The sequence below is a fragment of the Anolis sagrei genome, chromosome 2 (assembly GCF_037176765.1).
Source record: "Anolis sagrei isolate rAnoSag1 chromosome 2, rAnoSag1.mat, whole genome shotgun sequence".
NCBI classification, from domain to species: Eukaryota; Metazoa; Chordata; class Lepidosauria; order Squamata; family Dactyloidae; genus Anolis; species Anolis sagrei.
Window position 1 is genome coordinate 174432117 of NC_090022.1, and position 236939 is coordinate 174669055.

A 236939-nucleotide genomic window follows, 5' to 3' on the forward strand; every position below is an offset into this window, starting at 1 on the left:
AAGTCTCTCTCCAGCCATGGAGCCCAGTGGGTGACCTTGTCCTTTAGCCTCACTTCCTTGAAAGAACTGCTGGGAAAAGGAAAGGAAAAGAAGGTAAAGAGTGCATAGAGTTCCACCTTGTCTCCTGTGCTATGCTAATAATATAATATAATATAATATAATATAATATAATATAATATAATATAATTTATATACATATAATATTAATATTATAATGTAATGCAATATAATACTAATGATAATAATAATATGATACTAGGACGTTAAGATCGCCTGGGGAGGCCCTGCTCTCGGTCCCGTCTGCGTCACAAGTACATCTGGCGCTGGGATGAAAGACAGGGCCTTCTCAGTAGTGGCCCCTCAGCTGTGGAACGCCCATCATATTATTATTATGATTAGTATTATATTGCATTACATTATAATATTATTTGGTTAGACCACACCTGGAATATTGTGTCCAATTCTGGGCACCACAATTCAAGAGAGATATTGACAAGCTGGAATGTGTCCAGAGGAGGGTGACTAAAATGATCAAGGATCTGGAGAACAAGCCCTATGAGGAGCGGCTTAAGGAGCTGGGCATGTTTAACCTGAAGAAGAGAAGGCTGAGAGGGGATATGATAGCCATGTATAAATATGTGAGGAAGCCACGGGGAGGAGGGAGCAAGCTTGTTTTCTGCTTCCTTGGAGACTAGGGCAAGGAACAAAGGCTTCAAACTACAAGAGAAGAGATTCCATCTGAACATGAGGAAGAACTTCCTGACTGTGAGAGCCGTTCAGCAGTGGAACTCTCTGCCCCGAAGTGTGATGGAGGCTCCTTCTTTGGAAGCTTTTAAACAGAGGCTTGATGGCCATCTGTCAGGGGTGATTTGAATGCAATATTCCTGCTTCTTGGCAGGGGGTTGGCCCATGAGGTCTCTTCCAACTCTTTGATTCTATGATTCTATGATAATATTTTTTTTGTCGTGTCAAGACTTTCGGTATATATTTCAGATTTCAATATTAATGTCAAAAATACATAGTATGATTTTACATAGGATTTGTGCTACATTAGAACAGTCAAGACAAATATCACTTAAGTAAAATAACATTAAATATTAAATAACCAGAAAAATAAAATAAGGTGTAAACACTAAACTTCTGGTGTGAGAGAATTGGCATCTGCAAGGATGTTGCCTAGGGGACGCCCGGATGATCTGACGTTTTTATCATCCTTGTGGGAGGCTTCTCTCATGAACCCCCGCATGAGGAGCTGGAGCTGATAGAGGGAGCTCATCCACCTGGGAAAAATCTCCTGCTGAGAGGTGTTAAGCTGTGCCTGGTTGTTTCCTCTCTGCTTCATTAGCATTTGAAGGCCTGCCTGAGCCTGGGAAATCTCCTGTTGAGAGGTGTTAAGCTGTGCCTGGTTGTTTCCTCACTGCTGTTTTTGCTGTTGTAATTTTAGAGTTTTTTTTAGAGTTTTTTTTTACACCTCTCAGCAGGAGATTTTTCCCAGGCTCAGGCAGGCCTTCAAATGCTAATGAAGGTTGAAACATTCACACCTAGCTCTAGCAAGGAAGAGCTCTTTGCCCCACCCCAGCCATTCCACAGATATATAAACCCATTGTCCTATTTCCAGCAGACCTCACCTCTGAGGATGCTTGCCATAGATGCAGGCGAAACGTCAGGAGAAATGCCTCTAGAACATGGCCCTATAGCCCGAAAAAACCCACAAGAACCTAATGACGATAATGTAATGGAAAACGGACTATGGATAGCTTTCCGATTGTTGTGTTCACTGAATTCATTTTTAGACAAGGCTAGACAGCCAGTATTATTGGATTGTTTATCATTGTACTTTTTTATTTTAGACTAATTTTGTAATCAATTTACTGTGTTTTATATGTATTACAGTATGTATTATATAGATGTAATGGCATCGAATTGTGCCTGATGTAAGCTTCCCTGAGTCCCCCCTTCCCCTGGGGGTTGAGAAGGGTGGGTTACAAATGTTTGAAATAAATAAATAAATAAATAAATAAATCCATGATATTGTTACCTTACTTCAAGTCAACCCTCCTGGCAAGATTTATTCAGTGGAAATGTGGGCATTGCCTCCCCTCTAAGGCTGAGAGAGTGTGACTTGGCCAAGGTCATCCCATAAGTTTCCAAGGTCTCCCAGAGTCGTAGCCTAACACTCAACTCCTTCCATGTTGCCTTGACTAGGTTTTGTTTTTCTCTTGTGGTGTAATTTGAAAGTGGTGTTGCTTTAAGAAGATACTGCTGTTATGTGATTTCAGCTGCCACGAAATCGCAGGTTCGGAAGCCCACCGCGCCTCGCTACTCCAGAAGGCCAGATCAGGACATGGACAGGTTAGAAAGCAAAAGCGTAGGTTTTTATCCTTCCTGGCCAGAAAGGATGTCGGTGGAGAAAAGCACTCCAAAGTACTAACATAACACAATGGAAAATACAAAACATTTTTATTTACTGTGACAGTGATTCAGAAAACCCACGCCAGCTCCTGATTGGCTGAGAAACTGTCCAGCTAGGATCCGTGCGCTGAGTGGCTGAGAACTCCGTGGAGTGCCTTTGCCAATTGGTTCTTTGTATGGCAGGAAATTCGATAAACCATCACTGGGTTATTTTGAAGTGTCAGTCCTTTCAATGGTCCACCCCTGAGAGGAATGGTTTTTGAAAGGAATGCGGTGTGGCAATATACAAAAGAGTTTGTGATACCCATTAAGCAATTCCCAAACTCTTTTCTATATTGCCACACCGCATTCCTTATAATCGCCCTCCTCTCAGGTTCTGGTGGGTACAACAGGGTGAGTCCAGTATACACAATGGATACTTGAGTGTGATAACAATTTCAATAGGTAAAGCAGACTTGCGGCATGGGTGCCGGATCCCCCATCTCATCAATGGGACGTGAGAGATTAGTTGTGAGAGATTATAGAGATTGAGACAGGGATCCTGGGTGCAACTGGACAACATTCCAAAGGTGATTATGTAACAAAGGTTAAGGAAAAACAAAAGACGAAGGCATTTGAGTCTCGCAGAGCTGTGGTTATAATTTTTTATAATTTTGTATAATCCATATTGGTGTGTGTCTCATTTCTCCATAACACTGCCTTTCTGGCAAAGGTGTTCGATTTTGTAATGCTAAATTTTGTAATGTAGACTTTGTATGCCAAACATTTGTCTGCAGTGTTATAAGCATTGCAATTTTTATTACAATTTCTGAGAAATAAATGTCATTTGTAAAAGATATTTCTGCAAAATATAGCAGGGATTATTCCCCTAAAAGGTATTCCACAGACCAATGATGGGAAGCATCTAGCTTTCCGGACACTGTTGAATCGCAGTTCCCATTAGTCACAGATACTATAGCTTTTAATAGGGAATATTGGAATAGTAACTCCATAGCATTTGTAGGACAACATATTCCAAATTTTTAAAATCATGGATTGTTATCCACATTGTGGAGGGCTTACCATAATTAAAATATATATATCACACACACCCCCACCCCCAAATCACCAAAGGAAAACCTTTTATATAGGGAAAACCATTATACTTCGCCATTGTATAATTGGATGAATGCATTCAGAGTTTGATGTCCAAAGAATACCCTGGAACCAAATCTCAGCAGATACGATATGCTAATAGTAGTGTATCTCAAGAGCTGACTCCTATTATGAAGATAACATCCCAGCAAAATTTGACAGTTATGTGTCCTTTTCAAAGTGACAATCACCAGAGTTGAGTAATTCCATGTCTTAAATGAAAAGTGACAATTGTTGATGTCCAGGTGGTTTTGGTCAACAGCTCCCTTCAGTCCTTGGAAGCACAGCCAGTCATGAGGCTTATGGGAATTCCGGTTCAGTGCTACAGTGCTGACACACACAATTTTTTTAAAGGAATTATTGTTCTGGCAGATTTTGATTGGCATTAAATGCCTCTTACGCTGAAGCAGCGAATTCTTTACAGCTCTGTATTGTCGAAGGCTTTCATAGCCGGAATCACTGGTTTGTTGTAGGTTTTTTCGAGCTATATGGCCATGTTCTAGAGCAGTGGTTCTCAACCTGGGGTCCCCAGATGTTTTTGGCCATCAACTCCCAGAAATCCTAACAGCTAGTAAACTGGCTGGGATTTCTGGGAGTTTTAGGCCAAAAACATCTGGGGACCCCAGGTTGAGAACCACTGTTCTAGAGGCATTCTCTCCTGATGTTTCACCTGCATCTATGGCAAGCATCCTCAGAGATAGTGAGGTCTGTTGGAACTAGGAAAAGGGGTTTATATATCTGTGGAATGACCAGGGTCTTTACAGCTCTGTTGAACTGTGCATCAGTATGCATAGTGAAATCAGTTTCTTATACCATAATTTACAGCTATTTTAAAATGTGTAGTTGCATTTAGTTCTATGATACAAATTGTATTCCTCTCTAGCTATTGCTAGGCTGGCTTGTCTAGAGGTCTTGCCAACGTATGCAGTGAAGTGGAATGCGGGGGGTTGCAATCTAACAACATCTGGAAAGTCACACAATCCCTACACAGTGGATTTAGTTAGATTTAGGGCATGTTTTTCTATTAAGAATATTTGACATACTTGTATTTTAGGAGCCACGGTGGTGCAGTGGGATAAACCCTTGTGCCGACTAAACTGCTGCCCTGAAGGTCAGTGATTCGAATCCGTGAGATGGGGTGAGCTCCTGTCTGTCAGCTCCAGCTTCCCATGCGGGGACATGAGAGAGGCCTCTCACAGGATGGTAAAACATCCAAGTGTCTCCTGGGCAACATCCTTGCAGACAACCAATTATCTCACACCAGAAGTGACTTGCAGTTTCTCAAGTCACTTATTATTATTATTATTATTATTATTATTATTAACTGTATTTGTACCCCGCTAGCATCTCCCGAAGGACTCGATGTGGCTTACACAGGCCAAGGCCTCAATAAAACAACAGCATAACAAAAACACATAACTTAAAGCAAATCAAACAATAAAACAATAGCAGTAAACAATAAAAACAATACACCATAACATAATAAAACTAGGGCCGGGCCGAATGTAATGGGTACAGATTAAAAAGTGCTGGGTGTGACAGGTGGATGTAGGATTTTAGGGTAAGTGCAATGTGCAGATTATCTTAAAACTCTGATAAAGTGCTTCTGGGACATATTGCTGGAGTTCCTATTCTGGAAAGGCACATCGGAACAGCCAGGTCTTCAAACTCTTCCTAAAGACTGTCAACGTTGGGGCTTGTCTGATGTCTTTGGGGAGGGTGTTCCAAAGTTGGGGGGCTACCACAGAAAAGGCCCTGTCCCTCGTCCCCACCAAACATGCTTGCGATGCAGGTGGGATCGCGAGTAGGGCCTCTCCGGATTTTTTTTTTTGTCGTGTCAGGAGTGACTTGAGAAACTGCAAGTCGCTTCTGGTGTGAGAGAATTAGCTGTCTGCAAGGACGTTGCCCAGGGGATGCCCGGATGATTTGATGTTTTTATCCTTGTGGGAGGCTTCTCTTATGCCCCCGCATGAAGAGCTGGAGCTGATAGAGGGAGCTCATCTGCATCTCCCCGGATTCGAACCTGCGACCTGTTGGTCTTCAGTCCTGCTGGCACAGGGGTTTAACCCACTGCGCCACCGGGGTCTCCGCCTCTCCAGATGAGCGAAGAGAACGTGTGGGTTCATATACGGAGATGCGGTCACGCAGGTAGGCAGGTCCCAAACGGTTTAGGGCTTTGTAGGTGAGCACCTGCACCTTGAATTGGGCCCGGAAAATGAACGGCAGCCAATGGAGCTCCTTAAACAGGAGGGTTGACCTCTCTCTGTAGGGAGCACCAGTTAACATCCTGGCCGCCGCTCGTTGGACCAGCTGAAATTTCCGAGCTGTTTTCAAGGGCAGCCCCACGTAGAGCGCATTACAGTAATCCAATCTAGAGATGACCAAGGCATGGACCACCCCGGCCAGATCAGCCTTTGCAAGGTACGGTCGCAGTTAGCACACGAGTCTCAATTGTGCAAAATCCCTCCCGGACACCGCCAACGCCTGAGCCTCAAGCGTAAGCGATGAATCCAAGAGGACTCCCAAACTGCGGACCTGTGACTTCAGGGGAAGTGTAACCCCGTCCAGCACAGGTTGCCACCCTATACCCCGATCCGGTTTACGATCGACCAGGAGGACCACTTCTGACTTTCTTTTCAGCTGGTTGGCACAGGATGGACAGCTAGAAAAACAGAAGGCATCTATCGTTGCATATTCATCTTTCTGAAAAGGTAGTGCAAAAGCCATCTTGCACCTTGGCCCAAATCTCCTGCCCATCCCTCATCACCATAGAAATAAGCACAGACAAAGGCTAGGGATTGGACACGTTTATTGGAAAAGTCTGAAGTATAAAAGCCACCTACAGATCAATAGTTTATCTACAAAAAGAACTCTATCCCTCTTGCCCACAAGCAAGGGAGGCTGGTGCAAATAGGCAACATTGCTGGGAGAGGGCAGGGTCCGCCTTTAACCTCTCCCCCATCCCACAACTTCTCCCGCTTTTTGTACATACCTCATCAAGAGTCTCTACGTTTCAGAAATGCTACATTCTGGCAATAGAGAACTTCACTTACAACAACACTTCTGAGTCCTTCCCATCTCCATTGGGATACAGGCACAATCAAGAGGGCACCCAATGGAGTACAAGGCTCCACGTAATACGCAGGGAGCCTTCATCCGGTGCTCCTCATGCACTGCCAATACAGTTGTGGTATTGGGAAGCACGGGTGGCGAGTGGAAAAGTGGGAAGGTTTCACTCAAGAGCTAAGGTTAGAGGCTGTCCATGGAGGAACTTCATTCTCCATCATGCTCCAGGACTGCCCGTTCCGTGTTTCAGTAGGAAGGACTCCAAGGCCTATCGTCATCCCATTTCTAGTCTTGCAGCTTGAAGGTCTGATGTAGCCTCTCAGCCTGGTCCCTCAGCGTCTGGATCTCGTCCTGAATGAAATCCGTCAAGGCTTTGCGCATCTCCATCTGCAAGAAGAAGCAGCTATTACAAAACATTGTTGTTTTTTTTCGTGTCAGGAGCGACTTGAGAAACTTCTGGTGTGAGAGAATCGGCCATCTGCAAGGACATTGCCTAGGGGACGCCCAGGTGTTTTACCATTTTGTGGGAGGCTTCTCACATGGGAAGCTAGAGCTGACAGATGGGAGCTCACCCCCACATGGTACCCAGATTCAAACAGCCAACCTTTCGATCAGCAGTCCTACTGATACAATATAGTATGGACAGAGCTCTGCTTTCTACCTCCAATACACAAAAATATACCAATTAAGATATCAGCCATGTACACAAATGAACAGAACTAAGGCAGCTTATGAAAAAGTGGGGCGGCCCCGAATACACTTTTTGTATCCTGATTTATTGTTGAGTCACTAAACCAGATTGGTGAACAAAGAACACATGCCTCCAGATAATTTTGAGAGAAGCACCAGGAACAAAAGGCACAAACATAATAATAATAATAATAATAATAATAATAATAATAATAATAGTAATGTGGAGCCCCCGGTGGCACAGTGGGTTAAACCCCTGTGCTGGCAGGACTGAAGACTGACAAGTCGCAGGTTCAAATCCGGGGAGAGGCAGATGAGCTCCCTCTATCAACTCCAGCTTCTCATGCGGGGACATGAGAGAAGCCTCCCACAAGAATGACAAAACATCAAAATTATCTGGGCGTCCCCTGGGTAACGTCCTTGCAGACAGCCAATTCTCTCACACCAGAAGTAACTTGCAGTTTCTCAGATCGCTCCTGACACGAGAAATAATAATAATAATAATAATAATAATAATAAATTTTGTCGTGTCAGGAACATCCTGTTGTGAGAGAATTGGCCGTCTGCAAGGACGTTGCCCAGGGGACGCCCAGATGATTTTTGATGTTTTCATCATCCTTGTGGGAGGCTTCTCTCATGTCCCCGCATAAGAAGCTGGAGCTGATAGAGGGAGCTCATCCGCCTCTCCCCGGATTCGAACCTGCAACCTGTCGGTCTTCAGTCCTGCCGGCACAGGGGTTTAACCACTGCACCACCGGGGGCTCCCAATAATAATAATAACAATAATAATAATAATAACCTTGATTTATTCCCCGCCACCATCTCCCGATGGGGACTTGGAGCGGCTTACATGAGGCCAAGCCTGGACAACAATTTTCCCTTGACTCAGTGGGAAAGTTTAATAGTTATTCATCATGGAAAATGTCTTCTTTCGCTAGAGCTCCACCCAGGAGAAGATGAAAGCTTCAAATTAACCCAACTCAAATGGCCCTCCTTCACAGCAGAGTTCTTCAATCACCCCAGTGTCTCCCCAATGTACTCACCGCTGACTTGTTCTCTGCCCGGAGCCGCTCTAGCAAAGGCCGGCAACTGAATGGTTTCCCAATTAATACAGTGATTTTCTGTAACAAGAACTACTATTAGAAAAACCGGAGGACATTTCCTTATTTTCTATAGTTTCTCAGCTTTCTCCCAGGCTGGAATCTCTTGGCTATTTCCTCCTGCAGTGCCAGTCATGGCACATCCTACCCATTTAAAAATACTCACCTGTCCAAAACGGGGCACATAAGGGGGTTCATTGGGCAGTACGTCATTCATCCCTAGAGAAAAGGGAAAACCACATTAAATGATCAGTTGGCTTCATAACAATGATCACACGAGGAACTCAGAGCGTTTCCATGTTGGTAGATAGCACAGAAGTATCTCCAAGCTCTTCACTAATGTGCCTACACCTCAGTCAGAAAAGTGTCACTGGGGAGCATGTACATCAAAGGCCCCTGTATCCATGGAACCCATATCCACGGTTTCATTTACCTACATCCAGAGAAAGAACAGTCTCTCTAGGAATATGCTAGGTTCTCCAAGTGATTCCATGGTATATTTCTTCTTGGTAGTTACTATGGAGTTCTGTTGCAAATTCCTAGAATAAATACCTTCCTAGGTCTCTCTATGCCAGTGACTTCCAGCTGACTTACCTGACTTCCAGCTCCAGCATACTGTAGAGTTGTGTTGGAGAGCATAGAGCAGTGGTTCTCAACCTGGGGTCCCCAGATGTTTTTGGCCTACAACTCCCAGAAATCCCAGCCAGTTTACCAGCTGTTGGGATTTCTGGGAGTTGAAGGCTAAAAACATCTGGGGACCCTATAGGTTGAGATCCACTGCTCTATGCTCTCCAACACAACTCTACAGTATGCTGGAGCTGGAAGTTAGGTAATTTAATGCCATTTGTCCTATCTGTGTTTTCTGTGACCTAGGTAGGATCATATCTCCTGTGAATACGGATGATTCAATGTACAGCATCTAAGGGCAAACTCTCACACTTACGATGATAGCTCTACAAACATTATAGTATCATTATCACTGTCGTCATAATCCTGTACTCTGAGAATGAAGGCAAGAAGGTCTCATATTGGGAGGAAGGTGGAAAATAAGTCAAATAGATAAATAAAGTGAAGAACAGTATCAATAATAATAATCTATGTAAATAAAAATGTAATGTTCGTTTGTGCTATTCACAGAACTCAGAAACCACTGGGGCAATTGACACCAAATTTGGACACTATGTGCCTAACAACCCAATGTATGTTCTACACTAACAAAAACCAAAAGCAGAAAGGACTTCTAAACTGCATGTCCACAAAGGGGAAACTGCATGTCTACAGAGACCCATGGCCACGCCCTCTCCTCCTCCTTGCGGGGAAACAGCCGGCCGTTAAAGCCAGGCGCACGTGCACGGCCACACACACACAAGCGAGTGGAGTGGAGGAGGTGGAGGCAGTCTCCTCTTCCTCCTTTCCCTATTGGAAGAGGAAAGGGCGGATGAGTGCCAGCAGGAGCAACCGAGCAAGGAAGAAGGGGAGGGGGAGGGGGAGGAGGAAGAGGCGGCGAGGAAGGTCCATGGTGCTTGAATGAAGGACCTTCCTTCTCTCTCTCTCCCTTCCCTTCTTTCCTCCCTTCCCTTCCTTCTTTTCTTTCCTTTTCTTATTTCCTTCTCCTTCCTTTCCTTCTTTCCCTCCTTCCCTTCCTTCCTGTCCTTCCTTCTTCCTTTCCTTCTTTTCCTTCCTCCTTCCCTTTCCTTCTTCTTTCCCTTTCTTCATTTCCTTCCCCTTCATTTCCTTCCCTCTCTCCTTTCTTCATCCCCCTCTTTTCTTTCCCTCCTTCCTTTCTCCTTCCTTCCTTCTCCTCCCTCCCTCCCTGTCCCTCCTTTCTTTTCCTTCCTTCCTGTCCCTCCTTCCTTCCTTCTTCCTTTCCTTCTTTCTATGTAAGATATAAATACAATATTAAATGGAAGGGACAATCAAGAAGTAACGAGAGAAGGAGTGAAAGAGGGAAGGAAGAAAGGAGAGAAGGAGGGAGGGAAAGAAGGAAAGAAAGAAAGATAGAGAAGCAAGAAAAGAGAGAAGGAAATAAAAAAGTGAAAGGAAAAAGAGACGAAAGGAAGGAGAGAAGGAACGAAAGATAGGGAAGGAAGGAACCAAAGAGCAAATAAAGGGAGAAAAGAAACAGGTAGAGATGGAAGAAAGATGAGAGATAGGGAAAGAAAAAGAGGAAAGGAAGGAAAGAGGGAAGGGAGGAGAGAAAGTGGGAGGGAAGGTTGGCCACAGCAATGTGTGGTGGGTACAGCTAGTAATAATAATAATAATATAATAATAAACTTTATTTATACCCCGCCACCACATGGAACTTGGGGCAGCTAACATGAGGCCAAGCCCGAAAATACAATACAGCAAAATAAAGCACAAAAATGCAAACAACAAAAAACAAAAATTACATCACAATAAAATACATACAATAACAAAAGAGAGTAAACAGGAAAATAACATAATATAAAATCGAACACAATGGGCGGGCCACATGGACAAGGTAAAATGATAAAACCCTGGATGAGGTAGGAGTAGAAAAAGTGCATTTGAGAGGAGCCCAAAAGGATGAATGGTGGGGTTAGGCTTTCAATTTAGGATGGGAGAAAGTGCATCATAGGGGCAACACTGTAGGTAGGTGGACTGTAGGTGGACTGTGTCCTATCCCAAGTGAGAATAAGAAAGTCTCTCAGAACTCTTTCCCACTTCCTGCATTTCAATAATCTCATCAAACCACTTGAAAAACAAATGGTGATTTGACAAACACAATGAACAGCTTTACTTGTAGCAACTTCTGCCTGCCTTCCTTATACATCAGTGGTTCTCAACCTGTGGGTCACCAGATGTTTTGGCCTTCACCTCCCAGAAATCCTAACAGCTGGTAAACTGGCTGGGAGTTCTGGAAGTTGTAAGCCAAAAACATCTGGGGACCCGCAGGTTGAGAACCATTGTTATACATCTTTTTGGTAACTGTCTTTGCTTTCAGGCCTACATCAGTTCTGGCTCAGAGAAGAGGTCCCTGACAAAAGGAATGCTTCACATTGAATATGACAATTTGACCACCCAATCCCTCACAACTGACGTGTTGGCAGCCACAGCTCTGTTCAAGCCCATAACCCACAAGATGGCCATTCTCAGTGGTATTCTCAAAATAAAATCATTTGCAATTGTGACACAGAACTTCAGCTACTGATGTGGTATTCTTTACTCTTGCTTTTGGTTCATTTTTGTACTTCTACTTAGCCGATACTACTTGAAAAACAGATATATATCTTTGTTTATATTTTGTGATATTTTCAAAATGAATCTGATTTTAAAATATTGTAATCCACATCCACCACTTATGGCAATGGCTCATGTGCCTACTGTTGAATTTTGCTCCTCTCCTGTCCCCTCCCCTGATTCAAGTCTCACCTACATGCCAGAGTGGCACTATTATAGGATGGAGGCGGCACTCAGCTAGAAGGCGTCCAACGCCTGGAAGGAAAAAGAGGAAGTGGAATTAGAGAGGACAAGAATACCCCAGAAGATTCTCCCCTCCTCCTCCTTATCATCATCAAAGAGATACTCACCCCACTTAAAGCGCATGAACTCCTGAGTCATGTTCACTTTGCCTACAAAAAGATGTTGAGAGAAAAATTAGAGAACTGCAGGATGGCTTTGCCTGTGATATTTTACCAGACGCACATTTACAACTAGCTTTTTAAAAACCTTTGCATCTTTTCCCCAAAATTTTAGGACCTTTCCACACAGCCATTTATCCCAGAATATCAAGGCAGAAAATCCCACATTATCTGAGTGTGAATTCAGATAACACAGTTCAAAACAGATATTGTGGGATTTTCAGAAAATCCCACATTATCTGAGTGTGAATTCAGATAACACAGTTCAAAACAGATATTGTGGGATTTTCTACCTTGATATTCATAGAATCATAGAATCAAAGAGTTGGAAGAGACCTCATGGGCCATCCAGGCCATCCCCCTGCCAAGAAGCAGGAATATTGCATTCAAAGCACCCCTGACAGATGGCCATCCAGCCTCTGTTTAAAAGCTTCCAAAGGAGCCTCCACCACACTCCGGGGCAGAGAGTTCCACTGCTGAATGGCTCTCACAGTCAGGAAGGGATAAAGGGCTGTATGGAAGGGCCCTGATACTACTTTTAAAATTGTATCATTTTATCACAGCTATGAGCTGCCTAGAGCTCCACTTTGGAATAAAAGCGGCATAGATAGATAAATAAATAAAGCATGTCTACTTACCTTCTGGGAATACATGCACCCAATCCCCATTGTTGAGCTTTTCAAGTATGTAATCCATGCCTTTCTGGTAGACTCCATCTCCTGCAAAGAGAACAAATGAGAGCTGTTCAGCAGTGGAACTCTCTGCCCCAGAGTGTGGTGGAGGCTCCTTTGGAGACTTTTAAATAGAAGCTGGATGGCCATCTGCCAGGGGTGCTTTGAATGCAATATTCCTGCTTCTTGGCAGGGGGTTGGACTGGATGGCCCATGAGGTCTCTTCCGACTCTATGATTCTATGAAACTAGTTACTCACGAGAAGGCAAGTTCCTTTCTCCAATTATGTATTTCTGAGCCAGTGGCAAAGAACTGCCATAGTCCTTCATTACAGGTCATTTATTATTATTTATTTATTTAAAACAATTATATTCCTTGTATTGTCGAAGGCTTTCATGGCTGGAATCACTGAGTTTTTGTAGGTTTTGAAAAAAAGCCTATATTGAGGAATATTTATAAGAATCACATCACTGTGTTGCTATTATTATCATTTGACAGATGGCAGTTCAGAAGACACAGGAATGGAGAGGGAAATCCATGGTTTTGCAGTTCCAGGAAAGAAAAGAGCTTGACGTAGAAGAAAACTACCTCTTTAGGTCTGGATTGGGTCTAGGATCCTTGTCTGAACAGGTACCTGACTGTACTGCAAGCATCTATTAAGCCATCCATCCATCCATTCACCCACTTACCCCGGCAGACAGGAACACATCGCCCAAGGCTAAAGAAACGAGAATGCAGCTCCTTTGTGAAACAGATGTCTGCAGCTGTGGGGGTCCTGGAATAGGAAAAAGATCAATAATCTATGTTCACAACATGCTAGATTAAACCTTTCCTTTTATTTATTTTTTTGTCGTGTCAGGAGAAACTTGAGAAACCTTTCCTTAAAGTGGTGGTTTCCAACCTTTATTTGACCAGGGACCACTCTGACCAAGGACCACTCTTCAACATTAGTACCAAAAGTGTTACAAATCAGTTTTTGCTCAACTTTAGATTTGGTTTAGTTATTTGGGATGCTGATTTGGAAAATTGCATTGGATAGAACACATAAGCTCTAGTTTCTGATACAGAACATATGCCATCCAGTAATCGCCATCTGCTTGCCCACAGAAAATCATATTTAATAAGCCTCGGCACTATAAGAGGGTTTCACAAGACCAGTCATGGTGAGGCTGGTTACTCCATTTGGACCACTAGTGGTCCACAACCTTCAAGTTGGAAAACACTGCCTTAAAAAAATATAAAGAATTAGAAAGGAAATTTGTCTGGAAATGGTACAGGACACCAGCTCAATTAGCAAATATGGGAACAGAATTAAACCCAATGTGTTGGCACTGTATAGTAGAGAAAGGCTGGTATGCACATATGTGGTGGTACTGTTTAAATGCAAAAACTTTTTGGAATAAGATAATTAGAAAAATTGGGAAACTTTTCAAAATAACAATCCGGCCCAAGATACCTAACTGACCGCCTCTCGGCCTATGAGCCCACAAGGACTTTGAGATCTTCCGGGGAGGCCCTGCTCTCGATCCCGCCTGCGTCACAGGCACGGCTGGCGGGGACGAGAGATAGGGCCTTCTCGGTGGTGGCTCCTCGGCTGTGGAACACCCTTCCCGTGGACATCAGGCTAGCTCCCTCCCTGTTGATATTCCGCAGGAAGCTAAAGACCTGGCTGTTTAAGAAGGCATTTGAATAAGAAGTGCAAGGACTGGTAATTTGACCATAGGATTGGAACAACGGAAATGATATCGGAATGTGGGTTTGACAATGAGACGACTCGGAATTGGCTTTTGTAGTAATATTGATGTTTTGACGAGTTGTTTTTTGATAATGATGAATTGTGGATTTTTTACACTATGTCTTGTATTTTGCACCTGTTTTTCTATGTTGTACACCGCAATGAGTCGCCCTTGGGCTGAGAATTGTGGTATATAAGCGTAGTAAATAAATAAATAAATAAATCCAAGTCAATAGGGAATTTATGTTAATGGCAATTACAGGGAATAAAAACATTGCTGCGAAGAACCAAGACTTATTTAAAGCAATTATTTTAGCAGGAAAGGCAGTAATAGCCTGGGGGTGGAGAGATGAAAAAAATGGAATTTGGAAAATTGGAATTATTATTTATCTGAACAAGTCCAATCAGATATTATTGAATGTATACCCCAAGAAGATTCACAGGAGGACAAAACAGAAGAAATTAAATGGTCAACATATATGAAATGGGTAGAAGAAGGTGAAGCCAGCACAGATATTGTACAAAGATTTCAAAAGTTGTGTTCATGGTTAAAAATAAAGATATAGAGAGAAAAGTGGTGGGAGGGGTAGGGAAGGGTGATGGGAGGAGGTGGGAGAAAAAAAATACAAAAATGTAATATGAATGAATCTGTAAAGAATGAGAATCTATATAAATAAAAATGTAATGTTAGTTCGTGCTACCATCAGAACTCAAAAACCACTGGGGGAATTGACACCAAATTTGGACACAAGACACCTAACAGTCCAATTTATGTCCTCCACTCAAAAAAATTGATTTTGTCATTTGGGAATTGCTGTTGCTGGGATTTATAGTTTACCTACAATCAAAGAGCACTCTGAACTTCACCAATGATGGAATTGGGCCAAACTTAGCACACAGGGCTCCCATGACCAACAGAAAAAACTGGAAAGATTTGGTGGACATAGACCTTGAGTTGGGGAATTATAGAGCACTGTGCACTCAAACAATGATGGATCTGGACCAAACTTGGCACGAATATTCCATATGCCCAAATATGAGCACAGATGGAGTTTAAGGGAAATAGACCTTGACATTTGGGAGTTGTAGTTGCTGGGATTTATAGTTCACCTACAATCAAAGAGCATTCTGAACTCCACCAATGATGGAATTAACCAAGCATGGCATACAGGACTTCCATGACCAACAGAACACACTGGAAGGGTTTGGTGGGCATTGACCTTGAGTTTGGGAGTTGTAGTTCACCTACATCCAGAGAGCACTGTGGACTCAAACAATGATGGATCTGGACCAAACTTGACACAAATATTCCATATGCCCAAATATGAACACAGATGGAGTTTGGAGGAAATAGACCTTGACATTGGGATTTCTACTTACTGGGATATATAGTTCACCTACAATCATTATCTGTTCAAATATGCTATTCTTTTTTTTAATAAAAAATACTGGGGGAAAGAAAAGAAACCACTGCCTTAAAGTCTTAGAAAACCCCTGAAGTTCACAGTATATTAGACGGACATTCTTGGGGAAAACCACAAAAATGGAGTCGATTCCATTCTGTTGGACAATAATCAGTTCCTCATGCTTACCAGCGCATTTTCTGCAAGTTCCAGACATGCCTTAATTTCAGGATACCTTTGAGAGAAAATAACAATTTATATTAAGATTTGGGAGCAATCTGAACTAAATCAAGGCCAGTGCAGAAAAAGAAATAATGACAAAATGGTAGTGGGTAGAATGCTAGACTGTTCAAATTTCCACCTCGCCATGAAGCTCTGTGTGATCCCGAGTCAATCATTCACCTTCATTCTGACATATCCACAGAGATAAAAATGAGAATAGAGGTCCAGTATTTCACTTTGAGCTGCTTGGAGGAAAGGTATCTCTCGACCCAATGGGACTAGATTGGTGAGTACATGAGACCAAGTTTTCCTTGTCGCCAGATACCACTGTGTCATTCCCTCCCACAGAAAGTCAAGATGGCTCGGTCCCTCTTGATGTTCCAGCAGGTAGCCATTGGTCCTTAAAACCAAGGCAACCCATGTGAGTGCTTGAAAAAGTGCTTTTTAAAAGCTGGTTTTTACTTGTTTTATCTGTTTTGGACTATTGGCTCAAGAGCCCTGGCGGACTGAGAAACAATGAACAAATGCCTCACTACCTCTGTGGATGCTTGCCATAGATGCAGGCGAAACGTCAGGAGAAAATGCCTCTAGAACATGGCCATATAGCCCGAATGAACCTACAACAACCCAGTGATTCTGGCCATGAAAGCCTTCGACAATACAATGAACAAATATTCAATTTTTTAAAGAAGTAGACTGCTGCACACACTTAAGTTACACCTGAGACCGAGACTGTGGCACAACTGGCTGAGTGTAAGCGAATTAGGATCACTTCTGACCAAAAGGTCATGAGTTCGAAGCCAGCCCGGGTTGAAGTGAGCTTCCGACCAATTGTGTAGCTTGTTGTCGACCTTTGCAACCCGAAAGACAGTTGCAACTGTCAAGTAGGAAAATTAGGTACCACCTATGTGTGGGGAGGCTAATTTAATTTATTTAAGAGGCCAGACTCCAGCAAAGCATGCGGGGAATGCGGAAGTGCTTCCTCAGTGTCGCAGATGGACGATGAAAGCGACAGCTTCCCTGGCAGCCAGAAAAGTTAAATAGCCTCTGACTGTCTGTCTATATCTGTTCTGTGTCTTTGGCATTGAATGTTTGCCATATATGTGTACATTGTAATCCGCCCTGAGTCCCTTGCGGGATGAGAAGGGCGGAATATAAATACTGTAAACAAACAAACTTTCTAGCCCTTAATCAAGTTTTTGTGCAGAAAGACCTGAGGACACTTTGCTCACTAGATTTCACACCCCAGTAAGACCTTTGGCTTATTCTTTCCAAAGGAAGACCCTCACAAGATCAAGCTTTGCTATCCACCAGGTGGCAGCAGTTCCCTTCTGGTCCCATACCCCAGAGGTGTGGGTCGTCCATGCAAGACTGGTGGTTGCAGATGGTGAGGAGCGGGATGCCTGGCTCACGCTTCTCAATTAGGTTGTACAGGGTGTCTTCATTATGGACGTTCAGCTGGTTCATATATTCTAAAAGGAAGAGCGAGAGCAAAATTAAAGCTCTGGAAGTAGCAAAGTACAGGAAAGAAGCAGGAAGCTTTTGAAGTATCTAGGATCCAATTTAGAGGGGAGCAGGAGAACTAGAACCAGTTGTTCCAACATCTGTATGGTTCTACCTACTCAGTCATATTAATACTTAGCAGTCATATACAATAGGCCTTCCACTTTTGCAAGGGTTGGAGACACCCCCACTCAAATGTAAAAATAATATGATTTAAAAAAACACTTTTTTCCACATTGTGGAAAAATGTGGAACAAAAAACTAAATTACAAATATGCAACTGATGTAAAAGAAAATTGGCTAGAAATGTTTCACCGGTGGTATATTATACCGATAAATGTATAAAAACACATCCAAATATTTTTGGAAATGTAATTATCATCAAGGGGGCTTCTACCATTTTTGGTGGACTTGTAGGGAAGCCCAGAAATATTGGAGATGGGTTCATGAAGAATGCCAACAAATTTTTAAAAAGAAATTCCCCACAAAACCCGGAATATTACTTATTAGGAATTACTGATGGGGATATAAAACTGGACTTGAATGAAGATATTCTGTTCATGTATATGATGACTGCCGCTAGAATAAATTATGCAAAACTCTGGAAGCAGAAGGAAATACCGGAAAAGGACCAATGGATAAAAAAGATAAATGAAATTAAAGATATTGACATATTAACTTTTTTACTAAAGAGGAATACGGGAAATCCAGTTAAACAAACAAACTGGGTACAGGCGGAAGAATATATAGAAAAGAGAAGTAAAGAAATTTAACTGTGAATATTATATTAATATGGGTTACAAGAGTGGACAATCAAGAAAAAATCAGGAAGATCATATAGACAATAAAGTTAAACCCATGTAGGATTAGAAGGAAGTCACAAGACTTTTTTTTTTCATTTTTATTTTTACTTTTATCTTTAATACAATTATATATATGTGTATGTGTGTGTGTGTCCTTTTTTATAACAATGACAATATAATACAATCATACATTTTAATACCACCACCAAGAAGCAGATGGAAGTCAAATTATAAATAGAGACTCTTCAGTGTTGTTTTTTGTTGTTTTTTTATTTTTCATTTTTTTCATTTTTCATTTCCCCACCCCTTTCCTTTGTATTTTCTCTCTCTCCTGTTTTCTCTCATTTCCTACTTTTCTATCTTCTACGCAATAATCCCCCACTTTCCTTGTAATGATATATTCTTTCAATAAAAATTTAATTGAAAAAAACCCCAAAAAACCACTTAAAAAACGGATGAAACACCTCCACCAGAAACTGCCCATAGAGGCCCCATCTGCACAGCCATATAAAATACACATTATCTTAGAACTGGATCATATTAGTCTACACCGTCATATAATCCATTTCAAAGCAGATAATCTGGATTTTATACGGCAGTGTAGATGGGACCAGAGTTCTGCTGAAAAACCTAGAGATTCCTAGAGAGATGTTCACTCTAAGAATCTCCAGGTTTTCCCTAGCCTATTTTCTGCTGACCTGGGAACTAGGATGCAGAACAATGGCTTCAAACTACAGAAAAGGAGATTCCACCTGAATATTACGAAGAACTTCCTGAGAGCTGTTCAGCAGTGGAACTCTCTGCCCCAGAGTGTGGTGGAGGCGCCTTCTTTGGAGGCACCTACTTTGGAGGCTTTTAAACAGAGGCTGGATGGCCATTTGTCAGGGGTGCTTTGAATGTGACTTTTCTGCTTCTTGGCAGGGGGTTGGACTGGGTGGCACACAAGGTCTCTTCCAGTTCAATGATTCTATGATTCCAGTACAACTGCATGGTTAATTTCAGGCAGACCTTGACCATGGAGAACCTAGAGATGCCCCAAAAAACGATATTGATCAAATCCACAGAACTTTAACCTGCAAATGAGTGCTTGAAGCATTTCACATGTGTGGGTCTGTCTTGGAAGTTGCCTTATAGAATGAGCTGGGGAGCAGCCCATCTAGCTCAGCATTAACAACCTTGACTGGTAGCGGCTCTCCAGAATTTCAGGCACTGCCTCACTGCAAGCCCAGAATTAAACCAGTAATATTGGTTAATTCAGGAAAGATGTAGGTGGAGGAAAGCCGGGCACACTCAGTCAGTGCTGTGAGATGAATCAAATGGATGTTGAAGCACTTAAATAGACAGAAGGGCTTCATTTTTGCATGTCTTTCCTGCACAGAAAAGCTGGTTTTCGTAGGTAAATATGAAGTGACAAGTTACATTGCACATTTGAAGAGCTCATCTTATTGTGATCTCAGATTGCAAAGCGCGTCACATTATGTTCTTCACCCAATTGTATGCAAGAGAGTCTTTTTCGGAGCATGTAAAAGTCATTGAATGCAAAGTGCGGCCCATATTTTGCTTATATAATTGTGACTAGGTCCTGCTCACTTTGAGAAAGAGGTGAATAGATCATTCATACCTTCATGCTTCACAACCACCAAAGCATTTTAGACAGTATTTCTATTTAAGTTATAGTTATTCCATAGTAAAAGGTAAAGGTTTTCCCCTGACATTAAGTCCAGTCGTGACCGACTTTGGGGGGTGGTGCTCATCTCCATTTCTAAGCTGAAGAGCCAGCGTTGTCTGTAGACAACTCCAAGGTCATGTGGCCGGCATAACTGCATGGAACACCCTTACTTTCCCGCCGGAGCGGTACCTATTGATCTACTGACATTTGCATGTTTTCGAACTGCTAGGTTGGCAGAAGCTGGGGCTGACAGTGGAAACTCACGCCGCTCCCGGATTCGAACCTGCGACCTTTCGGTCAACAAGCTCAGCAGCTCAGCGCTTTAACCCACTGCGCCACCGGGGGCTCCTCCTATATTTTTTCAAAATTGGTGTCTATATCTGTGCATGAAAAGATACACACACTCTCAGAGGGGGCTCTCAAACTATTAGCTGAATGTGCTTCCTTCTCTATTCTCATCTCTCTTTGGAGTGAACAGACCTTCAGAGAATCTATGTGGGCTGGATTGGAGAGCCCAGTAAAGGGACTGTGAGAGCCGTTCAGCAGTGGAACTCTCTGCCCCGGAGTGTGGTGGAGGCTCCTTCTTTGGAAGCTTTTAAACAGAGGCTGGATGGCCATCTGTCAGGGTGCTTTGAATGCAACATTCCTGCTTCTTGGCAGGGGGTTGGACTGGATGGCCCATGAGGTCTCTTCCAACTCTTTGATTCTATGATTCTATGAGTCTGTGACTCGGGGCAACTTACATGGGGCCCAAGGCAGAATACAATTAAAAACAGAGCAATAACAATTAAGACAGCATAAAACAGCGTAAAACAACATAATAGCTAGCAACAACAATAACAGCAGACTAATTTTGGAGGGTGGGGAGGAGAAAAACCAGTACGTGAACTAGTTAAAGGATAAGATGGTTTAGCAAGGTGGATAATTTATATTTATTTACATTATTTCTATCCCGCCCGTATCAGCTCAAAGGCGACTCATGGCAGCATAGGATAACAATGTATAACGGCAAAGGAAATTTCATGGAAACAGAGCAAATTAACAGGATCTGTTAATATAATATAGGACATCAGATTGAATGATGCAGGTATGAATACTGGAATGCCATTATTAATCTATACCTGCACTGTAAGAGTTTAGAAAGATGAGCTTTTTCTCCCCCAATTTCTCTGTGCCAACATATAGAAGCATCAGGGGAAGGATCTTCTCACATGTGCAAAATGTAGTTTCTTCTTTCCAACCAGCCTCCAAAAGAGCCAAAATGCCCCCTGCCCAAGAAATCCCTTCTAGGGGGCTCTGGCTCCCATTGTAATGCACTGTAATGGGGTTTAGAGGTACTCACTGGTCCAGAAGCAGCTGTAGGTGCCCACCAGTCCCATGATCAGCCTGCTCGCCAAGGTCCAGGGCAGGTATGGGGCCTGGGGAAAGGGCCATTTCACCTCGAGGGGCATTTTCCCATTACAGGCGGTCCTCTCGGGGCTCGAGCACCAGCTGTTCCTGTCAAAGAAGACACAGCGCAGTGCTTTTCAACCTGCCACTTTGATGACGACTCATGGCTCAAGTCAGTTCTCTTGGGCCAAATACCTCCCACTGCTGAGAAATCTCTGTTCTGACTTGCAGGTGGCATCACACTCCCTCAGACTCACCTGTGCCTGAGGGCACGACAACATAAAGAAAGGGGAAGAAACACTGTCCTACATTTATTTTATGAACCTTCTCACACACCACATAGGGTCCGAACCAGAAGGCCAAAGACCCTGAGCTTTCTTTTTTATCCCCCAAACACCAATTTCCTTCTTTTGATTAATTCATTAGCAGCATGATGGAGAAATATACCATGATGGGAAAGAGAAGGTGGCTGAAAAATAATTGCATAAACATATAGATTGGCCAATGATATGACACACGCTATGTGGCATATAGAAACTGCAGATAATTCCACCCACAACACAAAAAGACCTATTACCAAAGCACATCAGTTGCATTGATCCACCCATGTTGCTAGAAAGAACACTGAATGAGTCAAAGGATGGCCAATACCATGGTTAGGCAACCAAGGATTGTGCTAATGGCATTAATGAAACATACAGTAAATGAACATTTGGGGTTGGTAAAATTTGGTGGACTCACTAAGCCAGTGTTTCTCAACCTGGGAATCGGGACCCCTGGAGGGGTCGCAAGGGGGTGTCAGAGGGGTCACCAAAGACCACCAGAAAACACAGTATTTTCTGTTGGTCATGGAGGTTCTGTGTGGGAAGTTTGGCCCAATTCAATCATTGGCAGGGTTCAGAATGCTCTTTGATTGTAGGTGAACTATAAATCCCAGCAACTACAACTCCCAAATGTCAAGGTTTATTTTCCCCAAACCCCACTAGTGTTTACATTTGGGTATATTGAGAATTTGTGCCAAGTTTGGTCCAGATTCATCATTATTTGAGTCCACAGTGCTCTCTGGATGTAGGTGAACTACAACTCCCAAAACTCAAGGTCAATGCACACCAAGCCCTTCCAGTATTTTCTCTTGGTCATGGGAGTTCTGTGTGCCAAGTATGATTCAATTCCATCGTTGATGGAGTTCAGAATGCTCTTTGATCGTAGATGAACTATAAATCCCAGCAACTACAGGACAAAATCAACTGACAAAATGACAGTTATGAAGTAGCAATGAAACTAATTTTATGGTTGGGGTCACCATAACATGAGGAAGCGTATTAAGGGGTCGTGGCACTAGGAAGTTTGAGAACCACTGCACTAAGCTATTCCCTTACCCTCAAAGTCATCACTGATATATTTGTTCTTCTTTAGATTCACTTTGTAACAGCATGAAGTAATTTTGGGCTTAGTCTCATGTTAGCTGCCCCGAGTCCCCTCTAATAAAGTTTATTATTATTATTATTATTATTATTATTATCATTATTATTATCAACCTGGCAAAATGGCACTACCTGAAAGAATCCCACACCTTGTGTGACTGTGGAGCAGAATAGACAACTCCACATCTGTATGCTTGTCCACTATGCCCTGCCTCATGTACAGAGGAAGAATTGGTGGAGGCTACAGACAGTGCTGTTGCTGTTGCCCGTTTTTGGTCAAAAGATATTTACCCACCTGCGCTCCTTCTGTTTTTATCAGTTTTATACTAATTTATGCAGTGCTTTTGATACAAAATAGTAATTATTATAAAAAATAATAATTAATTATATCATCAGTTGGAAGGCCTCCTGCCCCCTCCCCGGCACCAACTGCTGCTCTAACCAGAGTGAAGAGAAAGGTGGCTACAGTTGAAGACAGTTCCATCGTGTCTCCTGTGCTTTACTAATATTGTTGTTGTTCATTCGTTCAGTCGTCTCCGACTCTTCGCGACCTCATGGACCAGCCCACACCAGAGCTCCCTGTCGGCCGTCACCACCCCCAGCTCCTTCAATATACTAATATATTTACTAATTTACTAATATACGAGGAGTATTTTTAAAGTATGGTCCGTTTTGTTGTAGACACTAGTAGTTTGCGCACATACCGCAACAAGCGCATGCGTCGTGTACCAGCATGCCTCGGGAACAACTGTGCTCAGTTTCCGCTCTGTAGCTAACCTGTACGGTTCTGTTCTGTGCTTTAAAAATGTTTGAGACTATCAACTCACCCTCCGCATGTGAGGTTCGCTCAGTGATACGGTTTTTGTCAGCAAGGAACCTGCCTGCTGCAGAAATTCATCGACAGATTTGTGAAGTGTGCGGTGATACTGTTATGAGTGAAAGCAAAGTGCGTAAGTGGGTACGACAATTCAAAGATGGCCATGACAACGTCCATGATGAGGACCACTCTGGTCGCCCTTCTTTGATTACAGTGAACTCTTGGTTATCGGAGCAGGCGACAAGTTTTTATAAAGAGGGTATTTTAAAATTGGTTCAGAGGTATGATTAGTGTTTGAACAAACTTGGCAACTATGTCGAAAAATAGAGTGAAGTATGTACTTTCTGAAAATAAATTCACTTTTTTGAAATAAACTTTCGTTGTGTACTTATGTTCAAACGGACCTTACTTAAAAAATACCCCTCGTGTGTGTGTGTGTGTATAATATTATAATGTAATACAATATAATACTACAATATTAAAATTTTATATTTTATATTACATGTAATATTACTAATAATATTACAATATAATGGTGTAGTACAACATATTAATATATAATACTGATATTGTACTATGCTAATAATTTAAGATACTGTATGTATATATATCTTATAAGCTGCTCTGAGTCCCCTTCGGGGTGAGAAGGGCGGCACATAATTGTCGTAAATAAATAAATACTGGTTCTCAGGTATTTGGGGATGATACATGTGTATGTATGTGCATTAAATTCATCTTACAGCTACCCAATGAATATCCCAGGATTTTTAAAGACAGGGAACACTCAAAGATGATTTGCTATGACATTCCTTTGAAATATAGCCTTGTTAAAATAATTTCTGATTTATGGCAATCCAAAGATAAACATCACGGAATTTTCTTGGAAAGATTTGTTCACGGGGAGGTTATAATATAATTATTATATTATATTATATTATTATATTATTAATATTATTTGGTTATATAAATTTATCTCTCTCTGAGAATATGTCACTTTTCCAAGGTCACCTAGTGGATTTCCATGGCTGAACAGGGATTTGAATCACCATCTCCAGAGTCATAATCCAGCACTCAAACCACTACATCATGCTATCTTTCAAGTGAAATATAGATTGTTGTTGTTGTTCATTTGTTCAGTCGTCTCCGACTCTTCGTGACCTCATGGACCAGCCCACGCCAGAGCTCCCTGTCGGCCGTCACCACCCCCAACTCCTTCAAGGTCAGTCCAGTCACTTCAAGGATGCCGTCCATCCATCTTGCCCTTGGTCGGCCCCTCTTCCTTTTGCCTTCCACTTTCCCCAGCATAATTGTCTTCTCTAGGCTTTGCTGTCTTCCTCATGATGTGACCAAAGTACTTCAACTTTGTCTCTAGTATCCTTCCCTCCAGTGAGCAGTCGGGCTTTATTTCCTGGAGGATGGACTGGTTGGATCTTCTCGCAGTCCAAGGCACTCTCAGCACTTTCCTCCAGCACCACAGCTCAAAAGCATCGATCTTCCTTCGCTCAGCCTTCCCTAAGGTCCAGCTCTCACATCCGTAGGTGACTACAGGGAATACCATGGCTTTGACTAGGCGGATCTTTGTTGCCAGTCTGATGTCTCTACTCTTTACTATTTTATCGAGACTGGACATTGCTCTCCTCCCAAGAAGAAATATAGATTACAGCCCCAATATTCCTTGACAGTCCTTCATCCATGTACTAACCAAGTTGTTTCTGCTTCACTTACAAGACTGTATAGGATCTGGTGTCTTTAGGCCTTTTTATTTTATTTTTATTTATTTAGAAGTTTTATATACCGGTCTTCTCACCTCCGAGGAGGGACTCAGGCCGGTTCACAACATGTGTTCATATACAGTAATATACAAAACAGCACAATGCATCATCATTATACAGGGTTAGTCAAAATGCATAGGCCAATAAGCCATTCAATTGAATGGCTTATTGGCCTATGCATTTTGACTAACCCTGTACATTAAAATATAAGTACAACATAGTACAATAAAAACATCATCATCACATTTTGGGATGGAAACAGATCCTTGCGGTCTCTCCCTTCCTGCCCGATCCAACATCTCACCTGAACATCAATGGATCCCTAACCTTGTAGATAAAGACCAAGCAATAAATTGACAGCTGCCAAAATAATACTATGTTCTATGTTCCCTCTTCCACATCGAGCAAGTAGGCAAATCTTTAAAGGAGCAAAGGAAAAGCTAAGGAGCAGCTTGCTCAGAAAGGATTAATACAGGCCAAACGTAGTGGTATTGCCACCGTTTTTTTGCCTTGGTTCAGTGCTTACAGCTGACCACAGCATAGTACATTCAGTTCTAGGAGACGGTTGGAGGTAGTTGGAGGACAACAGAAATTCAGAATCAACTGCTTCTCTACACAAAAGATTTATCTGAGGATTGAAACTGGACGTTTTCCAACAGTGCCGTTTAAAGTGCTCATTCTCCATGCCAAGCCACCCTGGGAGTGAGGAGACAACAGGGACATGCTATGACCACAGGGTTTAGTACACTACCAACCCCAGGCCCATAGGTACCCGCAATACCCACCTGTCGTTCTGCTGCTTGTTACTTTGCTTGGTACTTTTAACAACCAACCAAGTCTGTATTTCTAGCTAATCCTGAAATGCCACCCCATTCTATATAAAGGTGTCCTTGTGTTCAGCAGGTCAATATTTCCACCCCCTTTGCAGACTCATGCAACATTCCCAGCATTCCTTCCCCAGATTCCCATTCTGCCCCGCCATACATGAGGAAGGAGGTTGAGCAAATAGGACTTGGATAAGAATCAGCTCCACCTTCCTCTCCGTAGTTACAGCAAGGTTAAAAAGAAACATAGAGGCTTAAAGCTGGCACCCAGCCCTACTGGCCTCCATGTACAGAGGGCCCTCTACATTTATGTTTTTGACTTTTGCATATTTGATAATTCACTCATTTGATTTTAATTTTTTTTATTTCTATCAATCTCTAAATCCTCCAGTGTGATTCTACGATCAACTTCCTCCAATCATGCCAGAGGACCTAGAGATTTCTAGAGAGCACTGCTTCGTAAACTGTGGATCCTGGCCCCAAACCTTGGCACAATGTTGGGGTGACGAAAAATTTAGCAACAGTAAAAGGTTTCTGAATGCTAACCATTTACATGAATCTGTTAGCAACAATGTACAGTATTTACAGTGGACTTTGCAAAAGATGCTAAAAAGGAAATCACCCTGTTTAGGAAGCCTTACAAATGCTGATTTGTTATCAGTTGTTAATAATAATAATAATAATAATAATAATAATTCACAAGTACTACCTGCCAGCAGTAAAGAATTGGTGGGATCATAAACCAGCAAAGGTCGTGGAAAATGAACATGCAAAAATACTGTGGGACTTCCGAATCCAGACTGACAAAGTTTTGGAACACCATACAACAGACATCACGATTGTGGAAAAGAAAAAAGTTTGGATTACTGATGTCGCCATACTGGGTGACAGTCGCATTGAGGAAAAACAACAGGAAAAACTCAGCCGCTATCAAGACCTCAAAATTGAACTGCAAAGGCTCTGGCATAAACCAGAACAGGTGGTCCCAGTGGTCATTGGTGCACTGGGTGCCGTGTCAAAAGATCTCAGCTGGCATTTGGAAACAATAAACATTGACAAAATCACGATCTGTCAACTGCAAAAGGTCACCTTACTTGGATTTGTGTGCATCATTAGAAAATACATCACAGTCCTAGATGCTTGGGAAGTGTTCAACTTATGATTTTGTGATACGAAATCCAGCATTTAGATCTCGTTTGCTGTGACATACTGTGCTTTTGTGTCAATAATAATAATAATAATAATTTTAACCCACCCTCTCTTCACTGAGGGACTCAGGGCGGTTTCCAAAGGCAAAATGACAAACATTCAATGTAGTCTACAATAATAAAATAGAAATAAAACAAAAACAAACAGTTAACAATGGTTAGAAATCCAATAAAATCACCTAGGCTAAGACATGTAGTCAATTGACCTCACAAATACAACAACAGGCTGATAAAATATATATAAACTATATAAATATACAAATATAAAAGCTTGCTTGGTTCTTATGCCTGTTTTATATAGCTACATACCTGGAGTTGCATACAATTCCTCAGGTGGAAAGGGGTCTTGAGTGGATAAAGTGTAAGAAGCCCTGATATAGAGAACACTTTGGGATCTCTAGGTCCTCCAATGTGATTTAATGATGAGCTTCCAGCAGAAGTTGCCACCGAGTTGTGCTGGAAGGCTTAGAAAACCCTAGACAAGTGTTTTCTTGGGTAAACGAAAGGGGGATTTTTTTATTTGCAGTGTTCCACTTTTACAGGGGACCTTAATTCCAACAAATGTGGAGGGTTGACTGTACCAATCTCTCTACCAGCAAGCTACTCCTCAAGCCATCTAGTCCTCTGATTCATAGAATCATAGAATAACAGAAGTGGAAGAGGTCACATGGGCCATCTAGTTCAACCCCCTGCCATGCAGGAAAAGCACAATCAAAGCACCTCTGATAGATGGCCATCTAGCTTCTGTTTAAAAACGTCCACCACACTCTGAGGCAGAGAGCCCTATGAGGAGCGGCTTAAGGAGCTGGGCATGTTTAGCCTGAAGAAGAGAAGACTGAGAGGAGACATGATAGCTGTGTATACATATGTGAGAGGAAGTCACAGGGAGGAGGGAGCAAGCTTGTTTTCTGCTTCCCTGGAGACTAGGACGCGGAACAATGGCTCCAAACTACAAGAAAGGAGATTCCACCTGAACATGAGGAAGAACTTCCTGACTGTGAGAGCCGTTCAGCAGTGGAACTCTCTGCCCCGGAGTGTGGTGGAGGCTCCTTCTTTGGAAGCTTTTAAACAGAGGCTGGTTGGCCGTCTGTCAGGGGTGATTTGAATGCAATATTCCTGCTTCTTGGCAGGGGGTTGGACTGAATGGCCCATGAGGTCTCTTCCAACTCTATGGTTCTATGAGAGTTTCATTGTTGAATAGCTCGTACAGTCAGGAAGTTCTTCCCAATGTTCAGGTGGAATCTCCTTTCCTGTAATTTGAATCCATTGCTCCCAGTCCTAGCTTCCAGGGCAGAAGAAAACAAACCTGGTCCCTCTTCCTTATGACATCCTTTCACATATCTATACATGGCTATAATGTCTCCTCTCAACCTTCTCTTCTGCAGGCTAAAGAGATCCAGGTCTTTAAGCTGCTCCTCATAGGGATTCATGGACTCCATACCTTTAATCAATTTAGTCACCCTCCTCTGGACAACTTCCAGCTTATCAATATCTCTTTTAAACTGTGGTGCCCAGAATTGGACACGGTATTCCAGGTGAGGTCTGGCCAAAGCAAAATACAAAGGCACCATGACTTCCCTCGATCTAGACCAAGGGTCCTCAAACTATGGCTCGGGGGCTGGATACGGCCCTCCAAGGTCATCTATGCGGCCCTCACTCAAGGTCAACCTAAGTCTGAAATTACTTGAAAGCAGACAGCAACAACAACAATTTCAAAACCAGGTCCACACTTCCCATTGAAATACTATTAAGTTTATATTTGTTTAAATTGTCCTTTATTTTAATTATTGCATTGTTTTCAAGTGTTTCTTGCACTACAAATAAGATATGTGCGGTGTGCATAGGAATTTATTCATTTTTTTCCCAAATTATAATCCGGCCCTCCAGCAGTTTGGGGGACTGTGACCTGGCCCTCTGTTTAAAAAGTTTGAGGACCTATTCTGTATCTTTGCATTCAATTTTTTCTACTTAAGTGGAATACCTTGCATTTCTCCTTGTTGAAATTCATTTTGTTAGTTTTGGCCCATCTTTCTAATCTGTTAAGGTCATTTTGAATTCTGATCCTGTCCTTCTCAACCTGTGGATCCCCAGGTGTTTTGATCTACAACTCCTGGAAACACCAGCCAGTTTACCAGCTGTTAGGATTTCTGGGAATTGAAGGCCAAATCATCTGGGGAACTACAGATTGAGAACCACTGCTCTAGAGTATTAGCTATCATTCTCCCAACATCTAGTCTCCTGGTGTCCTGCATTTCAAATCCAAGAAGCCTCACCTGTTGTGGCTAGAAAGGAATGATTCTGGGACATGAAGTCAAAACACCTGGAAGGCCAGAGTTTGGAAAATCCTGGTCTGTTCCAAATGTCACTCATTTCTTCCTGATTTGATCTTAAGTAAAAGTCTTAAGTCTTAAGTAAAGTCTTAAGTAAAAGATCTTAAGGAATGCATTATTCTGCTGGGCTGTGACTCCGGAGATTAGGGCCCTACCTACACTGACCTTTTAAATAAGTTTGAAACTAGCTAGTTTTAAACTGTGGTGGCCATAATGCCCTCCCCTAAACTGTTGGTGGGGGTTCTGTGTGGGAAGTTTGCCCCAATTCTGTCATTGGTGGGGTTCAGAATGCTTTTTGATTGTAGGTGAACTATAAATCCCAGTAACCAGAACTCCCAAATGTCAGGGTCTATTTTCCCCAAACTCCATCAGTGTTCATATTTGGGCATATGGAATATTTGTGCCAAGTTTGGTCCAGATGCATAATTGTTTGAGTCCACAATGCTCTCTAGATGTAGGTGAACTACAACTCCCAAACTCAAGGTCAATGCCCACCAAACCCTTCTAGTTTTTTCTGTTGTTTATGGGAGTCCTGTTTGCCACGTTTGGTTCAGTTCCATCATTGGTGGAGTTCAGAATGCTCTTTGATTGTAGGTGAACTGTAAATCCCAGCAATTACAACTCCCAAATGACAAAATCAAAATCCTTCCTTCTCTTTTTACTTCCATGCTTCCTTCTCCCTTTCCTTCTTTCTCCCCCCCCCCCCCAACTCTTTCTGTCTTTCTTTCTTTCTTCTCCCCTTCTCTCCCTGTTTCTTACTTTTTTCTGTATTGTCATTTAGCTCTTCGTCATTTAGCTTTTTGGGGCTTTTAAAGTCCCCCTTGCTGCGTTTTTCAGTGTTTTTATGAGTGAAGGACACACATTGGGTTGTTAGGTGTCTTGTGTCCAAATTTGGTGTCAATTCGTCCAGTGGTTTTTGAGTTCTGTTAATCCCACAAACGAACATTATATTTATATTTATATAAACTAGCCGTCCCCTGCCACGTGTTGCTGTGGTCCACATGGGGGTTCTGTGTGGGAGGTTTGGCCCAATTCTATCGTTGGTGGGGTTCAGAATGCTCTGTGATTGTAGGTGAACTATAAATCCCAGCAACTACCACTCCCAAATGTCAAGATTCTATTTTCCCCAAACTCCACCAGTGTTCACATTTGGGCATATTGAGTATTCGTGTTGAGTTTGGTCCAGATCCATCTTTGTTTTGAGTCCACAGTGCTCTCTGGATGTAGGTGAACTACAACTCCCAAAACAAAGGGCACTGCCCACCAAACCCAGTATTTTCTGTTCGTCATGGGAGAACTGTGTGCCAAGTTTGGTTCAATTCCATCATTGGTGGGGTTCAGAGTGCTCTTTGATTGTAGGTGAACTATAAATCCTAGTAACTACAACTCCCAGATGTTGAGGTCTATTTCCCCCAAACTCCATCTGTGTTCGTATTTGGGCATATGGAATATTTGTGCCAAGTTCGGTCCAGACCCATCATCGTTTGAGTCCACAATGCTCTCTGGATGTAGGTGAACTACAACTCCCAAACTCAAGGTCAATGCTCACCAAACCCTTCTTGTGCTTTCTGTTGGTCATGGGAGTCCTGTTATGCTACATTTGGTTCAATTCAATTGTTGGTGGGGATCAGATTGTAGGTGAACTATAAATCCCAAGAACTCCCAAATGACAAAATCAAAAAGATTTCAGTGAAGGACATACATTTGGTTGTTAGGTGCCTTGTGTCCAAATTTGGGGTCAATTCCCCCAGTGGTTTTTGAGTTCTGTTAATCCCACAAACGAACATTACATTTTTATTTATTTAGATGGATAGATATGTAGATATATCCCATGTTTCTTCTGCATAGGGATGGGAAATTTATTGCTTTCCAGATGTTACAAAACTGGAACTCCCAACACAGCAAGTGGCGAGGGATGATGGGAGCTGTAGGGTTAGGAAACCTAGAAGGCCAGCCATTCTTCCTTAAGCTGGTCTCCTCCTTGCCCTATTCTGAAATACAGCCTTGTTCTTGTGTGCATTCAAGCCCTATCTGCTGTATGGTGACCCTATGATGGGTTTTCCTTGGCCATGGCTTGGGCTTGTGCCCCCCACCCCGCTTCCCACAATGGTTCCTTCCCGCCCGGTTCCTCCCCCGCTCTTGGACTCCTCCATCCCTCCGCACTTACTGCGCTTCCTCCTCGCGGCCGCCAAGTGCGCCTCCTCGAGTTCCGCCTCCTTTTACAGCACTTGCTCTGTCTCCATAGATATACTAAAACTATAGAAGAGCGCGCGGGTTGGGCTACTGAGAGACTTTTCTCTGCTCTATCGGCTCGAAATATGAGGAAGGGTCCCTCTAAATGATGCAAAAGAGAGGCTCTAGTTTAGATCTAGGGAAGTAATGCTACCCCTCTATTCTGTTTTGGTTAGACCACATCTGGAATATTGTGTCCAATTCTGGGCACCACAATTCAAGAGAGATATTGACAAGCTGGAATGTGTCCAGAGGAGAACGACTAAAATGATGAAAGGTCTGGAGAACAAGCCCTATGAGGAGCGGCTTAAGGAGCTGGGCATGTTTAGCCTGAAGAAGAGAAGGCTGAGAGGGGATATGATAGCCATGTATAAATATGTGAGAGGAAGTCACAGGGAAGAGGGAGCAAGCTTGTTTTCTGCTTCCCTGGAGACTAAGATGTGGAACAATGGTTTCAAACTACAAGAAAGAAGATTCCATCTGAACATGAGGAAGAACTTCCTGACTGTGAGAGCCGTTCAGCAGTGGAACTCTCTGCCCCGGAGTGTGGTGGAGGCTCCTTCTTTGGAAGCTTTTAAACAGAGGCTGGATGGCCATCTGTCAGGGGTGCTTTGAATGCAATATTCCTGCTTCTTGGCAGGGGGTTGGACTGGATGGCCCATGAGGTCTCTTCCAACTCTATGATTCTATGAGAAACAGTACAGCCTGACTGCCTTATCACATTGGAGCTCAAAGAGTCTGATTCCCATCTGAAATGCTGTGGCAGCCGCCTCCCACAGAATTCTGAGGCTTGTAGTTTAGTAAGGCCCATTACCTCTCTGACTGAGTAGTTTAAAATCCCCTCCCCTAAACTACAAGCCCCACAATCCTGCGGGAAGGAGGCAGCCACAAGGTTTCAGATGGGATGCTTCCTCTTTGCCTACTTTGCAACTCAAGCAAAGACAGGAGCTGTCTTCATAGAGGTTGTTGTAGGTTTTTCCGGGCTTAATGGCCATGTTCTGGAGGCAATTTTTCTCCTGACGTTTCGCCTGCATCTATGGCTAGCATCCTCAGAGGTAGTGAGGTCTGTTGGAAGTAGGAAAAATGGGTTTATATATCTGTGGAATTACCAGGGTGAGACAAAGGACTTTTTTCTGCTGGGCCTAGGTGTGAATGTTTCAGCTGATCACTTTGATTAGCATTCAATGGCTTGGAAGTGCCTGGGGGGAATCTTTTGTTGAGAGTGTCTTCATAGACCTGTCAGCAGCTTATGATACTGTAAACCACCGCCTCCTCCTGAGAAAAATGTATAATATCACAAAGAACTACCACCTCACCCGCCTCATAGGAAACCTGCTACAAAACAGGACCTTCTTTGTTGAGTTCCAGGGCCAGAGAAGCAGATGGCGGAAACAGAAGAACAGCCTGCCTCAGGGGAGCGTGCTTGCTCCATCCATGTTCAACATCTACACAAATGACCAGCCACTGCCAGAAGGGACAAAGTTTTTCATCTATGCTGATGATCGTGCCATCACCGCTCAAGCAGGGAGCTTTGAGATGGTTGAACAAGCTCTCTGAAGCTCTAGGTGCTCTAACTGCCTATTACAGGGAAAACCAGATGATCCCCAACCCATCTAAAACACAAACATGTGCTTTTCACCTTAAGAACAGACAAGCATCCCGAGCTCTGAAGATCACCTGGGAAGGAATCCCACTGGAGCATTGCAGCGCACCCAAATACCTGGGAGTCACCCTGGACCGTGCTCTTACCTGCAAGAAGCACTGCCTGAATATCAAGCAAAAAGTGGGTGCTAGAAGCAATATCATACGAAAGCTGACTGGCACAACCTGGGGATCACAACCAGACACAGTGAAGACATCTGCCCTTGCGCTATGCTACTCTGCTGCTGAGTACGAATGCCCAGTGTCTTCAATGTCTTCCAAGTCACCCAGTCTTCTGTGTACTGAACACATCTCACCACGCTAAAACAGTGGATGTGGCTCTTAATGAAACAGTGGATGTGGCTCTTAATGATCTACAGAGACACTCGCTGGAACATCTCAGCAAGCGAGAGCCCAAAAGTGGCAGGCTCAAACCCAGAACCTTAACCAATGGCTGATACCAAATGAGAGCCTCCCCCCTGGGCAGACAGAAAACTGGGCGACTTGGAAGGCGCTGAACAGACTGCGGTCTGGCACCACAAGATGCAGAGCTAATCTACATGCACGATGGAGGACCTTCTTGCGGCAACACCAGAGGCACTCCAAGTAGCCAGATACTGGTCAAAGGACATTTAATCTACTACCAAGTTTGCAAACTTTGTGTGTTTTTTTTAACTTGTTTGTTTGTTTTGTTCTATTAGAAATGTAATACAATGGTCTGGTTGCCCCTGACATGATAAATAAATAAGAGAAGCAACTCCCCCCAAAAAAACAACCCTTTGTAAAACTACAACTCCCATGTTTTCATCGCATACAGCCATGTGAGTTCACGCATTGTCAATCTATATAAATAAAATTTTAATGTTCGTTTGTGGGATTAACATAACTCAAAAACTACTGGACAAATTGCCGCCAAATTTGGCCACAAGTCACCTACTAACCCAAGGAGTGACCATAACTCAAAAAAATTGATTTTGTCACTTGGGATTATAGTTGCTGGGATTAATAGTAAACCTACAACCAAACAGCATTCTGAACTCCACCAATGATGGAATTGAACCAAACTTGGCACACAGGACTCCCATGACCAACAGAAAATTCTGGACGAGTTTGGTGGGCATTGACCTTGAGTTTGGGAGTTGTAGTTCACCTACATCCAGAGAGCACTGTGGACTCAAACAGTGATGGATCTGGACCAAACTTGGCACGAAAATTCCATATGCCCAAATATGAACACAGAAGGAGTTTGGGGTTATACTGTTTTGTATCTGATATATCTAGAAAGGCACTTAAATAATATTCCAAGTATATTCCAGGCTTTTGGGCATGCTTCAATAGAAGGAATTAACTTGAAACCAGAAGCTATTTTGCTCCCAAGACACAGCACCATCCCATTCCATGTGTTTTCGTGGAAATTAATTCTCTAAGCTAAATGCCTAAATCGTTCTTTCCCTTGTGGGATGATTAATTTTCATGAACCCAGTGTAGTTATTCAAGTTTTTTTCATTTCAATTATGTAATATCAATAATATAATGGAGCAGTTGAAATTCATCATAGCTCAGCAAGAAAGAACTGTGGGGTCACCAACAGCCAGCTAATGTCAGGAAAATCTAAACAATAATAATATAATAATAGGATGTGTAAATTAGTCCTGCCATGGAATTTTGAAAAGAAGGCCCTATTCTATATTCTTACTAACTTTACTTTGAAGAAGGACAACTCCTTGTCCCTACTAAACTCCAATAATAGGGAGATACACATAGTACATGATGCTGCTTCAGTGCATATTTTCCATATATAAAAAGCCAGCCAGCTGTCAGTTTAATCACACAAACCATACAAAATATTCCATTCCACTCTTTTTAATATCTGGGGTGCTGTGGAAGTAATGCTGTTTCACACCACTTTAACTTGTTGTTTATTCATTCAGTCACTTCCGACTCTTCGTGACCTCATGGACCAGCCCACGCGAGAGCTCCCTGTTGGCTGTCACCACCCCCAGCTCCTTCAGAGTCAAGTCAGTCACTTCAAGGATCCCATCCATCCATTTTGCCCTTGGTCGGCCCCTCTTCCTTTTTCCTTCCCCAGCATCATTGCCTTCTCTAAGCTTTCCTTTCTTCTCATGATGTGGCCAAAATACTTCATCTTGGCCTCTTCTGTCCTTCCCTCCAATGAGCAGTCAGGCTTCATTTCCTGAAGTATGGAGTGGTTGGATCTTCTCACGGTTCAAGGCACTCCCAGAACTTTCCTCCAACACCACAGTTCAAAAGAATCTATCTTCCTTCGCTCAGCCTTCCCTAAGGTCCAGCTCTCACATCTGTAGGTGACTACGGGGAATACCATTGCTTTAACTACGCATATCTTCGTTTCCAGTGTGAGGTCTCTACTCTTCACTATTTTATCGAGATTGGCCATTGCTCTCCTCCCAAGAAGTAAACATCTGATGTGGCGGCAAAAAAAGACAATGGGATTTTGGCCTGCATCAATAGGAGCATAGTGTCTAGATCTAGGGAAGTCATGCTACCCCTCTATTCCGCTTTGGTTAGACCACACGTTGAATATTGTGTCCAATTCTGGGCACCACAATTCAAGAGAAACATTGACAAGCTGGAATGTGTCCAGAGGAGGGCGACTAAAATGATCAAGGGTCTGAAGAACAAGCCCTATGAGGAGTGGCTTAAGGAGTTGGGCATGTTTAGCCTGAAGAGGAGAAGGCTGAGAGGAGATATGATAGCCGTGTATAAATATGTGAGAGGAAGCCACAGGGAGGAGGGAGCAAGCTTGTTTTCTGCTTCCATGGAGATTAGGACAAGGAACAATGGCTTCAAACTACAAGAGAGGAGATTCAATCTGAACATGAGGAAGAACTTCCTGACTGTGAGAGCCGTTCAGCATTGGAACTCTCTGCCCCGGAGTGTGGTGGAGGCTCCTTCTTTGGAAGCTTTTAAACAGAGGCTGGATGGCCATCTGTTAGGGGTGCTTTGAATGCAATATTCCTGCTTCTTGGACAGGGGGTTGGACTGGATAGCCCATGAGGTCTCTTCCAACTCTTTGATTCTATGATTTTATGATCCTGGCTGCAGTCTGCGTGTGCAGTAATCTTTGCACCTAGTCTGTCACTGCCTCCACGTTTTCTCCCTCTATTTCCCAGTTATCAATCAGTCCATTGCCATAACTGCCATCACTCAATGCTATAAAATTCTAGCAGCTGTAGTTTTGTGCGACTACGCTTCTTAATGGAAGAGAAGGCTAGAGGCTTTGTAAAATTACAGTTCCCATTATTCTACAGCATTGAGTCACAGCACTTAAAGTGGTGTCAAGCATTCTACATTATAAGTGTATCCCAGAGCTGTTGTGTCTACAGCTATAGGTAGCACATACCAGAAAACACTTTTCCTTTGTTGGAAAATGACAGGGTTGATCTTTCAATGGTTTTTATTAATGTCCTTGCGCAAAGGAATATTGTCCCATTGTAAGCATTGCACAAGTTCACAGATTGTGATGACATTGGGTTTGAACATCCTGCATTCAAATCTTTGTTGGGTGTAATTACATGACTAATAATAATGACAGAACCAGACAGGCAGCATTGTGCGGAAATGGAAATTGTGCAAACTTTCAGATGTTGCTGAATTTTAGCAACCTTAAACCAATACAGTCAAAAGTGAGGAATACTAGGAGTTGCAATTCAGTCCCCATACATCGCATAGTGGTTGGAAAACTTGTATCTTTGGACTCCTTCTCCCACACCTGAGAAGGCTACGTCTCCCATGATTAGAATTGCTGACCGGAAGATTCTGAAGAGTTCTAGATCCTTGTCACACCAGACTATTATAGCAGTGATTTCATCATACGTTTCCCTCTACTTTATCACTCGGTGTTGTGGTTCTTGCAACACTGTTGTGCTGTACAGCCAATGTGACTGGAATTTTTTTTTCTAAGCTGAAAATAATCGATGATTTTTTCAATCACACACACACACAAACAACAAGATGAGGCAATCAGGGCAGTGATAACGGGATTAGTATACAGATGAAAAAACTGTAAAATCAATCCATTATAGCACAAATGTGTGCGTCAACAATTTATTTATTTATTTAAAACAAACATTTCTATTCCATCCTTCTCACCATTCAGAATACATCTGAGATGGTTTTCAAACATAATACTCTTATCATATTGGCATTTTGTGCTTAGGACTCTAATCTAGGAAAGTAGCACTTTTGCATTCTGCATTAGGCATAATCAAAAGTATTTGTAAGAGCTGAAAAGGGTGGGGGAAGTTAATTGGTAAAGTCGAGCACCCCCCCCCCCCCAAATAAGGGATAGTGACTTATAGTTCTGCAAAGGGCAAGGGCACCAGACTGCACAATAGGGGTTAAGTCTTGGTCACATTGCCAAGGCACTAACAACAACAAGGACCCCATGAGGCTTTTGGGAAACAGCTGGATCTTGGGACTTCTGCCCTTCATGAGAGTTGTAGTTTCCCAAGGTCCAGCTTCGATCCCAGCGTGGCTGAATTCCACCCAATGGCTCATTGGGAAATCAACAAACTTTCCCTTTGGGTTTTAAGAGCTCTGCCTAATGTTTTGGACTCACAAGGACATCTTTCCCGCTCATTAACTTCCCGCAAAATTAACTATGGACTCATGTTGTTGTTGTTCATTCGTTCAGTCGTCTCCGACTCTTCGTGACCTCATGGACCAGCCCACGCCAGAGCTCCCTGTCAGCCGTTACCACCCCCAGTTCCCTCAAGGTCAGTCCAGTCACTTCAAGGATGCCATCCATCCATCTTGCCCTTGGTCGGCCCCTCTTCCTTTTGCCTTCCACTTTCCCCAGCATAATTGTCTTCTCTAGGCTTTCCCGTCTCCTCATGATGTGGCCAAAGTACTTCAACTTTGTCTCTAGTATCTTTCCCTCCAGTGAGCAGTCGGGCTTTATTTCCTGGAGGATGGACTGGTTGGATCTTCTCGCGGTCCAAGGCACTCTCAGCACTTTCCTCCAGCACCACAGCTCAAAAGCATCGATCTTCCTTCGCTCAGCCTTCCCTAAGGTCCAGCTCTCACATCCGTAGGTTACTACAGGGAATACCATGGCTTTGACTAGGCGTATCTTTGTTGCCAGTCTGATGTCTCTACTCTTCACTATTTTATCGAGACTGGACATTGCTCTCCTCCCAAGAAGTAAGCGTCTTCTGATTTCCTGGCCACAGTCTGCGTCTGCAGTAATCTTTGCACCTAGAAATATAAAGTCTGTCACGGCCTCCACGGTTTCTCCCTCTATTTTCCAGTTGTCAATCATTCTTGTTGCCATAATCTTGGTTTTTTTGACGTTTAGCTGCAACCCGGCTTTTGCGCTTTCTTCTTTCATCTTGATTAGAAGGCTCCTCAGCTTCTCCTCGCTTTCGGCCATCAGAGTGGTGTCATCTGCATATCTGAGGTTGTTAATGTTTCTTCCAGCAATTTTCACCCCAGCTTTGCATTCATCCAGCCCCGCACATCGCATGATGTGTTCTGCATACAAGTTGAATAGGTTGGGGGAGTGTATGCAGCCTTGCCGGACGCCTTTCCCAATCTTGAACCAGTCTGTTGTTCCGTGGTCAGTCCTTACTGTTGCGACTTGGTCCTTGTACAGATTCCTCAGGAGAGAGACAAGGTGGCTTGGTATGCCCATCCCACTAAGAACTTGCCACAATTTATTATGATCCACACAGTCAAAGGCTTTAGAATAGTCAATGAAGCAGAAGTAGATGTTTTTCTGAAACTCCCTGCCTTTCTCCATTATCCAGCGGATATTGGCAATCTGGTCTCTCGTTCCTCTGCCTTTTCTAAACCCAGCTTGAACATCTGGCAACTCTCGCTCCATGTATTGCTGGAGTCTTCCTTGCAGAATCTTGAGCATTACCTTACTGGCATGAGAAATAAGGGCCACTGTACGGAAGTTTGAGCAGTCTTTCGCATTTCCCTTTTTTGGTATGGGGATATAAGTTGATTTTTTCCAGTCTGATGGCCATTCTTGTGTTTTCCATATTTGCTGGCAAATGGCATGCATCACCTTGACAGCATCATCTTTTAAGATTTTAAACAGTTCAGCTGGGATCCCGTCGTCTCCTGCTGCCTTGAAAATAATTTATTTATTAAATTTCTTTGCGGATGGGATGGGGAAGAAGATATTTGATATGAATTTCTGTGGATTTCTGTATTCCCCCATGTATTTTCCTTATTCTTGCCCTGACACCCAAACCTATCACTCCTTCCCCCTCCCTTTGGGTAAATCAATCCAGGAAGCGGCCAGCTGTTGAAAGGGCAATCAGAGGTTACTTTACTATATGTTGCATATCGATTTAAAAATGAAATCTATATGCAAGAGGGGGAATATGTAATAAGGAATTCAATGTGCAAATTTGATAAATGTGAATTTAAAATTATGTTTGGGAATGAATGGAGGTAATAATTTTGGAGATGCCAGTAAAATATTAAGACCTGTAATGACTAACTACCCGCTTGCTGCTTTGTGATTAAAACCTGCTGATGAGACCTGAAGAGTAAACTCTGATAAGAACTGGGACAGTGATTACAGAAATGTTTGCAACATTACTTATGTTAAGAAGGAAGTCAACACAAGCCTTGTGTTTGTCAACACCAATCAAGAAATTAACAACTGGCCAGGAAACTCGGATGGATCCAGGATGGAAGAAGTCTACCATTAATTTACAACTTTGGGACTACATCAACAGAATTTTCCTATAAAAATGCCTCTGATCTCTTTACTGGTATGCCTTGCATGTGAGCTATCACTGCATTGTATCCGATCCAGCTGAATCGCTCATTAAACCTCGATGCCTCTTCTTCACTTTGGCAAGAGTCTCATTTCAATTTTTAATATTAACTAGCTGTGCCCTGCCACGCGTTGCTGTGGCCTATAGTAAAACTTATCAAAGTTGAGGTAGATATCTGGACTATTATGAAAGAGAGGTACCTACCTATTCCTTCCCCCTTTTCCTCCCCCTTTCTCTCCTTTCTTCCTTCTCTACCTCTTTCTTTCTTTCCTTCTTTCACTACTTGGTTTCATCCTTCTCTCTTTCCTTCATTCCCTCCCCCTTTCTTCCTTTGCCTTTCTTCCCTCCCTGTTTGCTTCCTTCTTTCACTTTTTATTTCCTTTTATTTCACCACCATCATAACAATAACAATAATGCAATGCATTGCCTCCGGGACCTGACACCTCTCCCATTCCCCCTAAAAGGGTCTCATAGGAACAATAGCATAATAATAATAATAGAAATAACAACCTTTACCCGCCACGTGTTGCTGTGGCCAATCTTCCCTCTTTCTCTCCTTCTCTCCTTCTTTCCCTCCCTCCCTCCCTCCCTCCCTCCTTCCTTCCTTCCTTCCTTCCTTCCTTCCCATCTTTCCTTCTCCTCTTCTTTCTCTATCTCTTTCCTTCCTTCCCCCTTTTTCTTTCTCTTCTGCTGTCTCTCTTTTCTTTCCTTCCATCTTTCCTTTTCTTTCCTTTTCTTCTTCCTCTAACTTTCCTTCCTTCCCCCTTTTTCTTTACCTCCCTTTCTCTTTCTTCCTTCTTTCCTTCCTTCCTGTCTTTCCTAGATTTTGACAGGGCGGGAAGGGGCGGGGTGGGGTTTGGAGGTGGCGTGAAGTAAAAGAAGGTAAGATTGGGGCAGGGGAGTGATGGAACGTGGGGTTGCGTGTGTGTGTGTGCGGCAGCGGGGGGAGTGATGGAGCGTGGGGTTGCGTGTGTGTGTGCGGTGGCGGGGGGAGTGGGGTTGCATGTGTGTGTGCGGCGGCAGGGGGAGTGGGGTTGCGTGTGTGTGCGGCGGTGGGGGGAGTGATGGAGCGTGGGGTTGCGTGTGTGTGTGCGGCAGGGTGTGTGTGTGTGCGGGAAGCGGCGCGGCGGGGCTTGGAGTGGGCATGGTTTCTGCAGAGGGAACGTTGGCCAGAAGGCCATGTGCGCGCGCCAGGGAACTTGCGGCTGGGCGCCAATGCGCATGCTCAGTTGTTTTGCCGTTTTGTGAGTGTGTTGTTGTGTTGTTTTTCATTTTGAGTAGATATGTTTGTACCTTGTGGGTTGTGTTATGGGTATGGGAATTTTGGTTAAGTTTCGTTGGGTTTTTTTTGAGTTTTGTTCTTTTGCCGTTTTGTGAGTGTGTTGCTGTGTTGTTTTTCATTTTGAGTAGATATGTTTGTACCTTGTGGGTTGTGTTATGGGCACGGGGTTTTTAGATAAGTTTAGTTGGGGGATTTTTGAGTTTTGTTGTTTTGCCGTTTTGTGAGTGTGTTGTTGTGTTGTTTTTCATTTTGAGTAGATATGTTTGTACCTTGTGGGTTGTGTTATGGGCACGGGGATTTTGGTTAAGTTTCGTTGGGGTTTTTTTGAGTTTTGTTGTTTTGCCGTTTTGTGAGTGTGTTGTTGTGTTGTTTTTCATTTTGAGTAGATATGTTTGTACCTTGTGGGTTGTGTTATGGGCATGGGAATTTTGGTTAAGTTTCGTTGGGGGTTTTTTGAGTTTTGTTTCCTCGATGGATGCCCCTAACAAATTTATATATATAGATAAAATTGCTGGAATCAGGCTTTTCTGAAGGCTCGCCAAAGTAACGTTCCCTCTTTGGTGGGAACTAAGGGTCCTCTCCCCTTGGAGTCGACCCACCTAAAGTTCCTATCGACTTCATTGGCTGCTCTAGACTTGGAAGACATCCAGATCGCCTTAATTCTAACAACAACAACAAAAACCTACATACTTTGAGCTGAACGACACACATACTTCTCCCCTTTATTCTCAAAAGTTATTATCCAAATTGTCCAATTTATTCCATCAAAGACATGAAGGTGGAAGGCAAAGTCAAAGATCTCTTTATTGCTTTAGTTGGTCAAGGAAGGATGTCAGGGGAGATGGCCCCAATCTGGCATACCTCACGTTTACAGACATTGCATTTTATAGACATTTGGAAGTAATAGACATCACTCTAAATTGGTACAAATTACAATCTGAAGTATTATTGGTGTAAGGCAGGAAACTTAATAAAACCCAGTCGCACCTCAGGGTAAAATCACCTTGCTTAAGACACCAAAGAACACACTAGCAGTAGCCTTTATGGTTTATTAAAATAAAGGATAAAAAGTTCAAAAGGCAAAAGTATATTTCAAAAGATCAATCCAAGGTAACATAGGCAAACAAGATCCATGAGGACACAGGCTCATGACAACATGACAAAGTCCTGAAACATGAACATGAAAGCTGCAAGATAAATCCAAAGTCTCTTGAATGAAGCGGGAAGTTGCTCTGACACTGAGGCATGTTCAAACAGCCTATTTAATACTCTTTGGATGACATGAAGGCGTTTCTATGACCCCGAGCCTCCCTCTCTCGCCTGCTAGCGATCCTGACACTCCTTCGGACCCTAAATTCCAACCGATCAGCTCTTTCTAAGCCTCGAGCTCCATCAATGTCAATTTCCTTGTTAGTGCTTTTCCCCTCATTATCAAGCGGAGAACTATCTGGCTGAGAACCATCCTCCCTTCCTGAATCTACCTGGCTCTCAGTAATTTAACTTTCCCCAGAGTCATCCCTTGCTGTGGGAAACAACTGAACTTCTGCTCCTTGTTCCTGGTCTTCCTCGTCTAACACAGGGACCTCATAACTTTGCACCTGACTGTGCATCTGATACCCATCATCCCCATCAGAACCATTGACACTATCACTCTGAGATTCCAGCTGAGTCACAACAAACCCTTCATTGAAAGAATTATTGAGTCTGCCTTCTATATCCACACCATCCCTTTCCGCCAAGGGAACTCATACTTAGGAAGTGATTCAAGGGAAACAATGTTTGCTCATGATGATCAGGGCTGGGAAGGGAAAGACTCCTTGATTAAACAATGCATAGTAATTTATAGCAAGATAGATTTGGGATTTGTTTGGGGGAAATCCATTGTGTCCCTCTGAGATCGATAGGCTTTCTGAGTTAATTTGCATTCCAATCTCAGTTCTGAGCCCAGGGCGAAGCTGAACTGGGAATTCTGGCATATTGAACCCATTATGTGGAGGTTCGGAGAAAGAAGTTGGCAGAGCAGTGCTCACCCTTCCTGCTGCCAAAGCTGAGCAGGGTAACTGAGGTCATTCACCGGAACCTCCACTTTTCAGGGTCCCCATTTCAGATAACACATAAGAGTAATTTCACCCAGTGGCATCATTAGGAGAGTATGGGGCATGCAGACCAAACTAGGTGACACTGTCAGAAGCAGTGACACCAAAATGACTGTAGATTTTTTGGGTAGTGTTTAAGAAATATTCTTAGCACCAGGGCCAGCCAGACAAACATCCCTTCTTGTTCTTGTTTCATAGATTCCTTTTGGCTTGTTGTTATCAGGCTTGCTTTCAAAACAACTTGCACAATGTGTTGTTTCTGGAATGAACGCGTGATACGAGGAACATGCAAATGTAAACATATTTAAGCCATACATGTGATGTTGTAATGTAAAGGTATAATTTCAATTTTGCTGATTGTGTATATCACTACTATTGGCATTACATTCAGTGATATATGGGAACTGTGGTTTACGAGTAACGTTTGAACATTTTTTTTCTAAATATACTGTATAGTTTGCTATAGAAGGAGATCCATATGAGTGACACAATGAGTGACAACATTGGGTGACAGCAACCTTGTTTAAGATTTGAATCAGTCAAATCTAAAACGCACATGTGTAGCTTCCTCAAATGAAATCTGTGAGGAAGTTAGAAGATTATTTAAGGAACCATACAAATCAGACCAAGACCCATACAATTAAGTTCTTAGGGATAACACAAGCCTACAAATATTTTTAATTAGATATAATTTTAGATCATTCTTATTTTTATTTTTTTGGCACTGAATTCAGATCTATGTTTATTTTTTCTCTATCACGTGTAGTTTTTCCGATGATGCTAATCAGATAATGAATGCATTTACACACTGATATCAATAGAATCTAACTGATATCAGTGTGTAAACACATTAATTATTCAATTAGCCTCATCGCAAAAACTACATGTTATGGCGACCCAGGAATTTCATAGGCTCAGAAGTGAGAAATTAATAAAACTTCTAAGCACCGCAGTTCAAAAGAAATAGTGACAAGCTGGAAGGTGTCCAGAGGAGGGTGACCAAAAGGATCAAAGATCTGTTGACCATGAATCCCTACGAGGAGTGTCTTAAAGAACTGGGTCTGTTTAGCCTGCAGAAGAGAAGGTTGAGAGGAGACATGATAGCCATGTTTAAATATGTGAAATGTTGTCATAAGGAAGAGGGAGCAGGTTTGTTTTCTGCTGAAACTCGGTCTCAGTACAATAGGTCCAAATTACAGGAAAGGAAATTCCACCTGAACATTAGGAAGAACCTGCTGAGGTGTTCCTGCGAGTATCTCTGTAGATCTTAGGAAGCTGTTTCTATGACATAAAGCGTTGGCATGTTGCCTGATATTCGAACAGAGGATGGGCCGAAGATGTCAATGCCTTGGTCCTTTTATTATAGGCTGCTACTTCCTAGCGGATGTCAGGTGATGCAATATGGGCTAAACAGTATAATTTCTCCAGTGGTGTAGGGCGTAGACATCCCGTGATAATGGGGCATGTCTCATTAAGAGCCACATCCACTGTTTTAACGTGGTGTGTTCCACACTGAGCATGCGTATTCAGCAACAGAGTAGCAAAGTGTAAGAGCAGATGTCTTCACTGTATCTGGTTGTGATCCCCAGGTTTTGCCTGTCAGCTTTTGTATATTATTTCTAGCACCCACTTTTTGTTTGACATTCAAGTGGTGCCTCTTATTAAATCTGAGCATGTTCCAGAGGGACTCCCAGGTATTTGGGTGTGCTGCAATGCTCCAGTGGGATTCCTTCCCAGGTAATCCTCAGAGCTCGAGATGCTTGTCTGTTCTTAAGATGAAAAGCACATGTCTGTGTTTTAGATGGATTAGGGATCAGCTGCTTTTCCCTGTAATGGGCAGTAAGAGCACCTAAAGCTTCAAAGAGCTTCTGTTCAACCATCTCAAAGCTCCCTGCTTGAGCAGTGATGGCACAATCGTCAACATAGATGAAATTCTCTGTCCCTTCTGGCAGTGGCTGATCATTTGTGTAAATGTTAAACATTGATGAAGCAAGTACGCTTCCCCCAAGGTAGGCTGTTTTCTGTTTTCGCTGTCTGCTTCTCTGGCCCTGGAACTCAACACAAAAGTTCTGTTTTGTAGCAGATGTGAGAGGCCAAGGATGGCCATCTGTGGGGGATGCTTTGATTGTGCTTTCCCTGCATGGCAGAGGGTTAGACTAGATGGCCCACGTGGTCTCTTCCAACTCTATGATTCTATAATACTCTGATTCAGTGATTCCTAGCTTCCTCTTCAAATGATTTGTCGCTTGTAGCATTCCCTCAATGAGATTTGTTGTGTAACTCTCACTTCTCGCGAGAGTTCCCTCTCTGCCCCTTTAAGGAGGAACGCCTTTCTTTTTTCCTTCCCACTACGCAACCTACTGAGCATGCGCGCCCGCCTCCGGTCCAGTTCTCGCGAGAAGAGGCTGCTGCTCCAGAAAGCCCATCATGGCGGCGCTGGCTGGATCTCCCTCGGCCGCTCTCCCCTCCTTGGCGGCGGCGAACCCGAATCCCGCCCCGGCCTTGCCACCGGGCCCGCCGGGCTACCGGCCCTTCGAGCCCGAGGCGGTGGGGCTGAGCCCCGGATGGAGGCTCACCGGCTACGGGGAGCTGCGGGGCTGAGGCTGCAAAGTCCCCCAGGAGACGCTGCTCAGGCTCCTGGAGGGACTCAGCGGCCCTCGGCCCGGCTTGGCGGAGGCGGGGGAGCCGGTGGCGGCCACGGGAACGACTCCCACCCTCGGTGAGGCCTGGGGCAGGCGGGAGGGCGGGTCCCGAGGCGGAAAGAGTCTCTTGAGAAGCCTTCTGGTTGATGGGCCCTTGTTGTGAGGGAGGGCCTTCGAAGTCTGACTCTGAGAGCCAAACATTATTATTATTATTATTATTATTATTATTATTATTATTATTACTGCGCTTATATACCGCTATTTCTCAGCCTAAATCGGCGACTCAACGCGGTTTACAACACTACAAAAATCAACAATATTCAGTTTAAAAGCATAAAAAACACATATACAATACAAATTATTGGGCCACCAATAACAATCCAAATGCATCTCGTAACTAGAATCGCAATCCAAATTCATCGTCCATGATTACCAATCCTTTAATCATCAAAATTCATTGCACCGGGTTAACCGAATGCTTGTTCAAACATCCATGTCTTCAATCTTTTTCAAAACACCATCAGCGAGGGGGCTGATCTTACCTCTATGGGGAGGGTGTTCCAAAGCCGAGGGGCCACCACAGAAAAGGCCCTGTCTCTCTTCCCCGCCAGCCGCACCTGTGAGGCCGGCGGGATAGAGAGCAGGGCCTCCCCAGACGATCTTAGGGTCCTGGTGGGCTGATAGGCCGAGATACGTTCGGATAGATAAGTTGGGCCAGAACCGTTTAGGGCTTTAAAGGCCAACGCCAGCACTTTGAATTGAGCCCGGTAGCAGATCGGCAGCCAGTGGAGCTGGTGCAGCAGAGGAGTTGTATGCTCCCTGCGCTCCGCTCCTGTTAGTATCATGGCTGCCGCCCGTTGAACTAATTGGAGCTTCCGGGCTGTCTTCAAAGGCAACCCCATGTAGAGAGCGTTGCAGTAGTCAAGACGGGATGTAACCAGAGCGTGGACTACCGTGGCCAAGTCATTGGCAGGAAGACGCTTGAAAGAGAATCCCAGAGTTAGACAAAGGCCCCCATGACCCTCTTGCAAGCAAATTAGTCAAATATGGACTAGGCCAGTGTTTCTCCACCTTTCTAATGTTTCGACCCCTTAATATAGTTCCTTATGTTGTGGTGACTCCAACCATAACATTATTTTTGTTGTCATTTTGCTACTGTTATGAATTGTAAATATCTGATATGCAGAATGTATTTTAATTCACTGGACCAAATTTGCAACACAAATACCTGATATGCCCAAATTTGAATGCTGGTGGAATTGGGTGGGGGATTGATTTTGTCATTTGGGAGTTGTGGTTGCTGGGATTTATAGTTTACCTACATTCAAAGAGACTTCTGAATCCCATCAACAATAGAATTGGGTCAGACTTCGAACACAGAACACCCTGCCTTGAGGTCTTCCGCTTTCTCTGCCAAAGGGATTCCCAAGACCATTAGAAATGTGTGTTTTCTTATGGTCTTTGGTGACCCCTTGGAAACCGCTTCATGACTCCCCCAGGGGTCCTGACTCCCAGGTTGAGAAACACTGGACAAGCCAATTCTCCTATTAGGTGGATTTGTCATTGGTTAAGTGACCAAACCCAAAGGGTGCTCACCAATAGTTCCTCTTCACCCTGGAAAGAAGTGACTAGTGGAGTGCCACAGGGTTCGATCCTGGGCCCATTAATAATAATAATAATAGTAATAATAATCTTTATTTATACCCTGCCACCATCTCCCCGATGGGGACTCGGGGCAGCTTACATAAGGCCAAGCCCAAACAACAAATTACAGCAGATAAAAACGGAAACCGAAAACGCAGACAATAAACAACAACGTCATAATTACATAAAACATGTGAATGCATAGCAATATAAAATTACAGTAAACACAATCACAGTGACAATGGGAGGGCTACATGTAATGATTAAAAGAAAAAACTAATTAAAAACTTGAGTGAGATAAAGGAGAAGCAGGTTATTCGCGGAGGAGGGCTATTCAACATCTTTATAAATGACTTGGATGAAGGCTTAGAGGGCGTGCGTATCAAGTTTGCAGGGGACACCAAATTAGGAGGGATAGCTAATACCCCAGGATTAGAATTCAAAATGACATTAACAGATTGGATAGATGGGCCAAAACTAACATAATGGATTTCAACATGGGCAAATATAAGATATGATACTTAGGCAGAAAATATGAAATGCAAAGATACAGGATGGATGATGCCTGGCGCAACAACAGTCCATGTGAGAAAGATCTTGGATCCTTAGTGGACAATAAATTGAACATGATGCAGCAGCTAAAAAAGCCAATGGGATTTTGGGCTGCATCAAATGGAGTATAGTGTCTAGATCAAGGGAAGTCATGGTGTCCCTCTATTCTACTTTGGTTAGACCTCACCTGGAATAACACTGTGCCCTATTCTGTATACCACATTTCAAAAGAGATATTGACAAGCTGGAAGGTATTCAGAGGAGGGCGACTAAAATGATAAAAGGTCTGGAGACCATGAATCCTTATGAGGAGCATCTAAGAGCCGCCGCAAACTAGGCTCCTGCGGGAGCAAACCTTGCGAGCACGTCCTTGATGTCATGAGACTGCGCCTCTCTCTCCACCCCTTTCTCCGTGCTAGAGAAGAAAACCACTGGTTTTTCCTTTGCTAGGGCAGCATTGCCAGCGTTCTCTCTCAGTTGAATTCTGCCAACTGAGAGAGTACGCTGGCAATGCTGCCCTAGCAAAGGAAAAACTACGCTGGCACAGAGAAAGGGGCGGAGAAAGGGGCGGGATGAGAGGCGGAGTCTCATGACGTCAGGGACGTGCTGGCAAGGTTTGCTCCCGCAGGAGCCTAGTTTGCGACGGGTCTTAAAGACCTGAGTATGTTTAGCCTGCAGAAGAGAAAGTTGAGAGGAGACATGATTGCCATATGTAAATCTATGAAAGGGTGCCATAAGGAAGAGGGAGCAGGTTTGTTTTCTGCTGCCCTGGAAATGAGGACTTGGAACAATGGGTTCATATTACGGGAAAGGAGATGCTACCCAAACATAGGAAGTACTTCCTGACCACACTCCTGTCTTCCTCAGAGTGTGGTGGAAGGTTCTTCCTTGGAAACTTTTAAACAGAGGCTGGATGACCATCTGTCGGGTGCTTTGATTGCACGTTTCCTGCATGGCAGGGGGTGGGACTAGATGGCCCATGTGGTCTCTTCCAACTCTATGATTCTATGAGAGACACTCAAAGACCATCCAGGCCAACTCCCTGCCATGTAGGAACACACAATCAAAGTACTTTCATCAGATTGCCATCCAGCTCCTCTTTAAAATTCTTCAGAGCAGGAAACCACCACACTCTGGGGAGCATATTCTATTGTCAAACATTAGGAAGTTCTTCCTAATGTTTAGCTGGAATCTTTCCTGCAGTTTGAATCCATTGCTCCAGTGTGCCTTAGTCTCCAGAACAGCAGAGAACATGGCCGTCATGTCCCTTCTCAGCCTTCTCTTCTGTAGACCCAGCTCCCTCATCCACTCCCCTAAGGTCTTGACTTCTAAACCTTTGATGATCCATTTATTCACCCTTTTCTGTACATCTTGTCCAACCCCTGCCATGCAGGAAAAACACAATTGTACCCCTGACAGATGGCCATCTAACCTGTTTAAAAGCCTCTGGAGAAGGAACCTCCATTGCACTGTTCCACCGTTGAACAGCTCTTATGGTCAAGAAGTTCTTCCTAATGTTCAAATGGAATCTCCCTTCCTGTAATTTGAACCCATTTCTTCAATTCCTAGGGTGCTTCCAGACAGCACAAAAACATAGGTTTTAAAGGGAGGACAAAGAAACCCGGAACCTGAGTACTTGCTTACTTTGTTTTTATTTTCCTTGGAAGATTCCTGTGTGTGAGTTTTTTTATGTGTGGAGGTCAATGCACAACTGATCAATACACAGTCATCACAGACTGAGGTTCCACTGGTGGCATAGTTTAACAGGACGACCGTGGCTTCTCAATCTGTTGCAGCCTTCTTCCGCCTTCACAGCCATTGTAACATGTACCATGTTATCCTCTGCCTGCTCCACTGTTAGGTCTTTGGTCTGTGCTTGGTCTGGAACCTCCCCCGCGGCCACTTTTGGGAGTTCACGACTCCAGTTGTTGTGCCCGCAGGTTCATTGGAACATGCAAGCCCCCTCACCTCGACAAGGTGACAGTCCATCGAGGGGGACCTGAATACATATCTAGAGTACATATCCCTATACAGACCTATAGGTTCCAGGATTTCTTTCCATGCCATCCTCACAGACCTCTTCTGTACCCAAACAATCTGGAGGGTAAATGGGGGACATCCAGCAGATTAAAAAAAACTCCATTATGCACTGAACTGTATATGTGCACATGCGAATATCTTAATATAAATATTAGCAGATTTGCATGTGTGCATATGAGATTCAGCACATAATAGAGTGATTTAAAAAAACCTTCTGCTGGATTTCTCCCTTCCCCTAATTGTTTAGTCAAGCTCTGTTGAATATTATACAGTTAAAATAAAAGAGTTTCAGAGAGTTCTAATTGCTTTCCATTCTGCTTCCTTTAAATCAGCTGTGTGTCTGTTTGACAGCCTGATCATCTGTTTTGGGCTTTTTTAAAGCAGGCATCAGCTGGAGCAGTCTACACCAGAGGGAAGGAAATCATGTGTTTTTGGTGACTGCAGGGTTACACAGTGATACGAATATGCACATTTTTGGCCAGAATAGGGATAAAAGGTGAACTTTTTATCCTGTGTTTTTCGGCCGTTGCAGCAAAATCAGCATGCATTTAATGCTAACGTAATGTAACCACCCCCTTTCAAATATGGGAAATCCCCAGGTTTTAAGTACTGTTTAGATGATTTGCTTTTATTAATGTAAATACTTTTAAATGTTTTTATGATATTGTTGGCATTGAATTGTGGCCTTGTGAACCGCCTCGAGTTGTCTGCGGGCTGAGGGGGGTGGTACAAAAATGTAGCAAATAAATAAATAAATTGATGGGGCCCTAGTCTCCAGGGCAGCAGAAAACAAGCCTGCTTCCTCTTCCTTATGACATCCTTTCAAATATTTAAACGTATATTATTATGCCTCCTCCGCCTTCTCATCTGCAGGCTGAACAGACCAAGCTCTTTAAGCTGCTTCTCAAAGGTCATGGTCTCCAGACCTTTGATCATGTTAGTCACCCTCTTTTGGACACATTCCAGCTTGTCAATATCTCTCTTGAATTGTGGTGCCCCAAACCGAACACAGTTCTATTCCAAGTAGGATCTGACCAAAGCATAATAGAGGGGCATCATAGCTTCCTTTCATCTAGACCAGGCAGCCTCAGATGGTGGCCCTCCATCTGTTTTTAGGCTCCAACTCCCATAAATCCTATGATTGTTATGTTGTTTTATGTTGTTTTAATTGTTTTTGCTTTGTTTTTAATTATATTCCGCCTTGGCCTTGGGCCCCATGTAAGCTGCCCAAGTCCCTTCGGGAGATGGAGGCGGAGTAGAAAAATAAAGTTCTTCTAATTCCTGGCCATTGAACAAGCTGGTGAGGGCTTCTGGGAGTTGGAGACCCCAACAGCTGAAGGGCTGCCATTCGAGGGGGTGTGGCCTAGACACTGCTTCTTTTGATGTAGCCTAGAATCTCATTGGCATCCTAGTTACGATTGAAGCTCTTTAAATTTTCAGTTTTTTCTTAACGCTGAAATGCTTATTTACGAAGGTGGCCCCATTCTCAGTACATTCCATTGAGACATTGATTGCCTGTTCTACTCAAATTCATTAACATAGTCAGAAAAATCACACTGTTGGGGCTCGCTGCTATTCCCTCTTATTAGTTAGCACAAAATCTTTTTGATTTTTCCCCCTCAATCAAACGCGGAAGTCAAGATATAGATACAAGCTTAATTGATCAAGTCACCTTGCTGGGTGGAGAATGCCACACTTGAGTTGAAGTGCTGTTTAGTTTTATAGTCAGAACTTTGAGCATGTGCACATCAGGCTCTTTCTCCCCTCATTCCTATCTCTTGCTTTGATCCTTCCTTGGTATCAGTTCTTATCAGTATTCTTGTGCCTGCTTTCTCAGCAGCTTGCATTCCCCCTCCTGTCTCCCTTGTCTGAGCTCCCTGCTTTCAGTGGATTTCCACTTCAAGGCCTCCTCTCTTATCAGTGCTCTTTTAGCAGTTGTTTGTATTCTTACACCTGCTTGTTATTAGGTTGAACTTTTCCCTAGAATTCTCCCGTTTTGGTTCTCTCACTCCCTGCTGTTCCATCGGTGAGACTTTGAACTTAACATTGACTGGGTACAAGAAACAGGTCTTTAATTCTAACAGCTTGTTTAGTGGTTGAATCTCTGGCAGGTCACTCCAGAGTCTTGGGGGCGGCTGATAAAAACATCTTCTGGGTGACTGTTGCCAGTCTAGTCCTGGCTAGTTGGAGTAAATGTCCCCCAGAGGACCTGAATGTATGGGTGGATTATATGGGGAAACATGTAATAACTGGGGCCTCTTACAGGGAGCGGTCAACCCCCCGTTTAAGGAGCTCAATTGGCCTCCGTTTATCTTCCGGTCCCAATTCAAGGTACAGGTTCTTACCTATTAAGCCCTAAATGGCTTGGGACCCTCCTACCTTCGTGACCGTATATCTCGCCATAAAATTACCTTCAGAATATGTGTATAAGCTGTATGCATGTATACAATACAAAACTTTATTATGGTCACTGACCAGCACAGGTGCCCTGGGAAGGGAAACACAGCTCCCCTGTGAAGCAGTTATATGTATAAAAATCATCGTTAGATTTGGGTCTGATCTCCATGATACCTCATTATGTGTGTACATATATGCCAATAATGGATACTCCAAAATTCCAAATGTTTTTGATTCTGAGCATTTCGGATAAGGGATACTTATCCTGTGCCTGTAGAGGTTCTACAATGCATGTGATCCTTCCTCTCCACAGGCATTGGGATGGACTCCTGTGTGATCCCTTTGAGACATGGGGGCCTGTCCCTTATACAGACTACAGACTTCTTTTATCCACTGGTGGAGGATCCCTACATGATGGTGAGCACAGAGAATGGGAGCACAACAGTAGGAGGGGGAAAGGGTTGCTGAGAAGGGAGCTGTATCTGTTATACAGCACGATATATTTGTGTTTGAAACAATGGTCTTGTGTGTGATCTCCTTTATTCAATGCTTTGTATCTGATGTAGGGTCGAATTGCCTGCGCCAATGTTCTGAGTGACCTCTATGCAATGGGCATCACAGAGTGTGACAACATGCTTATGCTGCTGAGTGTGAGCCAGAAAATGAGTGAGGAGGTGAGAAGCAATATATCAAAATGAGAATTTTAAAAATGTTTTTATATGACATTCTGTATGACCACTGCCCATCTGTAAAAGGACATTACCTGTTTGGGTCACTTCTGCACCAGGCTTTTTGAACCTGGATGCTGCCAGGGCAATGGAGCTGGTTGTATTTCTGAAAAGTTAGAACACCGAATGTAGAAGTGGTCAGGTGCAATGTCTGGCCCCTTCAACTAAAAGGGTCAGGTAATATATGATATACAAAGATGGCTCTCTGAGTCATACCCGATGTCGGACTAATTTAACATATAGGCTGTCGTTGTGTAAAGTGACTTCTGTTTTTTTAAAAGTATACTTTGACTTGAATCAAATTGCTAGTCCCAAGTAATGGAAAAGAATGTAGTAAAGCAACATTTATGTACATTTCATTGGTGCAGTTATTGAGACTGTTGGGTCTAATAGCTGGGATTCATAATTTTACGGTTCATGTGCTTAAATACATGACTGCAAGTTTTCTTGTTCTTAAAATTTGAATGAATGATTACACTATGTAACACAATTTTTGTTCCTGAGTTATAAATGTCATTTCCTAATTGTTTCTATCATAAAAACATGGAAAAGGTATATTAAAACGCAAGAACTTTGTTTTGCATATAATTTTTCAGTGAACATCTCATAGTCTCAACAAATTCAACATGGTTTGTGGTAGCTACAAAAAATGAAGTTTCTTGAGTATAACAATTATTTTCAAAGTAAATACTGCACCATTAAACAGAAAATAACATTTTCAAACCAGGAACAGTTTTTTTTCCAAATTTTGTTACATAGTCTTATTTGCTAAGATGTCAAGGCAGTTTGAAGTGATTCAAATATCATGCTAAATCTTAATTTGCAGCAACATTGTTTTTTAGAATCAAGGGCTTGTTTGTGTAGCCGTATCATTAGTCAAATCATAATTTAGAATTGTGTATCTGCTTTTGTTTTCTGTAGAAGTCTCCTGTTTCTGTGATGAAACAGCTTCCTCTAATCCAGTGGTTGCCAATCTTTGGTCCTCCAGGTGTTTTGGACTTCAACTCCCAGGAATCCCAGCCAGCTGACTACGTGTGGGATTGTAGGAGCTGAAGTCCAAAACACTTGGAGGACCAAAGGTTGGCAACCATTGTGTAAAGGAATAACTACAACAATGACTTTCCAGTTCATATATCTACACCAAATAATTGATTTGATTTTTTTGATAAATCCTCATTTGTAAGCTCACGTATCTTACCAAGACATCTTTCGAATTGATATTTGAAGCAAACACATGTAACCAAACTGTGTTTTATGAGAACCACTATTATATCCTTTTTTTGAACTGCAGATAGGAAATCACAGAGTTCTAACTTTCCAAAGTAGTTCTGATGTTTGCAGGCAGTTTCCTGAATCTTTTGTTGTACTTTCACCCAGGAGCGAGATAAAATCATGCCACTGATAATCAAGGGCTTCAGGGATGCAGCAGAAGAAGGTGGCACTTCAGTAACTGGTGGGCAGACAGTCTTGAATCCTTGGATTATTGTTGGAGGGGTTGCAACAGTTGTTTGCCAGCCCAATGAATTCATCATGTGAGTATCGAGAGCGCATTGTGAGAGAATTTGAGGAAGCAGTCTATAGGGTTATTGATGTATTTTGCAGAAATATAATTGCATTCCAGTGTTAACTGGAAAGTGATGATTTTTGCAGGATTACAGAGCTGACTTATAAGGAAAGTGAAGAATAGTTTGTTTAACAGAATTAAAGATTGAATTTCCCTTGAATTGGGAGAAGGGTTTTTAACTTTCCAGCCAAATTTCTTCTCATATCCTTGAGTAAAGGATATGAGAAGAAATTTGGCTGGAAAGTGAAAAACCCTTCTCCCAGTTCAAGGGCAAATGTGGTATAGATGGCTATCAAATCATGTGCAAAGTGAAACAATTATAACACTCCAAATAGTTTCAAACCATTCTGCTTCTGAAAATCAGAACAGGCTTTGTAAACAATGTGGATAGAATATTTTTGGAATTATAAATAAACCCTCATCTTGGAGCTTAATGAGTGTAATAACAATAAGAGTTTTTCATTGATCTACTGGATCTGGCTATCCCATTTCTTCTGGAAGATGTTGGTCTGAACATGTCACATTTTGCCTCTGTTTTCTTGTCATATTCAGATTATTTGCTTTTAAGATTTAGTTTTATTGCAGTTTTGGATACTAGAGAAATATGAGAAATTTCTGAGGACCCTGAGATATTTTCTAACTGAAGATGTTGCTAAGTTTATTGTGTCAAATAGGGAGTATCTGTCCGGATCAAGAACAAGAACACAGTAAATAATTCTTTGACATAAGGCCATTTCAGGCATCTTGAACTTATGTTACTTCTGAAGAAATTTGTCTTGGAATCAAAAGGTATGGCAGCTAATATATTCTTGAGGACAGTGCTTGATTGAGTCGTTGTTGGCCAATTTCAAATGTTTTTGGATTAACTTGTATCTTTCAGCTGAGTTTTAAGCATGATTTTGCTGCAAGATACAGTGAAAATTTCTAGATACATAGGAAAAGATGCATAGGGAAAAAAATTCTAGCTGCCTAGGAAAACCACTGCACATTAACATAAACCCTTCTTTAGGGGAATTTGTGATTCAGAGTTCTCAATCTGATATAAAACCACTGCTGTAATAGGCAAAGACCTGCTTGTTTTTCCAAGCTTCTTAATGTGCTTTAGTTTTATATTGCTCCTTCTTTGGGCTTTTTTTCAAGCAGTGCTGAGGATATTCTTGTTCTTATTACTGAACTACAGTTCTTATTGTTAGCCATCCTGGATATATCAATATTGAAAGGCATATATAAACAAAGCACTCAAGTTCAAGCATTCAAGTTCTTTTTTTATTTTGATTCTAGGCCCGACAGTGCAGTTCCAGGAGATGTCCTCGTATTAACTAAACCATTAGGGACTCAAGTGGCTGTGAATGCTCATCAGTGGCTAGATAATGTAAGTGATAATGTAGTATCTTTGGGAAAATGTTGGGATTCCTTTGGTCTTCCTATGTGCTGCTGAGACCCAATGGAGGGGCAGGGGATTCCTCTTTACATGCACAAAAAGGGAGAGGTTGGAATGAAATAAATTGTCAAGGTAATAGGCATAGGATAATTGCAGGTCTTAGTCTGAAAACTATGATAGAAACTGTGTAGCTCTACTAATGTTGGACTGTCAACTCCCAGCATCCTTCGCTGTTGGCTGTGTTGACTACAGCTCGCGGGAGTTGCAGTCCAATAACGTTGGGAAGGGCATGGCTACTCACATGAATGAAGAGGTGCACTGAGACTACGGTGGCCTGGGTGCATATTTAAGTTCATCTCCAAAGATTACTGGGTGATCATGATCTCGTCACTTCCTAACTGTCTAGAATTATATTGCATTGCATTGGGTTTTTTTTAAGTGTGTATTTTGTGAGTACCACATCACAGTTTTATAAAGGATGCATAAAATATAATATGCATCAGGAAAAAGAGAGCTCTATCAGCAGTGTCTAGCCCTAGCTGAATATTCATAATGTAAGATTTAAAATGTATACAAGAATTGGGTTGCAGAGGGCCACATAGGTTCCCATCCCTTCTGGCAGGTGACTCTTGTCCCCATCCTCAAAACTTGTACCATATACTTTAAGTGATAGTAGTACATTGGTGGGCAAGACGGTTGATGCATCAGCAAACTATTGGCCTCCAAACAGTAAAAAAATCACTGAAATTTACTACAGTTTACTGCACAAACTTGAAGTTTGGAGGGAGAGGGGATATCAATTTATTTGCTAGTGAAAAAGAGCATCTGAATAATGTTTAAAATCCTTTATTTCTTTTCCAGCCAGAGCGATGGAATAAGATTAAGCTGGTGGTTTCCAGAGAAGATGTTGAACTGGCTTACCAAGAAGCCATGTTTAGTATGGCTATGCTGAACAGAACAGGTAGGGGACCTCGAGTGTGATCTTAGATCTGTTCTTAATTTCAGTTTAAAAGTAGTGAGTGGCGGCCACCTGTGCTACCCATATTTTTTTAACATGGAATATTTTATTTGGGAGCTATTTTGGGAAACGTTTAATCCACCTTAATTGCTTAATGAGGGCAGAAAGATGTAGGGTAGATTTTAAAAAGAAGGTTCTGTGTATTTTTCAAGATTATCAGAGCATTTGACTTTAAAATGTAGTTATAAAGAAAAAAACTACAATTAAATGAGCCTCCTGAATTCTAGCTTATCTGCCAGCATATTTTTATTTAAAGAAGGGAAAGTAAGTTTAAAATTATGGAACAAGAGCCTTGTTTTCACGGATATACTAGAGAACCTTCATTTTTACATACAGAATTCAACTCACCTCTCTTCCTCTCAAAAAGGATGAAAGGTATGAATTTCAGATGTTCAGAATTGACTAGATGGTCTGCATTGAACTATCAAATACACCTATGGCTAAACCAAACCAATTATGTCATATATTACTTTATAAAATCGCAGTGACAATTTCATGGCCAAAATCAACATTATCAGTTTTCCAGCATTTAGCAGCAACATAACAGTAAGAGATAATGCCTGGAATGATTGGATAGCAGGTAGATTAATGTACTTTCAAATTCAGGTTGCTGAGCTTGGCTTTCTTTGGTGCTTCCTGAATTGATGGGACATATATTTTCATCCCACATCTTGTAAGAATGGTCAAAAGTTGGACCCAGACTGCTAGCAGCCACCAGCCTCCAGAAACCACCTGATATAAGTAGAGAGAATAAGTGAATAGATCTTGTTTAGGCAGTAAGTAGCCAAGAACTGCTGGGTCCCAGTTGAAATGTAGTACCTCTATGTTTTGTTCTCTTTCTTCAGCTGCCAGTCTGATGCACACTTTCAATGCCCATGCTGCCACAGATATTACAGGATTTGGGATTCTGGGCCATGCACAAAACATGGCCAAACAGCAACGCAGTGAGGTGTCATTTGTCATCCATAATTTGCCTATCATTGCCAAGATGGCTGCCATCAGCAAAGCATGTGGCAACCGGTCTAAGCTCCTGCAAGGAACATCTCCGGAGACATCTGGTAAGCTAGATCAGAGCTTCTTAAACTTTTCTATTCATGACTCCTTTTGGCCCAAGACATGTTTATACAGTATAGGTATATTAAATATTATAACAAACCAGCCTTTGCAAGTCTTGCTAAACAGGCTGATTTTTCTTTTTATGAAGTACAGTTGAAGCATCGTCTGCAGAGCCCACTGTAAATACTGCACAACAGATTTGTGTAAATATCTAGAACTGCATTCAGAAAACGTTTACTGTTGCCAAATTTTTTGTGACCCCAATATTGAGCTAAGGGGATCCCATTTGGGGTCAGGATCCACAGTTTAAGAAGCAGTGAGACAGATAACTTAGGTCAAGAGTGAATGAAAAAAGATGAGGATCTACCAGTAAACGCCCTCCCTAAGGAACTAAAGATGGCCCCGTCTCCTCTCACCTTTAAGAAACAACTGAAACTTCTGCTCATTGGCCTACGAGGAGAAGGAATAGATAATGACATTGCTATTATATCTCTGAGTAGCATGTGCAATCCGTTCTTGAGTTTTCTGCCCCACTAGCTCAGTTGATATCCTAAGCAGTGATCAATTTATATGCCTCCAAGGAACTCTGTTGACTCTGGGAAATTGATGCTTCTGTTTTTATAATAGGTTTTAATTTTTTTATTCTAATTTGCTAAGTTATAATTCATTTTATGAGAGGTATTTTTTAAGTAAGGTCCGTTTTGTTGTAGACACTAGAAGTTCATGCGCATACCGCAACGAGCGCATGCGTCGTTTACCGGCATGCCTCGGGAACAAATGTGCTCAGTTTCCGCTCTGTTGCAAACCTGTACAGTTCTGTTCTGTGCTTTAAAAATGTTTAAGTCTATCAACTCACCCGCCGATGAATTTCTGCAGCAAGCAGATTCCTTGCTGACAAAAACCATATCACTGAGCGAACCTCACATGCGGCGGGTCAGTTGATAGTCTTAAACATTTTTAAAGCACAGAACAGAACTGTACAGGTTAGCTACAGAGCGGAAACTGAGCACAGTTGTTCCCTAGGCATTCTGGTTACATCCCATTTAGACTACTGCAACGCTCTCTATGTGGGGTTGCCTTTGAAGACAGCTCGGAAGCTCCAACTAGTCCAACGCTCGGCAGCCATGATTTTAACAGGAGCGGAGCGCAGGGAGCATACAACCCCAACTCCACTGGCTACCGATCTGCTACCGGGCTGAATTCAAAGTGCTGGCGTTGGCCTTTAAAGCCCTAAACGGTTCCGGCCCAGGCTACCTATCCGACCGCATCTCTGCCTATGAACCCACCAGGACTTTGAGATCTTCCAGGGAGACCCTGCTCTCGATCCCGCCTGCTTCTCAAGCTCGGCTGGCGGGGACGAGAGATAGGGCCTTCTCGGTGGTGGCTCCTCGGCTGTGGAACGCCCTTCCTACGGACATTAGACTAGCACCATCTCTAATGGTATTCCGCAAAAAGGCGAAGACCTGGCTGTTTGAGCAGGCGTTCGAATAATTAGTGCAATGATTGGTTAATGAACACTGGAATGGAACAATGGATGACGAATCTGGAACATGTTTTTGATGACGAGACGACAGTGAATGGGTATTGTAGTCACTGTTTATTAATTGTGTAATGTGTTAGGTTGTTAACTGTTTCTATACTGTAGCACTGAATTTTTGCTGTTTGTATTTGTTGTGAACCGCTGTGAGTCGCCTTCGGGCTGAGAACAGCGGTATATAAGTAAGGTAAATAAATAAATAAATGTTGGTACACGACACACGCGCTCGTTGTGGTATGCGCGCGAACTACTAGTGTCTACAACAAAACGGACCTTACTTAAAAAATACCCCTCGTATATAGTGTGGAGTTTAATTTTTGTGATTATGTGTCAGTTGTTTTGTTTTGGTATTGAATGTTTGCCTTTTTTGTGATTGGAATCCACCCTGAGTCCCTTCGGGGAGATAGGGAGGAATATAAATAAAGTTCTTGTGGGTTTTTTCGGGCTATATGGCCATGTTCTAGAGGCATTTCTCCTGACGTTTCGCCTGCATCTATGGCAAGCTTCCTCAGAGGGTGAGGACCTCACCCTCTGAGGAAGCTTGCCATAGATGCAGGCGAAACGTCAGGAGAAATGCCTCTAGAACATGGCCATATAGCCCGAAAAAACCCACAAGAACTGAGTGATTCTGGCCATGAAAGCCTTCGACAATACAATATAAATAAAGTTTTATTATTTTATTATTATTATAAATCTTAGTTTGATACACATTTATTAAAGATTTATAACAATAACAGCAGAAAATGCCTAAATTCAAATAAAATTAAGTCATAAGTGGGTGAGTTTTGGGGAAGAATGGAGTTCTTTCCAGTTCTTGTACTGCTGACAAATTCTTGGGCTTTAAGCCTAATTCAATATTATCTGCATGTCTGAAGCTTGCCCACTCTTAAGTAGAGTAGGGATGGATGGCGTCTAAATCTGCGTGTGGCCTTTAATGTACTCTTCTTACGTGACAGGGGGGCTGCTGATCTGTTTACCAAGGGAGCAGGCTGCCCGTTTCTGTGCTGAAATTAAGTCCCCCAAATATGGAGAAGGACATCAAGCCTGGATCATTGGCATTGTGGAAAAGGGCAACCAGACAGCGCGTATCATCGAGAAGCCTCGGATTATTGAAGTGACACCACGCGGAGCAAGTGTTTCCCCTCAAGACAACAATTCTAGTGCCAGCCCTGAAGCCGCTTCATGAAGTGGAAAAATGACTTTATTCTGTCCATTGTAGGTTCTGGTCTTCAAAAGGGGATCAACCAGAGATTCTGGATCTGGGTACTCCTGCCTTTTATAGCACAATGTCCTCCACAATGTGGTCTCTCTGTTGGTTGGTGACTGGTCCTTGTTTGTAATTTTGAAGATATTTTCTGCAAAATCGCTGGCAGTTTGATTTGAAGATGGTAACTTGAATTATTTATTGGAATAGTTCTGCCTGTTCTTAAGCTCACTCAGCTTTTGGTCAGACTGAGCAGCTGGTCCAAAAGGAGGGTGAGTGAGTTAAAAAGCCATTTGGTTGGGCCAGAGGTCTCTCCTCTTTTCATGAAGCGCCTCCCTTTAAAACCCACAGTTGTGGGTGTGGAGGAGCAGAGGAACCCTTAGAGGAGCAGTACCAAGCTCAGCTTCATGGGTTGTTCCTTGCATTGTAAATTATTTGTGATTGAGTTAATAAAAAAACCTGATTTCTACATCTAAGGAAGTGCTTTTATATTGTTTACTAGCTTGGGGACGTGGCGGTGCCCAGGTTATTTGAGAAGGCATTGTTTGTTTTGTGAAGTTTGGTAATGTGTAATGCTATTTATTAGGGGAAAAAACAATATTTTTGTTTTTTAATTAATGCTCCCATTAGAAAATGCATAATGATGTGGGTGAACTACAATTTCCAGAATCGTGGGTCGTTGTTGTTGTTGTTCATTCGTTCAGTCGTCTCCGACTCTTTGTGACCTCATGGACCAGCCCACGCCAGAGCTCCCTGTTTGCCGTCACCACCCCCAGCTCCTTCAGGGTCAGTCCAGTCACTTCAAGGATGCCATCCATCCAATCGTGGGTCAGTCATTCCCAAACCCTGCCATTACTTAAAGTTGGCCATGTTGGATCTGTGTGCCAAGTTTGGTCCAGATCCGACAGCTGCTGGGTTCAGTGATATCTAGGTAATTGTGAACCACAACTCCCAGATTCCCAGGGCAATCACCCCCAAGCTCAGCCAGTATGCACAATTGGCCATGTTGGTTCGGTGTGCCAAGTTTAGATCCATCGCTGGCTGAGTTCACTGTTCTCTGGATAAGGGTGAACTACAACTCTCAGGGTAATCACCCCCTAAACTCTGTGAGTATGGACAATTGCCCATGGTGGGTCTGTGTGCCAAGTGAGTTCCAGGTCCATCATTGGTGCAATTCAGAGTGCTCTTAGATTGCAGATGAACTATGCATCCCAGTCCCTACAACTCCTATAAATCATTGTGAATTCTCTCCAAACCTCTCCAGTATGTTCAGTTGCTGATCAGTTCCTCTGCTGTGGGCCATAGGAAAGGGTTGAAACAGATAAGAGAAGCAGCAGTGGGTGGGGTCATGCAAATGAAGAGAGAAAGGAACACTGGGATGTGCTTGCTATAACCTGCAATGTCCTTCGAGAGAGTGACTTGCTGTCTTCTCAGCACCGGAAACAATAGCCTATTTGTGGAGGCTGGAGGCTGTCTGTGTGAACAGACACCTGTGCCACATACAGATTTTCATTTTTATTATGTGTATAGATACATGGGAGGTTCCTGGCATAAGGAAAGTCGTTTCTGATCTTGAAGTTTCCTTTAATTCACTTCAGATAAAATAGACTCATACAGTGGCTCTTGATATCAAGGAAGGATTGATAACAACAAGCAGTTTCAACAGGAAACAGTTCTTTAAAAAGCTGAAGGAAAAAAAAACCCATGTCTTTCCCTCCCTCCCTCCTTTTTTCTATTTATTTGGTTTACCTTATCACAGCTTAGCTGAAGAAATGTTTAAGGCACTGTTAGGGCAGCCTGGGGTTTTCATCATGTGACTAGGAAGGCACATATGAGGAAAAAAAGGAACTAGTAGTCTTTATGTAGAAGATTCCTCTTGCTGCCATTACAAAGAGAGCTACTGGAAGATAAATATTCACCGTTTGTTATCCAAAAGGGGTGGCCCAATCCCACTTCTCCCTGACATACCACAGATCAGACACTTAAGATTGTTTCACATAAACCAATAATAGTGCAAATCCCCTTTTCCCATGGCTATGGTAGCCAGGCCCTGAAGAAGGACAGCAGCAGGCTCAACCATTCTCATAGGATGAAAAAATTAATAGCATACATGAGCAGGAGCAAACAGTCCAGGATCTTTCCTCGAATCAACTGTCAGTAGCTGAACCGCTGGTCCTGCTTAAGGCAATGCAGCAAAAGCACATCATAGACTGGGACTTGTCCTCCTTCATCACTGGATGCAGTCCATGACATGGATTTGTAGCGTGTCCATGTCTGGAGCTCTGTACTGGCATTTAGGACAACAGTAGTTAGGCTGCTCATCAGCAAAGCTTGGTCTTGGACCTGCCATCACCAGCCCTGGTCCGTTCCATCCCATCTGGTAATCTGGAATGACAAGGAGGGGAAGTTAAAAAGGATAGTTACTATAGAAGTGTACTCTGATTTAGTAGAAAGGAAGAACCCATGTAGGGTAATTTTCAAAAAAGGGAAAAGCATTCAAAAATGTAAAGCAGTAACAGCAGTTAGGCAGATCAGAAGCTTCTAGTGTTAACAGTAGAGCAAGTGAGCTTCCACAATACAAGCTTTCAAAAGGACCTAGCTAACTAACTCACAGCAGAGGTATTGTCATACTTACAGACGAAGAAAATGGAGGACTCAGCCTTGCCATGTGCTCAGATATTTGTATAGAAAAAGGCATGTCCTTAAGACAGTGTTTCTCAACCTGGGGGTCATGCGGAGGTGTCAGTGGGGTCGCCAGAGACCATCAGACAACACAGTACTTTCTGTTGGTCGTAGGGGTTCTGTGTGGGAGGTCTGGCCCAATTCTATCTTTGGTGGGGTTCAAAATGCTCTTTGATTGTAGGTGAACAATAAATCCCAGCAATTACAACTCCCAAATGTCAAGGTTTATTTTCCTCAAACTCCACCAATATTCACATTTTGGTATATTGAATATTTATGCCAAGTTTGGTCTGGTTGTAGGCGAACTACAAGTCTGGATGTAGGTGAACTACAACTCCAAAATTTAAGGTCACTACCCACCAAACCTTTCCAGTATTTTCTGTTGATCGTGGAAAGTTCTGTGTGTCAAGATTGGTTCAATTCCATCATTGGTGGAATTCAGAGTGCTCTTTAATTTTAGGGGAACTATAAATCCCACAACTACAATTCCCAAATGACAAAATTAACCCCCCCCCCCCCCAGTATTCAAATTTGGGCGTAACGGGTATTTGTGCCAAATTTGGTGCAATGAATGAAAATACATCCTGCATATTTATATTATCATAGAATCAAAGAGTTGGAAGAGATCTCATGGGCCATCCAGTCTAACCCCCTGCCAAGAAGCAGGAATATTGCATTCAAATCACCCCTGACAGATGGCCATCCAGTCTCTGTTTGAAAGCTTCCAAAGAAGGAGCCTCCACCACACTCTGGAGCAGAGAGTTCCACTGCTGAACGGCTCTCACAGTCAGGAAATTCTTCCTCATGTTCAGGTGGAATCTCTTTTCTTGTAGTTTTAAGCCATTGCTTCGCGTCCTAGTCTCCAAGGAAGCAGAAAACAAGCTTGCTCCCTCCTCCCTGTGACTTCCTCTCACATATTTATACATGGCTATCATATCTCCTCTCAGCCTTCTTTTCTTCAGGCTAAATATGCCCAGCTCCTTAAGCTGCTCCTCATAGGGCTTGTTCTCCAGACCCCTGATCATTTTAGTTGCCCTCCTCTGGACACATTCCGGCTTGTCAATATCTCTCTTGAATTGTGGTGCCCAGAATTGGGACACAATATTCCAGGCATTATGATTCATAACAGTAGCAAAACTACCGTTGTGAAGTAGCAACAAAAATAAGGTTATGGTTGGGGGAGTCACCACAACATGAGGAACTGTATTAAGGGGTCACGGTATTAGGAAGGTTGAAAAACACTGATCTAATTGTTTAGGATGATGAAAACAAAAGAAAACTGAAGAAGAATCTCTACATTTGAAGATGATGAAGTGACAATTGATGTTGTATGTAAGTAAAGTAAGATGGTAGGACATAAAATTCTAATGGCACAAACAAATGGACACTGAAGTAAAAGTGGCCAGGGATGAAACTACAAAGTGCCACAGATAATAAAGAATGACAAAAGGAACTGAAAATGAAAGTGCCAGTACCATAAGGCTTTTGTATAAATCTCTGATGCAGTTTTTATACAGTACTGGTTACTCTCACCTGATAAATAACCAAGAAAAACGATTAAGGAGTTGAAGGTTCACTGAGCAAGTGAACTTGCTTTTAAAATGTCTTTGGCTCAATTTATGTTATGTTATGAAATTTATCCTATATGTATTGGTTAATTTTAATGTTGATGTATAATATTTTAGATTTTAGATTGAATTTTTGCTGTAAGTCGGTCTGAGTCCCTCTACGGAGGTAGAGAAGATCGGGATATAAAAGTTTTAAATAATAAATAAATCTTATATAAATAAAAATGTAATGTTCGTTTGTGGGATTAACAGAACTCAAAAACCACTGGGCGAATTGACACCAAATTTGGACACAAGACACCTAATAACCCAATGTATGTCCTTCACCCCAAAAAATTGATTTTGTCATTTGGGAGTTGTAGTTGCTGGGATTTATAGTTCACCTACAATCAAAGAGCATTCTGAACTCCAACAATTATGGCATTGAACTAAACGTGGCATATAGGACTCCCATGACCAACAGAAAACACTGACCTTGAGTTGGGCACTGACCTTGAGTTTGGGAGTTGTAGTTCACCTACATCCAGAGAGCACTGTGGACTCAAACAATGGTGGACCAAACAATGGTGGACCAAACTTGGCACGAATATTCCATATGCCCAAATATGAACACAGATGGAGTTTGGGGAAAATAGACCTTGACATTTGGGAGTTGTAGTTACTGGGATTCACAGTTCACCTACAATCAAAGCCGAACAACAGAATTGGGGCAAACTTCCCACACAGAACCCCCATGATTAACAGAAAATACTTAAGGCCATCCGGTCCAACTCCCTTCACCAGGGCAAGAAAACGTAATCAAAGCCCTCCTGACAAAGAGCCATCCAGTCATAGATATAGATAGATAGATATGATTCTCACACACACAGAGATATTGTATCATAGATTTGAAAGGGACCCCTAAAGAAGGACAATTACATGTTGCATGTTCCAGGGTAGGCAAACCAGACAATCTCCACATCAACACTGACAAAGAAACAGCAAGAAATACTGTTTACCCACAAGCAGAAAGATATTACATATACTGTATTAGAAACCAACACTTTATCATTACTTTATTTTCCAGATCACCAGACTGGGCCACAGCAACGCATGGCAGGGGACGGCTAGTAAATAAATAAATAAAGCAGTTTTTTTGCTGAAGAGCAGCAAAATATCTTAAGGTTCATCTGGGGTATTATTACCAGTTAGGAGAAGAACTGCTTAAAAAAAAATCTACAGGAGATTTCTAATGCTACTTTAGCCAGGAACAAGAGAACATAGATCTGCTATCTATGTCCTGTTTTGACTCACTTGAGAAATTTTGGTGCCACAAAAACTTGCCACCAATTTTTGTTCAACCCAGAGATGGAAATTTTTACCTACAAGGAAGGGGTGAAGCTTTTGGAGCTTCTTTGGTGCAGAAAGGGAGTAAGCATAGTAAAGAAGTTTGAACATTGAATTATAACTCTGGAGACCAGGGTTCACGTTCTTGCTTGGAAATGAAACATCCACTGGATTCATTTCTGAACAGTTGAACATGTGAGGCTCATGCCTTGGGTGAGCCACACATTCTCAGCCTCAAGAGGAGCACCAAGACTAAAGAAAACCTTCCATAGAAAACCCTGTGATTGAGCTTCAGGGGCACTATAAACTTGAAGGCACACAACAACAGGTGGATGAAGGTTCAAAGATTCAACTACAGCAATTACCTGGCAATTGAGGAGGTGGACGCATGTCGGAATGGCGATTCCTCATCTCTTCCATAAGAGCCCTATTTGGTTAGGAAAGAAACGCAAATCAGTTCCAATACTAACCTCTTCTGTGATATGTGATAACCTTGTTGCTTTGGATTTCCACTTTGGCTCTTGTGCTAATGATTACATCTAAGGGCCAAATGATATTTTGCAAATAAAAATAAGAAAGCTGTAGATTCTATTGAAACCTTATCCAAAACCGAATGACAAAGCATCAATATTGCAATTGAGCTGGACAAATGGCTGGACCTTAAATTGTGTCCGTGTTCCTTTCGGTCTACTCACCGGCTGGCCCCCTCGGAGTCTGCTTTCAGTTTCTCATAATCTCTTTGCAATTGGGCAAGTTGCTCCACCAGGGCCTCTCGCTGCTCATGTAGCTTTTCACGAGCCTGACGCTCGGCCAGGAAATCTGTCTTATAAATATCGGCCTGAAGAGAGAAGATGAGATGGCAGTTCCATTTATTTTATTATTATTTTTCGTGTCATCAGCAACCATACCATAGTATTACATTTCTAACAGAACAAAACAAACAAACAGATACAAAAGCACAAATTTTGCAAACTTGGTAGTTGATTAAATGTCCTTTGACCAGTATCTGGCCACTTGGAGTGCCTCTGGTGTTGCCGCAAGAAGGTCCTCCATTGTTCATGTGGCAGGGCTCAAGTTGCATTGCAGCAGGTGGTCAGTGGTTTGCTCTTCTCCGCACTCGCATATCGTGGATTCAACTTTGTAGCCCCATTTCTTAATATTGGCTCTGCATCTCGTGGTGCCAGAGTGCAGTCTGTTCAGTGCCTTCCCAGTCGCCCAGTCTTCTGTGTGCCCAGGGGGGAGTCTCTCATTTGGTATCAGCCATTGATTGAGTTTCTGGGTTTGAGCCTGCCACTTTTGGACTCTTGCTTGCTGAGGTGTTCCAGTGAGTGTCTCTGTAGATCTAAGAAAACTATTTCTTGATTTAAGTCGTTGACGTGCTGGCTGATACCCAAACAAGGTATGAGCTGGAGATGTCGCTGCCTTGGTCCTTTCACTATTGGCTGCTACTTCCCGGCGGATGTCAGGTGGTGCAATACCGGCTAAGCAGTGTAATTTCTCCAGTGGTGTAGGGCGCAGACACCCCGTGATAATGCGGCATGTCTCATTAAGAGCCACATCCACTGTTTTAGTATGGTGAGATGTATTCCACACTGGGCATGCATACTCAGCAGCAGAGTAGCACAGCGCAAGGGCAGATGTCTTCACTGTGTCTGGTTGTGATCCCCAGGTTGTGCCAGTCAGCTTTTGTATGATATTGTTTCTAGCGCCCACTTTTTGCTTGATGTTCAGGTAGTGCTTCTTGTAGGTCAGAGCACGGTCCAGAGTGACTCCCAGGTATTTGGGTGCGCTGCAATGCTCCAGTGGGATTCCTTCCCAGGTAATCCTCAGAGTCGGGATGCTTGTCTGTCATTAAGGTGAAAAGCACATGTCTGTGTTTAGATGGATTAGGGATCAGTTGGTTTTCCCTGTAATAGGCAGTAAGAGCACCTAGAGCTTCGGAGAGCTTCTGTTCTACCATCTCAAAGCTCCCTGCTTGAGCAGTAATGGCACGATCATCAGTATAGATGAAACTCTCTGTCCCTTCTGGCAGTGGCTGGTCATTTGTGTAAATGTTGAACATTGATGGGGAGAGCACGCTCCCCTGAGGCAGGCCATTCTTCTGTTTCCGCCATCTGCTTCTCTGGCCCTGGAACTCAACAAAAAAGCTCCTGTTTTGTAGCAGTTTTCCTATGAGGCGGGTGAGGTGGTAATCCTTTGTGATATTATACATTTTTCTCAGGAGGAGGTGGTGGTTCACAGTATCATAAGCTGCTTACAGGTCTATGAAGACAGCTCCTGCAATCTGCTGCCTTTCAAAGCCATCTTCTATGTGCTGAGTCAGGTTCAGCACTTGCGATGTGCAGCTTTTGCCTTTCCTGAAGCCAGGCAGTTCCATTGACTCTTTTAAGTTCTATGGAGGCACCCTAAATCCTCTTCTACAATGGCTACTATGCTCAGGTACAAGCACTCCCTACTCACTTGTGCTTTGAGGACAGGCACCGTTTCCATGATGGCTTTGTGTTGTTCAGCCTCTTCTTTCAGCTTGTCAATCAGTTCCTGCTTGGCCACCAGTGCCTCTTCAGCCTCTTGAAGTTGCTGAGACAGTTCAGCGATCTGCAGATCCAATCCCTATGGAGGGGGACAAGGAGACAGTGGTCACAGAGAAGAGACGTGAGACACAATAGGCAAAAACACTCATCCCAAAGACAGACAGAAAAGGACATGGGTTCTCCCACCCTCCAAAAAGGTTTTACATTACTAGTTTCTCTCACCTTGCTCCGTTTCTCACTGTCCAGGCTGGTTTTGATATGAGCATCATATTCCCGGAAGAGCTCGTGATAGGCCACTTGCAGCTGGGCTAGTTTTCTCCTATACAGGGAGAGGGGAACCATTCAAGGGATGCATTTTTGTCTTGAGTTCAGCCCTTGCTCCACCCTTTACCAGACATACCCCCTTTTCCTGGGTTTGGCTTCTCCCAACCCTGAGACGCAGAGAACCACGAGATGCAGAGCCAATCTTACGAAATGGGGCCACAAAGTGGAATCCACGACATGCGAGTGTGGAGAAAAGCAAACCACAGACCACCTACTGCAATGCAACCTGAGCCCTGCCACATGCACAATGGAGGACCGTCTTGCAGCAACACCAGAGGCACTCAGAGTGGCCAGCTACTGCTCAAAGGACATTTAATCAACTACCAAGTCTGCAAACTTTGTGTTTTGTTTGTTTGTTTGAATGCAATACAACTGTTTTGGATCACTCCTGATACGATAAATAAATAAATAATCCAAATACATTTTGAATGCCCTGTCCTTCCTTATTATATACTTTTATAGTAATAATCTCTATTTACGTTCTCCTCTAAGTTGAGGTTGCCCTGATTTTTCCAAATTCTGTAACAAGGCTATTCAGAAATATTTAGAATGTAAGAGGAACCAAGCTGGCCTATATTGAAAGACAATCTCCTTGGTCTGAGAGGAGAAGCAAGATCCCCTCCCACATGCTTTTATTGTTTCATTATATACATTTATTAATTTTTGTTGTAATATAGATTTCAACTGTGAATTTTTAGTGCTATCTGTGTTTAATCCTGTTTTACTGTTTGTATATTTGTATATTTTAAATTAGACACTAAGGTTTTTGTGTCAAGCCGCTTTGAGTCCTCTTTGGGGAGATAAAGCGGGGTATTAATAATAATAATAATAATAATAATGTATTGTCGAAGGCTTTCATGGCCGGAATCACTGGGTTGTTGTAGGTTTTTTCAGGCTATATGGCCATGGTCTAGAGGCATTCTCTCCTGAAATTTCACCTGCATCTATGGCAAGCATCCTCAGAGATAGACGAAATGCAGACAAAACGTCAGGAGAGAATGCCTCTAGACCATGGCCATATAGCCCGAAAAATCCTACAACAACCCAATAATAATAATAATAATAATAATAATAATAATAATAAGTACGATACTCATCTGGATTTAGCAGAGAAGGCTCAAGACCTTGTAAGACTACAACTCTCAGGATCTCAAAACATTGAACCACAACATGCTTTAGCGGATAAGCAAAAAAAATTTGTAAAACTACAACTCCCATGATTGCATCGCATGCAGCCATGCGAGTTCACTTGGTGTCAATTTCTATTAATTCTACAGTGCAGAAGCACGCCCCAAGTTCAAATTCCCATGTTATTTGCTTCCAGCTGTGTGCAGTTTTTGTGTGTGTAGGTATGCCCTGAAGTCAAGATAAGGCATCCTCCTTAATCTATTTATCTGTTTATCTATCCATCCATCCATCTATCTCAGTGTTTCTCAACCTGGGGGTCAGGACCCCTGAGGGGGTCGTAAGGGGGTGCCAGAGGGGTCACAAAACACCATCGAAAACACAATATTTTCTGTTGGCCATGGGGGTTCTATGTGGGAAGTTTGGCCGAATTCTATCGTTGACGGGATTCAGAATGCTCTTTCATTGTAAGTGAACTATAAATCCCAGCAACTCCCTACTCCCAAATGTCAAGGTATATTTTCCCCAAACCTCACCAGTGTTCACATTTGGGCATATTGAGTATCCGTGCCAAGTTTGATCCAGACCAATCATTGTTTGAGTCCACACTGCTCTCTGAATGCAGATGAACTACAACTCCAAAACTCAAGGTCAATGCCAACCAAGCACTTCCAGTATTTTCTTTTGGTCATGGGAGTTCTGTGTGCCAAGTTCAATTCCATCATTGGTGGGGTTCAGAATGCTCTTTGATTGTAGGTGAACTATAAATCCCAGTAACTGCAACTCCCAAATGTCAAAATCAATTCTCCCTCCAACCCCACCAATTTTGAAATTTGGCATATTGGATAAAATAAGGTAAAAGGTTTCTCCTGACATTAAGTCCAGTCGTGTCTAAGTCTGGGGGTTGGTGCTCAATTTCTAGGCCGAAGAGCTGGTATTGTCCATAGACACCTCCAAGGCCGACATGACTGCTTGGAGCTCCGTTATTGGATATTTGTGCCAAATTTGATCCAGTGAATGAAAATACATCCTGCATTTCAGATATTTTCATTATGATTCATAACAGTAACACAATTACCATTAAGAGTAGCAACAATAATAATTTTATGGTTAAGGGTCACCACAACATGAGGTGCTGTATTAAGGGGTCGCAGCATTAGGAAGGTTGAAAAACACTGATCTATCTAAAGAAAGTGAATGTATGTATGTGGGTGGTAGAGACCACTGTGACCCCCACCAATGACAGTCTGGACCAAACTTGGGACACAGAACCCCCATGAGCTCCTGACATGATAAATAAATTTATTTATTTATTTATTTCTTGCATTTATTAACCGCTGCTCTCAGCCCGAGGGCGACTCGTGGCGGTGTACAATACAAAAAGACACTTTACAAAGCATTCAGGACAACAAACTAACATTACCAATACACAACATTTAAATTACACTAAAAATCCGCTGCGTCATATTATGGAATCATAATCAATCTCGTAGTCGTAATTCATTCCGGTTGTCGTTTCCAGTAACATAGCGCTCAGTTGAAAGCCTGCTCGAAGAGCCATGTCTTCAGGCCCTTACGAAAGGCCATAAGAGAGGGTGCCTGTCTGATGTCGGCAGGGAGGGAATTCCACAGCCGGGGGGCCACCACCGAGAAGGCCCTCTCTCTCGTTCCCGCCAGACGTGCCTGTGAGGCAGGCGGGATCGAGAGAAGGGCCTCCCCAGATGATCTCAAGGTCCTCGTGGGCTCGTAGGCCGAGATGCGGTCCTTAAGGTATTTTGGGCCGGAACCGTTTAGGGCTTTGTAGGATAATACCAGCACCTTAAATTGGGCCCGGTAGCAAATCGGCAGCCAGTGGAGCTGGGACAACAAGGGCGTTGTGTGCTCCCTGCGTCCTGCTCCTGTTAGCAACATGGCTGCCGCGCGCTGGACTAGTTGAAGCTTCCGGGCCGTCTTTAAGGGCAGCCCCACGTAGAGAGCGTTGCAGTAGTCAATAAACCCTGAACTCACTTTTCCTCTGATGCACTCTGCCGTTCCACTCGCAGGGCACTTTCTAGGTTTTGCACCTGCAGCCGCAACTGATCCACCTGCACACTGTGCTGTTTGGCGCGGGCATCGGCCTCTCTTTCGAACTGATGGAGTTGTTCAGCTGTTCCCCGGATCCTGTAACAACACGGCACAAATTACAAAGCTATCTTTTAAAGCTGTTAACCAAGATCCTAGAGCAGAGGGAGCTTTCACTTCAAAAATCATATCACTCTGACCAAAAGGTCATGGGTTCGAAGCCAGCCCAGGTTGGAGTGGGTTTCCAACCAATTGTGTAGCCTGTTGTCGACCTTTGCAACCCGAAAGACAGTTGCATTTGTCAAGTAGGAAAATTAGGTACCACCTTAAAGTGTGGGGAGGCTAAATTAACTAATTTATGAGGCCATAAAAAAAGACTCCAGCAAGGACTCCAGCAAAAAGCATGCGGGGAATGCAGAAGTACTTCATCAGTGTCTCAGATGGACGATGAAAGCGACAGCTCCCCTGGCGGCAAGAAAAAGTTAAATAGCCTCTGTCTATGTCTGTATATGTTGTATGTCAAAATTGGCATTGAATGTTTGCCATAGATGTTCAACATCTACACAAATGACCAGCCACTGCCAGAAAGGACAGAGAATTTCATCTATGCTGATGATCGTGCCATTACTGCTCAAGCAGGGAGCTTTGAGATGGTAGAACAGAAGCTCTCCAAAGCTCTCGGTGCTCTTACTGCCTATTACAGGGAAAACCAGCTGATCCCTAACCCATCTAAAACACAGACGTGCCTTTCACCTTAAGAACAGACAAGCATCCCGAGCTCTGAGGATTACCTGGGAAGGAATCCCACTGGAGCATTGCAGCGCACCCAAATACCTGGGAGTCACTCTGGACCATGCTCTTACCTACAAGAAGCACTGCCTGAACATCAAGCAAAAAGTGGGTGCTAGAAACAATATCATACGAAAGCTGACTGGCACAACCTGGGGATCACAACCAGTTACAGTGAAGACATCTGCCCTTGCGTTGTGCTACTCTGCTGCTGAGTATGCATGCCCAGTGTGGAACACATCTCACCACACTAAAACAGTGGATGTGGCTCTTAATGAGACATGCCGCATTATCACGGGGTGTCTGCGCCCTACACCACTGGAGAAATTACACTGCTTAGCCGGTATTGCACCACCTGACATCCGCCGGGAAGTAGCAGCCAATAGAAAGGACCAAGGCAGAGACATCTCCATCTCATCCCTTGTTTGGGTATCAGCCAGCACATCAATGACTTAAATCTAGAAATAGTTTTCTAAGATCTACAGAGACACTCGCTGGAACACCTCAGCAAGTGGGAGTCCAAAAGTGGCAGGCTCAAACCCAGAACCTCAACCAATGGCTGATACCAAATGAGAGACTCCCCTGGGCACACAGAAAACTGGGCGACTTGGAAGGCGCTGAACAGACTGCGCTCTGGCACCACAAGATGCAGAGCCAACCTTAAGAAATGGGGCTACAAAGTTGAATCCACGACATGCGAGTGCGGAGAGAAGCAAACCACTGACCACCTGCTGCAATGCAACCTGAGCCCTGCCACATGCACAATGGAGGACCTTCTTGCAGCAACACCAGAAGCACTCCAAGTGGCACTCGTCAAAAGACATTTAATCAACTACCAAACTCACAAATTTTGTATTTTGTCTGTTTGTTTGCTTTGTTCTGTTAGAAATGTAACATAATTGACTGGTTGCCCTGACATGAGAAATAAATATATGTGTAATCCGTCCTAAGTCCCCTGCGGGGTGAGAAGAGTAGAATATAAAAGCTGTGAATAAATAAATAAATAAAATACCATGACAGCATTAGCTCTAGCATTATTTGCTTCAATACTTTTTCGGAGCAGCTCCCTGAATCTTCCTCACTGGAACCCTCAGCGCCCTCCTCATCCTCTGCGACTTCACATGGAAAGTGGGCCATTCTTGTGGACGTTCGAGCAACGGGGAGGTGCTCCGAGCTTTCCGTCATGGATCCTTGCGCTCCTGAAGAAGCACCCTGCCTACCACTTCAGCAGCGCAAGTGGCTGGCGTGTAATCAGCGAGGGAATATCTCCAGCTCCTCAGCATTTTCGGTCATTTTTTCTGTGATCGCATGGGTTGCCTGAGAACTGGGAGGAATAGCTGTGCCTCCTCCACTGGTTTAGGGTTTGTCCAAGTTGCCACCTATCCCGAGACTGCGATAAGCCCTGTTTCTGACATTCCGAACAGCCACAGATGCGAAAGGGCTATTGTTCGAGCAATTTGTAATTCAGTTCCAGGGCACGTTTACTCCTGAGTTGTACATGGGATCTGAAGCCAGGGTGCCTGAAGAGCAAAGGCCAGGCATGCAGCCTCTCATCCCTACTCATTGTTCCATAATGTCTGCATCACTGCTGGCAAACAGGGCTTCCCTCCAACCACCTGCCCCAACACAACCAAGCCACACTTATGTTTGGTAGGCCACTCACCTCTCCTCTAGCTCTTTTTTTTCCTTCGTGGATGTTTCCAAGCGGGTTTGGCTTTCTAGCAGCTCCCCCAGCAGGGAGGTCACCTGAGCCTTGACTGAGGCCCTGTCCTCCCCAAATTGCTGTAATGGAAAAGGAAAGGAAAACTCGTGGTATACAAACAAGTAATAATAATCTATATAAATAAAAATGTAATGTTCGTTTGTGGTATTCACAGAACTCAAAACCCCCTGGATGAATTGGCACCAAATTTGGACAGCGTACACCTAATGACCCAATGTATGTCCTTCACTAAAAAAAAAAAATGATTTTGTCATTTGGGAGTTGTAGTTGCTGGGATTTATAGTTCACCTACAATCAAATAACATTCTGAACCCCACCAGTGATGGAACTGAAGCAAACTTGACACACAGTTCTCCCATGACTAACAGAAAATACTGGAAGGGTTTGGTGGCAAAAAAAGCCAATGGGATTTTGGCCTGCATCAATAGGAGCATAGTGTCTAGATCTAGGGAAGTAATGCTACCCCTCTATTCTGCTTTGGTTAGACCACACCTGGAATATTGTGTCCAATTCTGGGCACCACAATTCAAGAGAGATATTGACAAGCTGGAATGTGTCCAGAGGAGGGCGACTAAAATGATAAAAGGTCTGGAGAACAAGCCCTATGAGGAGCGGCTTAAGGAGCTGGGCATGTTTAGCCTGAAGAAAAGAGGCTGAGAGGGTATATAATAGCCATGTATAAATATGTGAGAGGAAGCCACAGGGAGGAGGGAGCAAGCTTGTTTTCTGCTTCCCTGGAGACTAGGACGCGGAACAATGGCTTCAAACTACAAGAGAAGAGATTCCATCTGAACATGAAGAAGAACTTCCTGACTGTGAGAGCCGTTCAGCAGTGGAACTCTCTGCCCCGGAGTGTGGTGGAGGCTCCTTCTTTGGAAGCTTTTAAACAGAGGCTGGATGGCCATCTGTCAGGGGTGATTTGAATGCAATATTCCTGCTTCTTGGCAGGGGGTTGGACTGGATGGCCCATGAGGTCTCTTCCAACTCTTTGATTCTATGATTCTATGATTCCATGATTCTATGACAGGGCATGTATCCAAGATTTATAATATTAATAAAATAATAATTTGAAACCCAACAAGATGAATCCACAGCAGTCATTCTGCTGACTGTTGTATTGGATCACACATTGGACACTTCCCAAGTGGCTATTTATTTTTATTTATTTATTTATAGCATTTTTACCCCACTCTTGACATTTGAGAGTTGTAGTTTCTGGGATTTATAGTTCACCTACAATCAAAGAGCATTCTGAACCCCACCAATGACAGAATTGGGGCAAATTTCCCACACAGAAGCCCCATGACCAACAGAAAATACTTCAGACCATCCAGTCTAACTCTCTTCACCAGGGCAAGAAAACGTAATCAAAGCCCTCCTGACAAAGAGCTATCCAGCCATAGATATAGATATGATTCACACACGTACAGATATAATATCATAGATTTGAAAGGGACTCCTAAAGAATGACAATTATATGTTGCATGTTCCAGAGTAGGCAGACCAGACACTATCTACATCAACACTGACAAACTTAATTTAATTAAGTTTAATTTAATTTGTTTAATTATTACATTTGGCAAGAAATGCTGTTTACCCACAAGCATAAAGAAAGAACATAGATTAGAAACCATTACTTTATTTTCCAGATCACCACACTGGGCCACAGCAATGCGTGGCAGGGGACAGCTAGTAATAATAATAAAACTTTATTTGTACCCCCTACCATCTCCCTAAGGGACTCGGTGCGGCTTACATGAGGCCGAGCCCACAATATAACAATAAAAACAATAGCAACAGTAATACAAAACAATAAATAAACTCATAAACAAAAAATAAGCAATAAACATTAACAATAACACGACGGTGTTTAAAAATCTATGGCCGGGCCAAACGTAATAATTAAAATTTAATTACTGGGCATGACCAGGTGACATATAACTAGGATAGAAATTTTGGAGAGGGATGAAATGTGCAGACAATCCTAGAACGCTAATAAAGTGCATTTAGGGACATATTGCTGGGAGTTTCCTTATTCTGGGAAGGCACACTGAAACAACCATGTTTTCAGGCTCCTCCTAAAGACTGCCAGAGTTGGGGCATGCCTAATGTCCTTGGGGAGTGAGTTCCAGAGTTGAGGGGCCACCACCGAGAAGGCCCTCTCCCTCGTCCCCACCAATCGCGCTTGCGATGGAGGTGGGAGCGCGAGCAGGGCCTCTCCAGATGATCGAAGAGATCGTGTGGGTTCGTATACAGAGATGCGGTCACGCAGGTAGGCGAGTCCCAAACCAATTAGGGCCTCCTTTACCCTTTTTCTCCCCAGTTTGTATCTCATATAGCAGTTTTTCTCATCCTTCCTAATGCCATGACCCCTTAATACAGTTCCTCATGTTGTGGTGACCCCCAACCATAAAATTATTTTTGTTGCTACTTCCTAACTGTAATTTTGCTACTCTTGCGAACTGTAATGTAAATATTTGATATGCAGGATGCTCTTTCATTCACTGGATCACATTTAGCACAAATACCCAATATGCCCAAATTTGAATACTGGTTGCGGGGGGGGGGGGGAGATTGATTTTGTCATTTGGGAGTTGTACTTGCTGGGGTTTATAGTTCACCTACAATCAAAGAGCATTCTGAACCCCACCAACGATGGTATTGAACTGATCTTGGCACACAGTACTCCCATGACCAACAGAAAATACTACAAGGGTGTGGTGGGCAATGATCTTGAATTTTGGAGTTGTAGTTCACTTACATCCAGAGAGCACTGTGGGCTCAAACAATGATGGATCTGGACCAAACTTGGCACGAATACTCAATATACCCAAATGTGAACCCTGGTGGAGTTTGGGGGAAATACACCTTGACATTATAGAGTTGTAGTTGCTGGGATTTATAGTTCACCTATAATCAAAGAGCATTCTGAACCCCACCAATGATAGAATTGGGCCAAGCTTCCCACAGAGAACCCAGGACCAACAGAAAATACTGCGTTTTCTGATGGCCTTTGGTGACCCCTCCAGGGGTCCCGACCCCCAGGTTGAGAAACGCTGTCATATAGGAATATGGGTGCTTACTCACCTCCAACTGTTTGTTTAATGTTTGCAGCTGCTGCTGGGTCTCTTGCTCTTGGGATGCCATACGGGCCAACTCCGCTTGGGCTAATTTCAACTGTTGATGAAGCGATACATTCCTGAAAAAGCGTGGGGGGGGGGGGGGGCGAGATTGGAATGATAAGTAGCAAACACATTCCTTCTGGCTTTCACAAACCAGCAGTTCTGTTCTAGATAGTGTGTTCAAAGTTGTCGTTTTATGAAAACATAGCCTGCTCTCTTTCAAAGGTTCTCGAGGCAGCTTCAAATAAAATCAATTTAGAATACATTATTTCAGAGAATAAAATATATCAAATCATTCATCAGTTAAAAATGAAACAAAACCAATGAAAACAATTTTAGAAGTGCCAACCATACCACATGTGCATCCTGGATAAAATCAATTATGCCCAAAGGCTTAAAACATCAAGTTCTGACTTGACACTGAAATGATATCAATGTTGGCACCAGTTATCTCCACTCTGAGGCCATATTCAAGGTGGAGTGCCAAGACAGGGCATGTATCCAAGATTTATAATAATAATAAAATAATAATCTGAAACACAACAAGATGCATCCACAGCAGTCACTCTGCTGGCTGTTGTATTGGATCACACATCGGACACTTCCCAAGTATCTATTTATTTTTATTTATTTATTTATTTATAGCATTTTTACCCCGCTCTTCCCAACCCCCGGGGGGGGGGGGGACAACTCAGAGTGGCTAACAAAAGGCAACAATTCGATGCCATGATCAATAACATGGTATAAAACCATAAATACATACAGAATTAAAACAATAGCAATTAATTAACCAAATTATCATAACAGTCATTAAAACAATACGCAGTCCACAAGCCCACTGATAGAACAATAAAACCGTATACGTATCGTCTTGCCACACACACACATAGTATTATAGATTTCAAAGGGACCCCTAAAGAAGGACAATTATGTGTTGCGTGTTCCAGAGTAGGCAAACTAGACAATCTCCACATCAACACTGACAAAGAAACAGCAAGAAATACTGTTCACCCACAAGCAGAAAGGAATTACATATATTAGAAATCAACACCTACTCATTATTTTCCAAATCACCAGACTGGGCCACAGCAACCCGTGGCATGGGATGGCTATATTGTCATAAACTTACTCATCTTCTGCTTCCTTCAACTTCTTGGACAGCTGCTCAGCTTGGTCCCCACCAGAACTCTTCCTGTGAAACAGGATGATGGTTACTTTACAAAACAAGCCACACTATCTCATTTGGAGCATCAGCTTTCAGAAATTTGTGAGCAGTTCTTACGACAATACTGATCAGACAAGGCTTAGCTTTGACACTTCCCAAGCGGAGTGCTTCAGGAGGTACATTAGAGTTTTGAGTAAAACAGAAGTTTGAAAATCTAGACTTGCATGGGGGGGAGGAGCTAACAGCTTCAGAAGTGACAAAAATGGTGGCTCAGGGATTGAAATGATCATAACAGAATGCTGATTCTGGATATATCTGCAGTGATAAGCAGAGTACCAGGGATTATAAATGCAAGTGAACAGATATGCATCTTAATAAATACAATTATTAATAAATACAATTATTAATAAATAAAGACAAGTTCCATCTTGTCTCCTGCATATGCCATCAGCTGGAGACCCCTCCCCCCAGCACCAATTGCCGCTCTGGGCCAGAGTGAAGGGGGGGGGGCAGGGGAATATATATACATTTAATATTTATATTATAATGTAATTCAATATACTACTACTACTACTAATAGTAATAATAAATTATTATTATTATTATTATTATTATTATATATTTATATTACATGTAATATAATTGGTATAGTACAATATAGCAATGTTTAATGCTGATATTGTACTATGCTAATAGTATAGTGTATTATATGTATATATACTTTGTAAGCCGCTCTTGAGTCCCCTTCGGGGTGAGAAGGGCAGCATATAAATGTCGCAAATAAATAAATAAATAATGCTGACTTTCTAGGTCTGAATAGATGATTGACATATTTTACCCTACTGGTGAGTTTAACACATCCATCACAGATGTGTGCCAAGTATCACTATAACAGGATGGAAAAAGATAACCTTCCAAATACTGGTTCCATCAGCAACCTAGCCAATAGTAATAATTACTAGGCTTGGGCAATCCATGGTTCTAAATGGTTCTAAAGTACTTACAAAACTAAAGTTCTGGTGGTGAAAATTTCAGAACTCTAACAAAACTCTCAAAATTTCATAATAAATGGCAGTTCCTAATTGGTTCTGTCATTAAAATCACCAATAATGAAATAATAATTAAATTTTGAAAGTTTTGTTAGAGTTCTGAAATTTTCACCACCAGAACTTTAGTTTTGTATTTTAGAACCATTTAGAACCATGGATTGCCCAAGCCTAATAATTACTCAGAGTTGACATTCAGAAGCAACTCCTATTCCTGCCATACAAAACTAAAATGCAAGAATCCTAGACTAAACTCTTTATTTAAACAAAACCACCAATTCAAAATCATCGGAAGCAATTCCCCATGTCCTCCAATCATTTTAATTATGGCCGAGGCTTACCAGGTACAAGGCCTTTTCTATAATGGCATGCTACCTGAGAGACATTCTCTCTAGCAATGCTTGTCTGGTGATAAGCAAAGCTTTGAGGTTATTTTTCTATTATGGATGTTACATTTCTAGTAATTAATAGAAGCCATTCTGATAACTGGACTATTTTTTGTGTCAGGAGCAACTTGAGAAACTTCAAGTCGCTTCTGGTGTGAGAGAATTGGCCGCCTGCAGGGATACTGTCCAGGGGATGCACTTATGTTTTACCATCCTGGTGGGAGGTTTCTCTCATGTCCCTGCATGGGGAGCTGGGACTGACAGAGGGAGCTCATCTGCACTCCCCCCAGATTCGAACCTCCGATCTGTTGGTCTTCAGTCCTGGCCATACTTGTGTGGAAGTATGGGTTAAACCCTTCAGAACAAGGGTTTAACCCATTGCACCACCAGGGGCTCAAAACTAGAGAGCGCAATTAAAGCATTATCATCGTTATGAAATAAGATTCACGTGGAGGGCCAACCCCTCTGCTTCTCTTACCTGTCCCCTGATCCCTGCAGGGATTCCAGCTCCAGGGGCCGCTCTGCTTGAAGCCCATTCTCCTAGGAAGGGGGCCAGAGGATATCATGAGCTCAACCATGAGATCTCCCCCCACCTCTCTTCCAAACTGCATGTAACTTGCCTCCCTAGTCTGCCCTTTACACCACCACACCTTCTTTCACTTTCCCCACTCACTTTAAGCTTTATGCCACGTACTTCTACAGGCAATGTGGTTTTTGCGGCTTGTTGCAATGCACAGATCTCAGCTTGCAAGGTCAGCTTCTCTTTCTGCAAAGCTTGGTTGGCGTCCCGGAGCACCTTTAGCTCTTCCTCCAGCTGCCCCCTGTTTTGCTGTGTCGATTCAGGGACCTAGGAAAAGGGAGAAGAAAAGAGTTTGCACCTGGAAATTAGAACAATATTGGGGTCACAATACACAATATAACCCTCCACTGCAGCCCACAGGGTAAGAGCACACATCTGATACTTGTGGCAGATGACAGGGCGAGACAATAGTGCAATATACAGATAAGTGAACCATCCCTTCAAGACAAATTCCAGCTATGTTCCTAGATAATATTATTTCAAGCTGGTGCCCTCCAGATGAACCATCTTTCACTACCTCCCATCTTCCACAGAAGTATGGCCAGTTACTGGCAAGGGGTAGTAGGAATTACTGCCATGTTGGATAAGGCTTATTTAGATGACAACACATAATAATAATAATAATAATAATAATAATAATAATAATAATAATAATGCCAGAATTGAAAAGTCGATGACAGATCCCAAGTGCAGACTCTGCAAGGAAGCAGATGAAACAATAGTTCACATCCTCAACTGCTGCAAGAAGATCGCGCAGACAGACTACAAACTGAGGCACAACACCGTTGCTCAGATGACTCATTGGAACTTGTGCCACAAATACCATCTGCCTGCGACAAAGAACTGGTGGGATCACAAGCCAGAAAAAGTTACAGAAAATGAACACGTCAAGCTACTCTGGGAGTTCCGAATTCAGACTGACAGAGTTCTGGAGCACAATACTCCTGACCTCACAGTCGTGTTAAAAAACAAAGTATGAATTGTCGATGTTGCAATCCCAGGTGACAGCAGGATTGAAGAGAAATAACTGGAAATGCTGACACGATGTGAGGATTTAAAGATCGAACTGCAAAGACTCTGGTACAAGCCAGTCAAAGTGATCGGCACACTGGGTGCAGTGCCTAAAGACCTTGGCCTGCACTTAAACACAATTGGCACTGACAAAAATTACCATCTGCGAGGTGCAAAAAAATAATGCACGCATTATTCGCCGATACATCGCACAGTCCTAGAAACTTGGGAAATGTCTGACATGTGATCCAATACAACAGCCAGCAGAGTGATCTTGTTTGCTGTGGACTCATCTTGTTGTGTTTCAAATAACAATAATAATAATAATAATAATAATAATAATAATAATACATCACACAGTCCTAGACGCTTGGGAAGTGTTCAACTTGTGATTTTGTGATATGAAATCCAGCATATATATCTCGTTTGCTGTGACATAATGAGTTTTTGTGTCAGTGAAATAATAATAATAATAATAATAATTATTATTATTATTATTATTATTATTTATATTCCACCCTATCTCACCGAGGGGACTCAGGACGGATCCAATCACAAAAAAGGGAAATGCCTCACATTTCTCCTTACCAGTGCAAATATGTTCTCTTCTTGAGTAAGGGTTACAGTGTCTTGGTCCTCTTGTGCTGCAGAGGCCTCTTTCTCTGAGGGAGATGGATGAGAAGCTGCCTGTAGGTTGGAAAGAAAAAAAAATCCAGCATACATATATGTTGGTATCAAGTATAGGGGATTCACCAGGGAGAGAGGGAGGGAAAAAGAAAGAACAATCATTGAATCTTACAGTTGGAAATGGGTGCAAGTGTCATGTTCATTATTTCCAAAACCTTATTCTGCCATTCTTCTTTTTTGTGTGTCTTTTGACCTCCAGTGTTTTGCAAATACAATCCTAACTGTCGTAGTCAGGTAATTAAACAGTATCTCCTTATTTTTATCTTCTTCGAAGTTTAGCATCTCTAAAAGAAAATATTCTGGTTCCCTTTGAATTTGTATTTTTAAAATCTTTTGTATCTCTTCTTGAATTATAATCCAGAACTCTTTCGCTTTTGGACACGTCCACCAGGCATGGAAGAAGGTGCCTGGTTGATGTTCGCATTTCCAACACATATCTGATGCATCTTTATAACATTTTGAAATTTTTGGAGTGTTAAATACCGTTTGTGTATCATTTTAAGTAGGTTCTCTTTAAGGCCGTAAGAATAGGTATATGACATACTGGCTATCCACAAACCAAGGGACCCCAAAGAAAGACACAAATTGGGACCGAGGTAAAAGACTATTTCAAGCAGCGGAAAATAGAAATTATCATCTAAAAAGAGTAAATCACAAATAAGAAAAAGAAGGGAAGCAGATAAATTCTGAAAAACGGAAAAGAGAGACTTTAAAGACCACCAAAGTCTAGATGGAAGTCAACAATCTCTCTCTCTCTCTCTCTCTCTATATATATATATATATGCTCAGTACATAATGAGTACCTTAAAAACAAAAGAACCAATGAACGAAATCCCAGCAAATTTGGCAACAAAATGTTGCAATACATAAGGAGTGACCATCACTCAAAAAATTATGATTTTGTCATTTGGGAGTTGTAGTTGCTGGGATTTATAGTTCACCTATAATCAAAGAGCATTCTGAACTCCACCAACGATGGAATTGAACCAAACTTGGCACACAGTTCTCCCATGACCACCGGAAAATAACGAACGGGTTTGGTGGGCATTGACCTTGAATTTTGGAATTGTAGTTCACTTACATCTAGAGAGCACTATGGACTCAAACAATGATGGATCCGGACCAAACTTGGCACAAAGACTCAATATGCCCAAATATAAACACAGATGGAGTTCGGGGGAAATAGACCTTGACATTTGGGAGTTGTAGTTACTGGGATTTATAGCTCACCTACAATCAAAGAGCATTCTGAACCCCACTAACAGCAGAATTGGGACAAACAGAACCCCCATGACCAACAAAAAATACTTAAGGCCATCCAGTCCAACTCCCTTTACCAGGGCAAGAAAACGTAATCAAAGCCCTCCTGACAAAGAGCCATCCAGCCATAGATACAGAGAGATATATATGACTCACACACACACAGATATAGTATCACAGATTTGAAAAGGACCCCTAAAGAAGGACAATTCTATGTTGCATGCTCCAGAGTAGGCCAACCAAACAACCTCTACATCAACACAAGCATAAAGAAATTACATATATTAGAAACCAACACTTTCTCATTACTTTATTTTCCAGATCACCAGACTGGGCCACAGCAATGCGTGGCAGGGGACAGCTAGTACTATATTTTTCTCTGAAATATTTCTTTTTTCCCCCTCTTTTTCCTGAAATATATTTTCTCTATTTCTTATATATATATATATTTCTTTTTGCTTTCTATCTATATACTTCAACCTTAATGTTCCTACTTTCCTATCCAAACCAAATATGTTCTCCCACTTTCGATGTTTCGGGTGCAAGGGCTATTTAGTCCAACCTCTTAGGGAAGGCACTTCTCTAGGCAACACCACTAAACACCTCTAGACAAAAACATGGGAAGGGAAAGTGCAAGAAGACTCCACCCAGTGGCTTTGTCCCTCTTGGTTACCAGTTGCCTCTTCAGTTGCTCCAGCTCTTGGACAGTCTTCTCCAGCTGCTTTTTCAGCCCTGTCCGTTCTAACTGCAAATTTTCCACCAGCAGCCGAGCCTCTTGGAACTTGCAAAAGAGGAATTCCTTCTCCTGCTTGTGGGAAGCCTGGAACTGGAGGAACTCTCTGTAACGTTCCCTCAGCATATGGTTACTTCGTCGGATGGCTTCTGCAGAAAGAACACAGACAGAGATGTTGGCCCTTTCTTCCCCACGGGTGACATAATCATTACATCCTGCCTACTTATGGAACGGAATGAACAGGCAGAAGGAGAAAGCAACAAGATTTCACCTCTCTTTCAAAATCTCCCTTTACTCCATAGTAAAACTCTACTGTTCCACTTTGAGAATCCAGTGCTAGTGGAACAAATAACACTGCCCAACACACAAAATATTTTTTTCTTAGTGTCTTGGTTTTTAGGCCTGGTCCTGAGTTATTTGGGATGCTGATTCATAAAATTATATCATTTCTAATTTATTAGATATGATTATCGGGAATTTCTATGGATGAGAATATGGCAACTGGTAGATGGCATATCTTCTGTATCTCAATATCTAGAGCTGAGAGGAGAAAATTGTTGTAATTTTCAGAATCAACAGTTATGTCTGATTTTCCCATTTCTACCAGGGATACCATGAAATGATGCCATTGTACATAACAGGACTTGAGCATCCATAGATTCTGCTACTTTTGTAGGGTCCTGCAACCAAACTCCAGTGGACACTAAGGACCTACTGTATTAATTACTTCACTTCTGAAATTTTCAGGTGAAAGTTCTGCTGTGAATTGGCATTTGCCATTTCCCCGGATTGTGCTTACACTGCAGACATTAATTTTAACTACAGCTACAAAAATGCCTTCTTTCCTGCTGAATTTTAGTATTTTTTTATTTTTTTATTTAAAGGTTTTGTATACCAACCTTCTCACCTCTCTTGAGGGACTCAGACCGGTTTCCAACCATAATTTCACATACAATCAATAACACATCATAATACACATTACAGTAAAACATTAAAACAGCAATTACAATCAATAACTATAATGGTCAGTCGTCACACTAAAATCGTTGCTCATCATCCTCCATCCATATCTCAGGGTGTTGGCTCACTCGTCGAATGCCTGTCTCCATAACCAAGTCTTCACCTGTTTCCTAAATGTCAGGATAGAAGGGGCGGTTCTGATCTCCAGTGGGAGAGAGTTCCAGAGTCGAGGGGCCACCACCGAGAAGGCCCTGTCCCTCGTCCCCACCAGACGCGCTTGCGAGGCCGGTGGGACCAAGCACAGGGCCTCTCCAGACGATCTTACTAATCTTGATGGTTCATAGGGGAGAATACGTTTGGAGAGGTAAACAGGGCCAGAGTCGTTTAGGGCTTTATAGGTTAACACCAGCACTTTGAATTGTGCTCGGAAGCTAATAGGCAGCCAGTGGAGCTGGTGTAACAGCGGAATGGTGTGCTCCCTGTACCCAGCACCCGTTAGTAGTCTGGCTGCCGAGCATTGGACTAGCTGCAGCTTCCGGGCAGTCTTCAGAGGCAACCCCACCTAGAGAGCGTTGCAGTAGTCTAAACGGGATGTAACCAAAGCATGGACCACCGTGGCCAAGTCAGACTTCCCAAGGTACGGGCGCAGCTGGCGCACAAGTTTTAATTGTATGGATTATCTCACCTCAAAAGCTCAGAATAACAAAAATCCAGTTATTTATATCCAAGCCACATTTGTTTTTAGACACATCTAAAGAATCTATATAGGCGAGTGAGTGTGCTTACACAAAGAATGCTAGAAATGCTAGTGGAGTACATCGTTCTTCTCCATATCTAACTCAGAAACCGTTGAAAGAGAGAAGGAAATTCCCTGGTTTATACCTTTAACTCCCTGCAGATTAATTGTGGATTTATTTCGCAGGGCTTCTGGAAACAGAGGGTCAAGTGGGATTAGCTTAGAAATCTCTGCTACATAGAAAAGTGAGTCATAAAACAGCATGTATAAGACCCTACTAGAATGAAAATCCCTCTGAGCAAGTAATGCCATCACCTGTTTACTTCAGATTATTCCTTTTATTAGCATCTCATAGAATCCTAGAGTTGGAAGAGACCTCATGGGCCATCCAGTCCAACCCCCTGACAAGAAGCAGGAATATTGCATTCAAAGCACCCCTGACAGATGGCCATCCAGCCTCTGTTTAAAAGCTTCCAAAGAAGGAGCCTCCACGACACCCAGGGGCAGAGAGTTCCACTGCTGAACAGCTCTCATAGTCAGGAAGTTCTTCCTCATATTCAGATGGAATTTCCTTTCTTGTAGTTTTAAGCCATTGTTCCATGTCCTAGTCTCCAGGGAAGCAGAAAACAAGCTTGCTCCCTCCTCTCTGTGACTTCCTCTCACATATTTATACAAGAAATTAGTTTTTATATTTCTGCAAAATGACTTCTGTCAAGATAACCACAAGCTCCTCTAATCCAGAGATTGGGAGTGAAAAAAAACTTCTTTTGAACTACAATTCCAGAACCCTCAATCAGTGTGACCATGGCGATGCCATGTTGGCTGTGAGATCCTGGGAGTTGTAATCGAAAAGTAACTATCTGAAACTCTGCTCTAATCTTTGAATCCACTTCCACTACCTTGGTTTGGAGTCACTCTCATTATTTACATATATATGGTTTAGTCCACTTCAACAACTCACTTCTTAGATGTATCTTATATAGCTGCATTTATGCTAAAACCAAAATAATAGAATAATTTCTAGCCAGGTTCTTAAGCTCAAAACAGGAGAATATAATACACAAGTCATAGAAACAGTCACAGAGGGAATCTGGGATTAAGCCTAAACCAACTGGTGAACATTATATCAGTCCACCTGAATAGTCCCAAAACTCCCATCTATTGTGTCCTCACCTTTGAGGTCTCTGTTCTCAGCCAGCATATGCTGCACCGCTTCATGTCCAGCCAGCTCAGCTGGCAGGTGAAGGGGGCCATCTCTGCCAAGAGAAGAGTCATCCCCCATCATGATGCAATCGCTGTGGGGGCACCCGCCTGGCTGTACCATGTCACAGCTCCAGCCACCGTGGCCTACACTCATTCATCCAGGTCCTGGAAATAAAAAGCATGATGAAGAATGGGATGGACATGCACACAGAGCAAAGCCTAGCTCATTCAGTCACATAAACATCAATCGACCATTGCTCTTGAATAAGAGGAGAGGAACAGCAGGATTTTGCCTTATTTCTCTCTGTGGTTATAAAATACTTTTACTGGGCTATCAGATAGTAGATAGTAGCACATACATCTAAATCCTTCTCTATACAAGCAAAAATGGCTGATGCATTACTTAATAGCATGTCTATGAAAATTTTAAGTTTGAAACTTTATCCCTTGATCACAGATATTTCTTCTTGTATGTTTTACATGGCGGAGTACTGAATATGAACCTCCTGGTCATGGGCTGAAATATGTAAGAAATACATATTCACAGAGATAGCTAGCCTTCTATGGCCAATTATAAAGAGAAAACAAAGAAACTGAATTCTTGTGTCCCATAAGATGCCTAAGGATAGATTTCTAGCACTGACACTTGGATTTAGTGTAGCGAATAAATTGTATAAATTGTTAAAGGAATGGTATTCTATGTAGTCACCTACGGATGTGAGAGCTGGACCATAGGGAAGTCTGAGCGAAGGAAGATAGATGCTTTTGAACTGTGGTGCTGGAGGAAAGTTCTGAGAGTGCCTTGGACCGCGAGAAGATCCAACTAGTCCATACTTCAGAAAATAAAGCCTGACTGCTCATTGGAGGGAAGGACAGTAGAGGCAAAGATGAAGTACTCTGTTCATATCATGAGAAGACAGGAAAGCTTAGAGAAGACAATTATGCTGGGGGAAATGGAAGGAAACAGGAAGAGGGGCCGACCAAGGGCAAGATGGATGGATGGGATCCTTGAAGTGACTGGATTGACCTTGAAGAAGCTGGGGGTGGTGACGGCTGACAGGGAGCTCTAGCGTGGTCCATGAGGTCACGAAGAGTCGGAAACAACTGAACAAATGAACAACAATACATTGTGGGACAGATAGCTTGTGACTCTTCAGATGCTGAAGGACTACAACTCTCAACATCCCTACCTAGTAGTTATGTCTCATGGGAGCTGCAGTCTTACAGCATTTGGTGGACCACAGCTACCCATTCGTGTAACATGCAAGAGAGACCTAGATATATAATATATAAGTCCAGCCACAAAGCTTCCTGGGTGATCATGACCCACCTACCATCTCAGCCTAATTTATGACAGTGTTATTGCATTTTTTTTGAGTGGGCACATAATGAGGTTCATGGATACCACTCTATATTCTTTAACAACAAAAATGTAATATATACAAAGGATTATAAGGAGGAGCCTATCAACAAGTACTAAATGTAACTACAGACAGTCATAGAATCATAGAATAATTGTGTTGGAAGAGACCTCGTGGGCCATCCAGTCCAACCACGTCAAGAAGCAGGAAAATCACATTCAAATCACCCCTGACAGATGGCCATCCAGCCTCTGTTTAGTTTTAGAGTAGTGGTTCTCAACCCCAGGTGTTTTGGCCTACAATTCCCAGAAATTCCAGTCAGTTTACCAGCTGTTAGGATTTCTGGGAGTTGAAGGCCAAAACATCTGGGAACCCACAGGTTGAGAACCACTGAGTATTTATTTGAATGATAATTTTAACATCCTACAAGGAAAGACTATGTAACCTATTTGGGTTAATTGCAATGGTCTAGTTTATGTTGTATGTTTCTGTGCTGTTGTAAACCGCACAGTTTATTGATTTTATCTTGTACTAGCCATCCCCTGGCTCAGTCTGTGTATGTGTGCTTTGTATGTGAATGTGTGTCTATATGTGCATGTATATATGTGTGTTTGCGTAGATATATGTGGTTTTGTGCATGCGTTGTAATGTATTTTTTTTAATTTTTTGGCTTTTTAAGTCTCTTCTGCTGTGTTTTTTAGCGTTTTATGAGTGATGGTCACTGGCTGGCCCGATACGTGTATTGTGTCCAAATTTGATGTCAATTCATCCAGTGGTTTTTGAGTTATGTTAATTTCACAAATGAACATTACATTTTTATTTATATAGATGATGATGATGAGGACAGCAATTGCCTTAACTTATAAGAGAGAGACATTTTTATACTTTTATATTTTTACACTGGAGGGAAAGATACTAGAGACAAAGTTGAAGTACTTTGGCCACATCATGAGGAGACAGGAAAGCCTAGAGAAGACAATTATGCTGGGGAAAGTGGAAGGCAAAAGGAAGAGGGGCCGACCAAGGGCAAGATGGATGGATGGCATCCTTGAAGTGACTGGACTGACCTTGAGGGAGCTGGGGGTGGTGACGGCCGACAGGGAGCTCTGGCGTGGGATGGTCCATGAGGTCACGAAGAGTCGGAGACGACTGAACGAATGAACAACAACAACATATTTTTACACAGATTTTAGCTGCTTAATGTGTTATTTATGAGGCCTGTTTGATAATATGTTTTAGCCAATGTTGGCTAAGACTCTATGAAACTACATCTCCCAGGAGTAGTGTCAGACTCCCATTGATTCTCCACCCAGAGTCGTGTTAGGGGGAGAGCCTGGACAATTTGGGATACAACTCCCAGAATCCCCCGAGGGAACAGCCATCTGCCCTACCGAAGGGGGGATTCTGGGAGTTGTAGTCTCTACAAACAAACTTATCATCTGCCAAAGAAGGGATTTCTGGACTTGCTCCCAGAAAAGGAAGACCTCAGCCAGGCTTAGCCCACTTTGCACTCCTCTTGAGCTCCCAAATGCCATGTATATTATAGTTTTTGGACCCCAGGCACCTCAGTTTCACTTTTAGGGCAGGAAGGAAGGGCTCCTGTCCGCACACCTCCTTCGGGCGGGAGTCACAGGCTCAGTCCCCAGTCTTTGACACCCCCTTCCCAGCTCCTATTCCCTCCTTTCACCGCCTGAGTTTTACGAAAAACAGAGAGTCGCACCTTTCCTTTCGACGCCAGCCTGCCCAATGCCGCCGTCTCCTCCCGCTTCCTCCTTCCTGGAACCTTGTTTTGGTCTGATCCGGAAGTGACGTCCAGAAAGAGAAAGCAACTCCGGGAATCGAAAGGAGCAAGACCGAGGCGGAAGTGACGTCAGCAGACGGCCAGACTCAGAGAGGGAAAGCGAAGGCGAGAAAATGGGCCTGGTCTTAGAGCTGGGAGGGGGAGCCCCTTAGTGCCTTTCATGGCGGGATTGAAGAGGGAATCACCCCAAGAAGGAAATAAAGAAGGAATGTGTGGACATAGAATCATAGAATCAAAAAGTTGGAAGAGACCTCATGGGCCATCCAGTCCAACCCCATTCTGCCAAGAAGCAGGAATATTAAATTCAAATCACCCCTGACAGATGGCCATCCAGCCTCTGTTTAAAAGCTTCCAAAGAAGGAGCCTCTACCACACTCCGGGGCAGAGAGTTCCACTGCTGAACGGCTCTCACAGTCAGGAAGTTCTTCCTCATGTTCAGATGGAATCTCCTCTCTTGTAGTTTGAAGCCATTGCTCCATTGCGTCCTAGTCTCCAGGGAAGCAGAAATCAAGCTTGCTCCCTCCTCCCTGTGGCTTCTTCTCACGTATTTATACATGTCTATCATATCTCCTCTCAGCCTTCTCTTCTTCAGGCTAAACATGCCCAGCTCCTTAAGCCGCTCCTCATAGGGCTTGTTCTCTAGACCTTTTATCATTTTAGTTGCTCTCCTCTGGACACATTCCAGCTTGTCAATATCTCTCTTGAATTGTGGTGCCCACAACTGGACACAATATTCCAGATGTGGTCTAACCAAAACAGAATAGAGGGGTAGCATTACTTCCCTAGATCTAGACACTAGACTCCTATTGATGCAGGCCAAAATCCCATTGGCTTTTTTTGCCGCCACATCACATTGTTGGCTCATGTTTAACTTGTTGTCCACGAGGACTCCAAGATCTTTTTCACACGTACTACTCTCGAGCCAGGCATCCCCCATTCTGTATCTTTGCATTTCGTTTTTCCTGCCAAAGTGGAGTATCTTGCATTTGTCACTGTTGAACTTCATTTTGTTAGTTTTGGCCCATCTCTCTAATCTGTCAAGATCGTTTTGAATCCTGCTCCTGTCCTCTGGAGTATTGGCTATCCCTCCCAATTTGGTGTCGTCTGCAAACTTGATGATCCTGCCTTCTAACCCTTCATCTAAGTCATTAATAAAGATGTTGAACAGGACCGGGCCCAGGACAGAACCCTGCGGCACTCCGCTCGTCACTTCTTTCCAGGATGAAGAGGAAGCATTGGTGAGCACCCTCTGGGTTCGTCCATTCAACATGAAACACAATACATTAGCACTAACAACTAAATTATGCAGACCGATTAACTGGCCTCTTCCAGAAAATTAGAAACATTGGAGGTAAATTTCAGGCAAAAATTGGTATGATAAGAAACAAAGATGGCAGGGACCTAACAGAAGCTGAAGAGATCAAGAGAAGGTGGCGAGACTATACAGAAGATCTGTATAGGAAGGATAATAATATCGAGGATAGTTTTGACGGTGTGGTGAATGAATTAGAACCAGATATCCTGAGGAGTGAGGTTGAATGGGCCTTAAGAAGCATTGCTAACAACAAGGCAGCAGGAGACGACGACGGGATCCCAGCTGAACTGTTTAAAATCTTGAAAGATGATGCTGTCAAGGTGATGCATGCCATATGCCAGCAAATATGGAAAACACAAGAATGGCCATCAGACTGGAAAAAATCAACTTATATCCCCATACCAAAAAAGGGAAATGCGAAAGACTGCTCCAACTTCCGTACAGTGGCCCTTATTTCTCATGCCAGTAAGGTAATGCTCAAGATCCTGCAAGGAAGACTCCAGCAATACATGGAGCGAGAGTTGCCAGATGTTCAAGCTGGGTTTAGAAAAGGCAGAGGAAGGAGAGACCAGATTGCCAATATCCGCTGGATAATGGAGAAAGGCAGGGAGTTTCAGAAAAACATCTATTTCTACTTCATTGACTATTCTAAAGCCTTTGACTGTGTGGATCATAATAAATTGTGGCAAGTTCTTGGTGGGATGGGCATACCAAGCCACCTTGTCTCTCTCCTGAGGAATCTGTACAAGGACCAAGGAGCAACAGTCAGAACTGACCACGGAACAACAGACTGGTTCAAGATTGGGAAAGGCGTACGGCAAGGCTGCATATTCTCACCCAACCTTTTTAACTTGTATGCAGAACACATCATGCAAGGATGTGTGGGGCTGGATGAATGCAAAGCTGGGGTGAAAATTGCTGGAAGAAACATTAACAACCTCAGATATGCAGATGACACCACTCTGATGGCCGAAAGCGAGGAGGAGCTGAGGAGCCTTCTAATCAAGGTGAAAGAAGAAAGCGCAAAAGCCGTGTTGCAGCTAAACATCAAAAAAACCAAGATTATGGCAACAAGAATGATTGACAACTGGGAAATAGAGGGAGAAAATGTGGAGGCCGTGACAGACTTTGTATTTCTAGGTGCAAAGATTACTGCAGACGCAGACTGTGGCCAGGAAATCAGAAGATGCTTCTTGGGAGGAGAGCAATGTCGAGTCTCAATAAAATAGTAAAGAGTAGAGACATCACACTGGCAACAAAGATCCGCCTAGTCAAAGCCATGGTATTCCCTGTAGTAATCTACGGATGTGAGAGCTGGACCTTAGGGAAGGCTGAGCGAAGGAAGATAGATGCTTTTGAGCTGTGGTGTTGGAGGAAAGTTCTGAGAGTGCCTTGGACTGCAAGAAGATCCAACCAGTCCATCCTCCAGGAAATAAAACCCGACTGCTCACTGGAGGGAAGGATACTAGAGACAAAGCTGAAGTACTTTGGCCACATCATGAGGAGACAGCAAAGCCTAGAGAAGACAATTATGCTGGGGAAAGTGGAAGGCAAAAGGAAGAGGGGCCGACCAAGGGCAAGATGGATGGATGGCATCCTTGAAGTGACGGGACTGACCTTAAAGGAGCTGGGGGTGGTGACGGCCAACAGGGAGCTCTGGCGTGGGCTGGTCCATGAGGTCACAAAGAGTCGGAGACGACTGAACGAATGAACAACAAAAAGAGAAAGAAAACATGGAGGCAGTGACAAATTTTGTATTTCTAGGCCTAACGATTACTTCAGACGCAGTCTGCAGCCAGGAAATCAGAAGACACTTACTTCTTGGGAGGAGAGCAATGACCAATCTCAATAAAACAGTGAAGAGTAGAGACATCACACTGGCAACGAAGATCCGCATACTTAAAGCAAGGGTATTCCCCGCACTTCTCGGCCTGTCATTGAACATCGAGGAAACCAAAGTGCTGTTCCAGCAGTCATTAGCCAATCCCTCTCCAATGCCAGAAATACAACTTAATGGTGTAACATTAGAAAATGTTGACTATTTCCACTACCATGGCAGCCACCTCTCCACAAAAGTCAACATTGACACTGAAATACAACACCGCCTGAGCTCTGTGAATGCAGCATTTCTCCGAATGAAGCAGAGAGTGTTTAAGGACCGGGACATCCGTAGGGATACCAAGGTGCTTGTTTATAATAATAATAATAATCATCATCATCATCATCTTTATTTGTACCCCGCCACCATCTCCCGAAAGGCGATTCGGAGCAGCTTACATGGGGCCAAGCCCGAACAAGAATACAATATAACAATACAAATTGCAATAAAATAAACAACATAACATTAGATATAAAACATCAAAGCATATAAAAATAGCATTTGATGGCCTGGCAGTGCCTGGGGCAATCTTTTGTTGAGAGGTGATTAGATGTCCCAGATTGTTTCCTCTCTGTTGTTTTGCTGTTGTAATTTTAGAGTTTTTTAATACTGGTAGCTAGGTTTTGTTCATTTTCATGGTTTTCTTTTTTCTGTTGAAATTGCCCACATTTCAATGGCTTCTCTGTGTAGTCTGACATGGTGGTTGTTAGAGTGGTCCAGACCTCACTACCTCTGAGGATGCTTGCCATAGATGCAGGCGAAATGTCAGGAGAGAATGCCTCTAGAAGATGGCCATGTAGCCCGAAAAAACCTATAACAACTCATATATTTATCCTTTTATTCAAACTTTTGAATTGTTTTCAACTTGCATTGTTTTTAATATGTTGTTAACCACCTTGAGCTTCAGTTTTGGGAGAAAGCCAGAATTATTGCTGTTGTCATTATTCCAGTCATTTCTAACTTGCAGCGACCCTAAAAAGGTAAAGGTAAAGGTAGTCCCCTGACATTAAGTCCAGTCATGTCTGACTCTGGTGTGTGTTGCTCATCTCCAGTTCTAAGCCGAAGAGCCAGCGTTGTCCGTAGACACCTCCAAGGTCATGTGGCCGGCATGACTGCATGGAGCGCCCTTACCTTCCTGCCGGAGCGGTACCTATTGATCTACTTACATTTGCATGTTTTCGAACTGCTAGGTTGGCAGAAGCTAGGGCTGACAGCGGAAGCCCACGCCGCTCCCCGGAATCAAACCTGCGACCTTTCGATTTCGATCAACAAGCTCAGCAGCTCAGTGCTTTAACCCACTGCGCCACCGGGGGCTCCGCAGCGACCCTAGGTCACTTGAATTTGATGCTCTCCATGTTTGAATGGAGATTCAAACCAATGGCTGTAATAAGCAAAGTGTTAATAGTAACCAATTTTTTTTCTGGCAATATAAAAGAAAGCATTACTTTTTGTTTTACAGTTTGGAAGTTGTGGGAAGAAGGCACAACACAGTAAAGTAATGGGGTCTCCACTATCAATTAACTCCTTTCACCATTTCACCATTCCCAAGAAGAAGTGCTGAAGCTTTAAGGTGAGAAAAGCCTGGAGGATAATGTAGTGCAAAGCTACAACACTTGGTATGTCTAGGGCTCTGGTTAGCAAGAGTGGGATTAGGAAGAAAGAAAAAAAACATAACATCATTTCAACAATTTCATCATTCCTGCATCCGGTTTGACTGAGGATTTCCAAAGGTCTCCGCTAGAGGGACAAAAATAGCAAAGTTTGTTTGCAAAATTCCAGTGGAAAGCAAAGTGATTGGCATGCTGATTCGTGTCAGAATCCACTAGAATTTGGGGTGGAGAGTGAGAGTGAAGGGGTGACGAAGATAACAGTTTATCTAAATTGGGTCTGAGCCTTGTGTATTGCATGTGGTATACTGTTGTGCGTCTCAAGTCATTATACCCCACTTATGGTGATCCTAAAGCAAACAGAGTAGATTTTCCAATGCTTTTCTCTGATCCTTGGGCAGGATCTACAATGCCATATAATGAAGTTTGAATCTACATTATACTGCATGGTGCTATGGTTAGTGTAGACCCATATAATGCTGTTCAGTGCAGGCTGGGTCTACACTAACCATAAAATTCAGATTCAAATTGCAGCGTAGATCCAACCTAAGATAATGTGATTTGCCACCAGGTTACTTGGGATCTGTTCACAGTACAGTTGGCTCTCCAGAATTGTGGAGTTGATATTTGCAGATTTTATCATTCACAAATATGTCTTGGAATCTGCAGGTCTTCTAGTGGTTAGATTCCAGTGTGCTGGAGAACCTAGAAATTCATATAGAGTCATTATCCCAGGTAAAAAAGAGCAATTTTTTATTTGTAGTTTTCATTTTCATAGTAGTCCTGGTCCCTTAACCCCAGCCAATGCGAGGGACTGCCTATATTTTTTCTTCATATCAGGAGCAACTTGAGAAACTGCAAGTCGCTTCTGGTGTGAGAGAATTGGCTGTCTGCAAGGACATTGCCCAGACAACGCCCAGATGTTTTGATGATTTACTATCCTTGTGGGAGGCTTCTCTCCTGTCCCCATATGAAGAGCTGGATCTCACAGAGCGAACTATTTCGGTATAGTGTTGTGATTCCACTTTAACTGTCATAATGATATCTGATGAAATCCTGGGATGTGGAGTTAAGGGATGGACATTTCTTATTTTCCACCAGGGTGCTCCTGTAGATCTTTTGGTTAATCTACAAATCCTGGGATTCTGTGGAATGCTGTCATGGAAGTTAGGGTGTAATAATAGCACTATAATTGAGGAGTATAAAAGGACGCAGGTGGGTTGTGTGAGGGAGCGTTTCCAGAGGAGCATCTACAGTATTGAGTTAATGCCGTGTGAAAGCACTTCAATGTTATGGAATAATTAGAGTTGTAGTTTTGTGAGTCAACAGAACTCTTTGGCAGAAAGGGCTAAATACCTTGTAAAACTACAACTTTTAGGTTTCCATTGTATTAAGCCATGGTGTGTAGATGCACCCCTGGTACAATACTCAAGTCACTAGGTTGGCTTTTAATTGTTACCTGACTTCAAATTCATTTGTATAATTCAAATGGTTATAATTTTTTTGGACAACTCTAAAGGTAAAGGTTTTCCCCTGACATTAAATCCAGTCGTGTCCAACTCTGGGGTGTGGTGCTCATCTCCATTTCTAAGCCGAAGAGCCAGCGTTGTCTGTAGACACCTCCAAGGTCATGTGGCCAGCATGACCAGGGGCGGCTCAACCCATTATGCAAAATAAGCATTTGCAGTATAGTTGATTTTGTCCAGGGGCGCTATTTTCTTGGGGGAAAATAGACCTTGACATATGCGAGTTGTAGTTACTGGGATGTATAGTTTACCTACAATCAAAGAGCATTATGAACTCCACCAATGATGGAATTGAACCAAATATGGCACACAGAACTCCCACGACAAACAGAAAATATATATCAGTGATTGGTTTTGGGGGGGGGGGCAAAATACTGTTTGCTTGCCGTTGAAAATTACCTAGGGCCACCTCTGGGCATGACTGCATGGAGCACCATTGCCTTCCTGCTGGAGTGGTACCTATTACTCTACTAATATTTGCATGTCTTCAAACCGCTAGGTTGGCAGAATCTGGGGCCGATTGCATATGTGCTATGTATTAAAAAAATAACATCAGCTGGAACAGAGAAAAACACAATTGTATAAGATGCAGTCCTGCACATGGAGCCCCCGGTGGCGCAGTGGGTTAAACCCCTGTGCCGGCAGGACTGAAGACCAACAGGTCGCAGTTTCGAATCCGGGGAGAGGCGGATGACCTCCCTCTATCAGCTCCAGCTCCTCATGCGGGGACATGAGAGAAGCCTCCCACAAGGATGATAAAAACATCAAATCATCCAGGCGTCCCCTGGGCAACGTCCTTGCAGACGGCCAATTCTCTCATACCAGGAGTCACTCCTGACATGACAAAAAAAAAAGTCCCGTACATGTGGGAAAAACTTAAATAAATATCCTGATTTTGAATGGGTCTTAAGGGGTATTTGCCAGCAGTCTACCTACCATGATGTAAGTCCAGTAAGAAAAGGCAATGCCGTCTAGAATTCCCAGATCCTGTCAAAATAAATTTCCACCTGTGAAGGAATCCAGAGATGGCTGGCTGCTGGACGCAGATAAAAACTGTAACATTTAACTAGTCATATCTATATAATAGCCCTATTGTGTTCTGAGGCTCAACCTTTGTGCAAACTGGACCTGATCAATAATCCCATCTTTAACTTTTAACATATTGATTCACCATGTTTGCCTGCCTGCCTCCTTTCTGGGCAGGCTTTTTCATATGACTCTTGCTTCAGATCTACCAATGACAGTGACTTGATCTTCCTACTCCAGAGGAGACTGTTTACCACTAATGTCATGAAGATTTCTCAACCAACGGGGACCCAAAGGCAAATTTCTGGCCAATTAGGGGAGGGCATGGGGACTTTGAATGGCTGTGAAAAGGGATCAAATGTTTTGCGCTGTATTGCATGGTTATGTCCAATTCCTTTTGAGCAGAGACAGTATCAGACATCTTTTCAAGCCTGAAAGTAAACAAACCTCTGTTTCTTTGCCTTCAGCCCAGTCTCCATGTCTTCATCTAGCTGGGATAGTAGCTGGGGTGTCGGATCCTCCTCCTGTTCTTTGGCGGATAGCTCCATTTCAGCTTCAGACTGAGGCAAAGAAGGTTGAGTAGTTCTGCCTTTTCCCTGTTAGCACTTGACCATTTTCTCTGCACTGTAGCCAATCATTTCCTTGTTCTTTCTTTTGCCCTTTCCATTTTTTAAAACCTGTCTGGCAAGACTAAGCTTGTTTGCTTTACCTGTTCTGACTTTCTCCCTACACATGCTGGATATGTATTTTAATTCTTCTTTTGTCATTTCTCTTTTTCTTTTCTTATACGTGCCTCTTTTAAATAGTAGCTTGTTTGTTAGTTATTTAGACATCCATCTTGTCCAGTTTATTAAAATCGGCACAAGTATAGGCAAGTTGAATAATGGATGTTTATTTAAAAAATGCAAACACTGCCTTTAGCGAAATACAGCTGGTTTAGCCAGTAGGTATTTGGAGATTTATTTGCGGGAACGCAACACAAGTATTGCTGTACAACAATATCCCAGTGGATTACAGCATCAATTGACCCAACTTTTGAACAAGAATCAAATGTTGATTAATCTTGTTTTGATTCTTTAAAAAAAGCCCCAAAGTTTTATCAAATTCTTTAAACTTAGATATTTTCAAAACAATGTCAGCTTACTGCCTAAGGCTCTGCAGTTTGACAAATAAAGAAGTATTTGCGAAAACAAGCAGTAGTTAAATTGTAAGGAAGCCACCTATTAAAACCACATAACAATCTGTTCACATTCAGGAGCACCTTCCTTCCTTCCTTCCTTCCTTCCTTCCTTCCTTTCTTCTTTCCTTCCTTTCTTTGAATACAGTTAATGTGTTTATCAATGGATTCAACCATCTTTGGCTTGAAAATATTTTTGCAATCTAAAATTTAAACCTTGATTTTACCATTTTATGTTTGGGACACTATTTTACTATGCCTCTGCATAGTACTTCTGTATAAAGTAGTGCTCAAGACATCTTATATGAAAGAGGAGCATTTTTGTTACCCCCCCCCCCCTCCGATCGGAATTACTGTATATACTCGAGTATAAGCCTAGTTTTTCAGTCCTTTTTTTAGGCTGAAAAAGTCTCCCTCGTCTTATACTCGAGTCAAGGTTTTTTATTATTTTACTCTATTACTATTATTATTATTATTACATTAATCATTTTACTCTATTATTATTATTACATTTATTATTTTATTCTTTATTATTGTTATTATTACATTTATTATTTTACTCTATTATTATTAGAAGGATACGTAAACACATTTACACTGAAGAAGGTTAGAATAATGCTTTAATCAGAGGACAGTCTTATTTATTCAAAAACATTTAACCTACTGATGCACCAATTAAGGCAATTTTATTGGTTTCTATTTTCCTTTTGGAATATACCAGTACCTGCTGCATTTCCCACCCTCAGCTTATACTCGAGTCAATCTGTTTTCCCAGTTTTTTGTTGTAAAATGAGGTGCCTCGGCTTATGTTTGGGTCGGCTTATACTCGCGTATATATGGTACGTTTGTGCTATATTATTCAGAGAGCCTCACTGGTTGTTACCTTGTCACGGTGAGGGTACTTGTTTGTTCCAGTGAACTTGTGAGCGAAGTTGTTGGGAGTAATGTACTTTCAGCAGGGCCACTCATGGCGACAAGGTCACAGGAGTGAAACCAGACAAAGCACGGTCCAAAGACCTCAATGAAGGGCAGCATTTTTTAATGAAGAAGAGTGTGTTTGTGGATTGGGACATTTGTACAGATACAAATATGCTCTTTTATAAAGATAGTATCCTTCCTACACTATTGTATGCCTCTGAAACATGAACCATCTACAAATGTCACTTTTGACTTTTGGAAAAATTCCATCAGCATTGCTTCTGAAAAATCTTGCAAATCTCTTGGAAAGAAGACAGGCAGACAAATGTCAACATTCTGAAAGAACATTCCTCCATCATCAACTTTGGTAGGCTGGCCACATTGTTCATATGCCCAATCACTGTCTCAAAAAACAGTTGCTTTACTCTCAGCTCAAGAAGCGGAAATGGAATATTGGTGGACAGAAAAAGAGGTTTAAAGATGGGCTTAAAGCTAACCTACAAAAATGTGGAGTAAGCACCAAGAACTGGGAAACCATGTCCTCGAATGATGTAGCTGGAGGTCAATGCTATGGATTTTGAGGAAGAACAAATAGGAGAAATGGAGAAACGTGTCTACTTTTGCTCCCACCTGCATCGCAAGTGCAATTGGTGGGGACGAGAGAGAGGGCCTTCTCGGTGGTGGCCCCTCGTCTCTGGAACTCACTTCCTAAGGACATCAGGCATGCCCCAACTTTGGCAATCTTTAGGAGGAGCTTGAAAACGTAGTTGTTCCAGTGTGCCTTCCCAGAATAATGAACCCTTAGCATTATGTCCTCTAAAAGCACTTTATACTGATTTAGGATTGCTTGTACGTTTCCACCAACGCCCTACCTCCTCTATCTTGTTCATGTCCAGCATTATTTTTTAACTTTAATTACATTTGGCCCAGCCATAGATTTTAAATGTGTTTTGTGCTATTATCCTATGTTTATGCTACTTATGTATGAGTTTTATTTTTAATTGCCTTGTATTAGTCTTTGTATTTTGCTTTGTATTGTAGTTGTTATTGCATGTATTGATGTATTGTGGGCTCGACCTCCAGTAAGCCGCACCGAGTCCCTTGGGAGATGGTAGCGGGGTATAAATAAAGTATTATTATTATTGTTATTATTATGTCAAGCGTGGAAGGCAAAAGGAAGAGGGGCCGACCAAGGGCAAGATGGATGGATGGCATCCTTGAAGTGACTGAACTGACCCTGAAGGAGCTGGGGGTGGTGACGGCCGACAGGGAGCTCTGGCGTGGACTGGTGCATGAGGTCACGAAGAGTCGGAGACGACTGAACGAATGAACAACAACAACATGTCAAGCAACATGGCTGCTTTTCATCTGGAAATCCTCACTGCGAAAGACTATATGGATCCAGAATACTCGGGCTGGATCTATATTGCCATATAATTAAGTTTAACTGCATTGAACTGCATTGTATATAACAGTGTAGACTCATATAATTCAGTTCAATGCAGTTAAATCGCATTATTTGGCAGTATGGATCCAGCCTCACTCACCTGCGGATTTCCCTGACAACGCACACATCTATAGCCATTGTAAAAGCGGAGATAGGAGATAAGGTATGCAGCCACTACTCAGTCAATTTGATCTGTGCATAATTGTCCCAGTAGTCTCATAATATTTAAGTGTTCATAGGCAGTAAATTAAATCAACTGGCACATGCTCCCTCTAGAGACGGAGTGTTATTGTTTTGGTCTTTGAAGGCTAGAAGTCATTGCGGCACATAAAAAATAAAGACTTTATTGTAGATGTGATGGCTCATTAATGTGTCTCTGTATCAGCAATAACAAAATTTCACAATGTTTCTCACTCTGGATTTCTTCCATAAACCTTTAGAAAATTACCATAGCAATTCATGCTGATGAACCCATCATTATCCCATATATATTGTCGAAGGCTTTCATGGCAGGAATCACTGGGTTGTTGTAGGTTTTTTCGGGCTATATGGCCATAGTCTAGAGGCATTCTCTCCTGACGTTTCGCCTGCATCTATGGCAAGCATCCTCAGAGGTAGTGAGGTCTGTTGGAACTAGGAAAATGGGTTTATATATCTGTGGAATGACCAGGGTGAGACAAAGGACTCTTGTCTGTTGGAGCTAGGTGTGAATGTTTCAACTGACCACCTTGATTAGCATATAATGGCCTGACAGTGTCTAGAGCAAACTTTATCCCATATATATTCATTCTCGGGCTTCAGCCGACATACTGTGGGTTGTGCTAGTTCTACAATACAAGCACAGCATTGCTATACCCATTTTGCTGTGAGGAATTTGTGTGCCCTGAGACAATAAAATGCTTTCAAAGACAAAAATGTGCAGTCTCAAAAGAACATTTGTACAGCTCAAGTATTGAGTATTATAACTACCATATTATTTTTATGGTTGCTGGGCAAAGAAGTGGCTGATAACAAGGAAAATGAAATGGAGCATCCATGTTGTTCTGAAACTCTCGGCTCAAACATAGCAATTTCTAATCATCCTGCCCAAATTAAGCATGATTAACTTCCAATTGTTGATGCCAAGCACTCCCCGCCCCCCTCCGGTCAAAATATTAAATTAACAGAGACAGTACTGTGGCAGAGAGTCCCACAGGTAGCCGTAGCCCAAAGTTGGGTCGATCAGTTATGCAAATGTTTGGTGGAATGGAGGAGTCCAGCAACAGTTACTAGTGATACATCTCACAACTATCTTTACCTTTTTTCATTATTAGTTTACTACAAAGTAACCCTTGAATAAATGTGCACCATGATACGTTACCCTCTATGTCTGACTCTATTAATCTTCTTTGACTTTTGTGGCTTCCTCTTTCCCTTTCACCACCGGCAGCTGACCCCAGTGACCCCATAGAACACACAGCCCTCGAAGCGGGGCTTCTCCCCTTCCTTCCCTTCTAATACCACTTCCCTGCACACGAACTAACCCCTTAGCCAACCCTCACTCACGTGGGTATCCAGGCCTCCAAATGCTGGGTCCCCCTTGGTATCCATGGATCCCCTTGTGTATGTACACCCCTTGCTTCTCAGATATCATGGCCTCAATACGCAGGATCCCCCTTGTTCTCCGTGGACCCTTGTGTATGTGTGTGTATACTTAATATGTTATATTTTATGTCTTACTAGCCGTCCCCTGCCACACGTTGCTGTGGCCAACTGTGGTGGTGATGGGGGTTCTGTGTGGGAGGTTTCGCCCAATTCTATCATTGGTGGGGTTCAGAATGCTCTGTGTTTGTAGGTGAACTACAAATCCCAGCAACTACAACTCCCAAATGTCAAGATTCTATTTTCTCCAAATTCCACCAGTGTTCACATTTGGGCATATTGAGTCTTCGTGTAGAGTTTGGTCCAAACCCATCATTGTTTGAGTCCACAGTGCTCTCTGGATGTAGATGAACTACAACTGCAAAACCAAAGGACACTGCCCACCAAACCCTTCCAGTATTTTCTGTTGGTCATGAGAGAACTGTGTGCCAAGTTTGGTTCAATTCCATCGTTGGTGGGGTTTAGAATGCTCTTTGATTGTAGGTGAACTATAAATCCAGCAACTAAAACTCCTGTATGACAAAATCATTTTTTTTAGTGGACATACATCGGGTTGTTAGGTGTCTTGTGTCCCAATTTGGTGTCAATTTGTCCAGTGGTTTTTGAGTTCTGTTAATCCCACAAACGAACATTACATTTTTATTTATATAGTGGAGGGTCAAACCACTGATTCAGCTCCGGTAACCTTTCACCTGCACCATCTGACCTTGAAGTCCCTTCCAGTGCTTACTGGTCATCACCACAATGGATACAAGCACCCATCATCTCAGGGGCAATCCATCACTATTGCCCCATAAACCCAAATTTGCTTAACAACCCTAACAGCTGGTAAACTGGCTGAGATTTCTGGGAGTTGTAGGCCAAAAACATCTGGGGACCCCAGGTTGAGAACCACTGGCTTAGGACAACAGGATCTAGATGCCTGGCCACCTGTCCTTTGGGCAGCTACTTGGTCATGACAAAAGACATCTATCACCTGGCATTTTATTTCCTGATACTGGGGTGATTTGCCCCATTTTCCACAATTATATTTCCCCATTCCCAGGACTGGACTTGCTAATCCTGTCATTTTAAACAATATACTGTATGGACTATAATGGACACCTTAATGGGTCACTCACCAACACAAATTTATTTATTTATTTCGAACATTTTTACCCTGCCCTTCTCAACCCCTGGGGGACTCATGGCGGCTTACAATTGGCAACAATTCAATGCCGCTTCATAAAATACAATAGCAAAATAACAATTAAAACCATGAACATTAAAATAAAAATTAAACAGTATACTTATGATCCATTTAGCTATTGCCAGTCTGGTGGCTATTTATCTAGCCATATACTAATGTTTACTCCGCTTCACTTATCCAAATCCAAAGCCATAGTCAAATATTATCCATTGTCCTTTATCCTGATTGCCCAAAGGCCTGGTCCCACAACCACAATTTTACCTTCTTTCTGAAGGCGAGGAGGGATGATGATGATTTAATTTCCCCGGGAAGTGAATTCCATAGGCGGGGGGCTACCACCGAGAAGGCCCTGTCCCTCATCCCCGCCAAGTGTGTTTGAGACAAAGGCGGGGCCAAGAGCAGGGTCTCCCCAGAGGATCTTAAGCTAGGGATCTCAGCTTCCTTTACCAGCTTACCGCAAGCTGTCATCCCTTCCAGCTGGAATGAAATAAAATACCTTAGTGGCTTTCTCTTTAACTTGGTGAGATTTCTTGAATGGGAACATTGGATTTAGCTTCTTTGTCTTGCCAGGTGCACAGAACCACAGGTGACACTGCTGCCGGTACCGGTTACCCACTTAGAGGAACTTGGTATCCACACCTCGGGTTTCGCTATCCGCGGTCAGGATTTCACTATCTGTGCCTGCTTTAAATTAATTAATTGCAAAGGTTTCTAGCTTGAAAGAAATAATACAGGAGTAATTTAAATTATTTGTTTGTTTGTTTATTTATTTCCTGCCTCTCCTGATGGCTCAGTATTGTAATATGGGCCATACCTTGCTGCAGGTAAACTTTTTTGGCAGTTCAGGATGCTTCTTGTTTATGTGTATAGTATTAAATGTCATAAAATGTAACACATCACACTAGGTATGTGTGCAAATATAAAATATACAGGTGTTTTGTAGCGACGTATGCTGCTCATCTGAATTATACTTAACAGTTTTGAAGCTCGCTCAGTGCCGCACCCCAGAAAATTGCCTAGAGACACCACTTTTAATTCAGTCAATTATGTTTGCGATGGGGATGATGGCAAGAGTTGTAGTTAAACGGACACCTGCAGGGCAGTAGGTGAGGGAAGCCTGGCTTATCTATAGTTATAAAAGTAAAAAAAAATGTATATTTGCTAGGTGAAGTGGCCCTTTGTGATGTCACATGGTCCATGTGTATTGAGGGGTAGGGAGGAAAGAAGGAAAGAACTAGGAAGAGAGCCATGCTACCATGGAAACATTAGGAGATAGGCCTCCATGTTGAGTTTATGGGGGGAAAAGGGTTATGCCCAGGGTGGAGAGGTTAGCGGAGCAAAAGTGAGATAGCCATTAGTCTTAGAATTTGCTCAGGAGAAGAATGGCACCGATTTTGAAGCGATCCATTGACTCGCAGATATGGGGACCCGATGGGTTTCCGTATCCGCGGTTCAAAGGAATGCAGTTTTGGCCTGCCCAGGAGGCGAAAATCGCATCCCGGGTGGACCAGCAGCCATCTGCAGCCTGGGAGAGGGAAAGCTCATGTAGGGAAGAGTTTGGAGGCAGTAAAAGACACAAAGTAACACTAGGAAGAGAAAAGGTTACAATTAATTGATACTTTATTGGGGGATGAACTACAATATTAGAAGGGGGAAGAAGGTGAGGCAAAAAGAAGGTTTCTTTGTTGTAGCTGCTTCTGTGGCCACGTTTCATAGAGGCTGGCACAAAGCGGACACATAGAGAACTGTGAACTCCCTGCTGCAGGTCAGATTAGTTGGAAGGCAGGGAGTTCTGGGTTCGTTGACCTCAATTCCATCTGAACATGAGGAAGAACTTCCTGACTGTGAGAACTGTTCAGCAGTGGAACTCTCTGCGCTGGAGTGTGGTGGAGGCTCCTTCTTTGGAGGATTTTAAGCACAAGCTAGATGGCCATCTGTCGGGGGGGGGGGGTACTTTGAATGCAATTTTCCTGCTTCTTGGCAGGAGGTTGGACTGGATGGCCCTGACTGTGAGAACTGTTCAGAAGTGGAACTCTCTGCTTCGGAGTGTGGTGGAGGCTCCTTCTTTGCAGGCTTGACCAGAAGCTGGATGGCCATCTGTCAGCGGGTACTTTGAATGCAATTTTCCTGCTTCTTGGAAGAAGGTTGGACTGGATGGCCCTGACTGTGAGAGCTGTTCAGCAGTGGAACTCTCTGATCTGGAGTGTGGTGGAGGCTCATGCTTTGGAGGCTTTTAAGCAGAACCTGGATGACCATCTGTCGGAGGGGTATTTTGAGTGCAATTTTCCTGCTTCTTGGCAGGGGGTTGGACTGGATGGCCCTGACTGTGAGAGCTGTTCAGCAGTGGAACTCTCTGTGCTGGAGTGTGCTGGAGGCTCATGCTTTGGAGGCTTTTAAGCAGAAGCTGGATGGCCATCTATTGGGGGTACTTTGAATGCAGTTTTCCTACTTCTTGGGAGAAGGTTGGACTGGATGGCCCTGACTGTGAGAGCTGTTCAGCAGTGGAACTCTCTGCTTCGGAGTGTGGTGGAGGCTCATTCTTTGGAGACCTTTAAGCAGAATCTGGGTGGCGATTCAACGGACGAGACTGTTTTATTGTTTTAATGATTGTTTTATTGCTTGTGGATGCACTGTTTTTAACTTGATTTATGTCTAATTGTAGTGTATAATTGTAATTGTTTGTACTGGCATTGAATTTTGCCATTACTTATGTCTAAACCCTTGGGGTGAGAAAAGAGGTATACAAATACTGTAAATAATAATAATAATAATAATCATCATCATCATCTGTCTGGGGTGCTTTGAGTGCGATTTTCCTGCTTCTTGGCAGGAGGATGGACTGGATGGCCCTGACTGTGAGAGCTGTTCTACAGTGGAACTCTCTGCTTTGGAGTGTGGTGGAGACTCCTTTGGAGGCTTTTAAGCAGAAGCTGGATGGCCATCTGTTGGGCATTGCTTTGAATGCAATTTTCCTGCTTCTTCGGAGAAGGTTGGACTGGATGGCCTTGACTGTGAGAGCTGTTCAGCAGTGGAACTCTCTACATTGCAATGTGGTGGAGGCTCCTTCTTTGGAGGTTTTTAAGCAGAAGCTGGATGGGCATCTGTCGGGGGTGCTTTGAGTGCAATTTTCCTACATCTTGGCAGGGGGTTGGACTGGATGGCCCTGTGAGAGCTGTTCAGCAGCGGAACTCTCTGCTTCGGAGTGTAGTGGAGGGTCCTTCTTTGGAGGCTTTCAAGCAGAAGCTGGATGGTAATCTGTTGGGGGTACTTTTGAGTGCAATTTTCCTACTTCTTGGCAGGGGGTTGGACTGGATGGCCCTGACCATGAGAGCTGTTCAGCAGTGGAACTCTCTGATCTGGAGTGTGGTGGAAGCGCCTTCTTTGGAGCCTTTTAAGCAGAAGCTGTGTGGCCATCTGTCAGGGAGTGCTTTGAACGTGATTTTCCTGCTTCTTGGCAGGAGGTTGGACTGGATGGCCCTAACTGTGAGAGTTGTTCAGCAGTGGAACTCTCTGCTTCAGAGTGTGGTGGAGGCTCCTTTTTTGGAGGCTTTTAAGCAGAAGCTGGAGGGCCATCTATTGGGGTTACTTTGAATGCAATTTTCCTACTTCTTGGCAGGGGGTTGGACTGGATGGCCCTGACCGTGAGAACTGTTCAGCAGTGGAACTCTCTGCTTCAGAGTGTGGTGGAGGTTCCTTCTTTGGAGGCTTTTAAGCAGAAGCTGGGTGGCCATCTGTCAGGGGTGCTTTGAATGCAATTTTCCTACTTCTTGGGAGAAGGTTGGACTGGATGGCCATGACTGTGAGAGCTGTTCAGCAGTGGAACTCTCTGCAGCGGAGTGTGGTGAGGCTCTTTTTTTTTTGGAGGATTTTAAGCAGAAGCTGGATGGCCATCTGTCGGGGGTGCTTTAAGTGCGATTTTCCTGCTTCTTGGCAGGAGGTTGGCCTGGATGGCCCATGAGGTCTCTTCCAACTCTATGAATCTATGGGGCCTGTGGATGTGGGCATTCATACAGTAGAATGAATGCAGTTTTGATGCCAGTATGAACTGTCATGTTTTGGAATCAAGGTGGAGTTGTGCAAGGTCTTGGGCCTTTGCTGCCAAAGAGTGCAAACCAAAGCACAGCTCCCATAGGGAAACCCTACAGCAGTGGTTCTCAACCTGTGGGTCCCCAGGTGTTTTGGCCTACAACTCCCAGAAATCCCTGCCAGTTTACCAGCTGTTAGGATTTCTGGGAGTTGAAGGCCAAAAACATCTGGGGATCCCAGGTTGAGAGCCACTGACCTAAAGGAAGGTAAGAAGTAAACACAAGCAGCGCCGCGCCTGCGTTGCATAAGTGAAGGTTCAGGGGAAGAGGGGGGCGGGGCCCAAAGGGCTTTGGCGGCTTCCTATTGGCCCTGGGCCTCTTGGAGCTGAACGCGCCGGCAGCTCCGATTGGGTGTGGCTTGGAGCCGGTGCAGCCGGGCGGGGAGAGTGTCAGCGCCGGAGGGCAGAAGGGGCGGGGAATGGGGAGCCGCGCGAGCGTGAGGGGAGAGCGCCTCGAGGAGCGGACGCAAGGAGAGGAAGCGGGTGAGCCAATGGGGGAGCCGGGGGGGGGGGGGGGGGAGGAGGGGGAAATAAGGCAGTTACCCGGATGTACGCCCACCCACCCCCTTTTGGAAATGGGACCCTTAAGGCAGGGCTTCTTCTCTCCCTGTGGAAAGTAGTGAGGAAGGGTCAAGTCAGGGGGGGATGAACCTGGATCTCCCACAAGGGCTGGGAGAAGCATCTACACCCCAGGATTGGAGACCCCTTGAACTTCCCTGGCTCAAGGCCTCCTGGGCCAAAGACTACAAATCCCACAAAGACTACAAATCCCACAGCCTTGAGCCAGGGCGGTGGAAGGGTGCGTCTGCACTGTACAATTGATGTGGCTTGATACCATAATAAGAGCCATGGCTCAAGGCTATGGGATCTTATGAGGTGTGGTGTGGTGAGGCATCAGCACTCTTTGGTAGAATTATTATTATTATTATTATTATTATTATTGTATTTCCATCTTTCTGACTGTGAGAGCTGTTCAGCAGTGGAACTCTCTGCCCCTGAGGCTCCTTCTTTGGAAGCTTTTAAACAGAGGCTGGATGGCCATCTGTCGGGGGTGCTTTGAATGCAATTTTCCTGCTTCTTGGCAGGGGGTTGGACTGGATGGCCCAGGAGGTCTCTTCCAACTCTAGGATTCTATTTATTTATTTGTACTCTGCTCAAGAGGAGACTCAAGACTTTGTAGAATCCAGAAGAGGCTCAAGGCTTTATAAAATCCAGAAGAGGCTCAAGGCTTTGTAAAATCCAGAAGAGGCTCAAGATTTTTATAAAACCCAGAAGAGCCTCAAGATTTTTATAAAATCCAGGAGACTGAGGTTCAAGATTTTGTAAAATCCAGAAGAGGTTCAAGGCTTCGTAAAATCTAGAAGAGGCTCAAGGCTTTGTGAAACCCAGAAGAGGCTCAAAGGCTTTCTGAAATCCAGAAGAGGTTCAAGGCTTTCTAAAATCCATAAGTGCCTCAAGATTTTTGTAAAATCCAGAAGAGGTTCGAGCCTTTGTAAAATCCAGAAGAGCCTCAAGCCTTTGTAAAATCCAGAAGAGCCTCGAGACAATGTAAAATCCAGAAGAGCCTCAAAACAATGTAAAATCCAGAAGCGGCTGAAGACTTTGTAAAATCCAGAAGAGCCTCAAGAATTCGTAAAACCCAGAAGAGCCTCAAGACAATGTAAAATCCAGAAGAGCCTCAAGTCTTTGCAAAATCTAGAAGAGCCTCAAGACAATGTAAAATCCAGAAGAGGTTCAAGACTTCATAAAATCCAGAAGAGGTTCAAGACTTTGTAAAACCCCAATTGCAATGATTCCATAGCATTGAAGGATGGCATATCAATCTACAGTGCAGATGCACCCTTGCACTAAGAATGTGGGGCAGCTCTTTTTCCCCTGGCTCTGAAGCTTGATCTACACTGCCCTGTATCCCAGGATCTGATCCCAGATGATCTGCTTTGAATTGGATTATATGAGTCTACACTGCCAGATAATCTGGGATCAGATCTTGGGATATAGGGCAGTGTAGACCCAGCCTGAGGTTCTGGAGTGAACCCATGCCAGACCCTGGGTGTGTGGACAGAGCATTGCAGGTCAGGAGGTTGCTCTGCCCCAGTTTGGGAGCCCAGGGCCAGACCTGAATGACAGGGCAAAATGCTTCAGTTTCTTCCTTGTCTTGTTAGCTTCCCCTTTCTCTTTCCTTGGCAACTCTGCTTAGGCACTCTGCAACTTCCTACCTTATGCAAGTCTGAAAAGATCCCCATCCTTCTAAGCTGTTGATCCATCTTAGAGGCAGAGTGTGCAAAAGTTTTTGACTACAGAATATCTGGAAATATTATTATTAGGGTTTATTTGTTAGTGTCATTTGGCAGGGATAGAGGAAGGTAATGGGGTGGGAATATTTTATGGGGTTATTTTTTTGTATTAGGATGCCTTCGTTTGAGTTTTTCGGGTTGTATGGCCATGTTCCAGTAGCATTGTCTCCTGATGTTTCACCTGTATCTGTAGAAGGATCCTCAGAGGTTATGCCTTTACTCACAACCTCAGACCTCACAACCTCTGAGGATGCCTGCCATAGATGCAGGCGAAACGTCAGGAGAAAATGCTTCTAGAGCATGGACATATAGCCCGAAAAACCTACAACAACCCAGTGATTCCAGCCATGAAAGCCTTCGACAAAACATTATGCCTTTGCTTGTTTGTTTGTTTGTTATTTGAGTGTCTGTGTTTGTTTTTTTAAAATGTGTCTGAAAAATCTCACAAAATAATAATTTAAAAGAAAGAATACTTGACAAATGATCATCATGGAATATATAGTCCAATATGTGTTTTTAAAAAACTTTTCAGGAAATCCTAATAAAATGTTAATTGACAGAAGAACATTGGCAAATGGCCATCTTGGAATATGTAGCAGCAAAAAGTTACTTTTCCCACTTCGGCTGGTGACTCAGGCAGTCTCTGAGTTGCAAACATCCGACTTAGAAATGACTCATAGTTAAGAACAGGGCTGAAACAACAGGAAGTGAGACAAATCTACACCTTGGAAGGGAAATTCACTCCTGAAAGAGTTATTATAATGGGGAAAAGATGTCTCCACTGAAGCTTTATTACCAATTCTTGCTTCCACAACAAGCCAAGTTTTCCAAAATTCAATTATCACAGGGAAAGAGAGTGAGGTGAAGTCTTCTGAAGAGGGGCACAGGCAGCAAAATTCATCCAAAGCTCATATAGATAGATAGAGAGATAGAGATAGAAAGATAGAGAGATATATATAGAGATAGATAGACTGGAGTTACACTTAAAAACGTACCTGTTCTGATTTTGGGACCCACCTACCTTCATGACCATATCTCTCTCCATGAACCAGCCGAAACTCTAGTTTTACCCCTTTATCTCACCCAGAGTTTTTAAATCATTTTATGTACATGTGGCCCGCTCTTTGTCCTTATGTTTGGTTCTTATGTCCTATGTATATCTGCTTTGATGTTTTATACTTTAATGTTATGTTGTTTATTTTATTGTAATTTTGTATTTTTTGTATTGCAATCTGTTTTTCGGGCTTGGCCCCATGTAAGCCACTCCGAGTCCCCGTTGGGGGAGATGGTGGCGGGGTATAAATAAAGTTTATTATTATTGTATTGTCGAAGGCTTTCATGGCCAGAATCACTGGGTTGTTGTAGGTTTTTTCGGGCTATAGGGCCGTGTTTGTGAAGGCTGATCTGGCCAGGGTGGTCCATGCCGTGGTCACCTCCAGATTGGACTACTGCAATGCGCTCTACATGGGGCTGCCCTTGAAAACGGCTCGGAAATTCCAACTTGTCCAACGGTTGGCAGCCAGGTTGTTAACAGGTGCTCCTTACAGAGAGAGGTCAACTCTCCTGTTTAAGGAGCTCCATTGGCTGCCGTTCATCTTCCGGTCCCAATTCAAGGTGCAGGTGCTCACCTACAAAGCCCTAAACGGTTTGGGACCCGCCTACCTGCGTGACCGCATCTCCATATATGAATCCACACGATCCCTTTGATCATCTGGAGAGGCCCTGCTCATGATCCCACCTGCGTCGTAAGCGCGTTTGGTGGGGACGAGGGACAGGGCCTTCTCTGTGGTGGCCCCCCGACTCTGGAACTCTCTCCCCAAGGACATTAGACAAGCCCCAACATTGGCAGTCTTTAGGAAGAGCCTGAAGACTTGGCTGTTCCAGTGTGCCTTTCCAGAATAGGAAACTCCTAGCACCATGTCCCAAATGCACTTTGTTAGAGATTTAGAATTGTCTGCACACCGCACCAATCTCCACAACCTCTACATTTCACCTGTCATGTCCAGCACTTTTAAATTTTGTTCATTACATTGGCCCGGCCTTAGGTTTTAAATGCGTTATGGTGTCATTGTTTTAGTGTTCTATTTTTTGCTTGATGTTTATTGTTTGCTTTAATAAAGTTAATAATAATAATAATAATAATAATAATGTTCTAGAGGCATTCTCTCCTGACGTTTCGCCTGCATCTATGGCAAGCATCCTCAGAGGTAGTGAGGTCTGTTGGAAGTAGGAAAAATGGGTTTATATATCTGTGGAATGACCAGGGTGGGACAAAGAACTCTTGTCTGCTGGAGCTAGGTGTGAATGTTTCAACTGACCACCTTGATTACTATTGCCTGGGGCAATCTTTTGTTGAGAGGTGATTAGATGTCCCTGATTGTTTCCCTTCTGTTGTTTTGCTGTTGTATTATTATATTATTATTATTATTATTATTATTATTATTATTATATACAAATTCAATTTAAGAACAAACCTACAGAACTGATCTTGTTTGTAACAGGAACTGCTTGTCCACTCAAGGCTATATTTTCTGAACATTTGCCTTTTTTCTTCTTCTTTATATCTTCTCCGTTTTCCCTTCTGTCTTTTTTGGGTCATCCTTTAGAAAGTAATTTGTGTGTAAAGCACTCCAAATGGCCTTTTAAAGATGAAGCATAGAGTTTTTAAAAATCTATAAATGTAAACACTAAAAAAAATGTGTGCTGCTTCCTCTTGAAACTCCTTGGTACAAACTAAGCGGAGCTGTCTTGCAAGTTAGGACTTGTGCCTTGGAGACTGATGGAGCTTTGCTGCCCGCCACCTAAGTGATGCTACCTGTGCCATGGAAGGTGCGTTGCTCACCCGGGCAGCACCTTCAACCAGGGCTGGGCAGGGAGGGCAGAGAGGGCAAGCAGTTGGGAGGAGCCTCACCTGGCCTGCCCTTTTTCTCCCCAGGAAACAACAAAGCTGCCAACATGAGTCGGAGCCCTCGTCAACCGCAGGAGGAGCTTACCCAGGCAGACATCTGTGGGATGCTGCGAGAAGAGCTGTGCCAGGGGAATGACTTCCTCAAGTCATACACCCACATCTTCATCATCTTGGGGGCTTCGGTGAGTTTCCTCCTTCTAAGCCGGGCTGGGCTTCATGGAAAATGGGTACGAGCCTGGGATCCCATCTTAGGGCAGGGTTTAGAGATGCGTGGCCCTCCAGTTGTTGTTGGAGTCCAATATCTATGCCCAGATATTGGTGAATTTAATTTCAACAATACCTAGAAGGCTAAACAATTTCTGTCATTGGGTTGTTGTAGTTTTTTTTCGGGCTATATGGCCATGTTCTAGAGCCTTTTTTCCTGACGTTTTGCCTGCATCTATGGCAAGCATCCTCAGAGGTAGTGAGACCTCACAACCTCTGAGGATACATGCCATAGATGCAGGCAAAACGTCAGGAGAAAATGCCTCTACAACATGGCCATATAGACCGAAAAAACCTACAACAACCCAGTGATTCCGGTCATGAAAGCCTTCGACAATACAATTTCTGTCATTGTTTCAAGTTTGGTATTTTGAATTTTCTTTATAAATTATCCAGCATAAATTAAGAGAACCAGCATGGTGTAGTGGTTCAAGCATTGGATTACAACTCTAGAAACTAGGATTTGAATCCCCGTTCAACATTGAAATGCACTGGGTGACTTTAGGTAAGTCACACTCTCTCGGCCTCAGAGGACAGTACTAGCAAACCTCTTCTGAAATCTTGCCAATAAATCTCTGTGATTTGCTTTAGGGTTGCCACAGGGAACACAACACAACACAGCGCATTAAAGCTTAAACCCTGCTCCCCACAGAGAGGGAATCTGGGTGTCAAAGCCATATAATCTGTGGTAGAGGCTCCTTAATCTGTAGTGGAGGCTATTAAACAGAGGCTGGATGGCCATCTGTTGGGGGTGTTTTGAATGGTGAAAGGGTGCGCCTGCACTGTACAATTGATGCGGTTTGATACCATAACAAGAGCCATGGCTCAAGGCTATGGGATCTTATGAAGTGTATTGTGGTGAGGCATCAGCACTCTTTGGTAGAATTATTTATTATTATTATTATTATTATTATTATTATTATTATTGTATTTCCATCTGAACATTAGGGAGAACTTCCTAACTTCTTAGCACTCTTTGGTAGAATTATTTATTATTATTATTATTATTGTATTTCCATCTGAACATTAGGGAGAACTTCCTAACTATGAGAGCTGTTCAGCAGTGGAACTCTCTGCCCTGGAGTGTGGTGGAGGCTCCTTCTTTGGAAGCTTTTAAACAGAGGCTGGATGGCCATCTGTTGGGGGTGTTTTGAATTCAATTTTCCTGCTTCTTGGCAGGGGGTTGGACTAGATGTCCCATGAGGTCTGTTCCAACTCTATTATTCTAAGGCAGAAAATCCACAATATCGGCTTTGAACTGGGTTATCTGAGTCCACACTGCCATATAATCCAATTCAATGCTGATTTTATACAGCTGTGTAGAAGCGGCCAGAGTGCTATATAGTCACCAGTTAAAACTACATCCTTTTAAAGCAGTGATTCTCAACCTTCCTAATGTTGTCATCCCTTGATGCAGTTCCTCATGTTGTGGTGACCCCCAACCATAAAATTATTTTTGTTGCTACTTCATAACTGTCATTTTGCTATTGTTTTGAATTGTAATGTAAAAACGATTCTTGACATGAGTACTCAAATGGACAAATGTGAACACTGGTGGAGTTTGGGGGAAATAGACCTTGACATTTGGGAGCTGTTGTTGCTGGGATTTAAAGTTCACCTACAATCAAAGAGCATTCTGAACCCCACCAACGATGGAATTGAACCAAACTTGGCACACAGTTCTCCCATGACCAACAGAAAATACTGGAAGGGTTTGGTGGGCAGTGTCCTTTGGTTTTGGAGTTGTAGTTCACCTACATCCAGAGATCACTGTGGACTCAAACAATGATGGATCTGGAACCAAACCAAACTTCCCACATAGAATCCCCATGACCAACCGAAAATACTGTGTTTTCTGATGGTCTTTGGCGACCCCTCTGACAACCCCTCGTGACCCCCCAGGGGTCTCGACCCCCAGGTTGAGAAACATTGTTTTAAAGGATAGGCTCAGAATAGATGGTGGTGGCCTGAAGAACAAAGAATTTCCCTTTCAGTGGATCATATTAATCGAGATGGTTTCCCAGCTCCATGGCATAAATTGTATTCATGTTAATTTCTTATCCATAGGTCTGAGGTGCTTTTGTGTTTGAGATGCTCAGAGCGTCTCATGTTCAGTTTATTTGGAGTTTTTACTCTGTTCGTCAGCTGAACAATAAAAGGAATGAATTATAAAGGGACAGGCAGAGAAAAATAAGTAGTCAGGCTTTTGACATGAAAAGATTGACACAGAATGTAATGTCTGTTTTGACTCACTAGCATTTATAATTATGTTTAAAGTGTTTGAGTCACTCTAAGCTGGTACAAGAGCATCTCTTTCTTCTCTCTCGCCCCATATTTCTCCCTCTTTCACTCATCTTGATGGGAAAAAAACAACCCTGAACGGCTTGGATTGTACCCTTGATATTCAAAACAAAAGCTGGATCATTTCATAGAATGGATATTGCATTCATCTAGATAGCTTTTGATATGGTTATAGATTTCTACCATACAGTACCAAGAATATTGTATTATTTGGCAAGTAGTTCAGAAAATATCGTTTCCTCTGGAAGTGAGTTTGCTGGGCTCTTTAAGGCAGAATTTCATGGGGCTCCTGTTGAAAATGGTATATTTGTATCATGTTTTCCCCCTTAAATGTAGGCTTATTTACTTTGTGCTCTTACGACTGTATATATTTTCCTGCCACACTATATGGGAGGTACAGAGGTATGTGATCATGTTACATAGGAGAGTTACACATTACAAAGGATGTATTCACAATAATAATAATAATAATAATAATAATAATAATAATAATAATCTTTATTTATACCCCGCCACCATCTCCCCAACGGGGACTCAGGGCAGCTTACATGAAGCCAAGCCCAGACAACATATTACAACAACATAAAACCAAAAACATAAGCAACAAACAACAGCATCATAATTGCATAAGAACTTATGAATACAATCTATATAAATAAAAATGTAATGTTCGTTTGTGGGATTAACAGAACTCAAAAACCACTGGACGAATTGACACTAAATTTGAACACAAGACACCTAACAACCCAATGTATGTCCTTCACTCAAAAAAATTGATTTTGTAATTTCGGAGTTGTTGCTGGGATTTATAGTTCACCTGCAATCAAAGAGCATTCTGAACCCCACCAATGATGGAATTGAACCAAACTTGGCACACAGTTCTCCCATGACCAACAGAAAATACTGGAAGGGTTTGCTGGGCAGGGTTTGGTTTTGGAGTTGTAGTTCACCTACATCCAGAGAACACCGTGGAGTCAAACAATGATGGATCTGGACCAAACTCTACACGAATAATGAATATGCCCAAATGTGAACACTGGTAGAATTTGGGGAAAATAGAATCTTGACATTTGGGAGTTGTAGTTGCTGGGATTTATAGTTCACCTTCAATCACAGATCATTCTGAGTCCCACCAACGATAGAATTGGGCCAAACCTCCCACTCAGAACCCGCATAACCACCAGACTGGGCCACAGCAATGCGTGGCAGGGGACGGCTAGTAACAATATAACATTACAATAAACACACAGTAAAACGTGGTGAATAAGGAATGACCAAAAAAGATGGCTTTTTTTTCTCCATTTGAAAATTTTCATATCCCTTTTGGTAGCTCCTGTTTTATGGTGGGCAAGTAAAGAAAGAAGTCAGGCAAGCCATCATTGTACAGTACATTCAGGTGTCACAACAAGGCATACTTCAAACAAAGGCTATAAACAGATTATAAATTCATATCATGGTGTATGGGTGCTTAACAAACTGTAACTAGTTGCCATAGGTGGGTTGGAAAGCTCAATAAAGCGGATTACATTAAGGTGTTAGTATAAAGGAACATGGAACATGGAGGGAGAAATAATATTTTCCTAGACAGATTCTAGTTACAGAGAATTGTCTTTTACATTTCATTCCTTGACTGAGCTCTTTCCTATCTCTCTCTGTTGATCTGTCTTTTGTCCCGCTCCTACATCTTTTTTGTTCTCACTGTGGTACCCAGACTGGCATCTTCCTGCCAAGCGCCGAGTTACTCAGTGATGCAGGCCTTGTGCCTGGTGACAGGATGCTGGTATGGCCTGAATACCAGCAACAGGTTGATCAACCATGCTGCCCTGAAGCAACCATGATTTGCCTTCTTTCCATTTGTGTCAGTGTCTCCTTGAGGTTGGGCAAACCAGCTCCACACAGTGTGTAATCTGCCTTCCTTCTGGTCAAAGGGTAGGGGTGTTTCTGAGCATGCTTGAGGGGGTAGGTAGCTAATCCTGAGATATCTTCTTGGGTTTAGTAATGTGTCAGTAATCTGGTGCCAGTAAAGATCAGCCTAAAGAAGCTTGGATCCCCGCAGAGCTTTGTTTAGTACTCTTTGTAATTGCAAACAACTCTCTGCAGACAATGTGGAAATTTTTATCTGATGGGGAGCAATTCATGTGGAAATACCAACCTATTACACTCACAAAATTGTGGAGGTGAGAATGTGCTCTTGAGTCATTTCCTGCATTGTATATTTGTGTAATTTGATTTGCATTCGTAAGTAGGGCCACGTGCATTTTTTAATATTAGACACAGTAAAGAAATTGAATTGGTACCATCTTATCAGAATAAGATTCAGTGGCATTCCAGAGATCACTGTAAAGTACAGCTTTAGGTGTATTTTCATTGTGTCCCAAAGAAGATGTGGACTATCTTTAATGTAAAAAGAGAGATACTGAAGACTGGGGTCCTTCCACACAGCCCCATATCCCAGAATATCAAGGCAGAAAATCCCACATTATCTGAGTGTGGACTCAGATAACCCGGTTCAAAGTAGATATTGTGGGATTTTCTGCCTTGATATTCTAAGATATAGGGCTGTGTGGAAGGGCCCTGGGAGTCATCCTTCGATGGGCTATGGGTTGAAAACCCTGTTTTAAGTTTTATTTTTGGGGTGTATATTTATTTATTTATTTATTTTGAGGTTTTATATACCGACCCTCTTACCTTCAAAGAGGGATTCGGACCGGTTCACAACATGTGTTAACATACAAAAATATACAATAACAACACAATGCAACATCATTACACGATTAAAATATAAGCACCATAAACATTAAAAACATTATAATCACAGTTATAAGAGCCAAATCCACACAATCGCAATCCCAAACTACCGTTCATCATCCTCCTTTCATGTGGGCAAAGAATTAAATCAGTTGTCAAATGCCAATTTCCACAACCAGGTCTTTGTTAATTTCCTGAATGTCATGAGGGAGGGGGCAGTTCTGATCTCTAATGGGAGGGAATTCCAAAGCCGGGGAGCCACCATCGAGAAGGCCCTGTCCCTCGTCCCCACCAGCCGTGACTGTGCAGGTGGTGGGACCGAGAGCAGGGCCCCTCCAGACGATCTTAGTGGTCTTGATGGTTCATAGGGGAGAATACGTTCGGAGAGGTAAACAGGTCCGTGGTATAGGCAGTGGTTTTTCAATGCTGAGTGAAATGCACTTTTCACATAGTCAAAAGTATTTAATATGAATCATATTTATTGTGTTATTTCTGTTTAATGAAAGGAACAGGTTAGAAATTAGAGGGGTGACACTTAAGTTGGAATGGTTGAGAGATAAGAGGCGAAGTCCCAAAACAAAGACCTGCAACAGGTAGTATTTTGTGGCATTTACCGCATATACTCAAGTATAAGCCGAGCTGAATATAAGCCGAGGCACCTGATTTTACCACAACAAAACTGGGAAAACTTATTGACTCGAGTATAAGCCGAGGATGGGAAATGCAGTCAGTTTCAAAATAAAAATAGATACCAATAAAATTACATTAATTGAAGCATCAGTAGGTTGAATGTTTATTAATATTTACATAAAACTGTAAGATGAGACTGTCCAACTCTGACTAAACCATTATTCTAACCTTCTTCAATGTACATGTGTTTACATATCCTTCCAATAATAATAGAGTAAAATAATAAATGTAATAATAATAATAATAATAATAATAATAAAGTTAACCTATAAATGTAATAATAATAATAATAATAATAATAATAATAATATCAGAGTAAAATAATAAATAACCTTGACTTGAGTATAAGCCGAGGGGAGCTTTTTCAGCTTAAAAAAGGGGCTTATACTCAAGTATATATAGTAATTAAAATAGCTTTGTTTTTCCTTTAGTCTTTTGCATGTCGGTGACATCTACGGGCCCTTCCACACAGGGCCCTTCCACACAGCCATATAACCCAGAATATCAAGCCAGAAAATCCCACGATATCTGTTTTGAACTGGGTTATCTGAGTCCACACTGCCATATATTCCAGTTCAAGGCAGATAATGTGGAATTTTATTAAACTCTGTGGAAGGGGCCACAGCCATGTAACCTAGAATATCAAGGCAGAAAATCCCACAAGATCTCCACAGAAGATCTTAATGTCCTTTATTTATTTATTTACATCATTTTTATCCTGCCCATATCAGCCTGAAGGCAACTCAGGGCGGTGTACAAGTCGGCAACAATTAGATGCCATATATAAAAATACAGACATCGATAAAAAGCAAAAACATCACAATACATTTGAAAACCATAAAAGCAATAAACAGTAAAAATTATAAAGACAATGTCTTCTTGTTCAGATCCTCAACCGTTCCATCGTTTTAGCCGTTCCTAGATCATTTTCCGATTTAACTTTATCTGGTCATGCTGAGGTTCCAAACGCAACCACAAAAGCAAAGTTTCTGGAATATAACAACTTCCATCAATGTAAGTACCACAATTAAACAGGAAATAACACTTTCAAACCAGGAACAGAAAATCTTTCAATTTTTGTTACATAATGTAATCCAGTGGAAAGAGGCTGTAGAGTTTGGTTTGGGTTTTTGAGAGCGAGAATTGTCCGAAATCCCCTTCTTGGGTCTTCATTCCCCAGTCTGATGTACTGGCTGAATCCCCTCTTGTAGGCCTTGGAGAAGACTGATGATGGGACATATAATTCATCTCTTGCTTGAAAAAAATAGCATCATTTCCCAGCAGAATGAGAATGACTCCTTCAAAGAGCCTGGTTTTCACTCTTTTTTGAAAGGTCAGGAAGGAGGGGGCCGATCTAATATCCCTAGGCAGGGAGGTCCACAGCCGAGGGGCCACCACAGAGAAGACTCTGTCTCTCATCCCCGTCAAACGTGCTTATGATGGGGTTACACTCCCCCTGAAGGCACAGGTTCGCAGTCTGGGGGTTCTCCTTGATTCATCACTGAGCCTGGAGCCCCAGGTTTGAGCGGTGGTCAGGGGAGCTTTTGCACAATTAAAACTTGTGTGCCAGCTTCGCCCGTACCTTGGGAAGTCTGACTTGGCCATGGTGGTCCACGCTTTGGTTACATCCCGTCTAGATTACTGCAACGCTCTCTATGTGGGGCTGCCTCTGAAGACTGCCCAGAACCTGCAGCTAGTCCAACGCTCGGCAGCCAGATTTCTAACGAGGGCTGGGTACAGGGAGCATACAACCCCTCTGTTACGCCAGCTCCACTGGCTGCCGATTAGCTTCCGAGCACAATTCAAAGTGCTGGTTTTGATCTACAAAGCCCTAAACGACGCTGGCCCTGTTTACCTGTCCTAACGGATTCTCCCCTATGAACCATCGAGGTCTTTAAGATTTTCCGGGGGGGGGGGGGGGCTGCTCTCGATCCCACCACTGTCACAATCGCGGTTGGTGGGGACGAGAGACAGGGCCTTCTCGATGGTGGCTCCCCGGCTTTGGAACTCCCTCCCACAGGAGATTAGAACTGCCCCCTCCCTCCTGACGTTCAGGAAGCTAACAAAGACTTGGCTATGGAATGCGGCCTTTGACAACTGAGTCAACTTTGGTCCATATGGAAGGAGAATGTATAACTGTGAATTATGACCAGGAATGCTTTGACGACGTGGCTATGTGATTGTGATGATGACGATGTTGTATTGTAATATGTTTTTAATTGTGTAATGATGATGCATTGTGTGGTTTGTATTTTTGTATATGAACACATGTTGTGAACCGGATCTGAGTCCCTCTTGTAGGTGAGAAGATCGGTATAGAAAATTTTTAAATAAATAAATACATAAATAAGTATGAAGCAGGCGGGATTGAGAGTAGGGCCTCCTCAGACGATCTCAAGTTCCTGGAACGTTCATAGGGAGAACCTTCCAGGAACTTGAAGGTTCTCTGTCATGGCTTAATGGTATGGAATCGTGGGAGTTGTAGTTTGATGAGGCGCAGGCGCTCTTTGGCAGAGAAGGCCAAAGATCAAGTAGAACTCCCTTGGTACCATAGCAGTGAGACATGACAGGTAAAGTGATGATAAAATTGCATTAATTCTATAGTGTATATGCATACATTGTAGAAATGAGTCCACATAGAGCAGCTCTTAATGTATGTAAGTGGAGGCAGGGAGCATAGCTTCAGCAAAAGCAGAAATATCAGCATTTGCTGAGTCACTGGAGAGGAAAGTGTGGTATTTTGCTAAGGTGAAAAAGGGAAGGCACTAGCTCTCCCTGGTCCTCCGTCAACAGATACATGTAATTCCACAGAGCTTATAACTGGAATAACAGGTACCAGTACTTGTCCTTGGGGAAAAGCAACTGACTAGTTGAATCAAAGCAAAGTTATTGCAAATTCTGATAAATAAAGGGAAACAATCTCTTTTCCTATTGCCACTAAACTACATGGACTAACATCGAATTTCTATAATGTAATACCCAATAGCAAGTGCAGTGCAAAGCTGTTTACAGACTATAAACAATACTTTTCAAATGAAGCATTTCCTGGTTTGGAGGATGACTCTACTTGTTGTCACTACTATCCAGGATGGTGGTCTACTTCTTACTAAAATAATAAGCATATATTTAGCTCGAATCATTTCACTGAGGCCCCTTCTACACTGCTCTATATCCCAGGATCTGATCCCAGATTATTTGCTTTAAACCGGATTATAAGAGTCCCTACTATCAGAAAATCTGGGATAAGCAGATTATCAGAGATCAGATACAATGTGGAAGGGGCCTGAGAGGGCTCACATGATCAAATGCTGAATTCCTATAAGCTGAATTCCCATACATACATACACATGTGGATGATTCCTGTGTAAAGAAAATCCACACGTAAGGAAGAAGGATAAACTAGAACGCTTTGTCCTGACTTGCTATATGCCAGTGCTTCTCAACCTGGGGGTTGGGACCCCTGGGGGAGTCACAAGGGGGTATCAGAGGGGTCGCCAAAGACCATCAAAAAACACAGCGTTTTCTGTTGGTCATTAGCATTCTGTGTGGGAATCTTGGTCCAATTCTATCGTTGGTGGGGTTCAGAATGCTCTTTGTATAAATCCCAGCAACTACAACTCCCAGATGTAAATGTCTATTTTCCCCAAACTCCAGTAACGTTCACATTTGGGCATATGGAGTATCCGTGCCAAGTTTGGTCGAGATTCATCATTGTTTGAGTCCACAGTGCTTCCTGGATGTAGGTGAACTAAGGGATAAGGGATAGTTAATCTGTACTTGTCACTTAATCAATCAATCTTATCAGATACATCCTACCTCTGTTCATGCCCAGCATTTATTTTTTAAATTTTAAACTATTACGTCTGGCCCGGCCATAGGTTTTTAAATCTTTGCATGTTATTGTTTATATGCGAGTTCTATTAATTGCATTGTTTTATTTGTTTTTGGTTCTATTGATGTGTTGCCGGGCTTGGCCTCATGTAAGCCGCTTGGGGAGATGGTGGCGGGGTATAAATAAAGTTATTATTATTATTATTATTATTATTATTATTATTGGGCTTGGGCTCATGTAAGCCGCTCCGAGTCCCCTTGGGGAGATGGTGGCGGGGTATAAATAAAGTTATTATTATTATTATTATTATTATTATTATTATTATAGGACCTTCTTGCAGCAACACCAGAAGCACTCCAAGTGGCCAGATACTGATCAAAGGATATACCAAACTCACAAATTTTGTATTTTGTTTGTTTGTTTGCTTTGTTCTGTTAGAAATGTAATATAATTGACTGGTTGCCCTGACACGACAAATATAAATAAATAAATAAATAAAATTATTATTATTATTATCACTCCTTATGAAGAAGTTATCTTTAATATTTCTCTTTTGTGTTCTTATTCCGATTTTATGGCACCATACAAGGGCTAAATAGCAAATAAACAATCAGGCTAACTGGTTAAAATTGGCCTCTTCCCCTAATTAGCAATTAAACCGATTAAAGCTTGAAGCCCTGGTATTCGGCTGCTGAACTTCAGAGCTGGCTCTCACTAGGGAACTATGCAGAAGCAGGCTAAGCTGCTGGTGGCTATCCAGGAGCTTCTTAGTGAAGGAATTAGAAAGGTTCCCTGACCTGTGCGGGCAACAACTACAGCTAGAAGCGGTGTAACACATATACCCGATCCAGCCGCAGACCTCATGTAGCCTCGATGTTTCACACCCTTTTCACCTGGTCACTGCTGACTTATCAGTGTTTGCGTTAGATAAAAAGCTATCATCCCTGGATAGAGATAGGCAAAGCTGGAGGTTTCTACAGGTCACTCCACCTCTAGCGAGGGAAGTAGAATATGATGAGAGATCTGGGTTGCATTAGGGGTCAGGAAAGGACTTGAGTGTAGATGTTTCAGGATCCATTGGGAGCCAAAAGGGACAAAAGATGGGTCAAGAAGTTGTACCCATCCACTTTTACACCCGAGACAGTAAAAAATAGTCATAATAGAATTCTAAGGACAATTAAAACCAGATAAAACAATTAAAATCTCTCTCTCTCTCTCTCTCTATATATATATGGTTAGGTTAAGGTAAAGGTTTTTCCCTGACATTAAGTCCAGTTGTGTCCGACTCTGGGGGTTGGTGCTCATCTCCATTTCTAAGCTGAAGAGCTAGCGTTTTCCGTGGACACCTCCAAGGTCATGTGGCCAGCATGGTTAGAGAGGACAAAATTCTTCCTCTTCCTCGTCTTCTTTTTTGTTTGTTACTAGCTGTCTCCTGCCATGTGTTGCTGTGGCCCAGTCTGGTGTATATGTGTGTATATATTTGTGTATATGTGTATATACATGTGTTTGCATATGTGTGTGTGTGTGTGTGTGTGTGTGTATATATATATATATATATATATACATACATACATACAGATATATATACAGATATAGTTTTGCGCATACATTGTAATGTTTTTTTGTTTTTTTGCTTTTTAAGTCTTTTCTGCTGCATTTTTCAGTGTTTTTATGAGTGGTGGTCACTCGTTGGCCTGATACCTTGTGCCCAAATTTGGTGTCAATTCATCCAGTGGTTTTTGAGTTATGCTAATTCCACAAACGAACATGACATTTTTATTTATATAGATCAGCCTCTCCTCATGGCTTGAGACTGACCGTAACACAGTTATAACATATCACCACAAATATATATACCTATAAATATACTCGAGTAGTTAAAGCAATGGTATTCCCTGTAGTCACCTACGGATGTGAGAGCTGGACCTTAGGGAAGGCTGAGCGAAGGAAGATAGATGCTTTTGAACTGTGGTGTTGGAGGAAAGTTCTGAGAGTGCCTTGGACTGTGAGAAGATCCAACCAGTCCATCCTCCAGGAAATAAAGCCCGGCTGCTCATTGGAGGGAAGGATACTAGAGACAAAGTTGAAGTACTTTGGCCACATCATGAGGAGAAAGGAAAGCTTAGAGAAGACAATGATGCTGGGGAAAGTGGAAGGAAAAAGGAAGAGGGGCCGACCAAGGGCAAGATGGATGGATGGCATCCTTGAAGTGACTGGACTGACCTTGAAGGAGCTGGGGGTAATGATGGCCGAGAGGGAGCTCTGGTGTGGCCTGGTCCATGAGGTCACGAAAAGTCGGAAATGACTGAACGAATGAACAGCAAATAAGATGACCTGAATATAAGCTGAGGCACCTAATTTCACCATAAAAAACTGGGAAAACATATTGAGTATAAGCCGAGGATGGGAAATGCAGCAGCTACTGGTAAATTTCAAATTAAAAATCGATACCAATACATTTACATTAATTGAGGTGTCAGCAGGTTAAATGTTTTTGAATTTCCAAGAAAAAACAGTAAACAGTAAACTAGCTCTCTAAGTGGAAAAGAGGGTCAACAAAAACAATATGGTATCAACAATAACTTTAAGAGTACATAAAAAAAGCTAGAACACAAGAGTTTAATTCCTTCAAAACTGGATTCCTCCTCATCTGTATGTCCACACAGAGCTTTAGCTTTAGCTGGTGTGTGGTTATCAACATAGACATTATCATCATCACTGAGTTTGCAGTCATCACCATCACTGCTGCCATTCTCATACAAAGTGCTGTCTTCACTGACATCCAGAGCATTACTAATGCCACATTTCTTGAAGGCGCTTTGCACCATTTCCTCTGGAATGTCTTCCCGTGCATCACAAATCCACTTTGCTTTCAATTCTATGTCAGGCTTCATCAAATTTCCAACTTTTGTAAGTTTGGCGTGACTTCACGCCTTCCAGCTGGGTCACTGTTCTGAGAGGGAAGAGGAGAAAGGCATGCAGCTTCTCCTCTCCTCTCGGCATGGCAACAAAGCTGGATCTCTGTGCCAACAGGCCAGGCCTGGCCCAGCAGGAAGGTGCGTGACTGATGAGCCATGCACCTTCGGATCCTTCCCCCTTGGGACAGTGGTTTCATCAGAATTCCAACTTTTGTTAGTTTGGCTTGACTGCGTGCCTTCCAGCTGGGTCACTGTGCTGAGAAGGTTGGCACAGCTGGGTTGCTGTGCCAAGATGAGAGGTCGCGCGCCTTCCTCTCCTCCCTTGGCACTGAGATCCATAGAGAGAGGGCCTTCTCAGTGGTGGCTCCCCGCCTCTGGAACACCCTCCCCAGGGAAATTAGACAGGCCCCATCCCTCCCCTCCTTTCGTAACAGCTTGAAGACCTGGTGGTTTCAACAAGCCTTTGAGGATGACTAGTTCTAGCTCAGCCCCACACATTGTTGAATATGACCTTATTCTTCCTACCAATTACCCAGGTCACTTCCTCTAATAGGCCCCGGAAATGAACAGCCATAGACCCGTACCTATTATTGTTGTTGCCTGCTATAGCACTGCACTTAATTCCCGGGCACCCTTGAATTTTTGAGTTTGCACTGATCTCGGCCCAGCCTTTTAAATTACCTTGAACAGGCAGGATTACTTTTAATTTATATGTGTTATGGTGACAAATTTTATGCTTCTATTGTTTTGTTAATTTTATGGTTAAGTTGTTTACTCTGTATGTATTGATAATGTTACTTCGAAAACGCTCCCCTCGGGGAGATAAAGCGGTGTGTGTGTGTGTGTGTGTGAGTGTGTGTGTGTGTGTGTGTGTGTGTGTGTATATATATATATATATATATATATATATATATATAATTATTATTAGCCCTGCAAAGGGCTTCTTTCAGCCCCACGCATTCCCACCAGGACCCTCACTCAAGTATAAGATGGGGTGGTCTTTTTCAGCATAAAACTCTGCTGTGGGGGTCCTTTTTGGCATAAAACTCAGCTTATACGCGAGTATATTGTTGTTTTGGGCTTGGCCTCATGTAATTGTTGTTTTGGGCTTGGCCTCATTTAAGCCGCACCGAGTCCCCATCAGGGAGATGGAGCAGGATACAAATAAAGATTATTATTATTATTATTATTATTATTATTATTATTATTATTATATACAGTCATTAAAAGTTTGCCTGAATAGGAATATCTTCATCTGTCTAATGGGGTAGATAACTTTGGACCCTTCTACACTGCCATATAATCCAGATTTATCAAAGCAGATAATCCACGTTATCTGCTTTGAGCTTGATTATATGAGTCTATACCAGGGGTCTACAAACTTTTTAAACAGAGGGCCTGGTCACAGTCCCTCAAACTGGTTGGAATATAATTTGAAAAAAGCATGAATGAATTCCTATGCATACTGCACGTATTTTATTTGTAGTGCAAAAAACACTTAAAAACAATACAATAATTAAAATGAAGATTTTTTAAAACAAATATAAACTTATTAGTATTTCAATGGGAAGTGTGGACCTGCTTTTGGCTGATGAGAAAGGATTGTTGTTGTTGTTGTTGTTGTGTGCTTTCAAGTTGTTTCAGACTTAAGTTGACCCTGAGCGAGGGCCGTGTAAATTACCTTGGAGGGCCGTATTCGGCCCCCGGGCTGTAGTTTGAGGACCCCTGGTCTATACTGCCATAAAATCCAGTTCAAAGCAGATAATCTGGATTTTATTTGTCAGTGTAAAGGGGCCTTTGTCTCATTAGGAAAGATTGGAATAGTGTGCTTTGGTGACATGGTTTGGGACTCGGTGGGAAGTAAAACTAGCAAAACTCTCCCCAAACCCACAGTGTAAACAGTGCAATCAAATATAGAAGCAAATCTACTTCCTCAAAATGATAGATTACTCCAGTGCAGCATTATGCGGTGGTTTGGCTGATGTCGCTCCCCTCTGTGCCAATGCCATTGCCCCATCCCACAGGCTTTCTTGTAGGGCATATCAATGTATTTTTAAAAGAGTGCTATCCACTCCTTTGGCAGATAACTCAGCTTTGGGTTGCTGTTGCCAGGAAGAGTTGGTTGGCCATAACCTTAAGAGATCCACATTAAGTGAGGAAACAGCCAAATCTGGCTGACTTAGGACAGTGTTACCCAAACTTTGGGCTTCTAGGTGTAGTTTTACAAGACATTTAGCCTGCTCTGGCAAACAGTGCTGGTGCCTTTCCAAACTATAGGTCCCAGGATTCTATAGCATTAAGCCATGGCAGTTAAAGTGGTTTCAAACTACGTTAATTCTAAAGTGTAGATTGATCCATAGAGAAAAGATTGCACAGAGATAGGGAAAAGCTGTAAAAAAGATAGGGCATTCAGCCAGGGTGATGGACTGAATAGTGTTTAGTGGACCGTGAATGATTGAATAGTTCAGTGGTTAATATGTTATCTAAATGTGCCTTAATATGCCTTTTACTTGTTTGTTCTTTTTTACAACTGTCTGGCTGTTCCTGTTAAGTTTGATAGATTGCCCTTACCATAGTAAACCCAAAAGAACAACACATCCACTGGTCCACACTGGGATTGCCTTGAGGGCCAAGTGTCCCAACTGGGAAAGGGATTAAGAGTGGGAAACGTGAGTGACAAGAGGCCAAAGGCTGGAACTGTGGCATCTGCCTGGAAAGAGGATCTGTCCCAATCTAGATACAAGGTGGTGTGAACAAGGATATTACTTAGGCGATCCCTCGTTGGACGAGTAAGATGGTCTTCCATGATGGGTTTCCTTGTGGGTTCGTAGGTGGCTGTGGGGTCCTATTCTTGACCCGCATCTTCTCCCACAGTGAAGGCATTGGTTTCCAGGTGGAAGGCGGTCCCGGTCGGGGTTGGCTTGATGCGCCTTCCTCCTGGCACGTTTCTCTCTTTCACCCTCCACTCGTGCCTCCTCGAATTCCACAGCACTGCTGGTCACAGCTGACCTCCAGCTGGAGTGCTCAAGGGCCAGGGCTTCCCAGTTCTCAGTGTCTATGAGAGAGATTTTAAGGTTGGCTTTGAGGCCACCTGTTTTTTCTATTTGATGAGGTTTTTTAGTGGATTGTATTGGGGTGATTTGAATGTAATATTCCTGCTTCTTGGCAGGGGGTTGGACTGGATGGCCCATGAGGTCTCTTCCAACTCTTTGATTCTATGATTCTATGAATCTATGATTCTGATTTATTTAATTTGCAGGGGGGGGGGGGCTCTTTAGATTTTTCCAACAATCGACCAAAGAATTGTGGTCCTGAATTGCTTTTATAGACACAGGAAATGCAGTTAAATGCTTTAAAAAGAGCAAAGATGCAAGAGAGAGGAGGCAGTGAGTTAACTTTACCCTTCACAATGAAGTCTTATGTAGCTAAGTCAAGACTGATGAGTGCCAGGGATGCAAAGCCCATCTGCAGGGGACAGCGAAATGTTCTCGGCAGAGTATTACTGTATATAGCTGTTATGCTCACTGACTTGGCTTCACTTGCATGTGTCTCTATATCAGCATTTCTCAGCTTGGGGGTCGAGACCCATGGAGGGGTTGCAAGGGAGTGTCAGAGGGGTCGCCAAAGACCATCAGAAAACACATTATTTTCTATTGTTCATGGGGGTTCTGTGTGGTAAGTTTGACCCAGTACTATTGTTGGTGAGATTCAGAATGTTCTTTCATTGTAGATGAACTATAAATCCCAGCAACTACAATGCCCAAATGTCAAGGTCTATTTTCCCCAAACTCCACCAGTGTTCACATTTAGGCATATTGAGTATTCGTGCCAAGTCTGGTCCAGATCCATCATTGTTTGAGTCTACAGTTCTCTCTGGATGTAGGTGAACTACAACTCCCAAACTCAAGGTCAATGTCCACCAAACTCTTCTAGTATTTTCTGTTGGTCATGGGAGTTCTGTGTGCCAAGTTTGGTTCAATTCCATCATTGGTAGAGTTCAGAATTCTCATTGATTGCAGGTGAACTATAAATCCCAGCAACTACAACTCCCAAATGACAAAATAAATTATCCCGACAAACACCACCACTATTCAAATTTGGGCGTATCGGGTATATGTGCCAAATTCCGCCCAGTGAATGAAAATACATCCTGCATATGAGATATTTACATTACAACTTGTAACAGTAGCAAAATTACAGTTATGAAGTAGCAACAAAAATGTTATGATTGGGAGTCACCACAACATGAGGAACTGTTTTAAGGGGTCGCGGCATTAGGAAAGTTGAGAACCACTGCTCTATATGAATGTAAACATAAGCAGTTGGCAATACCGGTTTTAGTATCTATAGGTGAAGGAACTCAATTCGAACTTTGATTTATTTTACCTAAACCAATCCTCTTCTCCGTACTTACAGGGAATGACACAAGTGATCTTTGTGAAGACAGGGTGTTGTGTAAGAGACGCAGCAACTCTTTGTGCAGTTAAATCAGAGAGGACAGGAGTAATTCATATCCCCTCGTAAATACAGATTAGGGCGGGTTGGGACTTGGCTGAATAGGGAGAGATTAATCTGTTGCAGGTTACACGGTTGACATAACACAATAGGGCAAATAGGGAGTTGCCTTTGGGGGCGGGTTGGTTTTGCCCTGCAGCTGGGTGATATGGCATTTTTCAGATCATAGAATGATAGAATCATACAGTTGGAAGAGACCTCATGGGCCATCCAGTCCAACCCCCTGCCAGGAAGCAGGAATATTGCATTCAAATCACCCCTGACAGATGGCCATCCAGCCTCTGTTTAAAAGTTTCCAAAGTAGGAGATGGCACCTTAGTTGGTAGATGAAGTGAAGAAACAGTGCATGGAGAGTACCGCAGAACATTTCAAACATTTCAAACAGCTGGTCGTAATGGGGAGAAGTTGTCCATTGTACTCCATGCAGCAAAATATGTACACTGAGTTGGTTCTGCTTTGTGTGCTACTCATGCACAAGTGGTTCAGTTTCCGTTTTTGCTGTCAGTTTTGGTAGTGACCGTGATGGCCTGTGGGCTTACATCAAACCAGTGCTTGGTGGAATGGAAGTATAGAAACTCCCCTGTCAGCTGTTCAGGTGTGAAACATGGGATTCATTGAAAGGGAAATTGAGGCCCCTTCTAGACTGCCATATAATCCAGTTCAAAGCAGATAATCTGGAGTTTATATGGCAGTGTAGAAGGGGCCTTATTTGATGTTTTCTTGCCGTTGTAGTGAATATATGATTGCAGTTAACCATCTGGAAAAACACAACCGCAAATGTTAATTTTATGTGTACCCAGCAATGTGCTCCAGTAGAGTTTCCCATAATCCCTTTTGCACAATTAAAGCTTGTGCGCCAGTTACACCCGTACCTTGGGAAGTCTGACTTGGCCACGGTGGTCCACACTCTGGTTACATCCCGTATTGACTACTGCAACGCTCTCTACGTGGGGTTGCCTCTGAAGGCTGCCCGGAAGCTGCAATTAGTCCCACGTTCGGGAGCCAGATTACTAGCGGGAACAGGGTACAGGGAGCGCACAACTCCTTTGTTGCGCCAGCTCCACTGGCTGCCAATTAGCTTCCAAGCACAATTCAAAGTGCTGGTTTTAACCTACAAAACCCTATATGGTACCTGTCCGAATGTATTCTCCCCTATGAACCACCAAGACAGTTAAGATCTTCTGGTGGGGCCCGCCACTTTCGCAATTACGTCTGGTGAGAACGAGAGACAGGGCCTTTTCTGAGGTGGCCCCTCTGCTATGGAACTCTCTCCTGATTGAGATCAGATCTGCCCCTCCCTCCTGTCCTTCAGGAGGCTGGTGAAATCTTGGCTATGGAAGGAAGCATTCCCAGAGTACTGGTTGAAACCAGCTACAGAACAATGTTATCAACCACACATGCGGACTGAGTTGGACATGATTTTATCTTGGCGATTTGGCTTATTTGTAATTTTAATCAATATGTATTTTAACTCATTATTATATGATGTTTTTCGATTGCACTATTAGCATTGAATCTTTGATGTAAGCCGGTCTGAGTCCCTCTACAGAGGTGGAGAAGATTGGGATATAAAAGTTTTAAATAAATAAATAAATTTTGTAGCAAACTCACAAAGGAAAATATTTCTGATTCTCCTCCTATGGCAAACTATATTCTGTTGTTATTTTACACCGGCTTATATTCTGTTGTGATTTTACACCTGATCATGCTTCATGCTGCTAGTTGTGTACTTGGTGCTTTCTTTCCACAGAATCTTGTTGTTCTTCCAGTCTTTTACCTTTTCAATGTTTTGTTCTGCATGCAATCTTGTTAGAAATCCTGGTGTTCCACATCACTATCCATCAGTCTTTTCAGACTTCTACTACAGATTTTGGTTCCACCTACAGTGTCACATAATGCAGTTTGGAACTGCATTATTTATGGCCAATGTAGTAGTAGCAGTAGTAGCAGTAGTAATAATAATAATAATAATCTTTATACCCTGCCACCATCTTTTTTTTTAATTAATTATTGCATTTGGCCAGCCATTGGTTTTTAAATGTGTCGTGTTATTGTTATTGTTTTTGCTTATTTTGCTATGAGTTTTGTATTGTTTTTGTATTATTGCTGTTATTATTATTGTTGTGTTGTGGGCTCGGCCTCATGTAAGCCGCACCGAGTCCCTTGGAAGATGGTAGCGGGGTACAAATAAAGTCTTATTATTATTATTATTATTATTATTATTATTATTATTATTATCTCCCCAGTAGGGACTCGGGGGGCTTACATGAGACCAAGCCCAGACAACATAATACATCAAAATAAAAAACATAAGCAACCAGCAACAGCATCATAATTACATAAAACATATGAATACAATAACAATATAACATTACAATAAACACAATCACAGTGACAGTAGGCAGGCCACATGTGCAGGATAAAATGTTTAAAAAACTCGAAGGAGAGAAGAAAAGGAGCAAGTTATTTGCAAGAGGGAGCTCATAAAAAAACACAGGGTTGTGGAACCAAACTTTCCCATTTTGGGGGGGGGGGGTGTAGTCCAGTGACAGAAGCATTGAGGGGAAAAATAGTGTCATGTTGTGCACCTACTCACCAAAGGCACAGCAGAATAACCAGGTTTTAAGGTTCTTTTTAAAGGTTTCTAGTGTAGGGGCTTTCCTGATCTCTCCAGGTAGTGAGTTCCAGAGTTGGGGAGCCACAGAGGAGAAGGCTCTCTCCCTTGTGCCCACAAGACGAGCTTGTGAAACTGTTAGGGGCGGAAGGAGGGCCTCCCCCGAAGATCGAAGGGCACGAGTTGGTTCATGGAGAGAGACTCATATAATGCAATTTAACTGCATTAAGCTGCATTAAATGAGTTTACACTGAGCATATTGAACTATATGTTGGTGTAGATGGGGCGTCAGATGAATCCTATTTAGATACTTCAGATGTTAGAATAATGTAGAATTTTTTTTTAAAAAAGTGTTGCTAGTGGTTCTTCATGACAGGTATTTTGCTGGATATTATTCCCCTGTGCTCAGCTGTGCAGGATATAAATGCTTCCTTCCTGTGTCAGCCTGGGATAAATATTAAGAAGAGTGGTTATAAATTCCATAGATAAATAAACAGGTATTTTAATGCATTAAAATACCAAAGTGTGTGTGGGTGTCTGTATTAAATTTTCTTATAATTTTTTTTAAAAAGATTTTATTTACATACATTAACAACTTACAGTGTAAACAAAACAGTAAACATTTTACAAACACATAGCCCCACCACCAAGGCCTGAATAAGTAGCCTTTCCTTCACCATATATTTATAAATCAACCATCAATCAAATGTCATATCTGAAATTACTGACCAATAAGGTTATATTTATTATTATTATTATTATTATTATTATTATTATTATTATTATTATTATAAATTACTGACCAATAAGGTTATATTAATAAGGTTCTATTAATAAAGTTATCGCAGAGATTAAGATCCTCCGGGGAGGCCCTGCTTTCCGTCCCGCCGTTGTCACAGGTGCAACTGGTGGGGATGAGAGATAGGGCCTTCTCGGTGATTGCTCTCTGGCTATGGAACTCCCTTCCTGGTGAGATCAGGTCGGCCCCCTCCCTCCTGTCCTTTAGAAGAATGGTAAAAACTTGGCTGTAGGATCAAGCTTTCAGGACAGGGCAATAAAGCAGCCATAGGAAAGATGACCAGACCAATTAGATTTGATGCGGATGACTAGGACAGTTTTAAATTGTGTATTTTAATATTTTGATAAATGTTTGTTAATGTTTATGTATTGTATGTGAATTTGTGTTCTGGCATTAAATGTTTGCCATGTATATGCTGTACTCCGCCCTGAGTCCCCTTTGGGGTGAGTAGGGCGGAATATAAATGTTTTAAATAAATAAATATTGTTTTCCGTTTTCACTCTATTTAATAAAGACCGACCAGTATGTATCAAAATCCGATCTGTTAGTTTCCTCCCTGAATACCCTCATTTCCATTGATAGTTTATCATTTAAGGATACATTCCAAACCTCCCTATACCATGCAAAGTTGAATTTAGAAATGCATAGGAAAGAATTGGTGATTATTTTACTCACAGTGGCAAGAATTATAATCTTAAGGAAATGGAAAATAGTGACTAATCTTACACCGGAGGCATAGCAATACCAAAGCATATTTATGGCATTTGGATACTGGCTTTCATGATCCTTATGGAGCTCCTTGGAGGTTCAACAGAATGTTAAATCTTCTTGCAGTGAGTAACACAGTGTGAGTGCAGACAGAATATAGAATATATATAGGCAGTTACTAATATTTGCCTTCCATACGACTCCTAGTTAAGAATGCAGGTGAGACAACAGGAAGTGAGACAAATCACCCCTGGATAGGAAATCCACTCCTGGAAGAGTTATCATAGGGGAAAGGTGAGGAACCACGGAAGCTTTATCATCTAGACTGGATTACTGCAATGCACCCTACGTGGGGCTGCCCCTTGAAAACGGCCTGGAAATTTCAGATGATCCAACGGGCGACAGCCAGGTTGTTAACTGGGCCGCCTTACAGGGAGCGGTCAACCCTCTTGTTCAAGGAGCTCCACTGGCTGCCATTCATTTACCGGACCCAATTCAAGGTGCAGGTTCTTACCTACAAAGCCCTGAACGGTTTGGGACCCACCTACCTGCGTGACCACATCTTTGTATACGAACCCACACGATCCCTTCGATCATCCGGGGAGGCCCTGCTCTCGATCCCACCAACATCGCAGGCGCGATTGGTGGGGACGAGAGAGAGGGCCTTTTTGGTGGTGGCCCCTCAACTCTGGAACTCACTCCCTAAAGACATCAGACAGGCCCCAACCTTGGCAGTCTTTAGGAGGAGCTTGAAGACGTGGCTGTTCCAGTGTGCCTTCCCCGAATAATGATCCCATAGCACTTTGTCCTCCAAAGCACTTTACATTTTTTTAGATCTGCTCGTATGCCCTTCCACAAACGCCACTATCACCTTTCGTCCATGTTCCAGCATTATTTCCATTTTAACTTTACATTTGGCCTTCCCACTGTTTTTAATTGTGTGTTGTCTTATTGATAATGTTGTATATTCTATTGTCTATGTTTTTATTTTAATTGCTTGTACTGTTGTTGTTTTGCTTGTATTGTTGTATTCAGGCTCTGCCTCATGTAAGTCGCGCTGATTTCCTTGGGGAGATGGTAGCGAGGTACAAATAAAGTGTTCTTAGTATTATTATTATTATCTATTATTGTTTCCATAACAAGCCAAATTTTTCAAAATCCAATTATCACAGGGACAAAATGTGAGGTGAAATCTTCTGAACAGGGGCGCAGACAACAAAACAAACACCACACGGGTGTTATCCCTTCCCTAAACTATCCAAAGCTATATAAATGTACCTAGCATCATAGAACAATAGGGTTGGAAGAGACCACTTGGGCCATCTAGTCCAACCCCCTGCCATGCAGGAAAAGCACAATCAGATCAAACCTGACAAACCGGATCCGACTTCTATACAAATTCAACTTAAGAACACACCTACAGAGCCTATCTTGTTTGTAACTTGGGACTGCCTGTAAACACATGCACTGAATATATAGCTACTCACACACATACATCACATGAGCATGCTCACTATAGAACTCTATACGAAACTATTTATTTATTTATTTATTTATTTATTTGCTTTATTTCTATACCGCGTTTCTCAACCTAATTAGGCGACTCAATGCGGTTTACACAATGTTAATTAACACAGCAATAACAATTAAAACACAGCATACACAATAGCAAACACACAACAATCATACATAGTGCCTTGATCACAAAACAAGATCCAGTCTCATATCCTTATGCCGTTCAGTTTACCGTCATCCTGAGTTCAATTGCGCTAATTAGCCAAATGCTTGCTCAAAGAGCCAGGTTTTGAGCTTCTTCCGAAACGCCAGCAACGAAGGGGCCTGTCTGATGTCATTGGGTAGGGCATTCCATAACCGAGGGGCCACCACCGAGAAGGCCCTGTCTCTCGTTCCCGCCAACCGTGCCTGTGACGCAGGCGGAACCGAGAGCAGGGCCTCCCCGGACGATCTTAATGTCCGTGTCGGTTCATAGGTGGAGATGCGTTCGGAGAGGTAGGTGGGGCCGGAACCGTTTAGGGCTTTGTAGGCTAGCGCCAGCACCTTAAATTGTGCCCGGTAGGAAATTGGCAGCCAGTGGAGCTGGCTCAACAGAGGAGTGGTATGCTCCCTGAGAGCTGCTCCTGTTAGCAACCTGGCTGCCGAGCGCTGGACCATCTGAAGCTTCCGGGCAATTATAGGGCTATGTATTAGTTTTGCACAGTTCCTTGGTTTACATTTTCAGTGATGTTAATGGCTAGTTTCTAAAGAAGTGGCTGCATTATTCTCTTGCAGCATGAAAAGGAGGAAGGAAGATGGAGAGAGACGAAAACAGAAATAAATATCACAAGTAGACAAAATAAGGAGTTTGCATTCCTTTTTGTGGCCTCTCCTGCTCTCTCCCTTTTTACTGGAGGCTGTTGTGGGAAACCTTTCTCTGGCCCTAATGGATTTGGGCCTAGTGCTCCAGCACCGCCTTGCTTCAATCTGTTCTGTTGCTTATCCATGCCCACTCACTTTGCCTGGTGGCGTGAGGAGCTGGGCTCAGGTCCTGGGCGTGGTGCCGCTCGGGATGATAATGCACCATGACTAGGCATGTTTGCAGTCAGGCCCTGAGCCAAGGGTAACACGGCTTCCCACCCACAATTCATTCAAGGGACAAAAGCCAGGGCCATTCAGGCAGTCAGCATGGTACTGCCAGCCACAGGGAGAGAAGGACTCAATGGAATGAAAGGCTGGCCAAAGAGAGAAGGCAGGACTGAGCTGAGACTTGGGTGCATCTACAGTACCGTATATTCCAGCATATAAGACGACTGGGCATATAAGACGATCCCCAACATTTCCAGTTAAAATATAGAGTTTGGGATATACTCGCCGTATAAGACTACCCCTCTTCCAACGCACACCAAATAAAAATTTAAACGCATCAGATCTGATTTAATTTTGTAATTTTCCTATTACTGTACCTCCTTCTCTGCCTCTCAGATCTCGCGCATGCGCACCTGCAGTCTTCAGGAGCGAGATCTGAGAGGCAGAGGAGGAGGTACAGTAATAGGATACAAGGGTGGGCCAGACACGTAAAAGAGTTGTGTTTTTCTTGGCCCAGAGCCATCCTATCTCTTTTTTCCATACCCCGGGCGCCCAGACGCCTGCAGCTTGATCCGCCCTTCCCTTACACCTTCCCGGTGAGGCGCCCCTTCACCTCACCAACGGGACTGCATTAAGTCCACAAATCCTGATGAATGGATTTTCTTCTACCGTACTTGTACAGCATCACCCTTAATGCTTTCATACAGTCGCTGCATATGGCAGGGACACAGCCATTGCCATTTTTGAGCTCACCCCACAATATGCAGCAACCACAGATTCTCCAATCCAGATTGGAAGTTTCAGCACCCGCTTTATAAGATGATTCCCGGTGTATAAGACGACTCCCGTGCATAAAGCTACTTCAGCATATAAGACTACTCCTGTATATATGATGACTCCCACGTATAAGACGACCCCTGATTTTGAGAAGATTTTCTTGGGTTAAAAAGTAGTCTTATACGCCTGAATATACGGTAATGTAGTTTGAAACCACTTTAACAGCCGTGGCTCAATGCTCTGGAATCTTGGGAGTTCTAGTGTCACAAAGTCTTTATCCATCTCTGCCAAAGAGTTCTGGACCTTCACCAAATTCTGGGATTTCATACCATTGAGCTATGGTTGTTAATTCTACAGTGTAAATCAGGCATGGGCAAACTTTGGCCTTCCAGGTGTTTTGGACTTCAACTCCCAGAAGTCCCAGCCAGCTTATGGCTGTTTGGAATAGTGGGAGTTGTCAGTGTTTTGGAATTAAAGCCCAGATCAGAAGGAACGGCTCATCCCTCACTGTCTTGCTTTATAGTGCCATGAATGTCCACAGTTCAGTCCTTCTTCACAGGGAGCCTTCATCAGTTCTAGGAGTGATTGATTAGTTTTTCTTCTTTTTTGTCTTGTATTTGCAGGGTGATCTAGCCAAGAAGAAGATCTATCCCACCATCTGGTAAGTCTTGTTTGCTGCCCTCCTTTCCCTTTGCCCCCTCCCTGTTCTTGCTTCAAGACCATTGTGATCTCCTGTATAGGTGGCTATACCGTGATGGGCTGCTCCCCGATGACACATACGTGGTAGGATATGCCCGATCCCAACTGACAGTTGCCGACATCCGCAAGCAGAGCCAACCCTACCTCAAGGTGAGTGCCACCATCTGCTGCCTCCACAGTCCCAAACATCTCAGGATTTTGCTTGGTTTTGAGTTGGTTGGTTTGCTCCATAGGAGTGACATTTGATAAGCTGATCTTTCCTTCCTTTGTAATATGAGGCAAACACGTGCTTTCTTTGGGAACCTTGGAAGGAGGGTGTATGCCAGGGGTCTTCAAACTTTTTAAACAGAGGTCCAGGTCACAGTCCTTCAAACTGTTGGAGGGCTGAATTATAATTTGAAAAAAGCATGAATGAATTCCTATGCATATTGCACATTTCTTATTTGTAGTGCAAAAAAAAAACCCACTTAAAAACAATGCAATAATTGAAATGAAGAACTATTTTAACAAATATAAACGTATTATTTCAATGGGAAGTGTGGGCCTGCTTTCGGCTGATGAGAGGATTGTTGTTGTGTGCTTTCAAGTCGTTTCAGACTTAGGTTGACCCTGAGCGAGGGCTGGATAAATGACCTTGGAGGGCCGTATTTGGCCCTTGGGCCTTAGTTTGAGGACCCCTGGTGTATGCTGAGGATGTGAAGGATACCAGAGAGAGCTCATTTTACTTTTGTAGGATAACAAAGTTACAGTAAAATTCCTGTATCCATGATGAATACGTTCCTTGCTGTACTGCAGTCACTTGAAACCATGGATATGACCTGACTTCCAGTCTCAGCATACTGAAGATCAGGCCTGCACAATCTGTGGGCCTTCAGGTGTTTGGGCCTCTGACTCCCAGAAGCCCTAGTCAGCTTATCCAATGGTCAGGAATTCATAGAATCATAGAATCATAGAGTTGGAAGAGACCTCATTGGCCATCCAGTCCAACCCCATTCTGCAAAGAAGTAGGAATATTGCATTCAAAGTACCCCTGACAGATGGCCATCCAGCCTCTATTTAAAAGCTTCCAAAGAAGGAGCCTCCACCACACTCTGGGGCAGAGAGTTCCACTGCTGAACAGCTCTCACAGTCAGGAAGTTCTTCCTCATGTTCAGATGGAATCTCCTTTCTTGAAATTTGAAGCCATTGTTCCACGTCCTTGCCTCCAGGGCAGCAGAGAACAACTTTGCTGCCTCCTCCCTGTGACTTCCCCTCACATATTTATACATGGCTATCATGTCTCCTGGTGGCGCAGTGGGTTAAAGCACTGAGCTGCTGAGCTTGTTGATCGAAAGGTCGCAGGTTCGATTCCGGGGAGCAGCGTGAGCTTCCGCTGTCAGCCCTAGCTTCTGCCAACCTAGCAGTTCGAAAACATGCAAATGGGAGTAGATCAATAGGTACCGCTCTGGCGGGAAGGTAAGGGCGCTCCATGCAGTCATGCCGGCCACATGACCTTGGAGGTGTCTATGGACAACGCTGGCTCTTCGGCTTAGAAATGGAGATGAGCACCACACCCCAGAGTCAGACATGACTGGACTTAATGTCAGGGGACTACCTTTACCTTATCATGTCTCCTCTCAGCCTTCTCTTCTTCAGGCTAAACATGCCCAGCTCTTTAAGCCGCTCTTCATAGGGCTTGTTCTCCAGAGCCTTGATCATTTTAGTCGCCCTTTTCTGGACACATTCCAGCTTGTCAATATCTCTCTTCAGTTCTGGGAGATGAAGTTCAAAACACCTGGAAAGCCTCAGGTTGTATAGGCCTGTTGTAAGTATTCTCTCTTATCAATTTTCAAGGTCCTCCAGTGCAACTAAGTTCTGGGGGAAGCATATCAGTAAATCACATCGAGAACTTTGCAGATTCCCAAAGAAACCATTTTATTCTCAGAGTTGGTAAGCAAAATGTTGGATATGGGTTCTGTAGTCTTACTATAGATCATTTCATTCCAGGCCACCCCCGAAGAAGAGCAGAAACTGAATGATTTCTTTGCTCGCAACTCGTACATCTCAGGAAAGTATGATGACCGGGCCTCCTTTGAACGGCTCAATGCTCATCTGAATGGCCTTCACAATGGGGCTAAGGCAAATCGTCTCTTCTACTTGGCCCTGCCGCCCAGCGTCTATGAGCATGTCACCGCCAACATCCGACACACCTGCATGAGCGCTGTGTAAGTTTCCGGGCCTGACAGATGGATTTTGGAGGAAGAGTGGAGTGGAGTGGAATGGAATGTGCTTGGCGTTGTTTAGGAACACGGATTGCTCTGGGCACCACTTAAAAGACAGGACTGCTTCTCTCATTGTACAAACAGAAAGCAGTTGCCTAATGGTCTCTGGTTGTTGTTGTTGTGTTTTAATAGTAAGGACTGAGTGAGCATGATTGGTCTAATCTATGTAATGTTCGTTTGTGGGATTAACATAACTCAAAAACCACTGGACGAATTGCAGTCAGATTTGGACACAAGACACCTACTAACCCAAGGAGTGACCATTACTCAAAAAAAAAATGATTTTGTCATTTGGGAATTGTAGTTGCTGGGATTTATAGTAAACCGCAATCAAAGAGCATTCTGAACTCCACCAGTGATGAAATTGAACCAAACATGACACATAGGACTCCCATGACCAACCGAAAACATTAGAAGGGTTTGGTGGGCATTGAGTTTGGGAGTTGCAGTTCACCTACTTCCAGAGAGCACTGTGGACTCAAACAATGATGGATCTGGACCAAACTTGGCACAAATATTCCATATGCCAAAATATGGACACAGATGGAGTTTGGGGGAAATAGCCATTGACATTTGGGAGTTGTAGTTACTGGGATGTATAGTTCACCTACAATCAAAGAGCATTCTGAACCCCACCAACAACAGAATTGGGGAAAACTTCCCACACAGAGCCACCATGACCAACACAGAATTCTTAAGGACATCCAGTCCAACTCCCTTCACCAGGGCAAGAAAACATAATCAAAGCCCTCCCGACAAAGTGCCATCCAGCCATAGATATAGATAGATATATATGATTCTCACACACAGAAATATATTTGAAAGGGACCTCTAAAGAAGGACAATTGTATGTTGCATGTTCCAGAGTAGGCAAACCAGACAATCTCCACATCAACACTGAGAAAGAAACAACAAGAAATACTATTTACCCACAAGCATAAAGAAATCACGTAAATTAGAAACCAACACTTTCTCATTACTTTATTTTCCAGACTGGGCCACAGCAACGCGTGGCAGGGGACAGCTAGTATTATAGCTAAAATTGTTCTGGTGGCACCAGGTGAACCTTGGAGTGAAGCAAGCTGCTTGCTTACATAGTGGTAGTAGTGGTGTAGGAATTCATTTGTTTACAAAGCACCCCGAGGCTTTCCCGAGGCTAGCAAAAGCATCATAAATTTTACACAGCACTTATGGAAATGGGCTTGGTTTGCATCTCTTTTAATTCAGGTGTGTGTGTGAGAAGGAGGGGGATTAAGTACGATATATGTGTGTGAGTCTTCAAATCACTTGTGAAATAAATAATAACAATAATGTATTTCTTAGTCACCTCCCCTCAAGGGGAGGTGCAACATAGAATTAAAATGCAACATATAACTAAAAGCACATAATACTCTTTGTAATATCTAGATTAAAAACACAAACATATGATTAAAACACCAACAATTACACATTAATTTCAATTTTAATCTACTACATTTGGCCCAGCCATTTTAAAACTGTTTATATGTCACTATTGATAGTTGTTTTATTATGTGATTTATATGATTTGTATTTTATTGATTGTTTATTAATGTTGTGTTATTGATGTTATTTGATGTATTTTGGGCTTGGCCTCATGTAAGCCGCACTGAGTCCCATGGGGAGATGGTAGCGGGGTACAAATAAAGTTATTATTATTATTATTATTATTATTATTATTATTATTAAAATCATCCATATCTATAAATATGTCAATTTACAATTCACAGTTTAAAATCAGCTGGCTAGGCCTGCCGGAAGAGATAGGCCATTTGCTTGTTTTAGATTTCAGACAGCATGTTTCGCTGTTGAATCTCTTCCGGTAGGATATTCTACAATCAGGGCAGCTGACAAAATGTCCTTTGGGTGACTGTTGCCAGTATGGTCCTACTTGGTTTGTATGTCCTTCAGGAGAACTAACTATATGGGGCTAATTGTATAGGAGGAAGTGACCCTACAGGTATCCCAGACCCAAACAATGTAAGGCTTTAAGGGAAGACTTGTAGCAACACCATGACACTTAAGGGAAGACACTTAAGGCAGTGTTTCTCAACCTGGGGGTCGGGACCCCTGGAGGGGTCACGAGGCAGTGTCAGAGGGGTCACCAAAGACCACCAGAAAACACTGTATTTTCCATTGGTCATGGGGGTTATCTGTGAGAAGTCTGGTCCAATTCTATCATTTGTGGGATTCAGAATGTTCTTTGATTGTGGGTGAACTATACATCCCAGCAACTTCAACTCCCAAATCTCAAGGTCTATTTCCCCCAAACTCCACCAGTGCTCACATTTGGGCATACTGAGTATTCGTGCCAAGTTTGGTCCAGATCCATCATTGTTTGAGTCCACGGTGCTCTCTGGATGTAGGTGAACTACAACTCCAAAACTCAAGGTCAATGCCCACCAAACCCTTAGAGTATTTTCAATTGGTCATGGGAGTTCTGTGTGCTAAGACTGGTTCAATTCCATCGTTGGTGAAGTTTAGAATGCTCTTTGATTGTGGGTGAACTATAAATCCCAGCAACTACAGCTCCCAAATGACAAAATCAATCCCCTCCCCAACCCCACCAGTATTCAGATTTGGGCGCAATGGGCATTTGTGCCAAATTTGGTTCAGTGAATGAAAATACATCCTGCATATCAGATATTTACATTACGATTAATAAAAGTAGCAAAATGACAATTATGAACTAGCAACGAAAATAATGTTAAGGTTGGGGGTCACCACAACATAAGGAACCTGTAATAAGGGGTCGCAGCACTAGGAAGGTTGAGAAATACTGACTTAAGGGAAGACTTGTAGCAACACCATGAATTTCGCATGGCTTTCTTAGTTGAGGAATACTCAGAAGTGGTTTGCCAATTTTCTCCTCTGAAAATGGCATTTAATTAGGTGATCTCTTGACTGTTACCCCCTATTGCCTTTTAAGCCCCTGTGTGAAACCTCACCTTTCTTCCCTCTTCCTTATCACCAGTGGCTGGAATCGTGTCATTGTGGAGAAGCCTTTTGGCAAAGACTTGGAGAGCTCCAACAAGCTGTCAAATCACATCTCAGGACTTTTTCGGGAAGACCAGATTTACCGCATTGACCACTACCTGGGCAAGGAGATGGTGCAGAACCTGATGGTGCTCAGGTAAAGTAGGAATTGGGGAGTTGCCATGAGAGATCTAAGCTGGTGAGCCCATGGAGGACATAGAACTTGAGGACCAAGAAAGCCTCCATGGTGCTTAGGTAAAGGTAAAGGTTTTCCCTTGACATTAAGTCCAGTCGTGTCCGACTCTGGGATGTGGTGCTCATCTCCATTTCTAAGCCGAAGAGCTGGCGTTGTCCGCAAACACCTCCAAGGTCATGTGGCTGGCTTAAGCTTAGTGCTTAAGCTTGGTCATTTTGTTAATTCCTTTGCAGCTCTATTCAAGCTTTCTTTTTCCTATGTGGGTTCGAAGCACATTTTGTCCTTGTCCCTACAAACCTTTTTAACAAGTGTATTTGTTAAAAAGTATTTTAAAATTTTAATTATTACATTTGGCCCTGCCATAGGTTTTAATGCGTCGTGGTGTTACTGTTTTGTTTATTGCTTTGTTTATGAGTTATTTATTGTCTATATTGTTGTGTTGTTTTCTTGCTGTATTGGGCTCGGCCTCTTGTAAGCCGTATCGAGTCCTCCGGGAGATGGTAGTGGGGTATAAATAAAGGTTTATTATTATTATAAATGGGCAGGGGGCAAGATGTGGTCTCAGTGGAAGTATTACTGAATAGATCACTTCTCTGATGTTGGCTTTGTCCTGTTTGATTCTGCAGGTTTGGGAACCGGATCTTTGGCCCTATCTGGAACCGTGACAATGTGGCCTGTGTCATCCTGACTTTCAAAGAGCCATTTGGCACTGAGGGTCGCGGTGGATATTTTGATGAGTTTGGCATCATCAGGTGAGCATGTGAATGTGGTGTTTTTTTGCCCAATGTGGAAACCATTAAAGCATTGCAGTGAACAGATATGATACTCAAATGCTGCAGAAATCTAATTCACATAACAGCATAAGCGGCGGTAGACCTGTGTCTGAGCCCTGCTATTTAGGATTGTAGGTTTGGGGAACTGAATGTTTTTCCGTGATGGAAAAGGTCTTGCACATGGAAAAACAGGATGTCCAAGAAGAATGTTTCTGTTCAAGCCTTTTCTTCAATATGCTAGTTATCTGTGTATAATAGTCTAAGTGCAAAGAGTATAGGTAAAATGGGATAGGGATGAAAGAAACAGCAGGGATGGGGAAGTTTCATGGGATATGCTTAACACCTCTCACACTCCCAGTATTCTGCAAATTGTCTGCCAGTGTTTATTTTTAAAATTTTAAACTATTACATCTGGCCCGGTCATAGGTTTTTAAATTTAGTTATTGTCTATTGTTATTGTCTATATGTGAGTTATATTAATTGTATTGTTTTATTTGCTTATTGCTTTGTTGCTTTACTGATGTGTTGGGCTTGGCCTCATGTAAGCCACCCCGAGTCCCTTGAGGAGATAGTGGCGAGGTATAAATAATAATAATAATAATAATAATAATTATTATTATTATTAGTAGTAGTAGTAGTAGTAGTCACAGATCAACCTCTAGAGCAGTGATTCTAAAACCTGGGGTCCCCAGATGTTTTTGGCCTACAACTCCCAGAAATCTCAGCCAGTTTAGCAGCTGTTAGGATTTCTGGGAGTTGAAGGCCAAAAACATCTGGGGACCCCAGGTTGAGAACCACTGCTCTAGAGTGTTGCGCCAAAATATGATGGGAATGCTTTGGGACAGAGAGTGGCACTGTTATGACCAATAATTTGAAGTACTGCTGATATAAATTTCCTTCTGAAACGTTTTCAGGGATGTAATGCAGAATCACCTTCTTCAAATGCTGTGCTTGGTAGCCATGGAGAAACCAGCCTCTACGAACTCCGATGATGTGCGTGATGAAAAGGTAGGGGAACAGTATCTGTTTTCAAGCATTTGACTAAGACCTGGCATCTGAATTCAACTCTTCTGCTTGAATGTCTTTGGGCAAGTTCATATTTTTCATTACTTAGCTATCAAATTAGAGTGGATAATCTACTGCTTAGAAATATGTCATTCACTGTTAGGAAGCCCAGTGTATTTCTTTGAAAGAAAAATCAAAGAGATTGGCCAAAGGCACTGAGTAGGGATGCTGCTACTCCACAGTGATGAAAAGCCTGTGCTGTTCGGTATTGGACTGCTTCTCTCTGGGAGCTGCGTTTTCCTCTTTCCTCAGAATTTTTCCAAGTGGCACCAGAGAAATGAATTTTCTCTTAAGGGGATATGGAACTTCTGGCTTGCAGGATGTTGTCTAAGGCCTGCCAGCATAGGTAATGGACAGAGATGGGAACTGTAATCCAGCACCTGAATCATCGCATTTAGGAATCATAGAATCATAGAATCAAAGAGTTGGAAGAGACCTCATGGGCCATCTAGTCCAACCCCCTGCCAAGAAGCAGGAATATTGCATTCAAATCACCCCTGACAGATGGCCATCCAGCCTCTGCTTAAAAGCTTCCAAAGAAGGAGCCTCCACCACACTCCGGGACAGAGAGTTCCACTGCTGAACGGCTCTCACAGTCAGGAAGTTCTTCCTAATGTTCAGATGGAATCTCCTCTCCTGTAGTTTGAGTCGGAAGGGATCACAAGCTTCTGACACAACAGCCTCGGGAGTGTCTTGTGGGTGTCTCCTAATGAGCATGAGCAAGGCAGAGCTGTGTAGTAGGGTGTACAAAGCCTAGGATGTGAAATTAGACTGAATAGAGGGCTCCAGTTTCCTCATTCCTGTTCTCTGTGGTTGTTAATTCCAGTCAGGGAAATTGTTTACCTTGTAGATTAGCGCTTTCCAAACTGTGTGTCAGCTGCAGTGTGTATGTGTGTCACATAAACATAACAAGAAACCTCCGAATCTTTGTGAAATAAGCAATAAACCTATATAAATAAAAATGTAATGTTCGTTTGTGGGATTAACATAACTCAAAAACCACTGGATGAATTGACACCAAATTTGGACACAAGTCACCTAACAACCCAATGTATGTCCTTCACTAAAAAAAAATGATTTTGTCATTTGGGAGTTGTAGTTGCTGGGATTTATAGTTGACCTACAATCAAAGAGCATTCTGAACCCCACCAACAATGGAATTGAACCAAGCTTGGCACACAGTTCTGCCATGACCAACAGAAAATACTGGAAGGGTTCGGTGGGCAGTGTCCTTTGGTTTTGGAGTTATAGTTCACCTACATCCAGAGATCACTGTGGACTCAAACAATGATGGATCTGGACCAAACTCCACACGAATACTCAATATGCCCAAATGTGAACACTGGTGGAGTTTGGGAAAAATAGAATCTTGACATTTGGGAGTTGTAGTTGCTGGGATTTATAGTTCACCTACAATCACAGAGCATTCTGAATCCCACCAACGATAGAATTGGGCCAAACCTCCCACACAGATCCCCCATGTGGGCCACAGCAACGCGTGGCAAGGGACGGCTAGTCATAAGATTAAAAATGCAAATGAAAGATTTTTCATTAGATACGTTGTGTCCTCATTTGTTGTTGTTCATTTATTCAGTCATTTCCGACTCTTCGTGACCTCATACATTTCATTGTTACAGTTTATGTATGTGTCTGTATCTCTTATAAGAGGTTGGTTTAACCTCTGATTTGATAGTACTGTATTCCTGTGTCATGTCTAAAAAGTGTGTCACCAACATGAAATATTTGGAAAGCACTGCTGTAGACACACTCTACAACCTAAAAAACTCTACACTCTAAACCTCTGTGCCGGCAGGACTGAAGACCGACAGGTCGCAGGTTCGAACCCGGGGAGAGGCGGATGAGCTCCCTCTATCAGCTCCAGCTCCTCATGTGGGGACATGAGAGAAGCCTCCCACAAGGATGATAAAACATCAAATCATCCAAGCATCCCCTGGGCAACGTCCTTGCAGACGGCCAATTCTCTCACACCAGAAGTGACTTGCAGTTTCTCAGGTCGCTACTGACACGACAAAAAAAACAAACTCATAGAATCCTAGAGTTGGAAGAGACCTCATGGGCCATCCAGTCCAACCCCCTGCCAAGAAGCAAGAAAATTGCATTCAAAGCACCCCCAACAGATGGCCATCCAGTCTTCGTTTAAAAGCCTCCATAGAAGGAGCCTCCACCACACTTTGGGGTAGAGAATTCCACTGCTGAACAGCACTCTCACATGAGCAGAGTTCAGAAGCAGTTTAAAATCATTCATGTGGATTGCATGAATAGTACGTGTAATTTCCATCATTGCTTCCATTCAGGAGCTTAAGTCCTATGTGAAGCACCAATAAGGCCCTTTTGCCGAGAGCTCTCTGCTCTCATTCTTCAGTCTGAGTCAATGATAGAATTGTGCCTCCTTTCTCCACTTCCCACCCCAGAGCAGAGCTTCAAATCACTACTGCTGTTATAGGAGGATCTCAGACCGTGTCCATCTCTTTCCACCAGGTGAAGGTTCTCAAGTGTATCTCAGAAGCAAAGCCTGAGAATGTGGTGCTTGGGCAGTATGTGGGGGATCCATCTGGCAAGGGGGAGGCTCAGAAGGGCTATCTAGACGATCCCACTGTCCCAGCTGGTTCCACCACCCCTACTTTTGCTGCTGCAGTGCTCTATGTGGACAACGAAAGGTGGGATGGTGAGTATGTCGGGACTGGTGTGTGGGAAAGTTGTAGGTGGGCATCATAACTGGGGTGGTTGAGGAAGAGAGCACAAGGCCCTTTGTTGAGTTGTGACCGTCCCTCTTTAACCATCTTAGGAGTGCCATTTGTCTTGCGCTGCGGCAAGGCACTAAATGAGCGCAAGGCAGAGGTGCGCCTTCAGTTTCGAGAGGTGCCGGGTGACATCTTCCAGCGCCAGTGTAAACGCAATGAGCTGGTGATTCGGGTTCAGCCCAATGAGGCTGTCTACACTAAGATGATGACCAAGAAGCCTGGGATGTTCTTCAACCCGGAAGAGTCTGAGCTGGACCTCACTTATGGCAATCGCTACAAGGTACTATTCTCAAGTGTGTTTTAGGTGGCAAGAAAACTTGTCATTCTGTAGTAAGGAGACAGGTTGTCAAAAGTTGCACTCCTAATTCTGAACCTTAGTAGTTGCAATTTTTTTCATTATTTGGAGTACCAGTGTGGCAGCATATAGATTAGATGGATGAAATGAACTATGGCTGTGTGTGTACGCATGCAAATGAACATAGATTTGTCATGAAAAAAAATTGCAAATATTAGTACAGGCAGTGAATGCTAGAAATTTAGGACCACCTCACAAATACCTGAACATCATTTGAATGCATAAATAGGATTGTTGAAAGTATTATTTGAAGTAACATGAATTTTTTCCTTGTATGTTCAGTTTTCCATAAATACCCTAAGGTTGCCAGATCCCATCTGATTATGGATGCTAAGCAGAGTGATCCTTGGTTAGTACTTGGATGAGAAATTGCCACTTGCAATCTCTCATCCAGAAATGAGAGAAATACCAGTTGCTATTTCATAGGAAAGAATCTTCAGGATCCAGCTGATATAATGCAATAAAATAATAATAATAATATAATTATATATTTATATTACATGTAATATTACTAATAATATTACGATATAGTGGTATGGTGTAATATTTTATTTATTTATTTATTTACAGTATTTATATTCTGCCCTTCTCACCCCACAGGGGACTCAGGGCAGATTACAATGTACACATATATGGCAAATGCCATATATTCAATGCCAATTTGACATACAACGTATACAGACATACACAGAGGCTATTTAACTTTTTCTGGCCGCCAGGGGAGCTGTCGCTTTCATCGTCCATCTGCAACACTGATGAAGTACTTCCACATTCCCCGCATGCTTTTGCTGGAGTGCTTTGCTGGAGTCTTTTTTATGGCCTCATAAACTAGTTAATTTAGCCTCCCGACACTTTAAGGTGGTACCTAATTTTCCTACTTGACAGATGCAACTGTCTTTCGGGTTGCAAAGGTCGACAACAGGCTACACAATTGGTTGGAAGCCCACTCCAACCCAGGCTGGCTTCGAACTCATGACCTTTTGGTCAGAAGTGATCTTAATGCAGCCAGCTGCACCACAATCCCAATGCTCCACAATATCAGCAATGTTTAATGCTGATATTGTACTATGCTAATAATATATTGTATGTAATATATACCTTGTAAGCTGCTCTGAGTCCCCTTCGGGGTGAGAAGGGTGGCATATAAATGTCATAAATAAATAAATAAATAAATAAACTGTGCATTCCTTGTCTAAAAAACTCCTGTGAAATTCCTTGGACACCATATGTTGACATGCACCTCAAAGGCATATACCAATAGTGTATGGAGATGGCTTTTTTATTTTTGCAAATCATCAGTCAGCATTCTAACAATGTGATAGGCAAGGGGTCCTCAAACTCTTTAAGCGGGGGGGGGGGGGGGGGGGCATTCATGGTCCCTCAGACTGTTGGGGGACCAGATTATAGTTTGAAAAAAATGAACAAATTCCTATGCACACTGCACATATCTTATTTGCAATATTTTAAATGAAGAACAATTTCAACCAACATAAACTTACTAGTATTTCAATGGGAAGTGTGGCCCTGCTTTTGACTAATGAGTCATTAGAATTGGGTTGTGGTAGGTTTTTTCGGGCTATATGGCCATGTTCTAGAGGCATTCTCTCCTGACGTTTCGCCTGCATCTATGGCAAGCATGCTCAGAGGTAGCGAGGACCTCACTGTATCTGAAGATGCTTGCCATAGATGCAGGCGAAATGTCAGGAGAAAATGCCTCTAGAACATGGCCATATAGCCCGAAAAAACCTACAACAACCTAGTGATTCTGGTCATGAAAGCCTTCGACAAAGTCATTAGAATTGTTGTTGTTATTGTTGTTGTATGTCTTCAAGTTTTTTCGGACTTAGAACAACCCTAACTCTAAAGCAGGGGTCCTCAAACTACGGCGCAGGGGCCAGATATGGCCCTCCAAGGTCATTTACCTGGCCCTCGCTCAGGGTCAACATAGGTATGAAATGACTTGAATGCACACAACAACAACAACAGTCATCAACCAAAAGCAGACCCACACATCCCAATGAAATATTATTAAGTTTATATTTGTTTAAATTGTTCCTCATTTTAATTATTGTATTGTTTTTAAGTGTTTTTTTGCACTACAAATAAGATATGTGCAGTGTGCATAGGAATTCATTCATGTTTTTTTTCAAATTATAATCTGGCCCTCCAACACTTTGAGGGACTGTGACCTGGCCCTCTCTTTAAAAAGTTTGAGGACCTCTGCTCTAAAGTTTATGGCGGGGGTCAGGTAAATGACTTTGGAGGGCGGCAACTAGTCTTAGTTTGGGGACCCCTGTGATAGGTTATGCAATCAGCATCTGAGAAGCTCAAAGTTGTTGATGTATTTTGTATTCGGTTGACAAGCTGTTTTGTCAGATTCTTTTTTTCCCCAATGACAGTTGCGAGGAACAGAGTCACATTCTCTCTCTCAACAACTCTTTCATTGATTTCTTTTCAACAGGGTGTAAAGCTTCCTGATGCTTATGAGCGCCTCATCTTGGATGTGTTCTGTGGAAGCCAGATGCATTTTGTGCGCAGGTGTGTGGTGAGATCTTTCCAAGGGTTCTCAAAACAGAGATCATGCAACAAAAAAGGGGGAGGTTCTTTATGTGTGTTTGTGTGTATCAAAGAGAGAGAGAAGAATGAGTGTCTTTCCAAAGGCATTATCAAACTGGAATTGCAGTGCATATCATTAAAATGCAAGCAGGAAATAAAAATAAAATTACACAAACCATCAGTTTGGACTTAGAGAAGCAGTACGTGTGAAAAAGATCTTGGGAGTCCTTGTGGACAACAAGTTAAACATGAGCCAACAATGTGATGTGGCAGCAAAAAAAAGCCAATGGGATTTTGGTCTGCATCAGTAGGAGCATAGTGTCTAGATCTAGGGAAGTAAGTAAGTACCCCTCTACTCTGCTTTGATTAGATCACACCTGGAATATTGTGTCCAATTTTGGGCACCATAATTCAAGAGAGATATTGACAAGTAGGAGGGCGACTAAAATGATCAAGGGTCTGGAGAACAAGCCCTATGAGGAGCGGCTTAAGGAGCTGGGCATGTTTAGCCTGAAGAAGAGAAGGCTGAGAGGAGATATGATAGCCATGTATAAATATGTGAGAGGAAGTCACAGGGAGGAGGGAGCAAGCTTGTTTACTGCTTCCATGGAGATTAGGATGCAGAACAATGGCTTCAAACTACAAGAAAGGAGATTCCACCTGAACACGAGGAAGAACTTCCTGACTGTGAGAGCCATTCAGCAGTGGAACTCTCTGCCCTGGAGTGTTGTGGAGGCTCCTTCTTTGGAAGCTTTTAAACAGAGGCTGGATGGCCATCTGTCAGGGGTGATTTGAATGCAATATTCCTGCTTCTTGGCAGGGGGTTGGACCGGATGGCCCATGAGGTCTCTTCCAACTCTTTGATTCTATGATTCTATGAATTCCTTTCATGTACAAACCTGGAAAATTAAATGGGGCAGTTACCTATCCCCAAACTCCTGGCAGTATGTACTGTCATCAACCTAGACCTAGGCAATCCCTTGTGGCCGAGTATGATTGTCTTCCAAGGGTAGAGTCTTGATAGTGGCTCCCTAAACAACTCTAGAGACCTATTCTGGTTAGACATGATCTTTCCCAGTGAGGACAAACACTGCCAGATGGAAGGTAGTTACAAGAATTTGTTTGATGCGCCTTCCTCTTGACAAGTTTCTCTCTTTCGCCGTCTATTTGTGCCTCTTCAATATCCATAGCACTGTTGGTAACAGCTGACCTCCTGTTCGAATGCTCGAGGGCCATAATTATCCTGCCATTATGGTTATAAAGTGTCCCTGTATGTTAAATGTTTAACATACAAGAGCACTTTATAACCACAATTTATCTAAGGCAGGGGTCCTTAGATAAAGGTCACAGTCCCCCAAACTGTTGGAGGGCCAGATTATAATTTGAAAAAAAAAACATGAATGAATTCCTATGCACACTGCACATATCTTATTTTTAGTACAACATACACTTATAATTAAAATGAAGAACAATTTTAACAAATATAAACTTATTAGTATTTCAATGGGAAGTGTGGACTTGCTTTTGGCTGATGAGATAGTACTGTTATTGTTGTTGTTGTTGTGTGGTTTCAAGTCGTTTCAGACTTAGGTTGACCCAGAGTGAGGGCCGGGTAAATGAACTTGGAGGGCCATATCCAGCCCGCGGGCCTTAGTTTGAGGACCCCTGATCTAAGGGATTATGTTCAATTCCCCCTTGTGTTAAACATTTGAATGAATCTTGGGAAGGGAAGGTTTGGTCAATTGATGGTGAATGATATCCAGCCTTCCTGTCTTGGCAGAAAACCTTTTGGTTGCTGCTCTGGATCAAACTTACCGTGTTCTTCTCTCCTCAGTGATGAGCTGCGCGAGGCCTGGCGTATTTTCACTCCACTGCTCCACAAGATTGAGACAGAGAAAACCAAACCCATTTCCTATCGCTACGGCAGGTAAGGCTGGCATGGATTTGGGTGGGGAGGAATTTCATCTACCCAGGTGTGGAAGTGTAATAAAATCGTACTTGCTTTGAAATCAGGCTGTAGAATAGATCTGTCAAAAACGTAAGAGCCATTCTCATGTTGCTTCCTGCTAGCTTTCCCATAGCTGAGGAGTATCTAGTAGTGACCTCTCTGGTAGCTTTGAGGTGGCTCCTTTCATAAAATGGTACAATGAGTTAAACCCTTGTAATGGCAGGACTTCTGCGGTTTGAATCCGGGGAGAGCAGGTTGAGCTCCCTCTGTCAGCTCCAGCTTCCCAAACAGGGACATGAGAGAAACCTCCCACAAGGATGGTAAAACATCAAACATCCAGGCATCCCCTGGGCAACGTCCTTGCAGAAAGCCAATTATCTCACACAAGAAGCAACTTGCAGTTTCTCAAGTCACTCCTGACATGGAAAAAACAATCCTATGTCTTACGTTTTCCTTGTTGGGAAAACAAGGACATAGGCATCCCTATGTCCTTGTTTTCCCAACATGGAAAACGTAAGTTGACCAGGTTTATATTAGTGCATTTTTCTGACTTCCTACCAGATATAGCAGACTATTAAACAAAAACAAACTAGGCAACAAAATTGAGGCATGCTAGGATGTCAGAGGTGTCTGACTCAGCCAGGATAATATTTTTGGAAAATGTTACACTGCCTAATTAATCCACTTTTGTACAGGAGGTGTGATAATCTGTTGTAATGGGTTGTTGTAGGTTTTTTCGGGCTATATGGCCATGTTCTAGAGGCATTCTCTCCTGACGTTTTGCCTGCTTCTATGGCAGTGGTTCTCAACCTTCCTCATGCTGCGACCCCTTAATACAGTTCCTCATGTTGTGGTGACCCCCAACCATAACATTATTTTCATAACGCAAATATCTGATTTGCTAAATGTATTTTCATTCACTGGACCAAATTTGGCACAAATACCCGATGCGCCCAAATTTGAATACTGGTGGGGTTCGGGTGGGATTGATTTTGTCATTTGGGAGTTGTAGTTGCTGGGATTTATAGTTCACTACAATCAAGGAGCATTCTGAACTCCACCAACGATGGAATTGAACCAAACTTGGCACAAAGAACTCCCTTAACCAACAGAAAATACTGGAAGAGTTTGGTGGACACTGACCTTGAGTTTTGGAGTTGTAATTCACCTACATCCAGAGAACACTGTGGACTCAAACAATAATGGATCTGGACCTAACTTGGCATGAATGCTCAATATGCCCAAATGTGAACAATGGAGGAGTTTGGGGGAAATAGACATTACCGTCTGGGACTTATGTTGCTGGGATGTATAGCTCACCTAGAGTCAAAGAGCATCTTGAAATCAACCAACAATAGAATTGGGCCAAACTTAGAAAACACAGAATACTGTGTTTTCTAATGGTCTTTGGCAACCCCTCTAATACCCCCTTGCAACCCCCCCAGGGGTCCCGACCCCAAGGTTGAGAAACACTGATCTATGGCAAGCATCCCCAGAGGTAGTGAGGATGCTTGCCTCTCCTCACTACCTCTGAGGACGCTTGCCATAGATGCAGGCGAAACATCAGGAGAGAATGCCTCTAGAACAGTGGTTCTCAACCTGGGGTCCCCAGATGTTTTTGGCCTACAGCTCCCAGAAATCCCAGCCAGTTTCCCAGCTGTTAGGATTTCTGGGAGTTGAAGGCCAAAAACATCTGGGGACCCCAGGTTGAGAACCACTGCTCTAGAACATGGCCATATATCCTGAAAAAACCCTACAACAACCCAGCGATTCCAGCCATTAAATCCTTCGACAATATCTGTTGTAATGTTGCTCAGGAATCCGTAGAGGGAAGTATTCAGACCAAATTAGTTAATTAATTAATTTTATTTATAGCCCGCCTTTCTCACCCCGAAGGGGACTCAACCGTTGTGCTTCATTTCACTGATTTTGACTAAAAAAACAAACAGCACAAACACAAAACAATCTATGCGTAATTGTTTCGTGTTTGTGCTGATACCTTACAAGTACTCTGGGATATTATATAGTAAAAAAAACAAACAAACAAAGGCAGAGAACAGCATGTTGGTCAATTTGTAATAATTTAATGTGCTTCTTGGCCAACAATCAGTCCGTATGGCAACAAACTGTAATTTGCCTAAATCTGTGAAAAGTTATGAAAGAGAAAAACTAGTATTTTTATGAAAGAGAAAAACTAGTGTTTACTTGTGCCCCCACTTTTCAGTCCTATTAACTTGGAGTCTTTTTCTTTTCTAGCCGTGGGCCCACAGAAGCTGATGAACTGATGAAGGAGGTTGGATTCCAGTATGAAGGCACTTACCGCTGGGTCAACCCTCACAAACTGTGAAGGCGGCCGGCAGGGGTGGTCTCGCTTAGGGTGGTGACACTTCCTTTCTTCTGCTCCACTCCTTTCTGCAAAAGCCAAAATGGTTCTGCCAGCCAGTGGGCTGTCCTGCGGATCACATCTGCAAAGTGGGTCTTTCGTCCTAGGAGTACCTACTGAGTGTTGGCTCCAGTGCACTCCCCAGTATCGCTTGGGTTTCTTTGTGGGTGGTGAGGGCTGGCTGCCAGCCATCTCCTTTCTCCTCCTCATGGACCTTGAACACGGCAGGTACCTCCGTTGTCCAGTGTCTCCTACAGAACTGGCAGCAAGTGGACCAGATGCCCCATTCCAGCCTCTGCGTCTCTAAGGAGTGTGGAGACGGGTTCCTCTCAGACCCACACCAGTTTTCCCAGCCGCTCTGTCAATTGCACTAGTTCTGCTGTTGCTGCATTTACTTGTTACATTCCTGTTTGTTCTGCTTTTCAATTTTGTACGCAATGCTGTTCTGTAAATGGAAACATTTACCAATATTCCTTGTCGTTGTATTTCTTTGGATTAGCCAAACCTGACAGAAGACTGCTCTGCTCTGCCTGCAAACCCACCATCTTCATTTAGACTGGCACCGGAGTCCCACTATGGCTGAATAGCTGGTATTGAAAACCATCAATAGTGAAACTCTTCAGGTTTTTAGAGCCACACAGCTGCCCCTTTTCAGATGAGAACAAGTAAAGTAAGGGATGGTAGTTGGCACTTCTACAACCAGATAGGAAAATCCAAGACTAGTCCCTTTGCTTGTGTAGTTTTGCACTCGCTGGTGCAGACATGGCATCCTGGCTGGGCCTTTGGCGATTTATACCTGAAAGACACTCAGGTAGTGGCTTTCTTATGGCGGATGCCTCATGGATCCTCTGCCGCAGCCACACTGTTGTGCTACCTTCCTGTTCAGAAAGGCTCTTCTGATCAGACGCTTCTACGAGATGCAGGGTGCCCGTTCAATGCCCCGGGCAAAGAGGTGGATAAGGCTCTTGTGCACTCTGAGGAGAGAAAGAACAAATAGGACTTGAAGCAGGGACTTGCAATCTATGTCATAATTTCTAGCCCGACCCAAGTCCTTGGGGAGAACTTGCTAACCATATCAAGTCTTTCTCTTAATAATAATAATAATAATAATACTTTATTTATAGAATCATAGAATCAAAGAGTTGGAAGAGACCTCATGGGCCATCCGGTCCAACCCCCTGCCAAGAAGCAGGAATATTGCATTCAAATCACCCCTGACAGATGGCCATCCAGCCCCTGTTCAAAAGCTTCCAAAGAAGAAGCCTCCATCACACTCCAGGGCAGAGAGTTCCACTGCTGAACGGCTCTCACCCCGCTCCATCTCCCCCAGGGGGACTTGGTGCAGCTTACATGAGGCCACGCTCAACAATACAGTAACACAATATAGCACAAAAGCATAACAAAACCAGAAAATAAAATACATAAATGCAAAACCAATATAATAAGCGAAACAGCAAAAGCAAGTCAAGTCTTTAGCAGAGGATTCACCAGGATTCACCAGGGGCTGCAGTGGGGTGCACTTTTGCCTATTCTAGAAGTATCAACAGCAGAAACAAATGGGGACCAGGACTGCCACTGCAGTAGGCAGGGTACCCTCCAAAGAGGCAAAGGAGTTCGGTGCCATCTCTATGCGGATGACGCCCAACTCTACTACTCCTTTCTACCTAATTCCAAGGAAGCCCCTCGGGTGCTGGACAAGTGCCTGACCGCTGTAACGAATAAGCTGAGGATCAATCCTGACAAGACAGAGGTCTTCCAGGTCAATTGTAGGCTGGATCGAGGTGTAGGGTGGCAACCTGTGCTTGACGGGGCTGCACTCCCCCTGAAGTCACAAGTCCACAGCTTGGGTGTCCTCCTAGATTAAGCACTGACGCTTGAAGCTCTGGCATTGGTGGTGGCTGAGAGGGCCTTCGCACAATTGAAGCTCGTGCACCAGAGTTGGGGCATGTCTGATATCCTTGGGAAGTGAGTTCCAGAGTCGGGGGGCCACCACCAAGAAAGCCCTCTCCCTCATCCCCACCAATCACGCCTGCGAAGGAGGTTTGAGCGACAGCAGGGCCTCTCCAGATGATTAAAGAGATCACGTGGGTTCGTACACAGAAATGTGGGTTCGTACATCACACTCGTAATGAAGATCCACATAGTTAAAGCAATCATATTCCCCGTAGTAACCTATGGATTCGAGAACTGGACTATAGGGAAGACTGAGCGAAGGAAGATAGACACTTTTGAACCTGTGGTGTTGGAGGAAAGTTCTGAGAGTGCCTTGGACTGCCAGAAGATCCAACCAGTCCATACTTCAGGAAATAAAGCCCGACTGCTCATTGGAGGGAAGGATATTAGAGGCCAAGATGAAGTACTTTGGCCACATCATGAGAAGAAAGGAAAGCTTGGAGAAGACAATTGGGCCAAACTTCCCACACAGAACCCCCATGACCAACAGAAAATACTGTGTTTTCTGATGGTCTTTAGCAACCCCTCTGACACCCCCTCTCAATCCCCCCAGGGGTCCCGACTCCCAGGTTGAGAAACACTGATCTATGGCAAGCGTCCTGGGGAAAATAGTGCTGGGGAAAATAGAAGGAAAAAGGAAGAGAGGCCGACCAAGGGCAAGATGGATGGATGGTATCCTTGAAGTGACTAGCTTGACCTTGAAGGAGCTGGGGGTGGGCCAACAGGGAGCTCTGGCGTGGGATGGTCCAGGAAGTCACGAAGAGTCAAAACAACTGAACAAATAAACAATAATAACAATTGGTTCAGATAGCATCATATGATGCTTTTGTTAGGCCGCTCTGAGTCCCCTTTCGGGGGGAGAAGGGTGGGTTATAAATATAGGAAATAAACAGATAGGTAGATGGATGGATGGATGGATGGTTGGTTGGTTGGTTGGGTGGGTGGAGGCTGAAGGTGACAAGATATCACTTCTGTTGTGTTGAAACGCAATGACCCAGCTCACTCTGCAGATACCCATCAATGTCTAGAGTCCCCAAATCAAACTGGAAGGAGCCACAGTTCTTCATTCAGATCTTGTCTACCAACTCCATTCCTGTGGGGCATTGTACCTCCACCAGTGCCCCACCAATTCAGCAGCACAATGTTTGCCACACTCAATCAGAGGCCTTACCTGATACTGATGTCTGGATAAGTCAAGGTCTCACCATCACAGGTCCAGCAGCTCACAGGCGCCTTCACTTGACACGCTTTTCTGCAGAGCCCCTTGGATTCTTGCACAGCTACCTCCCCTTCCTCACAGTCCTCTACTTTTGAGGAGGTAAAGCGAACAGCCCGGACTCGATACACACTCACAAAGGGCAGGTCAAACTGAGGAAAACATAAAGGTAGTTTTTGGGGTGGGTGAGTGGCATTGCAAGACATGGCTACAACAATGGGCCTCTTTCATTGTAACTACATCTCCTGGTGTGCTCTCTCTAATTCTGCTTGTAGCACATATGGCCAAAATCTCCTAATTCTTGCTCTCCAAATGTTTCAGACCACAAGTCCCTATAGCCCTTACTACTAACTATGCTATGTGGATATGATGGAACTTGTATGTCAAAACATTTGGAGTTCTCATCCCCTTCCTAATTACTCCCAACACAAGAAGAAGAGGGAAGAGCTGAAACTATCTGTTGCATTACCAGAAACCCTTTTCCCTTTTGCTTAGTGCGGCGCCTACCAATCTACACAAAATACCTGCATACAGTTTACATTGAGACAAGGCTTCTAACTGTCAGCTGCGGAACTAAGATTTCTATTTCAGTGAGGTGTTTGGGGGAAAGGTGGGTGTACAAGTGAATGAGAGTGAAGAGAGAGGGGGACAGAAGACAGTTCCATCTTGTCTCCTGTGCTTAACTAATAATATAATATACTAGCCATCCCCTGCTACGCGTTGCTGTGGCCCAGTCTGGTGATCTGGAAAATAAAGTAATGAGAAAGTGTTGGTTTCTAATATACATATATGTAATGTGTTTATGCTTGTGGGTAAACACTATTTCGTGCTGGGTTGTCATCTCACTACCTCTGAGGTTGCTTGCCATAGATGCAGGCGAAACGTCAGGAAAAAATGCCTCTAGAACATGGCTATATAGTCTGAAAAAACCTACAACAACCCAGTGATTCCAGCCATGAAAGCCTTTGACAATACTACTTCTTGCTGTTTCTTCGTCAGTGTTAATGTGGTGATTGTCTGGCTTGCCCACTCTGGAAAATGCAACATATCATTGTCCTTCTTTAGGGGTCCCTTTCAAATCTATGATACTATATCTGTGTGTGTGTATGTGTGTGTGTGTGAATCATATATATCTATGGCTGGATGGCTCTTTGTCAGGAGGGCTTTGATTACGTTTTCTTGCCCTGGTGAAGGGAATTGGATTGGGTGGCCTTAAGTATGGGGGTTCTATAGTTTGCCCCAGTTCTGTCATTCGTGGGGTTCAGCATGCTCTTTGATTGTAGGTGAACTATAAATCACAGTAACTACAACTCCCAAATGTCAAGGTCTATTTTCCCCAAACTCAATCTGTGTTCATATTTGGGAATATGGAATATTCATGCCAAGTTTGGTCCAGATCCATCATTGTTTGAGTCCACAGTGCTCTCTGGATGTAGGTGAACTACAACTCCCAAACTCAAGGTCAATGCCCACCAAACCCTTCTAGTGTTTTCTATTGGTCATGGGAGTCCTGTATGCCACGTTTGGTTCAATTCCATCATCGTGGGAGTTCTGTGTGCCATATTTGGTTCAATTCCATCATTGGTGGAGTTCAGAATGCTCTTAGATTGTAAGCAATCTATAAATCCCAGCAACTACAACTCCCAAATGACAAAAAAATATTTTTAGTGATGGTCACTCCTTGGGTTAGTAGGTGTCTTGTCGCTAAATTTGGCAGCAATTCATCCACTGGTTTTTTAGTTATGTTAATCCCACAAACGAACATTACATTTTTATTTATATAGATATAATATAATATAATACATTGTATATACATATAATATTTATAATATAATGTAAGACAATATAATACTAATAATACAATATTATAATTACATATTTTATACTACACGTAATATTACTAATAATATTACAATATATTGTATGTATATATATCTTGTAAGCCACTCTGAGTCCCCTTTGGGGTGAGAAGGGTGGCATATAAATGTTGTAAATAAATAAATAAATAAATGTGTTTTCAGTAAGAGACTTCAGGTTGTAAGACGAAAATAGGATGCTTTCCTTCCAGATGGGAACATAAATATACATGCTCAACTTTGTTTTTAAACTGCAGGCAACTCTGTGCAGAGTTGTGGCTATGAGGGTGCAATCACAGGCTTTTGAAGACTTGCCGACCACTCGAGAAGTAAAGAGAAGGGGAGTCTCTTTGGAGACAGGTCGCCATACCTGGTCTGAGCAATTGGTGTGGCGAGTTAGATGCCGCAAGAAGGAGAACGTGGGGCATTCGTGCACCAGGATGAGGTCGGCCGTTCCGTCAGCCAGATGGGCACAGGGCGAGAGACCTTCGGGACTCTTAGGGCAGGCGCTGCTCATGCTTGTCAAATTGACGGCTAGGAAGCGACCTTGGACTCGCTGCCATTCACCATCTGCAGAAGGAGACCAGCAAGGAAGAGAGTACAGGAAGGGAGTGCTTATACTGCCCAGGTTTTAATGCGATTGATGAGCTGCTTAGACAATAGAGCTCCAATGTAAGTTCCCTATCCTTGTTATTAGGTAAGGAGGCCTTTCTTCTATTACTTCTCAGGTGCTGCAGCCAAGCCCTGGCATTTAAAAGCTATTTTCAGGAGTAAGCCCTGGCTCATTTATTAAACCCTTCTGGCAGGAGATTAAGAACAACAACATCAAAATCCCCATGCGCATATAACAGGTAATTGATTCCTACTATGAACTGTCATAGGGGAAGTACTGCATCACAGTCTGCTCAGCTCAGAAATGGGAGTAACTCCAATAATAATAATAATAATAATAATAATAATAATTTATTTATATTCCGCCCTTCTCACCCCGAAGGGGACTCAGAGGATCACAGTACACATACACGGCAAACATTCAATGCTGTTTTGTATAGACCAGGGGTCCTCAAACTATGGCCCGGGGGCCAGATACGGCCCTCCAAGGTCATTTACCCGGCCCTTGCTCAGGGTCAACCTAAGTCTGAAACAAACTTGAAAGTATACAATGACAACAATCCTATCTCATCAGCCAAAAGCAGGCCCACACTTCTTATTGATAAGTTTATATTTGTTAAAATTGTTCTTCTTTTTAATCATTGTATTGTTTTAAAGTGTTTTTTTTTTTTTGCACTACAAATAAGGTATGTGCAGTGTGCATAGGAATTCATTCTTTTTTTTCAAATTATAATCCGGCCCTCCAGCAGTTTGAGGGACTGTGATCTGGCCCTTTGTTTAAAAAGTTCAAGGACCCCTGGTATAGACAATACACAGACAGAACAGAAGGAGGTACCATGGAAAGTTGGGCTCGAGTCCAGGGGGTGATGTTGCTTTTTCCTCTATGACGAAGAGCCGTCAGGACTTCCTCCTTCCTTTTGCTCGCCCAGCACTTTCTCATCTTTCTTTATGGCATCGTAAAACACCTCCCCGACTATTTTAAGTGGTACCTAATTTCTCAACTCACAGCTAAAGCTGTTTTCGTATTGTTTAGGTAAACAATGAGCTAGGCTGACAGTTGGCAGCTCACGCCAACCCGGGGCTTCGAACTTGCAACCTTTTGGTTGATAGATCTTATAATTGCTGATGATTTACCAGCTGTCCACAGTTGTATTTGAGGTCATAGCAAGTGGACAATAAAATATGAGAGTCAGGCCCTGCATGGCTATATCTGAGATTGGACACTGTTTCTTTAAAAAGGTTTCTCAGCATTGTAAAAAATGGCAAAGCAGAGACATGTAGGGCAGGTGCAACTTAACCACCTGCTCTAGAAGTGTCTACCTAGATAATAATAATAATAATAATAATTATTATTATTATTATTATTATTATTATTATTATTATTGGTGGGATCATAACCCGCAAAGGTCATGGAAAATGAAAATCAAAAATACTGTGGGATTTTCGAATCCAGACTGACAAAGTTTTGGAACACAATACACCAGGCATCACAATTGTGGAAAAGAAGTCCGGATTATTGATGTCGCCATACTAGGTGACAGTCGCATTGAGGAAAAACAACAGGCAAAACTCAGCCGCTATCAAGACCTAAAAATCGAACTGCAAAGGCTCTGGCATAAACCAGTACAGGTGGTCCCAGTGGTCATTGGCGCACTGGATGCCATGCCAAAAGATCTCAGCCGGCATTTGGAAACAATAAACATCGACAAAATCACAATCTGTCAACTTCAAAAGGCCACCTTACTTGGATCGGCGTGCATCATTTGAAAATACATCCTAGATGCTTGGGAAGTGTTCGACTTGTGATCTTGTGATACGAAATCCAGCATCTAGATCTCGTTTGCTGTGACATACTGTGGTTTTGTGTCAGAATAATAATAATAATAATAATAATAATAATAATAATAATAAATAATACTTTATTTATATACCACTCTATCTCCCCGAGGGGGACTTGGGGTTTTCCAAGTCACATCACCAAGACATTCAGAGTAAACAGCATAACATAAAATTAACAAAACAACATAAGCATGTGTCCCTTAAGAATAAGAGGCATAGCTATGACATTGTTCTTTGGTTCAGATCTCTTAGAAAATATAAGAATATTTTAAAAACCACATCTGACTTATCAAGTGATGGGCTAAAAGCACAAGGTCTGTGTAATTCCATGTTTTGAATTGTTAAACAAAAAACACCACAAAAAACCTACCAAATTTTGCACTATATAAATGATGAAAAGTTATATAAAATTTGCAGTAATGAGAACTAGTAATTAATAAAAGGCAAGTACAGATGTTTAGGATAATTCCCCACTCCAACTCTAGTAAAATGCAATATATAGCAGAACTGTATATTCAGATCCATAAGACACACAGTACTAGGGCTGAGATGCAGATCCCTATGAATTGTAATATACATTCTAACCTGTTTTATTTTTTATATCCATAAATGAGAAAGGCAATATGTGTTTTTAAAACAAGCAAGAAATATTTTATCCCACCCCCCAATCTATTCGCACATATATTGTGATCACTATTCTACACACTCATGGTTCTGGTTTAAGAGGATTAGAAGTGAATAAAACAACTAACCCGAGATTCAGGACATTTAGGTTCTCTATTCTATCCTTTTCTGTGGTGGCCCCGCGGCTTTGGAATGCCCTCCCTATAGAGATAAGATCAGCCTCCTCGCTGATGGTATTTCGAAAAAAACTGAAAACATGGATGTTTGAGCAAGCATTTGGCTAATCCGATGCGATGAAGTTTTGACTAAGGACTGGCAATTACAGACAACGAATTTGGATTATGATTTTAATTTAAGAGATGCATTGGTCTGTATTGGTGGCCCAATACTGTGTATTGTATATATATGTGTTTTATATTTTTTATTCGGAATATTGTTGTTTTATTGTTGTAAACCGCAATGAGTCGCCGTTCTAGGCTGAGATATTAGCGGTATACAAGTGTACTAAATAAATAAATAAATAAATAAATAAATATTCAGTAATGGCGCTTCATGCAGTCATGCCGACCACATGACTGTGGAGGTGTCTACGGATAATGCCGGCTCTTTGGTTTAGAAATGGAGATGAGCACCACCCCCCAGAGTCGGACACAACTAGACTTAATGTCAATGTATGCTAACTGTCCCCTGCCACGCGTTGCTGTGGCCCAGTCTGTATATATGTGTTTTGTGTGTGTGTATATGTGTTTAAATATTTGTGTATCAGTGTATATATGTGTGTTTGCGTGTGTATATATGTGTGTGTGTGTTTGTATGTGTGTGCATATGTGTATATATGTGTGCATATATTTGTATGTTTATATGTGTATATTGTGTATATGTGTGTGCTTGTCTATATGCTTATTTGTGTTTATATATGTGTGCATGTGTATATTTGTGTCTGCATGTGTATATGTATATATGTGTGTGTATGTAGATGTATGTACGTGTGTGTATATTTGTGTGTGCTTGGGTATATATATACACATGTGTATGTATGTGTGCATGTGTATATGTATACACACACACTCATATACATATACACATGCACACAAACATACACATGTGTATATATATATGAGTGTGTGTGTATGGTGTATTTTTGGGGTTTTTAAGTCCCTTCTGCTGGGTTTTTTGCTGTTGTTTTTTTTGTAATTTTAGGGGTGATGAACACTTATTGGTCTGTAGGGGTGTACTGTACTGTCTTCTCTCTCTCTCTCTCTCTATATATATATGGTGTATTTTTGAGGTTTTTAAGTCTGTTCTGCTGGGTTCTTTATTGTTGTTGTTTTGGTAATTTTAGGGGTGATGAACACTCATTGGTCTGTTAGGGATGTACTGTCCAAGATATATATGTGTGTGTGTATTGTGTATTTTTGAGGTTTTTAAGTCCATTCTGCTGGGGTTTTTTGTTTTTGTTTTTTAATTTTAGGGGTGATGAACACTCATTGGTCTGTTAAGAGTGTACTGTCCAAATTTCGTCAATTCGTCCAGTGGTTTCTGAGTTATGTTAATCCCACAAACTAACATTACGTGTGTGTGTGTGTGTTATATACATACACACACACACACACCGCTCCTCTCAGCTCAGAGGCAACTCGAAGCGGTTACCTTTACCTTTTATTCAGTCCTAAAACCTACATTAGTGTTTACAGCTCTATGTCTCTAACTATATGTCACTGTATATTTACTTGATCATTTCAATCCCAACCAGTAAATTGCGCACCAATTGCAATGGCTACTTTTATTTATTATGTGCCTTCGAGTAATTTCTGACTTATGATTATCCCAAGGTGAGCTTAGAATGGCTTTCGTTTTGTGGGGGGCAAGAAGATACTTGCCATTGCTTTCCTGAGAGCATGACTTTGCCCAAGGTTGCCCTGTGGATTTCACAGCTGAGCAGGGATTCAAATCTTGGCTTCCAGGGGAACGCTCAAATGATTAATAAAATTGTAATTAATAATAGTGTAATTCCTTTGTGTTTTAATGTTTGATTTTCTATTGCTGTGTATAAAGTTTATTATTATTATTATTATTATTATTAGTAGTAGTAGTAGTAGTATTGACACAAAAACACAGTATGTCACAGCAAACGAGATCTATATGCTGGATTTCGTATCGCAAAATCACAAGTCGAACACTTCCCAAGCATCTAGGACTGTGTGATGTATTTTCGAATGATGCACACAGATCCAAGTAAGGTGGCCTTTTGCAGTATTATTATTATTATTATTATTATTATTATTATTATTATTATTATTCCACATTGGGTCTTCTAGTCCTATTACCTGGAGATTGCTCCAGCACAAGTAGATTTTCTTCCTTGCTTCCAGATAACAGGTTTTTACTGGAGTCTGAGCACACCATGCAGCTGGAAAAGAAGGAGACGCAGATGTTACAGGATGCTCTAGTCCCCCCATCACTTTATTTTTTCAGCTGCTCCAACTGACACAGCTCCCTCCCCTCTACTTACCCCAGTGGTTCTCAACCTTCCTAATGCCGCGACCCCTTAATACGGTTCCTAATGTTGTGGTGACCCCCAGCCATAAAATTACTTTCGTTGCTCCTTCATAACTGTAATTGTGCTACTGTTGTGAAAGGTAATTTAAATATCTGATATGCAGGATGTATTTTTATTTACTGGACCAAATGTGGCACAAATACCCAATACGCCCAAATCTGAACGCTGGTGGGGTTGGGGAGGGATTGCTTTTGTCATTTGGGAGTTGTAGTTGCTGGGATTTATAGTTCACATGCAATCAAAGAGCATTCTGAACTCCACCAATGATGGAACTGAACCAAACTTGGGACACAGAACTCCCATGACGAACAGAAAATACTGGAAGGGTTTGATGGGCATTGACCGGGAGTTTTGGAGTTGTAGTTCACCTACATCCAGAGAGCACTGTGAACTCCACCAATGATGGAATTGAACCAAACTTCGCACAAATACTCAATATGCCCAAATGTGAACACTGGTGGAGTTTGGGGAAAATAGACCTTGACATTTGGGACCTGTGGTTGCTGGGATTTATAGTTCACCTGCAATCAAAGAGCATTCTGAACTCCACCAACGATAGAATTGGGACAAACTTCCCACACAGACTCCACATGGCCAACAGAAAATACTATGCTTTCTGATGGTCTTTGGCAACCCCTTTGAAGCCCCCTGGCGACCCCTCCAGGGGTCCCGACCCTCAGGTTGAGAAACACTGACTTACCCTGAACGACAGCGCTGCTGATCCCGTGGGTTGGACTCCTCTGTCCTAGCCAACTGGAACTCCACTGTGCCTTCATAGCTGCGGTTGCTTAGTACTGCCTTGGCTCCTAGGAGAATTATAAAGACAGGCTGGTAGTTTACAAAAAATGCATGTCGCTTCATTCTGGAGAAATTTGACAAATACCATATTCTCCAAAGGATTTCATTCACTCCCTAGCTACACATGCTTTGGGACAAACAGTAAATTACTCATCAATCACATTTATTTCCTTGGACAAAAGCATATAAGGGGTGTCATTTGTATTTTCAAAGATCCCTCCACAGCTGCCAACGGTTAGAAAGTAATAATAATAATAATAATAATAATAATAATCACCTCTGAGGATGCTTGCCATAGATGCAGGCGAAACGTCAGGAGAAATGCCTCTAGAACATGGCCATATAGCCCGAAAAAACCCACAAGAACTGAGTGATTCCAGCCATGAAAGCCTTCGACAATACAATAATAATAATAATAATAATAATAATAATAATCTTTATTTATACCCTGCCACTATCTCCCCAACGGGGCGGCTTACATGAGGCCAAGCCCAAACAAATTACAGCAAAATAAAATCAAAAATGAAAACAATAAACAACATCATAATTACATAAAACATAGGAATGCATAAAGATATAAAATTACAGTAAACACAATCACAGGCTACATGTAATGACTAAAAGAAAAACTAATTAAAAACTGATTATACCAGTAAAACAATACTCAAACACAGGGGAACTCCAGACAAGAAACAATCAGGGACAGCTAATCACCTCTCAACAAAGGATTCCCCCAGGCACTAACAAGCCACACCTAAAAACTGTCAGGCCATCAAATGCTAATCAAGGTGGCCAATTGAAACATTTGCACCTAGCTCCAACAGACTAGAATCATAGAGTTGGAAGAGACCTCATGGGCCATCCAGTCCAACCCCCTGTTGAAAAGCAGGAAAATTGCATTCAAAGCACCCCCGACAGATGGCCATCCAAATTCTGTTTAAAAGCTTCCAAAGAAGGAGCCTCCACCACACTCCGGGGCAGAGAGTTCCACTGCTGAACAGCTCTCACAGTCCAGGACATCCAGTCCAACCTCCTGCCAAGAAGCAGGAAAAAAAGCACCCCTGACAGATGGCCATCCAGCCTTTGCTTAAAATCCTCCAAAGAATGAGCCTCACCACACTCCAGCGCAGAGAACATTCAGGTGGAATCTCCTTTCTTGTAGCTTGAAGCCATTGTTCCATTGCGTCCTAGTCTCCAGGGCAGCAGAAAACAAGTTTGCTCCCTCCTCCCTATGACTTCCTCTCACATATTTATACACGGCTATCATGTCTCCTCTCAGTCTTCACGTCTTCAGGCTAAATATGCCCAGCTCTTTAAGCCGCTCCTCATAGGGCTTGTTCTCCAGATCCTTGATCATTTCTTTTTCCCACCCTGGACATTCCACAGATATATAAACCCAATTTTCCTAGTTTCCAACAGACCTCTGAGGATGCCTGCCATAGATGCAGATGAAACATCAGGAGAGAATGCTTCTAGAACATGGCCATATAGCCCGAAAAACCTATAACAACCCATCTTTCATATTATTGAGCTTGCTGTTGTTGTTATTATGTGCCTTCAAGTTGTTTCTGAGTTATGGTAACCCTAAGGAGAACCTATCATAGGGTTTTATGGAGCTGAGAGTGTGTGAATTTCCCAGGTTTACTATGGCTGAACGGGAAATCAAATCCTGGTCACCAGAGTTGTAGTCTTAAACCACTACACCACACTGGCTCTGCTACTGAGCTGTTGGTCCCTTTCATCACTAACAAAACGGATTTCAGTCTGCCATAGTTATTTATTCACTGCACACTCATCCCTGCATCACTGTACACTTTTCTCCTCATCCAACTGTACCTGCATATGTGTAGCGCACTGGACCCATCCAACGGTGCTTCTCGCTAGTGCTGACAACATCGCCATAGAAGCCATAACCAACGAGGGAGACTGAGTAGCGCAGGCGCTTTCCATTGTGCCAAATGCTGCAAACATCAAGAGGCTGGGCGTCTCCTGGAAATCATAAGGAATGGCTGCTGAAGACTAAAGATTACAAAGTGAATGCCTCCTTCCCCCAAAGCAGCGCAGTTTTCCACAAATACAAGGCTTTACATCAGAAAAAAGGGAGAAAAAGCATGCATCTTTACTAACAAAGGAGATCTTAGATCTGGGTTTGCATTTCTCAGCAAAACCTGGTGCTCGGCAGCACAGTTCTGTCTCCCACATCTTTACAAACTCATATGTGTATGTGAAGGTCAAATTGCTAAAGGATACACACAAGTTTCTCTCTGGCCTCCTGAACCAGGCAAAGCAAGCAAAAAGAGATGTGCAGCTTTGAACTGAGTTATCTGAGTCCACACTCAGATAATGTGGGATTTCTTGCCTTGATATTCTGGGATATAGGGCTGTGGGGAAGGGCCCTACATGCTTCCTGTGCAAGAAGATCTTTGGGCTAGCCTCAAAGTTCCTCCCAAATCCCTTTGCCTTCTTCTTCCGCTCCTTGGCATTTTACTTTACTTCCCAGCAACATCTCCCACTTACTTTCCTCCAGCTTCCATTCATTCCCCTCCTTCAGGAAATACTCTGCCCACATACTCTGCTGCCGCGCGGCTCCCTGGGAGTTGGGAATCCCGTTGCTCGGCGGTCACCCTTTGCGAGCGGGAAGCGGGCACTACATCTCCCAGCATCCCTTGGGGCCGGCCTTGCCCCCACCTCCCCCAGCTGGCTCGAAAGCTCTGCTTGTTGTTGCTGTTGTTGTTGCTGGAAGGTTAGCGAGTGGACCAGCTGGTTGCCCAGGAATGCCACTCCAGCACTGAAGGCTTTTTCGATACCATTTTTGCCCAGCATCAAGGCATTCCCTTCACCCCTGGGGGTGCCTTAAGAGCGCCCCTTGAAGATTTGCGCTCTACGCAAATGCGTAGCTTGCCTATTGCTTCAGCTGCCCCTGGGTATGTGGTTATCTAGTAGGATCTTCAGCCTAAGAAGATCATCTTAATAATCCATGTTACAATTTGCCCTGCAAAGACAATGCCAATGCCCCATCCTCTACTGAGCTGAATATTATGGAATTTAGTGGGAAGGTTGGATAAGTGGTAAAAAGTGAAGAACAAGCACCTATGATGATGTGCAGAGCGGAGGTGACAGGGTCGTTTGTTCCTACCGTAGCAAAACACACACAGTCTGTAGAACCTGGAGGTAGAAATGAAAGACAACATAAAAAGGACAGCTTGCACTTCTGTCTGCATTTCTGTTTTTCCACAAACGGGAAGAGCCAAATCTTAACTATGTCCCCGTCCTGCTTCTGCTTTCCTGCACTTCACTGTTAATTTTGGTCCACAGCCTTCAAAAGGAAAGTCCCTGTTCCTAGTCTCCTTACCTGCAGGTATGATCCCAATTCTCAGTCTTGGGGACAGTAGCTCTGCCTCTATGTCATCATCTGGAACTCCTGCTTTTCTTTGTGTCCGGTCAAGCAAGGCATGCATGATCTCATTGAAAGTACCATCGCCCCCGACACTCACCAACCTGTGGGATTCAAGAATGTAAAGTGGACTAAGCTTCCCTTGTGGCTCCTGGAAATCAAACAGATCAACCTCACAACCTCTGAGGATGCTTGCCATAGATGCAGGCGAAACGTCAGGAGAAATGCCTCTAGAACATGGCTCTATAGCCCGAAAAAACCCACAAGAACCTAATTCGGAGACTGTTTTCTCCACCAAGCGAGTAGAACTGTTAATAGGATACTGCATGATATAGAGCTACATCCAAGGAAATATCCCCTGGGATAAATCATAAGCACTTTATATGCTTTGTAGAATTAAGAGGCAAATGTGTTTTTGATCTGACCCTTAAGATCCTATATTATTGCATAGCTTCAAGTTATTTCTGACTTCTGGTGGTTCTAAAGTTAACCAGCCACAGAGTTTTCTCAGCAAGAAAAAGTGAATTTTTCTTGAATTTTTCAAGATCACCAAATCGGTTTCCATGGCTGAATGGGGACTCAAACCCTGGTCTCCAGAACTAAGAGTTCAAAATTCATGCCACTACACCATGCTGGATCTCTTTTTTCAGTATGCAGAATATTTATTGTAGGGAAAAAAGTTCAGAATGCATTTTTTCCACACTTTTTTCCACACTTCTGTCATATCTTTTTTCTGTGAAGGTACCGAAGGCAGTTTTTGTTGGAAATACCAACCTCCCAAGTCTTTCACTATTTATTTATTAATGTATATATTTGCTAACCTGTATTCTATATGTATGTTGATTTGCCAGTTTGACTGACCTCTTTGGTGTGGGAGGAGCTATAGACATGTGATTTTACTGAGTATGTTCAGACTCAGGACTCCATTTTTATTCAGACTGCTCACCACCTCATTGGAAGTGGATGTATGTGTTTGTTCTTCTATGAAAGCAGGTTGCTGTTTGGATTTTAATGGATACAGTATGACTTATGGACTTCAGTGAGTACAGCTATCTATACAAATAAAAATGTAATGTTCGTTTGTGCTATTCAGAGAACTCAAAAACCCCTGGACCAATTGACACCAAATTTGGACACAAGACACCTAACAACCCAATGTATGTCCTTCACTCAAAAAAATTGATTTTGTCATTTGGGAGTTGTAGTTGCTGAGATTTACAGTTCACCTACAATCAAAGAGCATTCTGAACTCCACCAACAATGGAATTGGACCAACAGAAAATACTGGAAGGGTTTGGTGGGTTGTGTTCTTTTGTTTTGGAGTTGTAGTTCACCTACATCCAGAGATCACTGTGGACTCGATGGATCTGGACCAAACTCTACACGAAGACTCAATATGCCCAAATGTGAACACTGGTGGAGTTTGGGGAAAATAGAATTTTGACATTTGGGAGTTGTAGTTGCTGGGATTTATAGTTCACCTACAACCACAGAGCATTCTGAAGCCCACCAACAACAGAATTGGGCCAAATCTCCCACACAGAACCCCATGTGGGCCACAGCAACGCATGGCAGGGGACAGCTAGTACTTATTAAAAATGATATCCTTTATTTTATTTATCGTATCAGAAGTGTACCGAGGGTACAGTACTGGCCAACTTACCTGTCCGAACGCATCTCCTCCTATTAACCAGCTAGGGTGTTAAGATTGTCTGGGGAGGCCCTGCTCTCAGTCCCACCTGCGTCACAAGTACGTTTGGCGGGAACGAGAGAGAGGGCCTTCTCAGTGGTGGCCCCTTGGCTGTGGAACATCCTTCCTACAGATATTAGATCGGCCCCCTCCCTGTTGACATTTTGGAGGAAAGTGAAGACCTGGTTGTTCGAGCAGGCAGTGTAATGAAAATAGGAATATGGAACCATTGGATAATGAGACCGGATCTTGATTTTAACTATGAGACACTAATGAGATGTTTTATGGATTTATATTGACTGTTTATTATGATACTGTTTCAATTGTTTTTAACTATTTTATGATGTTTTTGAGCATTGGATTTTGCTATTGTTAACTGCTCTGAGTCGCCTGAGGGCTGAGATGAGTGGTATACAAATATAGTAAATCAATCAATAAATAAATGTATTTTTTTTAAAAAAATGTGTTAAAAAACTTAGCATAATACTAAATGTCCTTTGACCAGTAGCTGGTCACTTGGAGTGCCTCTGGTGTTGCTGTAAGAAGCTCTCCTGGATTCGGTCCGCAAGCCTTGAGTTTGATACACGTGCCTTAAAGGCACCAGATCCTGTCTGAGTTTGGGAGTTAAGCAGGGTCAGCCCTGGTTAGTATTTGAATGGGAGATTGACAACAAATATCAGGGACTGTAGGGTATATTTCAGAGGAAGGAACTGCCGAAACCACTTCTTGCCTTAAAAAAGCCATATGAAATTCATAAGGTCAACAGCCAACAAATTACTTTTTTTTTTGTCGTGTCAGGAGCGTCCTGTTGTGAGATAATTGGCCGTCTGCAAGGACGTTCCCCAGGGGATGCCCAAATGATTTTTGATGTTTTATCATCCTTGTGGGAGGCTTATCTCATGTCCCCGTATGAGAAGCTGAAGCTGATAGAGGGAGCTCATCCGCCTCTCCCGGGATTCGAACCTGCGACCTGTCGGTTTTCAGTCCTGCCGGCACAGGGGTTTAACCCACTGCACCACTTGAAGGCACACAAAGGGACATAGACAGGGTGGATGAGGAATGTGAAGCCTAAAAGATGCCACAGGGGAAGCCCACAGAAGGAAATCCTTACCCATCAAAGTCACTGAGATCTTGCTCCAGGATGTAGTCACGAGCCTCTTTAGCACGGCAGGTCTCTGAGAAGATGGGGAGAAGAAGAAAAGAGAAACATGTTCATTGTAGGATTATAGGGGGCTGTTATGTTGCAAGAAAATTGAGGTGAAGATGGGACTGGTGCAGAAGACAAATGGGACTCACCCACAACTTGAACATAAACCCCAGCCAGAGTGAAAAGTGGGGCCACCTGAGTTTGATAGATCTCCACTGCCCGCTTACGGCCTCCAACTGGGTTGATGAAGACAAGAAGACTCCTGGGACGTGTAATTCCTGAAGCAGAGGGAGAGAAAACACAGAATATCACTAAGGTCCATGAGCTCACTGTCGTAGTGAATCACCTGTCTCTGTGAGGGTCATTCAGGATATGCAATAGTGTGGCTCTGTCCACACGGCTGTAAAAAATCCACATTGAACTGGATTATATGGCAGTATGGCCTCAGAAAATCCATTTTAGAGCAGATATTGTGAATTATCTGCCTCCCCCAGCAGTCACCAGCCAAACCCTCTCCAATGCCAGAAATACAGCTCAATGGTGTAAACTTAGAAAATGTTGACCATTTCCGCTACCTTGGCAGCCACCTCTCCACCAAAGTCAACACTGACACCGAAATTCAACACCGCCTGAGCTCTGCGAGTGCAGCATTTTTCCGAATGAAGCAGAGAGTGTTTGAGGACCGGGACATCCGTAGGGATACCAAGGTGCTTGTTTATAAAGCTATTGTCCTCCCAAACCTGATATATGCCTGCAAGACGTGGACAGTCTACAGACGTCACATGCAACCCCTGTCAGCACTGCCTCCGAAAAATCCTGCAAATCTCTCAGGAAGACAAGCGGACAAATGTCAGCATGCTGGAAGAAGCAAAGACCACCAGCACTGAAGCGATGGTCCTCTGCCATCAACTCCACTGGACCGGCCACGTTATCCGGATGCCCGACCACCGTCTCCCAAAGCAGTTGCTCTACTCCAAACTCAAGAATGGAAAACGGAATGTTGGTGGGCAGGAAAAGATGGGCTCAAAGCTAACCTTAAAAACTTTGGCATAGACACTGAGAACTGGGAAGCCCTGGCCCTTGAGCACTCCAGTTGGAGGTCAGCTGTGACCAGCAGTGCTGCAGAATTTGAAGAGGCATGAATGGAGGGTGAAAGAGATAAAAGTGCCAAGAGGAAGGCGTGTCAAGCCAACCCCGACTGGATTCGCCTTCCACCTGGAAACCAATGCCCTCACTGTGGGAGAAGACGCAGATCAAGAATAGGGCTCCACAGTCACCCATGGACCCACTGCCAGGATATTACACTTGGAGGACCATCATCCTTGGCCTATGAGGGATCGCCTAAGTAAGTAAGTAAGTAAGTAAGTAAGTAAATAAGTAAGTAGTCAGGCGAGACACCAACCGTGGTAGTGAATCCAGATCTGGAGAGAATTGACCCAGCGCACGGCAAGCTGAGACTGAGGTGGGGCAGTAAACTGCATTGACGCCAGGCTCCAACGCTCTTGCTTCTCCCGCTGGACAAAGAATACTGTGAGAACAAGGAGGAAAGGGTTGACAGAAGAACTGGAGAGGAATCAAGCAACACAAAACAATTCTAAAAGCTTACATGAAGGAACTGCCCAGTTTAAAAAACAAAAACAAAAAACAAATGCTCTGAAACAGTGCACATGTTGAGTTTGCATTCAAAATCTTACCATTTGCAAATATCTATACTAACACTATTGCATTTTCTTTGTTGCATCTGAGGAAAGTAGGATTAGGACTCTTTCTTCTTAATTATCTTCCTTCAGCCAATAGATACAGGGGATAAGAATTGGGGTGTTGTGTGATTTCTGGATTGTATGGTCGTGTTCTAGCAACAGTTTCACCTGTGTCTGTTGCTGTCATCTTCAGAAGACCTGATGATGGTAAAGCAAGTGAAGTATATATACTCTAAGATCTTCCGGGGAGGCCCTCCTTTTGCTCCCACCACCGTCACAAATTTGGTTGGTGGGGACAAGAGAGAGGGCCTTCTCAGTGGTGGCCCCCAGCCTCTGGAACGCCCTCCCCAGGGAAATTAGACAAGCCCCATCCCTCCCCTCCTTTTGTGAGAGCTTGAAGAACTAGTGGTTTCAACAAGCCTTTGAGAATGACTAGTTCTAGCTCAGCCCTAGACATTGTTGAATATGGCCATAGACCTATTATTGTTGTTGCCTGCTATAGCACTGCACTTAATTCCCGGGGCCCCTAGAATTTTTGAGCTTGCACTAATCTCGGCCCGGCCTTTTAAACTGCCTTGAACAGGCAGGGTTACTTTTAATATATATGTGTTATGGCGACAATTTTTATGCTTATATTCTTTTGTTAGTCTTATGGTAATGTTGTTTACTCTGTATGTATTGATGCTGTTACTTGAAAACCACTCTGAGTCCTCCCGGGGAGATAGAGAGGTATATTAATAATAATAATAATAATTATTATTATTATTATTATTATTTATATACCTCTCTATCTTCTTCTTCTTCTTCTTCTTCTTCTTCTTCTTCTTCTTCTTCTTCTTATTTATATACCTCTCTTCTTGTTGTTGTTGTTATTATTATTATTATTGTATTGTCGAAGGCTTTCATGGCTGGAATCACTAGGTTCTTGTGGGTTTTTTTGGGCTATAGAGCCATGTTCTAGAGGCATTTCTCCTGACGTTTCGCCTGCATCTATGGCAAGCATCCTCAGAGGTGTGAGGTCTGTTGGAAGTAGGAAAAATGGGTTTATATATCTGTGGAATGGCTGGGGTGGGGCAAGGAGCTCTTCCCTGCTGCAGTTAGGTGTGAATGTTAGCTGATCACCTTCATTAGCATTTGAAGGCCTGCCTATGCCTGGGAAATCTGTTGCTGGGAGGTGTTAATCTGTGCCTGGTTTTTTCCTCTCTGTTGTTTAGCTGTTATAATTTTAGAGTTTTTTAATACTGGTAGCCAGATTTTGTTCATTTTCATGGTCTCTTCCTTTCTGTTGAAATTGTCCACATGCTTGTGGATTTCAATGGCTTCTCTGTGTAGTCTGACATGGTGGTTGTTGGTGTGGTCCAGCATTTCTGTGTTCTCAAATAATATGCTGTGTCCAGGCTGGTTCATCAGGTGCTCTGCTATGGCTGACTTCTGTGGTTGAAGTAGTCTGCAGTGCCTTTCATGTTCCTTGATGCGTGTCTGGGCGCTGCGTTTGGTGGTCCCTATGTAGACTTGTCCATAGCTGCATGGTATACGGTAGACTCCTGCAGAAGCGAGAGGATCCCTCCTGTCCTTTGCTGAACGTAGCATTTGTTGGATTTTCTTGGTGGGTTTGTAGATAGTTTGTATGTTGTGTTTCCTCATCAGCTTCCCTATGCCCTATGATGTATGGCAGGAACACTTTTCCTCTGGGTGGATCTTCATCTTGACTCTCGTGGCTTGTTCTTGGTCTTGCAGCTCTTCTGATGTCTGAGGTGGAGTATCCATTGGCCTGGAGAGCCCAATTGAGGTGGTTCAGTTCATCTTGGAGGAAGTGGGGTTCGCAGATTCTTTTTGCACGGTCTGCCAAGGCTTTAATGGTGCTTCTTTTTTGACTTGGGTGATGGTTGGATACTCCAACTCCAACCATGAGCTTCTGCTGTCAGACCGAGCTTCTGCCAACCTAGCAGGTCGAAAATGCGCAATTATGAGTAGATCAATAGGTACTGCTCCGGTGGGAAGGTAACAGCGCTCCATGCAGTCATGCTGGTCCCATGACCTTGGAGATGTCTACGGATAACGCTGGCTCTTCGGCTTAGAAATGGAGATGAGCACCACACCCCAGAGTTGGACACGACTGGACTTAATGTCAGGGGAAAACCTTTACCTTTACTTAACCAAGATAGCATAGTCAATTAGTGAGGGTATCTGCAAAGAAGTAGCCTGGCCTTTGTTCCCTTTGAATTGCTTGATGCCTCTGCCAGGGTAGTGTTCACTAGCCCTTGGTTTCTTACTGCCTGGGGATCTCCTATGTCTGGGTGGTGCTCATTAGTGAGGGATACAAACTGCTTGAAGCAATGAATTTAATATCTACCCTTTCGTATTCTATAGAAACACATTTATGCCCTTTCCTTTTTGCTCTGGTCCTTTGTGAAGACTACAACCTGAAGCCAAGGGTTAGCACCAGGTTTGCTTAATTTATAATGATTTATAAGGCTTTTAGCTTAATGACTCTTGACTAGAAACAGCCTTTAACACATTACCAATTCTTGGCAGGTCCAATCTTATTTTACTGCCAAGGACTAAGATTGTGAGGCTGCTATTGGAAGTGTATTCCATTCTTGGCAATTCTGCTTCAGATTTAACTTTACTGTTTGACTTTCAAGCCACATTTATGTTCCTTAGTATAGTAACGGACCATGCAGACTCCCACAAAACCACCTGCTTTGACATATCCTGCTTACCAGTAAAACAATTATCATCTTTTTCTTGGACGGTGGCTTCCTGTCCGTTGCTGGCTGCTCCAAGTCTCACAGTAACCATCTCCTGGATGGGAATCGAGAATCCCTGGACTGGGAGATAGGAAGAGGAGGAGGAGGAGGAGGAAGAAGAGGAAAAATAAATATCTTTACAGAGGGCGTAACATCCGTCTTAACTCCTTTTTAAAGAAAAGCTACATTTTGAAAAATGTACATTTTTAAGGAAAAGCTACAAGAAGACCTACAAGCCTCTCTAAACACCTTCACAGAAGCATATAAGAAGCTTGGCCTGTCATCGAACATCAAGAAAACTGGAGTGCTCTTCCAGCAGTCACCAGGCAATCCCTCTCCAATGCCAGTGATACAGCTTAATGGTGTAACATTAGAAAAAGGTTGACAATTTCCACTACCTTGGCAGCCACCTCTCCACAAAAGTCAACATCAACACTGAAATTCAACACTGCCTGAGCTCTGCGAGTGCAGCATTTTTCCGAATGAAGCACAGAGTGTTTGAGGACCGGGACATCCGTAGGGATACCAAGGTGCTTGTTAATAAAGCTATTGTCCTCCCGACCCTGCTATACGCCTGCGAAACATGGACTGTCTACAGACGTCACATGCAACTCCTGGAACAATTCCATCAGCGCTGCCTCCGGAAAATTCTGCAAATCTCTTGGGAAGACAAGCGGACAAACGTCAACATGCTGGAAGAAGCAAAGACCACCAGCACTGAAGCGATGGTCCTCCGCCATCAACTCCGCTGAACCGTCTCCCAAAGCAGTTGCACTACTCTGAACTCAAGAACAGAAAACCGAATGTTGGTGGGTAGGAAAAGAGATTTAAAGATGGGCTGAAAGCCAACCTTAAAAACTCTGGCATAGACACTGAGAACTGGGAAGCCCTGGCCCTTGAGTGCTCCAACTGGAGGCCAGCTGTGACCAGCAGTGCTGCAGAATTTGAAGAGGCACGAATGGCCGGTGAAAGAGAGAAACATGCCAAGAGGAAAGCGCATCAAGCCAACCCCAACCAAGACCACCTTCCACCTGCGGGAAAAGATGCAGATCAAGAATAGGCCTCCACAGTCACCTACAGACCCACTATAACACTGATCCTGGAAGACTATCCTACTCGGCCAACGAGGGATCGTCTAAGTAAGTAAGTGTGTTTGCTGAACAAGTTTATTTTTCCTCAAATTATATAAATCTGTCATCATGGTGTTACCTTGAGAAGGCCTCAACCAGAAGAACCAGCTGAATCATCTGTGACCTCTTTGCTTTAGGGAAAGCCGGTGTGACAGGGAACTATGCAGAACCGGTCACGTATGTATGAATTGTTAGGGGACACATCCTCTTTCTAAGCTCCAGGTTCCTCCTCACACTCCTATCTACAAAGTAAAAGGTCCAAAATCATTCTTTCCATGCACTCTCTGTACTTTTACGCATCAGAGCATCTAAGGCAGCACAGCCTCGGGGGAAATACAACGTGCAAAAGCAATATGCTTTTAGGTTAGTTCAGTTGTAATGCTTGCCAGGCAAACATTTTTACCATAGCAGTAGAGCAGGGCTCAGTATTGTCCCCCATCTTGTTTAACATCTACTCAGGGGTCCTCAAAATAAGGCCCGGGGGCTGGATACGGCCCTCCAAGGTCATTTACCTGGCCCTTGCTCAGGATCAACTTAAGTCTGAAAGCACACAACAACAACAATGCTATCTCATCAGCCAAAAGCAGGTCCACACTTCCCATTGAAATATTAATCTATCTATATAAAAATGCTCTGTGCATAATGAGTATCTTAAAAACAAAAGAACCAATGAACAAAATCACACCAAATTTGGCAACAAAACGTCTCACAACACAAGGAGTGACCTTCACTCAAAAAATTATGATTTTGTCATTTGGGAGGTGTAGTTGCTGGGATTTATAGTTCACCTACAATCAAAGAGCATTCTGAACTCCATCAACGATGGAATTGAACCAAACTTGGCACACAGAACTCCCATGACCAACAGAAAAAATTGGAAGGGTTTGGCGGGCATTGACCTTGAGTTTGGGAGTTGTAGTTCATCCAGAGAGCACAATGATGGATCTGGACCAAACTTGGCACAAGCACTCAATACGCCCAAATATGAACACAGATGGAGTTTGGGGAAAATAGACCTTGACATTTGGGAGTTGTAGTCACTGGGATTCACAGTTCACCTACAATCAAAGAGCATTCTGAACCCTACGAATGACAGAATTGGGGAAAACTTCCCACACAGAACCCCCATGACCAACAGACAATACTTAAGGCCATCCAATCCAACTCCCTTCATCAGGGCAAGAAAACGTAATCAAAGTCCTCCTGACAAAGAGCCATCCAGCCACAGATATAGATAGATAGATAGATAGATAGATAGATAGATAGACAGACAGACAGATAGATATGATTCACACACAGATATAGTATCATAGATTTGAAAGGGACTCTTAAAAATGGACAATGATATGTTGCATGTTCCAGGGTGTGCAAACCAGACACTCTCCACATCAACACTGTCAAAGAAACAGCAAGAAATACTGTTTGCCCACAAGCAGAAAGAAATTACATATATTAGAAATCAACACTTTCTCATTACTTTATTTTCCAGATTACCAGACTGGGCCACAGCAACGCGTGGCAGGGGATGGCTAGTAAGTTTATATTTGTTAACATTGTTCTTCATTTTAATTATTGAATTGTTTTTAAGGGGTTTTTGCACTACAAATAAGATATATCCAGTGAGCATAGGAATTCATTCATGTTTTTTTCAAATTATAATCTGGCCCTCCAACAGTTTGATGGATTGTGACCTGGGGTGAGATTATCTGGAGTTTTGGAGTTTGATGCCACCTGTATACAGATGATGGATGTCCAACTCTATTACTTCTTTCCACCAGATGCTAAGGAGGCTGCCCAGGTTGTGAACTGCTGTGACAGTCTGGATGAGGGCGAACAAACTCAAGTTGAATCCTGACAAGACAGAGGTTCTCCTGGTCAGGCGCAAGGCCGAACAGGGTATAGGGTTACAGCCTGTGCTGAATGGGGTCACACACTCCCTTTGAAGGCACAGGTTCACAGCTTGGGAGTCCTCTAGGATTCATCGCTGAGCCTGGATCTTCAGGTTGCAGTGGTGGTCAGGGGGTCTTTTGAACAATTAAAACTTGTGCGCTAGTTGCGCTCATATCTTGGGAAGTCAGACTTGGTTACAGTGGTCCATCCTCTCATTACATCCAGGATAGACTACTGCAATGCACTCTACGTGGGGTTGCCTTTGAAGACGGTTTGGAAGCTTCAAATAATCCAACGAGGGGCAGCCAGGTTAATAACTGGGGTGGCATACAGGGAGCATACAACTACCATGTTATGTCAGCTCCACTGGCTGCCTGTTTGCTACTGGTCACAATTCAAAGTGCTGGCCACAATGGTCCACGCTCTTGTTACATCCAGGATAGACTACTGTAATGCACTCTCCGTGGGGTTGCCTTTGAAGACAGTTCAGAAGCTTCAAATAGTCCAACGAGAGGCAGCAAGGTTAGTAACTGCGACGGCATACAGGGAGCACACAACTACCATGTTATGTCAGCTCCACTGGCTGCCTGTTTGCTACCGGACACAATTCAAAGTGCTGGCCACAATGATCCACGCCCTTGTTACATCCAGGATAGACTACTGCAACGCGCTCTACATGGGGTTGCCTTTGAAGACGGTTCGGAAGCTTCAAATTCAACAACAACAACAACAATAATAATAACACTTTATTTGTACCCCGCTACCATCTCCCCAAGGGACTTGGTGCGGCTTACATGAGGCCAAGCCCACAATACATCAATAAACAGAACATCAATAAAATAAAACATCAATAAACAATCAATGCAATATAAATCATAATCACATGAACAAAATAGACAAAAGCAAAAACAAGAGGCAGCCAGGTTAGTAACTGGGACGGCATACAGGGAGCACACAAATCCCATGTTACGCCAGCTCCACTGGCTGCCTGTTTGCTACTGGGCACAATTCAAAGTGCTGGTTTTGGCCTATAAAGCCCTAAATGGTCCCGGCCCAGTTTACCTAACTGAACGCATCTCCCTTTATGAACCATTGTGGAAACTAAGATCTTCTGGGGAGGCCCTGCTCTCGGTCCCGCCAGCATCACAGACACGTTTGGCAGGGACGAGAGACAGGGCCTTCTCAGTGATTGCCCCCTAGTTATGGAACTCCCTTCCTGGCAATATTAGATCAGTCCCCTCCCTCAAGTGGTAATGGTGCCATCTCAAGAGTAAGGTGGGATAGAAATAAATGAAACAAGTAAAATATGTTGAATCTTTCCAGGAGGACTCTGTGAACTAGATCATTCTCAGTACAACAGTTTCACACTATGAAAGGATCATGATGGGACTGAGGTATTCGCTGTTCTTGTGTTTCTTCAAGTAGGTAATGATTAATGATGGGTTCTTGTAGAAAGATTTGTTCAGAGAGGATTTGTTTTTGCCTTCCTTTGAGGAAGTATGACTCACCCAAGGTCACCCAGTGGGTTTCCATGGCCAAGCAGGAATTCAGGTCCTGTTCTCCAGAGTCATAGTCCAATGCTCAAACCATATAAATAAAAATGTAATGTTCGTTTGTGGGAATAACTTAACTCTAAAACCACTGGACGGAATGACACCAAATTTGGACAGCATAAACCTAACAACCCAATGTATGTCCTTCAAACAATTTTTTAAATTTTGTCATTTGGGAATTGTAGTTGCTGGGATTTATAGTTCACCTACAATCAAAGAACATTCTGAACTCCACCAATGATGGAATTGAACCAAACGTGGCATATAGGAGTCCCATGACGAACAGAAAGCACTAGAAGGGTTTGGTGGGCATTGACCTTGAGTTTGGGAGTTGTAGTTCACCTACATCCAGAGAGCACTGTGGACTCAAACAATGATGGATCTGGACCAAACTTGGCACAAATATTCTATACGCCCAAATATGAACACAGATGTAGTTTGGGGAAAATAGACATTCACATTTTGGGAGTTGACGTTACTGGGATTTATAGTTCACTTTCAATCAAAGAGCATTCTGAACCCCACCAATGACAGAACAGGATAATACTTCCCACACAGAACCCCCATGACCAACGGAAAATACTTAAGGCCACCCAGTCCAATTTCCTTCACCAGAACAAGAAAACGTAATCAAAGCCCTCCTGACAAAGAGACATCCAGCCATAGATATAGATAGATCGATATGACTCACGCACACGGAGATATAGTATCATAGATTTGAAAGGGACCCCTAAAGAAGGACAATTAAATGTCGCATGTTCCAGAGTAGGCAAACCAGACAATCTCCACATCAATACTGACAAAGAAACAGCAAGATGTGCTGTTTACCCACAAGCAGAAAGACATTGCATATATTAGAAACCAACACTTTCTCATTACTTTATTTTCCAGATCACCTGACTGAGCCAAGCAATGCGTGGCAGGGGACGGCTAGGAGTATATAAATATCAAGAACTGAAAAGCTCTGGCCCTTGGGCATTGTAGCTGGAGGTCAGTTGTTACCAATGGTGCTATGGATTTTGAAGAGGTACAAATAGAGAGTGAAAGGTAAAAACGTGTTGAGAGGAAGGCCTATCAAGCAAAACGTTGTCGTGACAGTCCTCCATTTGGAAACTTATGTCCTTATTGTGAAAAACCATATGGATCCAGAATAGGTCTTCACGGTCACTTATGAGCCCACCACAAAGACTTGGCCACAAGGGATCATCTATGATAATGACAACACGTTGGCTCAAGAGTGAAGAAGAATATTATCATACATCAACGTCAATCTCCATCTGCAGGACGACGATAGCTCCAACCCTACCTCACTCATCTCTTTCACAAAACAAGAATACTTCTCATTACACACACCCTCCATTGCAGAAATCATTTGAAGGAAAGATCAAAGGATGCCCAAAATCTGAATTTGTTGCTGAGAAGCCGGAAGAGCAGCTACGGGGAGTAGAACTGGCTACTACAACTTCCAGGCCTTGTTGGGTCAGTTGAACTATTTGTGTGAGTTAGGGAAGAGGACTGACCTGTTCCACCCGGATGTGAAGAAATACTAGAGCCAGCAGGTTTGTATAACCCTTGGGCAGCCCAGGGAGGCAGTGATCGAGACCACCAGAAAATACTACAATTAACCCCATGGCTTTTCACTATGCTAAAACACCGTGACTGAAGAGGTCAGATTTCAGAGCAGTCCTGAGGTTGTTGTAAACAACATACTATGGAAATATATTGCTGGAGCCTGTCTTTTGGAAATTATTTTGGATTCATGGCAATCTTATTACATTGACAAGATATGGTCAGAGGGGGTTATGAGACTGAGAGTGTGGGATTTGTCAAAGGGCACCCAGTAGATTCCCATGGTTGACTGTGGAGTCAAACCCTGGTCTCCATAGTTATAGTCCAATGCACAAACCACTACACACAGCATGAGACAGGGATGTCCTCTCTCACCCCTATTATTTATATTCACAATAGAAATCTTAACAAGGCAATTATGTCAAGATGAAAATCTAATGGAAATAAAAGTGAAAAGCCAAAAATACAAAATAATTTGCGGATGACGTTGTCCTAATGTCAGAAGACTTGCTGAAAGAATTTCCCAAAATTATACACTATGTTCACCTATTTGGACTAGTTGCTGGAATCAATTTAGGTAAAACAAAATTATTAGTAGTAAATCTAAATAACAAATAAAAAGAACTAAGGCAGAAAACAGGAAATGAAACAACTCCCAAGCAAAATATTTAGAAATCAACGTAACAATGAATAATAAGGATGTATTGCAAATAAAACAAAAAACAAAACAAAACAAACAACAAAAAAGGAGCCCCTGGTGGCTCAGTAGGCTAAACCACTGAGCTGCTGAGCTTGTTGACCAAAAGATTTCAGGTTCGAATCCGGGGAGCAGCGTGAGCTTCTGCTGTCAGCCCCAGCTCCTGCCAACCTAGCAGTTCGAAAACATGCAAATGTGAGTAGAGCAATAGGTACCACTTCAGTGGGACGGTAACAGCGCTCCATGCTGTCATGCCGGCCACATGACTTTGGAGGTGTCTACGGACTACGCCGGCTCTTCGGCTTAGAAATGGAGATGAACACCACATCCCAGAGCCGAACATGACTGGACTTAATGTCAGGGGACAACCTTTACCTAACCTATTGCAAACTACAAAAATCTTTTAACTACAAGAAAATCTGGAATAAAATGAAAAAATACTTGAAAAATTGATGAATTTGGAGATCTCTCTTTTAGGATACACAGCTACAATAAAAATGAACATCTTGCCTTAATTATGCTTCTTGTTCTAAAATATCCCAACTGATATTAAGGAAAAATAATATTAGAACTGCAATGCTGAACTGGAAAAAACTGGAGTGGAAAAAAACCTAGAAAAAAGAAGAAAAGTTTACAAGATACTAAACAACGAGGACTTGCTCTCTCAAATTTAAAACTATACTAAGAAGCAGCTATATTGAATTTGTTAAAAGAATGGATCCATCTTGATAATCAGAGCAGATTTAAAATTTAGCTTGGATGTATTCCTAAATTATAGAAAAATGGCTGAAGACCAAACTTTAATAAACACCCAATTAGGAAAATTCTGATGGGAATTTGTTCCAAGCACAAAAGAAAATTTTATACAAAAATACCACAACAGACTTCAATTCAGGAAGCCTTTAAGCAACATGGAAATCCCAAGGATAACAGAAGATTGTTAACCTATGCGGATTTACACAAGAAGACACAAGGAAATCTCCAACTAAAAACAAGGACGGAACTGAACCAACCTGAACTGCTTTGAATGTAAACAAATATAGCATCAACATCAAAAGGATTTGAGGAAGAAAAGGCTGATTTTGACAAAATATTACAATGAACTACTATCCAAAATCTACACCCTGCTGTCAAAACTACGCACAGAAGATAAATAATGTCGGAAATGTAAACAATCAGTGGGATCATTTTTTCATATGTCCAGCAAGAAAACAAAAAAAAAATGGATTGAGATCCATAAAACTACAGAAAAAGTACTAAAACTAAAAATACCCATGCCTCTAGAGGCATTCTTACCAGGCATAATAAATATATCACTGCTGAAGCCATACAAGTCTTTTCATTCTGCTGACAACTGCAGAAAGAATTGTATATGTGCAGATGTGGAAATTAGAAGAAACACCAAAAATAGAAGAATGGATAGTAGCTGGAATAGCGGAAACGGACTCTTTGACAAGACATCTTCAATTTCCTAGAAGAAAAGAAAATTCCAACAAGGGGTTTTATCTTTAAAATGTTACTCTGTTACCTTATGTTTTATACAATGAACTAAATAATATGGAAACAACAAAAATTCTTATGTATATGAAAGAAGGATATGTAAAGGCTGGGGTGGTGGTAACTGTGACCTAACTAGATTTACACTAACTGTGGATGTAGAGTATCTGGACTTCAGTAAGGCGTTCAACAAGGTCCCCCATGACCTTCTGGCAAACAGAATAGTCCAATGTGGACTAGGCAAAACTATGGTTAGGTGGATCTGTAATTGGTTAAGTGGACGAACTCAGTGGGTGATTCTCCCCAATGCTTCCTCTTCATCCTGGAAAAAAGTGACGAGCAGAGTGCCACAAGCAGGGTCCTGTCCTGGGCCCGGTCCTGGTCAACATCTTTATTAATAACCTAGACGAAGGGTTAGAAGGCATGATCATCAAGTTTGAAGACGACACCAAATTGGGAGGGATAGCCAATACTCCAGAGGACAGGAGCAGAATTCAAAATGATCTTAACAGATTAGAGAGATGGGCCAAAATTAACAAAATGAAGTTCAACAGTGACAAATGCAAGATACTCCACTTAGGCAGAAAAAAATGAAATGCAAAGATACAGAATGGGGACGTGTGGCTCGAGAGCAGTACCTGTGACAAAGATCTTGGAGTCCTTGTGGACAAGTTAAACATGAGCCAACAATGTGATGCGGCAGCAAAAAAAGCCAATGGGATTTTGGCCTGCATCAATAGGAATCTAGTGTCTAGATCCAGGGAAGTCATGCTACCCATCTATTCTGCCTTGGTTATCCCACGCTTGGAATATTGTGTCCAATTCTGGACACCACAATTCAAGAGAGATATTGACAAGCTGGAAAGTGTCCAGAGGAGAGTGACTAAAATGATCAAGGGTCTGGAGAACAAGCCCTATGAGGAACGGCTTAAAGAGCTGAGCATGTTTAGCCTGAAGAAGAGAAGGCTGAGAGGAGATATGATAGCCATGTATAAATATGTGAGAGGAAGTCATAGGGAGGAGGGAGCAAGCTTGTTTTCTGCTTCCTTGGAGACTAGGATGCGGAACAATGGCTTCAAACTACAAGAAAGGAGGTTCCATCTGAATATGAGGAAGAACTTCCTGACTGTGAGAGCTGTTCAGCAGTGGAACTCTCTACCCCAGAGTGGCAGGCTCCTTCTTTGGAAGCTTTTAAACAGAAGCTGGATGGCCATCTGTCAGGAGTGCTTTGAATGCAATTTTCCTGTTTCTTGGCAGGGGGCTGGACTGGATGGCCCATGAGGTCTCTTCCAACTCTATGATGCTATGATTCTAACTAGATCTATATGTGAAGTCTCTCTGGGAAAAAAAAAAACCTGATTTCTGATAAGCCCAAAGCATCTGATCTAGCAAATGTTCACTTTCATAATGCAATCAAAGTACATGCACTGAAAACAGTCAATTTCCTAGTGGTCATTCTAATTTGTGTATTCATTCTTTCTATGGCTATTCAGTTTACTTATTAACCCTGTTGAGGAAGCTATTTTGGTGCCACGCATGGAGGTCATTAACTTTGTTTACCACTTAACAGAAAACGCATGTCAAATATTAACCAAGACTGCATCTAGCACACCCTCCAACTTTACAGGAGGAAAAACAGGTCATGTATGTCCAAGCAACATCTGAGTGAGGGAAAGATGGCAATTGGGATTAATGAGGAAGAGCATATAAGCAAGGAAAAGGCTTTTGCTCAACATACTGGGAAGGGTGGAAATCTACACCCACCTCTCCACTCATATTAACAGCTAAGTTAATGACACTCAACCACTTTGGTACTTTGAACACAATTTGCAGCAACCGAAGTAAGCCAACGAAGAACATGAGATGAGAAGAGAGAAACTGGGATGTGTTAAAAGCTGCTCAAAGGCATGGCAGAGGATTATCCCATCCAAGTGGGGACAGTCGGAGAGTACAATCTAGAACAGGATTGGGAACTATGGATATACAGCTCTTAATGTTTCCAATGATTCTCCCTGGCACCAGAAGTTACCACTTTTGCTGTATGCCATAGTAATTAAACTGAGACCTCCATATATTCATGTTTTACATGCTAAGATTCAATCACCATGGCTTGAAGATATTAAAATTAAAAAATCCAAAAGGCAAATCTTGCTTTTGCCATTTTATATAAGGTATACCATTTTACTATGGCATCGTAGTGAACAGACAAGCATTCCGAGCTCTGAGGATCACCTGGGAAGGAATCCCACTAGCATTGCAGCATACCCAAATACCTGGACTGTGTTCTGACCTACAAGAAGCACTGCCTAAACATCAAGCAAAAAGTGGGTGCTAAAAACAATATCATACGAAAGCTGACTGGCACAATCTGTGGATCACAACCAGACACAGTGAAGACATCTGCCCTTGCGCTGTGTCTGGTTGTGATCCATAGACTGTGCCAGTCAGCTTTCTGCTGAGTATGCATGCCCGGTGTGGAACACATCTCACCACGCTAAAACAGTGGATGTGGCTCTTAATAAGACATGCCGCATTATCACGGGGTGTCTGCGCCCTACACCACTGGAGAAATTACACTGTCTAGCTGGTATCGCACTACCTGACATCCGCTGGGAAGTAGCAGCCAATAATGAAAGGACCAAGGCAGTGACATCTCCAGCTCACCCCTGTTTAGATATCAGCCAGCACGTCAACGACTTAAATCAATAAATAGTTTTCTAAGATCTACAGAGACACTCGCTGGAACACCTCAGCAAGCAAGAGTACCAAAAGTGGCAGGCTCAAACCCAGAACCTCAACCAATGGCTGATACCAAATGAGATGCTCCCCCTGGGCACACAGAAAACTGGGCGACTTGGAAGGCGCTGAACAGACTGCGCTCTGGCACCACAAGATGCAGACCCAACCTCAAGAAATGGGGCCACAAAGTGGAATCCACGACATGTGAGTGTGGAGAAGAGCAAACCACTGACCACCTGCTGCAATGCAACCTGAGCCCTGCCACATGCACAATGGAGGACCTTTTTGCGGCAACACCAGAGGCACTCCAAGTGGCCAGCTACTGGTCAAAGGACATTTAATCAACTACCAAGCTTGCAAATTCTGTGTTTTGCCTGTTTGCTTGTTTTTGTTAAAAATGTAATACAAATGTCTGGTTGCTGATGACACGATAAATAAAAAATATGGCATCATAAAGCATGGGACTTGATTTAGGTATTCATGGGTGATCCTAGAGCCAAATCATGGCAGATGCCAAGCATATCAATCAATCAATCTTTATTATAGTCCAAAGACCCAATCTGCTCAGCAGGGAAAGTACACAGCAGTTTCATAAGCTGATAAGACCACTTAAAAATGGGATGAGTGCAATGCTAAATGCATATGAACAAGGGTAAAAAAAGTATATTTCCAAGTATATCAAGAGTATATTTCCACACACGTTTCTCTTTCCCCCAGTTGTTTCCTCAATTTGGATTGGGCATCCAGACAATCCAGTCTAAATGTAAGACCGTTGCAGTACAATGTCTTCCATTTTTTGGCCGGGGGTGGAATACTTTCAGCATAGACAGACATGGCATTGGCAGTGAAGCTTTACCAAACTTCTGTTCCTCTGAACAGTCTTCACAGATTCAGCCAGTTTTATAACTCCAGGTAGCCTCTTCTGAAGACATTAAACTAATAATGGAGCGCACAGTGATGCAATGCGTTAAATCCTTGTGCTGGCAGTGCTGCTGAACAAAATATTGGGGGTGAGCTCCAGTCTGTTAGCTCCAGCTCCCCATGCAGAGACATGAGAGAAGCCTCCCACAAGGATGGTAAAAACATCAAAACCTCCAGGCGTCCCCTGGGCAATGTTCTTGCAGATGGCTAGTTCTCTCACACCAGAGGCGACTTGCAGTTTCTCAAGTTGCTCCTGACGTGAAAAATATATATAATAACACTGATTGCGTATTGAAAAATAACATTATTTCCTGTAGCTACAAGGATTATTTATGTCTTTTATTAGTGACTAGCCGTCCCCTGCCATGGATTGCTGTGGCCCAGTCTGTGCATATGCGTTTTGTGTGTGTAGATATGTGTATATGTGTGTATTTATGTGGTTATGAGCATGCATTGTAATGTTTTTCTGAGTGACTGTGGCCAAACCTTCCCTCCCTCTTTCTTTCCTTTCTTTCTCTCCTTCCTTTTCTCTTTTTCTTTTCCTTCTTCTTTCCCTTTTTCTTTCTTCCTTCTCTACCTGTTTCTTTCCTCCCTTCCTTTGCTCTTTGGTTCCATCCTTCCTTCTCTCTTTCCTTCCTTCCTTCCTTCCCTCTTTCTTTCTTTTGTTCCTTTTCTCCTTCCTTTCCTCTTTCTTTCCTTCCTTCTTTCACTTTTTTATTTCCCTCTTTCCTTCCCTCTTTCTATCTCTTCTTCTCTCCTTCCTTTCTTTCTTCCTTCCCCCTTTGTATTTATGTGGTTATGCGCATACATTGTAATGTTTGGGGGTTTTTTTTTGGCTTTTTAAGTCTCTTCCGCTGTGTTTTTCAATGTTTTTCTGAGTGACTGTGGCCAAACCTTCCCTCCCTCTTTCTTTCCTTTCTTTCTCTCCTTCCTTCCCTCTTTTTCTTTTCCTTCTTCTTTCCCTTTTTCTTTCTTCCTTCTCTACCTGTTTCTTCCCCCCCTTCCTTTGCTCTTTGGTTCCACCTTTCCTTCTCTCCTTCCTTCCTTTCTTCCCTCCCTCTTTCTTTCTTTTGTTCCTTTTCTCCTTTCCTCTCTCTTTCCTTCCTTCTTTCACTTTTTTATTTCCCTCTCTCATTCCCTCCTTCTTTCCCTCTTTCTATCCCATCTTCTCTCCTTCCTTTCTTCCTTCCCCCTTTCTATGTATATGTGTTTTGTGTGTATATATATGCATATATGTGTGTGTATATATTTGTGTATGTGTGTTTGTGTATATATGTGGTTTTGCACATGCATTATAATGGGGTTTTTTTTTTTGCTTTTTAAGTCTCTTCTGCTGTGTTTTTCAATGTTTTATGAGTGATGGACATTCGTTGGCCTGATTGGTGTATTGTGTCCAAATTTGGTGTCAATTCGTTCAGTGGTTTTTGAGTTCTGTTAATCCCACAAACTAACATTACATTTTTATTTATATAGATTTCAAAATGTTTGTTTGAAAAGACTCTCAGAATATTTGCTGCGTGAACTGTTTGTTATAATTCCAAAGTGGGCAACAGAGATTGGATTATGTCCTATTGCATTATGTTGTATTATAGATGACTTTTATGAGCTGCTAAACTTGATGACTGAAAGGTCACAGGTTCGAATCCGGGGAGCAGCGTGAGCTCCCGCTGCCACCCCCAGCTTCTGCCAACCTAGCAGTTCGAAAACATGCAAATGTGAGTAGATAGATACCGCTCTGGCGGGAAGGTAACAGTGCTCCAGGCAGTCATGCTGGCCTCATAACCTTGGAGGAGTCTAAGGACAATGCCAGCTCTTCGGCTTAGAAATGGAGATAAGCACCGACCCCCAGAGTTGAACACGACTGGACTTAATGTCAGGGGAAAATCTTTACCTTTACCTATCCAACTGCCCTGACCAAATGCAATTAAAAGACTACCGTATATCCTCCAGAAAAGCCAAGTTCATCAGGATTCTCTCCAAATTTGGAAGCAATATTCTCAGTGTCTCCACTTGCAATCTTAAGTACACATGGATTTGCTTCTCAGAAAATATATATACCTTCCTAATGAGTTCTTCCACTTCCGGTGGCATTATTCACATGGAGCAATTCAAAGTATTAGCAGGGAAAATGAAGAACTAGACTTTAAATGAAGGATGTAATATTTAGATATCATGCGACTAGAAATAAGCTACTTTAAAATCATTTCATTCTGAGAATGTATCTTTTTAAAGATATGGATGGTGGTAAGAGATGGGAAACGACAGACTGTAAACACTGGCTGATCTTTATGAAGTGGCAACCCAGGCAATGCCTCAATGCCTCAATGCCAAGCCACCCTTCAAAGGCATCCCACTTGCTGGGTGACTTATATTGCTATTTGATGGACAACTTACTTAGTAAGATGTCTCCAGACTGGCAGCTGAGTTGGGAGCCAAACAAAATGCTTTTGCCACTCAGTTAAACAAACAGAAAGAAACAAAGGCCACAGAAGGGAGGGAATGGAGTTGTCCATGCCAAAGCAAATGCAAAAGGTCAGAGGCTCAATCTTGTGGCATCTCCGCAAATAGTTTAAGGGAAGACACACAAGAATTTAGGTGTTGAGCTTTAATTAATGTTTGAAAACCAGCTGACAGGTTTGAGAAACACCTTTGCCACAAGTTCCTAATTTATATAAATAAAAATGAAATGTTCATTTGTGGGATTAATATAAATCAAAAACCACTAGACGAATTGACACCAAATTTGGACACAAGACACCTATCAGGCCAATGAGTGACCATCGCTCATACAACGCCCCCCCCCCAAAAAAAAACAGAAGAAGGGACTTAAAAACCCAAAAAAGCTAAATGATGATACAGAAAAAGGGAAGGAAGAGGGAGGGAAGGAAGGGGAGAAAGAAAGAAAGAAAGAAAGAGAAAGAAAGAAAGAGGGAGGGAAAGAAAGAAAGAAAGAAGCATGGAAGCAAAGAGTGAAGGAAGGAAGGAAAGAGGTAGAATAGGAAAAAAGGAGAAAAAAGAAGAGGGAAAAGAAAAAGGGAGGGAGGAAGGAAAGAGGTAGAGAAGGAAAGAGAAGGAAAGAAAAAAGGGAAGGAAGGAAGGAAAGAGGTTAGAGAAGGAAGAAAGGAGAGAAAGGGAGGGAGGGAAGGGAAGGAAGAAAGAAAGAGAGAGAGAGGGAAAGAAAGAAGGAAAGATAGGGAGAAAGAAGCATGGAAGCAAAAAGCGAAGGAAGGAAGGAAAGTGGCAGAAAAGGAAAAAAGGAGAGAAAGAAGAGGGAAAAGAAAAAGGGAGGGAGGGAGGAAAGAGGTAGAGAAGGAAAGAGAGAAGGAAAGAAAAAAGAGAAGGAAGGAAAGAGGTAGAGAAGGAAGAAAGGAGAGAAAGGGAGGGAGGGAGGGAAGGAAGGAAAGTAAGAAAGAGAGAGAAAGAAGGAGGGAAAAAAGAAGGAAAGAAAGAGAAAGAAGCATGGAAGCAAAGAGCGAAGGAAGGAAAGTGGTAGAAAAGGAAAAAAGGAGAGAAAGAAGAGGGAAAAGAGAAAGGGAGGGAGGAAAGAGGTAGAGAAGGAAAGAGAAGGAAAGAAAAAAAGGGAAGGAAGGAAAGAGGTTAGAGAAGGAAGAAAAGAGAGAACAGAAAGAAAGAAAGAAAGAAAGAAAGAAAGAAAGAAAGAGAGAGGACAGTGGAAGAAAAAAATGAAGGAAGGAAAGAGGTAGAGAAGGAAGGAGAGAAAGGGAGGGAAGACAAGAAAAAGAGAGAGAAGGAAGGGTGGAAGCAAAAAACGAAGGAAGGAAAGAGGTAGAGAAGGAAGAAAGGAGAGAAAGAGGAAGGAAAAGAAAAAGGGAGGAAGGAAGAAAAGAGGTAGAGAAGGAAGGAAGGAGAGAAAAAAAGAAGAAAAGGGAAGGAAGGAAAAAAGGAGTGAAGATAGGAGGGAAGAAGGAGAGAAAGAGGGAGGGAAGGTTGGCCACAGCAACGCGTGGCGGGTACAGCTAGTGTATATATGAAAACCAACACCAACAACACAATATGAGACTATGATGCCTCGTTGTTATTGCTGTGCGCTTCCAAGTAATTTCTGGCGATCAACTCATGGGGTTTTCTTGGCAGAACTTATTCAGAGAGGGTTTGCCACTGTTTTTCTCGGAAGCATCAACACCCAAGATGTCTGAAAACTTGTAAAAGCATTCAAGGCTATCCAGCTGTTGGTTTATTCGGACACCCTGGAGTGCAGATTACACAGTACTAGGTGGGGACAGATTGTCTGACTTGCCTAAAAGTCAGCCACTTGTGTGTTTCTTAGGAAAGCGCAACTGTCAGCAGTCTCTGAAGCACCACCATGGTTTCCCTGCAAAGCGAAGGCAATTTACATTTGTAGTCAGACAGGTTCCCTGAATCCCAGGTTGGGAAAGCGGGACTGGAATATGAATGCCACCACTTTTTTTCCTTGAGATCGGTCTCCCTTAACGCAACTTTTCATTTCAATTTTTAAACATTTATTTCCTTGTATAACATGATCATATCTCGTCCCCTTCTACCTACCAATAGTAGTACACAAAAATGCTTTTTGATTAAGTCATAAAGCCCTAATAATAAAACAAAAGATGTCACAAGGATTTCCTTATACAGTCAACCAAAAAGACTTGAAAGTTTTACATTATATTCCCTCTGCAATCTATATAAATAAAAATGTAATGTTCGTTTGTGGGATTAACATAACTCAAAAACTGCTGGACGAATTGCTGCCAAGTTTGGACACAAGACACCTAATAACCCAAGGAGTGACCATCACTAAAAATTATTTTGTCATTTGGGAGTTATAGTTGCTGGGATTTAGAGTACACCCCAAATCAAAGAGAATTTTAAACTCCACCAACAACGGAATTGAACCAAACATGGCACACAGGACTTCCATGACCAACAGAAGGTGGGCATTGACTTTGAGTTTTGGAGTTGTAGTTCACCTACATCCAGAGAGCACTGTGGACTCAAACAATGATGGATCTGGACTAACCTTGGTACAAATACTCCATATGCTCAAATGTGAACACAGATGGAGTTTGGGGAAAACAGACCTTGATATTTGGGAGTTGAAGTTACTGGGGTTTATAGTTTACCTACAATCCCAGAGCATTTTGAACCTCACCAACGATAGCATTAGACCAAAACTCCCACACAGAACCCCCATAACCAACAGAAAATACTGTGTTTTCTGGTGGTCTTTGCGACTCCTATAACCCCCTTAGAGGTCCCAACCCCAAATTGAGAAATACTGCTTTAAGACCATCCAGTCCAACTCCCTTCACCAGGGCAAGAAAACATAATCAAAACCCTCCTGACAAAGAGCCATCCAGCCAAAGATATAGATAGGTATATATGATTCACACACACACACACACACACACACACACACACACACACACACACACATATATATATATATATATGTATATGACAGATATAATATAGATTTGAAAGAGATCCCTAAAGGACAATTATATGTTGCATGTTCAGGAGTAGGCAAACCAGACACTCTCCACATCAACCCTGACAAAGAAACAGCAAGAAATACTGTTTACCCACAAGCATAAAGAAATTACATATATTAGAAGCCAACACTTTCTCATTACTTTATTTTTGAGATCACCAGACTGGGCCACAGCAACACATGGCAGGGGATGGCTAGTATATTCAATAAAATTGTGTTTTTTGCCCATTTCCTTAACTATTGTTAGTCTCCCAATCCCCATGGCTGTCAGAGCTATTTATAATGCCTTTTTATATCATATCATCACAGATATCCCTTTTAAAAATTTCCAAATTGACATGACAGCTACTACTAAATAACTGATGAAGCATTTGGAAGTTGCTGTTAATCTCCCCGGAATGAGCTGGACCTTCTTTGTGATAGTCTTCGCCTTCTGCAAGGGTCTCTCAAGCCTAAAGAGAATAACTGACTCGGGCTATATGTACTCGGGCTATACAGGCAGCCCTGGGTTACAAACATCCAACTTACAAATGGCTCATAGTTACAAATGAGGGGAGGGAAGGGGGAGGAAGGAAGGAAGGAAGAAAAGTGAGGGGAAGGAGGAGTGGAAGCAAGGAGGGAATGAAGGGAGGAGAAGGCGAGGAGAGGAGATGAAAAAAGGGATGGAAGGGGAAAAGGAGGAAAGAGAGGGCAAAGAGGACAGGGAAGGAAGGGGAAAGGAAGGTAGTAGAAGGCAAAGAGGAGAGCAGAGAAGAGGAGGAAAGAAAGGAAGGGGGAGGAAAAAAGGAGAGGAAGGGGGAGGGAAGGAGGAGAGAGGAAGGGAGGAAGAAGTAGGCAAAGAGGAGAGGAAGAAAGGTGGGAAGGAAGGAAAGAAGGAAAGAAGAAGGAAGGAAGGAAGGAAGGAAGGAAGGAAGGAGAAGGGAATGAGGAGGAGGAAGGGGGGAAGGAGAAGGGAATGAGGAGAGAAGAAGGAGGAAGGGGGAAGGAAGGAAGGAAGGAAGGAAGGAAGGAAGGAAGGAAGGAAGGAAGGAAGGAAGGAAGGGAATGAGGAGGAGGAGGAAGGGAGGAAGGAGAAGGGAATGAGGAGAGAAGGAGGACGGGAGGAAGGAAGTAAGGAAGGAAGGAAGGAAGGAAAGAAAGAAGTAAGGAAGGAGAAGGGAATGAGGGAAGAAGAAAGAAGGAAGGAAGGAAGGAAGGAGAAGGGAATGAGGAGGAGGAAGGGGGGAAGGAGAAGGGAATGAGGAGAGAAGAAGGAGGAAGGGGGAAGGAAGGAAGGAAGGAAGGAAGGAAGGAAGGGAATGAGGAGGAGGAGGAAGGGAGGAAGGAGAAGGGAATGAGGAGAGAAGGAGGACGGGAGGAAGGAAGTAAGGAAGGAAGGAAGGAAGGAAAGAAAGAAGTAAGGAAGGAGAAGGGAATGAGGGAAGAAGAAAGAAGGAAGGAAGGAAGGAAGGAAGGAGAAGGGAATGAGGGAAGAAAAAGGAAGGAAGGAAGGAAGGAGAAGGGAATGAGGGAAGAAGAAGGGAGGAAGGAACGAAAGAAAGAAAGAAGGAAGGAAGGAGAAGGGAATGAGGGAAGTAGAAGGAAGAAACGAAAGAAAGAAAGAAGGAAGGAAGGAAGGAGAAGGGAATTAGGGAAGAAGAAGGGAGGAAGGAATGAAAGAAAGAAGGAAGGAAGGAGAAGGGAATGAGGAAAGAAGAAGGAAGGAAGGAACGAAAGAAAGAAAGAAGGAAGGAAGGAAGGAAGGAAGGAGAAGGGAATTAGGGAAGAAGGGAGGAAGGAATGAAAGAAAGAAGGAAGGAAGGAGAAGGGAATGAGGGAAGAAGAAGGAAGGAAGGAACGAAAGAAAGAAGGAAGGAAGGAAGGAGAAGGGAATGAGGGAAGAAGAAGGGAGGAAGGAATGAAAGAAAGAAGGAAGGAAGGAGAAGGGAATGAGGGAATAAGAAGGGAGGAAGGAATGAAAGAAAGAAGGAAGGAAGGAGAAGGGAATGAGGGAAGAAGAAGGAAGGAAGGGAGGAAGGAAGGAAGGAAGGAAGGAGAAGGGAATGAGGGAAGAAGAAGGGAGGAAGGAAGGAGAAGGGAATGAGGGAAGAAGAAGGGAGGAAGGAAGGAGAAGGGAATGAGGGAAGAAGAAGGGAGGAAGGAACGAAAGAAAGAGGAAGGAAGGTGAAGGGAATGAGGAGAGGAGGAAGTAAGTAAGGAGAAGGAGAAAGAAGGAGGAAGGAAGGAAGGAAGGAAGGAAGAAGGGAAAGACTAGAGAAGGAGGAGGAAGCAGGGAAGAGGAGGGAGTGAGGGAGGGAAGGGCGGGCCTCACCGCTCTGCCTGCCGCCCACCAGCTCCGGAGTGCCCAGCATGAGCTCTCCTCCGGGGGGCAGCGAGACCAGGAAGCGTCCGCGCGGGGTGCGGAGCGGGCAGCGCAGGAAGGCCTCCCCCATGGCGAGCCCTCGGAGCCCGGCGCCCTTCGGCACGAGACGCTGCCCTGCTTCTCGACCTGCGGCAGGTGGGCTCGGGCGCCTCCTCGAGGGGGCGGGGCGCAGGGAAGGGCACGCCCCTCCCGAAGCCCCGCCCCCTGTGAAGACCCCTCCCTCCTTTCCTCCCTCGGAGGAGAAGCCCCGCCCCGCTCCAGAAGTGGGACAGAAGTAGTTCCACCCAAAGTGCCTGTTCTGCTCCCTGCCTCCTGCTCCAAGCTCTGCTCACGGGCTGCAGTGGATGCCTTCCCAGGACAGCAGCAGTGCAGGCCTTGCACGCTTCTGACATCAATGTACCCTTCCACAGTACAGGCACTCCCCAGTTACACACATGCAACTTCTCTCCTCTTTCCCTTCTCCTTCCTCCCTCCCTTCCTCCCTCATTCCCTTCTCCTCCTTGACTAATGTAAATTGAGATAATTTCCTATAGAGTTAATTCAGTTTCTGGTCAGCAAATGTTGACAGATGTCAACAGATGTCAACATTGCCCTGACACGACAAATAAATAAAAATTTCTCTTATCACTGTCACACTTCTTATCATAGTTTACTAGGCATGTCAAGGGCAGGCACTTTTTACCATATGTGGTGGTCATGTAAAAAAGCTGGGCACAAATACATAGGATTTTAGAAGAAATTGTTAAAGTTATATTTGAAACGAAACCTGATTTCTATCTGCTTGGGATGTTAGATGAACAACTCGGTAGAAAACATGGAAGGTTATTTCTATAAGTGACAACAGCAGCAAGAATGGCATACGCTCAAACATGGAAAGACTCAATTCTGTCACATAGACTTATGGAAATCAGCAACTTGCAGAAATGCATAAACTTACTGTGTTGATTAAGGAGAAATCTCTAACTTTAAGACTGGGACTCATTTATTGTGTTCTCCCAGCAAAGATTATTTATTTATTTCCTATATTTATACCCCGCCCTTCTCCCCTCAAAGGGGGACTCAGGGCGGCCTAACAAAAGCATCATAAGATGCTAGCATCATAAAAACAACCACAGTACAATCAAAATATTAAAAATTAAAACAACAATTAAAACAATTAATTAAGACACATCCATTAAAATCAAAATACAAAAACCAGTCCGGGTCAATTCATTGCCATAAGCTGTGTGATCTTCTTCCACTTGCTGCTCACTGATCAAATGCTTGGTCCCATAACCAGGTCTTGATTTTCCTTCTAAAAGACAAGAGGGAGGTGGCCAAACTGATATCTCAAGGGAGGGCATTCCATAGGTGGGGGGGGGGGGGGCACTGCTGAGAAGGCCCTGTCTCTTGTCCCCATCAACCGTGCTTGCGATAGTGGTGGGATCGAGAGCAGGGCCTCTCCTGAAGATCTTAAACTTCGTGATGGTTTGTGGCAGGAGATATGTTCGGACAGGTAGTCTGGGCCAGAACCATTTAGGGCTTTAAAGGTTAAAACCAGCACTTTGAATTGTGCTCAGAAGCTGATCGGTAGCCAGTGGAGTTGACGTAACAAAGGAGTTGTATGTTCCCTGTACGTCCCTCCGGTGAGCAACCTGTCTGCTGACCGTTGAAGCTTCCGGGCAGTCTTCAAAGGCAGCCCCACGTAGAGTGCATTGCAGGAGACTATTCGGGATGTAACAAGAGCATGGACCACCATTCGGGGGGGGGGGCTGAGTCTGAGTGAAAGAGGGTCTACCCTAGCAAACCTTTTGTATCGTTACCCCAATACCCCCATGCATATGGGATATATTGAGCATAGTGATCAGATCATGATACGAATAAACATAACAGTTTAAATAATGCACCAGTAAGGCCTTTTCGTGAACCACCATGAGAATTTCGGGGGGGGGGGGGAGCTGAAGCCCCTCAAGCCCCCCCCTCCCCGCCCCTGGCTACATGCCTGACTGTGGCCAAGTCAGACTTATCAAGGAACAGGCACAGCTGGAGGAAGACCGGGATCGCCTCCCACCTGGAAACCGATGTCCTCACTGCAGGAGAAGATGCAGGTCAAGAATAAGGCTCCACAGTCACCTACGGATCCACCGCCAGAACACGGAACTTGGAGGACCATCATCCTTGGACTACGAGGGATCACCTAATAAAAAAGTATTCTAGAAAAAAAATATTTTAAATATTTTGTTGTTTTGTTTTGTTTTTTGTATATAGGTGTTAATAAAAAATAATTAAAAAAAGAAATTCTGGAAGTTGATGTCCAAGGGCCTTTCCAGACAGCATATCATGGCAGAAAATCCCACAATATCTGCTTTGGACTGGGTTATCTGAGTCCACACTGCCCTATATCCCAGTTCAACGCAGATAATGTGGGGTTTTCTTCAGCTGTGTGGAAGGGGCCTCTGAGTATCCTGGAGGACCAAAGTTCAGGGAACCATTGCAGAGAGAGAGATGTTGCTATAGCTCTCGGTTTGATTGAAACACCTTCCACTGAGCCGCCGCTCTCCGTTGATTGGTGCTGGAGCCGGCCAATGAAGCTGCGCGCGCCCCCCACCTCTGTTTCGTTCTCCAATAGAAATTCACGGACTGGTGAGTCAGCCAATAAGTAACAAGCAAGCGGAAAACACCGACCAATGGAGACGAAGGTCGGCTCGGGCGGGTCAGGGGCAGTATTTCCTGGTTGAGGAGTGAATGGGGCTGCCGTTGGTGGCGGAATAAGCATCTTTGGGGTGAGCCAAACAAGGGAAGGAGTGGGCAAAAGAAGGCTCAATGAGGGGAAAGAGGGCAGGCCCAGCTGGTGGGAGCAGGGCTCTTCCAGGGGCCTGGCTGCTAGGCTTCTTCTCCTGGCTATAGCTCTCTCCTCTCCCTCAGGAGCCATCCCCTTCGCCCCCTTCCTCGCCATGGAAACGCTCATCCCTGTCATCAACAAGCTGCAGGAGATCTTCAACACCGTGGGAGCAGAGGTCATCCAGCTGCCCCAGATTGTCGTCGTTGGCTCTCAGGTGAGATTTTCATTGCCTTCAGCCCAGAGATAGGCAACTTGTGGCCCTCCAGGGGCTGCTGGGTTGCCACTTCCACCAGGCCTGGTTCGTAGCAGCCAAGGAACAAGGTCTGAGGGACTACAAGTGGGCCCTCCTTCCTCTAGAAAAGCCCTCCTTAGAATAACAGAGTTGGAAGAGAACACTTGGGCCATCTTGTCCAATTCCCTGCCATGCAGGACTGGCATTATTATTATTATTATTATTATTAACCTTTATTTATACCCCACTAACATCTCCTGAAGGACTCGGTGCAGCTTACAGAGGCCGAGGCCAAATACAACAGCAAAACAACAGCATAACAAATACAACAATAAATAAACTCATAAAACAAAGCAATAAGCATTAACTGATAACAATAGACATTAAACAATAACACCAATCAAAGTATATGTTAATATCTGATCATTCCTCAGATACATAAACCCATTTTCCTAGTTCCAACAGACCTCACTTTCTCTGAGAATGCTTGCCATAGATATAGGTGAAACATCAGGAGAGAATGCCTCTAGAACATGGCCATATAGCCCAAAAAACCTACAACAACCCAGTGATTCCAGCCATGAAAGCCTTCAACAGTATATGTACTTACTTTACTTAGGCGATCCCTCGTCTGAGTAGGATAGTTTTCCAGGATCAGTGTTCTGGTGGGTCCGTAGGTGACTGTGGAGCCCTATTCTTGATCTGCATCTTCTCCCACAGTGAGGGCATTGGTTTCCAGGTGGAAGGCGGTCCCGGTCGGGGTTGGCTTGACGCACCATCCTCCTGGCACTTCCTCTCTTTTGCCCTCCATTCATGGCTCTTCAAATACTGCAGCACTGCTAGTCACAGTTGACCTCCAGCTGGAGTGCTCAATAATAACAATAATAATAATAATACACTTTATTTATACCCTGCCACCATTTCCCCCAACGGGGACTTGGAGCGGCTTACATGGGGCCAATCAACACATTAAAATACAAAAAAAATAAATAAATACAAATTGCAGTAAAATTAACAACATAACATTAAAAAGTAATACATCTGCGAAGCTGTTTAGAGTGGCTTGTAGGTCTTCTTCTCAATGCACACAGATGACGTTGTCATCAGCATATTGGAGTTCTATAACAGATGTTGTTGTAACCTTTGTTTTGGCTTTCATTCTGCTGAGGTTAAATACTGAGGTTAAGGCAGAGACTGCCTTAACCCAGGTGTTTTGGACTTCAGCTCCCAGAATCCCTGGCCATTTGACATGCTGGCAAGGACTTCTGAGAGTCGGAGTCACACACGCCTGGAGGGTTGCAGGTTGAAGAGGCCTGCCTAAGGATTCACTCATAGCATCCTATCTCTAACAGTGGGCAGACATACTCTTTTAAGAAATCTATAAGAGGTCATCAAGGCAGCAGCCATCTATGTTGTTTATCATCTTGTGCCCAAAGACATGCAGCCTGCCATCCTGGAGGTGCAATTAAGCAATCGCCTTCTCATAACAGTGAGCCCTATATCTTGGTCAACCATTTCATGATTTTTTTTTTATCCATCCAGGACTTATAACTAATTAATTTCAATGGCTGACTCCAACTAGTCATAGAACCGTAGGGTTGGAAGAGACCTCAAGGCCATTCAGTCCAACCCATTCTTAGAATCATAGAATTGGTAGAGACTACATGGGCCATTTAGTCCCAAATTACAGGAAAGGAGATTCTGTCTGAACATTAGGAAAAACTTCCTGACTGGAAGAGCTGTTCAACAGTGGAACCCTCTGCTTCGAAGTGTGATGGAAGCTTTTACACAGTGGCTGGATGGCCATCTGTCAGGGATGCTTTGGTTATACTTTTCCTGCTTGGCAGGGGGTTGAACTAGATGACTCATGTTATCTAGCTCTACAAATGGGGTTGACTGAATGGCCCTTGAGGTCTCTTCCAACTCTATGGTTCTATGGAGTCAGCTATTGAAATAAATTGGTGATAAATGCCAGATGGATAAAAAAGCATCATGAAATGAAATGCTAGATCACTATATAGAGCTTACTGCTATGCGAAGATGATAGCTTAGTTCAACCTATCATGTGTTTGTGCGGGACTGTGTCCCTCTTCTCTCGAGCTGGTCATTGACCGTAATAAAGTGAACTTGAACTAGTTCAACCTCCAGGATATAAAGCAACATATCTTTGGGCACAAGACGATAAACAGCAGGGATGGCTGTGGCCTTGATGACCTCTTATAGACTTGTTAGAAGGGTGCATCTGCTCACTATTAGGATGCTATGAGAGAAGCTTTAGCTAGACCTATTTAACCTGCACCCCCCCCCCCCAAGGTGTTTGGGACTCTGACTCCCAGAAGCCCTAGCCAGCTTGTCTAATGGTCAGGAATTCTGGGAGCGGAAGTCCAAAACACTCGAAATGCCATAGGTTGTGTAGTCTGTTCCTCAACCTAAACACAAGGAGGGGTTTTCTTCATCAGCCCTCCCTGGCCAGGCCCTAGGAGTATTGGACTATAGTTCTTATAATCTCCCATCTGCCTAACCGACATTGAGTTGATTTTTTGTGGGCTTGCTTATAGGAGAAATACTGCCTGGATTCACCCCAATAACCCTTATCCTTGCCCTGCCACTAACACTACCTCTCTCCACAGAGTAGTGGGAAGAGTTCGGTGCTGGAGAGCATCGTAGGCCGGGACTTCTTGCCACGGGGCTCTGGTGTTGTCACACGCCGTCCCCTCATCTTGCAGCTGGTGCATGTTCCCACATTGGAGGAGAGGAGGCGGGCAGCTACGGGAGAAAGCGGTAAGGGGAGATGGTTGGGCTTGTATTCGATGTTGCAGGATGGTGAGAAAATCATGCCGGTGCAATGATGCTTGGGAACTAATTCTGGAAATGACTGAGACTCTTTGGTTCAGTATATGGAGTGGGGGAGATGCCTTTGCTAACAATATGTCGCATTTGGATCATAATTCCCATTAGTTCCAGCCCTAATGCTCAATATTCAGGGATGATGAAAGTTGTAGTGTCAAACATCTAAAGCAGTGGTTCTCAACCTGGGGTCCCCAGATGTTTTTGGCCTACAACTCCCAGAAATCCCAGCTAGTTTACCAGCTGTTAGGATTTCTGGGAGTTGTAGGCAAAAAACATCTGGGGATCCCAGGTTGAGAACCACTGATCTAGAGGGTGCCAGTTTGGGAACTGCTGGGAGCCAAACATAACTTAAAGTAAAACAATTATTTCGTATTTCTTCCTTGCCCTCTGTAGTGAATTCCCTACCTGTTGGGCTAGGAAAAGTCTAAAAATGTAGGCCCAAGAAGTTCAGCAGCCATTTTGGAAATGAGAGGAGTTAGTGATTGGCTGGGAGAGAGTGGGCAGAGCTTAACTTAGAAAAGAAAAAAATGACTTTAAGGGGGCGTTTTAAAACCCTGTCAGCTGAGATTGAATCTGGGTGTCAAGGGAGAAGGAGTTAGGTGCTTGGAGTGGAGAAGAGATTAGTGAGAGAGGCCTAAAGTTGGTCAGTTAGCTAGCAGAGATAGCTAGTGGGAAGATTACAGCTATTAGGAAAGATAGCTGGGGAGTGGAGAGACAGATCCCAAAGGAAAAGGACTGTCTGTGTAGAGTTTGGGGTTACTTTCAGAGAAGAAATCCTGTCAGTAATCTCTGGAGGGAGAAAGGAGTGTTATTTGTAACTAAGTTGGAACTACTGAAAGAAACCGCACACTTTTAAGACAATCTTTCAAACCAACTAAGCTTAATGCCTATTTTGTTCCAGTTCTCTTAATAAACATCATTGTTTTATTGTTCACAACATCTGCTTCATGTGTGCCTCTATGTAAGAAGTTTTAAAAGCAATCTACTGAAGAAGTCAAAGGTTTAATGGTGGCAGCGTATATTCTAAAGAAGAAATCCTTTCAGTGTTACCTCAGTGCACAGACCTCAGTGTGAATCCAGCACATTCTAGCTAAAGATACCTGTAGTAAGCCTAGGGCTTTATGTTGTTTTTAAGTTTTGGTGGGTGCCAGAGTTCTTTCAAAAGGTTTTCCGGACAAAAGAAAATTCCAGCTTCATTCCAGATTTTTGATTTTGGGTTTTAATGACCAGAAGCCACATTCCGTTACAACTGGTGTTCAGCTTTTGGGATTTATATACCCAATTAAAGCCTCCATCTATTATATTTGGTCTGCAGCTGTTGGGCTTTGTTCACAAATAAATCCTTAACTATTATACCCTCTCACTGCATTGTAGAATAGAACCAGAAAGACATTTTTTATCTGAAATCAAAGAGCTGTCCTTGTTCTCCTTACTCATCTTTTTCTAGGGTTATATACAAGGGTGGCTTTTGTGCATTTTATATTTTTGGAGCTTTATTAGAATTGTGAGATGATAGACTTTATAAGACAGTGGTTCTCAACCTTCCTAATGCTACGACCCCTTGATACAGGTCCTTATGTTGTGGTGACCCCCAACCATAAAATTATTTTCGTTGCTACTTCATAACTTTAATTTTGCTACTGTTATGAATTGTGATGTAAATATCTGATATGCGGGATTTATTTTCATTCACTGGACCAAATTTGGCACAAATACCTGACATGACCAAATTTGACTGCTGGTGGGGTTGATTCTATCATTTAGGATTTGTAGTTACTGGGATTTATAGTTTATCTACAATTAAAGAGCATTCTGAATGCCACCAACAATGGAATTGAACCAGACTTGGAACACAGAACGCCCATGACCAACAGAAAATACTGGAAGGGTTTGGTGGGCATTGACCTTGAGTTGTAGTTTACCTATATCTGGCAAGCACTGTGGACTCAGTACTCAATCTGCCCAAATGTGAACACTGGTGGAGTTTGAAGGGAAATTGTTGGGATTTATAGTTCACCTACAATCAAAGAGCATTCTGAACTCCACCAATGATAGAATTGGGGCAAACTTCCCACTCAAAACCCCCATGACCAACAGAAAATACTGTGTTTTCTGATAGTCTTTGGCAACCCCTCTGACCCTCTCACGACCCCCCCCCGGGGTCCCGACCCTCAGGTTGAGAACCACTGTTATAAGAGGTTTAATGCTATTTGTCCACCATATTCGTAATGAGAGAGCGTAATCTACTGAACTCAGAGAGGATTGGGTTCATGAAGTCTACAGTAAAAACTGAATGTGGGTCTAAATTTGGGTTTTGGCGGCACCCTCAGGATGTAAATATTGGACCTCAGCACTGATGTCTTCAGCAGCAACCAAAACAAGCTTACAAATAAGTATCCACAGAGCCCAGTCTATCCCTAAGTCAGCATATCCAAACTACAGGGCTTTTTTTCTTTCAGTTTCCTTATGGGTCTGAGGAAACATTTTTGGGCTGCAGTATCATGTGTGGTGGGTGGTAGTGGGTGATGATGAGGTTTTTGAACATCTTGTGATTTGTCTTTTTTTGACTGCAGGTGTCCAGGCGGATGAGTGGGCTACCTTCCTTCATTGCAAACACAAGGTACAGACTGGGTGATGTTAAGGACTCCACTGGCATTCAGAGCCATAGGTGGGAGAGGCAGCTGTTTCATGTGCCCAGAGTGTAGATACTTGAAACTGATTGGGAACTCTCTTCTTGGGGACAGTTACTTTTACCTGAGTCTTGGGGCATCAAGGTCTCAGGGGTGAGGCCGGTTCTTCCTTCTCCCCACCAGCCCATGTTTGGCCCACAAACAATCTGTGTTAAAATGGCAGAAAGCTTTTCCCTCCTACAGCATGTAGCAAAATCAGAACATACTCCTTGGTGGAAAATGGTGCTGGAAAGATAGCTTGTCATGGCCTTTTTGCTTTTGCTTGCTGTCTTGTTTTTTCATTGCTTTGAGAGAAAGTTTCTCTGCCCTACTGTTGTTGTGGCAGAGTAAAAGGTGCCTTTCCCAACCCTAAACAACTTTACTGTTGGTTTTGCTAACTGGTTACTAAGTGGTGCGACTTACAGGGAGCGGTCAACCCCCTTGTTTAAGGAGATACATTGGCTGCTGTTCATTTTCCGGTACTAATTCAAGGTGCAGGTTCTTACCTACAAAGGTTTGGGACCCGCCTACCTGTGTGACTGCATTTCTGTGTACAAACCCACACAATCTCTTCATTCATCTGGAGAGGCCCTGCCCTCACTCCCGCCTCCCTCGCAGGCGCGATTGGTGGGGACGAGTGAGAGGGCCTTCTAGGTGGTGGCCCCCCAACTCTGGAACTCACTTCCCAGGGATATCAGGCATGCCCCAACATTGGCAGTCTTTAGGAGGAGCCTGAAAACGTGGCTGTTCCAGTGTGCCTTCCCGGAATAAGGAAATAATACCCAGCAAAATGTCCTCAGAATGCACTTTAACTATTCGTTGGATTGCGCTCCCCTCACTTCTTTTAAAACCCTCCTACCAGATATATCCAACCTTGTTCATGCCCAGCGTTTATTTTTTAATTTTAAATTATTACGTTTGGCCTTGCCATAGGTTTTTAAATTCTTGTGTGTTAATGTTTATATGTGATTTATATTAATTGTATTATTTTTGTTTATTGCTTTCTTGTTTTATTGATGTGTTGTTGGGCTTGGCCTCATGTCAGCCACTCCGAGTCCCTTGGGGAGATGGTGGCAGGGTATAAATAAAGTTATTATTATTATTATTATTATTATTATTATTATTATTATTATTTGCCTACCTGGTTTTTCCCTATCCTATTTTATTCATGAAGTTCAAGGACTCAAACAAAGAGGACTATAGGCCTGGACTGAGGATATGTCAAGTCTGCCTCCCTTCCTGATAGGAAAATCCCTCCCAGTTAGCAAGGGAATTTTACACACACACATCTTTTGTCCATTTTCATTAGATTTCCTTTCATTGTTAACTTTGTTGACTCTTCCTTTAAAAAAAAGGATTTCAGGTTTACTTTAGTAGGAAAGAATATCTCCTTTGTTCCTGATCAGAGACTGAGGGATGAGGGGAAATAAAAAGAGTCCAACATTTTTTTTATTAGTTACTTAGGCGATCCCTCGTAGTTCGATGATGACGGTCCTCCAAGTGTAGTGTCCTGGCGATGGGTCCGGACGTGACTGTGGAGCCCTATTCTTGATCTGCATCTTCTCCTGCAGTGAGGGCATCGGTTTCCAGGTGGAAGGCGGTCCCGGTCGGGGTTGGCTTGACGTACCTTCCTCTTGCCACGTTTCTCTCTTTTGCCCTCCATTCTTGCCTCTTTAAATTCTACATCACTGTTGGTCACGACTGACCTCCCACTGGAGCTCTCAAGGGCCAGGGCTTCCCAGTTCTCAGTGTCTATGCCACAGTTTTTAGGTTGGCTTTGAGCCCATCTTTCAATCTCTTTTCCTGCCCACCAGCATTCCGTTTTCCATTCTTGAGTTCAGAGTAGAGCAACTGCTTTGGGAGACGGTGGTCGGGCATCCGGACAATGTGGCCAGTCCAGTGGAGTTGATGGCGGAGTACCATCGCTTCAGTGCTGGTGGTCTTTGCTTCTTCCAGCATGCTGACATTTGTCCACTTGTCTTCTCAAGAGATTTGGAGGATTTTTCAGAGGCAGCACTGATGGAATCGTTCCAGGAGTTGCATGTGACGTCTGTAGACTGTCCACGTCTCGCAGGCGTATAGCAGGGTTGGGAGGACAATAGCTTTATAAACAAGCACCTTGGTATCCCTACGGATGTCCCGGTCCTCAAACACTATCAATATGTCAATATGTACTGATGTTTTGAATGGGAGTCATTTCTGAGTCTTCTTGGGTAGGGTGGAAGTCAGGTTGCTTATTTACATTGTAAACCATTTTTTTTCTTTGCTGCATCTTTTCTTGCATCTTTGACCCCCTGGCTCTTTCCTGTTGCTCTTGGAAGGAGAAGGTTTTTGTTGTTTTTGTACGGAAAATCTGGAGGACCAGGTTTTTCTGTTAGTTCAGGTTGCTATGATACAATCTTGACATGTTACTTTCCTCTTCAAAAAGTTATATGTTGAGAAACTATGTAATTTAGAAGTGGGGTTCATGTGCCCTCCAGGTAAGATTGAACTACAGTTCTCAGCAGTCCTCAGAATTGTTATGCACGCTAAGGTGGCTCAGGGTTGCAATCCAAAAACACCTGGAGGGCTATACACCTTCTGTAGTCCTCTGCTGCCCTATTTGTCCTTCGTTTCTCCTTTTCTGTTTCCTTGTTAGTCCTGTTGTGAGGACTCTATTTGCCCCAACAAGAGGCAAGATGAATGTCAAGATAGTGGAAGAAGAAGGCAGAGGAAGATGCGTCTATATTGTCCTTGATCTTCTCACCTTGATAATCAGTGGGGTATTGTGTCTTGGGTTGGACTAGGAGAGGGTTCCAATCCCATTTGGGCATGGAGTGCCTGGCTTTCAGCAAGTTCCTTGTCCTAAGAGATTTTACAAGGTTGTTGTAAGAATAAAAATGGGAGAAAAGTCCTGTATTCCTCCTTAGAGGAAACCGACAACATGGAAGGAGCTGTTCAAGGAGCTCCACTGGCTGCCATTCATTTACTGGACCCAATTCAAGGTGCAGGTTCTTACCTTCAAAGCCCTGAACGGTTTGGGACCCGCCTACCTGTGTGACTGCATCTCTGTATCCGAACCCACACGATCTCTTCGTTCATCTGGAGAGGCCGTGCTCTCGATCCCACCAGCTTCGCAGGCGCGATTGGTGGGGACGAGAGAGAGGGCCTTTTCGGTGGTGGCCCCTCGACTCTGGAACTCACTCCCTAAGGACATCAGGCAGGCCCCAACTCTGGCAGTCTTCAGGAGGAGCTTGAAGACGTGGTTGTTCCAGTGTGCCTTCCCGGAATAATGATCCCATTGCACTTTGTCCTCAAAAGCACTTTACACCTTTAGGTCTGCTCGGATGTCTTCCACAAACGCCACTGTCACCTCTTCGTCCAGGCTTCAGCACTATTACAATTTTAATTTTTACATTTGGCCTTCCCATAGTTTTAATTATTTGTTGTCTTATTGTTAATGCTATATGTTTATCGTTCATGTTTTATTTTAATTGCGTGCATTGTTGTGATTATTGCTTGTTCTGTTGTGTTTGGGCTCGGCCTCATGTAAGCCGCACCGAGTCCCTTGGGGAGATGGCAGCGGGGTACAAATAAAGTGTTATTATTATTATTATTATTATTATTATTATTATTATTAAACAGCTGCTTTTCAGAGGCGATGGAACTGCTGTTGGGTGTTGAATCTGGCAGTCATAATTTAGGTCTTCCTTTTTCACCAGACATTTACTGACTTCCGCGAAATCCGACAGGAGATTGAGATTGAGACTGAACGGACAACCGGGACCAATAAGGTATTGGCATCGTGAGCTCTCTACTCTGCCAGCTGTATGGGTTATACTACTTGAAGATATATATCAAATAAAATATCAAATATAAAATATAAAATATAAAAAATATATAAAATATCAAAAGATATTTAGCCACCTGCACACCTTCTATTTTTATCAGTTTATACTAATTTATGCAATGCTTTTGATACGAAATAAAAACTTGAAGATGAAGGATGGGGACCTTCTCTAACTCTGGGGTTCTTTTTTGATGGCAGGGGATCAGCCCAGAGCCCCTCTACCTGAAGATCTACTCTCCCTATGTGCTGAACTTGACTCTTGTGGATCTTCCAGGAATCACCAAGGTAGGAATCAGAAGAAGACAGACCTACAGAGGGACAGCCTGCTTTGGTAGACTTCTTAATGAACAGCAGTCAGCCACTTTGCATGTATGCCAACATGCAAAGTGGCTATAGATCAGGGGTCCTCATATTTTAAACAGAGGGCCAGGTCACAGTCCCTCAAACTGTTGGAGGGCCGGATTATAATTTGAAAAAAAAAATGAACGAATTCCTATGCACACCTATTATTTGTAGTGTAATTTTTTTAAAAAAACAATACAAATTAAAATGAAGAACAATTTAAACAAAAATAAACTTATTAGCATTTCAATGGGAAGTGTGGGCCTGCTTTTGGCTGATGAGATAGGGTTGTTGTTGTGGTGCTTCCAAGTAATTTCAGACTTAGGTTGACCCTGACCAAGGGCCAGGTAAATGACCTTGGAGGGCCGTATCTGGCCCTTGGGCCTTAGTTTGAGGACCCCTGCTATAGATCATTGAGGAGTATTTTAGAGGAAAAACTCTGGCTCTTCACCTTTCCTCTCATTCCCTTCTTTCAGCCTTCTATCTCCCTCTCTTCCCCACTAGACTGGCGAATAGCAAGTGAGGAGTGCAGAGAGAAAAAAATATGAGGTGTTGCGGGATAAAATTAGTGGCTTATAAGAAGTTTCATTTTTACTATATTAATTTTGGAAGATAGGATTTCGGCAGAATAGGTCTACCTTCTGCATGAAAATAAACTCTGTGGCGCAGTGGGTTAAACCTTTGTGTCGGCAGGACTGCTGACTGAAAGGTCGGTGGTTCGAATCTGGGGAGCGGGGTGAGCTCCCATCTGTCAGCTCCAGCTTCCCATTCGGGGACATGAGAGAAGCCTCCCACAGGATTGTAAAACATTCGGGCGTCCCCTGGGCAACGTCCTTGCAGATGGCCAATTCTCTCACACCAGAAGCGACTTGCAGTTTCTCAAGAGTCGCTTCTGACATGAAAAAAACCCAATCATGAGTTGGTTGTTCTTGGTGAAGGGGGCACAAAATAAGGGTAAAGGAAGAGGGGAAAATGGTATAATAATAATAATTATAAAGAAATAAAACATGCATAAGTAGATAAAAGGTGTGTGGTAGAGATATATGTAGTATAAGTTGTAATGCAGTGTTTCTCAACCTGGGGGTTGGGACCCCTGAGGGGGTCATGAGGGGGGGTCAGAGGGGTCACCAAAGACCATCGGAAAACACAGTATTTTCTGTTGGTCATGAGGGTTCTGTGTTTGGCCCAATTCTATTGTTGATGGGGACCAGAATTTCCTTTGATTGTAGGTGAACTATCAATCCCAGCACTTATAACTCAAATGTCAAGGTCTGTTTTTCCCAAACTCCACCAGTGTTCACATTTGGCATGTTGAGTAACTGTGCCAAGCTTGGTCCAGATCCATTATTGTTTGAGTCCACAGTACTCTCTGGATGTAGGTGAACTACAGCTCCAAAACTCAAGGTTGATGCCCATCAAACCCTTCCAGTATTTTCTGTTGGTCATGGGACTTCTGTGTGCCAAGTTTGGTTCAATTCCTTTGTTGGTGGAGTTCAGAATACTCTTTGATTGTAGGTGAACTATAAATCCCAGCAACTACAACTCCCAAATGACAAAATAAATACCCCAAAAACCCACCAGTATTCAAATTTGGGTGTATCGGATATTTGTGCCAAATTTATTCCAGTAAATGAAAATACATCCTGCATATCTAATATTTACATTACAATTCAAAGCAGTAGCAAAATTACAGTTATGAAGTAGCAATGAAAATAATGTTATGGTTGGGATTCACCACAAGATGAGGAACTGTATTAAGGGGTCGCGGCATTAGGAAGGTTGAGAACCACTGTTGTAATGGAAATTTAAAAATAATAATAAGAAATATGTTTAAAGATTTTTTTCTTTTTTTACTGTTAGATTGTATCTAATATGACATACTCATTTGTCTAAGATATTGTAAAAAGAGCGAAGAATATATGCTTATACATTTTGTTTGATAAATTTATAAATAATTTAAGAAAAGAAAGCCAAGAAACTGAAGACACATAAAACTGTACAGCATGCAATAATGAGCATAGTATTCCTGAGATGCATAAATAAAAATATACTTGCCTTCAAAAAAAATAAGGAAAAAAAAGAAAAAATACCAAACCTCAATAATTGGGGCTGGTGGTATTGAACAAGCTGAGTGATTTAGGATGCAGTTGTCCTCATCCTTACCCCCCACATGCTGTTTTGTTCTCTGTACAAATAGGCCCTGGCCTTTATAAAAGGGAAGTCTGATTGTAGCTCTTTGGAGCAAGTCTTAGACAAGGAAGTTGAACTGTGCCTTTAAAGGTGTACCTGATAGTTTTACATCAGCCAGAATCAGCTCCAGAATTTGGAGGATATCTAGGCGAGGCATTCATATTTGGTCTCTTGTAATTTGAATGGAGGTGGCCATGAAAATGAAGGGCTTTCTCCCATTACCACCTTGTAAAGCAGTGGTTCTCAACCTTCCTAATGTCGTGGCCCCTTAATACAGTCCCTCATGTTGTGGTGACCCCCAACCATAAAATTATTTTTGTTGCTATTTCATAACTGTAATTTTGCTAGTTATGAATCATAATGTAAATATCTGATATGCAGGTTGTATTTTCAGTCACTGGACCAAAATTGGAACAAATACCCACTACGCCCAAATTTGAATACTGGTGGGGTTGGGGTTGGGGGATTGATTTGTCATTTGGGAGTTGTAGTTACTGGGATTTATAGTTCACCTACAATCAAAGAGCATTCTGTACTTTGCCAATGATAGAATTGAACCAATCTTGGCACACAGAATTCCCATGACCAACAGAAAATACTGGAAGGGTTTGGTGGGCATTGACCTTGAGTTTGGGAGTTGTAGTTAGGTCACCTACATCCAGAGAGCACTGTGGACTCAAACAATGATGGATCTGAACCAAACTTGGCACGAATATTCAATATGCCCAAATGTGAACACTGGTGGAGTTTGGAGAAAACATACCTTGACATTTGGGAGTTGTAGTTGTGGGATTTATAGTTCACCTTCAATCAAAGAGCATTCTGAACCCTACCAAGTATAGAATTGGGCCAAACTTCCCACACAGAACCCCCATGACCAACGGAAAATACTGTGTTTTCTGGTGGTCTTTGGCGACCCCTCTGACACTCCCTCACGCCCCCCCCCCAGGGGTCCCAACCCCCAGGTTGAGAAACACTGTTGTAAAGCAAACATAATACTATTTTTAAAACGAGAATGGTATTAATTTTAAAAAGGTGGATCATTTCCCGGAAAATGCACTTACAGTGGAAGTATACTGTTAAATTACCGTATATCCTCGAGTATAAGCCGACCCGAATATAAGCCAAGGCATCTTATTTTACCACAAAAAAAACTGGGAAAACATATTGACTCGAGAATAAGCCGAAGGTGGGAAATGCAGCAGCTACTGGTAAATTCCAAAATAAAAATAGATTCCAATACTATGACATTAATTGAGGCATCAGCAGGTTAAATGTTTTTGAATATTTACGTAAAACTGTAATTTAAGATATGACTGTCCAATTGATTAAACCATGATACCAACCTTTTCAGTGTAAATATGTTTGCATATCCTTCCAATAATAATGAGAGTAAAATAATAAATGTAATAATAATAAAGTAATGGAAATGTAATAACAGTAATAATAGAGTAAAATAATAAATGTAATAATAACAATAATAAAGTAAAATAATAAATGTAATAATAATAATAATAATAATAATAATAATAATAATAATAGAATTAAATAATAAATAAACTTGACTCGAGTATAAGCCGAATGGGACTTTTCAGCCTAAAAAAAGGGCTGAAAAACTAGGCTTATACTCGAGTATATACAGTACCTGAGGATATAGAAAATTACTAGAGAGCATATTTTGTCATTATGTAGGTAGGTGAAGGCACAAGCAGCAGTTCTACGGGTATGGGGAAAAGACATACAGTAGTCAAATTTGAATAAAAATCTTAAGACTGGTTTGACCTTCTGGGGCTCTTCTTTAATCTATCATTAATATTCACCTTTGTGTTGTTTCCCAGGTGCCTGTTGGGGATCAGCCTGCTGATATTGAGGTTCAGGTCCGAGATATGATCCTGTCCTACATCTCCAACCCAAACTGTTTGATCCTGGCTGTGACCGCTGCCAACACTGACATGGCCACATCAGAGGCTCTAAAACTTGCACGAGATGTGGACCCTGATGGTAGGGTATCTGGGCATGTTGTATTATGAAGGAAGCATTTGGTAGTCAGGGTAGTAAGTGTTTGGGTCTCATGGACCAAATCGCAGAAAACTGGAGTCCAAATAGTCCCTGAGTTATGGACAAGCTAGGTTCTGTAGGTTTGTTCTTAAGCTGAATTTCTATGTAAGTCGGAACAGGTACTTTTTAAAAGCGCAACTCCAGGCATGTTATGACAGTATTTCCTGCCCAGTTTACTGTATTGTTGCACTTTCCTGCGCTCCTGTAAAAATGTATTGCACTCATTGAATCTGTAGCCTCAGCTATGTTTCTTTCAGCCGTATTGTTTTTATATTGCTTTCAATTGTGTTGTTATTTGTTTTTATCTGATGTTTTAATTGGTTAAAGTGTTTTACATGTGTGTTTAATTGTAATCTTAATTGTCCCTTGTAAGCCGCCCCGAGTCCCCTAAGGGAGATCGTTGGCGGGGTATAAAAATAAAGCTATTATTATTATTATTATTATTATTATTATTATTATTATTTCTTCTTATTTTCTGTCCATGTGATATTGGAATTTTGAAAAATGTGGGTTGTCATGGAAATAAGGTTTTGTGATAATTATTATTATTAGTATGATTATTATGTTTATTTATATCCTGCTTTTTCCCTCTTCAAACAAGACTTAAATTGGCTTACAGTAAAACCAATATAATGCAATTTAAAACTGAAAATATGCTAACATTAAAATAGAATTTAATATTAACGGTATTAAAAATAAACCTTTTAAACCCGTAAAACTGTATAAATACCTATTCATAGCTAAAACTACAGTACCCCAACTGGTTCTTAGAAACCGCCTTCTTTACAAGCCTGTCTTACTAAAAAGGTTTTAGCCTGCCATTGAAAGGATAGCAGAGGAGGAGTCATTTTGGCATCCCTGGGCAGGGAGTTCTAGATTCGCGGGGCAGCCACCGAGGAGGAAGGCTCGATAAAGCTTCAGTGGATACCCCTTTTTTTCATGATAACTATTTCAGAAATGAATTTCCCTTCCTAGGAGATTTCCTCTCACTTCATATGGTCTCAGCACTGTTTGTAACTAGGAGACAGATGTACCGTATATACTCGAGTATTAGCCGACCCGAATATAAAGCGTGGCACCTAATTTTACCACAAAAAACTGAGAAAACGTATTGACTCGAGTATAAGCCGAAGGTAGGAAATGCAGCAGCTACTGGTAAATTTCAAAATAAAAACAGATACCAATAAAATTACATTAATCGTGGCATCAGAAAGTTAAATGTTTTTAATACTTACATAAAACTATAATTTAAGATAAGACTCTGATTCTAAGCTTCTTCAATGTAAATGTGCTTATATATCCTTCCAATAATACTAAAGAGAGTAACATCATAAATGTAGTAATAATGATAATAATAATAATAGAGTAAAATAATTGAAATGTAATAACAGTAATAATAGAGTAAAATTATAAATGTAATAATAACAATAATAAATAGAGTAAAATTATACATGTAATAATGACAACAATATTTATTTATTATTTATTATTTTATTTATAGTATTTATTTATATAAACCTGGATATGGGACCAGGCATTTGGACACCCGGGCAGCTAAAGAAAAACCTAATGTCGAGCTGAATCTTGTCGAGATGGAATGGACTTATGAAACTTTGAACGCTGAACTCAGGATTAACCAACTACTGTGTTATTGTATTAATGTGTATTGATATTTTTAAACTCTTAATTTGTAATTGTTTGATTTGTTTATATATGTATGTATGGGTGATAAAGGCATCGAATTGTGCCTTCCTCTGTAAGCCGCCCTGAGTCCCCCCCCGGGGGTGAGAAGGGTGGGGTAAAAGTGACGGAAATAAATAAATAAATAAATTATATTCTGCCCTTCTCACCCTGCAGGGGACTCAGGGCAGATTACAATGTACATACATATACATGGCAAACATTCAGTGCCATAGACACACAACATATATAGACAGGCACTCAGAGGCTATTTAACATTCCAGCTTCTGGCCACCAGGGGAGCTGTCACCTCACCGTTCGTTTGTGACACTGATGGAGTACTTCCTCATTCTTTGCTTGCTTGCTTGCTGGAGATTTTATTGCAACGTAAATTAGTTAAATTAGCCTCCCAGCATAAGCGGTACCTAAATTTACTACTTCATTTCCTAGATGAAACTGTCTTTCAGACTGCAAAGGTCGACAATAAGCTACACAATTTTGGTCAGAAGCTCACTCCGACCCGGGCTGGCTTCGAATTCATGACCTTTCGGTCAGTAATGATCTTAATGCAACTGACTCCCAGCCAGCTGCGCCACAGTCCCGGTGCTTAATAATAATAAATTATAAATAATAGAGTAAAATAAATAATAAATAATAAAGTAAAATAATAATGTAGTAATAATAGGGTAAAATGATAAATGTAATAATAATAATAATAATAATAATAATAATAATAAATAGAGTAAAATAATACATGTAATAATAATAATAATAACACAGTAAAATAATAAATAACCTTGACCCGAGTATAAGCCGAGAGGAACATTTTTAGCCTATGAAAAGGGCTGAAAAACTAGGCTTATACTCGAGTATATACAGTAAGTCAGATGTCTGTAACTCAGGGACTATCTGTAGTGGTCTTTTTGCTAGGGAAATGGCCCTCTGCGTGTGTTGGTACAGAAGGACACACTGGAAGTGCAGGGGAAGGACATATGTTCTCGAGGCTGACAGGCTGTGTTTGGCTGACAGGCTGTGTTTGGCCTCAAAAGGCATCTCTGGATGGATGGGAGTGATGGAGCAGTGATGGGAAGAAAGAGAAAAAATAGAATAGAAAGGTTGGCTAATAAAGGAGCAACTTTGACCTGCTGTTTCCCCATGTTTCAGGCAATATGGAGGTCAGTAATAAGGCATTTGGAATTTTTCAACCATGTGATGCTACAGCTTCTCCAGTGTTTTACTATTAGCCATGCAGAGTGAGGCCTCTAGGAGTTACAGACCAGAATGGTTGCTGACCACAAATTTCCCAAGCTTTGCAGTCATGGGAAGATCTTCTCTACAGGGCGAAGGACCCTGGCTGTGATTACCAAGCTGGACCTGATGGATGCTGGAACAGATGCCATGGATGTGTTGATGGGTCGAGTCATTCCAGTGAAGCTGGGCATCATTGGGGTGGTCAACAGGTGAGTGCTAACAAGGTTAGGGAAAGAAAAGCCGCCTGCAGGAATCTGGTGTTGGCACTTGGGAAGACAAGATGAGTGTGTATGATAACAGTGTCACATCAGTATGGAATGTTCTTGGATGATGCTTTATGTCTGTTGTACAGATTATGCTACTTGAGGATGTAGGATGGGGACCTCCAGCCCTCTTTGCCTATAGGTCTCTATCACCCCAATAATTGGTAAATGGTCCTGGGAATTCATAGATCGAAATATCTGGAGGAAAAAGGTTCCATAACCTTGATTCAGTTCCGAGACTTCACTCTACTTTGTGTTGGCAAGTTTCCCCTTCTGCCCTCTGTTTCTTCTACCAGGAGCCAACATGATATCAACAGCAATAAGAGCATCAGCGAGTCTTTACAGGATGAGCAGGGTTTCCTGCAGAAGAAGTACCCCTCGCTCGCCAACCGAAATGGCACACGCCACCTGGCCAAAACCCTCAATAGGTGAGTGGGATCTGAGACATCTTTCTGTAGATAATTTCTTTCCTTTCAAAATATTATTGACTAGCCGTCCCCTACCACACGTTGCTGTGGTCAAGTCTGTGTATATGTGTGTTTGCATATATATACTGTATATATGTGGTTTTGCGCATGCATTGTAATGTATTTTTTGTTTGTTGGCTTTTAAAGTCTCTTCTGCTGTGTTTTTCAGTGTTTTTATGAGTGATGGTCACTTGCTGGCCTGATAGGTGTCTTGTGTCCAAATTTGGTGTCAATTCGTCCAGTGGTTTTTGAGATTCAGTCATTCACCCTGGCAAGCACTAAATTCTCGATGTTCATATTTATTTATGATATTTATAGCCCGCCTTTCTTAGCCATACGGTGACTCAAGGCGGGTTAAAGATTGGCACAATTTGATGTCAGGCATTCATAAAAGTGCCATTAAAAATAATCAACATTGCAATATAAAACATAAATAAACACCGTTAAAGCATATAATGTATTGTCGAAGGCTTTCATGGCTGGAATCACTCAGTTCTTGTGGGTTTTTTCGGGCTATATTGCCATGTTCTAGAGACATTTCTCCTGACGTTTCGCCTGCATCTATGGCAAGCATCCTCAGAGGTGAGGTCTGCTGGAACTGGGAAAAAAGGGGTTTATATATCTGTGGAATGACCAGGGTGAGACAAAGGGCTTTTGTAAGTTGGGCTAGGTCAGTTGAAAGATTCACACCTAGCCCAACTTACAAAAGCCCTTTGTCTCACCCTGGTCATTCCACAGATATATAAACCCCTTTTTTTCCCAGTTCCAGCAGACCTCACCTCTGAGGATGCTTGCCATAGATGCAGGCGAAACGTCAGGAGAAATGCCTCTAGAACATAGCCATATAGCCCGAAAAAAACCCACAAGAACAAAGCATATAATCATTGGTGTCATCTTGTTAAAAATGTTATCCAGTAACATCGTCTGGCCATTCCATGCTCATCATTCATAGTTCTGTGTTTTCTGTTCCGCTGCATTCTCAAAAGTTTGCTCAAAAAGACAGGTCTCTAAGTTTTTTCGGAGGGAGGGGGTCAATCTAATATCCCTAGGGAGGGAGTTCCATAGCCAGGAGGCCACCGCTTAGAAGGCCCTGTCCTTTGTCTCTGCCAATCGCAATTGCAAGGCAGGTGGGATCGAGATCAGGGCCTCCCCAGACGATATTAAGCTCCTAGATGGTTCAGAGGAGGAGATAGGCTCGGATAGGTAAGCTGGGCCAAAATTGTTTAGGGCTTTATAGGCTAAATCCAGCACTTTGAATTTGTGCACGGTAGCAAATTGGCAGCCATATCTGTAAATAGGATATATTCTCTAAGAGAAATCTGAGTCCTATGAAAAAAGTCATTACTTGTAAGTTACATTTTGTCCATGAATACCATCCAAAAGTGCAACTCTTTAGGACAGGGGTCCTCAATTTTTTTATACAGAGGGCCAGGTCACAGTCCTTCAAATTGTTGGGGGGCCGGATTATAATTTGAAAAAAACATGAATGAATTCCTATGCACATGGCACATATCTTATTTGTAGTACAAAAGACACTTTAAAACAATACAATAATTAAAATGAAGAAATTTTTTAACAAATATAAACTTATTAGTATTTCAATGAGAAGTGTGGGCCTGCGTTTGGCTGATGAGATAAGGTTGTTGTTGTTGTGTGCTTTCAAGTCATTTCAGACTTAGGTTGTCCCTGAGCGAGGGCCGGGTAAATGATCTTGGAGGGCCGCATCCGGCCCCTGGGCCATAGTTTGGGGACCCCTGCTTTATGATATGACCCAACTTGCACAAAAAGTATGATTTCATCTCTTTTGCCCCAACCTGTTCAGTGGAGGAGGCAGTATTTGCTATTGACTGTGAACACCAGTTTTCACTTATTCAGAGCACTGTTCAGTCGTGAAAAATATAGGCTGGCTGTGGCCAAATTACAGAAAGCAGTCTTGTGCTTCCATAACCTCTTGGTGCATTCAACATAGTACAGTCTATTACAGCATTCTCAGTTCAGTCTCCTTTTGGATACATTAGGTTCAAACGGGATCATTGTGTGTCTTCCTGCCTGTTCCCTGGCAGAAGTGTGGACTCCCAAATGTGTTCAACAACCAATAAAAGCAGATGGCTCCTTCGTCTGAACCTGTTATGTACCTTCACATTTATTCCAACACATGTTGCCCTTATCCTAGGGTTTTCTGGACAAGATTAATTTAGAGATTTGATTGCGTCTGGGGCCAAGCAAGTATGACTTGCCTAAGGTCACCTTGTGGGTTTTCAGGAATGGGAGATTTGAACACTGGTCTCCCACAGTCCTAGTTCCACTGAATCCTGTACTCAAGAGGGTCATCTCCTTGAATAGTAAATAGTAGTACTGACTATGTTTTGATCCCCCCCCCCCCCCCAGGCTGCTGATGCACCATATTCGGGACTGCTTGCCTGAATTGAAGACCCGGGTGAATGTGCTCACAGCCCAGTACCAGTCTGTGCTGCAGAGCTACGGGCAGCCCATTGAGGACAAGAATGCCACCTTGCTTCAGATCATCACCAAGTTTGCCACCGAATACTGCAACACTATCGAAGGCACAGCGCGCAACATTGAGACCTCGGAGCTGTGAGTCACCTTTCCTGGCCGGCACAGGCCTGGGAAGGAACAGAAGAGTGGAGCTGAAAGTGGGGTTGAGACGAGGTATCTATCTGTGTTTGTGGGTACATGTACTCACTCTCTGAGGGATGTACCATCTTCTTCCCTGCCAGGTGTGGTGGTGCCCGGATGTGCTACATTTTCCATGAGACCTTTGGTCGTACCCTGGAGTCCATTGATCCATTAGCTGGACTTACCATGCTGGATATCTTGACAGCCATCAGAAATGCCACGGTAAGTGACACATTATGTTGCTGGAAGGTTACTGAGACCACTTCTATATTCCAGTCACAAGACTGTCCCACCTTCTGCCCTCAGCTATATTTCTGGTGTGGCTGTTATAGCTTGTATCTGCCATTGCCATCACCAGGGGAGTGCCCCCTCCTCCTCTCCTTCTGGCCATGTTATGATGGTCTTTTTCTTTTAACTTGTCCTACAAAGCTTGTAGAAGTATAGCCCTTATCTTCCCATAAGCTTATGGGACACAGTGCAGTGATGACTCAGTAACAACACAATGTCAGTTAGAAGAAAAAAATAGAAATCTGCATGGGAGGATTGAATTAGGATATCATAGTCCAAGGATTTTTTTTCACATCCAACTTGTATAATATTAATACACTAACCGTCCCCTGCCACGCATTGCTGTGGCCCAGTCTGGTGATCTGGAAAATAAAGTAATGAGAAAGTGTTGGTTTTGAATATATGTAATTTCTTTCTGCTTTTGGGTAAACAGTATTTCTTGCTGTTTCTTTGTCATTGTTGATGTGGAGATTGTCAGGTTTGCCTACTCTGGAACATACAACATATCATTGTCCTTCTTTAGGGATCCCTTTCAAATCTATGATACTATATCTGTGTGTGAGAGAGAATCATATCTATCTATCTATATCTACGGCAGGAGGGCTTTGATTACATTTTCTTGCCCTGGTGAAGGGAGTTGGACTGGATGGCCTTAAGTATTTTCTGTTGGTCATGGGGGTTCTGTGTGGGAAGTTTGCCCCAATTCTGTCATTGGTGGGGTTCAGAATGCTCTTTGATTGCAGGTGAACTATAAATCCCAGTAACTACAAATCCCAAATGTCAAGGGACTCAAAACTGGCACTGATTTTCTCAAAGTCTGTCACATTCTATTTCTTCTTGCCTTGATGTGTCCCTTTCTTACCGTGATCACAACTTTTTGTAGTTTTGTTGCAAGGTTGCACTTCTGACCTTCTCTACTTTGTCACACTTGTTCAGGGTCCCCGTCCAGCCCTCTTTGTCCCTGAAGTCTCCTTTGAGCTCCTGGTGAAACGTCAGATCAAGCGCCTGGAGGAACCCAGCCTTCGCTGTGTGGAGCTGGTGCATGAGGAGCTGCAGCGCATCATCCAGCACTGCTCCACCTACAACACACAGGTAGGTAGGGGTTCTCAGTCCCTGTTCCACTGTGGCTTGTTGGCAAGGATTCCTGGATTAATAGTGTGTTGGTGAAGCCTTTTCAGATCTCAAGGGCCAATTACAGCACTTCCTAACTTCCTGCTGTTTTGCATATTGAGGAGAGCATGCTTTACATGGTTTTGAATTCCACCGAGCTCCATGGGATTTCTGAACAAGCAGGCAAAGAATTGGGCTGCAAAACTATGTCGGTGTTTGCTTAACCAGCACTGCCAGCCAACTCCCCTGCTGGTTGTAACACCACCTTGGCCTTTTTGTAGAATCATAGAGTTGGAAGAGACCTCATGGGCCATTCAGTCCAACCCCCTGCCAAGAAGCAGGAAAATTGCATTCAAAGCACCCCCGACAGATGGCCATCCAGTTTCTGTTTAAAAGCTTCCAAAGAAGGAGCCTCCACCACACTCTGAGGCAGAGAGTTCCACTGTTGAACGGCTCTCACAGTCAGGAAGTTCTTCCTCGTGTTCAGATGGAATCTCCTTTCTTGTAGTTTGAAGCCATTGTTCCGCGTCCCCTATGACTTCCCTTCACATATTTATACATGTCTCTCATCATATCTCCTCTCAGTCTTCTCTTCTTCAGGCTAAACATGCCCAGCTCTTTAAGCCGCTCCTCATAGAGTGTGTTCTCCAGACCCTTGATTGTTTTAGCCTTTTGAACAACAAGCTATACAAGCTTTGGCATTTGTCATTTTTAACAAGTTCAATGGGTTGTTTTTTTAAAAAATGGCTGTCCTTTCAAATGTGATCTGCTTGAGAAATATACAACCTTGCTCTGCTTGGGTTTTTCCATGCCTTTTGGTGGGTTGTGGAATAGTCTTTGCTCAAATCTGACATTGTTAACTCTTGCCCCAAAAGTGAGGGGAATCAAAACTCCTTGTCTGTTTTATCTTTTAGTCTGGATTATTATGGTTGATTAGGAAAGATAACTGGTCCTGCCTTGCTCATCTTGAAATATTACTTTCAGAGTAGCATGCCCAGATTCCTATGATATCCTTGATAAGGGTGTGCAGATGGCTGTCTGAAGACTACGGCCTAAGGCAATCCTAGATATTGTCTCCTCCTTTGGAAGGTGTTCATGGCTTTTGTCCTCCAGGCTGATATATATATATAGCTGTTTTTAAGAATGTAAGCAAATAAAGTGCATCAAAAATGTGTCATAGCCTCACCTCATCCTTCAGGAGACAAGAATAAAACGCCTCTTGCACTAGGTAACCTCTGAGCCTATAATATATTGCTCTGTAGAATGTTTCCTTTACGCTTCGAATGTGCATACCTATATTGCATTAAACACAATTTGTTCACAGTATCCCAAAGTCAAAATCTTTGTGGATGTCCATTCTTTTTTTTTTTTTAAATTATTTGATATATAGAAGAAAAAGTATAATTTCCAAGTAAAGTGGGGTAATATAGTATTTTGAAGAAAAGTAGGAATACAAGCAGATAGAGAGAAAGAGAAAAGGAAAAAAAATGATAAAAATAAAAAGTGAAAAAATAAAAATAAAATCTTGTGACTTCCTTCTAGACCTGCACAAGTTCAACTTTATTGTCTACGTGGTCTTTCTGATTTTTTCTTAATTGTCCACTCTTGTAACCTATATTGATGTACTATTCACAGTTAAGTTTCTTTACTTCTCTTTTCTAAATATTCTTCTGCCTGTACCCAGTTGGTTTGTTTAACCGGATTTCCTGTGTTCCTCTTAAGTAAGAAAGTTAATTTGTCCATGTCCTTAATTTCATTTATCTTTTTTATCCATTGGTCCTTCTCCGGTATTATTATTATTATTATTATTATTATTATTATTATTATAATAACTTTATTTGTACCCGGCTAGCATCTCCCAAGGGATTCGATGCGGCTTACAACAAGCCGGAGCCCAACACAATACAACAATACAATACATAGCAAATAGAACAGTTAAAGCAGAAAACAATAGCAATAGCAATACAACAGGACATTATTAAAAACTGAGCCGGCCGGAGTGTCGGAGGGATATGGGATTAAAATATAAGTGCAGTGTGCGGTGAGGGTGATCTTGACTCTACTAAAGTGCTTCTGGGCTTTGGTAGTGGGGTTCCTAATCTGAGAAGGCACGTTGGAACAGCCAGGTTTTCAGGTTCTTTCTGAAAACCGCCAAAGTAGGGGCCTGTCTGAGATCTTTCGGGAGGGCATTCCAGAGGCGGGGGGCCACCACAGAGAAGGCCCTGTCCCACGTCCCCACCAAACGCGCCTGCAACGCGGGCGGGATCACGAGCAGGGCCATGTGGGTTCGTGATTTCCTTCTGCTTCCAAAGTTTCGCATAGTTTATTCTAGTGGCTGTTGTCATATACATGAACAAAATATCCTCATTTAAATCCAGTTTTATGTCCCCATCTGTGATACCTAATAAGTAATATTCTGGGTTTTTGGGGGTTTTTTTGGAAATTTCTTTTTAAAAATTTGTTGGCATCCTTCATGAATCCATCTCCAATATTTCTGGGCTTCCCTACAAGTCCACGAAAGGTGGTAGAAGCTCCCTTCATGATCATTACATTTCCAACAATATTTGGATGTGTTTTTATACACGTGGTTTAATTTTATCGGTGTGATATACCACCGGTGGAACATTTTCAGCCAATTTTCTTTAACATCAGTTGCATATGTATTATTAAGTGGATGTCCATTCTGATGCCTATATGTACATTTCATTTTGAGTCGGCAGGTAGAAAAATATATTGACATATTAATTGATATAATCAAGAATTATAGTTGTGTTTAATGGGAACTCACAATGATGTTAATAATATAGGCCGCATACCATCTGGATTCCTTCGTCTTGTTACAATTCTGCCAGTTGTAGACAGGTTATGTCACACCTGCATGTCCTTAACTTTATATATTTGCAAATTCTTTCTGGATTGAGGAACAAATCGTTATTGTAGCCATTTTCCAACTCATTAACCTTCTGATATGCTGATCGACTTCATCATAGGCAATTGTTCAAGAAATTGTTGGGGCAAGAAATTGTATGGTGTGAAGTAAGTGAAGGAAGGCAGGTCCCACGGTATCCATAGTCTACACTTCATGTAGGGAAGAGTTGGGAGAAGGCAATAAGGCGTGGATGGTTATATAATAACAATTTTACAAGGGGTTCTGGTATTCTGATTGCTGACAGTCTGTGTTTTTGTGTGTGTGAAAAGTGTGGTGGTTTTAGTTTACTCTTACATTTAAGTGTAATTCTTCATTAAGTAGTGTTTTTAATAGGTTGCTTGAGAAAACCCTTGCTTTCAAAAGTCAAATCCGTCTCTTAGGAGTTGCTGCGTTTCCCCAAGTTGCATGAGGCCATTGTAGAGGTGGTGACGGGAGTCCTACGCAGGAGGCTGCCCATCACCAATGAGATGGTAAGGAAGGCTGGCTGGTTTTCTTCTACAAGCGAAGGGTGTCTGGCTCCTGTCTCTGTACCTGGGGATGTCCAAGCAATGCTTTTGTTTTGTAGGTGCACAACTTAGTTGCGATTGAGCTGGCTTACATTAACACCAAGCACCCGGACTTCATTGACACAGCAGTGGTCTCTGCCTCGGTGAGCGGTTCTAAGGTACAGGCCTCCCAAAAACGCCACTTATTCTGTCTCTGAAGCTTCACTTCATGACTGACTCCGCTCTGCTCACTCCAGCATTTCTCTGCACTTTCTCAGAATGAATCTGTTCCAGATGGGACCCGGCGATGGAAAAGTGAAAAAGGAGATGAACCCATAACTGAGGACAGGTCCAAGGGGTCCTCCCAGACTTCAGTCTATTCCAGCCCTAGTCGGTCCCATGCAGTCAACCTGCTAGACACGGTCAGCTGGGAGAAAGAAGGTGGGGAGGGGGGAGAGGGGCTGGATTCATAGGAACCCATCCCCGACCTGCTGCATTATTTTTTTAGAAGTGTATTGTCTATGCTGAGTAGCATTTGTAGCCCAATGTATCTGAAGAGCATCCATTAATTGTAGACCTTATCTATATTTAGGACATTCGAATTTACCCGTATATTCTGGCATATATAAGATGACTGGGCATATAAGATGACCCTCAACTTTTTCAGTTAAAATATAGAGTTTGGGTTATACTCACTGTGTAAGACTACCCCTCTTCCAACGCACACCAAATAAAATTTTTGAAAGCATCAGATTTGATTTCAACATGGTAATTTTCCTATTACTGTACCTCCTTCTCTGCCTCTCAGATCTCGCACATGCGCACCTGCACCGCTTCACTGCCGTCTTCAGGAGCGAGATCTGAGAGGCAGAGGAGGAGGTACGGTAATAGGATACAAAGACAGGCCAGACAGGTAAAAGAGGTGTGTTTTTTTGGGCCCAGACCAACTCTATATCTTTTTTCAATACCTCGGGCATCTCGAACGCCTGCAGCTTGTTCTGCCCTTCACTTACACCTTCCCGGTGAGCCGCCCCTTCACCTCACCATTGGGACCGCATTAAGTCCACGAATCCTGATGAATGGATTTTTTTTCACCATACTTGTACAGCGTCGTCCTTAATGCCTTCATACAGTCGCTGCATAGGGATGCGGCCACTGCCATTTTTGAGCTCCCCCCACAATATGCAGCCACCACAGATTCTCCAATTCAGATTGGAAGTTTCAGCACCCGCTCTATAAGACGACTCCCGCCGTATAAGACTACTCTCGCATATAAGACGACTCCCATGCATAAGGCTACTCCAGCGTATAAGACGGCTCCTGTGTATAAGACTACTCTCGCATATATGACGACTCCCATGCATAAGGCTACTCCAGCGTATAAGACGATTCCAGCGTATAAGACGACTCCCACATATAAGACTATTCCTGCATATAAGACTATTCTTGTGTATAAGATGACTCCCACGTATAAGACGACCCCTGACTTTTGAGAAGATTTTTTTGGGTTAAAAAGTAGTCTTATACGCCAGAATATACGGTAGTTTAGTTTGAGGCTGGAATCGTCTATTATGATAGGAGCTTGTGGAGGCTCTTAAACCTGAGAACGAAATGTATTTTTATTCTGTTTCCAGGTTGGTTGTTTTGTTTCCCATGCACTGAAAACAGTGCGGAGGCAGAACTGTAGCCTTAAATTACATTTTGCTGAGTCAGCAGGGGGTAGGAGACATGTATGTTAGTACTCCTGAGGCAGAAATATGGAAATGTAGGCTATCTGCTTCCAACACCCTCTCAATTCCTCACCCTAGCCCATGCCTGCTACACGGAAACTGAGCCAGCGTGAACAGCGAGACTGCGAGGTCATCCGGCGCCTTATCAAGTCTTATTTCCTCATTGTGCGTAAAAGCATCCAGGACAGGTAAACTAATTTGGAAAGGGATTTAGGTCAGGGATGTGGGTCAGATGTAAATGGCATCTGGATCTAGCACTCTCAAATGGGGCCTAGCAAGGTTACACACGCATCCTGAGAGGAGATTCTGCTTGCCTAATAAAGGCTGTTCTCTGCTCTTCATCTTGCAGTGTTCCCAAAACAGTGATGCACTTCCTGGTGAACTATGTCAAGGATCACCTTCAGAGTGAACTGGTAGGACAGCTGTACAAGCCCCAGCTCCTAGACACGCTCCTCACAGAGTCCGAGGACATGGCTCAGCAGCGCAATGAGGCCGCCAATATGCTCAAGGTGAGGGAATGCTTTGACTGGACAGGGTAGCACAAGTGAACCCTGTCTGTGAAATGTTACAGTTAGGGTGGGAAATTTTGAATTGTTGGGGAAAGACTGTGAGTAGCTAACAGTTCTCTGCTGAGAGAGAACTGCATTGGCTGGGCAACTGCAATGCAGACATGCTGGGTTTCACTTTTGCTTACTAAAATGCAAGAAGCCCATTCCATGCCACGTTTAGAACAACTCTGGACCAAAGATAGGTGTGTCATCTTTGGAGCTTTCTTCTTAGGCAGGCCTGCCAAGTTGTTTTCATTTCTAGAAGGTAATTCGAAAACATGACCAGCTGTCACTCTTCCGTGTTGTATTGTCGAAGGCTTTCATAGCTGGAATCACTGGGTTGTTGTAGGTTTTTTCGGGCTATATGGCCATGGTCTAGAGGCATTCTTTCCAGATTTTGTTCAATTCATGGTTTCCTCCTTTCTGTTGAAATTGTCCACATGCTTGAGGATTTCAATGGCTTCTCTGTGTAGTCTGACATGGTGGTTGTTAGAGTGGAAACCATGAAAATGAACAAAATCTGGCTACCAATATTAAAGAACTCTAAAATTACAACAGCAAAACAACAGAGAGGAAACAATCAAGGACATCTAATCACCTCTCAACAAAAGATTAACCCAGGCACTGCCAGGCCATCAAATGCTAATCAAGGTGGTCAGTTGAAACATTCACACCTAGCTCCAGCAGACAAGAGTTCTTTGTCCCACTCTGGTCATTCCACAGATATATAAACCCTTTTTCCTAGTTCCAACAGATCTCACTGAGGATGTTTGCCGTAGATGCAGGCGAAACGTCAGGAGAGAATGCCTCTAGAACAGCATTTCTCAGCCCGGGGGTCAGGACCCCTGGAGGGGTCGCGAGGGAGTGTAAGAGGGGTCGCCAAAGACCATCAGCAGACACAGTATTTTCTATTGGTCATGGGGGTTCTGTGTGGTAAGTTTGGCCCAGTACTATTGTTGGTGAGGTTCAGAATGCTCTTTCATTGCAGATGAACTATAAATCCCAGCAACTACAATGCCCAAATGTCAAGGTCTGTTTTCCCCAAACTCCACCAGTGTTCACATTTAGCCATATTGAGTATTTGTGCCAAGTCTGGTCCAGATCTATCATTGTTTGAGTTTACAGTGCTCTCTGGATGTAGGTGAACTACAACTCCAAAACTCAAGGTCAATGTCCACCAAACTCTTCTAGTATTTTCTATTGGTCAGGGGAGTTCTGTGTGCCAAGTTTGGTTCAATTCCATCATTGATAGAGTTCAGAATTCTCTTTGATTGCAGGTGAATTATAAATCTCAGCAACTACAACTCCAAAATGACAAAATAAATTCTCCTGGCAAACACCACCACTATTCAAATTTGGGCGTATTGGGTATTTGTGCCATATTCCGTCTGAATGAAAATACATCCTGCATATGAGATATTTACATTACAACTTCTAACAATAGCAAAATTACAGTTATGAAGTAGCAACAAAAATGTTATGATTGGGGGTCACCACATGAGGAACTGTGTTAAGGGGTCACGGTATTAGGAAGGTTGAGAACCACTCCTCTAGAACATGGCCAAAAAACCTACAACAACCCAGTTTTAATGTTCTTCTGCAGTGCATTCTAATGCACCTGGTTTGTGATTCTTTCGTGCCCATATGCATTTCACATAATGTCTATGGGCTACCCTGAGAGCTTGGGTTGCACTGAAGGTTGGTTTCTTGAAACATTTTAGCCGTCCTGCAACAAAGTCCTTTTTTCTCTTGCAGGCGCTTCAGAAAGCCAGTTTAACCATCTCAGAGATCCGCGAGACTCAGCTCTGGTGAGCTGCATCCAGAGCTTTGGGGAAATCGCACCTCATTGAATACTACTTGTCCAGAGTCTTATGTCCATTCATTTGTGCAGCACGCAGAAGTCTTTGGAGCTGTTTCCGAACAGGAGCGCTGAGCCTGTGGCCAGGGCTTTCTCTCGTTCCTTTATAGAGTTGAAAGAGCCTGTCCACATTCAACTGGGGGCCTGGGCTCTAGGAAACATTCTGGTGTCAACATTCCTGGACTGAATAGAAAAGCCCAGCTTTCCTGTACTGCCTCATCCATGTCCCTTGCATTCCCAAGCCTGGTAGTCCATCAGTGTTAAATGACTGTTTTGTCCAGTTTGAAATCTGTTTCTTCACCGTTGCACCCTTGGGCCACTCTTTATTCGTGGCAACCCCATCCCCCAAATCTTGGTGCAGTCAGTAAATGTTTGGATCGAGGCAGCTGTGTCAATATATGTGTATGCCCACCAAAGCACTAGGAGCAGACACTCATGTTGATGTGGACCTGCGGGCGAATGCTAATTTTCTTTAGGTGGATAAAGAGGCCCTATGTACCTTTGGATGTAGTAAAACCTGTCTGGATGGGGAATCTACTCTGTGTCAGAGCTGGAGCTGCAAAGGCCAGAGCTCGCTCACCTTGAAGCATATCCCCCACTTTCACCTTTTTCATCCAGGTCTCATGTGCAATGGTGCCATTTACTTGAAGCTGCCACACTTTCTGAGGAGCTGTGGGAGATTGAGACAGAGTCTGAACAACCCTCGTGTTTGCATGCACCTCTGAGCCATTGCAGAACCCACAGTGGACCTGCACATTTCATGAAATAAAATTGTGGGAAATGATTCATATTTTTGTGCTTTCGTATTTTCCAGGTGTGTGTTTGTGTGAGGGGAGGATGTATATGTTTTTGCAGTAGTACAGTTGGTATCTCACACTGGTGGAAGTCCTGGCTGAACCAGCATAAATAGTTTTGGGGGCAATATGAGGAGCTACTCTGTCCTGCCACATACAACTGGATGGTTTTTTGGTGCAACTCCATCCCTCATCCTATGGAGCCCCCGGTGGCGCAGTGGGTTAAACCCCTGTGCTGGCAGGACTGAAGATTGACAGGTCACAGGTTCGAATCCGGGGAGAGGTGGATGAGCTCCCTCTATCAGCTCCAGCTCCTCATGCAGGGACATGAGAGAAGCCTCCAACAAGGACGATAAAAACATCAAATCATCCGGGCGTCCCCTGGGCAACGTCCTTGCAGACGGCCAATTCTCTCACACCAGAAGCAACTTGCAGTTTCTCAAGTTACTCCTGACACAACAAAAAAACAACAACACCAAAACTCTCATCCTCCACTGACTGGCCGTGTTTCCCTAAGGGACATCTGGCTGCTGGTGCTCCGCATATTCAGCCTATTGTGGTGTAGACAGGAAATATGAGCCATTCCTGTAACCTTCTCCAAACACATGTGCTGTAGAGTGGTAAACTCTGACAATAGTTGGCAAATAACCTTATGTTAATTTAAATAAGATTTGTACAGTATTTCTGTAATCCTTATGTTAATAGAGGAGTTTTACATTTCACTTTGTATATCAGTCAACCATCCCCTGTAAGGCACCTTATTCCTCTTGCAGTTATAGGTTTGAAAAGTATAGTATTGATTATTTTTTTGTTGTGTCAGGAGAATCCTGTTGTGAGAGAATTGGCCATCTGCAAGGACGTTGCCCAGGGGACGCCCGGATGTTTTGATGTTTTTACCATCCTTGTGGGAGGCTTCTCTCATGTCCCTGCATGAGGAGCTGATAGAAGGAGCACATCCACCTCTCCCTGGATTCGAAACTGTGACCTGTCGGTCTTCAGTCCTGCCTGCACAGGGGTTTAACCCACTGCACCACAGGGGGCTCCTTAGAGCCCTGATATCGTGAACCTGTTCAAATTGACTTAGGGCCGTTCCAGGCAGGGGGTGAAAATGTTTCACAATTATTCCTCAGACTACTTGCCTCTATCCCCTGCACCGTCTCCCAACTTCAAGCAGCACCCCTCTAAAACTATGCTCTGGTTAAGGTGGTTTGCCACCAGGTGACAGAATCATAAAATCAAAAAGCAGGAAGACGCCCCAAGGGCCATCCAGACCAACCCTATCATGCAGGAATATGCAATCGAAGCACCCCTGACAGATGTTGCTGGACAACGCTACATGAGTGCAATTAATTCAATCAAATAAATATCAGCTATACCTCTTTGCGCTTACCTTACCATGCAAGCAAAATTTCAAGTGTCCAGATTTGAGCCTTTTGATGTACGCCAGGGAAAAGGATTGTACTCCAGCCTTGTCACCAGCACATTATTTCTGTATGTAAGGACTACTTAGAGGAGGTTGGAAATTATGGAAGCTGTGTTGAAGGCTTTCATGGCTGGAATCACGGTTGTACATTTTTCAGGCTATATGGCTATGTTCTAGAAGCATTCTCTCCTGACGTTTCGCCTGCATCTATGACAAGCATCCTCAGAAGTGGAAGCTCAAGGAAGAAGTGGATGTAAAGTAAGAATATGATATCTTTTTATGTATTATTTAGATAGTAGACTGTGACCCCTTAATAGAAATATATTATCAGATAAATGATTATAGAACATTAATAGATAGAAAGTATTGCACTGTATGCAACAAACACTTGCAAATGTATGTTTACTTAAATAAAATAAAAATAATTATATTTAAAAAAAGAAGTGGAAGCTCTTCCACTATCTTGTAAAGGTGAGCACCATTCTTATACATGCCTTTGTTGGCATGCCATTGTCATCTCCCACCTGGCCCCTACTGAATGATGCAGACAAATAACACACAAGACACCAATTCTTCACACAGCAAGAACATTTGATCAATTTATGAAGCATAAAATATACAGTTTCTTATGTACAAAGTGGACCCGAGGTGAGGGGGTGAGGGGAAGATAGGGAACCAAAAATACAGTCAAGTTTTGGAGTCTTCCAGCCATGAGCCCCGGGAAAAGGGGCAGCAGGAGATTGGCCCATGCCACAGAAAACGCCACGGGCCGGAGGCCACCCCCTCCCTCTTAGAGGCTGATATTTATAATATATAGTATATATACACAGGAATCTCTGTACAGCAACAAACCCGACACAGGAAATGCAGTGCAGGGTAGGGACAAAGTGCATGCTGGGGGGTTGGGGTACAGGGTAGGAAGACCTGACGTGGGATATGAAGGAAGGGAGGAGAAGTCGTCCAGGACACCGGAGGGTGGAAGTAGGAGCTGCTGAAACCACTATATGCTCGCAGCTCCAGGCAGGACTCCTGGGTTCCCCTCGAGCGCTCTGGAGTGTAATCAATGAAGGCCGAGGAAAACAAGGTATGGCACTTCCAAATGGGGCTGAGGATCGGTGAAGTCACAGGCCTCCCTGAATCCCTCCACTAAGCAGTCCTCTTGTTACTCTTCTCCCTTCCTCAAACAATCCAAGAGGCCAGAAATCCAACCTATCACAGAGCATGTGGACAAATAGGGCACATGATCGTGACTTACGGGAATAACCAAAATAACAAAGTGAAAAATGATAACATCAGCCTTCCTCAACGCAGGCCCTCCTTGGTGATGGATCACACCAGTCTTCCAGCAGCATGGCCGTTGGCCAACCTGTGGGAAGAAGGCCTTGTAGTCCAAAGCTCTGGAGGGGACCAGTGAAGAAGGCTAGATTAGATCATTCACGTTGCTGCAAGGTTCCAGCAAAGCCAAGCTATGCCATTTGCTTTCTCAGGAAGCGAGAAACACAAGAACAACCCATCTTCAGAGATGGTCTTGCTTCCTGCATATTGGGAAGTCTCATTGTTCTGTTTCTGTCTCCAAAAAAGGGAAACAGATTGTTTACAAATGGGTTTCAAGACCAAAAGAATTTGATCTGTCCAAAAGTGACCATGTCCTTAGAAATCTGTCACCAGGCACTATGAAACAGATGTCCTTCCTTGCTTTTCTAAAATGTCAAGATGGTGTGTCAACCTCATGTCTCCCTTGGCCCCAAATCCAAGCATCAAAACATGGTAGTCCTGTTGCTAATCCTACTTGGTGATAGGGGTGGGTTGTAGGATGAGGTAACAGCGCCAGGGAAGGAAAGGTCGGGAAGAAGAATAGGCCTGGGTAGGCTTGGTCAGGGATGAGTGAGATTGATCCCATCTTTTTTTTCCTCCAAGAAACAAAGGGGAAGAAAGGTTAAAGTGCATCTTAGCTCCCAAAGAGAGGAGGAAGCGGGCTTCCCAACCTCCTCCCTAGTGACGGGATGAAAGAGCAATTCAGGTGAGAGATAATACCCCGCTTTCTGACCTTGCCCCAAATCAGTGAAAGGGTAGAGGTCATACAAGGCCAGGGATGGATATATATATTTATATGTGAGCCACCCCTCCCCAATTAAAAATGTATTCAGTGCAAACCCTCGGCAGAGGTGGGGAGGGGAAAGGATTAAGAATAGCCCTTTATGAATAAGAACTGGGAGGGCAAGACACCTTCTCTCCTCCCACCCACCCACCCCCATGTCCCCAATTTCTCAAAAAAATATCTATACTTGCTCTTTGCCCCCCCCCCCACGTTCCTTCCTTCCTTTAATGTAAACAGCAAAAACTTGCTGATTCTGTGCAAATTAAAAAATAAAAAGGAGTTCCTCTTCTCTTTCTCAAAGTGTTTGGGGCACTGTTGTCTTCTCTCTCCCTGAGTCACTTTGGCGGTCCTGGCAAAGGGCTGGGGATCTTTATTTCATATAAATATAAAGTGTCCTCCTAATAGAGAATTCCTTGGCAGCCCTTGCGGACACGAGGGAAGTAGGAAAGCCAGGTAACAGAGGCATCCTGGAAGCCAGGCTCGGCAAGAGAAAGTGGCAGTGGTGTTGTGTGAAGTGTGTTTACATGTTTTCCCCATGTGGTCAGCCTGTGAATCACACATTTGGTATATTCCTGCGCTCGCGCAGGCAGCAACGGACACTCACGAGCTCGCTTTAACTGACCGTTAGAGTAGCCCCTCCCCTTTCTCCCCACTCATATAAATAGCCCTGCCGCGGGGCTACCGGCCAGTTCTTCCGCCGCAAAAGCAGTCAGAAGTCCTGGGGCATGACCATACAAAGTAGAGAGGATGGGCGGGGATGTGTGAATTCACAGGCGACCACTCGGGAAACTATGTTTACGAGTAAGCAACCTATACTTTCCCCGCGTGTTCAGCCTGTGAATCACACATTTGGTAGACTAGCGAGCTGCTAACCTTGGTGGTGGGCATCATGCCACAGCTGAAAAAAGGACTGCCCAG

General features: G+C 42.9%; 6 protein-coding genes across 12 annotated transcripts; 3 read left to right on the top strand and 3 right to left on the bottom strand.

The window, feature by feature from the left end:
- Positions 1-6338: 6338 nt before the first annotated feature.
- Positions 6339-32002, bottom strand: TAFAZZIN (tafazzin, phospholipid-lysophospholipid transacylase). 2 transcript variants are annotated; one of them, XM_060763252.2, is made up of 11 exons: positions 31942-32002; positions 21353-21507; positions 17379-17507; positions 16003-16048; positions 13365-13450; positions 12643-12723; positions 11954-11995; positions 11796-11858; positions 8569-8621; positions 8346-8423; positions 6339-6999 (listed from the first exon to the last, which is right to left on the bottom strand). In XM_060763252.2, exons 2-11 carry the CDS (start codon positions 21459-21461, stop codon positions 6898-6900), a joined length of 789 nt encoding a protein of 262 aa, XP_060619235.2. In that variant the 5' UTR covers positions 21462-21507; positions 31942-32002; the 3' UTR covers positions 6339-6897. The 2 variants fall into 2 exon arrangements, with proteins under 2 accessions (XP_060619235.2, XP_067320276.1); XM_067464175.1 differs by lacking the exon at positions 31942-32002 and adding an exon at positions 27754-27934.
- A 14195-nt stretch (positions 32003-46197) lies between these two features.
- On the top strand, positions 46198-62043 carry LOC132767871 (selenide, water dikinase 2). Its single transcript, XM_060763248.2, has 8 exons — positions 46198-46523; positions 53393-53496; positions 53646-53753; positions 55185-55339; positions 56653-56743; positions 57614-57713; positions 58616-58828; positions 61320-62043. Exons 1-8 carry the CDS (start codon positions 46232-46234, stop codon positions 61547-61549), a joined length of 1293 nt encoding a protein of 430 aa, XP_060619231.2. The 5' UTR covers positions 46198-46231; the 3' UTR covers positions 61550-62043.
- A 1087-nt stretch (positions 62044-63130) lies between these two features.
- On the bottom strand, positions 63131-91771 carry IKBKG (inhibitor of nuclear factor kappa B kinase regulatory subunit gamma). 2 transcript variants are annotated; one of them, XM_060763247.2, is made up of 15 exons: positions 91667-91771; positions 88556-88750; positions 85627-85835; positions 83595-83693; positions 82110-82262; positions 81894-81955; positions 79948-80010; positions 78784-78895; positions 75637-75755; positions 73131-73283; positions 69897-69993; positions 69604-69753; positions 67839-67981; positions 67509-67570; positions 63131-63952 (listed from the first exon to the last, which is right to left on the bottom strand). In XM_060763247.2, exons 2-15 carry the CDS (start codon positions 88737-88739, stop codon positions 63798-63800), a joined length of 1761 nt encoding a protein of 586 aa, XP_060619230.2. In that variant the 5' UTR covers positions 88740-88750; positions 91667-91771; the 3' UTR covers positions 63131-63797. The 2 variants fall into 2 exon arrangements, with proteins under 2 accessions (XP_060619230.2, XP_060619229.2); XM_060763246.2 differs by having other exon boundaries at positions 82089-82262.
- An 18162-nt stretch (positions 91772-109933) lies between these two features.
- Positions 109934-157969, top strand: G6PD (glucose-6-phosphate dehydrogenase). Of its 3 annotated transcripts, none has more exons than XM_060763244.2 (13): positions 109934-110039; positions 114786-114940; positions 140131-140168; positions 140248-140356; positions 142193-142410; positions 145460-145618; positions 146284-146409; positions 147345-147438; positions 149995-150181; positions 150302-150537; positions 153074-153150; positions 155003-155095; positions 157373-157969. In XM_060763244.2, the coding sequence occupies exons 1-13, from the start codon at positions 109976-109978 to the stop codon at positions 157461-157463; spliced, it is 1647 nt and encodes a 548-aa protein (XP_060619227.2). In that variant the 5' UTR covers positions 109934-109975; the 3' UTR covers positions 157464-157969. The 3 variants fall into 3 exon arrangements, with proteins under 3 accessions (XP_060619227.2, XP_067320278.1, XP_067320277.1); XM_067464177.1 differs by lacking the exon at positions 109934-110039 and adding an exon at positions 110099-110175; XM_067464176.1 differs by lacking the exon at positions 109934-110039 and adding an exon at positions 114658-114679.
- Positions 157185-201636, bottom strand: LOC132767869 (ceramide kinase-like). Of its 3 annotated transcripts, none has more exons than XM_067464178.1 (13): positions 201582-201636; positions 179612-179719; positions 176591-176716; positions 175338-175466; positions 175153-175216; positions 172310-172455; positions 172048-172122; positions 170794-170946; positions 168860-168965; positions 167927-168009; positions 162895-163094; positions 160624-160820; positions 157185-158473 (listed from the first exon to the last, which is right to left on the bottom strand). In XM_067464178.1, the coding sequence occupies exons 1-13, from the start codon at positions 201622-201624 to the stop codon at positions 158410-158412; spliced, it is 1494 nt and encodes a 497-aa protein (XP_067320279.1). In that variant the 5' UTR covers positions 201625-201636; the 3' UTR covers positions 157185-158409. The 3 variants fall into 3 exon arrangements, with proteins under 3 accessions (XP_067320279.1, XP_067320280.1, XP_060619228.2); XM_067464179.1 differs by lacking the exon at positions 201582-201636 and adding an exon at positions 201520-201570; XM_060763245.2 differs by lacking the exon at positions 201582-201636 and adding an exon at positions 199419-199641.
- A 502-nt stretch (positions 201637-202138) lies between these two features.
- Positions 202139-232490, top strand: LOC132767867 (dynamin-1-like protein). The gene is made up of 18 exons (XM_060763241.2): positions 202139-202231; positions 202374-202504; positions 205153-205303; positions 207946-207992; positions 211743-211814; positions 212069-212155; positions 216241-216403; positions 219480-219600; positions 219951-220082; positions 222510-222716; positions 222860-222980; positions 223983-224138; positions 227466-227555; positions 227651-227749; positions 227849-227992; positions 229379-229488; positions 229650-229809; positions 231604-232490. The coding sequence occupies exons 2-18, from the start codon at positions 202403-202405 to the stop codon at positions 231658-231660; spliced, it is 2019 nt and encodes a 672-aa protein (XP_060619224.2). The 5' UTR covers positions 202139-202231; positions 202374-202402; the 3' UTR covers positions 231661-232490.
- The last annotated feature ends 4449 nt before the right edge of the window (positions 232491-236939 follow it).

Coding starts and splice junctions, on each gene's coding strand:
- TAFAZZIN (XM_060763252.2), bottom strand. CDS start 21,461: ATGCCCCTCGAGGTGAAATGGCCCTTTCCCCAGGCCCCATACCTGCCC. Junction 16,049..17,378: donor GGACGACCCACACCTCTGGG/GTATGGGACCAG, acceptor TTTCTCTCAAAG/GTATCCTGAAATTAAGGCAT. Junction 8,622..11,795: donor AGTGCCACTCTGGCATGTAG/GTGAGACTTGAA, acceptor CCTTTTCTCTAG/GGATGAATGACGTACTGCCC.
- IKBKG (XM_060763246.2), bottom strand. CDS start 88,739: ATGAGTGTAGGCCACGGTGGCTGGAGCTGTGACATGGTACAGCCAGGC. Junction 82,263..83,594: donor AAGAGAACATATTTGCACTG/GTAAGGAGAAAT, acceptor CCCTTTTCCTAG/GTCCCTGAATCGACACAGCA. Junction 81,956..82,088: donor TACGTGGCATAAAGCTTAAA/GTGAGTGGGGAA, acceptor CCCCCTTCCTAG/GAGAATGGGCTTCAAGCAGA.
- G6PD (XM_060763244.2), top strand. CDS start 109,976: ATGGGGAGCCGCGCGAGCGTGAGGGGAGAGCGCCTCGAGGAGCGGACG. Junction 150,182..150,301: donor GGACAACGAAAGGTGGGATG/GTGAGTATGTCG, acceptor TAACCATCTTAG/GAGTGCCATTTGTCTTGCGC. Junction 155,096..157,372: donor ATTTCCTATCGCTACGGCAG/GTAAGGCTGGCA, acceptor TTTCTTTTCTAG/CCGTGGGCCCACAGAAGCTG.
- LOC132767869 (XM_060763245.2), bottom strand. CDS start 199,539: ATGGGGGAGGCCTTCCTGCGCTGCCCGCTCCGCACCCCGCGCGGACGC. Junction 179,720..199,418: donor GGTGGGCGGCAGGCAGAGCG/GTGAGGCCCGCC, acceptor CCTATCTCCCAG/TCCAGGGATTCTCGATTCCC. Junction 172,456..175,152: donor GATCTCAGTGACTTTGATGG/GTAAGGATTTCC, acceptor TGAATCCCACAG/GTTGGTGAGTGTCGGGGGCG.
- LOC132767867 (XM_060763241.2), top strand. CDS start 202,403: ATGGAAACGCTCATCCCTGTCATCAACAAGCTGCAGGAGATCTTCAAC. Junction 227,556..227,650: donor TGCCCATCACCAATGAGATG/GTAAGGAAGGCT, acceptor TTTGTTTTGTAG/GTGCACAACTTAGTTGCGAT. Junction 227,993..229,378: donor CAGTCAACCTGCTAGACACG/GTCAGCTGGGAG, acceptor TCCTCACCCTAG/CCCATGCCTGCTACACGGAA.